The sequence below is a fragment of the Vipera ursinii genome (assembly GCF_947247035.1).
Source record: "Vipera ursinii genome assembly, chromosome: 3".
Lineage (NCBI taxonomy): Eukaryota > Metazoa > Chordata > Lepidosauria > Squamata > Viperidae > Vipera > Vipera ursinii.
In genome coordinates this window covers 82,840,963-83,127,403 of record NC_139516.1, presented here as the reverse complement: position 1 = coordinate 83,127,403, position 286,441 = coordinate 82,840,963, and the positions used below count along the sequence as shown (strand labels likewise).

At 40.4% G+C, this 286,441-nt stretch overlaps 7 protein-coding genes across 12 annotated transcripts; 2 read left to right on the top strand and 5 right to left on the bottom strand.

The window, feature by feature from the left end:
• Positions 1–229: 229 nt before the first annotated feature.
• GFI1 (growth factor independent 1 transcriptional repressor) lies at positions 230–19,105 on the top strand (the record flags this gene model as incomplete). The annotated part of the gene is made up of 6 exons (XM_083359326.1): positions 230–344; positions 812–1,003; positions 7,002–7,399; positions 8,798–8,935; positions 14,656–14,821; positions 18,927–19,105. The coding sequence occupies 6 exons, from the start codon at positions 230–232 to the stop codon at positions 19,103–19,105; spliced, it is 1,188 nt and encodes a 395-aa protein (XP_083215452.1).
• Positions 19,106–50,114: 31,009 nt separating this feature from the next.
• On the bottom strand, positions 50,115–58,876 carry LOC310638334 (uncharacterized protein). Of its 5 annotated transcripts, XR_014492089.1 has the most exons (6): positions 58,179–58,876; positions 55,999–56,133; positions 54,468–54,508; positions 53,082–53,384; positions 52,157–52,397; positions 50,115–50,593 (listed from the first exon to the last, which is right to left on the bottom strand). XR_014492089.1 is itself a non-coding variant. In XM_083359330.1 (4 exons), exons 1-4 carry the CDS (start codon positions 57,264–57,266, stop codon positions 50,493–50,495), a joined length of 414 nt encoding a protein of 137 aa, XP_083215456.1. In that variant the 5' UTR covers positions 57,267–58,097; the 3' UTR covers positions 50,115–50,492. The 5 variants fall into 5 exon arrangements, 1 of the variants encoding a protein (XP_083215456.1); XR_014492091.1 differs by lacking the exon at positions 58,179–58,876 and having other exon boundaries at positions 55,999–57,221; XR_014492090.1 differs by lacking the exons at positions 53,082–53,384; positions 58,179–58,876 and having other exon boundaries at positions 54,371–54,508; positions 55,999–57,221.
• A 20,420-nt stretch (positions 58,877–79,296) lies between these two features.
• On the bottom strand, positions 79,297–126,538 carry RPAP2 (RNA polymerase II associated protein 2). 2 transcript variants are annotated; one of them, XM_083359324.1, is made up of 13 exons: positions 126,468–126,538; positions 125,181–125,220; positions 123,618–123,732; positions 122,547–122,645; positions 120,659–120,724; positions 118,917–119,005; positions 115,961–115,996; positions 110,826–111,756; positions 110,029–110,123; positions 109,361–109,441; positions 101,468–101,536; positions 81,415–81,564; positions 79,297–79,702 (listed from the first exon to the last, which is right to left on the bottom strand). In XM_083359324.1, exons 1-12 carry the CDS (start codon positions 126,517–126,519, stop codon positions 81,426–81,428), a joined length of 1,812 nt encoding a protein of 603 aa, XP_083215450.1. In that variant the 5' UTR covers positions 126,520–126,538; the 3' UTR covers positions 79,297–79,702; positions 81,415–81,425. The 2 variants fall into 2 exon arrangements, with proteins under 2 accessions (XP_083215450.1, XP_083215451.1); XM_083359325.1 differs by lacking the exons at positions 79,297–79,702; positions 81,415–81,564 and adding an exon at positions 89,921–90,061.
• Positions 126,539–126,746: 208 nt separating this feature from the next.
• Positions 126,747–166,019, top strand: GLMN (glomulin, FKBP associated protein). The gene is given in 20 exon segments (XM_083357950.1): positions 126,747–127,004; positions 132,802–132,859; positions 133,293–133,418; positions 135,867–135,986; positions 137,319–137,427; positions 138,518–138,761; positions 140,207–140,309; positions 143,320–143,510; positions 149,254–149,307; positions 149,723–149,753; positions 150,675–150,764; positions 151,633–151,674; positions 151,765–151,838; positions 152,098–152,182; positions 155,025–155,134; positions 156,513–156,576; positions 162,893–163,016; positions 164,558–164,643; positions 164,759–164,835; positions 164,837–166,019. Coding segments are annotated over 19 exon segments (1,800 nt in total). The 5' UTR covers positions 126,747–127,004; positions 132,802–132,823; the 3' UTR covers positions 164,871–166,019.
• A 39-nt stretch (positions 166,020–166,058) lies between these two features.
• LOC310638887 (protein SPO16 homolog) lies at positions 166,059–181,311 on the bottom strand (the record flags this gene model as incomplete). Its single annotated transcript, XM_083360248.1, has 5 exons — positions 166,059–166,172; positions 169,274–169,352; positions 174,613–174,781; positions 176,826–176,919; positions 181,243–181,311. 5 exons carry the CDS (start codon positions 181,309–181,311, stop codon positions 166,059–166,061), a joined length of 525 nt encoding a protein of 174 aa, XP_083216374.1.
• Positions 181,312–186,627: 5,316 nt separating this feature from the next.
• On the bottom strand, positions 186,628–238,763 carry BTBD8 (BTB domain containing 8). Its single transcript, XM_083359308.1, is given in 19 exon segments — positions 186,628–187,590; positions 188,969–191,284; positions 192,375–192,511; positions 195,067–195,110; positions 195,112–195,158; positions 195,866–196,493; positions 197,654–197,715; positions 200,620–200,749; positions 204,756–204,893; positions 206,323–206,505; positions 209,937–210,039; positions 210,249–210,337; positions 212,647–212,743; positions 214,647–214,727; positions 218,344–218,433; positions 220,055–220,157; positions 227,288–227,574; positions 234,596–234,793; positions 238,516–238,763. Coding segments are annotated over 19 exon segments (5,349 nt in total). The 5' UTR covers positions 238,662–238,763; the 3' UTR covers positions 186,628–187,120.
• Positions 238,764–256,026: 17,263 nt separating this feature from the next.
• EPHX4 (epoxide hydrolase 4) lies at positions 256,027–281,071 on the bottom strand (the record flags this gene model as incomplete). Its single annotated transcript, XM_083357986.1, has 7 exons — positions 280,841–281,071; positions 267,160–267,245; positions 262,775–262,932; positions 260,196–260,324; positions 258,425–258,528; positions 257,134–257,282; positions 256,027–256,258 (listed from the first exon to the last, which is right to left on the bottom strand). Exons 1-7 carry the CDS (start codon positions 281,036–281,038, stop codon positions 256,027–256,029), a joined length of 1,056 nt encoding a protein of 351 aa, XP_083214112.1. The 5' UTR covers positions 281,039–281,071.
• Between the last annotated feature and the right edge of the window lie 5,370 nt (positions 281,072–286,441).

The window sequence follows — 286,441 nt, the reverse complement described above, 5'->3', positions numbered from 1 at the left end:
CGCCTTCCCCCGAGGACGGTGACCAATGGCTCCTTCCCCCTCCGCCTAGGTCCCTGGCAGCGCGGCCGGGGCGTTTGGAGAGCTTTCGCTGCCGGTGGCGCGCAGAGGTTCGAGCCGCGGCGGCCGGTCAGTCGAAGAGGTCCGAAGGCGTGAAAAGAGCAAGCCGGGGCGGGGGGGAGGGAGGAGAAAGAGAGGGGGCGACCGGCCGCAGCCCCCCCCCTCCCTCACCATGCCTCGGTCGTTCCTGGTGAAGAGCAAGAAGGCGCACAGCTACCACCAACCCCGCGGCCCCGACGGCGACTACGGCGGCAGCCTGGAGAGCGTCTTGGCTCAGATCTGCGCAGGTAAGACCCAAAGCCCTCCGGGACGCCTGCCTGGGCGGCGCAAGGCCATCGCCTCTGAGCACCTGCTCTCCCGCAGGCTGAGATCCCGGAGAAGGTCCGGGTTTGGACGGGGCGCGGCTGACGGAAGAGCTGCCAGGCTGCGCCACCCGCCCGCCCCGTCCACTCGCCGGCTGAGTCGCCCGGAACCCACAAAGCCGCCGGTCCCACCTTAATCCCTCGCGTCCTACTAACCCGGTAGTTAGTAGGATTGGCGCATCAGACTCGTGGCGTTAACAGCGATGGTGGGAACGGATTGGGACCCGGGCTGAACTGCCTCGATCCCTTGCTTTGATTCAGCCCCCACCCCCCACCAACCACCAACCACCACCCGCCCCGCACAACCCCCAAATCGGACACCAGCAGCATCCTCGGAAGAAACAACGGTGTGTTGTTGTTTTTTTCTTTCTTCTTTTCTCATTCCTGGACAGACCGCACGGTTTCGCATCTGGCTCTCCCCGAACGGGATCTCCCCCCAGGTCGCCTCTCCCCGGTTTCGCAGCTTCCCGATGGGGCGGACGGGAGCTCCGATTCGGCCCCCAGCTGCGAAAGCAGCAGCCTGTCTGACCCGGCCGCCGAGATGGAGGATTTCTGGAGGCCGCCCTCCCCCTCGGCCTCCCCAGGTAGGGATTTAAAGAGGGGACGGAAGGAAGACGGGCGATTGGAAAGAGGGCGCGTTCCGGGCGGACGAAGTAGTAGACAGTCACTTGCCAGGACCTGGGAAGATCAGGCTAATTCAGAAGAGCAGGATTGAAGCTAGCCACCATCTGGTATTCACAAAGCCACTGTTTGGAGGGCTGTTTGGAGGAAATAATAATAGATGTGCACGCAGGGTCTTTTTAAAGGGAGGAGGGAGGAGAAGGAGAGAGGGAGCGTTTCGGAGCTTATCCCGACTTGGCGCCGTCTCCTATGGCAAGGGAGAACTTGTCTCCGTCGTTCTTGAATGGGTTGGAAGTCAACGGCTCGAAGTCTTGCGGTCGCCGTTTACACCGCTTGAGTTTGATCGCTTCAGCGTCGACCCCTCTCGTCGTTTGAAATACGGAATTAATTGGGCCTCCGCGTTTGGGCCAGGACTCCCTAAAAGGTCCACTTTAAAGGGTGGTCTTCGGTTTCCTGTCGAGGAGCCAAATCGCTCTGAGTTCAGCGAGGCTTCCTGCCAGAGAAGCCTGGCTGGAGTTGTGTGTGTGTGTGTGTGTGTGTTGAACGTCAGGTGCCTGGAGTCCTCTGCTTCCTTGTGCAAGAAGCCCCCGTCCCTCTGGGACCGCGAGGAAGGGAACGAGGCTTTCCCCTTGTTGTCCCCAAACAGTTCCAAGAGCGCGGCTTTGTGCTACTCGGTCAAGTTTTGGTGTAACGTGTGAACCTTATTTATCTCCTGGAAGATAAGGATGGGGGGGGGATAGGGAGAGAAGATGAGAGGCACTTTGGGGAGAAAAAGGAGCGAAGCACCTGCCTGCAATACTGCAGGCTGACTGGGCTCACTGCCAGGAGTTCGATCCTGACCAGCTCCAGGTTGACTCAGCCCTTCCGTCCTTCCGAGGTCGGTAAAATGAGGACCCAGATTGTTGGGAGGGGGCCGCGCAATATGCTGACTCTGTAAACCGCTTGGAGAGAGCCGTAAAAACACTACGAGGCGGTACATAAATCTATTGCTATAACCCCCGGCGCCAGATTGTTGGGGGCAATTAAGCTGATTTTGTAATAATGCCGCTTAGGGGGTGTGTGAAAGCCCTAATAAGCAGGCATATACATAGAATGAAGGCTACTGCTAAGCTTGTAAGCCGCCCTGAGTCTTCGGAGAAGGGCGGGATATAAATGGAATTAAAATAAAATAAATAAATAAATTAGATCGGACCCACTCCGACTCTCCGGGTGAAATTCCTCAGCGGGTTGGGGAGAGAAGCTGAGCTCCGGAGGTGGGGGACGCGTGCGGGGGGGGGGCGGTTGGTTTTAGGCGACGGGCTGGCGTTGCCCCCAGCAGGAAAGCGCTGAGCGGCCCAACTTTCCTTTTTGGGGGAAAGTGACGGGAGCGGAGAAAGCAAAAGGCGCCCCTGATTGACAGGCGTCCTTCCTCTCTCTCCCCTCGACGGCCCAGAAGAAGCCTTGGCGGCAACCGCGGCTCCTTCTGACGACCTTCCAGAGAAGCGCTGTCTCGGGTGGTTCCTCCGGCCTTTGATGTGGCGGGACGCGGGAGGAAGCAGCGCAACTCGCCGCTTGGCGGGGCCGGTCCCTTCGCAGCCGTTTTCCCTCCGTTTTCCCTCCGCTTCTCCCCCCTCCCCTCTTTTTCTTGGTTTAACTTACAAAAGGGGAAAAAAAACACTTCCTCTTTTTCAAGAGCCGGCGGAGAAGTTTTACGGCTGGAATAAGAAAAGCGTAAAAAAGAGCTCTCCGGCAGTTAAAATGGGAAATATTTTTTATGTTTTGTTTTATTTTATTTTATTTTATTTTATTTTATTTTATTTTATTTTATTTTATTATTTTATTTTATTTTATTTTATATTTTATTTTATTTTATTTTATTTTATTATTTTATTTTATTTTATTTTATTTTATTTTATTTTATTTTATTTTATTTTATTATTTATTTTATTTTATTTTATTTTATTTTATTTTATTTTATTTTATTTTATTTTATTATTTATTTTATTTTATTTTATTATTTTATTTTATTATTTTATTTTATTTTATTTTTTATTTTATTTTATTATTTTATTTTATTTTATTTTTTATTTTATTTTATTATTTTATTTTATTTTATTTTATTTTATTTTTAAAAAAACACTCCGAAATTCTGAAAACGTCTCTAGCGTAAAACGAGAGTAAAGCCCTCTGTTAGTTTCATTAAGAGATCATTCCCATTAATAAGGAAGATGTATCGTGGCAAGAAGTGAAATCAGCCTCCTGCTTCCCCCCCCCCCCCCCCCGCCCTTCCAACTGAGATGACCAAAAATTTGACCGAGCTGGATGTTGGGTGTAAAAGTGTCAACTTTTTGGCCTCAGGCCAATAAAATGAGAAACGGAGCCGGGGCGCACATAAGGAATAACTTATTTAAAGTCGCCCCAAGGTGTAGTTTGTTTTGTGAGGCGGGTTGTCCAAGTTGTGTCACGAGTGGAGGTAAATATCATTGGGGCAGAGCAGGATGCCTGTGGAATTTTTCCTGACCAGTCTTTTTCACCCTTCGATGACATAAAAAAAATCTGTTTCATTAAAAAAACAAAGCCAAACCTGTTTAGAAAAACACCAAAGTAAGCAGCCAGTAGGAATAGCAGAAGAACATCCTGAAGGACTTGGAGAAGGCTAGTGGGAGGAGCAGGTAACAATTTGGCAAAACCAGGCCTTGAAATTTATTTATTTTTTTATGTGCCTCATGGGAATAATTTTGGGAATGAGCCCAAAATAGCCCTCCTGCTATTTTACGAGCTTGCCCACAGTTTGGGTACAAAATTTCAAAGACAGTATAAACCAGTTAGCAAAGATTCAGGTCCCCTGGGACGATTAATGACATCGCTGACAACAATTAAACTCTAAAATCCAAAGCTGAAGGTGATTTATTCAGCTTCAGATTTAGTCAGCTTTTCGTTAGGACTGCCCGTGGGTTTGATAAAATACGTTTTTATGGAAGATCTGTCAAGACAACCTCAAAGACTTTCGGGTGCGTTCAGTTAGTCGCCAGCCAACGAACTGAAATGACCAGAACAGGAACAGGATAATTTGGGAATATCTACAGAACTTATTCCTTCTTTGCCTGTAATGTGAATGAAAGCCCATCATTGGAAAGTGGCATGCATTCATAATTGTCATAAGACAATACAAATTTAAAGATAAATTACTTAAAAGGCAATTAAACTCCCTTGTCTCCCAGGCCTACAATCTAAAAAAGATTTTTTATTCCTTTGCTGAAACACAGTGTATCCTTTAATTTCTTTATAAAGTTGTTTTTATCTCCTCCCCACACTTACAAAAGTTGCTTTATTGGTACATTATGAGAGGAAATAGTCTTCAATTACATCTTCATTAGTTAACTGATACAAAAACAATAATTATTTAAAAATACAAGAGGGATGTGAATATTTGCTGTATTTCTTTTCATTTGGACTGTCTATTTCAGAGGTCCTCAACCTGGGGTGGGTGGGTGGGGGGAAGGTTAATGGCTATTCAAATAGTTATCAGGATGGATGTGAACAATCTCAAAACATATAGATCAGAAGATAAAGCTCTGGGTTCCACCAGTCCACCCATCTGCTACTTTATTTTCTGATAAAACCTCATTGTGGGAGGTACAAATTATACTTGACATTGATCCTTTGGTTTTGCATCATTTAACCAAATAAATAAAGAAAGGAAAGAAAGACAGACAGACTCGGGAGCACATAGATTTGCCCTCTCAAGTCTTGATACTTGTTTTCATTTTTTTTGTTTCATTTTAACTGAAATTTAACTGGACCTATAGTTTTTAAACAAAATTCTCAAATTTTAAAAACATATATCATGTGAAGATTTTTTTTAAAAACCCCATAACGAAGCAGTTTAATTGATTCAGTTAGTTAATAATTGCATTCAAAATGTCTAATTCAGTGTAAAGACACACCTTGTACTTTCCAGGTGGAAATACAATAATGTATGCAATATTTGTAAAGCCAACACTGCCTGATCTGAAAAAGCTAAGCAAGGCTGGACCGGATTAATATTTGAATGGGTGGTGGGTGGTGGGGGACAGGGAATTCTCAGAGAATTCTGTAGATTAAACTTATAAGTGAAAACAAAAACAGAATTAAACCCGCGCAACCTGGAAATACTGGAAAAGATAATGGCAGTTCCCCTCTGCACAGTGGTCGAGAAAATTACATGGATGTACCCATGATGTATCCAGAAATTAAGTTTGACTCAGAAATTTGAAGTGTCAGTTTAGACAAAAAAAAGGCAAGCATCTGAATTTATAAAATCAGCAGTGCTGAAGTTTCGGGTTGCAAGAGTTGGTCGTTTTCCGAGGAATCATTGTAGCAATCGGCAGTCTGACCACTAGCACGTTGGAGAGAGATAGCAGTTACTGTCTCTTTTTCTAGGTGCAGAGAAGCAAGAAAACCAAAAGAAAAAGGCATAGCCTAAAATCTTTATGGCCCAAGTCTTTTTATTTTGCTGCAGATAGATACAGTTAGTTTGTTTTTTTGTTTGTTACAAAGGCAACCTGAACTATGTGTAGTTTGAATTTGCTTCAGTAAGTTCTCACTTGGACATTTTGTATTATTCTGTTCAATATTATTAATGTTGTCCTCTGTGGAGCTCTGCTTTGGAGAGCCTAGTCCCACCTCCTCTTAAAAATTTCAAATCCCTAAAGTTTCCGATGATGCTGAAGACAACTGCCATTGGTTAAATTCTAATCCCATCCCAAATGGAAAGTGCTTTTGCTAGTATCTCTTCAACACATCATATTTATATGTCTCATGTATTTAGAAGATGGGCAAATGTATTGCTGAAAAAGGTTCATGCAGGCAATCATTTCTGCGCCAAGAAGAATGATAGAAAGAATCTCATTGGTTTTGTGCCAGGAAAAAAAAAGAGGTAGAGAATTAATTTCCCTTTAATCTCAACATTCTACAGAAAAGGCAGTACAGAGTTTGTACTTTTGAAAGCAGCCTTTTTCTGATTTAGAGCAAAATAAATATGGAAAAATATAACATTGTTGTATATAGAAACCAGACTCGGGTCATGATAAAATATTGAATTCATATGTAGAGGAGTAGTTATTATGAAGCTCATTTAAATATGTGAGGAGAGATTGTTCAGAATTGTTATTTATTGCCTACAGAAGTGTTTAATTTTTTCACTGCATGTTATTTCAGATAGAATGTTTTGTGTTTATTTGAAACCCTAGATAAATGGGAGAGTAGATGTCATGAAATTGCAACGTAACTTTGGTAAAGCAAATTTCCCTTCCCTTCCCTTCCCTTCCCTTCCCTTCCCATCCCTGCCCTTCCCTGCCCTTCCCTTCCCTTCCCTTCCCTTCCCTTCCCTTCCTTCCATTCCCATCCCTTCCCTTCCCTTCCCATCCCTTCCCTTCCCTTCCCTTCCCTTCCCTTCCCTTCCCTTCCCTTCCTTCCCTTCCCATCCCTGCCCTTCCCTTCCCTTCCCTGCCATTCCCTTCCCTGCCCTCCCTTCCCTTCCCTGCCCTTCCCTGCCCTTTCCTTCCCTGCCCTTCCCTTTCCTGCCATTCCCTTCCTTCCCTTCCCATCCCATCCCTTCCCTTCCCTGCCCTTCCCATCCCTGCCCTTCCTTCCGTTCCCTTCCCTTCCCTTCCCTGCCATTCCCTTCCTTCCCTTCCTTCCCATCCCTTCCCATCCCATCCCATCCCTTTTCTTCCCTGCCCTTCCCTTCCCTTCCCTTCCCTTCCCTTCCCTTCCCTGCCCTTCCCTGCCCTGCCCTGCCCTGCCCTGCCCTCCCCATCCCATCCCATCCCTACCTTCCCTTCCCTTCCCTTCCCTTCCCTTCCCTCCCCTCCCCTCCCTCCCCTCCCCTCCCCTGCCCTGCCCTGCCCTGCCCTCCCCATCCCTTCCCTCTCCTTCCTTGCGGCTTGGGAGTGCATGAGCTTCCTAGTAATTGTCTCTACTCCACTTGTATCTTACCAGCTTCTGAGCGGTCCATCTGTCCATCCTTGGATGAACCTTCCCACTTCTCCCTGCCCCTGAAACCCTACACATGGAGCAGCCTGGGAAATACTGAACTGAGACATTTGGTACAGAACTGCAGGCCTTGCTCAACTCTGGAACGTGGTCTCTTCTGTGAGCGGGGATCTGAGCCTGTTCTGTATGCCTCAGAGCGCAACTCAGCTCTTGGACTCTATGGTGACTTTGGCTCTCCGGGGGGACTCTTTGAGCGGCCAGCGGCAGCCCCGGGAATCTTTGTGGAGACCCCACCTGGACTGCAATCGGAGAAGAGTGCAAATAGCATCAAATTGGAATCAGAACTCCTCTGTCGCCCTCTGTTGCTCAGCAGTGGCTCCTACAAATGCGTGAAATGCAGCAAGGTAGGAATTAAATTCCATTTTGGAGGGGCCAGACCAAGGATGGGCAAACCAAAAGGCAAGGGTGGTCAAAAGAGAGGTAGATCAATGATCTGAAGAAGTGATGGGAGGTGGCGGGGTCAGGGTGTCACATGTCTTGCCCTGACCGTTTATTGATCACATGATTCAAAATGGTCTGATGCATCAGGCCAAAAATTTGTTCTTTTTTTTTTTTGGCGCAGTGATCGGTCAGCTGCCTACGAGAAATCCACAGCAGGACATGAAATCCAGGCTCATATTCTCCAATATCTATTAAACCTCCCCCCCCCAAAAAAATCTAGTATTGTGATTCTGATTGTGGGATGGTATACATAGCTATTATAAGTCATCATTAATATATTTTCCCTTATATGAATGGATTCTTCATAACTATGTTCAGTACATACTATATGTCACAAAGGGTCTAGCATCCTTTGCATAAAGCAATCCAGTTTTCAATTGAACTAATCAGTTGATTGACTTGTGTTATGGATCACAGGTGTTACACACACACACACACACACACACAGACACACATACATAGACAGACACAGACAGACACAGGCAGACAGACACATACATACATACATACATATATATATATATATATATATATATATATATATATATATATATATATATATATATATATATATACACACACACACACACAGTATATACAGTGCTTTTTTTGTTTGTAAAAGAAAAAGGTGCCGGAACTCACACATGTCATACAACCCGCCTTGCCTACCCTACAAGGTTCCATCCAAAAAAGGTGCCGGAACTCCGTTCTGAGCGTTCTATGAGAAAAAAAGCCCTGTGTGTGTGTGTGTGTGTGTGTGTATACAGAAGGGTATGGCTGACTGATGAAAACAAATAAGTTTGAAATGCATATCAGTCTCCCTTTAATTCTTTGTTAGCAATCTAAAAATTTACAAAAATATGAGCTGTCACTGTTGTGACTACTGCCTGTGGATGGCCTTCGGTTAGGCCGAAACAGGAAATAAAGATTTGTCCCAATATATATATACACCTGTGATCCATAACACAAGTCAATCTACTGATTAGTTCAATTGAAAACTGGATTGCTGTATGCATATATAAACCTGTCACCTGGATGTATAAAATAGCTTAAACTGGGAATCCTTGAATGAAACCATCCTTAGAAAACCATAGAATACAATTCCTGGGAGAACAGCATTAACCGTCAACAGCAAACCACTTCTTAAGAATCCTTTCTTTGCCCATGTTGTCCTTTGGTTATTGCTCAGTGGTGTCACCAAGGGAAATCCTTGATCAGGCAACTTCACGAGCCCAGAGTCAGAACCTGCTGTGAGCTGTGGTCCCAAACACTGATGTTTTCCTTCACTCTTTGTTTCTCAGGACTTCTCTACTCCGCATGGCCTAGAGGTACATGTTCGTCGTTCACACAGTGGCACCCGGCCCTTCGCTTGCGAAATGTGTGGAAAGACATTTGGCCACGCTGTTAGCTTGGAGCAGCATAAAGCTGTGCATTCCCAGGTGAGACCGCAGGAGGAGATGACTCTGGGGGCTGATGGAGTCTCCAGGTATCAGAGGGTATGAAGACGATCAGATGGGCATTAATTCTGAATGATTGCTCCAATTGTAGCTCATCTGGGAAAAGACCCATTAAAGCAGGGGTCTTCAAACGTCGCCCTTTTATGACTTGTGGACTTCAACTCCCAGAATTCCTCAGCCATCCTGCCTGCCTGAGGAATTCTGGGAGTTGAAGTCCACAAGTCATCAAAAGGCCAAGTTTGAAGACCCCTGCTTTAAAGAGTCAAATAAAAGATATTGCCTACATTTTAGTTCTCTAAGAGGAGGCTGCTTAGAGATGCACACTTTATGTGGCAGATTTCCACGTAACGCCTAGAAGATTTCCACGTAATGCCTAGAAGTTTGTGCAACTGTTATTTATGGCATAAGTAGTGACATCAGTCCAATGAATTGAAAGCCTTTTACTACTACCGGTATTAGTAATGGGGTGGAAACATTCTGGGATAGCTAAGTGCTTATGATGATAAGATTGATCTTCTAAAGACCTCTGAAGGGTAATCAGGTTGAAAAACAACTGCTTTCTGTGACTGAGCAATGCCTGTGGCAAAAATGTAGTAATCACTGCTTGAAAAGCCGCCTGATTTTCAGTGCCCTCCTCGTAGGGAACCCTTATGCCAAACCCTTCATTTTTTTCCCCATGCAAATATTATGACCAGAAGAGCAGAATCCTTCAGCATTTCAGCCAAGATGTATGGGAGTGTATGGACTTATCCCCACTCAGAACTGATTCATTCTTTCCAGGTGGTGTAATGACAAGAATCTGGGAAAAGCTTTAGATGCAGGCATTGTTGGGGAAAAGCAAAAGAGAGCCAATGAGGAGAAAATGGTGTGGTCGTCCCCAAGTGGTCAGAGCAATACAATTTTTTCCTCACACATGCTGGCTCCCAAAGCTCCTCTTGAGAGCCTTTCGCTCACTCAGCATTTTCCTGTCAGCCAAGTGGTTTGCAATCCATTGCACTGGTCCAGGACCATAGACTTGTTCTGTACCAGCCTACTACCGGCCCTGCAGATAAGGCAGGGACAACCCCTTTTCCAAGAAGGCAAGAGGCTGGAACTAAGCCTGCCAAATTTATGGACACAAAAGCAAATAGAGCAAAAACAAAACACGAAACAGGAGCTATTCAAACGGTTGCCTTCAGCAAACCAGCCCTCCCAAGCATTCCCCTTTTAAACAGTTCAGGGCATGGCTTCTCTCTGCCTCCTTACGAGGTGCCCCATTGCCTTCCTCTGTTTACTCCTGATTGACTGCCTCTTGCGTCGGGCGTCCTTGAACAGGGCCAGCTGTTGGTCATCTTCATCCACGCTGCCAGGCTCACACAGCTGGGTCTGCGTCGTAACCAGGTGGGAGGGGCCTGGCTGAGGGCTCTCATCAGCAAGCTCTCCAACCCCCTCTGCAACATCTCCAACACCCCCCTCCTCCTCCTCTGAATCATCCGACCCAACTGCCGAACCCACAGGCTGACCCTGAATCACAACAAGACTCTGCTCCTGAGGCCAAGGTGAAGCGGCAAGTCCCAGAAGCAAATAACTGCATAGGAAAGGTGCATGATCTCATGGCCAGCCGCAGTAGAGTTGACTAGAGCGTAGCCCAGAGCTGCTGGTGGGGAAGAGCTGTCCTGCAGTAGACTGATGGCTCCTACGTGGGAGGTTTCCTTCCATTTCCCCCCAACCTTATCCCCATTTTACTGCTTTCCAGCACTTAAGACAGGCTTCAGTCTCCATCAGCAATGGACGAGCTATGAAATGGGGGCCCTTTGTGAGAACTTGTTCTCTGCAAAAGTTAAGTGAGGTATCTTCAAGCTGGGGCAGGGAAATGGTAAGGATGAGCTGTGTATGCAGGAATACACACACTGTTGCCTTTAAAGACAAAGAGGATGTGAAAAGCTTTTAGATGGACTAATATGGTAGTTTGGGCTGTCGCATGGAGCTTGTTTGACTGCAAACAACTATCATTCACCAGACCCCGTTGAGATCTTTCTATTATATGAATACGGAGTTGTTGGAAAAACTCATTTTAGCATCAGGGTGGTGATTAAAGATAAATGATAAATTAAGCCAGATTGAAATTTGGTTGCAATTATTTCTTTCATATATTAACCACTGTTCTTTTTTGGAGGAAGCGCAAACTACAGCTTTTTTTTTTTAGGATATCTACTTCAATCATAAAGGGGAAACAACTATACTAGATGCAGGCCAGTAAGGGGAGAAGATCAAAGGAATTATAAGCTAGTCCTTGACTTATAACCACAACTGAGTCCCAAATTTCTCTGGCTAGGTCAGACATATCAATTTTGCCCCGTTTTACGACCTTTCTTGCCGCAGTTGGTTAAGTTAAGTGAATCAGTGTAGTTGTTAAGTTAGTGACATGGTTGCTAACTGAATCTGGCTTCTCCATTAACTTTGCTTGTCACAAAGTTGCAAAAGGGGATCACATGACCCCAGGACACTGCAACCGTCTTAAATAAGATCAGTTGCCAAGCATTTGAAATTTTATTATGTGACCATGGGGATGCTGCAATGGTGGTAAATGTGAAAAATGGTGGTTTTTCCAGTGTAATTTCGAACCATCACTAAATGAACTGTTATAAGTCGAGGACTACCATTTAAGCCCCGGTGCCCTCTTAAGATATCGCAGAACCTGAAACTGAAAAGTGAAGTTTTATGGCTGAATGGGAAACAAATTTCCAACTAAATTTGGGAAATGGTATTCCTTGTTTCTTCCTTGATTTTATCACTACAGTTTCCCATCCTTTCCATAAGAATCTTCTTCATAAGGGCACGTAGGAAAGTATGAAGGCAGAAAATTCGTTTTGGGGAAAACTGCATTTTTATTTAGTTTATTTAATAAGGAAAATACATTGCCATAGATGCTTTTTAACTGCATTACAAGGATGGTCAGTCAGGGCTTTTGCTCGTACAGTTTAATTCTTTATACTCTGCATTTACATTGCCTAAGCAGCATACTTAGTATAAACCTTGTGTCGTAAGGATGTTTTTTGCTTTGACACCTTGCTTTTTTCTGCATTGGGGATTCCGTTCAGATATTTGCATAAGGCCCAAGTCACATGAGGGAGACTTAAAGGTGCTTCTCATTGTCCGTGTAATCATAGACCTTCCAGTTTAATATGTCCTTGTGGTTCAGCTTCTTGAGCTTTGCTTCAAGGTGATAAACAGTTTTCCACAATCACTCCATCAATCAGAATGGAGCTGGAAGGGACCTTGGAGGTCTTCTAGTCCATCCCGCTGCTCAGGCAGGAGATCCTATACCATTTCAGATAAGTGACTGTCCTGTCTCTTCTTAAAAACCTCCAGTGATGGAGCACCCACAACGTCTGAAGGAAAGCTGTTCCACTGGTTAATTGCTCTCACTGTTAGAAAGTTTCTCTGTTGTCTTCTGTGTTGGATCTACTGTTTTCATGATACTAATTGGAAATTGAGAGTTGTAGCCCATGTGAATGGCTAGAACTTGCCTGTGATCTAGGTGATTGCTCTTGGAGAGGAAGTTCTAGATTAGACTGATTTCCATTATGAGCCAGTAGACGTAGGCCTAATTACTATTAGTGTAATTAAATCTTGCTTTCTCCATAAACATCCAGTTTAGACTTGAAGATAGGCTGTGGAAAGGATGGCTTAAAGCAACTGAGTTTTCATGTCTGCTGTTACTCATTTGCTTCAATGGGAGCTTGTTGGCCTTTTCAAATTGCAGATTTGGATAGCTTGGCTTCGATCAGGACAGTATAGTTAGGGTGTACTGTTCATTTGTGAAAGAAATCTTGCACTCCAGCCAGTGCTTTTTTTGTAAAAGAAAAAGGTGCCGGAACTCACACATGTCATACAACCCGCCTTGCCTATCCTACAAGGTTCCATCCAAAAAAGGTGCCAGAACTCCGTTCTGAGCGTTCTATGAGAAAAAAAGCCCTGACTCCAGCAAATCCTAAGATTAACATCAGATTTTGAAAAGGGATTGTACAGCATAAGTCATACTGGAAAATTATATATTTTCCTTAACACCTTTCACAAGTGTTTTATGGTATTTGTTTTAACATTTGGTTATAGCAGTATCACCTTCCTTCTTTCCTGGCTTTCCACTCAAGCTACACTTGTGGGAATTTTTCTTTGCAGCTCTTAATGCACAGAGATATTTAGTTTTTATGTCTGGGTAGCCTGTCCTGAGATTTCTTTGGGATGACGATATGATCTAGATCAGGGGTCCCCACGGCGTGCCAGCAACTGGTCCGCACAAACAAGGAAAGCCTCATTCACAGGATGCAGGCAGCACACAAAACTACACCTCCTCCGGTCCGTGGAAAAATGTCTCTCCACGGAACCGGCCCCAAAAGTTGGGGACCTCTGATCTAGATCTATGATCTATGAATTTCTAGAATTAATAGATAACAAGTGAAGCAATCATTTGGTCATTCTGTTCCACCTGGAGAATTTTACATATAAAAAGATTCTGAGCCGCAATACACCTCCATTTGTTGGGTGAGTCAGTTATCCCCACCAAAACAGCAAACCCAGCTCATTGTTCCTTTGTGCTGTTCACACTAAGACAGTTTCCTGGGGCTGTAAGTCAAACTTTCCAAATGGAAACCAAGAGGAACTAGACATCTGCATGAATGCACATTTCTTCCAAAGCAGAAGCATTTTAAGGTTTAGAAATCAGGTTTTTGCCATTTATTGGATGGAATCTTTTTCCTTTTCCCAATGCAACCACCGCTAAATTTCAGGAAGTGAGGTATGTAAACCAAAGTAGGATATATACCCCTGCACACTGTGGGGTATATATATCCATCCATCCATCCATCCATCCATCCATTTCAAAGCCGAAGAGCCAGCGCTTGTCCAAGGACGTCTTCGTGGTCATGTGGCCGGCATGACTAGACACCAAAGGCGCACGGAATGCTGTTACCTTCCCACCGTAGTGGTCCCTAGTTTTCTACTTGCATTTTTACATGCTTTCGAACTGCTAGGTTGGCAGAAGCTGGGACGAGTAACAGGCGCTCACTCTGTTACGCGGCACTAGGGATTTGACCCGCCAAACTGCCAACCTTTTGATCGACAAGCTCAGCGTCCTAACCCACTGAGCCATATATACTGTATATATGGCTAATTGATTCTTCCAGTCTATTTTAGAAGTTTGTTGCTATTCATTACTTTCTGTAGGAAGCTATCCAAGTGGGAGAGTTTCCTGAATATTCTGAAATACGCCCAGACCCAGATTGTGATCCATTAGTAGCTGGCTAGGGGAATTTTGAGAATTAAAGTCCATATACCTAAAAGTTGCCAAGTTTGAGAAACTAGCTCTGCTTACTTTATTTTTCCCAAAGCTTAATTATTTATAGATAATTTATAAATATATTTATATCTGGATGACAGTGATAGAGAGAGAGTGAGATAGAGAGAGATAAATTAATTATAATCTAGTTTAATTCTTTTTTCAAAAGTTATTCCAGATCATTAACATTTCTTAATCCCTTCTTCTGCTAAGATTCTTTGCTTTTTCAGATTGTTCTTTAAAACTATACGCTAATTTGTTTTACAAAATAGACTGTTTATCAATTTTTGTTGTGATCAATTAACGAGGATAAGACAATTCATATTTTAGCTCTGTTGCTGTGACTTGTATAGTTTGGTGAAATCTGTTTTTTTTTTTTTTGCAGGAACGTAGCTTTGACTGTAAGATCTGTGGGAAGAGCTTCAAGAGATCTTCCACTTTGTCCACCCACCTTCTAATCCATTCAGATACCCGACCTTATCCATGTCAGTACTGTGGAAAGAGGTTTCACCAGAAATCTGACATGAAAAAGCACACTTTCATCCATACAGGTGAAGTCTCCATTTTCATCCAGCTTCATAGATACATAGTGCTGGGATAAATGTATGGTCATTGATGTACCCCACTAGTTCCTTTTAGTCTTTTTTCTCTCTCTCTTCATGATCATCATCTCCTATCTATCTATCTATCTATCTATCTATCTATCTATCTATCTATCTATCTATCTATCTATCTATCATCTATATATCTCATCTCTCCCTCCATCCATTATACCAATTTTTTTTAGTAAACCATGGAGAAAATTTTAGAATCAGTATACCTGCTAGTATTAAGTCCTTTCAGAAAGATGGATAGTGTTGATTGAAACAGAAGAAATCTTATACTAGAGGGTTATAAGACTTAGGAATATATAAAATAAGTGCAATTTGTTCTTATAATTATTCAGCCAGAACAAAGCAATTTGGTGTGTGTTGTTTTTAGGCACTATGTTAATCACCATCACTTTTCCATTTTTCTTAGTGCTAGTCAAAATATGGGGGAACTTAACGAAATATAAAATGTCTGCTGATTGATCCTCTACCCTAATTTTAGGAAGTTACAGTTTTTCCGTAGCTACAAAGAAGGGCTATATTTTAAACGCAGGAGGAATGTTCCACTGCATCTCCTCTAATTAATTCACTGAAAATTAATAGACTTTCGTACACCAAAATTCTTTGCAAAAGCGTAGGCTCCATAATTAAGGAAATCATTCCTGATCAGATATAAAATTCACAAAGTGACCTTGGAGAAGTCACTGATTCAACTTTGTCTATCTAGCAAAATGTTCATGCCTCAGACCACAACCCATTGTTCTTCTGTGAAAAAAAATGAGGGATCCTCCCGTTGCTTTTAGAGGACCTAACACTGTCTGCTCTGTGATACCTCTGTCCATTATCTTAAAATAGCAGGAAATAAGGGCTACCGAGAAAGGAAAGACAGCTATCTCAGTAATGTAAAAAGAAGGTGTATTATAAACCAGGGGTGGGGAACAATGACCCTTTTATGACTCGTGGATTCAGGTCAACTGATGTTGGCTCAGGAATTCTGGGAGTTGAAGTCCACAAGTCATAAAGCAGCCATTGTTCCCCACTCCTGCTATAGACCAACACATGGACAAATATTGAAGCTATATCCATAGGAGCCCTTATTAATAAAGTTGGGGACATTTTTTTTCTTGTACCAGCATGATTTGTTTTCATGCATTTTTCAGGTATAAGAAACATTTGCATTTGTTCTTGGTACGTTGAGCTAATCCACATAAATGCATCCTCAGATTATAATTATACAACTATTATATACTACCATTTGATATTGCTTCTCATGACTCCAGTAGTCAGGAATATCATCATGTAATTCCCTAGACCAGACCATACACACATTCAGTGTTATACGTTTGACCCATCGTGCAGGCTAATCTATAATTAAATGATAAAATCAAATAAATCAAATAAATAAATAAATAAATAAATAAATAAATAAATAAGCAAGCAATCAAGCAAGCAAGCATGCAAGCAAGCAAGCAATTTCTTCCATACTGGAAAAAAAGGGGAAGCATCCTATTTCTACAAAAAGGGCATAAAATTTATTGAGGATATTGTTTTCCTGGAGTGAAAGATGTTAGTTTCAGAAAATGCTAAGAATGATGCTTTAAAAGAATTAGACAGACTTATTTTACTTAAAAAATGTTTCTTGTTATATAACCTGCTACTAGTACTACTAGTCCCTATGAAGCTTCAAGATATAGGAGAATTCCCTGCTCCAGATACCAGGCAAACCCTTGTCTGTTTCGATGGGTTCTGTTACATTGTGCTATCTGGTACTGTAGATTCAAACTTAGCCGCATTGGTAGCATCTATATGAAATGACTTTATTTTAATAATTGATTAACCCTAGATAAAAGAAGATCACATCTAAATCAATAAAAAATAAAGCAAAAAAAGTAGGCATCACAGATATAAATCTCTTAAGAGCCAATCATGAATTTTAGCAAGAGGCCGCATTTGTTTAATAACTAAAAGCTTTAAAATCCAACCATCCTGTGTTTATTGACCATAGCTTCTTTCTGTGACTGGGGCATACTTATATATCAGTGGTGTTAATCTGAAGAAAGGTCATGTTGATATGTGGCTTGTGAGGTTAATAACGCCTTGCTTGCCTCTCTAACAGTTTCTAAAGTTAGCAGCAGTAGTCAACAACCACAAAAGTAACCTCTTCTACTAAGTGAAACACAAGCAGGTTGTAACTTTCATTCTGTGTGTGTGTGTGTGTGTGTGTGTGTGTGTACGTGCACATGTGCATGTATGTAGATTTCTTGGTAAGGCTTTTCAAAAGTGGTTTGCTATTACCTTCTTCCTAAGGCTCAGAAAATATGACTGGCCCAAGGTTACTCAGCTGTGTCCAAGAAGGAACTAGAACTCATAATCTCCCAGTTTTTAGCCTGGTGCCTTAACTGCTACATCAAATTGGCCTCTCTTGTTTTTTTGTCTCATCATGTGCTCTGAAGTTATTCATTTAGTTTTTTTTCCAGTGAAATAACTTTAGAACCGTGTGTGATGATGGACAAAGAGGCATAAACTCAAAAAACATTTTCTCTTTTGATAAACCCAGAAACTAAGGCAATGAATAATGGAGACAAATGAAAAATAACATTTAAATGAACGTTTTTCACAAGAATTTTCTTTTAGCTAATTTAATCAGCACTGATAGCTGCTATAACTATCACCTGATCCTTTTTGTATTGGGGCGTTCTTGCTACGGGTCTCTGCGGATAACCTTCATGATGAAAAAATAAAATAAAATGACGCAGTTATGTCACAACACAACCTCCACATTTTTGTTCTCATGCACTGAGGTTGGAAGTTTGGAAGTCATGGGGTTTGCACTATGATGTCACAACACATATTTTACTACTTGCCCCCTCTGGCTTGTCCCTGTGGATTCCTATAAGTATAGCTAGAGTGTTAAGTGTTAAGACACTTTCAGGAAAAGATTACCCAATAGGTTGTCAGTATTATTTGAAGGCAGGTCTTAGCCACATAAGCACCTGCTGCTCCTTAAAATGGCATCCATTGTTTGTTTGTTTTAAAGTAGATTTATTAGGACTGAAATTGCATGAAATCACCAAATCATGAGATTTTTGAGGAGGCTTGCATAAGATCTCATTAAGACATACATTTTTTGAGCAGGACTGAAAGTCTTGATAAGCAAACTGTTGAGGAATTCTATTCTTCTTGTCCATGACATGTCAGCCATAATGGAAAAATCAGTGTTGGACCTATCAGATCTGGACTTCAAACACCCAGATGGTCATGAAATGGCAGCAAAAAGTTTACTCTGTATTTTTTCTCTCTTTCACTTAGTGTCCTCAATTCTGCAACTCAGACCAGAGAGTTCTAGTCAATTTAACAACTGCTGCCTACTATGCATAAAATGAACTGCTGGATTTAATTGATTCCACTAACAATATACTCCTTTCTAGAAGTATATTATCCTTCGTATTTCTAGCCAGAATATCTAGGATTGAATACCTAGTATGTAGGACTGTTGTGATTCAGGGTCAGCCTGTGGGTTCGGCAGTTGGGTCGGACGACTCAGAGGAGGAGGAGGGGGGTGTTGAAGAGCTTGCTGATGAGAGCCCTCAGCCAGGCCCCTCCCACCTGGTCACGACGGAGACCCAGCTGTGTGAGCCTGACAGCGTGGATGAAGATGACCCACAGCTGGCCCTGTTCAAGGACGCCCGACGCAGGAGGCAGTCAATCAGGAGTAAACAGAGGAAGGCAATGGGGCACCTCGGAAGGAGGCAGAGAGAAGCCACGCCCTAAACTGTATAAAAGGGGAATGCGTGGGAGGGCTGGTTTGCTGAAGGCAACCGCTTGAAAAGCTCCTGTTTCTTGGTTCGTGTTTTGTTTGTTTTTGTATCAATAAATTTGGCAGGCTTAATTCCAGCCTCTTGCCTTCTTGTAAAAGGGGTTGTCCCTGCCTTTTCTGCAGGGCCGGTAGCAGGCTGGTACAGAACAAGGACTGTAGAATATCTGCACCTCCTCTTGAATTTTCCACGTTAGTTTGATAGGGCTGCTGTATTGTCTAACCTTGTGTCCATCTTCTCATCCTTTTCAGGTGAGAAACCCCACAAGTGCCAGGTGTGTGGCAAAGCTTTCAGCCAGAGCTCAAACCTGATCACTCACAGTCGGAAACACACTGGCTTCAAGCCCTTTGGCTGTGATCTGTGCGGCAAAGGCTTTCAGAGAAAGGTGGATTTGCGAAGACACCGAGAGACACAGCATGGTCTGAAATGAGAACCTGGTGGAATCTGGAAAAACATCAAAAACACTATGTCAGCAAACTTTCCTTTTCTCCTTGTGGGCTGCCCGTGTCCTCCCCCCCCCTCGTCTGACCCTTGAGTTCACTTCCCGCCCTATTCTCACTAAACAGGAAGTTGGAGGAATTTGGTGAGAGTTTTACAGAATTTAACACAGATTCAAATAGCCTTAGAATGAACAAGCCTAAAGAGGTGGGGTGAAGCACCTTTTCAGAATCAAATCCTGGACAAATAACATACGTACAGTATCTGTTCCCCTTCCACCTTGTGGCACAAAAGGCCCTATTTAGATAAGCTACTGGCATCTGTGAACATGGTATAATCCCACAAAGGGGTATGTTTAAGCCTAAAGAGGTGGGGTGAAGCACCTTTTCAGAATCAAATCCTGGACAAATAACATACGTACAGTATCTGTTCCCCTTCCACCTTGTGGCACAAAAGGCCCTATTTAGATAAGCTACTGGCATCTGTGAACATGGTATAATCCCACAAAGGGGTATGTTTAAGGAGAGTGTGAGTTCTGTTTTGTACCATTTAAGAGTTCATGCTTCATGCTTTCATTAAATTATTATTATTTTTTTTTGCCTGGAAATTTTAAATTGACAGTGGATGGAGCAGTTGAGAACTGACGACTGCTTTGTGTCATCAGTGCTGCACATTCTATCTTTCTGTCACAACCACATAAATATTCAAATATGTGTTAAAAACAGAGAAGACCCCTATGAATTTTTTTTATAGCTCATTATTAAAGTAATACAATGAGCCTCCTGAAGTGGGTAAAGGAAGTCAAAAACGTCAGTGGGAGTCGGAGGAAAAAGTTTATATATTCTTCTAGACAGCCCACCAACCAACCACAAGCAAAGTGTTAATATCTTTGTACTGTCCGCCTCCTCAAAATTACAGTGGAAGATCCTACTACGCCACTTCTGTGGGTTGTTCCTGGCCATTTTGTGTTAGACTATTGAACACTAGTGGAGGCCTGAGGCTACGTTTCTCCCCCCCTTGAGGAAGAGAGTTTCCCCACTACTTCAGCCTCAGTTTTATGGTGTCTGCAAGGGGGAAAGTAATATTGGGTGCCTCATGAGGCACTTATGTAATTTGCGACATTTATGTGATGATGCCACGATGTCTGAGATTTACATCATGGCCTACATGTATGTGTTTACTAGAAAATGCATTTCCCCCCCACTCATACAATCACTGCTAGTGTAAAACCCTGGGACTAGGAACCAGCAGTCTTTTATTTCCTGCTGCCGTTTTGCACCTGCAAAAAGATGTCTTGAAATAACAGCCCCCCTCTCCCCCCCAGTATTCATTGCAAGTGAGTCTTCTTTCTGGTTCTTCAACGGGGTTTCCCTGAGATCAAAAGTTGAAAGACCCATGACGCTCTTTACAGGTTAGGATACTGAATAGGAAAAGAAACATGCACTCAAAGCAGACAAGATCATTTGGACCTCAGCTAGACACCAATGTTAAATAGGTACTTTACCCTATGTTGAGTTTCACAATCTTATCTTGGATCAGTTTTATTTAATGCTGTTTCCCTATGCCATGCATCGACTCTACAGTAATGACTATCAAGCTGGGAATCTGAGGGAACACGTTGTCTCAGTTGTGTGTCCTTCAAAAGTTTCAATCTACCCACTGAAGATTGAGTCATTCTATGTACACATGTCTTTGCCCATGAGAACAGTCTATGTTTTTCAGGCATTGGGAAGGACGCCATTTATGTGCAACTGCAAAGGAAGAATGAAACATGAAGCAAGCAGGGTCTTAATGCTAGATATTTTAGAGATTTGTCCTAAAAGGGAAAGGGAAAGGGGCAGAGAGGGACAGTGACAAATTTCCCTTCCTGAATGGCACTGGAACTTTGCAGTTAAATATCAGATAGGCAAGAAACATCCTCCCAGTCAGGTTTGTACAGCTATTTCATATCTGACAATTCTTAATCACAATGACGCCAAAATGACAAGACGTATCTTGTGACCTAGCATGGTGCGAGTTCGGCCTTTCTACAGTCATGCCGTGACATTGCATACAAGAAACCAGGGGAGGAATTTGTATCACAACATCACAATACACGTACACAATTCCTTATTTGCCCCCAACCTTCCTTACCCCTGAGTGGGGCAGTTTGTTTTGAAGTAGTCCTGGGTCAAAAAGGAGCTGCCTTATCTAATCTTGGCCATACCTCAATATGGGAAGGGAAGAAAGTGTGTGTGGGGGGGAAATCGTTTTACTTTATAGATAGGAATGTAAAGGTTTTTTTGTGTAGATTCTACAATGTGTCTTATGTTCATTAATTCATATTTATTCAAGTAAACTTTAAATTAATAAAGTTCTGAGGATTCTCAGGAATTGTGTTTATTTCAACAAAAAGAAGTAATCAAGAGTTCTGTATCAGTGGAACAACCTGCCTCCAGAAGTTGTGAATACTCCAACACTAGAAGTTTTAAAGAAGAGATTGGACAGCCATTTGTCTGAAATGGTATAGGGTTTCCTGCCTGAGCAGGGAGTTGGACAAGAAGACCTCCAAGGTCCCTTCCAACTTTTTTTTTATTATTATTATATAAAATTTTTATTCATAAAACATGAAACTCAGTCAACTGAACACTCAAATTGACTGGCACTAATGGTTGACACGGGTTGCTGCCAGCATCCTAGGTATCAACCAGGTATCTCCTTAAAATGTAAGATGTTCTGAGTAGCACAGTTTTTTGTAGCTTTGCTGGAGTTATTGCAGGAAGCTGCAATTTCTTGATGTATTTTGCAGTTTTTGGACATAGTTCCCAATGCCCCGATGACAATGGGTATCACTGTTACATGTTTCATCCATAATCGCGCAGTTTCGATGGCCAATTTGCGGTATTTCGTAATTTTTTCCAGTTCTTTTTCTTTGACTCTGGCATCTCCTGGTACAGCGGTATCAATCAACTGTACACTTCAGTTCTCTATGACTGCGATATCTGGCGTGTTGTGTTCCAAATGGCGATCTGTCTGTATTCGGAAGTTCCACAAGATCTTCACCCTCTCATTCTCGACAATTATTATTATTATTATTATTATTATTATTATTATTATTATTATTATTATTATAATAAATGGACTTCCAATGGAGTAACATCCATAAGAATATGGAAAGAATAGTATATTAGTCTTACTGTGTATATTTAAAATTTCTAATGTTTTTTGTAAAGCAATATAATAACTGCATATAGAATATAGTACTTTACACATAGAATCAAAGTGTGGTTTACAGTCTGCAGGTGGGGATATAAGATTCTGCACCAAATTTGGAAATACTTAATGTTTACGAGAGTCCACTACAAATATTGTAAGAAAACAAGCCTTAATTCATATTCAAGTACTTGAAATGCTCCTTGTTGTATATATTCAGGAGATTTCACACACCATCCCCCTGACTCTGCGCAGTATCTGCAATCCTATGACTGTTGGGAAGGAAAACAAACTATGGAATTCAGTAGAACATACTTTTGGGTAGGGCACTGCCCAATAAAATCTGAATATTTGAATGTTCCTGCTATATGCCATGAGCAGCATAACCTGAATCTTCCACAAAATACTGCTGCAATCTTTTTCACTAACTTAGAAGCAGCTCCTGCAATTTGGAGCTACTGTGGATTGTAAGAGTTATAGCCTGACATCTCTGATAGCCCTAAATTGGGGATGGCAACTAAACCGCCAAGGACATTTTTCCATGAGTTAGTATTTCCACATATTGGAAAAATGACCAGTTCCGTGGAGAAAGGTTTTTCTGCGGACTGGAGGGTGTGTAGTTTTGTATGCTGCCTGCATCCCACAGATGGGGCTTTGCTTGTCTGTGTGGACCGGTTGCTGGCATGCTGAAGCCTGGTACCGGTCCACGCACCGGGGGTTGGGGACCCCTGTTCTCATAGCTCCAGGCAACCATTAGAAAATAATCCATCATATTTGGAAGGAAGCACGTTAGAGAAGGCCAGCCTTCAAATTCAGCTGCCTTTTCCAAGAACCTTTATGCAAGTTAAGCTGCTAATGGATTTACCCAGAAAGGAAAATAAAGCTGCCGAATAAACTTACCACAATAAAATAAGAGGGAAAGAATGTAATAATCCAAACAGCTAAGAATCACAACAGATTATTGAATCTGTTACAGTACAACATTTGAAGACTAGAAATACCTTCCTTAATGTTATTGCTTAGTTGCATTAAAAATGCATGGTGTGTATTATGTGGCTCATTATTCATGAAGCAGGTTTCCTACCTTTTGCCTGTCAAAGTATCCGAAGGAAAGAGTAAGAGGAGATCTGGCACTTGTACACCTTTGTTTCACTTGCTGAATTTTTAATAGCACCTGCAGCAAGCCAGTTGGTGAAGCTCAGTGTCTGCAGAAGAGTGAAAGGACAAAGCTATCTAGAAAGACTAACCCTTTGTGGTTCTCATTTGAGCCTTGCCTTCATCCAGCCTGGATTAAATTACCTATCGAGTATGCCCAGCTATCATGATTCACAGCTCTGAAAAACAAGCTGAACTTGCATCTTACAATATGTGGGGGCGAGGGACCGAAATGAGGAGGGAAAAAAAAAGCAAGAAAACTCACCACAGTAAACAAAAAAAAAAGCACACTCTTCTTTGCTGATGTTATTCTTAGCAGAAAAAAAATGGCTTCATTTTAAGGTTTTACAACAGGGGTCTTCAAACCTGGCCCTTTTATGACTTGTGGACTTCAACTCCCAGAATTCCCCAGCCAGGCACAATGGCTGAGGAATTCTGGGAGTTGAAGTCCACGAGTCATAAAAGGACCAGGTTTGAAGACCTCTGTTTTACAAGGATCAAAATCTTTCCATTTTTTTCTGAGTTTCTTCCAAGTTGTGCAGGGATGATAAACATATCTCTCTCCCTACCCTGTTCTGCTCTCATATAAAGCAATCTGGTAATTTGCATTGAATTAATTGCTTTAACAAATCCAGGATCTCTGTTTCAGTGATTGCCTGCAGCAGAACATACATAGTCTGCATTTAAGAGATTAGCATTGTGCTCAACTAAGTGCCTTCCAAATATGTTGAGATCTGAAGAGGTACAATGCTTGAAGTGTTAGATGGGGGGGGACCTAATTCAATGCTGGTCTGAGCCATGGAAAGTTCCAGCCATTCTTTACTAATCTAAGATGTCTGTTGTGGAGAGCAAATTTTTACTCTATGTGTATCACATCAGAATCCAGGAAAATCTAAACAAGTAAACGTGCTGCTTTAAAACTAAGTGGCTTGTTGGATGAGCATGATAGGTGTTATCGTCCAGTTTATCTGTATGTAGGCAAAGGTAACAATAGACAAATTAGGGCAGGGGTCTTCCAACTTGGCCCTTTTATACCTTGTGGACTTCAGCTCCCAGAATTCCTCAGCCAACATGTCTGGCTGAGGAATTCTGGGAGTTGAAGTCCACAAATCATAAAAGCACCAAGTTTGAAGACCCCTGAATTAGGGTCTATAGTCACACAGTGCAGGCAGTTGCCCCGTTAAGAATGAACACTATGCCTGGCTCTGTCTCCTAACTCAAATTTGTATATAAGTTAGAAGTCATACTTATGAAGCAGGCTGCCTTTCGTAAAAAAGGCAGATGACCTTCTCTTTCCTTGAGCTGACGAATCATTGAAGTTGCATGTTTTCATGAACCACTGAAAAACATTAAAAACCTTGCCTGTACTTACATTGAAAAGTACAGCTTCAATGGTTCATAAAAACATTGCACAACTTCAGCAGTCCGATGGTTTAAGGAACAACGATGCCATCTGCCATTTTTAGGAATTGGCAGCCTGTTTGAAAGTACAGGTTGTCCTTACGTCACACATCCTTAAACCTTGGAACTGCCTATATGCTAGCTCAGATTAACTAAAGCTCATTGCTAATATCACAACACATTAGGCCGCATAGGTGACTGGCTTGTGAGTCAATGTGTTTTAACAATGAAAAGACTCTTTTGAGAGCTATTCTCTCTTCCCTCTTGTTACAGTAACTGTGGTCTTATGGCAGAGTTTGGTCTCTGCTCTGCTGTTGTTTAGAAGGCTTGTGAACCCTCAGCTACTCCCCCAGGCCTTTGGTGAGGGAGAAGATGTCCCCCCACCTTCACCGAGTGTGGAATGTTTTGATTTTTTAAATGTTTTATTGTAATATTTTTGTTTGAGTGTTCTGAGCCAGGCCACACTGCTTTTCTACTGTCATTTGCACATCTTAAATATTTTTCATCCAGTTTCTCAAAATGCACAAGTCCTTTGGTGGATGATTACTATTGTTGTTATTATTATTATTATTATTATTATTAATTGCACAGTTATCCAGATATTCTTCAGACTGGATTTGGCATATCTGTGTACCTATCGAGTCCTTACTAAGGACCTGGGATAGGCACATGTGGATGTTTGATGGTGTTACAGATAGTGACGCAAGATGAAAGCTGTTCCTAGTAAAACCACCTTTTGCAATTGACTGATGGCAGATTTGTCAGTGCCAATGGTGTTTAAGTGGTGTTCCAGTTGTTTTGGGATTGCACTCAAGGCGCCTATTACTTTTGCCACAGTCATTCTATTTCTATTTGTAAGTCTTTGTATTTTGTTATCTTCTCCAATTCTTTCTCTTCTCTTCTACTGTCTCCAGGCACTGCCACGTCCACTATCCAGACTTTTTTTCTCATTCTTATCAGCATTTTTTTTAGTCCAGGGTGTTATGTGGCAGGTGCTTGTCTGTTTAAATGGTAAAGTCCCAGAGCAATTTAACTTCTTCATTTTCTATGACTTTATTTTATGGTCCTACCAGTTCTTGCTGACAGGCAAATGATATTCCTTTCAGAACTTCCAATTCACCATTGTTGCTACTTTGTCATGCCGCTGCTTGCAGTCAGTCTGTGCAATCTTCTTGTAGTAGCTTACCAGGTGGTCCATTGTTTCTTCAGCTTCTTTGCATAGGCAGCACTTACTGTCTGTTGCTGTCTTCACAATTCTGGCTTTGTATGCATTTGTCCTTAAGGCTTGTTCTTGTGCAGCCAGAATTAGTCCCTCGGTCTCTTTCTTCAATTTTCCTGCTCTTAGCCATTGCCAGGTCTTGTTATTATTTGCTTTCCCAGCTATTTTGTAAATATACTAGCCACTTAGTGCTTTGTCTTCCCATGCCTCCATTCTGTTCTTCATTTGGTCTTTCTTGTAGGCCAGTTTAGTCTCTCCAGTAATCAGTAAGGCTTCCTGGCATACTAACTTCAGTGCATCTTCTTCATTGTCGTTCAGATATTCTTCCAAAGCCTTTTTTCTTCTTCAACCATCTGATGTACTAGCAATATTCCACACCCACCTATTTGCCTTGGTAGGTAGAGTCTGCCAATGTTGCTGCATGGATGAAGGGCATGATTCATTGTCATTATTTTTCTGGTCTTCCTATCCATTGCTTTTAGTTCTGCTTGACTCCAGTCCACTATTCCAGCTGTGTATCTAATAACTGGAATTGCCTGGGTGTTGATTGCCTTGAAGGTATTTCCTCCATTGAGTTTGAACTTTAAGATCTTCTTCACTCTCTTGATGTATTCACTTCTAATCTTTTTCTTGACTTCAGTGTGCTTGATGTTGTCAGCTCGAAGGATACCCAGGTAATTGTAGTAATCATCTTCATCCAGATCTTAATGTTATTATTGTGGGGCATCTTGATTCCTTCAGTTTTTACTATTTTTCCTTGTTTGATAGTGAGTGTGGCACATTTATCCAATCCAAACTCCATTGCAATATCTTGGCTATATATACAGACAGAGGGAGTTTTTTCAGAAACATTCAGATTGGCCATGTAAAGGAGGTGGGATAGTCTGGCAGATGTTTTTGATGTTTGATAGTCATGGTCTGTTTATTCAGTATTGTTGACAAAGGAAACAGTGCAATGACAAATAATGGCGTGATCGTGAATCTCCTTGAAATATATCTCTCATAATATTAACCTCTCCCAGTCTCCCACCATTGACCTGCAACTGTGTCTTCCATTGTGCCATCTATCTTTGCACAAACGTTCTGATATTTTTACTGACTCCTGTTATTTCTAGGCACTTGATTATCCAGTCATGTGGCAGAGAGTCGAATACCTTTTTGTAGTCAATCCATGCTTCATTCGGGTTGATCTTCCTTTTCTTGAGGTTTTCCAGATCATTTTGTCAATTAGTTGATCTTTTGTTCCTCTGCTATTGGGGAGGTTTCCTTTCTGCTCAGGTAGAAAGAGATTGTTTACAACTAGATGCTGTTGGACTGCATCAGCTACCACACCAATTAGCAATTTGAAAATTGTTGGTAAGCAGGTAATTGGCCTGTAGTTGCCTGGTGCTCCCCCTTTTGCTGGATCTTTCATTATCAGGTAGGTTTTCCCAGTTGTTAGCCACTCTTCAGTTTCACCTCCTTGTAGTATGCTGTTGAACTGCTTGACAACGAGTGGGTATAGACCAGTTAGAACTCAATTTCATTGAGGGCCACATCAGCATTGCAGTTGCCCTCAGGGAGCCGGGTGGGTATGGCCTGGGTGGGCGTGGCTAGAGTGCGTATGGCCTACTGGGTGGGCATGGCCAGCTCTACATCGTTGGCATCAAGGGTGCCTATGGGGCCCTGGGCAGGAGTGGGACAGATCTGAGGGTCTCTGGCAAAAGGAGGGTCTCTGGGCCAGGGCTAAGACAGTGGGGGCCGTTCCCTCACTGTTTCCAGGATGGCTTCGCGGGCCACATGAAACCACTTCGTGGGCCGGATCTGGCCCCCAGGCCTTGTGTTTGACATGTCTGAGTTAGATGTTTCAACCAAAAACCATGAAATTCATCTTCACCTGGTGCTGAACAATTCTTGATTTTCCTTGCTCTTTTCTCTACCATTTCTGCTGTTATTACTATTTCTTTCACTTCAACTTCTTTTTTATTCTTATCCATCTCTTTTAACCAAGCTGCGTCCTTGTTATATTTCTTTGGATTATCCCATATCTGCGCCCAGAACTACACTGTTTCTTCCTTGACAGGTGCTAACTGATTCACTGCAGTTTCTCCATTGATAGATTGGTAGAAACATTTCTGATTGCATTGAAATTGGAGGTTCTGCCTATAATTTGCAATCTGAGCTTCCAGCAATCTCAGAGGAATCCAGGATTTTGCAGAATTACAAATTTTATGGCTAAACATTGTATGAAAAAGTATTGAAAACATTAATCTCTCAACTGAATTCATGGAAAGTAGGCATAATGAGAACAAAGGAAGGGCAGTTGCTTGGAACATAATGAAAACAATTACATTACACTGTGCCACAAGAGCATGTGGAGTTTCCCAAGTAGAAATATAAAAAAGGATACTTGATGAAAAATTGAAGCAAAAGGAGTAGCAGATGAATTAAAAAAAACATATAGAAGGCAATTGCTTCAAAATGTGAAAGTGAGAAAAAGATATTGCATAATGTATTTATAGATAAAAGGTAATTGCAAAGGATATAGTGAGAGAGGGAGAACAAGAGTGGTTAAAATCAAAAGACAGAAAATATAGAATGAGATTGATGGATTTTTTAAAAATTGTTCTGGAAGTGGGGAAAGAAGGGTAAGACAGAGAGTTGCAAAAGAACCAATTACATTAAAAATAAAATAAATAAAAATACAAGTGATGAAATAATATGAGGCGAAAGTGAAGTGGGGAAGTGCTTGAAAGAATATTTTAAAGATTTATAAGGGAATATTTTGACTATGTAAATAGAGAAAAGCTAGAGCAAATAGTTGGATCTGTGCATTTTGTGAGAACATTTACTGAAGATGGGAAATGAAAGAAAAATATTTAAGATGTGCAAATATCAGTAGAAAATCACTGGGTAATATGTGGTCTGTTGTGAAGGATAAATGTTGAAAGAAGTGAAATTGGTTGTATATTTAGAATCTGCTTTCACCTATCGCACATTGGATTTATTCATGGGGTAGAGGATTAAATACAAAAGAGAGTGAATAATACGAAAGATGGATATTGAGGTGAGTGGATCCTATAGAGAGGCTAAAGGAGGATCTAATTACACAATGAATTGATGAAAGAAGAGTGAATGGATTGGAAGAAAACCCAGATCCTCAAAGACAGAGCTTTAAAGAATAAAAGGCACAGTATGAAGTACTCCAGTGGTTCCCAACGTTTTCTTCACTATGGAGCCCCTTCAAATAACTTTTGTGGCCACAGACACCCCCCCCCCAACACTTAGCATTTAAATCATAACAGTTCTCCAAGTCTTCATGGACCCAGAGACAACATTGTGCCCCTCCCTCCGAGGTCTGTGGATCACAAGTTGAGAACCACTGAAGTACTGTATGTGTGAGGTAGAAGGAAGAAAGGAAGGTTTACAAGAATGGAAATATATGAAGTGGTATGATGAAAGATGTGACTAATTTGGCTATGTTTTCTTTTTGGGTTGGGGTTGGCTTATATTTTCTATATCTTTGGCTTATTATATTTTAATTTGGGGGCACTTTATAATAATGCTTATTTAATTTTATATGTTTATTTCTATCCTACCTTTATTATTTTTATAAATAACTCAAGATGGTGAACGAGACTAATGCTGCTACTTACTGTTTTTGCCACAACAGCCTTGTGAAGTGGATTGGGCTGAGAAAGACTGAGTCAAGGTCACCCAGCTGGGTTTCATCCCTAAGGCAGGATTAGAACTCACCAGTCTCCCATTTCTGGCCTGTTGCCTTAACCACTATATCAAACTGGCTCTTACGCAAAAATGAGTGACATAATGGAACACACACACACACACACACACACACACACACACAGAGAGAGAGAGAGAGAGAGAGAGAGAGAGAGAGAGAGAGAGAGAGAGAGAGAGAGTCAGCTCACTCCACATGCACATTCAAACCGAGACATATTAATCAGTGCAAATCAATTCATTGCAGGAGAAAGCCTTTTCAATTAAGGTGGTGAGAGGTATTTTATTGCTTTTCTGCAGGTTAGTAGAAAGATGTTCAGGTTTACAGTCACCCAGCCAAATTTTGCATCTAAGGTAGGACTAGAACCTGGGACTTCTTTCTTGGACTCCAGTACCTTAACTCTTATTCCATACCACTGTGTGTATGCATGTAATTTGTAAATGTGGTAAAAAAGAGGGAATTTCTGAAATACAGGCCTAGAAAGTGATCAGGTGAACAACACTTGATTTTAATTAAGTGGAAATGAAGTCTAAAATCTACATTTTGTTGTGGAGTTTTGGAGTGTGGCCTAGCATTAAGAAGCTCAGTGTGGTCCTCTGCTCCAAATGTTTACTCCAGTTTGCTCTGCATCCTGGTGATGGTCCTGTCCCCACCCTCACCTGATCAGCTTCCCACATCCCTAGGCCACCAGTTCCTTCACAATAAAAGTAAAATAAAATTTTGATAACATGAGGTTGTAATGAGAGAAATGTCGTTAATAACGAATAAATCTCAGGGTGGAACTAGAAGTGACACCTGGAGACAGGTGCTCAGACTCCCAACCGTTATACCTGTTGGGCTGGTCCACTGACTGGAGTGAAAACTAGTAGTGAGGGGAGTGAGTTGAGTGTAGACTCCTCCCCTTTTATCAAAGACTTATTCAAACCCATTTCCCTAGCCAGGAAAAGACCAAAGAGCCTCGAGTGTCACATTTTGTTTAATGGCCTCAGGAATCTCCTCAGGCTGTTTCTCTGAATTCTTTATCCCAACTGCTCCTTAGGAAAGCGTAAAATATATACAGAGCAGATACCAGGAAGCTGCCTGTAGCTATAAACATGTCTGGCACACCTCCTGTGGGAATATTTACTGCCCTGACAAAGATTAACTCAATATAGGCCATAAAGTCTTTCAGAAAAAGTCAGAAAGAGAGGTGGTTGCTCTAGTATCCTGATTTTTAGTTTCTTCTTCCCAGTGAAAAAACAGGGGTGTTCAGCTTGGCAACTTTAAGACTTCTGGACTTCAACTCCCAGAATTCCCTAGCATGGCTGGCTTGGGAATTCTGGGAGTTGAAGTCCACAGGTATCTGCATTAAAGTAATTGGTAATTTGTGGCATTAAACTTTTTTTTCCTTTTCATATAAGAGACACCTTCTTTTACCTAGTCAGAAATGTGGAAAACCTTTCCTCGCCATTCATGACGATGGTGTCCTCCTGGACTGCCTGTGGGAATTGAGGACATTTTCTTAGAATGGTTCCCCCTTCTTCAATGGGTGGTACCCCTTGGTGACTATGAAGGAGAAGACATTGGCCTTGTAGCCAGTGACATGTGGAGTGCAGGGTTCAGTTTTCGCCCATCTACTTTTCACTGTCTACTTGGCAACTTTAAGATGTGTGGACTCCAACTTCTAGAATTTCTGCTGACTGGAGAATTCTGGGAGTTGAAGTCCACACATCTTAAAGTGGTTAAGGTTGCCAAAGTTGAAGAACACTGGAGTTATTGGGAGAAGGCATTTATTGATTCAGGTGCATTATTTTCAATACACTGATGATCCCTAATTCTATGTAATTGTCCCAGAACACACTGGCAATGTGGTTGGAGTTTTGTCCTGGTGTCTGGAATCTGTAAAGACACGGATGGGAAGAAAGAAACTGAAGTTGAGCCCAAGCAAAGCAAAATTGCTCATTCATTCATTCATTCATTCATTCATTCATTCATTCATTCATTCATTCCTTGATTTTAATCCTACCACATTCCCAATGCTCTGGTCTCCTGTTTTCCCCACCAGGACATAGCTGTGAGATGAATTGGGCTGGGATGGACGACTATAATCATGGCTTCTTCACCCCCATTTTAATTAAGCTTCTCCCAGTTCATTGTAGCTTAGCCCAATTATTTGGAGTGACCACATGACTTTGAGTAGAGGCAGTGGAGGTGGATGATGGCAAGCATAGCAATGGCAGAGAAGATGAAACGAAATGCTTTTGAAATAGAGAAACACGTGCCTTGAATGTACCGGCATCAGGGGTCAGTTTGTCAACAGTGGGAGAAACTTCGGTGTTCATCAATACTGATGTGAAATGAATCTCATCTCTCTTCTAAACTAAGTGTGTAAGATGAGGTGATTATGATGATATTAATAATGTACTTGTAATAATAATCATTTAATAAAAATGTACCTGGTGGTTCTGCTATCAGCAACCCCAAATATAAAACAGAAGAACTAATGTAAATGCTGGATTCCCATTGGGGGCTTTCCTGAAAGAATGGAGCAATTGTGACTCAAAATTTTGGGGCACATCTGGCCCATTTTTTCCAGCAAGGGACCAACACAGATTCAGAATTTACACTAATTTGCCTCTTGAACAGTGAATCCCACCCAGACAATGTGAAAGGAGAGGAAAAAAAACCCTGTGGACATGATGAATACTCTGCTCCTCCCAAAATTATGAACACTTTGCTCTTCCCAAACCTCATTTGAGATTACAGGTAGTCCTTGACTTACAACAGTTCATTTAGTGACTGTTCAAAGTTATAACTGCTTTGAAAAAAGTGACTTATCACTGTTTTTCACACTTACGACCTTTGCAGTATGCCCGCAATCATGTGATCAGAATTCAGATGCTGGTGACTTGTCCATATTTATGACCATTGCTGTGTCCTAGGATCATGCGATCACCTTTTGAGATCTTCTGACAAGCAAAGTCAATGGGGTAGGTAGATTCACTTAACAGCTGGGTTAAGATCTTATCAACTGCAGTGATTCACTTAACAATGGTGGCAAGAAAGGTCATAAAATGGGCCAAAACTCACTTAACAAATGTTTCATTTAACAACAGAAAGTCTGGGCTCAATTGTGGTCGTAAGTTGAGGACTACCTGTATAATACAATACTGAAGTATTATATCTGAGTTGCCAAACTCCCTATGTCCACTAGAGGGCAGCAGTGATTTAGAGCTCTCTACAGACCTTTGCTGCCATCCCATGGTTTGGATTTTTGCAGCTGATGTATCTTAATCTTATCTACGTTTTCTTTTGAATGTAATAAAGTCAACATTGAAAAGAGATCGGTGACTTTTCCATTAACCTACGAATAACCTGCTTCCCACATTTTTAATTCTTTTTTTTTTGGTGGCATTCTCCAGATTTCTATGAGGCTACTTGGTTCCAAATAAATGTAAATAAGATTGCAACTTGAACTAATTCTTTCCAATGAAGGATGCAAAGGAGCTTCTAGATAAGGCCTTTCCTCCTTCCTATCCTGGTGCATTTGATGTTTATCTGCTCAGTTGTGCATCTGGCACCCTGATAACTCTGCCTAAATAATGCAACCTGTCATCTGGTCTCTTGTTTACAGAGAAAAGGCCAGCAGGCTACTTGGGTCATATTGAATGGCTCTAAAGTTTGGAGGCACAGCTTTCTATTGCATGATACTTTGCAATGTACAAAACCAAAACTGGACAGCCCTACCTTTTGTTCTGCTTCTTTTTTTTTCTTTCTTTAAATAGAAGTGAGAGCGCGCTGGTTTGACACTTCTTAACCTTGCAGTGCATGTCTATACCACTTATGAGTCACTCAGTGCCCAGCTTTGACAGTCTTGTTTTTGCAGTTCCAGGAAGATATCAAGAGCTGGGTATTAGTTGGGTAGAAGGGAAGCATGACCCCCCACCCCCACCCCCTCAGTCCGTGCCCTTGTTGAACTCTCTTTTGCCTGGAAATGGAATGGGCCTGGAGGTGACTTCTCACCCTGCTTGCCTGTGGCCAAGGCTGAGCACACTGAAATGTCAAGGGGCTGAATCTCAGCAGAGCGGGCACATGTCTTTCCTTTCAGCACATAACAGAACAACAGAGTTGGAAGGGAGCTTGGAGGTCTTCTAGTCCAACCCCCTGCTCAGGCAGGAAGCCCTATACCATTTCAGATAAATGGTTATCCAATCTCTTCCAGTGTTGGAGCATTCACTACTTCTGCAGGCAAGTTGTTCCACTGATTAATTGTTCTATCCATCTGTAACCAACAGGTTATCAAAACTGGGTTTGTCCAACTAATACTGGCCAATCTTTAAATCTTTCCTGCAAATATATTCCATTAAGACCCACGCCTCATTATACAAAAGACTACAGAGTTGTATCAAACCACTTTTTCCCCTTACCAAAATAAACAATCCACCTGTTTAGTTCGAATTGACGAGGACTCAGAGTGGTTAACACTGAACGAGTTTATTGAATACACAAAGTCAACAGTCAAATGTCAAATGTTGCAACCCTTTTATAGAGAAAGCGTTTGAACTGTAACCAATACAAACAGTCTGTTTTCCCGCTCCTTGGTTGTGGCGTCCAATGATTGCACCTTATTTTCCCGCTTTAAACCTTGCAAAGCTGCACAGTGTTTGCAATATCTTTCATGGCTTATTGCTAACTATTTACATACACAACACCCCTTACCCCCCAGTTGGTGTCATTTCTTTACAAAGTCCATTAGGTATTTTGGTGGCCTATGTATTCTAGAAGGGTATCTGTTACTTTGGCTGCTAGGGACCCTTCTTCCTGGTTGACTGCTTGGCTGCTGGTTACTATGCTGGTTACTACTAGACCTGGGCTCAGGGTTACTGGCTTCAGATGTACTGCCTTGTGTATTAGGTTGTGTTTGGGATTCAGTTGTCACTGGCCTACTTCGCAGGGGTATTTCCCAATCAATTGGACTGAATTGTTGTTGATGGGCATCAGGAAATATGTCATCTCGCCCCACCACTACACCACTTTCAGGCCTAATGTTATCTGTACTGTTTGCCCTAACTGAGCTTTGGTCCCCCTCAGCTGGCACACACCCACTAGATCTTTTCCTCAGCTGGTCTATGTGTCTTTTACAGACCCTATTCCCTTCCCCCTCAATGATGTATGATAGGGGACCTAAGATTTCAGTTACCACCCCAGGAATCCATTTATCCCCTTGGGCGTAGTTCCTGGCCCAAATCAAGTCCCCCACTTCAAATGTTCTGTTAGGAATGTCTAATTCAATGTTTGGTTGGAGTCGGTCGGGGTGTAGTCTGTCCAACTTGGTCAAGATTTTTCTTCCCCACCTCATTTCAGCTGGACTTTTCCCTGTAGCCGAACAAGGGGTTGTGTGTTGAGCCAACAAGAACTCAGCTAGTCTCTGATGCCAGTCACCTCGAATGATTCTTTTAAGCGCGTCCTTCGTGGTCCTCACGTTCCTTTCAGCCAATCCGTTGGTGGAGGGGTGGAATGGTGCAGAAGTCTTATGCTTAATCGAGTTGGCCTTGAGGAAATCCTGAAATTCAATAGATGTGAATTGTGGCCCGTTATCAGACACTATTAAATCCGGCAACCCATGAGTGGCAAAGAGGCCCCTTAATGCCTGTATTGTTCTGCCTGCTGTTACTGAACTGACCGGTACTACTTCTAGCCATCTAGAGTAGCTGTCGACCACTACAAGGAACGTTAACCCCTGGAAAGGTCCAGCGAAGTCAATATGAATCCTGGACCAAGGATTCCTAGCTAGCTCCCATTTATGTGTGCGGATGTGCTGTTGTTCAGGCCTGGAATGTTGGCACAGATGGCAATTGGCAACGCATTCCTCAATGTCTTGGTCCAATCCTGGCCACCACAAGTGACTTCTAGCTAGGGCCTTCATCCTTACTATTCCAGGGTGTCCCTCATGCAATTCAAATAGAATAGCTGATTTGTGGATTCCTGGGATTACTACACGAGTTCCCCAAAGTAAGCAACCCATATGAACTGATAGTTCATCCTTCCTTCGGAAGAATGGACTGTATTTTACGTCTGGGTTGGCGTTGGGCCAACCGCTCATGACCCAGGCCATTACTCTCCTTAAGATGGGGTCCTTATTGGTTGCCTCAGCTATGTCTTTAGCAGTTAGGGGCAGATCAGGAATATCTTGTAGGGACATTACTTGTCCCACTGGGGCAGGGTCCTCCTCTGTTGTGCTAAGGGGCAATCTGCTAAGAGCGTCTGCATGACCCATGTCTTTACCTGGTCGGTATTGGAGGGAAAATGAATATGCTGAGAGGAAAATGGACCATCTCAGCATCCTGGGAGACATAATTTGGGGAGTCTGTTTATCTGTGGTAAACAGTCCCAGCAGGGGTTTGTGGTCTGTCAGTATTGTAAAGTTCCTGCCATACAGGTAGTCGTGGAACTTTTTAACTCCTGCCACTATGGCTAAAGCTTCCCGGTCAATTTGAGCATAGTTCCGCTCTGCCTTGGTTAGTGTGCGGGAGTAGTAAGCAATGGGTCTTTGCATTCCCTGGGTGTCTAAATGGCTGATTACTGCCCCAACGCCATAAGGCGAAGCATCGCACGCCAGGTAGATTGGTCTATTTTCTATAAAGTGGGTTACAGTTGAGCTACTGGAAAGGATATCTTTTAAGGTCTGGAAACTCACTTTGTGCTTGTCTTGCCAATGCCAAGGGGTCTTCTTATCTAAAAGCCTGTGCAGTGGTTCTGCAATGGCAGCCTTATGTGGCACAAAAGTGTGATAAAAATTTACCAAGCCTAGGAAGGCCTGTAGCTCAGCCTTGTTCCTTGGTTCAGGAGCCCCTTTTATTGCTTTAATTTTTTCAGGGGTAGGGTGGACTCCGCTTTTGTCAATCCTGAACCCCAAAAAATCAGTGGATTTAACCCCTATGCTACATTTTTCCTTTTTTAATTTTAATCCAGCCTTTCTAAATCTACCCAGTACCTGTTCCAGCCGCTCTACTAACATTCCTTCATCTTTTCCAGCTATTAGGACATCATCAAAGTAAGGGCATACTCCAGGTATGCCCTTTAAGGTCCTCTCCATCACTTCTTGGAAGATGCCTGGAGCAGCTGCAATCCCAAATTGCAGTCTGTGGACTCGGAACGCCCCCTTGTGGGTAACAATTGTTTGCGCCTCTGCAGCCTCTTTGGAAACAGTCAACTGTAAGTACGCATGCGCCAAGTCGAGCTTGGCGAAGATGGCGGCGTCCTGGATCGTGGCGAGGACCTGCTTCACCGTCGGGACCGGGTAAGCATGCTTTTTCATTCCAATGTTGAGGGTCGCTTTATAGTCGGCGCAGATCCTCACATCCCCATTGGGTTTGAGGGGTGTGACGATCGGCGTCTCCCATAAACCGCCCTCAACGGGTTCTAAAACTCCGAGGCCTACAAGCCGGTCGAGCTCGGCCTCGATTTTTTCTTTTAAGGCAAAAGGTACCCTCCGGGCCTTTAGCCTGATTGGATTTACTGAGGGGTCTAGGTTAAAATTAATGGGGGGCCCTTTGTACTTGCCTAGAGATCCATCGAATACGTCTGCAAATTCTTTGCAGACGGATTCGAGGGTCTTATTTCTAATCACAGAATTTATTCCCCCTATCCAAATTCCCAGGGCAGGAAACCAATTAAGCCCTATTAAGCTAGTCCTATTCCCCTCCGTAACTACCACATCTAAGACCCCCTTAAATCCCTTAAAATTAACTCTAAGGCTGGTCTTTCCCTTTACGATTATTGGACTTTTTTGGAAGTCCATTAATTGAATATTTGTTGGGCTAAGTGGAATTCTTTTTCCACTTAGTTGTTCAATTTTTTCCAGGGTTTCAGTGGAAATTATCGACACTGAAGCCCCAGAGTCGATTTCCATTCTGCAAGGAACCCCTTGCAGAAGGACTGTGATTTTTAATTTTCCGTCCGGAAAATTGTGCCCCCTTCCCTGCCTTTTCCGATTGACTCGGGCCACCTCCCCTGGGTTTGAAAATTTCGCCCGGGATCTAGGGGTCTCCTTGCCACTAGCATTGGGGGTTACCTTACCCTCTGGCCACACATCGACTTCATTCAGACGGGAGTCCCGGACGCGGTTTCTGCAGATGGCCTGGATGTGGCCGGTCTTGCCGCAAGCCCTGCACTTGGCGGTGCGGAATCGGCAGGAAGCGCGGGGATGGTTGCCGCCACAGCTGCCACATCGGTTCTGGGTGTCGTTGTCGCGCGGTCTGGTTGCGGTGTCCCGCCACGGTCATTGTGCCCCGGTCGGTGGTCTCTGCGGTGTTGCGGGTTGTTGCCGGCGGCCGGGTTCGGGCCCTTCGCTTCTAAGTTGTCTGGGTGCCATCTTCCCAAATCGCCTGGAGACTTCGGCGATCTCTTCCTCCCACTGCTGATCCACCTCCCCGCAGTCCACATAGCCCTCTTGGTTAATTTCAGGTGCTGTCGCCATGCTACTGCGGGGGGGGTCGCGATACCCGGTTGACTCATACGTTAGGAGTTCGTCGAGCACTTCCTGTAAATCGCCAGTAGGTTTGGCGATTATTCTGTTTTGTAATTGTTCATCGCGTAAGCCCAGCACAACTCTGTCCCGAATCCTAATTTCTAAATTATCGTATTTGCAACGAACTGCGGCTTCCCTAACGGCAGCGACGAATTTCTGTATGGACTCCCCCGGTCTCTGATTTCTCTTCTCGAAGATGCGCCGCCAAAAAAGTTCGGACCTTCGGGGAGTAAAGTGCACCTTTAGTTTTGCAAGGAGGTCGGCATAGGGCACGCTGGAGACTGGTTGTGGCTGGCATAGCCCGACAGCGACCCTGTAGACCGGTGTGCCGCAAATTGTCAAAAGTGCCGCCGCTTTTTTTCGGTCGTCGGTGATTCCGTTCACTAACAGGAATCCTTCGACCTGACCAATATATTCTTCCCAATCCTCGGGGAAGTTAGGGTCAAATTCCTTCAATGACCCGATTTGCGCCATTCGGAGAATTTTTTTCCTATTCTGCCGCGGCCGCTCGGTTGACTGTGACTCGCTCAGACTTTGCCGCCTTCACGACAATTCTTCTTAATCTCTGGTCTTCTGTCAATCCCACCTTCGTCGCCAGTTGTTTAGTTCGAATTGACGAGGACTCAGAGTGGTTAACACTGAACGAGTTTATTGAATACACAAAGTCAACAGTCAAATGTCAAATGTTGCAACCCTTTTATAGAGAAAGCGTTTGAACTGTAACCAATACAAACAGTCTGTTTTCCCGCTCCTTGGTTGTGGCGTCCAATGATTGCACCTTATTTTCCCGCTTTAAACCTTGCAAAGCTGCACAGTGTTTGCAATATCTTTCATGGCTTATTGCTAACTATTTACATACACAACACCACCAATCTGTTAATTACAAAAGCAAACAGTATAATTTTATCAAATTTCTTTGAAGATTTATTTCAACCTTCTGTAATTCGGCATCTTCTAGGTCAGGGGTAGGCAACCTTGACTCTTTTATGACTCATGGACTTCAACTCCCAGAATTCCTGAGCCAGCATAGCATAGCTGGCTCAGGAATTCTGGGAGTTGAAGTCTATTTATTTATTTATTTATTTTAATTCCATTTATATCCCGCCCTTCTCCGAAGACTCAGGGCGGCTTACAAGCTTAGCAGTAGCCTTCATTCTATGTATATGCCTGCTTATTAGGGCTTTCACACACACCCCAAGCGGCATTATTACAAAGTCAGCTTAATTGCCCCCAACAATCTGGGTCCTCATTTTACCTACCTCGGAAGGATGGAAGGCTGAGTCAACCTTGAGCCTGGTGGGATGCGAACCTGCACTAATTGCAGGCAGCTGGTGTTACTTAAGGAGGCATTAGCCCACTGCTCCACCAAGGCTTCAAAAAGATTTTTTTAAAAGACAAAAAAATGATAAAGGAAAAAAGTGCAAGAAAAAGCAGTCTAGTAGCCACCTTCTCTTTCATTCCCATGCTTTGGTGGGGATGTGCTTGAGTCATAAAAGAGCCAAGGTTGCCTACCCCGGTTCTCGGTATATCATTGATCACCCACAGAATTCACAATTACTTTGGAAATTTGATTTTGGAAGTCGCAGTTCAGTGTCTATGGATCACATTAGAAAATGTTAATTTTATACCTTGATGAATACAGAGGACTCTGATTTTATTTGCAGCCTATGAGCCGCATTCTTTTTCTTACTTAGATAATGACTTTTCTTCCATCTGGTTTGTTGACATGCTATTACTGATAGCACAATATGTTTCCTAAATCATTGAAAATATTCATGTTTGTGAAAGTTATGCGCAACTTGAACTAATATTTGATAGGGCATGTAAACTCCAATTCAACTATCCGTAGGCATGATCAAGATTCATTGAAACCAATTAGCCAAAATGGAAGATGGAGATGAAAGATGGAAAATGGGTGGAGAACATTAACTTTGATTGGATTAGAATTGCAATGTATAAAAAAAAACACCTAATTTAGTAGGTATGATAATTGCTACCAAGAGCTCAGATTAGTCATTAGTTGACTTGGGTTCTTTCAAGGAAGTCATATTCCAGGAACCTCAAGATGATAACACTTGACCTACATTAGTCCTTTCACTTTATATAGAAGCATGCATGATTTTTAACATACAAGATTAAGTGACTTGTGGATGATACTGAAAGTGTTGAGAAAATGATTTGTGGTGAATTAGCATCCTCAAAGAGCAAATCTGAGGAATTGGCAGCTCCACATGACAAATCGTTTAGTTGAATTGGGAGAGGAAAAGAAAGGCAACAGTCACCATGGAAAACAGGCAAAAAAGATGGACAGTGAGATATGCCTCCTGTGATCAACAGGACATTGTTCAATTCTTCTAGTTCTGTGCAAGATGGGAATTTTTGCTATCTCTCTCTGGACATTTTCTAACTTGACTGGGATTCCTAGGACCATCCTTTTTCAGGACTTGTTATCCTGAATATAAGCTGGGACAGGAGTTATCCTGAATATAAGCTGCTATTTTACATATATCAACTTTTCCTGTGCATATATTTTTGTTGCAAATGGAATAATACAGTTTTTCTGCCTATCCTTCCCCTTGCTATTTCAAATATCCATTCCACAAAATGATCCCTCAAATCTTTCTTTTTTTTTTTGAAACAGATATTCATAAGAGCCTTGGTGGAGCAGTGGGCTAATGCCTCCTTAAGTAACACCAGCTGCCTGCAATTAGTGCAGGTTCGCATCCCACCAGGCTCAAGGTTGACTCAGCCTTCCATCCTTCCGAGGTAGGTAAAATGAGGACCCAGATTGTTGGGGGCAATTAAGCTGACTTTGTAATAATGCCGCTTGGGGTGTGTGTGAAAGCCCTAATAAGCAGGCATATACATAGAATGAAGGCTACTGCTAAGCTTGTAAGCCGCCCTGAGTCTTCGGAGAAGGGCGGGATATAAATGGAATTAAAATAAAAATAAAATAAATAATGACAAAAAAAACCTGTCCCCCCAAAAAAATGTATGAACGTGCAAGGTTACCATTCACAATTGAGATATTTGCCGGTGCATTTTTGAATGCACTCAGTTGTGATATTGGACCATAGCTAGGAAAGAAATTAGTGGTGAAGAATATGTGCGCAAAACCCAATGTGCTGGCTTTAATAAAAGGGCTAAAAGGGAAGCAAACGGAAAGCCAAAACGGCCGTGTCTTTCCATCCACTCTGAAGCCCTGTGATGCAACCTAGATTGGGGAAGAAACCGTGAAGGAAATACATGTTAGAACATATCACCGTTTGACTGGAATCAAAGAAGAGGTGGCAAACGGACAACAAAGCAATCACGTTATCTTAACTGGCCACAAAATCAATCTAGAGATTGCTAAACTTCTAGGAAATGGTTTGTTAATACAGGCCCTTTCTAGAGGCACCTGACAATGAAGAAGCCAAACTGTTTTGCTACCACAAATTGGCTCACAACAGAAAGACGTTGCATAGGATGGAAAAATCACACAAGAGACTTTAAAAAAAAAATCCAACTCACCTCTTTCTCCATATTAAACAAGGAGGGAAGACTCATGGTCAAGGAAAAGGGGGAAAAATATCCACCTAATTGTGATCAAATAAAGAGAAGATCAAATGATTAAACAACATCATTAAATAACAGCCTAAACGCTGTTGTGAATATCGTCCTCAGGTTTAACAAGGCTTCCGAGGGATTCCAAAGGGCAGTGAAATTTTAAAAAATGGGGCTTAAATATGGAATATTTGTTAATAAAGTAAAGTAGAGGAGATGAGATGAGATGAGATGAGATGAGAAAGAAGAGGATGAAGGAAGAAGCAGCAGGAGGAAAATTTGCAGGAAACATACACAATAACAAACCATTCTGGGCAAAACATATGCACGCTGAGCATTGCAAATGAAAAAGAAATATCCTATTTCCCCTCTTCTCCATAATCCCTTTGCTGGATTTCTACCCCAGGAGTCTACTAGATTTGGGCTGCAGAAATATGATGATTGTTAGAGGAGGTCATGGAGTTACGGAATGCCCTATTGTTTGCTGAGTTTTAATGTCCTTCCAGATGTGCATAGCCCTATTCTGCACTGCATCGAAGCAAGGAGATCGGTTTCAGTTTTCTCTGGGGAGAGAAATAAAGAACATTCTTCGATACCTACCTTTAGATAGGTAGAGGCCAGACTCTCTGGTCTGAAATGTCAGGATGGAATTTTGTTATTATTTTATGAAAACTGTGCCAGAGGGTTTGGGAGTATTTGGGGCTGGGTGTTTCTGAAGGATATCACAGCTAGTGATCTGACCAGTGGGTGGAAGGGAAGCTGCTTCCTGCAGTCCTGAAAAGGCAACTTGTGACTGAAGCAGATCTTGCAGCCAGCCAGGGGAAATGCTGGCTTTGTGGTGATCGTATCTGATCAGAGAACTCTCACATCTCTGCTTTTATTTACCAAATAATGAACCTCTCCATACCATCCGTATGAATGCTTCATTTGGTCTAATCGTTTGAAAAATGCAAAAGAGTGACTTGGACAGAGACAATACATTATAGAACAGTGGTGGCAAACCTATGGCACACGTGCCAGAGGCGGCACTCAGAGCCCTCTCTGTGGGCACGCACGCTGCTGCCGCCAGCAACTTGTGCAGGTCCATTAGGCCACCACGGCGGCCCAAGGCAGGGCCAAGGTGCGTCGAGTGCATGAGGGGAACAGGCTCCATGCGTGGGCCAAGGGCAAGATCTGCAAGGGGGCCAAGATGACCAGCAGCGACCTGCTCTCCAACCACAAGCAAATACAGATGGGACGGAGTAGGCGTGTCCAGCTGTCTGCATCACGTGTCTCCCCCCTCCCCTACTCCACCTGCTGCTGGAGGGCTGGCCTGGTATTGGCAGCAGACTGCGGAGCCCCAGAGTGCACCAGGTGAGGGTCTGGCAGGCTGTGGCTGCTGATGGACACTGTTGGCCCCCATGTGGTCACTGGCCTCTGTGTGCAGAGGCTGATGGTGTCAGACAGCAGCTGCCCTGGCCCTGCCTCACTTTGCCTTGCCCTGCGGCAATGGCACCCCCACCCTGCCCCCTGCCTCACCCCACAGCATGAGCCTTCTACCCACCACCCCACCCACCAGAGACTCCCTGGATCTCCCCCAACCCTGCCCAGCACCCACAGGTGTCCCCCCCATGAGCAACATCGAGGTGGCCATGCCCACTGCAGTCACGCCTACCCAGTGGACCACGCCCCTTCCCCCTCCCCCCCAGGGCACCACAATGCTGATGTGGCCCTGGCACATAAGTGGGTTTTGGGTTGCAGTTTGGGCACTCAGTCTCTAAAAGGTTCGCCATCACTGTTATAGAACATACGTTTATTCTAAAGTTAGCTTTTCCAAACTTTTGGAAACTAGGTTTCCACTCTAAAAATGATGTTAACTAAATCTAACAACATAGGTAGTCCTCGACTTGCAACAGTTTGTTCAGCGACTGTTTGAAGTTACAACGGCACCAAAAAAAAGTGACTTGTGACAGTTTTTCACACTTATGACCGTTGCAGCGTCCCCACGGTCATGTGGTCAAAATTCAGACGCTTGGCAACTGACTCATATTTATGAAGGCTGCAGTGTCCCGGGGTCATGTGATGCCCTTTTGTGACTTTCTGACAAGCAAAGTCAATGGGGGAAGCCAGCTTCACTTAACAACTGTGGCATGAAAGCTGGTAAAATGGGGTAAAACTCACTTAACAACTATCTGGCTTAGCAAAAGAAATTTTGTGGTCATAAGTCAAGGATTACCTGTCTCAGCAATTGCCTTACTTAGAGCCCTATGATTGTCTGATCAGAGTCATAAGTGTAGAAAACGTGATAGTTTCCAGATGTTTGGGGGCACTCCTTTGCTATTGGTCTGTTGAGAAATGAATGCTGAGAGACCACAGATTGTAGAAACTTCTACTGTGATTGGCAGTGGATTTGCAAGCTGTCAGAGATAAGAGGTCATTCACCTCTTCTGGCTGAACCAGCAATGTTCTGCTTGCAGAGCACGTGATCATTTTCAGAACAGTAGTAAACCTGGCAATGGGATGAACCAGATTCAGTTGTTCTCCTTGCAGGTCTCATGAAACTGGATCACACATATAAGGTATTAATCTAAGACCGGCACTCTCCAAGTGAAGATCTATCTTTGACGGGGCCATTGCTGACTGACGTTTCAGGAAGAGTGCTTTTTAGTGAATATGCAGATGTTCTGTTCATCTGAAGGATGAAACCATGATTCCAAAAGCTGCCTCCATGCAGCTGGTGCCGAGATCATATCTGCATATCTGCATTCTGCATACGTTTGCAGAAAAGCTTTAAATATTGGCCAGTATTACTTGGACAAACTGAGTTTTGATAAGTTGTTGGTTACAGAGGGATCAATATGTGCTGAAAGGAAAGACAGGTGCCCTGCTCTGCCGAGATTCAGCCTGTTGCATAGTGGTTACCTGGATAAAGGCCTTCAGAAGACAGGCACATGAGTGACTCATAACAGTGTTATCGCATTCTCTGTGTGCCTAGCATGTGAATTATGCCTCTGTGCAATGGAGGTCGAGACATATAAGACATATAAGAGAGATCCGCTCACACACAAATTCCAAAATATTTATTTCCAATTTTATTCCAGTCATTTCTGACAATGTAACACTTTAGGGTGAAATCTCAGCTCTTAATTTTGACGGCAAGTGAGGAAGGGGCTTCAAAGACAGCTCCAAAGCTGCAGGGAGGACCCCTGCCCACGCGTGTCTTTCAGATTGGTATCCATGACTATAAAAGATACGGGGCTGCCAAAACAAATTGAAGATATTTTTAGCTTGGATCTCTCCTCTTGGGTTATGCTATGATTTGGTATCACTGTGCCCTAGATTGCTGCTCTCTCTTCCCTCGACTCCACTAAATTCAAATGAAAAGTTGAAAATTAATTTTAAAAACACCAATATGAGAGTGCTGAAATCATGCAAGATGTCTTGTGTGAAAAATGTCACGGACAACCATCCAAGTCGTGGTTGTCCCAAAGGTGCTTTTTCAAGAGGCAACTGGACTTCCTTTGTTTTTTCTTGAGAATGTTTTGCTTTTCATCCAAGAAGCTTAATTTACAGTCTAAATGTTGGAGATGTGGTAGTTTAGAAGCTACCTATTTTCACATGTGGTGGACTTGTAGAAATATAAAAGCTTTTTGGATCAAAATTTGGTGGAACATTCAAAAGATTTTTAAGAGAAAGATAAAGTTTTCTCCGCAATTGTTTTTATTGGGTATTGTTGTAGATTGTGATGTTAAAGAAACTAACTTGATGTTGAACATGGTAACAGCAGCACGGTTACTGGTGGGACAATATTGGAAGAAGGATAGTTTGCCCACTATAGAAGAATGGGTGTATAAAGTTTCGAATCTTGCAGAAATGTCTAAGATTTCTCCTTATTTGAAAGATCATTCACAGGAAAGATATATTTCAGTTTGGAGGAGATGGATAAATTATATTCAGAACAAATATGGGACTAAAAAGTTCCATTTAGCTTATGAGTAGATTTTAGTGGGATATTGTTATTGGTACTTTGTTTGTAGTTATGTTAAAGGGGAGTTAAAGCACATTATGAATTTGGTTAATTGTATATTATGCATAATTTTTATTTAGAATATGATTATTGTAACTATAATCCTGTATTTAGCTCTGGGAACTGTGGGGGGGGGAAGTGGGTGGGTTTGGGGTGGGAGGGATTTGGGGATATATTGTAAAATTTTGTTTTTGTAAAACTCTTTAATAAAAAGAAAAAGAAAAAAACAAAGCAAGTTTTGTGAAAAAAAATCTAAAATCTCTTGCAAGAACTTATGGAGATTACCAAAAACTTACAACATTTGGGCATGGATGGATGCTGTATTTTTTCCACGAAATCTATAATGCTGCCCAGGGATGGGTGGGAACAAAATTCTGACCCCTTATTTTATGCCAATTTTTATTAAAGAATGGGTAAAAAGGATCTGTCCTTGTTCTGCTTGGCATTATGAAGATACAATCAATTTCCTCTTTTTTTGGCTACAGCTGGCAGAGCTTCAGACAACATAATTTGGGAATCAGAGAGTTAAATTAGAATTTTGTCAAGGTATTAATGTGGTGACTTTCCACTTATACATACTATAAACACATTATACATCAGGAAAAAAATGCCATATGCTTGTAATGACCTCTTTTGAAAGACACAACTAGGAGTGACATTTGTAGATTTCTGACTGTTCATAGAATTGACTTGTTCTGCAATGCTATTATAATAGTGCCGATTTATTCTGGAAATCTTGAACCAGAGGGAATTGTTTCATTTTAGGAATTTGTGGAATTTTAATTAATTTTTAATTTTAAATGAATGTTCTAAAGCAGGGGTGTTCAGCTGTGGCTACTTTGAGACCTGTGGACTTCAGCTCCCAGAATTTCCGACTCAGCCATGCTGGCTGGGGAATTCTGGGTGTTGAAGTCCAGAAAAATTTGGGTGTTCGGGGCATGGAAGTCCACAAAAAGTTGCCAAGGTTGGATAGCCCTGATCTAAAGCAATGCTCTCTGTTTGGATTGGGTGTTTTATTGTCAAAATTAGTTCCTCATCTCATGAGTTGAACATAAGCAATAGTTAAGCAAAATAAACAAATCCACCCAGCACTCTGTTTCTCAAATCACTCTTTTAGTGAATGTTTGAGAGACGTACCACGCGACACATCTGGCGCAAGCCAAACATTTTCAGTCAGTTGGATTGACAAGTTAATATTTGCCCATGAAATTATGGAGAGGCTTTACGAAGCATTCAGACTAGGGTGAAAGAACCTCCATCAGCTGTCTGGCAGCTTTCAATCAAAGTTAGATTTGAGCCCAGGTGCCTGAACAATAAATATAATCTTGGACTTCCTGGGCAAAGTTTGGCTCCTTGAACACTTAAGGGTCACTTAAAGCTTCACTTCTCACTTTCCATGAACTTTGTCCTTCTTCCTGAACTTACTTTACCATCTGTTCCATTCAATAATCTGCTCCGCAGTAGGGACAATCTCATGCTCATTTGTTCTGAAGCTGCTGGTTTTGAGCTAGAATTGATGAATGAATGCATTGCTGGCATGGACAAAGCACCATTTATGGATATGAGCATAACGGCAAAATCTCAAATCTTCTATCTGCCATCTCTCATTTTTTATCTATCTATCTATCTATCTATCTATCTATCTATCTATCTATCTATCTATCTATCTATCTATCTATCCATCTTTATCATAATTATCTATCTCTGTCTGTCTATCTATCATCATCTATTTCTATCTACTTCATCATCATATCTATCTAACTTCATCATATCTATCCATCATCATCATATCTATCTATCTATCTATCTATCTATCTATCTATCTATCTATCTATCTATCTATCTATCTATCATCTATCTATCTATCTACCTACCTACCTACCTACCTATCTGCCATAATCTATTTATCATCTTTCTCTCTCATTTACCTATCATCTATATATTGTCTATCTAATCTATCTATCCATCCACCCTTCTGCCAAACTACTTCATGGTGCTGGATTAGCAACTATTTGCATGTTCTAGGAACTCCTCAGTATAGCCTTACTTCAGGAGATCATGCAAAGCTCCCGACTATCAGCAACTGATATACTGACTATCAGCTGCTCTTTTTGGATGATAGCTGAATCCATCTCAGCTATTAAATAAATCATATAGCCATACCAATAGAAGAGCAGACCAACAGACAAGGTTTTGGGTTACCTTAAATCTGAACCAGTTAAGATGGCTGGTTTGCTGTACAATAGAAGCCACATTTCTTTTCACCTGTGTGATTTGTTTGTTAAAAGGGGTGATGCTTCAATTGCACCATTATGCCTGCCATTCTGGCTTTTTTTACTTCCCCCCCCCCAGCTCCCATATTTCTCCAGAATTGAGTTTAGTTAAGGTCTATCATTATGGGCAAAACATTCTGCAAATCCAGTATTAATTAACGTTTATTTTATTTTAGTATTCGATCTGGACAGCCAATTGCCTGAAATGCTATAGGGTTTCCTGCCAGAGCAGGGGGTTGGACTAGATGACCTCCAAGGTCCCTTCCAACTTCTTCTTCTTCTTCTTCTTCTTCTTCTTCTTCTTCTTCTTCTTCTTCTTCTTCTTCTTCTTCTTCTTCTTCTTCTTCTTCTTCTTCTTCTTATTATTATTATTATTATTATTATTATTATTATTATTATCTCCACAAATCTTGACTGGCAAGGAAAAAGGCCTCTATTTTAGAAGCTTGTCCTTCTGGGAATTTGTTATGCCATTTCCAGGTATCTCATGCCTTCCAAGGAATGAAACTCCATAGCTTGAAAACTATCATTCACAAGGATGGGTGAATGCTATTGATATTTTTTTTCTTTCATAGGTGGTGTATTTTGTTCCAAGTCAGTAAATGTTGTAAATCAAAATTAGTAACTTTGTTGTGTAACCAGTGAGTAATCTATAACAGGTTTTTTCCGGAGCACAGACTTTCATTGAGGCTAAAATCCATCCATTTTATTAGTTTGTACATGTTGAGCGAGCTCTTTCTCTGTTAATTATAGCAGCTGCATCACAATCTTAAAGGTACCAAAATCTGAAGGAAGCCCAGCAAAAAGTTAACAATACTTTTTTTTTCGACCTTTGGGTTAATTTTTGATTCCTGGCAACTCCTAATCCCTACAGTTTGCTTGGCAAGAAAATGTTTGATCATTGCCTGCCTCCTAGGGCTAAGGGAGAATAACTGGCCCAAAGTCAGCACACTGGCATTGTGCACCTAAGGCAGGACCAGAACTCGTGGTCTCCTGATTTCTCCCCTGAGGCTTTCACCACTACACCAAATTGGCTCTCTCCAACAAGTACTTGGTATTAATTGCACAAATATAACTTCTTGCTATAGTATCTTCAATATCCCAGGAATGCTTCATGAGCTTCAGCTATTCTAACACAACATTTTTAGATTGGGTTAACCCTTTGTTCCTTGAGACTAAGGAGTGTTTGTGAACTCTCCATGCCATTAAACCTGCAGTATGTCCAATGTATTTAGCTACTATCAGCAACATCCCATATGGCCAAGAGGGAATACCAGACTGAAGAACTTGGTTTTGACCAGGACAATTTTTATGAGGTCAGCTCCAATACAAGCTCCCCTGAACAGCAGATATTTATCCCTTTAAATTTTCCTAGACTAATATTTTGTTTATTTCTATGCCTTCAAGTCAGACTTGACTTCTAATGACTAGATAAAATGCTCTTTGCAATTTCCTTGCCAATGTATCCAGAAGTGGCTTCCCATGGCCTTCTTAAGGTTCAGCGAAGGGACTGAGCCAAAGTTACCGAGTTGGCTTGCATGCCTAAGGGAGGAATCAAACTTGGGTTTACTTACTCCTAGTCCAGCACATTAACCATTAGCCATCAACCCAATGGTTAGTGTTAATCATTCCTCTCAGATCAGTTAACACTGGCACCTCAAATAAAAGTGCATTGTATACCATCTTTTTCATGCTGCAAAAACAAAGTACAGTAATATGATTTTATTGTGCTACTGATTATTTCTTTTTTTAATTTGCGTATTCCTTTGGGCAGAAATGGGATTTATAAATGTAAAACAAGCCACTTGACTCTCTTTGCACTATTGTGAAAAAGGAAAGAAGAAGCTATCCCTAGTGATCGTCCTTCCTGTGTACCTTTTTATATAGATCCTTTTCAGAATGTAAGATTGTTGAATAAGTGTTAATATAAAATATTGATGTAGATTAACGAGCAAGTGTTAATATTAAAGCAACTGGTACATATTTATTTTATTTTATTTGTTTTTTTGTTTAATATGAATTAATATTAATGTAAATTAACAAATATTAACAAAGAAATGTATGCTTAAATTAACAAATATATCCTTAGTATTAATAAATATGCATAAACAAAGAACTATTAATATGAAAGCATCTGATACACATCTGCTATCCCAAAGTGCTGGATTACAACTATCAACTCTAATCAGCACACTCAGTTATAGGGGTTCCGTCAGGTACGCGGTTGGAGAAAGCAGCTCTTTTGTAACACCAATATTTGCACACTCTTAACCTGAAAGAAAGAAAGCTGTGTTTTTCCCATTGCAAGGCAGATTGATTGCTACACTCTTTGAGTAAAAACCACTTCAACTGGTTTATCAGTAACGGACAATCTTGTCAGTCGTTTCTCCTTCCAGTTTCTGCGCCATTCTGTTGCTTTTGATTTTCTTATTTTCCTTGCAGATAAGAACGAATCCAACTGTAAAACATGACACAGAAGATCGTGGTAAAGCAAGGATTTACACTGACTTATTCGTTGGATTGTTTTGAATTTTTTTTCTCCCTGTGCTTGTAAAGGCAATGTGCCCTTACCAACTAATTTTCAGGAGAGGTATGCTGGAGAATTACAGTTTTTTTTAATGTGCTCAACCCCACAATCCAACTGTGCTTCCTTAAAACCAGCAGGAATAAAGTTGGTTAAATTCCTTGTTTTTTGATCTATTGAGATGCATTAATAGCTCCCTTGGAAGATGGTCTTTCTAATGAGATTCCAACCTTGTTTCCTTCTGTCCCTTCTTTGTAAGGGAACAGAGTTCCATGCCAGATAAAACTACATGATAAAAATAATCTAGCAAAGATTTAGTTTCTCATCAAGGTGACACTCCTTGATATATTATTTATTTATTTATTGCATTTTTTATGCTGCCCATTTCCCCTACAAGGTGACTCTTGGTGGCCTGCAATAAATATTGTTTGAAACATTTAAGTAAACATTGCTGAAGCAAGCAGTGTATTGAAAAAAATGACATACAGAAACTCATCATTTTCATAGTCAGGTAAAAATGGCAGATAGTGTATCTCTTAACTCTCCCCCCCCACACACACACACCCTCTATTCTTACAAATGCTAATTTGGTTTATTCATATGCCAGGCCCTTCAGTCACATGCACACTTACATTGAAACTTCACCCCTGAGGAAAATCATGTGGAGTATTAGTACCACTTCATAAAGCCTTACTAAGACCACACCTGGAATACTGCATCTAGTTTTGGTCACCACATTACAAAAAAAGATGTTGATATTTTAGAAAAAGTGCAAAGAAGAGCAACTAAGATGATTAAAGGGCCTGGAGACAAAAAACATATGAAGAACAGTTGCAGGATTTGGGTATGGCCAGTCTAGAGAAAAGAAGGACTAGGGGTGACATGATAGCAGTATTCCAGTATTTGAGGGGCTGACACAAAGAGGAGGGGGTCAATTTATCTTCCAAAGCACCAGAGGGCAGGACAAGAAATAATGAATGGAAACTAATCAAGGAGAGAAGCAACCTGGAATTAAGGAGAAACTTCCTAACAGTGAGCACAATTAACCAGTAGAACAGCTTGCCTTCACTAATCATGGGTGCTCCATCACTGGAGGATGGCCTTGGATGCTGATAATTTGGAAGCATAAATTTAAAAATGGGTGGGCTGCACTGAATCAATGTTATCCTTGTAGGTCCACCTGAAGCTATTATATTCTTTTTTTTAAAAAAATCATCTGATCATCTTACTCAATATGTTCTTTGTACCTGGAATATTCCATCCAGAATCTACTCGTGACATATCTAAATATAGCCAAAGTATTTATTTTATTTTTATTTTAATTCCATTTATATCCCACCCTTCTCCGAAGACTCAGGGCGGCTTACAAGCTTAGCAGTAGCCTTCATTCTATGTATATGCCTGCTTATTAGGGCTTTCACACACACCCCCCAAGCGGCATTATTACAAAGTCAGCTTAATTGCCCCCAACAATCTGGGTCCTCACTGGGTACTCACTCAAAGAAGTTGTATGGTGTCGTTCGCATCTTTTTAAATTAAAAGGGCCTTTTTTTTTGCTTTCTTCATATATGTGGTGTGTGGTATTCTTCCATGGAAAGATTCCTTGCAGTTTGATGAGCCAAGTGCCAGTTGCTGCTGTAACTCTTCCGAAATCAGAAATGTTGCACCATAGATGAATATGGCTCAATGTTTTCTTCTTGTGAGTGGAAGTTCTTAACTTCCCCTGAAATATGTGCTTCTGGAATTAAAAAAAGAGCAGATACTGCTGTGATATTCAACTAAGATGATTAAAGCAACTAAGACGATTAAAGGCCTGGAGACTAAAACATATGAAGAACAATTGCAGGACTTGGGTTTTGGCTAGTCTAGAGAAAAGAAGAACTAGGGGGTGACATGATAACAGTATTCCAGTATTTGAGGGGCTGCCACAAAGAAGAGGGCATCAAACTATTCTCCAAAGCACTGGAAAGCAAGACAAGAAACAATGGATGGAAACTAATCAAGGAGAGAAACAACCTAGAACTAAGGAGAAACTTCCTAACAGTGAACACAATTAACCAGTGGAACAGCTTTCCTTCAGAAGTTGTGGGTGCTTCATCACTGGAGGTTTTTAAGAAGAGACTGGACAGTCACCTATCTAAAATGATATAGGATCTCCTGCTTGAGCAGGGAGTTGGACTAGAAGACCTCCAAGGTCCCTTCCCACTCCATTCTGAATATTCCAGTTCCCTAGTAGCAGCATTCTTGATTGCTAATCTTTTAGAGCAGGGATTGATAACATTGTGTCTTTCAAATTTATTTATTTATTTTATTTTATTACATTTATATACCGCCCTTTCCCTGAGGACTCAGGGCGGTTTACAGGGAGTTAAAAAACCAGCAATACAAAAGTTAAAACCAATTTAAAAAAGATTAAACTAACCTGTACTCAGGTTCCTGGCTTTCATGTCCATTGATGACACTGGTTGGAGTTTCCAGGAGTTGTAATTTAATATTATGGGAAGGATACAGATTCCCCATCTCCATTTTATTTTAGGGATTCTTAGCTATTGGTGATCTTAGGGTCGCTTATTGGATTAAAGACATTATCCCAAATGAAGCTGGTAGAATTCTTGGAATAGCCAAAGGATGAACCCAGAAGCCAGGGCTGCAACACATCAGAGATTCTGAAAGCTAAGAAGACTTGACTGGGTGATTGCCAGGAAATCCAAGGGTGGAGAGAATCCTAAGAGAAAGCAACACCTTCATTTTGGCCAACAATTAGATATTGCTAAGTTTCTAGCAGTTGAGCTTAACTCAAAAGAGTCTACTTGTGGAGCAGCACTTAGCTTTTCGTATTGGTAGAAGGATCTTTTGAGGTTGGCAATGCCCTACAATCGGAGATTATGCTCATGTTCCTAGAAGCAAGCTTTAATGAAGGCACTGGATCTTGAGCTTTGTGATAGATGATGCCCACTGAGGAGCAGCTGACGTGAAGGACTACAGTGAAATAGAAGTTCCCCAGGAAGCAGGCAGCAAATTCCAGAAGGGGTGAGGCGATGAGAGACAGCAAAATCCATAAATGGATAGGTTGCAGAAGAGGAGAGTGAGGATAAGTACTCCCTAGAATCCCCCAAGGTATATCCATTAGGTATAGACAAGGGGTAGGCAACCTTGGCACAGCTGGCTCAGGAATTCTGGGAGTTGAAGTCCACGAGTCATAAAAGAGCCAAGGTTGCCTACCCGTGGTATGGACTAAAAACTGAGTGTAGCAAGGGTTTAGTCTGACAAGATTCTGGCTGAATTGTTCCATGTCACTCTTGGGCTTAGCCTGACAAAGTTACTCTTATCCTTCTGCCATTAGTTGTTCTTTTGATTTAATTTAATATTCCCCTTTGTGATTCTCCAGTAATTCCCAGTAGGTTAATCACTGGTCTTTGCTTGTTCTTTCATTTCTGTAAAAATGAAATCTTGTGCTGAGATCTATAGTAGTGTTTTTAGGCACAGCCTGGTTTCTATTTATTCCATATTCTCAATATGGCACATGTGATAAAGAGGTTTTTAATATCCACAGTAACTTTAACTTTATTATATCATAAATATCTATACCAGTCAAACCTCAGATTGTGCACTTCTAGCTCTTCTAGCTCTAAGATGTTTTTTTTTCTTTCTCAACAACCTCATTCTTTCATCCAAATGCAAAAGCAAGCTGCAAATACAAATTTGGTAAACCCAATCTTTCTCTTTCCTTTGCCTCTGGTAACACTTTGTATTTAACTTGTGATCTTTTTTTTTCTCTTGCCATACAAATTTAGATATATCTTTTTACCATTGCTTGATTGTTACATCGGTTGTCAAAGCAAGATGTGTCTGAAAAAACAAACAAACAAACAAACTCATTCTAGGCAAAAGATTCATTTTTATCACAGGAATTCTACCCAACAGTGACAATTTTAATTTTAACCCAGACTAAGCCAGCGTGTTAAAAGAAATACTTTTGATTTCGAAGAGGTATTCTGAGGACAGTCTTTGCTTAGGAATCAGCAGGTTGATTTACTAAGAATTTTTTTAAAAAAGTGAACGCTATGAAAAAATGCTGGTTCCCATGTGTTCATTTTCCTAGCCTTGGCTGCAGAAGAAGCTGGTAGGGAGGTTAAGTCTTCATTTGTTGGCCACTCCAATTTTAGACCAGAAGCTATTTTTCAGGGGTCCTCAACCTTGGTAATTTTAAGACTTGTGGACTTCAACTCCCAGAATTCTGGGAGTTGAAGTCCACAAGTCTTAAAGTTGCCAAGGTTGAGGACCCCTGTATTAGATGAACTCTGTAGCAACTGGACTGTTCCTACCTATCTCTAGTTCCTAGGTAGCAGACAAGATATTTAGCATGCAGAAGATGAGTGTGGTTCTTCCTCATAGGGCTGGGGAAAACTCTGAACCCATGGAGAATGCTGTAAGTCAAGGGCTAAGTCATAGATTGTGCTTAGCCATGATTTAGGCCTAGCATGATGTTTGAAGGGAGCTGTAGTTTGTAAGTCATGCTGTAAGACTGTTTAGTACAATTATAATTGTGTAGACATTTCTGAATGAAATGGTCCAACTCTCTAATTTCACCTGGAGCAGATTTTGGGTTTAAAGAAGATCAAGAGAGCATTTGATTTGCAAAGAGAAAATCTCATATTTATTCTCTTCTCCTGGAAAATGTCTTATCTTTATCAAAATCTGTCTTACTAGAACTAGACCTGTTGGTTTAGACAAGTGAAAGGGTGGAAATGGCTCCTCAACATGAGGATCTGTCTAGCAAGATCATAGTATTAAAAAATCATGTTTCAATAAGAGCTAGCTTCAGCATCTTTACAGATCATCTAAAAGATTCTTCCTTCTTGGGATTCTCAACTGAATTCCCAGAAGATGTGACATGTTATGCAATATGTGAAATGATGGACGGATGGTCGGACAGATTGAGGGATGGACAAATGGATGGACAGACAGACTAATGACAGACAGACAAATGGCTGGATGGGCAGACACACTGACAGATGTATGGATGGACAGATAGATGAATGGACAGAAGGACAGACAAAGGGACAGACCAACAGGCAAATGGAGAGATGGGCAAACAAATGAATGGACAGACAGACAGATGGAAGAGTGGTCAGATAGATGAATGGATGGAGAGGTAATAATAATAGTAATGGCAGCAATAAAGTAGATGTTTCCATAGTTTGCTGCAGGCCAATATAGTTCTCATAAGAAGAGCTATTTTAGTATCCCTTTCAAAGACAGTGTGCCTCACTCCCCTATATAGCATTTCACAGACCTTTAACTATGAATGACACACATAGTTCTGAGTTATATCTTACATCTAATGTCAAGTTATGTTTGATCTGGTGGTTGTTAGAAATGAGGAGACTCGTGAGTTCTAATCCTGTTTTAGCCTTGAAAGCCAGCTGAGTGATCTTGGGCTAGTCAATCTCTCTCAGCTCATGGGGTTTTTGCTGAGGGAAAAATAGGAAGAGGAAGATGCATTGGAAATGTTCATTGCCTTGAGTTATTATTTAAAAAAATAACAAAGATGACATATAAATAAATAAAATAAAAATACGGTCTGCATCCAGCTACCTACAGACAGTTTGTTTTCTGGAATAAAATTAAAGGCAGTTCACATTAACATTTCAAAGATACTAATATTTCTTCATTAGCTTCCTGAATATTATGCAAGTATCCTCTTTAACTGAAAAATATCTCATTTGTTGCCTCCTGGTGTCCTGCTTTCTCTTCTGCTCAATCAACCATGCTCAAGGATGGAAACATGCTTCCTAAGAAACCTCGGGGGATGACTCTGAATTCTGCTGGGTCTCTCAGTTCAGGGCTGAAATGGTGCCATTTGCCACATGAGGTGGAACAAACTATGTGGTCCTCTTCCCATTTCTCTTTACGCAAGCCAACTGGAGTTGTGGGAGTTGACAACTTATTGCAGTGGCAATAAACAGCATCTACCACTGAATCCAATGGCAGAAGACAAGCCACAAGATGCACACAGAGCCATTTTCCGACATGTGATGTCGACTCCATCATCTGCTTCCTGAAGCACCTGCCTCATTTTTGCTGCCACATATGAACAGCATTAGAAAATCCCCAAAGACTCTTAAAACATAAAGGGAATCCTGTTAGGTTAGACCCAAGATGTAATTTGTCCACAACTGTGTTTCTACCCTCTGGCCAGTCAGAGGCCCACAAGAAGATGACAAATAAAACATAAGGACAAAAGCCCCATTTTGCTGTTGCTACTCAGCATGTGGTATCCAGAAACAATTGGGGAATGATAGTAAGTACTGAGGAAAAATGAGTATGATTGTGAGAGAAATTAGCTTGGAACTGGGTCTCTATGTTCTGTCAGGCATGAAATGATAAAAAGATTAAAATGTGGCTTCCTTGTACAGGTAGTCCTCGACTTACAACAGTACGTTTAGTGACTCTTCAAAGTTACAACAGAACTGAAAAAAGCGACATACAGTATGACCGTTTTTCACTTTTACAACCATTGCAGCATCACTGTGGTCATATGATAAAAATTCAAATGCTTGGTAACTGACTTACATGTATGATGGTCGCAGAGTCCTGGGGTCATGTGATCACTGTTGGTGATCTTCTCTCAAGCAAAGTCAATAGGGAAGCCAGATTCACTTAACAACTGTGTTAGTAACTTAACAATTGGAGTGATTCACTTAACAATTGTGGCAAGAAAGGTCATGAAGTGGGACAAAACTCACTTAACAACTGTCTTGCTTAGTAACAGAAATTTTAGGCTCAATTGTTGTCATACATTAACTACGGTACTTGTAAAGAGCCCTGATTGGCCTGTTGTACAACCGATAGGCTCTCATATGCAATATAGTCAGCACTAGATCACCCAAACATGTCTCCCAGTTGTAACTAACTTAAAACAGTTGTGTTTACATGCATCCCTGCGCAGAAAGTTTAACTGCTACTACTGCAAATTCATTCTCACTGAATACAACATGAATGTAATTCCCTGCACCTTGATGTTCGGTATCAATCAATCAATCAATCTCATCAATCAACCATTCAATCAATCTTCTCATAACAACAATCTCATGAGGTGAATTGGGCTGAGAGAGAAAATAGCCAACAAAAAATTGTTCCACAGTGGTATTCTTCCTAGTAGAAATCCTCTATCTCCCCCTCTGCTATTTGCACACTGAACTTAATGAACACAGGTAGAAAATCAATAATAATTACTAGCACTGCTTTGAATGAAAAAGTTTGGAACCAGGTGAACATTTCAAAAACCCGTTTGTGTTTTGGATTCATCTTCTTTGCAGGAGTGAGGCTGGTTTGGGTTCTATAAAAAGCTGCGCAAATAGTCGCATTTCCTGTGGCTATGCCCCTTCTGGGGCACCTCCTTGCTTCCAATTCTGTTGCAAAAATAGTGTTGAACAGTGTAGTCCAATACTTCTTCTCTTCATCTTTGTCACATGATCATTGTGGTCACTCTTTCAATTAAAAAAACAACAAGCACCTGAAAAAAATATTCACAAATTTCGGAGGGTTTCCAGTTGAAGGTTTCCAAAGATATTCGTATATTGTCAACACAGTTTTCACTGAAGGTTCAAAATATATTTTCAAGGATGGTTGAATCATGGAGCTTTGACAGTCAGACTTCTATTGATGAGGAAGTTGCCATCTTTTTGAGAAAAAGATAAGTGCAGCAGGTTTGGGTTCTTTGACAAACATCTTTCTATTTCTCAATTCTTCTGAATCCACTTTAAAATTGATCCAGCCTGTTATAACTCTTTTCAGATTTATTCAGAATGCTATGAGCACAGGCAGGCTGATAGGTGTGTAGTTGCTACATAATTGACTGAGTTTCTGAGCAATAGTGAAGTTCTAAAAACTATTCAGCCAATCAATGCTCACCTGTTGGCCAATGACTAAAGGTCTCATCCCATCCCTCAAGTTCATGCCCAAACTGTCCTACTTTCCTCTTAACAAAAGTAAAAGAAAGCAAATTGCTCCCATTTCCCTGAACTTCTAGGCTTGCCATAGTGAAAATCTTCCATGGCACTGCCAAAACCTAATGTTGGTATGCTGGCAAATCTGCACTTGAACTTCTTTGTTCAGTTGTAACAATATCAAATGTTTTTAATATTTTTATGTTTATGATTTTAATTGTAAATCTTCCAGAATCGCTAAGCAGAATAAGAAACGTAGCATATAAACTTATAGATAGAATAGATAGAGATACATAGATACATAAAACATAGATAGATATAGATGATAGAAGATGGATAGATAGATATGGATGGATAGATATAGATAGCTATAGATAGATGATACATAGAAGATAGAAGATGATAGATAAATAGATATAGATACATAGATACAGATGACATAAGACGGATGTAGATAGATAGATAGATATAGATAGATAGATATAGATTGATAGATAGAAGATGAGATATAGATGATAGAAGATGAATAGATATATAGATAGATGATAGATATAGATGATAGATGAATAGATATATAGATAGATGATAGATAGATAGATAGATAGATAGATAGATAGATAGATAGATAGACAGACAGACATTGATGGATATAGCTATAGATAGATGATAGAAGATAGAAGATGAGATAGACATGGGAGACAGAAGATGGATAGATAGACATAGATAAAGATAGATACATAGATAGATAGATACATAGATAGATACATAGATACATATAGATGATAGAAGAAGGATAGATACAGATAGAGAGTCAGACAGACAGACAGACAGACAGACACAGAGACAGACAGACAGCTAGCTAGATAGATAGAAATGGATGGATGGATAGAGATATAGATAAATGATAGATAGATAGATAGATAGATAGATAGATAGATAGATAGATAGATAGATAGATAGATAGATAGATAGACAGACAGACAGATATAGACACCAAGGATCATGAATACCCTGAAATGAAGGCATAGACTGTCCTGTGAAGCACAAGGTGTTCTGCTGACATTTCTGAAATAACATTTGCTACTTCGAAATGTAATTTCTCTATTCAAGGAGTCATCATCTTTGGTAACAGGATCTACTGAAAGCCACAGTTTCGAATTGGAATATCATGGGATCTACAGGGGGCTCATATCACACATGTATGGGGATTGCACTTTGTCCTGGAAGATTATCCTAGGACCCCCTATCAAACAGTGTGCTCAGTTCTGCTGAGAAAAGTCTGAGTAAACAAATAAATAGTAGATTCTTAAGCTAAAGAGTTAAAGGAGCCAGAGAAAAATACCATCAGCAAATTTTTAATAAAGATGGGATTAAAAAGAAATACGGGTGTCAAACGTGTCATATAATTTTGCTTTGTTTTGATTTGAGTTTTTCGCAAAGTGAAATAGGGAGAGAAAATGCAGCCTCTCTTCTTCTCTTTCGGGAGCCGAAAGATCTGTTGAACGAAGAAGCTATTTAATTAGCATCAGATCACTGTTCCAAAAAAAAACCCAACCAACTTTATTCATGGGACACACAGTTAAAATGAAAGTTCAGCTTAGTCATTATCAATCTAAGGGACTCTAAATAAATTTAAATAAAAGTTCAGTTACTAGGTTTTCTCAAAACTCTCTGGAGATGCCAGGGCTGAACAAAAAGTGTTCCATATGTGAACTTTGTGCTCTTCTGATGAACTGCAGTGCTGACTTAGATAAAAAGATTTCTTGTCCAAAGCCCAAGCTGATCCGGATTAACTTTTGGCAAACTTTGTGCCCCTTCCTTATGCCCACCTTGCACAGCAAATACGGCCCTGTTTTCTTCTGTGCTCAGGTTTTCGTTACCATGCAACCCCCTTTTGTTTTGAGATTGTGTTTTGGTTTTTTGCTCAAGAGGGTGTATTTGTGGTTATAAAAGAGAGAGAGAGAGAGAGAACTATGCTTAGAACCTTCATTGGTGAACTGTATAAAATCAAGGTTGAAGAAACTTTTAAAAAGCAGTAAAACGGGAAATGTGGTAAATTTGATTTATTTCCACCTTCATTCTGTATATGTTGTGCTTTGCTTATTTGATGTTAAAAGGTTTGTTGAACAAAACCTCGTTTGATCATCTGAGAATCTCTAGCGTGGCATATTTGGGGCTTTCACACTTTTTTTTTGCTCTTCTGCACGAAGATTATGCCTGAACTGGAGAAGAATTTCATAGAGGTGTGGTATTATCATGGTAACTGAATGAAACAATCAGCCCAATATTAAAGAATCTACTCAGCACTCTAATGCCATAGAGAATTGATGATAGCTGATACCTCTTTTTTGAACCTTAGTATGTGATTTTCCTGGAGCAATTCCACTTTAGCAGCCACTTTCCATTCAATGCAAAATCATTTTCAGTCAACCTCACCTCACTTCCTATTTTTCCCTTTAGATTTTTAGGCCTTCTGTTTTTTTTGTCTATTTCTGCTGCTTCCTCTGTCAGGTCATATTTTCCTGCCTCAGACTCACACCTCATAATTAAGTCTTTTTTTTTTGTAGGCAGCTTCCTAGATTTCTTGTAATTTTTTTTCTAAGCTAACTCCACGTAACACTTCTCTTATGGTACTGTCTCTTCCCGATAACCTCCTCAAAACTTTCTTATAAACAAGATCATCCTTGTTAAGCGACTGCCTTCTCTAGTGGCATTTGCAGTTACGACGATGATTAAGGGGAAAATAACTTTGTGGCCAACCTTTGCAAGTTGGAGCTGAAGTAAGATTGGTAGGCACAGTTGTGGTTTCGCTTAGTGACTGAGGTGCTGATCCCAATTCTGGTTGCTAAATGAGAACTATCAGTATATTCTTGAAGAATACGATTTGCTGCAAGCTTGGCCCAGTGCTTTTCACTGCCCAAAGAGCAGGACACTTTTCACTTTTCAAGCTGATCTTGCAGTTACCTCTTATTTAACACTAGCAAAGAGATACCACATCACTGGCACATCTAGTACACAGCTCTGTCTCCCACACCTTACAACTGGTCCTTGCACAGTATCTGACAATTAAGATCCATTTTTTATTCTGCCCATTGGTAATGCTGGACCAGCTGAATAACCTACTCTGCAGTGCTGAATGCACATTGTAACTTAACTGGTGATCATATCCTGAAACTTGCCAACCAGTTTTGGACAATACAGTGTCCAACCACCAGGGATGCAAATGTTCAGTTTTATTTATAATCTGGTCCTGAAAGATTGGGAGCTATTGCTTTATTTCTAACTAGAAAGAGAAAAACACCTTAGATCTGAAAGCAGAGCTAAATACCCGTTTGGAGCCAGTGGGCTCATTTGGAAGGTCACAAAATGGTGGGTTTGTTTTGGCCCAAATGGCCTGGCCAGCCACAAAATGTCCATTTTAGCAAAGGGAAATCAGAGTAAGGTTATTTTGCCTCTTTTTTTCCAGGAATGCTTGATTTCCTCAACTTATTAGGACCGGGAGATTCATCTTTAAGTTTCTTCCTGGCTGGGAAGCTGAGTGAGTTACTTTAAACCAACCGCTATCTTTCAGTGTACCTACCTCACAGGATTGTTGTAGGGGAAAATTTCGAGAATTGCTCAAAGAAAGATAGGGTTAAATAAATAAGCAAGCTTTTTAAAACTCCCATGTCTTAAAAACACACTCGAAAAAACAAGGAGAGACTTGAAAAGTAAATAAGTATGTTCCTAGTATACAAGCATCAAGTAAGAAATGGCTTTTACCAATTCCTCAATAAATGCTTCTGTTGGGTATGTTAATATTGATTAAATAAATACAGTTTTGCTGCTCTAATTATTGCAGGTAGTCCTTTGTAGGGCTACAATTGGGATAAGCAAACTTGGTTGTTAAGCGAAGTTGTCACTATATGAATCATTGCGATTTTGCAATCTTTACATCAACTTTATTTGACTTTACAGAACTTTAAAGGTTGTAAAGGTGAGGACCGGTCGTAATGTTATTGTTTCCATCACCGGTATAACTGCACATGGTTGCTAAATAGGGCAGTTGCTAATCAAGGCGTACCCTAACTTTAACGTTTAAGGGATTGCACAGCTGCTGGCATGAATCCTGCAAACTTTGAATCGTGGCTCAGACAAGCCACTGAGGAGCCCATAAATGCTCTTTTTGTATAGGAAAGAAAAACTCTACAACAGCAGTCCCCAACGTTTGCGGCTTGGCGGTCCAGCGCAGGGTGGGGGAGAAGGGATGGGTCCGTGCGAGTGGCAGGCACGCGCACGTGCACCACTCCATTTGTGTGAGTGGCAGGTGCTAATGGAGATTCATGACCGAGCACAAGCACCCACCGCTTGCATGTCACTGCTTGCGTGTCAGCGCAAGCACCTGCCAATTATGCGAATGAGGCTACATGCGCCAGTGCAAGGGCCCACTGCTTGTGCAACTGGAACTATGTGCGCCAGCATGAGTGCCCACCGCTCGCATGAATGGAGCTATGCACTCCAGTGCAAGCACCCACTGCTCTGAGTGGAGCTACACGTGTCAGTGTGATTGCCCGCCACTCGCACAAGTGGAGCTGGGCATGCACATACCACTCGCACGGCCTGGTTCCAAACCTGGAGTAGCCTAATAGCAGACTGTAGCCCGGGGATTGGGGACCCCTGCTCTACAATACAATTCCATGTTATTTAACTTATTAAAAAAAATAAACTGCCCAATAGCTGAAGCCCTCTGAATGGCTTACAATAAAAGCTACAAATTCAATGAAAAGCATATATATATAAAAAAAGTCGAGCAAAATACAAAATGAAAGCACCCTACAAACTCAGCAGCAGAGCAGCCCTTCAAAACCGAAAACAACATTAATCAAAATGCCATTCAAAGCCAATGAAAAAAATAAATAAATTAGCAGATAAACTGACATATCCCCTCTGCCTATTCTAGATTTCTCTTCTTTTGGTTTATTTATTTATTCATCCTTTCCTTTATTTATTTATTTTTCCGTGATGATAGGCAAGGTTTATTGACCCGAAGCCTTGCTAGCAAATCCTGCTCAGTGGCAAATCTTGATTAGGAAGCTGTTATCGTCTTCTTTGCACGACGGGTGAACTCTCCACAGGCTCAGCATCTGCCTGTTATTAAAAAAAAAAAGCTTTTGATGAGTCAGAGCAAAACAGGAGCAGCCAGTTCCTTGGGCCCTGCTGATAAACGAGACCAATAAATGCTTTATCATTCTATATACTGATATAAAGACTCCTATGCCTCCTTAAGGTCAACAGATTCATTCTGGCCTAAGCTTTGATAAACTAGACCTGATTGTGTTGTGTACACAAACTTGTGTTTTAGTTCCCCCACTCTCTGACACACTGAAACACAGACCGACAGACAGACCCATACATTGAAAACTAAGGGTAGGCTCTGTGTAGATGGCCAGGAGCTATGTTCTACCTTGTTGGTGGGAAGGTGAAGGCGGCATCATATACATCAGGGGTGTCAAACTCAATTTCATTGAGAGCCGCATCAGCATTGCAGTTGCCCTCAAGGGGCCGGGTGGGTATGGCCAGGTTGGGCGTGACCTACTGGGTGGGCGTGGCCAGCTCTACATCATTCGCATCAAGGGTGCCTATGGAGGCCTGGGCAGGAGTGGGACAGATCTGAGGGTCTCTGGCAGAAGGAGGGTCTCTGGGCCAGGGCCAAGGCAGTGGGGGCCGTTCCCTCACTGTTTCCAGGATGGCTTCGCGGGCCGCATGAAACCACTTCGCGGGCCGCATCTGGCCCCCGGGCCTTGTGTTTGACATGTCTGATATACATCATATCATTTCTTGTTATTTAAGTGTGATTCATTTTCTTTTTCGACTGATTTGGGATAACACTACAGTTTGGGGCATGTCTTGACTCAAAGCCTTTGTGGTTAGAGTGGGATTTGAGACACCCCCCCCCAAAACTGTGGAATCCTTGATGGTCTCTGAGCTTAGTGGTTTTTATGCAGGCATTTCATTACCCAAACTAGGTAACGACATCGGTGCTCAGTTTATATCCCAGTGGCTTGCCCTGTCAAGCTCAGAGAGCACCAAAGACCCCTCATTTTAACCCTGAGCTACAAATATTCTCCTTTATCAGTCCCAAAAAGTGTGTTTAAAGGCCATTTGTAGTTTCCCTATCTTTGACTGTAAATGGCGGTGGAAGGGCAGGATGTAACATGTTCAAGTAGTGACAATTTTAATATGCAATATAATGTCGCAATGGCTTGATGGGAGGGTTCATTTGCAGAAGCAGATCAGATCTAAGCAAACAAACAAAAACACTAAAATCACCAGAGGGTAAAGGCAAAAATAACTGTAACTTGATGTACATATCCATATCAGGATAGTGAATTTGGAGGCAACGGTCGGAAAATGGCTGCCATTCCGAAGACAAAAGTATTGTAACTGCTGCCCACCAAACTCTCTAACCCTACAGAATATCCTCTGCCATTCCTGGTCACTTTTTCCCTCTTTGCTAGAAAGGTGCGCATGCTTCCAAACAATGCAGTGGCCCATAGCCACCCTCTGTTTGCACTGTTAAAGATGCTACCCAATCAAGTCTACAAGGGGCCCAGAGGCAGTCTTGAGGACAAAGATGATACACTTGTTTTGTTACAAGCCAGCTTCCTGTCAGTTTATTTTAACCAGCTGTGGCCCACATTCTATTCAATGGAGAGTTTCTGTTCCTTTTCATTTTAGTAAAAGGCAACACAAATCTGATAAGTGTCATTCTAGAAAGGCTTGTGAATGAATAGATGGTTGGCTTCCCTCTCCTAGAGCTGCTGGTTACATTTTGGGAAGAGCTACAAAGTGGGCTCTTCTGCCCAACACAAATGTTTTGCCACACTTCTCACAACTTTTTCCACCTTCTTTTTCCAGACTTGGTAATGTGGAGTCCTTGGTGCTGAGCTTGGTTGTTTTCTTGCTAGCGCTGGTGATGTTCTCTAGTTTGGATAAGGAAACGTCTGCAAGCAAACAACCAAACTTGAAGTCCACGAGTCATAAAAGAGCCAAGGTTGCCTACCCCTGGTCATTCATCCAGGTCATGGTTGTCCCAAAGGTGCTTTTTTCAAGAGGCAGCTGGACTTCGTTTTTCCTTGAAGACATTTTGCTTCTCATCCAAGAAGCTTCTTCAGAACTTTGAGGCAACCAAGCTCAGAGCGCAACAAGGACCCCACAGTTCAACCCTGAGCTACAAACAATATCTTCTACTGAGACTTGCTAATATTTATGTCTTCATATCCAAACACCACTCATTTCTTAGGGAGCATCATTGACTATAGATATCACCAATGCTCCTTTCTTTCAAACATGAAACGAAACTCAATTAGTGTCTTTCCTTGTCTCAGTTTAAAAAAAGAAAGGAAGAAAACTGGACATTTGCAACTCGTAGAAGTTTGTGCTCCTATAGGAGCGAAAAATTGTGCTACGGCTGAACTTCCAGAAAGCTGCTGGTTTGATTCAGCTCCCATTGTTGTGTCTTTTTCATGGCTTGCAATCCTCTAAATGATTTTATTTATGGGATTTCAAAATTTCTAAACATTATAATGATATCATCAGTAGTTGGATACAATCTGATCACATTAAAGTTGCAGTCCTATCTATTATTCCCAAGAAGTCTTCCCCCCATAGAGTTTATTCTGAGAAAACATGCTGCCTTATCAATAGAGGACAATATTTGTAGCTCAGGATTGAAATGAGGGGTTGCTTGATGTTCTCTGAGATTGGTAGAAAAGAGACAATCAACAAGCCAAAAAGGAGGGGGGGAGACCAAAACAACTCCTTAACAGTCGCTAACACCCAGATGAGCAGAGATTAACATCAAGATTAATATTAGACTACAATCAAGGAATGAACAATACTCCAATCAAGGAAGTGCCAAGCAAACTAACAGTAAACAACAACCAAATCATAAGAACATTCCCACCCATACATGTCAGAGCCAACTCCCACAATATAAAATGACAGCACACCCTATGCCAGCCTTACTAGCCATGATGATGTTGCCTAATTTGGGTAATGAAATGTCTGCAATAAAAGAACCAAGCTCAGAGAGCACCAAGCATCCCTCATGCTGTATTATAAATGCCACCTCCAGAAAGAATACTTTTTACTCTTATACATTATATTTACTTTTCTTAGTGTCAAATACCAAGGATGCTGTAGACAGTAGGCTGAAGTATGGTTTGCTATTTTGTGACTTGGTGCATTATGTGATTTCAGGCACCATGTTATAGTTAGCTTATGATTCACTATGCTGCATGATCCAAGCAGCTGGATTAACACTATAAAATATATGCGTAAGCAATTCATGGGTTAGTACTAACATAGCCATGTTGTTGTTGTTAGCTGCGAAGTCGTGTCCGACCCATCGCGACCCTATGGACAACATTCCTCCAGGCCTTCCTGTCCTCTACCATCTTCTGGAGTCCATTTAAGCTCACACCTACTGCTTCAGTGACTCCATCCAGCCACCTCATTCTCTGTCGTCCCCTTCTTCTCTTGCCCTCGATCTTCCCCAGCATTAGGCTCTTCTCCAGGGAGTCCTTCCTTCTCATTAGGTGGCCAAAGTACTTGAGTTTTAGCTTCAGGATCTGGCCTTCTAAAGAGCAGTCAGGATTGATCTCCTCTAGGACTGACCGGTTTGATCGCCTTGCAGTCCAAGGGACTCGCAGGAGTCTTCTCCAGCACCACAGTTCAAAGGCCTCAATTCTTTGGCGCTCAGCCTTTCTTATGGTCCAACTTTCACTACCATACATTGCAACTGGAAAGACCATAGCCTTGACTATACGCACTTTTGTTGACAGGGTGATGTCTCTGCTTTTTAGTGTGCTGTCTAGATTTGCCATGGCTTTCCTCCCCAGGAGCAAGCGTCTTTTAATTTCTTGGCTACAGTCCCCATCTGCAGTGATCTTGGAGCCCAGGAAAATAAAATCTGTCACTACCTCCATTTCTTCCCCATCTATTTGCCAGGAATTGAGAGGGCCAGATGCCATGATCTTGGTTTTCTTAATGTTAAGTTTCAACCCAAGTTTTGCACTCTCCTTCTTCACCTGCAACAAGAGGCTCTTTAGTTCTTCTTCACTTTCTGCCATTAGAGTGGTATCATCTGCATATCTTAGGTTATTGATATTTCTTCCGGCAATCTTAATTCCAACTTTTGATTCATCTAGCCCTGCCTTTCTCATGATGTGCTCTGCATATAAGTTAAATAGGCAGGGCGACAGTATACAGCCTTGCCGGACTCCTTTCCCAATTTTGAACCAATCAGTGGTTCCGTGTCCAGTTCTCACTGTTGCTTCTTGACCCGCATATAGGTTTCTCAAGAGACAAATAAGATGGTCTGGTACTCCCATCTCTTTAAGAACTTGCCACAGTTTGTTATGATCCACACAATCAAAGGCTTTAGCATAGTCAATGAAGCAGAAGTAGATGTTTTTCTGGAACTCCCTAGCTTTCTCCATGATCCAGCGTATGTTGGCAATTTGATCTCTAGTTCCTCTGCCTCTTCGAAATCCTGCCTGCACTTCTGGTAGTTCTCGATCCACATACTGCTGAAGTCTAGCTTGTAGGATTTTAAGCATGACTTTACTAGCATGAGAAATGAGTGCAATGGTGCGATAGTTTGAACATTCTTTGGCACTGCCTTTCTTAGGATTTGGAATGTAAACTGATCTTTTCCAATCCTGTGGCCACTGTTGAGTTTTCCAAATTTGCTGGCAAATTGAGTGTAGCACTTTTACTGCATTGTCTTTTAAGATTTTGAATAGCTCATCTGGAATACTGTCACCTCCACTAGCTTTGTTGTTGCTCAGCTTTTCTAAGGCCCACTTCACTTCACATTCTAGGATGTCTGGCTCGAGGTCAGTGACCACCTCATCGTGGTTATCAGGGACGTTAAGCTCATTCTTGTATAGTTCTTCTGTGTAATTTTGCCACCTCTTCTTAATCTCTTCTGCCTCTGTTAGGTCCCTGCCATTTTGGTCCTTTATCATGCCCATTTTTGCATTAAACGTTCCCTTCATTTCTCCAATTTTCTTGAAAAGATCTCTGGTCCTCCCTATTCTATTGTTTTCTTCTATTTCTTTGCACTGTTCATTTAAGAAGGCATTCTTATCTCTTCTAGCTATTCTCTGGAATTCTGCATTCAATTGGGTGTATCTTTCTTTTTCTCCCTTGCCTTTCGCTTCCCTCCTTTCCTCAGCTATTTGCAAAGCTTCCTCAGACAGCCATTTTGCTTTCTTGCATTTCTTTTTCTTTGGGATGGTTTTGGTTGCTACCTGTTGTACAATGTCACGAACCTCTGTCCATAGTTCTTCAGGCACTCTGTCTATCAGATCTAATTCCTTAAATCTATTTGTCACCTCTACTGTATATTCAACAGGGATATGATTTAATTCATACCTGACTGGCCTAGTGCTTTTCCCTACTTTCTTCAGTTTAAGCCTAAACTTTGCAAGGAGAAGCTCATGGTCTGAGCCACAGTCAGCTCCTGGTCTTGTTTTTACTGACTGTATAGAGCTTCTCCATCTTTGGCTGCAGAGCATATAGTCAATCCTGTTGCACCAACAAAACTCCTGTTTTGTTGGTGCAACAGGTCCCTGTCAAGTTTTAATTCCTATACTTTGTAATTTATAATAATAATTTTATTTTCCTTTATTTCATTTTTATCAATATGAGTTTTTTATTTTTATTTCTATTTTATGGGTGACTTGTCATTAGTTTTATGCTGGTCTACAATCAAATTAAATTAGTTATTTTAGAACTATTGTCTATCGTTCCCACAAAATATTTTCCATTATTTTAATTAATATATGAAAATGAAAGTTCCTAATTCACTTCTATTGTAATTCAAATAAAGTGGCGATGTAATTTTTAAAATAAATTTAGTTAGGGGACATTGACGCACACTTGCTACAAAATATAACTCTAACCTTTACAAATCAGCTTAAGACAAGACCCATTTGAAGCTGGAATTAGCCAACAAAGTATGTCTAGACAATGCAGATAAAATGGCATTGTGTAACAATTGGGTTCCCCAAAATTGGATACAAATTGCACCATATCTAGAGAAAAGGTCCGTAAATTTTCCGTGTAGGCAATATTGGCAAATGTTTGGCGGCCTTGTATAGGGATAATGTAGAAATTTTTTTCCCCGATGGTGGTAAACCATCCTTTTTAAAATCTCTTTATTACACCCATAACACCTTGGAGGGGTCAGGCTGGTGAAAATAAAACAGATGACCAAGAGAGTAAAGGAACACTCAGTTGCGTGGGAAGGAAGAAAAACGTCTGTATGTGGAGGAGAATTATAGAACAAGAAGTTGTGGTAAATAAAAAAAAAGAATTATCAACAGAAAACGTCACTGTGGATGATGTAAAGCAGACAGCTTAAATGAGAGACTCTGCTGGGAATAGGGGATGTTCAGTTGGGTGCTCCTTTCACATCCCCATTAAGTTGCCCATCGAAGTGGTTCCCATAGGAAATGATATCAAAAATTCCCACCCTGGCCATTACTGCTCCATTCAATACCTCTGATTTATGCCTTCAACGTTTTTTACATCATAGATCAAGAAACCATGGAGCTGAAAATGATTGTTTAGACTACTGATTTCAACCACCACTGCCAAACAAATTAAAATATTTTGGACTGCTTACCTCTCAGATGGACACATCCAATTAGAGGAAGCCCATAAATTCTGAGTAACGAGTTCCATTATGTTAGAAGGGTTTTTTTTTAGCATACAGGTAGTTGTCAAGTTATGAGTGAAATCGAGCCTGCCCATCATGGTCATAACTCAGTTGTAAATTGGGTAGCCCATGGGACCAATCTGATTTTGCAACCTTTTCTGCAATGGTTATTAAATGAATACTGTAGTTGTTAAGTGAACCCATGGTTTCAATGGGCTATTTCCACTGATAACCAGAAGTAAATGCTGGTTTGGGGCAAATGTGGTCCAAATGTGGTCACATGTGATTGCGGGATGCTGTAAACGACCATATATGCAGCCAGGTTGCTAATTGCCCACAGTGACAATGGGGGAGGGCAACCATCTTTGAAGCTCTGATTTATGCCATCAAATCCTTATCAGAAGTACCCTCAGGAAGGTCTGTTTTAACTTAAAACTATTGCTGAGCAGCCAATCATAAGTTGGGGACTACTTGCATTGTATAGGTGGTATCTGCTATTAGCAATCTGAATCCTTGCTTCCTGAATTCTAGAAAGAAGAGAAGTCCTGACAACTCTGCATGATATCATTTCAGGTATTTGACTATAACCCCTCTTCCCAATCTCTCCTCAAGGTTTGTAGGAATTAGTTTTGGGAATAAATCTTCTGATCATAATTACTGCTCATCCCCAAATTTATTCATTTCTCTGAACCTTTCTTAAAAATGGCCCCAGAACTGAAAATAAGACTGAAGGATGGAGTCCAATGTATATAAAATAAAGTGAAAATCTTCATCCCATAACTGGAAATTTTACCTCTCTTGCTGTGGGCTAAAACCAAACTTTTCCTTTTTTATTGACAACGCTCTGCAGATTTACATTCAGTTTACAATCCCATACAATTTCAAAATCTATGCCACAGGTTCTGGTACCATCATCTATTCTACATCTGTTCACCAAGTATAATAATTTTTGTGATTACATAAAAATTATAATCTTTGAGTTAGCTTTTCTCACCTGTTTATTTTGAACAGAACTAAAGACTTTCAGGGTTGTTTTTTTTACCATCCTAAGGTTTACAGTACATAATGTTTCACTGAAACCTTGGTTTATTTTCATGAAATATAACAAAAGAAGAGCAACTTCTTTACTAAATAATCTCTACATTTGTTTATTTTATCATCTACCCTTCTTTGTCTTTTCATCCTGACGTTACCATCCATAGCTGTGAGTAAGACTACACAATTCAGAGCTTCAAAGATGTCATTTCAATTGACATAAAATATTGAACACACACAAACGGCATGTATTAGCAAGTCTTAGGTTTCTGCACTGAGCAGATGGTATATAAGACAGGTTCAGACTGTCTATAAAATTCTTTTATTTCCCTGTTCCTTTACCACCTGACGGCTTATTCTTTTCTGACTCCACTGATTAGATCTGAGGATAGATATTGGAAATCACATGCTATATTTTTTTCTCCGCGTAATGTTTCTAATCTGGACGTCAACTAGACAGCAGTAAAAGAAAAGTCAAGTGCAAGGCTGGGGATTTTATATGAGGTATGCTAGCAAAAATTGGAATAGCAAGGTATGGTGGATTCCAAGACCACCTGGGGTTAAGACTCTTTTCCTAGTTTAAATAACCTTGCTACTGTCACTCCTTGAAGGAATCAGATTTTTAAAAAAATGCACACAGAACAATGAAATAAAATTGAAAAGGCAGTGATCAAAGAATGTCGACTGCTGGCCCCCAGGGGGAGGGCGTTCTCCGTGGGCGCGCCAGACCTGTGGAACCGCTTGCCGGTTGAGCTCCGGATGGCCCCCGACCTTCGCTCCTTCCGGCGGGATCTAAAAACTTACTTATTTGAGCAATCCGGCCTGGTTTGATGGGTTTGGGGTGGGGGTTTTTTAACATGGTTTTAATTGTTGTATATATCGGGCATAATATTTAATTGTTTTTTAACTTTTGTACTTTGTTTTTTAATATTTATTGCCCTGTACATCGCCCTGAGTCCTTTGGGAGAAGGGCGGTATAAAAATTTAATAAATAAATAAATAAATAAATAAGTAAGTGGAAACCAAGTGTTAGCAAATAATACCATGAAAGACATCAGCAGAGCCACTAAGGTAAGATTGACTATAGGCTCTATTGGAAGTCGGACAGCAGGCAAGAACTGGTGTGAGTTGGTTTTCATAGTTGCAAAAGAAGGAGGTAGACAAATCTGAGAAAATTCAAAGAGGAAGAAACACCGACATAGTCGCTGGTTTGGAGATAGGGTTAAAACAAGATGACCATTGTCATCAGACTTCTAGATGGGAGACAACTAGCAGCCAACTCATGTGAAAGAAACAAAGGGAAGGAAATGGAGGAGCAAGGATCTCTAATGAAAAGTCCATGAAAGGAGGGTGAAGAAACTACTCCGTGTAACCTCTAGAAAACTAGTGCATTTCACTCCTAGATTTTTCTCAAGATGATTTGTCACAGTAGACAGATAGAACTTCCTGTTTTTTGGGCAAGACATGACCATACGGACCATCTGTTTTCATTACGTCTAAACCACTTTTGATCTCTCTGAAATTGTTAACTTTTGCTTCCAAGGCTTGCTCATTTTTTTCAGATATTAAAAAGAGACTGATATCATTATACAGTAGGTATTAATGAGACATGAGCAGAAATTATGCTGACTGCCTGTTTGCTCCTTAGGTGACAGCACCAAAGAGTGACCAAATGAAAAGTAGCAGCTTCTGCCTGGCCTTTTTATCAATCCTGTTAATCTCCTCCAGGCTGGAGAATTTTTATTTTTATTTTTTATTACATTTATATCCCGCCCTTCTCCGAAGACTCAGGGCGGCTTACAAGCTTAGCAGTAGCCTTCATTCTATGTATATGCCTGCTTGTTAGGTCTTTCACACACACCCCAAGCGGCATTATTACAAAGTCAGCTTATTGCCCCCAACAATCTGGGTCCTCATTTTACCTACCTCGGAAGGATGGAAGGCTGAGTCAACCTTGAGCCTGGTGGGACTCGAACCTGCACTAATTGCAGGCAGCTGGTGTTACTTAAGGAGGCATTAGCCCACTGCTCCACCAAGGCAGGGGTGGAGGGGAACCAGTTTAACAGTAAGGGTTAGCAGTAAGAGTACAGACAGAATTTCGTAATAAGTCACTGCTAGAATATGGGCTCCTCAGTAGGCATCCAATTATAATCAGTAGGCCTCCAAGTGTAATCATGAGCTCTACAGCCAATATTTCCTGAAAGCCAGTTTTCCATGAGCCGTTGTCTCATGAATTCTCATCCAAGCTCAGAAGGAACAGCATAGCATAATTTTAGATGAAAATCAGCCAAAAAAGACAAGAGTTTGTGAAAGGTCGTTTAAAATGATCTCTAAGATGCAAGTAATGTGATTACCTTCTCAGAATGGATTTAAAAGTCTGAATATCAGGCATACCGATTTATTTGACATATTTAAAATATGTCTATGCCACCTTTCCCCTAAGAACCTCAGGAAGTCTTTACAAAGAAAATAAGTTTATAGAGTTTATACATTCTATTTGATTTGGCCTAGGTGTACTCAAGTTAGAGTGTATACATATGAAGTACTACTTTAGGGCTGGGCCAGATTATATTTTAAAACTTTGATTTGATTCATTCATGCTTTATACTTTTAGTAGAAATCTAAGCAGACTACCATACTTTTATTTGGGATTACACAAAGAAGTACTAAGATGTTTAATCCCCCCATGTTTTATTTACTTAAAACAGAGCTATATTTTTAAAAAGGTAACATCTATACCTGGACAGATAATTACTGAGATGACACAATTAATTCTTAATTAAGATCTTTAATTTCACCTTTTTCTAGTTCTTCCATGTCTGCTATGGAACAAATGCATGAAATATTAAACATGACTGACCAAGACTATGTATCGTTTGTAGAGATAAGGGATTTTCATATTCCAGGGGGAATATTTGTGTGTTAGAAAATTCCCTTTTCTATAAAAATTATTATAAGTATAGGAGCCCTATCTTCTTTTATATTTGAGCAGCATTCTTCAGTGGAACAGTAAATGTTTGTGTACAGTTTCTTTTGCCCATATAAGTTAAGTATTTTTATTTAACAAAATAAGCCAGCATTTATTATTGAAGTACGCATTTGCAGATCCTCATTTTAAAGTAATGGTTTAAACATACGATCATACATTTGGGGGAGTATTGGTTGCCTAAATCCAACTTCAGATAAATCCAAAGAGATCATTGCTTTATGTTACTAGTAGTCTGTAATTGTTCAGGATCCAATCTGAGTCAATCAATTGTTTACTATTCATACTCAATCCTCCCACCATGTAATTATCTGAAGGTGAGAGCAGACACATATAAGAAATTCAAGCACACAAGACCCATTCAGAATAGGCCATAGAGGCATAAGGGTGTTGTAGAAATTAGCTGCAGAAAAAACAATTTAAATGGAAAAGCATTTGAAGTTGTGAGAAGAGCACCAAGCTGGGACTGCCCAAAACTTACCAGAAGTTAGAAAAATGATGGGAATATAGACTTCAAAATCATCACATTACATGCATTCTTTGTGCGGCAAGTGTCTCATCTTAATTCTTCCACAATTTAGAAGGTGAACAATAAGTGTCGTACAACTGTAGTTTCTACACGCCTGGTGTCTCTAACTAAACAAGAGCAAGCACTGGAGGTCTATAACTCCCTGTGTAACAACTGTTTGATGGCATCCATGACTATAAATAGATGCACCAAACCTCCAAGGCAATGGTCATATAAGGGGAGACAAAGGCCAACCAGGCAACTGCACGTAGAGCATATCATCTACTTCAAGAGATTAGAACTTCCACTCATAGGGAGACTATATCACATTTTTCCAGGAGCCGTTCTCGAACTGATTTTTGAGCAAGGTACGGAAAAAAGGAACACTGCTTGCAAAAGCGGACATTGAATTGATGAATTCCTGACTTGTGGTAGATACCTTTCTTTCAAAATTACTGTCATTCAACAAGGCTTTATACAAAATGAAACAGCTCCCAACCCACATCCTATGCCTACACTCAGCCTACTTTGATGCTTAAAAAGGTACTGTGCAGAAGATGTGTGGGTTTTTAAAAAAAGCTATCACCTCTATTGGCTATTTTTGAAATGACCAGGGACTTTTACAGAACTTAGCATAGGTATACAATTTTAAAAAAATCAGATTTGCAGCAATGAAGACAACTTTTTTTAGTTTTACTTAAATTAATTTTAAGGAAAGCTTGGTTTGGTTTAGTTTTGAAATAGGTTTTTCAGTCTATGGTTCAAATAATTGTTCTCATTTCAAAACCTATGTTGAAAATACATAGGCAAGATGCATTTTCTTTATCACGATTGTCCTAAAGTTGCAAACTTGAAAGAGGGCTTTTGTTTTGTTTGTTGTGAGCTTTTCTTAGTTACAAGCAATATTAGCTTATGCATATAACAACAATTAACGTAGGATAAATCCGAAAGCAAGCACTTCATGGAACTAAACTATACAAATTTGCAAGTACATACAAAACTTGATTGATCAATTACTACAGGGGTGTCAAACTCAATTTCATTGATGGCCGCATCAGCACTGCGGTTGCCCTCAAGGGGCTGGGTGGGTGTGGCCTGGGTGGGCGTGGCCTACTGGGTGGGCGTGGCCAGAGTGTGTATGGCCTACTGGGTGGGCATGGCCAGCTCTACATCGTTCGCATCAAGGGTGCCTATGGGGGCCTGGGCAGGGGTGGGACAGATCTGAGGGTCTCTGGCAGAAGGAGGGTCTCTGGGCCAGGGCCAAGGCAGTGGGGGCTGTTCCTTCACTGTTTCCAGGATGGCTTCGCGGGCCACATGAAACCACTTTGCGGGCTGGATCCGCCCCCCCCCGGGCCTTGTGTTTGACGTGTCTGAATTACTAGAAGCAAAATGTTATAGACAGCTCCCATGGAAAAATATCCCTAGTAATTCTGTTCAATTCAATGTGATTTAATTATATAACAAAACTTTCATAAACTTGTTGAGATTTGTCAAAGTGGTAGCAGGATGCATCTAGAATAGACTGGTTACTATGAGTCACAAAGATTAATCATGATCCAGGCCTGCTAAAAACAACAGTGGAACATTTAGTTCAATCTTACTGATTATTTAGAAATTTCATTGGTTTCAACGTGCCTGTTCTCTTGTAAGCATGGAATCTTTTACCATAAACCAGCTAAACCGAGTGGTAGAGTCTTGTCATATATTAAAGAGAATTGGCTCCTAAAGATGATGATTAATGTCTATACAACACTTAATTCACAAGTGTTGATATTATCTCTTTAAAAAGGTAATAAATTGATGTAAGTAATGCAAAAGCTGACCTTAATATTTCAGCTGTGTAGCTGACCTCTAGTGGATTTTGCTTACTTTGATTGTCATGAGAGGGGAAATAAATTGGACTTAGAAATGATTATGTTAACTATATTATTTAATTTAGGAAAAATCCATACAGAAACCATGGAACACTTTCTATTTCTGCAACGAAGACAGGAGAATCTTCACGGCCATCATACATTGTGGGCATTTTTTAAAAAAAAAATATTGTCCACCTCACATATATGACTCTGGGTGGCTAACGTTAATAACCATCTCTGCCGGAATCATAAAGCAATGAGAAGTACCACACACTCAAGGCTCCAGGCTTGGGCAGAAGTTTTCAAGGCCACGTAAAAGGCCAGCAGAGTCAGGGCCAGGCTGACTTCTGAAAGGATAATGTTGCACAGAGTGGACACCAGGGCAGAAAAGCCCCCCTTTTTGGCCCACCTGCTGACAGTCTTTAGCCAATGGGACCTGGCACATACCCCTCCCATTGCGTCATGTATATAGCGACCATTCATCCCTTTATTACAAAATCTTTTATCTAGTCACCTAATCATACCATTTGGAGCCAATCAAGAGCCCTGGTGGCACAGTGGTTTAAGTGCAGTATTGCAGACAAACTCTGCCCACAGCGAGGAGTTCGATCCTGATGGGGCTCAAGGTTGACTCAGCCTCCCATCCTTCAGAGGACCCAGATAGTTGGGGGCAGTATGCAAATAATGTTTCTACCTTGTAAACTGCCCAGAGAGTGCTATAAAGCACTATAGGATAGTATATAAGCCTAAATATTGATGTAGAGCATCAGCAAAGTATAAGCCAATACATGCTATTAATTAATTAATATATGCTATTAATAGCTCTATTTATTGTGTATAGTCAAAATACCCGCCCTGCCTTTACCAAGTAAGAATAAGTGGAGTGCTGTAGAAAAAAAACACCTAACTCACACCCACACAGACACGTCTGTAGGAGCTGGAAAGGATCAAGTTAATTTTTCCCATGATAAACAAGGGGAAAGGGTGGGGATGAAAATGTGTTATTCTGTCACAGTGAAACTGGCAAATCTAGTCCTTTAAATATTGCAAACAATCTACATTTTGTAAAAGTTCAGATGTTTTGAAAGATTAAGCGAGTGTAGCCCTAAAATAAACCTGCAAAAAAAAATATCATGCTGCTAAACAGGAAACGTAACACAGTATACCTGTGAAAATCAAGAGCTTGGAGTTGACAAAACCACCTTATTTTGCACCTTAATGGATCTTAACCACTACACTCAAGCTGTCACCTTCAGTAAATTCCATCATTTTTTTAATGTGGCTTAATCTCTGAATAGGAAGATTATCCAGAATAAAAGTGCCAGATTCAGAAGTCCTGTAACGGAGATGCCCACTTTGCACCTGTAGAAAGATTCTTAGTGGCTTTGTTGTGAAACTAAGCCACCAGGCAGCTGATCTAAGGGCAAATATTCTAAATCAAGTCACGCATGGTTTCAGAAAGCAAGACAAGAATCAGTTGTAGAAAACTTGTCAAGCCTTTCAGGGCAGGCATGCTCAGGAAACAAGAGCTACATGGATTTCTGGAAAGATCTTGATTGCTACTAAAGAATGGTAACAGAATCTTGAAGACCTATCCAAATAATTCTCTAGTCTCTAATATAGTTAAGCGCCATTTCCTCCCTTAACTATTTTCAGCCTCCTCTGTGTTACTGTGATATCTTATATATTCCATAATAAAACTCCAGAGAAGTTAAGTGTTGACTAAACATTAGGAGAAAACTTTACACAAAACAAATTCTTTAAAAATTGAAATATCTTGGAAACCTGTACCTTTTTTTGCTGGAAATATTTGAGCAGAGTTTATAGATTCAATTGCACATTGTGTTACAGGTAGTCCTTGACTTGCAACCGGCTGCTTAGTGACTGTTCAAAGTTGATGATGAACTGCCCAAAAGCTACTTACAACCTGATTTTGAGATTCTGACATTGTCCCCCATCATGTGACTGACTACACTTTGGATGCTTGGCAACTGGCCCACGTTTACAACCATTTGCAGTGCCCCGTGGTCACGTGACCCCAATTTACAACAATTCTGCTAGAAACTGGAGTTTACTTCTGGTTTCTGGCAAAAACTGGCCCACAGCAAACAATAAGTGTGTTTAACAATCATTCATTTACAACCTCTGCCTTTACTTAACAACTGCCACAAAAAAGTTGTCAAATTAGGTCCAGTCATACCGTGACCTGCTTTATGACTGTCCCAATTTACGATGTAATTGCGGGGTTCAATTACAGTTGTAACTCAAGGACTACATGTATACTGGACCATACTTTTCTAGCTTTTTAGTGATTGATCCGTGAAAGATAAACTTGGAATGAATTGTGCATTGGTTCTGTGTATAGGAATCGTGAATCCTAAAACCAAGAAAGATAAATTCATGGGGTCACAAAGCAGAAATATCTGGATGCAGGCAACCTCAGAAGGCCCTTAAAGCAGGGAGGGTGTATATTCTTCAGAACTTGGAGGACCCAGTCAGTCTTTCCTGAGAACAAAGAGCTCTCCAACTTCTCAATCTGTTAGTTGAGAATAATCTAAAACTGAGACTAGTTTTATTATTTTGCAAGTGACTGCAATTATGTCTTTTTATTAAGAAAACTGAAAAGGCATTCAAATTCCAACGCATCTGGTTTTTTGAGCACTCAAATAACGAACATAAATAAAAACGTGCTTCCCATCACATGATGCAATATTTTCTTGAGAAATTAGATCCTTTGACATTCTATTGGTACAACAATAAAATAGCATAGATATTCTTCAATTTGAAAAAGAAGTTTAATTTAACGTTGTAAAATTAAATTTATAAAAATAAAACAAGCAACAATATAATAAAAGCTCTTATTGTTGTTTTTTTTAAAAAGTTGGTATTTTTAAAATACTAAACTACAAAAACATTTCTAGCGGTTTGATAAATCCAGCGGTGGAACATTAATTCAATCTCTGTTCAAGAGAGAAATGAAGGATGACCTTCTTATTCTGTAAGTAAAAAAATGCACATAAAAAGTATAAGCAGTATCACAATAAAACGTTTATTAGATGTCAAATAAGCAATTTCAAAAGCTTACCCGTGAAAACACAAAAATAACACTGATTGAAAATGTACATATAAAATAAAGAATATAAAGTCTCAGGGATTCAATTCCAGAAATCTAGTAACTTCCCCCCCAAAATCATCACTGCAAACACAAACGTGAAAGAGGTGACTAGAATTTCACAAAACAGCTTCTCTTCAATCAATCTCTCATGCTTTTTCCATCATCAGAGTTAAAATACAGAACCAAGAGTAGTTCTCTACTGTCAGCATAAGTCCATATATCAGTGGCTCTTGGCTTACGACCGGCTCTGGGATTGCCTTTGCTAAATGATGCAGTTATAAAGTGATAATGGCATATGACTGTGCCATTTAGCAACAATAATTTACAGCAGTCGCAGTTGCTGTCCTAACCCCAAGATGCATGAGTTGTTAAGCAGGAAGTGGCAGAAGTTCCAGAACAGTGGAGGGGTGCCAGGGAGGGCTGGGGGAAGGGGAGGAGGCTGGGGGAGACCATGGGACACCCGGCACAGTCTATGTCAGTGGTTCCCAACCTTTTCTATAACCCACACCCCTAGAACGTTTCTGATATATTCTCGCTCCCCTAACAAAAGTTCAAAATAACCAATTATGCATATACACTATAATTTTGAAACTTCTAAATGCAAGTTTTCGCACCCCTGGTAGGGAACCCCTGGTCTATGGGCCATAGCAGAAAGGCTGGGAGATGGAGGGTACAGCATGGCACAAGCTTCCGGAAAGCTCCGGAAGGCCGGGGAAGGGAAGGTGCGGCACAAGTACAGGAAGATTGGGAGACAGACGGTGCAACATGGCCCAGGAAGAAGACTTATCACAGTAACTGGTGACTTCCCCTGCCAGCTTCCCCATTGATTTTGCTTGTCAGAAGCCGGCAGGGATGATTGCAAATGGCGGTGAGATGCCCACGAGACGCTGCAACCATTTTAACTGCGAGCAGGTTGCCAAACCCCTGACTTATGATCATATGACTATGAGGGTTACACAGATAGCCCTCGACTTACAACAGTTCATTTAGGGACCGTTCAAAGTTATAAGGGCACTGGAAAAAGTGACTTATGACCATTTTTCAGACTTACAACCTTTGTAGCATCCCCGTGATCATGTGATGAAAATTCAGATGCTTGGCAACTGGTTCATACTTATCACCGTTGCTGTGTCCCAAAGTTATGTGATCACTTTTTGCAATCTTTTAAAAAAGCAAAATCAACAGGGAAGCCAGATTCACTTAACAACCGTGTTACTAATTTATGAACTGCAATGATTCACTTAACACCTGTGGCAAGAAAGGTTGAAAAGTGGAGCAAAACTCATTTAACCAATGTCTCACTTAACAACAGACATTTTGGGCTCAATTGTGGTCATAAATCAAGGACTACCTGTCCTATAAGTACCACTCTTCTAGTGCCATCACAACTTTCAATGATCGCCAAATGAGTGATCAGAAAGTGAGAACTACCTTTTGACTTGTTGAACGTTTGGGTGCAACCATTGATACCGTATGATAAATTAGAAACTATGGTTAGCATTAATAAGAGTCCCTATCTAGGCTGTTCGCCAGGGGAATCTTATATGATGCAAAGTAAGAAGAGAAACACAAGAGGAAAAAAATATTACTGACCAGTGAGGGAGTCAACCACTTATAAATATTTTTGTTAGACTTTCCAGATCTTCAGTTTTGATACATAATTCTTCAAGCAAGGTAGCAAGGAACTGTGTATATCCTTTATTTTGCTGAGAATGTGCAAAAGCAGGGATATTTTTTGACAAACTGAAAGGCAAAAATTGAGTGTTTTCAGAAAGATATAATCTTACTATGTCGAATAGGTTCATATAAATGTCAAATATGAATCAAGAAGTAATCACAACATCAATCTTGTTGACAATTAGTCACTTCTGGAAATATTTTCATAAAGTTTTTAAAAGTCCCTAAGGTATATATTTTGTAATAAATTAAGATAAAAAAATAAGACACTTTGAAATAGTAGCCAATTCCTACTATGTTTTCCAACAGTAATTAAACAGCCCTGCCTTAGGAACAAAGTCAGCTGGATGACCTTGGGCCAGCCATTGTCTCTCCACCCTAGGAAAGAGGCAATGGTAATCTACTTCTGAAAAACCTTGCCAAGAAAGCTGCAGGGATTCGTCAAGGCAGTCTCTGGGACATGACTGAATGGAAGAAAAAAAACCATGGACAGATTGAGTCTCCAAATTGATTCCTCCCTCCTCCCCATGGGATCTTGTGTATATACTTCACAGGATTTCCAATCTCTCTCACTCACAAAGGTATAATTACATACATACATTTTAAAGGTGCAGCATTCAATTCCTCCTACCTCTTCCAAAATGCTCACAAAGAACAAAATCATTGCTGGCAATTGCTAAAAAATTACTTCCAATCAAATTGGACTGAAACAGAAGGATCAACTATATCAGACACATCAAACTCGTGACGTCATGTGACGTATCGGAGCTTCTTCCCCATTGCTGGCAATGGGGTGGGCGCAGTTTCGGCGCGATGTGTTCGGCCCGTGGGCCGGGAGTTTGACACCCCTGAACTATATCAACAATTAACATGTTGAATTGTAACCAATTCCTTATATACAAATTCCTATTCTCACACTTAAATTACTTTTTGGACTGCAGTGTAAACCATATAAGCAACAACTTACACTGAATATCCTCAACATATAAAACACCACCACCACCACAACAGCTTCTGGGTTTTTTCCCCTCACGCAACAGAACAGGCTTTTCTGATCAATGGTGCAAGCTTTCAAGGCAAGATTAAGTGAAACTCATTTTTCTTTCAAAAATGACTATTCCATTACATTTCTTTACTCATAAATGTAATGATGCCTAATACCTGTCTGATTACTTACAATTTATACACAAGGCATTTGAGACCCATGAAAAAATGTATTTGCCGGTAAGGAAATGCACCTTGTATCTGATTCTGGGTGATTCATCCACACCCAGCTCTGAGCAGCCAGGAATCTAGCCAACACCTACAATGTGGCTCTGCAGAGAAAGATCACTACTTTTTCTCATACTGATGGCAATGAGTTTGCAGAGTGATCACCGAAAGGAAGAAGGCAGCCCCCGTGGCTGCCTCCCAACAACCCTTTCAAGAACATTGGCTGCCTGCAACAGGGAACAAGCAGCCCACGAGTCCAGTTCTGGTTGTGTAGCGAGTAATTAAAAAGGAAAAGGTTCCCCCGCACATGCGTGCTAGTCGTTTCCGACTCTAGGGGCCGGTGCTCATCTCTGTTTCAAAGCCGAAGAGCCAGCGCTTGTCCAAGGACGTCTCCGTGGTCATGTGGCCGGCATGACTAGATGCCAAAGGCGCACAGAACGCTGTTACCTTCACACGATAGTGGTCTTTATTTTTCTACTTGCATTTTTACATGCTTTTGAACTGCTAGGTTGGCAGAAGCTGGGACGAGTAACAGGCGCTCACTCTGTTACGCGGCATTCGGGATTCGACCTGCCAAACTGCCGACCTTCTGATCGACAAGCTCAGTGTCCTAACCCACTGAGCCACCGCGTCCCTAGCGAGTAATTACTGCTAGGCTTTTTTTCCCCCCACTAGGATGTTTTTTCCATGATTTTCAACAGAGTAAGCGGTATGTCTATCTATGCAAATTAAAGAGAAAGGAAGAGGTGGGCACAGATACTCCGATATGTCAGAGTCTTGTAGATTTCAGAGTCAAAACAGTTTACCTTTCCCCCAAACCGCATGAACCAAAAAAACCCCCAGACGATATAGAGCAGGCAACTTTGTTTAGGGAAAAGTACAGCATAATCTTGACGTGCAGAAATTAAAGGTCTAACCCAGAATCTATTTGACAGTGAGGAATAAAGAGTTTCACGTTCCTTTTTTATTTCTAGCCTGATAATCTTAGTTCTTAGTCTGTACCCTTTAGGTCTGTGAAGCAAAGATTTCTGACTTTTGAACCTGCCTCTCCTGTGTCATGGATTTCGACAAACGGCTTGGACTCTTCACCACAGAAGCTTTTCCAATGATTATTTAATTTAGCTTTACCCACTGCCACGGGGCACATAAAATATGAATATAACTCTCATAAGCTGCAGGTCAACGGGAGTAATCAGAGCAGTGCATTTTCTGAGCTGAGCTTCCATTACTTGAAGCAATCAAGTAAGTGAACTTAAAAAATAAATAAATAAATAAATAAATAGGCATCCCGTGAGGGCTCTGAACTTGTGGTAGCAAGACCAACACTGGCAAATAACAAGATCTGCAAATCTAGGTGCATTTGCTCAACCCATGAACTCCTTTGAGGTTCTATAAAACTAGGAATAACCATGTCTAGGTTGATTATTTTAAGGAAATAACCTTTTTCTTCAATTAACAGCATACCGCTCGGGGAAAAGCTTTTCTGAAGCTGCCTCACAGTTCATTAATAATTGTTGTGGACAATCAGCTCCTTTGCTAATAGGGCCTGTTGTTCCTGAGGAAGTACAACTCCCTGTAAGTATCCCACAGGTGTCCATACAGGTAGTCACTGACTTACAACCATTCATCTAATGACCATTTGAAGTTACAATGGCACTGGGAAAAGTAACTTATGACAGTTTCTCACACTGAAGACCACTGCAGCATCCCACTGGTCACATGATCAAAATTCAGATGCTTGGCAACTGGCCTGTATATATGAGAGTTGCAGTGTCCTTATGAAATTACTTTTGGCGACCTTCTGACAAGCAAAGAGTCAATGGGGAAGACGGATTCACTTAACAACTGTATTACTAACTTAACAACTACCGTGATTCACCTAACAACTGTGGTAGGAAAGGTCATAAAATGGGCCACAATTCACTTCACAACTGTCTTGCTTAGCAGTGGAAATTTTAGGCTCCATTGTGGCCATACATAGAGGACTGCCTGTATTAAACTTTGGAGCTACTGTATTGTATTCACTGCAGAATTCCATCATATTAGCCAATCTGGATGAGAAATAATCAACACTACTACAATAAGCAGAACTATGAAGGTCACTAACCAGTTTGGGAGGAAAATAAAACAAGCTCACATTCTGACAAGATTGGTGCAAGCTGGCAAGGAATACCTTGAAGAGTCTAAGTAATACACAGTGCCACTCATCTCATTTAGGGTCGCTCTGGCATTCAGAAGATGAATTGTTAATTTAAAACAAAGGGTCAGGGAAGATTAGGTCAGATGGATAGAAACCAGTCATATTATAAAGCTATCCCCACGGTCATGTGATCAAAAGTTGGATATTTGGCAACTGGGGTCATGTAATCACCATTTGCGACCTTTCCGGGGGGTGGGGAGAAGCAAAGTTAACGAGGAAAGCTGGATTTGCTTAATGACCAGGGCCATAAAATGAGATACAACTAATTTAATGACTGCTTCATTGAGCGACAGAAGTTGCATTCCCAATTATGTAATATGTTAAAGACTACCTTCTTCCTAGCCTTATTCCCATGCTATGGCAGGGTCCACTTACGGTAAGTCAAAGACCACCTATAAAACAATAATTAAGGTTATCCAGTTCTCATTTCCCCCTCCAGTATTCAGTCACAGAAGAATGCTGGGAATATTCTGGTACATTTTCAATTCACAGGAGGTTATATAGCAACCTAATAACTTAAAAGAGCTGAGTATGTACCTCAAAACAGTACTTTAGCTCAGACCTTTTGTAACATATAGTTCAGCTGTACCTAGTCAATCAAGAAACATTTCCTGAAGGTTGAAAATGTGTCAGCCAGCGTGGGCATGATCCTTCAATCAGTATGTTGTGACCTTTAGTATATTTACAAGCAGCAAGCTATTTTTTTTCAAATTTGTCTGAAAAAAATCTGCCTTTACCAGCAAAAGGCATTCCAAGTTTGCATTACAGACCAGTACATCAACATATATCAATATTGTTTTACTCTCTACATTTGATATAAACAATGAACGTTTCATTGATCAACCTAGTGCCTTCTGAATGCATAATCCTCCAGTTAATATAGCCTTGTCTGGGCTAACTGGGGATTCAAACATATTTGGACAGCATGAGGCTGAGGAATGTTGCTTTATATCTTTCCACCCACCACTTTCCACCAACTAGCTGGAGAATAGGCCTTCATGAATCCGAAAAGAGTTAAAAGTCTCAAAAGTTGGTCAGAATGTTATATCACAATAACACAATCAAGCTGTCTATTTTGCATATGTTATACAAGAGAAGGCTGAGTAAAAATTAATGTAAGACAACCAATAACCATGAACTAAATTCAACAAGCCATTAAGTGCCGTTTACTTTACACGAAAGATATTTAGAATGCCTCTTCCTCTCTTTTCTACCAACATGAAGAGGTGGGAAATGAAAAAGGGTTGATACATATTTTTCTTTTTAAGCAAAAGCTGATAAAAGCCATAATAATATGCAATCAAATATTCCAGTATTATTCTAGCCATTATCCACAACTGGCATCTTCATTGGACTAGATAGAACTTGAGTGACAGTAGCTATAGGAAAGAGCTTACAATCCTTAGAATGGCAAGTAAGAAAATAGGTTATATTTCCAAACGGTAGCATGCTATTGATTTTCAGAAGTTTACCTTCCCGCTTACAATGAATCATGGAAGACTCCATTAGATTTACATCACTTTGTAACCTGGCCTTTTGTTCCAGCAGTTTGTTTCCACCTTTATTATTTTCATATATAACTCAAAGCAGAGAACATATCCAAAACACCTTCCCCCTCCTATTTTCCCCACAACAACCCCGTGAGATAAATTGGGCAGATTGTGTGTAACTGGCCCAAAGTCACCCAACTAGCTTTCATGGCTAAGGTGGGACTGAACTCACCGTCTCCTGCTTTCTAGTCAGGTGCCTTAACCATTACACCAAACTGGTTCTCTGTGTTTCTGTATGATGGGGCTATGGCCTCTAAGGCATGAATTCTTCCTCTGTATTTAAAACTTAAAGTCCTGTTTGCCCACCAAGGGCAATTAATCCACAGTGGTTAATGGACTGAGACAGAAAGGTTAAAGACTTAATCTGATCTAATTAGTCTGGTGAGAATTATAACTGTACATAAAGGAAGACAAAAAAAATGTCTTTAGTCTGATAACTGGTTGGAAATATGTGACTAGCAATTCCAAGCTATTGGAAAGTGAGTCATAAGCATCTAGGGGCACTTTCTTGTTGAGTAGGATCAATACGTTCCTCAACAGTAGTATTCTGGCTTTGTGTGTCTTAAAAATAATATGTATAAAACCTCAGTTTATTTCCTGACTCAAGAAAAATATCCTAACAGTATCTTCTGTCTTCCACTGCTTAGTCTTTGGCCCATTGGTTTAATGCCAAAAACTATCACAATATAGCAATTAAACGTAAACTTGTTTAATTAGGCTGGTTGGCTGGATAAGGCTTCTCCTAGGAAGATAAATGTTACAGTAGAATTGCATCTGAAATTCTTATTTAATTAGTAAAGTAAAGGTAAAGGTTCCCCCACACATGCGTGCTAGTCGTTTCCAACTCTAGGGGCCGTTTCCAACTCTAGGGGCCGTTTCAAAGCCGAAGAGCCAGCGCTTGTCCGAGGACGTCTCCGTGGTCATGTGGCCGGCATGACTAGACGCCAAAGGCGCACGGAACGCTGTTACCTTCCCACTGTGGTGGTTCCTATTTTTCTACTTGCATTTTTACGTGCTTTCAAACTGCTAGGTTGGCAGAAGCTGGGACGGGTAACAAGCACTCACTCTGTTAATTAAATTAATTTAATTAAACATTCATAATTATCATGCCTAGCTGAAATAAAATCATAATGTTAATTTCATTACTGTTTGTGTGCTTCCTATGTAACTTTTTAAAAAATGCAGTGGCAGCAACATTAGGGAAAAGGGCCAACTTTAAATAGAAAATAATGAAATTCAAGAATTCAATGGCAGAATGTAGATCAGTATATATACTAATATTTTAGGAAAATGTGTAGTATATGTATGTAACCAATGTTTATAAATTAAATAAAGCAGCTGTCTCTCTTATTCTCTATATTAGATGGATGAAATATTTAAAACTCCAGGAATAAATTTATGATAGAAAACACCATGATTTGGTCTTTTAATAATATTAAAAGAATCCTTAATATTATTGCCAATAATCAATCATTTTAATAATTAATTAAATAAAATGTAATAAGATTCTGATTCTGAAAATTCTAAAATGGTTCATGAGGGTCTGAAATTTCTCAAGCTTAATATCTCCTAATAACAGGAATAGGAGTGAAAATGAGCTTTTGTGATATATGCAATACAAAAGTAATCCAAGATTTGCAACAGGCACAGTTCTGCTGGGAGATGAATGAAGACTGAGCATGCGATGCTTGAAAACTGTTATGACAGGGGACGTGGAAGAGAAAAATGAAAAGGAATAAAACAGAGTATCCTGCACGAGATAATTTGGCAATGCCCCATTCTCCAAGAGAACAAGCGATTTCAACCCTGCAATACTTTAGTGTATCCTACATATCATGAAATACAAAAATTAGGAGCAAAAACGTAGGAGAGATTGCCTGAACGCACCCAGATGTAGGACAGCATGTCCAGCAATTATTTATTTATTTATTTGTTTGTTTGTTTTATATACCGCCCTTCTCCCAGAGGACTCAGGGCGGTGTACAGAGCAATAAAGTAAGAATACAATAAAGCAATAAAGTGAGAAAATTTTAAAACCCAAATCCATCAGGCCAGGCCGGCTTGTTGGAATAGATAAGTTTTTAGATCACGCCGGAAGGAGCGAAGGTCGGGGGCCATCCGGATTTCAGCTGGTAAGCGGTTCCAAAGGATTGGCGCACCCACCGAGAATGCTCTCCCCCTGGGGGTCACCAGCCAACATTCTCTGACCGGTGGCACCCTGAAGAGGCCCTCTCTGTGGGAGCGCACAGGACGGAGGGATGTTGATGCTGGCAGTAGGTGCTCCCGTAGGTAATCCGGACTCATGCCATGTAGGGCTTTGTATGTCATCACTAGCACCTTGAATTTCACCCGGAAGGCAACTGGAAGCCAGTGCAGCTCACGGAGCAGAGGTGTAATATGGGAGTATCGGGAGACCCCCAAAAGCACTCGTGCAGCTGCACTCTGCACCAGCTGAAGCTTCCAAGTGGTTCTCAAGGGCAGCCCCATGTAAAGAGCGTTGCAGTAGTCAAGACGAGAGGTCACAAGTGCATGGGTGACTGTACGCAAGGCATCCAGGTCCAGATAGGGTCGCAGCTGGCGCACCAGACGAACCTGGGCGAAGGCCCCTCTAGTCACAGCTCCTATATGATCTTCTAAGGAGAGCTGTGAATCTAAGAGGACACCCAGATTGCGAGCCTTATCTACGGGGGTAATAACTCGCCCCCGATATTAAGAGATGGAATAATCTGAATATCCTGACATGCCGGTATGTACAGCCATTCAGTCTTGTCCGGGTTGAGTTGAAGCCTGTTCCTCCCCATCCATTCCCGGACCGCTTCCAGGCAACGGGACATCACGTCGAGGGCATCACTGATGTGGTTTGGGGTCGAGATGAAAAGCTGGGTGTCATCAGCATACTGATGATAACCCACTCCAAAACCACGGATGATCTCACCTAGTGGCTTCATATAGATGTTAAACAGGAGAGGTGAGAGGACCGACCCCTGAGGAACTCCATAAATGAGAGGGATACTAATTTGTGGGTGAAAGAGAGAAAACAAAACTAAGCAGAAAGAAGAATGAGGAATTTTGGAAGAGAGAAGGACTTTGTGGAACTTCTTTCAAGAGAAATATCTGCAGGATTGGAACTCTAGTCCTACACAGTGCAAGATTTATAAACAAACACCATGCCTTTAGAGAAAGCAAGTCCAAGCAGTTAATAAAATACTTATGTGGAAAATGTTTTCTTCAACTATGGCATTTTTAGGGCATATCCTAAAAATTTCTGGTCAGTTTTTCATGCACAAACAAACAAAACAATTTACACACAGCATCTTTGTTTGTTGACTAGGAGCTTTAATAAATCATTGCCGTAAAGGTAATAACTGAGCAATACAATGGGGAAGATTTTAAGGCTTGTTTATTTAAAATGCACATTTCCCTCCAAAATCAGATACTATGCATTTGTTAGAAGCATCCCAAGAGGTTGAGTGAAACATAAAACCCCAAATGAACCATCGTGCCTCAGCTTAATCACGTTAAAAGGCTGTAATGAAAAAGATCCTCTGCCTTGTTTAATGTTTCAGAGTTCTGCTTTTTCCACAACACTACTCAGCCAAACCTGAAAAGAGAGAATATCTTGGCCTTAACCAGCCTAAAAAGATTAATTTATATTTCGAACAGGTAAAGAATACAATTCTCAAAAAGTTATGTTCCACTAAAATTAGCGAGATTCACTCTGAAATAAAAAAGGATGGCAATTTGAAAAGTTCAACCGTTCAAAGTCTTCTGTTTTTGGTAAGAAGAGCTTTCTGCTTTTCATTCAGGCGAAAAAGATGACTATGGCTAAAGCTCTAAATGTGTAAACTATGTAGTATTGAGTAAAATTACACAAAATTGCATTCAGAAGGGGAAGGAAGATTTATAGCATTGTATTTTTATGTACTGACTGGATAGCTCTGCACCACCAGACTAGTATCTTATCATTTTGACTTCCTTTTATACTACTACTACTACTACTACTAATAATAATAATAATAAAAAAGTAAAGGGCTTATGAATCCTCATTAAAGCTGTTTGAGCACCATGAGAAACCTGTAGGGAAATCTGCCTGATCAATATCTCAGAGATGGTAGCTGATTTTAACATTTTACAGTAAATTTATGATGTGCTCAATGTCAGCTTCCTTTGCCTTTCTTGAAACGTTAAGCGTGGAAGCGAAAAAAGAATTCTGCCTTCATTTGTACTGGAAACAATACAAAAATAGTCACAGAAAAACACAAACACAGAGACACATTTGAGATAACATTATTTCAGGTCCCTATGAAAAACTAAATGTGGACTAGTTTATTTCTCTGAATCATTAGAGTCTGCTAAGCATACATTTTACTGAAAAAAAAATGCAAGGCATTAAAAAATATATCATTTTTTTAAAAAGGCAAACCGTTCTACTCTATAAAAACACGTTTTCTGATTAGTGACTATAATTCTGTCATTTGTACATCTTTGTTAGCTTTAAAAGTCTTCCCACTTATGACTTGTGTTCAAGTTCGAAATAAAAGCTTGACAAAACATTCTGACAAAAATCCCATTGAAAGCAAAAGAAGAGTTGCCTCTAGAGAAGATTTTCCATTAGAACACATTAATATTTGATGGCTGGTTTTGAATTGGAAGCCTCTAACTTACAACATGCTGCACATTTTAAAGACAAACTTGGGACTAGATTGTAGTGCAATTTAACCAGCCCCCGTTTTATCTGAACAAAGGTAATTTAACTTTTTGAAAAAATGTTTACCTTAAATATTTTTTGGTTGCCTAGGACCAAGAAAACAAAAGAGAAACGTGTGAGATAGTTCAGTTATGTTCCCCCCACCCACCCAAATTTAATTTTTTATCAACTAGGACTATGTGCTGCTGAATGACAAAAAGAAGGAGACCTACATTTAGAATTTCATAATACCTGATGTACTAATAGATACTGAATTTCCTTAAAAAGCCATTTCCATTTTACTAATTTTAAATTTATCTTAAAAGAAAAAAAAGGAGTGTTTTATTTAGACTTTAAATTTATCCAATCAATTAATATGATCTGCCCTGAACTGACACAGGATGTCTATTACTGGCATAAAAGCTATAACTGATATTGTTTTTGTCCAGTTAAATCACTGAAGAAGGTGAAGAGCACGAGGAAGAGCAGATTTCAGGCTAAGGGCTTAAATTCTACCACTCTGTGAATCCGCAAGAAGTGAAGTTGGTTACCTGATCTGATTGCTCCCACTGCTGGCAGTGTCACCAGATGCAGCTGAGCTCAAAGCCCATTGACTCACACAAGTGTTGCGTTGTTTTCAGAACATTCTACAAAGATTAGTCTGTAACACACACCCAGCTCACGGGCAGAAAAGAATAAAGGAATATAAGAGACCTACCTATTTGGTTTCTAAGGTCTATATCGAAGCATTCATATAATCCGAAAAGATGCAAGTATTTAAACTTCACCCTCTATATAAGGCTCTGCAATAGGCTGTTGCAAACATTAATTGCTAAGTAGGAAGGGGAAGGAAACAACTAACCTGTACCTTCTATTATATTTGAAATCTACAGACAATCTTCCACAGGCCTGCAGCATCTAATTTTTTTTTAGCCAAAAGTCACCCAAAACAAAATCCAGAAAATAGGCCTTTATGATTTTCAGTTTTAAGCAACTTGTATTAGTTTGAGTGAGGGACGCGGTGGCTCAGTGGGTTAGGACATTGAGCTTGTCGATCAGAAGGTCGGCAGTTTGGCGGGTCGAATCCCGAGTGCCGTGTAACAGAGTGAGCGCCTGTTACTCATCCCAGCTTCTGCCAACCTAGCAGTTCGAAAGCACGTAAAAATGCAAGTAGAAAAATAGGGACCAGTACGGTGGGAAGGTAACAGTGTTCCATGCGCCTTTGGTGTCTAGTCATGCCGGCCACATGACCACGGAGATGTCCTCAGACAAGGGCTGGCTCTTCGGCTTTGAAACAGAGATGAGCACCGGCCCCTAGAGTTGGAAACGACTAGCACGCATGTGCGGGGGAACCTTTACCTTTTATTAGTTTGAGGCATATTTTTTTTAAAAAAATCCTTTTTAAAATTAAAAAAAACAACCAAGGAAAATTCTGATCTGATACCGCCAATTCCTTAGGTTGTTTGTAATTCTCAGGGACTAGAATTTTTTTTTTTTTTTACAAACATGGTCCTTATTCATAGAAAACTTGCCCATCCTTGATTATGTCCCAATGCCCATATTTGAATATCTATGTCACAACTTCAAAGAAGAATGATAAAAATTAACATTTAACCGGGCATGTGATTTGGAGTGGGCTAGAGGGGACGTGGTATTTTTTTTCACGTTCAGTCACTTCCAACTGCTTATTGACTCGTTGGACAACAACTTGCCAGGGTTATCTGTTATTTTTTGACTGCTTGTAAATTCATGCTTTTGAGCAGAGGCCTGGACCAGGCAGCCTCCGAGGTCTCTTCCAACTCTGTTTTTCTGTATATCAGTGATAGCACCTTGCTATCTTGTCTTCTGCTAGTCTCTTTTTTTCTACGGCGTTCCATTTTTCCAAAACATCAGGACATTGCTCCCGCATCCTGTATCCAACTTTCATCTTCATTAGCAATGCCTTCTGTGGGCGGTTTGATTTTATTTCTGGCCCTTTCTCTTTTCTATCCATGGGACTCCTCACAATCTTCTCCAGGACTGGAGTTTATTTTTTCAGCCTTTGTGATGGTCCAGATGCCCAAATTACAACCGGGAAGACCATAACCTTGACAATACTGCATTATCGTTGTTTGGCAGTTTGCCTTTCAGTACATTATTTATTTTTATTTTATTTAGATGTCAACCATCTCACTCACAGAAGTTTGACATTTTCTTTCTCCCAAGAAATTATTTCATGATTATAGCCATCTTCCTTTTGGAGTTTTAAGCTTAGGAGGACAGAGATAATATTTCCAGCATTCATTCATTCATTTGCATTGGCTCACAATTTACATTTTCCTTAATGCTGAGCACCAAAGTAGCTTCTGCACTCATTTTTCCTCTTCAACAACTGGTTCCCTCCACTCCTCCTCATTTATAGCCACCAAAAGGGAATCACCAGCAACTTATTTCCTACTTTTGAACTAGTAACTTGCTCTCTATTCTATTCTAATTGCTGCTTCCTTATCAACATACAAAATCTTCAATATGGAGATGAGGTGGTCTGTATACCCATTTTTAAGAGGTGTCCACACCTTGTAATATTGTAAGCAGTCAAAAGCCCTTAGTATTCTCAATAGAGCAGACATGTCAAACACAAGGCCCGGGGGCCGGATCCAGCCCACGAAGTGGTTTCATGTGGCCTGCGAAGCCATCCTGGAAACAGTGAGGGAACGGCCCCCACTGCCTTGGCCCTGGCCCAGAGACCCTCCTTCTGCCAGAGACCCTCAGATCTGTCCCACTCCAGCCCAGTCCCCATAGGCACCCTTGATGCGAATGATGTAGAGCTGGCCACGCCCACCCTGTAGGCCATGCACACTCTAGCCACGCCCACCCAGTAGGCCACACCCACCCAGCCCCTTGAGGGCAACTGCAATGCTGATGCGGCCCTCAATGAAATTGAGTTTGACACCCCTGCAATAGAATAAAACAAAAATATACTTCGGGAACTCTCTTGCCTTTTCAATTATCCACTGATGTTAATATGATCCCATTTGCGTCTTCTGAAATCAGCTTATCCCTCTGATAGTTTTCATTCCATGTACTGCTAAAAGCTGGATTGTAGGGTGTTGAGCAGGTTAGGATGTAAGATCAGTATAAATCAGTCCAGCAGTTCCCTTTTTATTTTTGATACTGGAATAGATCTCAACATTCATCCTGACATTTCTGCTCTGACCCATTAAATTTGCCTTCAGTCATGATTCTGACTTTCCATTATCAAATGGTATATACGTCTTTACAACATTATTTTGCCTCTGGGTGCATCAGCAGTTCAGACTTCCTTTCTACTCTAATCCAGTCATATCATAAAAATCAGTGTTACTCATATTTGTGCTTGGCTTTTTCCCAGTAGTTCTTTAGATTCCCCCTGACCTAATGGGCTCATCTTTCAGTGCAATTTAAGACTATTGGGGTTGCAAACATCCACTTGAGTTTCTTAGCAAGTTGGGAATCCTTTATATACCTTTCATTCTATAATGTTTATGGCGTGACGTCTTTTTTCATTTGAGGATGGAGCATTACTTTCACCCTTTTGTGTAGAAGGCAGCAGAACCTATGATCATAATCTCTTATGACTGAAGTACTACAACACACTATGTTTAAAAATGTAATTCACACCTTTGAGAATATATTGTAAAGCATTTTCAAGCATGTAAAAATTGCAGGTTTCTTTCATAAAGTCATTACATATAAATTATATATATATATAAAACTAAATTCAAGGACAGCATCTTTTGATCAGAATATATATGAAACAAATTAGGAGCCTTATGTTAGTCATAACAAAAATACTCCATTATTAGAACCACTCCTCTAAATATATGTACATCTGAATCTGACCTACAATATTTTGCTTGTTTTAAATAAGTGAGTTGTATTTGGTCAAAGTATAAAGCCTTGTTCCCACTTATATTTCTTGTGATACAAGCAGGCCCCGACATTACTGATTTTCCTCTTCAGCCTGACAGTGGTTATTGATAGCCTCACAGCTGCACAGCCATTCCTACCTGGAGTACTTTATCTAACAGTTGGGTGGTGGTGATTATGGATTTACTTAAAACTGCTAGGCCTCTGTGATTTTAATCTCCCCTGAAGGAAAGGCCTCTCTGTCCGCCAACCTCACTGCAGGTCATACTTTAGGCCTGTTTTTTAATCTCAGAGGCAAGATGTGATCTGATTAGGAGAAATACATCCCTAATCTATTTGTGTGCGTGTGATGGCTGATTCCATACAATTCATTCAATTCCATACAATTCATGATTCAGTCCTTGATACTGAGTATTATCCATTCTAGGTCTGGGATCTGGGAGAAACAGGAGGGGAGAACATGGTGTCATTTCTGGCTAAGACTGACTCATTCTGTCCCACATTCTCTGATACAGATACTGTCTAAACCAGCACATTTTCCTCTGTGTATCCCAGCCCCAAAGCATTTAGCCAGCTGAGGAATCTGATCTTGATGAACTACCTAACTGGCGGTAAAGCTAGTCTACTGATTAATCACTCATTTTAAATTAGAGCTTATTCCAAGCACTTTCTGCTCTTAAAAGAGTTCAAATCTGAAATGAGAACCAATATATAAAGTCAATACATAATTTCAACTATAATATTCATCTCTGTATATACGAAAAGTTGGAAACCTAGATCAGGATCATAACAGGGAAAAATAATACAGAGTATCATGTCCCACCTTTAGGGATAGATCAAATTAATTAAGGTTGTAATCCTTTAATTGCTTACCTGAAAATAACTCAGGATGATGTTTTCAGAAAATATATACAGGTAGTCCTTGACTTACAACCATTCATTTAGTGACTGTTCAAAGTTACAACGGAAATGAAAAAAGTGACCTATGACCATTTTTCACACTTATGCCTGTTGCAACATCTCCATGGTCACATGTTAAAAATTCAAGAACTTGGCAACTTGGAAGTATTTATGATGGTTGCACCGTCCCAAGGTCATGTGATCACCATTTGTAACTTTCCCAGCTGGCTTCCAACAAGCAAAGTCAATGGGGGAAGCCAGATTCACTTAATGACTGAATGATTCACTTAATATTTGCAGTGCTTCACTTAATAAGTGTCATTAAAAAAGTTGTAAAATGCCTTATTTAGCAATGGACATTTTGGGCTCAATTGTGATGGCAAGTCGAGGTCTACCTGTACATGATTATTATATTATTAGTATTTCTCATAAAAAGACACAGCTGATCATTATAACCTATTGTCAAAAACGTCTTTTCCAAGACTTGCCAAGATCCTCAATTTGAACCTTCTTTATTATGGATAGGAAATCAGGTAATACCACTTTTGCTCCTTGCTTCCCAGTGTAAGGAGAAAATAGTGATTAAAAACTGCTGCCTCCCTTGGATGTGTGCAATGTATCTTGAAGGGGAAGACTTCGGATTGCAACATGTCAAAAGAAGCAAAATCCTCTGCATATAAATGGGGCTCTAAAGGAAATCTGGCTGCTGGTAAGTTACCTATTCACAAAGTTCTAATTTTTCAGTGTGCCTGAAAATGGCAGCCCATCTGAAATGTAAATTTTCTTGTAATCTTGATTACAGCAGGGTAAAGAAGGCCTCCTTATAAAGCTTTCAAAAGGGTTTTAAAAGGTAAAGGTAAAAGTTCCCCCGCACATGCGTGCTAGTCATGCTAGTCGTTTCCAACTCTAGGGGTCGGTGCTCATCTCCGTTTCAAAGCTGAAGAGCCAGCACTTGTCCGAGGACGTCTCTGTGGTCATGTGGCCGGCATGACTAGACGCCAAAGGCGCACGGAACACTGTTACCTTCCCACCATAGTGGTCCCTATTTTTCTACTTGTATTTTTTTTATGTGCTTTCGAAAGGGTTTACTGGAGTCTTTTTCATTCCAGGAACCAAAACTGCTCTTTATGGCTTACTATTGTCTATGAAGAGCTATGCAAATTTTCCTGTATCTATTGCTACACCTGCAAAGCAAACCTCTAGAGTCCACCTGTGTGCAAGGCATCTTCCTAAAGTGCATGTCTTACTATGGTTATTGTGCAGCGATCGTGGACATTTTGAGTTTAACTAGGAAAGCTTTACTGTACTACTCCCAGAACATTTAAGAAGTCACTAAAGCTTTTAAAGGGGAAGCGGGAGGAAACTATGCAAGTGCTTTGTTAGATGAAGCTGGACCACACTTCATTGAAACCAGCCAGATCAGATAAATAAAATGAAACAGACATTTCTGGAGCTATCTTGAAAGCTTTCCATTAGAATGTATCAGGGGTATTCACTAGCGGTAGCCAAGGGCCCAGGTTGGTGTAAGCAACCCTCTGCCAATTCTAGTATGTGTTTCCAAAGACTGTACTTTATTTGTATATATTGAGCAATGTTCATTTGGTACTGGGCAAAGGTCTTTGGGGAATAACTCACATTTGCTTCAATCATTCTGTAAATACCATGTAAACATGTTAACAGTATGACAGACCACTGGAAGAATACCCCAAAAGGAAGAAAGTGGATAATTTTCAGCAAATAAATTGTTGGGACCAGTTTAGCTGTCTTCAGGAGTCCTTTGAGCTGGGTTGTTTTCTTGCAGGCATTTCATTACCCAAACAAGGTAACATCGTCATTTACAAACAAGAAGTAAGCAACATCCCAATCAAGGAACTGCCAAACGAGCTAACAGTAAACAGCCCAACCAAAGAACCTCTAAAAGCAGTCCCAATGAAACTGACAGGGCAAGCCATGAGAATATAAATGGAGAGCAATCCTCTACTAGCACCCCTGAGCTACAAATATACTCCACTATTATTATTATTATTATTATTATTATTATTATTATTATTATTATTATTATTATTATTATTATTAATTTTATTTATATACCACCCTTTTCCCGGAGGACTCAGGGCGGTGAACAGGGCAACTATATAAAAAATACAAAAATACAAAAGTTAAAAGGAATTAAACATATGCCCAACTAAAAACAGTGAATACAAATATTAAAATAACAATAAAAAACCCCACCCATCCCCCATCAGGTCAGGCCGGCTTGTTCAAATAAGAATGTCTTTAGATCGCGACGGAAGGAGCGAAGTTCGGGCGCCATCCGGAGCTCAACCGGTAACTGATTCCATAGCTCCGGGGCGCCCACAGAGAAGGCCCTCCCCCTGGGGGCCACCAATCAACATTCTCTGTTCGGTGGCACCCTGAGGAGGCCCTCTCTGTGGGAATGCACAGGGCGGAGGGAAGTTGATGCCGGCAGCAGGTGTTCCCTAAGGTACTCCGGACCCATGCCATGTAGGGCCTTAAACACCATTACCAGTACCTTGAATCTCACCCGGAAGACAACTGGTAACCAATGCAGCTCACGGAGCAGAGGTGTAACATGGGAGTATCGGGAGACTCCCAACACAACTCTCGCGGCTGCATTCTGTACCAGTTGGAGCCTCCGAGTGGTCCTCAAGGGCAGCCCCATGTAGAGAGCATTGCAGTAGTCCAGACGAGAGGTCACGAGCGCGTGAGTGACCGTACATTAGCTGTCTTCTACTCTACTGGTGCTCTCTAGATGTGTCAGAGCTGCAACTGTCAAAATTCTTAACGAACCCAGTTGAGAAACGTGGTACAGGTGGTCCTCAACTTACAACAGTTCATTTAGTGACCATTCAAAGTTACCGCAGCACTGAAAAAAGTGACATATGACCATTTTTCACACTTATGACCATTGCAGCATCCCTGTGGTCATGGGATCAAAATTCAGACACTTGGCAACTGGCTCAAAGTCAGTGGGGCAGCCAAATTCACTTAACAGCCATGTTACTAACTTACACTCTGCAGTGTGACAAGGAAAGTTCTAAAATGGGGCAAACCTCACTTAACAAATGTCTCCCTTAGCAACATAAATCTGGGGCTCAGTTGCGGTACTAAGTTGGGGATTACCTGTAGTTGATGCCCTCTGATTGTATTGATGGCTGATTTCATTTATTTACTTCCTGAACAGACTATCAATGTTCTCTGTATCTTTTCCTGGCAAGTTGGTCATATTCAACATGCCATCTATTAAGAGCAAGTTTGGATTTTTGCTGCATACTACACATACTCTGTTCACACTAGAATTGACTTGCTAGTTTCCCTTCCTAAATTATACATTCTCTTTTATCTCTATCAGTTCTGTATTGAAAACCAGTAATAACAGCATTCCTGTTAGCTGTGAATGGCTAGCTAGTGGCTGAAGGATACTTACATTATTCTATAAGAAACACATACAATCTTGTTGAGGATTACATTGAAAGTACTTTCGAACTGACATCGGAAAAATGACGAGAAATTTTATCCAATACAATAAAAAATACCCAACACAGTATGGGCCAACTTACTCCATACCTAGTCCTCAAGTTCACTGGGTCACTATGGGCCAATAGTTTCTTATTCTATTTATTCTTTGCAAATTTTAGTTGGAGATAAAATAGGTTAATTTCCATGTCTTCCATCTTTTGACATCTTAAGAAAGACTGCAGATAAAAATATACTTGCCTAGTTGAAATTGACCATACCATAGTTTATTTAGCATTGCTGCATTTGCTACACAGAGAAAGCTGCAGCAAGACAATACTGCCATATTAATAGTTCATTAATATGGCAACAAAGGTTACTTGTCCTTAGGAAGTGTAGTCCTTTAAAGCATTTACAGTTCATCACCAAGACATACATATTTGTGAAGTAATCCAGAACCCTTTTATTAACCCAAGATGTACCTGAAAAATTCATAGGATCTGTTTCGCCCATTAGAAACTCAATCAGAAAAATGTACAGAAAGAGAGACAAAAGATTTGTTCTTACAGCTAATAAAAAATTTATATCAAAGCATTCAAGTAAAGTTATTTTCTGTGTTCTGATTTAATGAATCATTTGAGCAGTATCCAGCTAGTGTGACACTGATGTGAGGCTCACTGAAGCTTGCCCTAATGCCCACTAGTATTGCCTTTCTTGGGATAAAAAAGGCAGAAAAATGTGTCAGACTAAAGCAAGATCAAAGTAAGTGTAGTTCTAGGGGTGCTAGGAGTTTGATTGGCTACATTTCTTGATATATGAATGCCTGGCCCACTATTCTAGAGGTTTCATTGGTTCATGCAATTCCTAAAGGAGGAAAACCAATGTTACAGCAATAAGGAATTTCTAAAATATTTTTTGCTATCTTGTAATTAGAAATGACAACCAGACAATGATTACTTGAAGTTTTCTATCCTATAAAAATCTATCAGTAATTCCTATTGGGGAAAACAATGCAAAGAATTCTAAAATGGACTAATTTTACTAAGTGCTTTTTGATTCTTGGAAACCTTTGCCCCGCAATGTTTAACATTAGGGATGCAATCTGTAAAAAAAAAGAAGTGGCATGCCTTTGTTATGCTTTCTGCACTTGCATCTCTTATTTTGTAGTCCTAGACAGACACAAATACAACCGTTATTTAAATTTCTTCTAATTGTGCTATTAGAGCAGAACAGCTCTACTAGAGCACTGTGTGTGTTTGTTCAATGGGAGGGAGAGCAAGATGGTATTTATCAGTGGTGGGATTCAACCAGTTTGCACCAGTTCGGCAGAACCAGTAGCTAATGTTTTGTTGCCCAGACCCAGAATGGACTTCCGGAAGCAGCATCCACACAGAGAACCAGTTGATGACATATTTGAATCCCACCACTGTATTGTATCATGTGTAATCCAATGCCAGTGTATGATGTCAAATGTGCATAGAAAAGGATCAGGACTTAGATTGCACAGCCACAGCCACCATCTTGCCTATTTTGACTCCCCTGCAGACACTACAGCCAATCGGCTTCAATCCAATTTTGTTCTCAAATGATTAGTTCTAACTTTGCAATCATGTGTAAGCAGTAAGTTGCAAGATACTTTGACACAGATTTGAAGATGACAACACAGTACAGACATGTACAGGCTCAAGATGCCCATAGTAAGTTATTGTGCTCTTCTTCAGCTGTCAGGTTTCCTAGTAACGTTGGTATACTAGTATACTAGTATACTAGTCATCATCCTTTATTTTACTAATAAATACACACACACACACACACACACACACACACACACACACACACACACACACACACACACACACACACACATATATATATATATATATATATATATATATATATATATATATATATATATATATATATATATTTCGTCGTATTTTTTAAACTGCCATCAAAACAAATCCAACATTAGATAAGTTGAGAATATGCTAATTCATGTAAGAGGAAGAATAAGGTAGGGTCACTGTATTTCAAGGATTCCAACTGAATACTTACATAGATAACAGCACAATGGCAATTAAGGTCCACACTGGAGTTTTGTGAATTATATTTGTATTTGTCAACCTGGGGGGGAAAAAGCCAACATCAGCAATTCTTGCATTTTGGAAACTATTAGAGCAGAATGGCTCAATAGTTATAAATAGTAAAACCTGGAATGCAGCAATAAAATACACATTTCTTTTTGTCTGATATCCCGATGTACTGGGGGCTTGTATATACCAATTTTTAAGTTAGTTAAAACAAGATTATAGGCAGGATCAAACTAATTTAAGTGGATCATAAATAGATCATAAACAGAACTCTCTTTCCACTCCCCATATCAGAAAAAAGCTCAAAGGGCAGATGTGCCCTTTCTCCTTCTTTACTTTTATTTATTCATTTAGTATGCTTACTGAATACATTTGTCTTCCTTCAAATCAAAGGCAGATACTGTAACATGTTGTTTCCTTGTCCTCTCTTTCCTGATCAAAACATTCTTTATTTCAAGATCATTTAGCCTGAGATAGTGACTAAGTTCATGTCTGTTCAACCAATTATATGGGTCAATACGATTCGATTTTGTCTTTTCACATGCAAGCTCAGAAAACCGAGAAACAGTGGGTGTTGAACATCACAAATCAGGAAACCACCAGGTGTATTTTTATTTGGGATGAAAAGTTTGTAGACATCTTAATAGGCTGAATGAAGAACACTCAGTTTTCAGAGCCAAGAAGAACAAACATAGAAGCAGGGTTCTCTTTAATTGGTAGTGAGCTGTGTTAAAAGTGTCGATGCTGTTCAGGGATGATTGTTCAGGTATATCTAGAAGTCTACTGATTCCACATCCTTACACTTCCTTCAGAATTTGGGTTAAATTAAGTATGACACCGGATGGCTTTTGCCTTATTGATGCATTCAGGCCTTATGTGATTAGAAGCAAATAAGATAAGATAGTGATAAAAAAATGGTTTCAAAACACATTATGGATCAACATTGTCTTGTTAACAATACTAGTTATTTATGAAAATGAGCATGTGCTGATAATCTAGTCATTATTTTGAGTGATGTAATATTGTACGTTAAAAGATTAACTTATACTGTAGTAAAGAGCTCTTTCATTAAAAATGAAGTTCTAATAGGCTTTAAACACCAAATAATAGGCACATGTGAATAACCTGGAATACTGTATCTGTGATATATGATTTTCTAAAGATAATTATACAGCTTCGGAATTCTTCTGATTTCTTACTCAAACAAGCTTTTAGTTGAAAGGCAGATCAAGTCATGTGGCTCACAAGAAATTCAATGCCCTAAATTAACATTTTGTACCTAGCATTCATATAGCTAAAATATTAACACAGTTAATATAGTTTGTCTATACAGTTTGTATACCCAATATAGTTTATTGAGATGTGACTTAGTGCAATAGCACACCCTTTCTGTGTCTTTTATGGCATTCAGTTAAGTTGATTTTTAAAAAGCAGCGTACCAGAGTATATGAATTTGGCCCTAGCTTTTTAAGGGCTGGACCAACCGATGTTACTGACACTTATTATCTGTAACAGCAACCTCAAATGCCTGCCTACTTTTACCAGGTTGCAAACATAATAAAATTAGTAGGACTGCAATCAATGATAACCTTCTGGTAATTGATGCCATCCTGACACTACAATTGAGATTTATTTTATTTATTTATTTATTTTTTATTTTAATCCCATTTACCGTATATACTTGAGTATAAGCCGACTCGAGTATAAGCCGAGACCCCCAATTTCACCCCCAAAAACTGGGAAAAGTTGTTGACTCGAGTATAAGCCGATCCGCCGTTCTGCATGCCTCGGAGGCTGGATCCGCGCTCTGCAAGCCTCTGCCGCCAGGCAGGTCTCCGTTTTGTTCTGGGACTAGTTCCCTAGCCTTTTGGAGCTTTTGGTGTTCGCCCATCAGCTGTCTACGGGGAGGCAACAAAGCTGCCTCTCTAGGCTTTGAGAAAAGGCCCCTTGCACAAAAGGCAGCTTCAGGACGAGCTTCCAAAAACCCTTTCCTTCCTTAAAGCCCTCCCCACCTTCCCCCAGAAAGCCATATTTCTTTTTTTTATTGAAAATTTTTATTGAAGTTACAATATTATCCCCTCCCCACCCCACCCCAGAACCCCTCCCCCTCCCCCATATTTCTTCAATAACAAAAACATAAAAAGCTGGTTGGGATGTACTCGCTGATTTCCCCCCCCCCCTTTTTTTAGATGCTAAAACTAAACTCTCCCTCTGCCTTCCAACCAATATCCCTTTTTAAAATCTTACCTTGGCTCCAGATGGAAGAGTAGAGGAACTAAGCTAGTAAGGAGAGAATTTTTTTCTGCAACTTTTTACTCCTGAAGTAGTAGTAGTAGTAATAGTAGTAGTAGGAATAATAATAATAAATCCCTAAAAGTTGTGCCAGAAAATGGAGGACGCTGGGTCTTTGCAAGTTTTAGCTGTCTGTCAGACTGCCTGAAAAGGGCGGCCTTCAGGCAGCCAGGCGGACAGCTAAAGCTTGCAAAGACCCAGCGTCCTCCATTTTCTGGCATAACCTTCAGAGATTACTTTAAAAAAAAAAAAACTTCAGAGGAAAAACAGCTGCAGAAACATTTTGTCTCCTTGCTGGCTTGGTTCATCTACTCTTCAGCCAGGAGGGAGTCCAAGGCCTAGAGAAGGAGAGCTTTGCAGCATCCCTATGGACAGCTGATGGGCAGACAGCTGATTAGCGGAGAAGGCTCTGAAAGTAGCACCAAAGCCTCGGCCGCGCACAAGTCCTCGGTAAGTTTTTTTGTTGACTGGAGTATAAGCCGAAGTGGAATTTTTCAGCCCAAAAAGTGGGCTGAAAAATTCGGCTTATACTCAAGTATATACGGTATATCCCGCCCTTCTCTGAAGACTCAGGGCGGCTTACAATCTAAGCACAAATCAAATGTGCTTAGCAATAGCCTTCATTCTATGTATATGCCTGCTATTAGGGCTTTCGCCCCCCCCCAAGCGGCATTATTACAAAGTCAGCTTATTGCCGCCAACAATCTGGGTCCTCATTTAATCCCCACATTTTACATCCGGACACATTTTCCCAAATCTCCTCTGGCCAGTAGGGAATCTTTAGAATATTCTTTACCTAATCTCTACCTAAGTGATGAAATCAACTATTCTATCTGCAATTTCAGGAAGTAAATGGCCCTGGACTAAAGAGGATTTGCATAAATCTTTAAAAGAGATAAAGAGATCTACTCTGTCTGCAGCTTATATAGTTGGTACTTGCTAAATGGCTCTGTTGAGTTGGTGAGTTACAGACAAAAGCAAAGGATGAAGGTCTAGATTAAACGCTGATGACAGGAGTAAACACTTAAGACAAGATGCCTGACAGAATCATCCTGACAAGCAATTCATATGTAACTTTCCAGTTAAGCTGCCCTGATGAGATGCAATGGAAGAGACAGGCCTCAAATCACTGGGGAGAACTCTGTCAGACAGGAGAGGAAAGCAATATTTTTCAATGCCCTACAAGAGAGCCATTACTGATCATGGATCAAGAAGGAATCGTTGTTGTGTTCCAACTCCAAGAAGCAGTTGTTTGTGTCAATTAACTCTTATTAAATGTCAGTATTGATTGGCAAGGTCTCAACACTAGTTGTTGCCATCAATATGGTACTTATAGCAGAGGAAGCCTGGAGACACCCATAATATGCTCAGTGGAACTGAATACAGAAGCAGATAGTGAGCTAAGCTATCACTAGGCTGGAGAAGCAGTTAGGACTCCCCGGTCAAAAGCTTTTGACTACAATTTCTGTCCCAGATTAAGTTTGCCCAGTCATCCTACAAAAGCCCTAGTTGCCTGAAGCAAGTAATCCACCTCAGATAATCAGCAAAAGAGAGAGGGCAATCACCTTGAAAAATAAGGTGTGCTGAAGCTGAGGTTTCAGAAGAGAAAAAGAATTGGTCAAGAGTACATGCTACGCAGAACCGGTTCACGATAATACTTCCATGTCTTAGCTGCAGATAATGCTCTTTTAGAATAAGTCCACAGTACTGAAAAAGAAAAAGGGACGCGGTGGCTCAGTGGGTTAGGACGCTGAGCTTGTCGATCAGAAGGTCGGCAGTTTGGCGGGTCGAAATCCGAGTGCCGCGTAACAGAGTGAGCGCCTGTTACTCGTCCCAGCTTCTGCCAACCTAGCAGTTCGAAAGCACGTAAAAATGCAAGTAGAAAAATAGGGACCACTACGGTGGGAAGGTAACAGTGTTCCGTGCGCCTTTGGCGTCTAGTCATGCCGGCCACATGACCATGGAGACGTCCTCGGACAAGCGCTGGCTCTTCGGCTTTGAAACGGAGATGAGCACCGGCCCCTAGAGTTGGAAACGACTAGCACGCATGTGCGGGGGAACCTTTACCTTTACCTTACTGAAAAAGAAAAAAAATCCTCCAATTTTAGAAATGCGCATGTTTTTATTATGTCTGGGTTTTTTTTTCAAATGTAAAAATGAAAGATACAAAATGTGAGGGTATATGGAATGTTCTTGAAGGTTTCCAAACTATACCAAAAATGGAAAAGTACCAACAAAAACGTTTCAGGGGGTTGGAGCTCCCTTTCATTTTGTATATATTCTGATTGACTTTATCAACGTGTCATTGATTGATAAAAAAAGTTAGGTCTAATAAGAGATGAGCCATCTCAACATATTTATTTTTATAGATTTTTTTTAAAAAAAATGTGTTTCCATATAAAGTCCATGTGTAAGAGAAACAGAGCATTCCTCTTGGTACATCTTGTTCCCTTTTATTAAGTCATGTATGGTCTAAAAAGTGAACCATTCCCATAATTGTCTTTCCCGCTCCTAAATACAGGCCTGTAGAATTATATTTATGATCTATAACCAGATATCAACCAGATCTTTACTCTCAGAAAGGAAGACGGGGATCCTTCCAAAGACAAACATATCTGGGGCTACCTAGTGCTGGTTGCTAAGAAGTGCATTTTGGCTCCTCCTTCCCTGTTGTTAACATGGGAGCTTAAAGGAACAACAATTGCAACAGCCTTCTTTGCTAACAACACAGCGGCAGCAGTATTTAAAGCAGCCTGTCCATATTTGATGCCTTAAGTCTTAAGAGATGCTGGACTCCTGTCACCCAGAGGTCAAACAGTCACCAACTGTGCATACATGGAAATAATGGAAGCTGTAGGCTAAGAAAGACTACGGGCCGCTAGATTGAAGAATGTTAATCTACAATTGAAGGTGTGAACTTCAGACCTTATAAAACTACACTATCTTTCAAAGAATCTTATTATACATTTAGTTTATTTGCCAACAGTCTGTGGGCTATCATCGTGGAGAAAAGCAGAATATAAATACTTTACATGAAATGTAAGGTAAAGGTAAAGGTTCCCCCGCACATGCGTGCTAGTCGTTTCCAACTCTAGGGGCCGGTGCTCATCTCCGTTTCAAAGCCGAAGAGCCAGCGCTTGTCCGAGGACGTCTCTGTGGTCATGTGGCCGGCATGACTAGATGCCAAAGGCGCACGGAACGCTGTTACCTTCCCACCATAGTGGTCCCTATTTTTCTACTTGCATTTTTACATGCTTTCGAACTGCTAGGTTGGCAGAAGCTGGGACGAGTAACAGGCGCTCACTCTGCTATGCGGCACTCGGGATTCGACCCGCCAAACTGCCGACCTTCTGATCGACAAGCTCAGCGTCCTAACCCACTGAGCCAGCGCGTCCCTCTCACATGAAATATACTTTTGTTCAAAGTATATTCTCCCCTGAAAAGGGAGAAGACTTGGACCACTTCCCCAACAAAACTAGTTCTGTAGCTATGTTGAGTTAAAGAACTTCCCTCAGAATTCTCACTCAACATGACCCCTGGCCAATCTGTTGGGAATTCTGGGAACTTTAATCCAATACATTTAAAGGATGGCAACGAGGAAACATTGGAGAAGGGCAGGTTTGAGCACACAAACACACCCTTCCCTAAGGCAAAAGTCCTAATTCAATCAATTAGGCAGTCAACAATTGAAAGAAGAATATTAATAAAACACTTATAGGGATTAAATATTGACAGTTCTATCTCAGTGAATACATAATGTCAATCTATAATTTAGTGCAGCAAAGCAATCATATCACTTCCCAATTAAAATTTCAGACAGATTAAATCTTTACCCGGAAAAAACAAAGTTTTATTCAAAAAGGCTGTCCCTTCAATAGCAATTAGAAGCATTTAAGTAGCAACAACCAAAATCACACTTGCCAACTTCTTTATTCAGCCTGGATTTTGATGTTGTCTTTCCCCTCCTTCCACATCATTTTTCCAGCAGAACACTCAAGACAACCCTGGAGATTATTTGACATCTCGGTTTGTGTAACAAAAGCATACAGGCACTGAGGGACTTGGCTAAAGAACTATAACTATCCTAAAATGTCTCCAGAGAACTCTCTAGTGTTCTTTCCAGCAGTAGTGACTGAACAAAATGGTGCAGATCTGAAGATGAAATTTTGTGCTCCTTTAAAAACTGATGGAGCTGAAAATTGCTGCTGCTGAGTTTACCACCGTGGTGTTTTGTTTTTTTAACACTTTACATTTTAAAGCTGAAACGCCTCCCCCTGCCGCCTCCATTCTAGCTCCAGAAATGACTATGTGTTTCATGTCTTACAACTGGACTTCCCTTGAATTTCATCTGAAACGTTTTCCAGGTCTAATTCTTTTTCATTTTTGATACTTTCCTGCTTGATAAGACGGGATAGTTCATTTTTTCTCCCTCTTTCTTTAGCAAATGCTTGCTACGGTTTTGAATTTAATCACTTCATAAGAACTAACGTGCTTGTCTTTCCCAGAGGAGGTGGGAGAAAAGTACAGTAGCAGGCAAGCAGGTCACTAGTGAAAGAAGAAATGAAAACTCTGAAGAGCTAGAGGACAAAAAAACTCAGAAAGAAGAACTGTTATTGCTCCATCATTTACTTCCAAGCTAACATGACCAAACCCTTCTAGCCTTTTCTAAGAGAGGCTGTTCAAAACCTTGTCCGCACTTTCTGCAGCCCTGTTATATTCTATGGCAGACATGTCAAACACAAGGCCCGAGGGCCAGATCCGGCCCGCGAAGTGGTTTTATGTGGCCCACAAAGCCATCCTGGAAACAGTGAGGGAACGGCCCCCACTGCCTTGGCCCTGGCCCAGAGACCCTCCTTCTGCCAGAGACCCTCAGATCTGTCCCACTCCTGCCCAGGCCCCCATAGGCACCCTTGATGCAAACGATGTAGAGCTGGCCACGCCCACCCGGTAGGCCATATGCACTCTAGCCACGCCCACCCAGTAGGCCACGCCCACCCTGGCCATACCCACCCGGCCCCCTAAGGGCAACCACAATGCTGATGCGGCCCTCAATGAAATTGAGTTTGACACCCCTGTTCTATGGAGTCTAGAAATAAATTCTGTGGAGCCCAGAACTATACTGTAAGTATTTTAAAATGTAGAATGAAATGTGAGGCGATTCTCAAGATACTAAACTTTGCTTTATAAAGCCAGAATCTGCACTGCACGTCACTGCAAACACAAAATTTGAACTCTTCCACATAGTAGATAAAACGTTTAGGAATCTTTTGTTTAATTTCAAGCTATGCTGCCTTAAGAAAATTGGTCAGACAACATCTATATTTGAATTGTAGGATTCTAATTCTTTAGCCACATTCTGATAATACATCACTCTTTAGTAAGCATAAATATCTGTCATTGCTTAATAAGTTAAACCTTGAGATTGGTCAGACAACGTCTATATTTGAATTGTAGGATTCTAATTCTTCAGCCACATTCTGATAATACATCACTCTTTAGTAAGCATTAATATTTGTCATTGCTTAATAAGTTAAACCTTGATTCTTTCATATTATTTTATATTTACCTAAATGTTTTTACAAGATTTTTCAGTTCACTATAAACATCACCTAGAGGAATCTTAAGAGGGTCCAAAACAGCAGGCAAACTGAAACACAAAGGGAGAGAGAAAAAAAAGGCAGACTTAGTTAAGTATTAGAATATGCATTTCACATAAATTCCAAATGAAGAGTTTCATTGATCAGTCAATTATATTTCCTTTACGCTTTACCGGATGTCAGCTAAAGCTTAAAGTTTTGTCACTGTCAAACAATAGAGATTATTTTGCCAAACAACAAGGAACAATTCTATCTTGCACATGCTCAAAATTTCTCATTTGTTTTCTTTTGTGAGTATCCAGAAGAAATGTATGGAATATAAAACAAACAAGGAATAAATCAGGATTCTGAATTCAGATATAACAAACTGAAACAATCCAAGATTCAAATCTAATCTGCAAATGCTAGAAGATTGATTAGCAAAATATCAATGTGTTCATGGTTGCACATGGTATTAACAAAGCTTTATTAAATAACAAACCGTGGTTTCAATTTACAGTTGTTAAAAATGTTTTTAAGATGGGTCGATACATTACAATTAATGGCTCTGAAGGATATAATCTCTTCCAAATTTACTGTTTCTGTATATTCAGTTTTTATGAATGTATATGAACAACTGATGCAAAAAGATGCTTACACTTTTTGCAGCTTTTCAAGCACAATCCGTATCCGTATCTGCTGCTGAGCTTTAGAATCTACAAGTGGCAAAATGGGAACCCACTGCTCCTTGTCCTAGATAATGTAAAAATGGCACAAATATGATAGAGAATATGACACTGAAAGGTTATAATAAATAGGTTAAAATGGTATCTATTTTGGCAAAATGTACTAAGACCACCACCATTGGTAAATTATCGACCAAAGTGACTACAGTATAGAAGACACTGAATAACTGTGAGGTAACATGAACAATGAAATGAACAATTTGAACAATGGCAAACAAAAAAGCTTCTTAATGGTATCCTTCAAGAATTAAAGAACTTGCAGTTATTCTTGGAAAAATTAAAACAAAAAAACAAAAACAAAAGCCAGTTTGATCTACCAATTAAGGTATTGGTCTAGAAACCAGGCAACTGAGAGTTCTAGTTCTGCCTTAGACGTGAAAGCTGGTTGGGTGATTTTGGGCCAGTCACTCTTCTCTTAGCCCAACTCACCTCATAGGGTTGTTGTGGGGAAAATAGGAGAAGGAAAGAGTATTAGGTACTTTCTTCATTTCTTTTATAAATACCTCGAGTTATTTATAAAAATAATAAAGATGGGATAAAAAATACATATGCAATACCACCTCAAGCTCAACTTGATCATACCATTAATAAATCAACTTAAAACAACAATGGGCATATTATACTCTCCCAGGGAGGAACTCCCATCAACTTGGCCCCAACACCTGAAGGTTGAAATTATAACCACTTCCTTTATTTTCAGGATACTTACTTGAGACTTCCCATTCTGCTCTTCCCTTTCTGATTGCATTGCCAAATCCTCCTCTTCAATGACAGTGAACTTTCCTTTGTAAAATTCCCTCACCTTTAACTCCAACTGTAATCTCTCTTTTTTTAATTTTTCAAAGCTAGGTAAAGGTTTGGCAGCTGTCCTGGCATCCTGGAAAGGCAAAGACTGATCTAGACTGTTAAAAGTGTGCTTTTGGGATGCAGCCTCACTACTATTAGCACTTTCCAAATCATCTTCATCCAGCTCTTCCTTCTCAGAGTCATTTGCCTGGGTGCGCTGCAGGAGATGACTGGTGGTTCTGTAAGAGTCATGGAGAAGCTTTAGTGTCTCCTCACTTCTCCACTCAGTAAATGTCTGCCAGAGGCTCTTTAACAAGCTATCTTTGGCCGCAGTGGATTCTGCTGGACTTCTGACAGACCCTTTTGATTTAGCAAGTAACCTTTTAAAATGGTCTGACCCTTTTTGACTCACTCCCAGAAACACTACTTGGGAGCAGCTACAGTTATTTCCAAGATTTTTAGAGACCTGTACATTTTCAGGAACATTCTGGGAAAGGCAAGGTTTCCCCTCCTGAATATTATCAGGAAAAACATGCTCTTCTCGTAGAACATCTGATGTGCCTTTGTTCAGTTGGGCTGAAGTCTTATCAAGTGTATCCTCTGTGGTGAAGAGCTCAGGCTCTGCTCTCTTGGTAGGGCTTTTTTTAAGGATGCTCTTGAGGGGCTTCCCAGCCAATTTCTCTGTATTTGAAAGATTCTCTTGCAGAACAGAAGAAACAAACTCCTGCTCAGCGTCACTGTTGCTTTCACCGCCTGAGTCAGAGTTATGAAGGATTTCTGCAGGAGTAGGATTTTCAATGTCTAAGGCTTTAATTCTTTCACTGACTAATTGTATTTCCTCGCCAGAGTAGCCACTGTCAATAGAAATAAAAATGACAATAAGAAACATAGACAGCCATACGTAAAATGCATGACTGAACACAAGTAAATTGTGCGCTGGATGAAGACCTATGTTCTTCTGCCCAAAGAAGCTGGAAGTACACGTGGAAGTCAGATATGCCATCATCTGACCTGCTCTTCTTTGGGTTTCCTGTCATAATTATAACCTACAGCCCTGCGTTTAGGCTGGCTAGAGGAGAAGAAGCAGAGACTGAACAGTAGAACAATCAAAGAACAAGAAGGAAAAGAAGGAGCAAATTTGGACTTGGTGATAGACCTTCTCTTGTTAATGTAGCAGTGAGGTTATTCTTTTAAAAAATATTCTCTTTAGCCAGTTTACATACATTCATTCTCTCTCCCTCCCTCCTACTGTGATGTGAAAACAGATAGTTGGAGTTGATGTTGGCTTTTAGTAGTTTGGCTATTTTAATTTAAAATAATCGTAATACTTGGACTTTAAAGCCAAAGAGGATTTTTTATTATCTCTATTTTTTCTAACAAAATCTTTAATCTTACAAAAAAACCCTGAAAAAATACAAATACTACCGTAACTAAGATACAAATTACAAAAGGAAAAAAAAAGCATTTTCTGATTAGTGCCCCACATCCAGGTAACTGGGAACTACTTGGTAAACTGTGCCCAATTTGGTTCTGTCCCTTCATTTCAAAGTGCAATTTTCTTTTCCTTTCCATACATTCATGCTGCCTTTAGTATTTTATTTTCCTTTTGTAGTATAGCTTGTATTTTACTGTCAGTACAGTACATGGACAGTGCCTGGCAGATGCTTAAATAAATAATTTGGCCCCACACAACATTAATGAAGCTGTCATTGATGAAAACTTCAGAGATGTAAATATTTAAGTTTTATTAAATAAAATAGGCTTGTGAAGGAAGGAGTACTGCCAAATTGCTGAGGATAATAGAATCTCTGGAAATTGAATTGGGTAAGTTTAATTTTTAAACTTTGCAGACTTTTGCAGAAATTTCTTTAGTGATTTTTATGTGAAATGCTTTAGGTGGAAGGATTATTGCAAAATAAGTTTGGTTTAGGGCTTTCTTTCAACCATTCTTGAGAAAAAGGAAAAACGATTACAAAAACTTTTAAATTCAAAGTGTCTCCAGCTGAAATGCTCAGTTTTGAGTTCGGATTCCTTTTTTTTCAGACTTACTAGCAGTGTTTCAATGCTGTTCTGGCCTGGAAACCTGTTTCAAGCAGAAGCTGTCAACATAGTTAAAATGCTTCCAGTAAACTTTGGATAACCCATTTTGATGTAAAACCAGGCTGTTTTAGGTTCAAATCTATACTGAACATGAAGCATTTTGCACAGGAATACAAGGAGCTCCTTCATGATTTCATAGTTACATATTCACAACACACAAGACTCAACTAATCAATCATCCAGAACTTAGTTTTAAGCAAGAGACCATGCAAGTCTTCATTAGCGGAAGCAACATCAAAGAATAATTAACCAATTATGGTTAAAAACGCTTTGCTCTTTTTAGCGAATAATAGTAACAGCAGCAGCAGCAACGTTTTTATCTCTGGGTGACTAGAATTTTATAACTGAAAATCTCTAAAAACCTAAATAATTTATCCCTGTAGCATTGACTGTCAGTTGTCTCTAGCTAATTAGCTTCTTCTGAGAATAAATCATTTTACTTAGTGTCTGAATGAGTCAATTCATCCCCACACCAGAAATTCAATGGAACTACCCATGTTCACATTTAAAAAAGAAAACGTGTCTAAATCATTCTCCAGTCTTCTAGAAAATAAACTGGACAGAAGATTAACCACGAAATGGACTTTTTCTTTGACCTAACTAACATTTATGTATTTCTTTATACTGCATAGTGTCAGTATAAATATTAACAGAGAGGATTCTACTGGAAAAACAAATAACCTTCTCTGGGTGATTCTCACACGCGGGTTGTGAGTGCTCTTGCTCATGCTAACAAAATGATACCATCCACACATCAGGAAATATCAACAGTTTTGGAGAAAGGCCACGGTTTGGGGAAGTATAAAAACGCTGCCCATGTTATGTGAAAACCCAAGAAGGAGGAAACACCCCTCCCAATAAGGTCAAAGAATGCTCATTGTTATGACTCTATCTGTACCGGGATGCCCTGTGTACGGTCACTCATGCGCTCGTGACCTCTCGTCTGGACTACTGCAATGCTCTCTACATGGGGCTTCCCTTGAAGACCACTCGGAGGCTCCAGCTGGTACAGAATGCAGCCGCGAGAGTTGTCCTGGGAGTCTCCCGGTACTCCCATGTTACACCTTTGCTCCGCGAGCTGCATTGGTTACCAGTTGTCTTCCGGGTGAGATTCAAGGTTCTGGTAATGGTCTTTAAGGCCCTACATGGCATGGGTCCGGAGTACCTTGGGGATCACCTGCTGCCGGCGTCAAATTCCTTCCGCCCTGTGCGTTCCCACAGAGAGGGCCTCCTCAGGGTGCCTCCGGTCAGAGAATGTCGGCTGGCGGCCCCCAGGGGGAGGGCCTTCTCTGTGGGCACTCCAGCTTTATGGAATCAGTTGCCGGTCGAGCTCCGGATGGCACCTGACCTTCGCTCCTTCCGACGCGGTCTGAAGACCCATCTATTTGAACAAGCCGGCCTGGCCTGATGGGGGATGTGTTGGGGTTTTAATGGGGATTTTTATATTATTATGGATTGTTTTAGCTGGGCTACTATTTAATTCTTTTTAATTTTTGTATTCTGTATTTTTATGTATGCCCTGTTCACTGCCCTGAGTCCTTCGGGAGAAGGGCGGTATACAAATATAATATAATATAATGAAATGAAATGAAATGAAATGACTCAAGGGTCAAGAGACTAGGAATGATCTGAGAAGACCACAGCTGATGAACTCTACCTTAAGAGAAACCCTCAGCACTTCTTCTTATGCTTTTCCAAAGAATAAAGCATTTAAATAAAACCTCAGATTCAGGCTGTTCTATAGACCTGCAGTTCCAATGATGAAGGAGTCCCAGATTTCAGAGGGAAGACCAGATTCTTCAGCCATGGAGGCGAACCACAGGAATTACCTGGATCTTCATCCTTTTTAAGGCCTCCCAGTTTTTTATATCAAGTAATAAGCATATCACTGACTTGTCCAAGGTCTAGAGCAGGGGTCTTCAAACTTGGCTGCTTTAAGATTTGTTGGCTGCTGGCTGAGGAATTCTGGGAGTTGAAGTCCACAAGTCTTAAGGTGGCCAAGTTTGGAGACCCCTGGTCTAAAGAGTGCCTTGCTCTGTCCAAGCTCCAGCCAGCCTTGTCTAAATTTACCCCGTGCTGACTTTCTTGAGGGTTTCTCAGTATGGTCAAACTACTCAATGATGAAAATGCAGGGAGGGGTGAAATAGAATGGAACAGGTGGCGTGGTTTAAACTCCACTAGAAAAACATAACTTTAAAATCAGGGGGGGAAAAAGAGGAGAGCAAGAGTCTGGCAACAACCACGCTGTGTTAACTTCATTGGGAAAACAGAAAGGTTATTTACATGGCATCAAACCAATGGCAAAGTAAGTGCTGGTTACCCTTTTTTCCCCAGAAGAGAGTTTCGAATCTTGAAAACCATGATTTTAATACATTGGTTTTAATCCTACTTTACAGATTCAAGCAGCACTATTATTTCATCAAAAAGCACACCAGGATTTCCCACCTCCACATTACAATGCTAGAACAGTATGTACTGTGAATTGGCTTTGTATTTTAAATGCAGAAAAGAAAGACTTCTAGCAAACACAGCCATTCTATTAAAACACACAGATTGCAGATACAAGCAAAGCTTGCTTTTTTAAAAAAAATATACAGCACCAAATGGACCTATTTATTTAACGTATTGTCTAAAGATGTAAACAAGCTTTCAGCACATATAATTGGCCCCCGTTTCTTTTATACAAAGAAACTGCTGCAGCAGACCCAAGAGCAAACACTATACTTGTGTCATGTTTCAACAGGTTCGATTACACCACTAGGGCCAGGTGAAAATCATACAGATCAAACAGACTTTTCAGACTGGAAGAAAAATACGCAACTAATCAAGGCAAGCAGCAGGGCTTTGTGGGGACAAGAATAATGGTGGTTATTTTACAGAGAAGCAGAGAGTAGGAAATCAGAGACGTCATTCAACTGTATTGCAGCTCTGAAAATGGAATTGTGATTTTTACCCTACCTTGACTCTTTCTTTAGCAGCTCAATCGTTGGTGGCCTTGAAAGAGAGAAATCAAGATATATTCTGCAACAATTCTGATTGTGATCATTAACGGACTCATTTAAATTTTGCATGAGTCTGGTTCTGCAACAAGCTAATAAACAATATTAATCAACTGTATATTTAATTTATGGATCAGTTATTCAGAGATTATTCATTTGGTTTTGCAATCATTTTTAAGGCTGTTAATGAACCTAAAAATGTGGGGAACTGATAATTAAAATCAACACGTACATATAATGTTCAGATTAATAAAATGACACAAATGGTAGGTGCAACCTAATGCATATTTATACAGACATAAAGATGTATAATAATCAAAAGCTTTATTTCCTGCTTAGGATTGCAGCCTGAATTTTAGGCTTAGAGACAGCTGGAAACTACGAATGCTTCTAATGTTCCAAAATTATTTCTACCTTCTCACATATCTCAGGTCTGTTGTCTGTCCTGGTTATTTGTTCACTAAAGCTGCTTCTCTGAACCCCAGAAAATCATGGACTTGGAAGGAGCTGCCCTTTTGCCCAAGACAAGGATCCCATTAAGCGGTCTCCAACAGATTGCTATCTAGGCTTCCCATGATGAGAATCAATTAAAAGTACGCCCTTCATCATCCCTTTGGATTACTTTCATTTATTTCATCAAATTTAAAAAGCTGTCCCAGCCAATCGACTTTGGATACTTACAATAAAATTAACAAACAAAATGGCACGAACCAAGAAAGCTATAAAAGCTAAAAACAAGTTAAAGCCAGACAAGAAAACCGCCGGTGAAACTGGGGAAATGAACAGGATGAAGGACAATATGAACCTCCAAGCAGATGTCATTCCAGAAGGCAGGCACCATGACAGAGAAGGTATGCCACCTGAGATCCCATTAGATGACACTACGGGTAGTCCTCTCTTTACAACTGCTCTGTAGAACAGTCATTAAAAAGAACAATGGACCTGAAAACGCAAGCTCATGACCAATCCTCACACTGCAACTCGGCGGTTGCAGTGTTTTTGCTCTCAGGTGATTGAAATGTGGGCATTTTGCAAGCATTTATGACGGTCACAGCATCCTACAGTTACATGACCACCATTTGCAAGCTGGCTTTCCAGATGCAGACTCAATGGAAAATCTGGCAATGAAATTGCAACTTGTGGTCATATAGTCTCACTTAACAACAGCATTGCTTTAGCGGTGGAGTTGCTGGTCCCAACTGGGATCGTATTTTAAAGTTGGGATCTCTGCACCATGCCTACTTTGCCTAACCTTACACAGTAGGCAGAAATAACTGGGGAAAGATGAACCATCAGGTAACCAGACACTATCCTGATTTACAGGTCACAACCAGCATTCTGAATTGCACCCACAAGCTCACTGGTAACCAGTGCAACCTGTGCAGTACAGGAATCACATAGGCTTAACCAAGGCTTGGCCATAAAGGCCTGCCATAGCTAGGTGCAGTTTCCAAGTGATTTGCAAGAGAAGCCCCATGCAGAGTGCTTTGCAAGAGTGCAAATGTGAGATGATTAAGACACCTCACATTTAAGTGATTGACTTTAAAAAGGGAATTCTGACAAGCAAGGATGAAATTAGCATATCGTGTTAACCTAGGCGAAGGCCCTTCTGGCTTAGACCTATGTGTGAAGGAGGGAAGTGAACTTTTTAAGAAATAAAATAGCTTCTGAATATCATGATTATCTTGAGATATTTCTGGACCAATCTAACTGAAATAGATTTTTCTCTAACTTGAAATTTCAAATTAAAAATGATTGTTGCAATTGCGTAGGCATCTAGTAGAAAAATAGTTATTTTTTAATTTTCTAACATTTATTTTTGCTGTTTTTGCTATGGGATAGATTTCGAGTTCTACTCATTAAATCTGTATGGCTTTATTTCTTGGTAACAGATATGCCTTATGATACATTGACACCCAGTGGATACTGGGTTAGTTGCAAGTCATAATATTTTAGCTTAGTCATAACGCCATTCTTACATTATTGGACAGTTTCCTTTGATATCTTTTTGATATAAACTGCTACAGGCAAAGGACACTGTTCAGCTATTTTGTTTTTTCTATCATTATATGAAAGGGGGGAAAAAGAGGGATAGGAAATACAGGAAGATAATTCCTAATGGAACAAGTATCTAGATCACTACAACCCTTTTAATTTTTTATGAATTATTATATACAATAAATGCTGCATGTGGAAGCATTTTAAAGATGAGAGTCCTTGTTTGGTATCATCATCACTAAAATTAGAACAAGTACTCCAATATGATTAGGGAAAATAATCCTGCTTTCTAGGTGAAAAGGTCTTATCTAGACTTTAGATAAGGCATGGTTTCCAAATCAAGCAGGACAGTACTGACTACCATTTCCCTGATCGCTGCTGATAACAAATAGTAAAACAATACTTGACCCCAATTCTTGGCATCCTTGAAGAACGTTTCTCCCTTGCCTTTTTAATTATTAGATCGATCACCAATACTTAAAAGGGGTCCTTCCCATCTGTACCTAACCACAGCACGAACATGCCCTGACAATATCATTTTTCTGCCATGTCTTCATAACATTGCCGTCATTTTGCCTTCAGTCCATGAATAAGAAATGCTTAAATCACCTTTAGATGTACCAATTGTAAAGCAGTAGTAATAGAAATATTTTCCCCTTTCCAGGGCAAGCTGAAGATGTGATATAATCTGTTACACTACTATACCTTGGATAGAAGTCAAATAATGATCTAAAACAAAAACAATCAGTATAGGATATGGATTGACAAACCATTAAATAGCAGTCCGTTTAGTCATAGTTAAGTGATGTCTTTACTCAGTCTACTAGAGATAAAAAAAATAATCTAAAATACACATTGGTTAGACAGGACAATCTTTAAAATCAGTGCAGAGGAAGAAATATTAGTTATCTAAGTACCTTTCTTCTTCTCGAAGCCATACTGGAGTTTTGGATATTTGGCCCTCGAAGTATTTTGATGCTTTGTAACAAAAATTGCTGCAAAAACGCTGCTCCCGACAGAAAGAAGAACAAGAACTATTATTTCCTTAATATAACAAAATTGAGATGAAGTGCAAAGTTCAATGGAAAGGTGGGTACGAAGACGCAATGCACACATTTTTGGAGAAAGGGCTATTCTCCCAGCTGCGGTTTAAACTAAGACAGCCAATTCCCAATAAAGGTAGAGAAAATAATTTTCCTGAAACCTCTAAGAGTTATAGCCTACCTACAGGTATATTACGTTCTCAGACATGTTAATTTAGTACCTCTTGAGTCTTTTTCTCATTTTTTTCCAGTCACTTCTACAATAGCAAGAAGACAGAGATCAACGTATTACAGTATTATCAATTTTTTGTCTTCATTTAGTTTCTCCCCTTAGTTCCTGGTAAGTTTTTCTAGCAACAGCTGACGTTACCAAGCATTCCACATACCAAAGTACCAGCTATATTTTATTCAGTGTGCATGTCAATTACCCGAAGGCAAATTGTGAATAATATGGAGTGCTTTAACTAAAGTCTGGAACTATAGTTTGTTCTTGGCCAATACGCTGCAGCAATGACTTGCTGTTCAAACCAGTGGACAGTTTATTCTCTGTTCCTGGACAGAGGATAGCCAGCAGTTGCTACAAAATGAAGTTTTTGCAGCAGCGTCTCTTTTGTACCAAATCTGATTTTACACACTATACAAGAGGTGAACTGGGGAGACAAGTGATTAATATTCTCCTACCACGAACATAGTGAAGCCAACCCCAATCAGATTATTGTGCTCTTCTTGGTGTTCAAAAACAGAATTTCTTGGCCAAGAAAAAGGCGAACAATGGCAATTGCCACTTGTCATGTTATTTGGGAAACAGTCAGTAGTTAAGTGTTATGTATCTATGGTAAACCATGTTATAGGAGGTATCAGCCTTGGTGAAATGTACATCTAGGTTTCAAATGTCAGGACCGAGTTTCAGCTTACATGGAAGTGTTAATGCCTGCAGTCCCCTGATGCTGACAACTAACTTATACTAATGGTTAACTATTTAATGACATTACAGTTTAAGTTAAGAAACAAAAGAGGCTGCTTGCCACTCCTCACTTGAAATTTACCAGCCTATATAGGGCTACTCTTAAGAGAGAAAGCATGCAATCCACTCTTCCATTTCTCCAATAGCAACTGATATTAGAAGAGCAGCAAAGCAACATAATGAAATTATTTTCTGATCTGGGTTCATGTCAAGTCACATTTATTTGTTGTAGCCCTGAATACAGTACAGATTTACCCATAGACATTATAGTTTGTGGCTTAGTTTTTGAATGTGATAAACTATCACTGAGCAAACTATGATCTGGTGCAATACACAAATTCAGCCAATATTTATTTGCTCAAGTTAAACAGTCTGACAGTATCAACTTAAGTTGGCTTATTTTAAAAGATATGTAGGTGACACAGCTTTGAATAACCTGGGAATGCAAAGAAAATCCAACCACATTGGTAGACAAATGTAGAAAAGAAAATCAAACTACAATGGCAGACAAATTGACTGGAAACACAGTAAGTGAAAATCGGGAGAGAAAAAAAGCTGTGTGGAGCTCTTGGACATAGCCAAGGTTTCTTTGCAAGCTCCTTCTTGTGGAACAATACATGAAACACAGTAACTTTAGGAATGGTAAACTTACCTTTCTTTCAGTAATATCATATACTTTGTTTGTTTTTGTGGAAATTTTATACTTTTGTTTTGGCACCTTAAAAGTAAGAAATGCAAAGAAGTTAACTTGATTAACTTAGTTCAGCATTCTTCTCCTTCAAGTAACATATTTATCAGAGTTTAAAAACCACCATGCTCTTTAATCTCATTCAGTTACTTGTATTAACTTTAGGCAATCTCTCCTTCTCATCTTTTTTTCTCTATGGTACTGTAATTTTCTGCTGCCTGTATCAGACTCACTGTACTGTTTCTTGTACCTGATTCTTTACTATGCCTGTGAAGCATATTATGAGTTATTAAATCAATGCCAAGCATCTCAAAATGAATCAGTAGGCCACACGGAATCAGTATCCTTCAGGAATAATATTACTAGGTATGTTGCATAGAACATTTTCCTCTGTCCAAGAGATTTTTTTCCCCATTTAATTAAGCAGGAGTAAGATTTTCTAAAGTGCACCTTGTAAAGGGATTGACTCAAAATAGGTTAGAGGGGATAAGGGAAACCTCTGAAGCTGCTGCTGCTCTTTTAGTCCTTTCTTGATATGGATTTAATGAGAGGAACAGAAAAGTTTGCTTTCTTTTCAATGAATAATGATCTACAGGATTGTAGTATACAATCCTGGGGCATTCTGTTGTTGCTGTAATAAAGCACCATAATAACCGTAGCTGCTGAGAGTTGTACTTCATTAGATTCCCATCTCTAAACTGCAGTTGCTCTTAACTCTGAGTCTGTAAAATAAGCTAGCTTTATAAATGATTAAACTCTGTTTACTGTACTAATCAAAAAGCAAAAACAGGAGTGACAAGTAGATGTTATTTACCACTTACCAAATTGAAAACTTTAAAAATGCCAAGAATATGTCTCTTGTTGAATTTAAATTATACACAATATGGAGCTGTAATTCAATGGTAGGACTCCCCCCCCCAAAAAAAAATCCAATCCCAGGTTTATCTACTTAGGACTGGAAAAGTTTCTTCCTGAAATCCTGGAAATGTGCTGCTAAAACAACGTAGACACTGTTGGCTTAGATCAGAGGCCCCAACCTTTTGAGCACCAGGGACAGGTTCTGTGGATACGGGGTTTTTTTTGCGAACTGGAGGAAGCGTGGTTTCATGTACTGCCTGCATCCCACAGATGAGGCTTTGCTTGTTTGCGCTGGACCAGTTTCTGGCATGCCGCGGCCCAGTGCCAGTCCATTGACCAGAGGTTGGGGACCCCTGGCTTGGATGGCGCAATGATCTAACTTCATCACTGGATACATACAACCTAATAAACTGTAATATGGTTTTGCTGTTTAAGCATGACATGTAAATCCAGCCAAGCAGTTAACAATCCCAATTAAAATCATAACACAATGGCTGAACCCTTGTAGATTCTACAAAACTATTGTTATGCGTTATATGAGGACCCAGATTGTTGGGGGCAATAAGCTTTGTAATAATGCCGCTTGGGGGGGGGCGAAAGCCATAATAAGCAGGCATATACATAGAATGAAGGCTATTGCTAAGCACATTTCATTTGTGCTTAGATTGTAAGCCGCCCTGAGTCTTTGGAGAAGGGCGGGATATAAATGGGATTAAAATAAAAATAAATATGCGTTTGAACAACATTAAACCCTTTGGAGCCAAAGCTTCTGAGCCCCTCTTTCTTCCAGTCACGCTAAACATCAATTTAACTTAATTTAATCTGGGGGCAATCCTAATCTCTACATAGGGAAAAGAGTGAGAGAGTGAATTTCAATTGAATTCATTCAACCAAGGGCAAAATAAGCAAAAATCTAGTCTGAAACAATTCCCTAGAAACAATACATTTTGAATGAAAAATGGCAAGAGCATGCACCCCAGGCATAAACGCTTACATTCTGCAGCTTATTTTGACAGAGTGGGTAGCCACATAACTTGATGATAAATCTTTCTTCCACCACATCTTGGTAGTGAGAAGGTGTTATAAGCCTCCCCTGAAATGATAAAACCAAGAGGATCCTGTTAAAACTACTTTCACGTGGTAATAAATGCAACGTTTTAGAATTTAGGAGACTCTAAAAACTAAGAGGATATTTAACAGAGCACAATGTTTCTTATCTGTTCAACAGTCAAAAATTCAATTGGCAAATCCCCAAAATTTCAGTCCTACTCTTTTTTTAAAACAAATACAAATTTAAGTTAAAGCATTATGTCTCCCGCAGAGAAAAGACCCTGCCCAAACGTCCCAAAGGGGCTTTTTTTCACGAGGCAACTAGACTTCCTTGTTTTTCTTTGAAGACATTTCGCTTCTCATCCAAGAAGTTTCTTCAACTCTGACTGCATGGTGGGGAATGGCAGGATTGTAGTGCAAATGGGGATGGAGCCTTCTTGGAACTGTTGAAAAGACTGTGTTGTAGACTGGAGATAGATGATGTTGTAGGATCTAGGGCAGGGGTAGGCAACCTCGGCTCTTTTATGACTCATGGACTTCAACTCCCAGAATTCCTGAGTCAGCATAGCTGACCCAGGAATTCTGGGAGTTGAAGTCCATGAGTCATAAAAGAGCCGAGGTTGCCTACCCCTGGTCTAGGGGGACTCTGTTGAGAGAGGGCTGTTCAATTTTGACATAGATGACTTCTTTGACCCCTCTTTCAAAATCTGGACAGAGAGGACCGCATTACTCAGATGACCCAGATGACCCAGATAAGCTTCCAGAGGCTTCAATAACTGGCTAAAAGAATGCAAATAACCAGCTGTCTGCAAGGAGTATAAATCCTGCCATTCCCCACCATCCAATCAGAGCTGAAGAAGCTTCTTGGCTGAGAAGCGAAGCGTCTTCAAAGAAAAACAACATAATCCCATTCAAGTGTTTAATATTTAAATCAGCCTTTTCCCGATTTGGAATTTCCAGGTGTATTGGGAGCCCCAGGAAATGTAAAGAAAAGTATGTTTAGGAAAGAACATACACAATCCACAAAGAATTCTTTGGTAATGTCCTCTTCCAACAGGTGTTCAACAACTTGCAGTGCTTTCCGCTCATACTCAATTTTTTTCCTAATGGCAGCTTCAAGTGCTGCTTTCCTAGAAATGAATAAGGATTTAACAATGTACATAATAGTTTGAAAACTCACATCAATTTGCTTAAAAGCTTTTATTTAGACATTGTATTTTATTGGAATGTTATATTCATTACATAAAACTATCCTTCTGTTAGGTTTATTTTGAAACTTGGTTTGAATTTTCTGTTGTGCTTTAGAAAAACGTCTAGCAGCAAAACACAAAGGGGCCTGCCAGTTAGAATACATTTAATCTCTCCAAAATGCATTCACAAAGATTATAGCAGGATCCAACAATCTTCTAGAAACAAGGCTGGTAATAAGCAAACTGGTTAAATAAATTTAAAGTGTAATCCTATAATCACAAACTTTAGTGCAAGTCTCCCACAGAATTTACAAGGAGCTGTCTTTGAATAAAAAAGTCCCCAAAGACCCACAAATGTATTTGTGTCTTCTGGTGATAAACCATTTTCTATAAAGTCTTTATCTAATGTACAGATAAACTTCAAGTTACAATTGTAATGGAACCTGTCCCATTACTGTTGTACAACAATTTGGTCACGTGACTGACTCACTTTTACCTTTTCTGCAGTGGTTGGTAAGCAAATGCAGCAGTCGTAGGTTCAAATGCTGCCATCATTAAGCAAATGACATGGTCATTAAGTGAAGCTATTGTTCTCAATGGAGCCATTTTGCTGAAAACCAGTTTTCAGCAAAACCATTCTAAATAACAGTCATATGACCCTAAGGCACAGCAAACGGCTGTGTTGCTAAGCACCTGAAGTGTCGTTATGTGACTGTGAGGGGGTGACCCTCTGAATTTCATATCCAGGTCGCAAGTCCCCTTTTTCAGGTAGGTTGTAACTTTGAGCGGTCTCTTAAGTGACCGGTTGTAAGCTGAAGCCTACTATAAGCCTCATCAGCAACGGGGACAGTTAAGACAAGTAAAACTTGTTATCATGCTTGGAGTTTTGATACTTCATATACTATCTCTACAATATTATAATGTAGCAGTCAAAATGATAAGAGGAGGCAGTCTACACTCCCAAAACTCTAACTGCAGAAAATTGAATTTTCTTACACTTCAAGATTGGAAACAACCCAAAAAAAGAAGTGTTAAACCTTTGTTGTAGAACAGAACCTATTCAAAACTCCAATCAAAAATCTGCTTTGTTCACAAGTGCATATGGCCCTCAGATATAAAAGGTTATTCACTACAATATTCAAGGTGAAGGTATCCAGGTTCAATTTCTCAACCAACTAGGGGAGTCTGAACCACAGAATCACAGCTCTTTGAATCCCAAGCATCTTCTCTGCTCCAGCTCCAAATATCTGCACATAACAACTTTAGGACCCATAAATATCTTTAGGCTCTTTTATATGACTGTTGGGAGGATAACATGAAAAGAGATCCCTGGAACTCTTTTAGAAGTTCGGACATATGTATAAACAAATAATATTTAGAAACATTACCTTTCAGCAGCATCTTCATTTTTTAAAGATGGTTTGTTTCCTAATATAAAGAACAAGACATTAAGAACAAATCACCGAAACCAGGAGATGGTGAGTTCTAGTCCCACTTTTGGTATAAAAAACAGCTGGGTAACTTGGAGCCAGACATTCTCTTTCAGACCAATCCACCTCACAGGGTTGTTGTTCTCGGGCAGAGGTCCCCAACTTTTTGGGCACCAGAGAGGGTTTTCCACGGACCGGAGAGGGCGTGGTTTTGTAGGCTGCCTGCATCTTGCAGTTGGGGCTTTGCTTCTTTGTGCAGACCGGTTGCTGGCACGCCGAGACTTGGTACCTGTCCACAGACCGGGGGTTGGGGATCCCTGACCTAGGGCATGGTGGGGAACTATGGCCCTTATATGACTTGTGGACTTCAACTCCCAGAATTCCTGAGGCAGCCAAAATTATGGGAGTTGAAGTTCACAAATCATAAAAGGACCATAGGTCCGCACCTCTGTTCTGGGGCAGGGGTAGGCAACCTTGGCTCTTTTATGCCTGGCGGAGTCATAGCTGGCTCAGGAATTCTGGGAGTTGAAGTCCACGAGTCATAAAAGAGCCAAGGTAGCCTAAAACCTGTTCTAGGGGAAATAAGGAGGCAGGAGTATTAGGTATGTTTGCTGCCTCCGACTCTCTCTCTCTAAATGAGATTTTACATAATGTTGCTATTAAAAGTATAAGTATAATGTATAGCAAAGTATAAAATAATAAGTGTAAGTATAATAACAAAGAAGTACATTTGGGAAGCGCTAGGACTAGGTCAGGGGTAGGCAACCTCGGCTCTTTTATGACTCATGGACTTCAACTCCCAGAATTCCTGAGTCAGCTATGCTGACTCAGGAATTCTGGGAGTTGAAGTCCATGAGTCATAAAAGAGCCGAGGTTGCCTACCCCTGGACTAGGTTATTATTATTAAAACCAGTCGATCAACTAAAGATATTTCTTTCCGGCTTCTATACTGGGAGTACGATAGGCATTATCTGGCTGCCGTGACGTTAAGATTTCCTGGTGGTTTATTCCCCATTCTATAATGAATGCTACATCGCAAACCGCCTCCTCCTCCTCTCTTCTTCCCTCTCCTTTGCCATCCCAATCCCTTGCGCGCCCCTCCAGAACTGCGGAATGGTAGCGGCCGTCCCGCGATTCATTCATGCGAAGGAAGCAGAAAGGAATGGCCCACGTAATGGGGAAGGGGGGGAGAAAAAAAAAAGAGTTGTAGGGCGGTGTTTGGTTTTTTTCCTAACGAAAACAAACCTAAGCATCTGGGTCCGTTCGAGGCACTTCGCCGCGCTTCTTCCGCCATCATCCGGGGCCTTTTCGGCGTTGACCTCTCACCCCCCGGTGGGCGTAGCTTGGGGGGGGAGGCGGAACTTGAAAGGAGGCGGGGCGGTGGGCAATGCTGGTCGGGGATTCAGCGGCGGCTCAGATTGAGCGTGCGGCAGGCGGCTGCGGAGGCAGGCAGGCGGTAGCGGCGCAAGGCGTTCCCTCTTTGCTCGCACTCCAAACGGTAAGGGAGGAAGGAGGAGGAGGAGGAGGAGGAGGAGGAGGCTATGGGTCTGGAAGGGGAGGAGGGGTGTCAGCTAAATTCCTCTCGGGTTGGCGAAGCAGGAATGGAGGAGGTGGGGGGGGGGGCAGAAAACAGCTGCACGGTCCTTTCGCCCGTCGACTTCCACCGAGCTTATTATGCCAGCGGTTTTCTCCCCCCCCCCCCACCCGCCTAAATAAACTTGCATGGTGGATTTGCGGTGTTGTTTATGACAGGTCCTGGGGTGGTCAATCTGGCTGCCGTCAGTAAGTACTGCACTGCACCGAGTCTTTTTTTTATTATTATTAAAGAGTTTTACAAAAACAAAATTTTACAATATATCCCCAAATCCCCCCCCACCCCAAACCCCCCCCACTTCCCAGAGCTAAATACAGGATTATAGTTATAATAATCGTATTCTAAATAAAAATTATGCACAATATACAATTAACCAAATTCATAATGTGCTTTAACTCCCCTTTAACATAACTACAAACAAAGTACCAATAACAATATCCCACTAAAATCTACTCATAAGCTAAATGGAACTTTTTAGTCCCATATTTGTTCTGAATCTATCCATCTCCTCCAAACTGAAATATATCTTTCCTGTGAATGATCATTCAGGTGAGCAGAAATCTTAGACATTTCTGCAAGATTCGAAACTTTAAGCACCCATTCTTCTATAGTAGGCAAACTATCCTTCTTCCAATATTGTCCCACCAGTAACCGCGATGCTGTTATCATATTCAACATCAAATTAGTTTCTTTAACATCACAATCTACAACAATACCCAATAAAAACAATTGCGGAGAAAACTTTATCTTTCTCTTAAAAATCTTTTGAATGTTCCACTGAGTCTTGATAAGAAATTAAAAGGAAAGCCGAAATTAAAAGGGAAGCATTTACTTTCCCACCCATTACCTGAAAAAGGGGGGCAACTTATCACATTGGTGGAAATGCAAGTTTTCGAAAGTTGGGGGGGAGCTGCCTTTCTTAACTCGGTTTATTAACGGCTTCCTTTCCTTCCTTCCCTAAACATTTCTGGCTATCGCCAATTTCGTTGCCAATTTCGTTCTTCGTAGTGTTGCTTTAAAAAAAAAAACTGCTGAGAAGTCCTTTTGCAGGCAGGGCAATTTTCATCAAGGTGTGTGTGTGTGTGTGTGTGTGTGCCTCTGTGCAGTTGCAGTGCTATCTGTAAGACCTTGAGCGAGTAAAGTAAAGCGAGTAAAGTGGTTTTGTCCTGATTTGTCTTTGTGTGCATTGATTATATGCGAACTAATTGGTTTTCTCCTGTAGTTTTGCTTCCCAGAGTCTCCTGGAGTTGGAGAGCCAATAAAATTAAATAATTATAATAGCTCCTTTCAGTGTTTCACCAACCAGCAGAAAAAACTTCCCCCAGTCATAGACTTGCAGCAAGGTTTGGCTCTGTCCAGTCTTCTCTAAGCTTGTTAGTCTGCTCCCACTTACAGTATATCCCATGCAGGCATTTTCCGTGTTAAAAACACTGTGAAATAAGGATATGCATAGAAAGATGCTAAGGTCAGAATTGCCCCAATGAGGAGGGAATGGGGTTCTGCCGGGCTAATTAGGTCTTGTGGAAAAGGAGAAGTAAAACTGATTAACTTCTGGGCAGCCTTATTGTTATTCCAAACTGGGGGGGTAAGAGATTAAAATTAACAGATAAGTGTAGTTTAACTTCCTTATTTTCCAAACCCTGTACTAAGGAGTATTTGGGTTGCTGCATTTTATGTTAGATAAATTTGAAAATATTTTAATGTGGAAGGATTTTAGATAAATCCTTTTCTCTAAATGAAATTAAACAAATTTATATGGCTGTGACTTCTGTGTAAAGGTTTGGTCTGTCTCAGTGCTGTTTGAAGTTTGGAGAAAAATTGATGCCAAAAGTAGTGCATATTCACACATGTGTGGTACAGTAATATAAGTCAATGAGTAGGCACCAACTACTTATTGAATGTTGTAAAGACTGGGAAAATATGGTTTTGATAAAGACTGGTTGGAGACCAGCGTGGAAGAATTATGTCTGCCAACACTGCCAAACCGTCCCTTTGGTCATGTTTAAAATGGGCCAGGTGATTTTACACACCTTGATATTGTTAGATGATGCTGGACTAAAAAGTAGCATGCTAATTTTGTATTAGTATTGCAACTAAAAATCTGTGGCCATGTTATTCATGGACTAGGGATGAAACAAGGACAGTGTCGTGGAACCAAAATGGGAAAATTAGTACTATCAAGGTAAGATTGTGTTGTCTTAATGGCAGATAGAAACAGGCCCAAACAGTAGATTTCTTCACAGTGTAGCTGATATTCCCTTAATTAGCTTTCTTTGCCTCAGTAAGCTTCCACATCTTTAATTTTCCTATTGATGAGTTGAAAGCAAGTCTTTGTGGGTTTTTTTTAAAAAAAGTTGAAACACTGTAAATTTCTTTGGTAAAGGCATTGTGACTGTAATTGACTTAGTAGGCTTATTATATAAGGCTATTAGCCACTGCTTGCTTGGAAACATCCTGTTTAATTCAAAGATTAAGGCTGGCTTACATTATTTTGTAAGTGAAAGAGGTTTCAGATTTCTAAATGCTTTATCAGGTGCTGAATCTTGGTTTCTGAAATGAGATAAGATTTCTTTTGTTATCCTTTCCTGGTATTCAGGGTATGCAATCTTTTGAGTTGGGAAATTTAGAAACTTGAGAACCTAGGGCAGGGGTTTGAAACTGCTGGCCCGCGGGCCAAATGCATCATGCCGAAACTGCACCCACCCCATGAGTTTGGGAGTTTGACACCCCCTCCCCTAGTGTGAGCACACTCACATTTCCCTCAGTGAAGCTTTGCTTATCCACAAATGCCTCAGGGTGGAAGTGGGGGGGGGAGGATGGCATGGTCAACCATGGAACAAGTTTTGATTGGAAGGCAAATTAGCTCCTTTGGATGCTTTATAACATTCCAGTACTTATGCAAATAAATTTGAGACCTTGGATACAAGATGGGTGGCAATTTTTCTAAATAAATAAATAAAATAAAATAAATTTTATAAATGAATAGATTGTGCTAGATTATTTTGGTTTGCAGCATGAACACAATAGTTTCCCCAAGCACCATGTTACTACAGTTCTATAATCCTTAACAATTAAAAGTATTAATTTTTATTATTTATTTATGTGAAATATCATTATCAATATCAGCATGCATGATATTAAAGTAGAAGACAGCTTTTACATCAAACTCTGAAACTCAACACAGTGGAAATATTAAGCTCAGGCAAATAGATGCAGAAAAGAGTAAAAGGAATATATGATCCTTTGTTCTGCACATGTTTAGATTATTACAGAATGGCATGTGTGGCTTTACAAAAAATGAAAGTTTGATGATAGTTTGTTCTGAGAAGCATTAACACTTTTAACTGGATGACTGGATATTTACTTTTTAAAATGTTTTCATATTTGAAAAGTCACTTGTACTTCTGAAGATTAGGATCAAGAAACAACTAATATCAGTATATAATTATTTCTTCTATTCAATTGTGTCCAATTCTTGGAGGCTGTCTGGACATGTCCCTGCAGTTTTCTTGGTAAGGTTTTTCAGGAATGGTTTCCCATTGCCTGCTTCTTAGGGCTGAGATAAGAGTGATTGGCTCAAGGTCATATAGTTGGCTTTGTGCCAAAGGCAGGACTAGAACTCAAATCTCCCAGTTTCTACTCTGCTTTAACCACTGTGCTGTAGTGTAGCATATCCCTAACCTGGCTTGTTGCTCTGAAGTGTCCCATTTGTAATATTGGAATAAGATCTAGCTGGGAAACCAGTCAGTTTTAGTAGATGCAGTGGGGAACAGGATTGTTTCATGCCAGGCTTCACACCAAGAAATCTGCAGATGCTTAAATCTTATTTAGTAATTTGGCTCAACTCTCTCCAAAATAACACAATTATTAGAATCTTTAATGAAAACAAAATGATCTGCCCTCAGCAATGCAATGAAGTCAAAGCCATTGTGTTATCTATGATTTAGAATTTAAACTTGAGCGTTTTCCTCCCACCTGAATTAATAGATATTGGCTCATTCTGTGAATAGCCTTGAGACATAGGTGAGCTATAGAGAGAAATTCTTGGAACTGTTAATTGCTGCCTTGACAGACTATAAGCATTTAGATTTTTGTTTCTCACCTAAATATATTGGGTTAGCTGTAACTGGGATGGCCCCTGCCTGTATCAAAACCAAGCTCACATCATGGCTGGCTGGATGAACATGCCATCCTCAGGCACTATTCCAAGATAAATGACAACTAGCCTTCTAATACACAACCTTATTCTCTCACACTTATGAGTATGCTCATTGACTCTGGTTCTTGCCTGCACTGCCATTGACAAGGTCCAAGGGAAAATGGCTGGACCATCTCTCATCTTTCACTTATAAGTACTTCCTCATAATTCTGGAATGGACTGGGGAAAAAACTACTTAATTTGATTTAATTTTATGCACCTTTATAAATAATCTAGAGAACATACCTAATACTCCTTCTTCCTCCCATTTTGCCCAGAACAACAGTCCTGTGAGATGGATTGGTCTGAGAATGACTAACCCAAAATCACCCAGCTGGCCTTCATAGGTAAGGCAAGACTAGATCTCACAGTCTCCTGGTTTCTAGTCTGGTGCCTTAACCACTAAACCAAACCCGCTTTTATTTGACTCTTAGTCTGTTCTACATTTGATAGCAGTATATCTTTAAGCTTGCGAACAAGAGATTGAGCGGTTTGCAATCATGGCAAATAATCTGTAGCTTGGGTGTAGGGTGAGGATGAAGGTTCATTCTCCGAGCTTGTGGGTTGGTTTCTGAACGTTTTGTTATAGCAGGCTAGGTAACATCTTCAGCGGAGTTTAGGGAATGTCAGTTTCAGTGTTCTGTTTATAAGGGCTTCAGGTGCGGGTGTGTCAAATGAGGGTCTGTGGTGGGTCTTGTGATGGGCCAGGTGCGAGTCATCAGTGAGTCTTGTGATGGGGAGGTTACTTCAGGTCAGGGTCATTGGGAGGTGAACTGCTGGTGGGGCTTGCGTGGGCTGGTTGCGGGTCAATGCTGTCTCTGGCTGTCAGTTGACTTGGATCTTGAGGGGGGTCGTAGGCTGGTTGTAGATCAGTGTGTCTGTTGACGGATTTACTTGTGGAGTGCCAGGCTTCGATGAACTCACGAGCGCAGCGGGTGGTAGCGTGGCAGATTATTTAGTTGCTCCAATCGAAGTGGTATTGTTTGTTGTCAGTGTGGGTAGAGAGTAAGGATTTGGGATCATGGTGTTTGACTGCCAGCCAGTATTTGTGGATCCTGGTTGTTAATTGATGTGATGTTTGTCCCACATAGAATTGATTGCAATGGTTGCAACACCTGAAGCCCTTATAAACAAAACACTGACACTCCTTAAACTCTGCTGAAGATGTTCCCTGGCCTAGTAAAGGGAATGTTCAGAAACCAGCCTACAAGCTTGGAGAATGAACCTTCACCCTCAGATTGAGAGGTGCAGCATGCAAAGCTGATAAGGTAGTCCTTGATTTATGACCACCATTGAGCCCAAAGTTTCTGTTGCTAAGCAAGACAGTTTCTAAGTTAGTTGTGCCCCATTTTACAACCCTTACTTGCCACAGTTGTTAAGTGAATCGCTGCAGTTGTTAACTGAGAAGCATAGACATTCAGTGAATCTGGCTTCCCCGTTGATTTTGCTTGTCAGAAGTTTGCAAAAGATGATTACATGATCCCAGGACACTACAGCTGTCATAAATACATGTCAGTTGCCAAGCATCCTAATGTTGGTCACGTGACTGTGGGGATGCTGCAATGGTCATAAATGTAAAAAATGGTCATAAGTTACTGAATATTATTAAACAGAGGCAGAATTAAGTGGACCAGTATGCCAACTCTGCATAAAGCTATATCCTTTCTCATCTCTTTCTTTCTCCTTGTTAGCTTTTTCAAAATTTCCCTGAAGAACATTCTCAGCAACGGGGGAAAAAAGAAACCTGTACTGTACAGTTGTTCACATCTATTTTTATTTCATGATAGGGTTCTTGAGAAGCAAGAAAAAATGGCAAAAGAACTTCGAGAAGTAATACGAAGATGTGTAAGTACTTTATTGCTTGCTAAGTTATAAAGTTTTAAAATATTGTTTTCATCTTGGAAAATAATTAAATCTCATCTTTATTTTTTTTTAATCGTCTAATTTGGGGTTGTAAATATTGTCATTAAACTCGTAGGAGGATGGAGATTCTGTATCTAAATTATTTTGGATTAGACCCTGAGAGTTATTCGTGCTGATAGGAGTTAACAATCTTTGGGAGCAACTCCTTATATAGTCTGTACTGAAAGAGAGTGTTAATTTTGTATTAATATTAGTTTGAATACATTACTCTGTGTAATTGAAATATTAAGAGGCTTACATGTTCTTATGCTGCAGCCTTCTTCAGAAATGTTTGCACTACTACAATATCAGTATTGTATTATGTTTTTGTATTCCTTTATATTGTTAAGTATAATTAAAATATTTATTTGTTCAGCAAATTCTTGATGAAGAGAATTTTAAAGGGGAAGACTATAATCTTTTTCAAATTGCTGGACAGAAGTGTTTGGAGGAAGGGAATATAGCTGCAGTATTGGAAATTGTACAAAATAAAAAAAATATGGTGAGTGAAAAATACATATTTTTGTTTTATGTCTGATTACAAACACGAAAGAAATAGGAATCATTTATGCATTTTCTTGCTGTAAAGCAGAGGCTAAACATCCTAGTATGTTATTTTAATTTGTTTATTCAGTTTGGATGCTGCTCAACTCCAGCCAAATCTGGTGACTCACAGCAATAAATAACAAAAACAGTGGGATGCCAAAAATTGGCTGAAGCAAGTACAAATGTAGCTAGAAAATAATCACAGTATGGTAATCCAGCAACAAACATACAGGTAGTCCTCAACTTATAACTGCAATTGAGCCTGCAAGTTTGATTATACCCATGAAGGTCATAAAGTGGGTTGCCATGTGATTGCACCCAATTTTACAACCTTTTTTTGTGGTGATTGTTAAATGAACGGGGTGGTTTTAAACTGAACACTGTCGTCATATTAAATAAACCTATTGTTTCCTCTGGAGTGTTATTTTGCCAGAAATCTGATGTAAACACTGGCCAAGTCTTAAATCATGGTCACGTGATTTGAGACATTGTGAGCAGCTGTAAATGTAGGCCAGATGCTGAGCGCCCAAAATGCAGTCACGTGGCCACAGGGAGGGATGTTGGAACTTTGATTATGAGTTGTAAGAGCCTTTTTCGGCATCCTTGGTAACTTCATATCAGTTATAAGTCAAGGACTACCTGTAAACATTATAAACAGGGAAACCACTCTTCTCCAAGACCTGGGCAAATAGCCAGTTCTTTGGAACTTTCTGGAATATCATCAGGCAATTGATTCCCATTCAGAAGGACCAATGGGAAAGGTTGATGCATGAGTTTGATGAATTTAAGCCAAGGTATATTATCTATAGGGATGCGGTGGCTCAGTGGGTTAGGACGCTGAGCTTGTCGATCAGAAGGTCGACAGTTTGGCGGGTTGAATCCCAAGTGCTGCGTAGCAGAGTGAGCGCCTGTTACTCGTCCCAGCTTCTGCCAACCTAGCAGTTCGAAAGCACGTAAAAATGCAAGTAAAAAAATAGGGACCACTACGGTGGGAAGGTAACAGCGTTCCGTGAGCCTTTGGCGTCTAGTCATGCCGGCCACATGACCACGGAGACGTCCTCGGACAAGCGCTGGCTCCTCGGCTTTGAAACGGAGATGAGCACTGGCCCCTAGAGTCGGAAATGACTAGCACGCATGTGCAGGGGAACCTTTACCTTTTTATATTATCTATGAGGGATCCTGGGTGCTCTCTGTGCTTAGTTCTTTTCTTGCAGACATTTCTTTTCCCAACTAGGTACCATCATCAGATACTGATGATGTTACATAGTTTGGGTAATGAAACCTCTGCAGGAAAGCAACCAAGCTCAGAGAGCACCAAGGACCCCTCATTTCAACCCTGAGGTACAAATATTCTACAATAGTCTTGTTCCATATGTTTGATAGTAATATATGTCCAGTGGCATGTGGCATTGCTAACTAAATATCCATAAAATGTTTCTTAATTTTGTTAGGAAAAATATTTCATGTGAAAAGGGATAAATTCAAAATGAAGATTTGAGTTTGCATATTGTAGTAAATATTGAATAAATTTTAATTGGCTGGGTTTGTACAACGTGCAAAGCAATAAACCCTTTTTTAATGCACGTCACTAGTCAAATTGACACAACAGACTGCCATAAAACAGTTTGCACATTTTAATGCACTAAATAAATTAAGCTTATGTTTGAATTTATCACAGTACTATTGGGATCCATGCATTTGAACTATTCAGGAATATTCTCTGCTAATAAGTTTTTCTATTATAAACAGCCTTCTGTAACTGAGTCCTGTTTGCACCTGGTGCTAAAATATTAGCTTAGTATCTATCATATGAGCAAACCTGGATGTGTGAAATTCTGCTGCTGCCCAACTATATGTTTATTTGGGAAAGTGCTCTTTAACTGGATTAATATGAGCAGAATGGCATGCAAAAATATATTTGTTGTCATGAATTGGAATTTGAGACCTTTGAGAAGTAGAAGAAGACACATCTCCGTAACGGGTATTTCTTGAAATTCTTCTAAAATACTGTATGTTTCTTGTTTTAGACTGTTAGATGCCAGAACGACTGTGATTTTTTTTTTTAAAAGTGCATATTTGCGTGTGGGATGTAGAACTTTTAATCTTAGCATATTCTGGCTGATTTACTACATGCCTTGAGAACTTGGTGCTTATCACCAGATATTCTGAACTACCACTTCCAAAAAGTTGTTTTCTCAACCTGAGTAATGAGCTTTGCAACATCTGGAGGGCATTAGATCATCTGTACTTGAAATGGATTTTGAGAAGCTTCCTGATTAATGATATATGAGGACCTAGAACAGTTTTAATGCAGACCACTGTATTTGCCTTTGATGTCTATTTTAATTTTAATTTTTTTTGTCTTCTTTTTCTAAATCTGCAGCTGAATTTTTTCCCTCTACAGGTTATTATAAAAAATATGGGCTGGAATCTTATAGGACCTATACTCAAATGTATGCTGAAACAAGGGCAAGATTATACTGAGAGAGAATATTGTATGAAAATGCTAGACAAGTTAGTAGAAGTAAGTTGCAACATTTGTGCTGTGAACTATTTTGTAGTAGTATTTTTAAAGATTGTCCTTTGATTGTGTTCTTCCATGAAGATATAGACCAGTGATGGCGAACCTTTTAGAGACCAAGTGCCCAAACTGCGACCCAAAACCCACTTATGTATCTATCGTCAGGTGCCGGGTGGGTATGGCCCATTGGGTGGGCGTGGCTGCAGTGGTAATGGCAGACTGGGTGGGACTAAAAAGTCCAATCAATCAATTCCAACTTTGTGAGGTCTTTTTCCTGCGAGAAGTTGAAATTGATTGATTGAACCTTTTTTTTTTTGCACACGGCGGTGGAGGCCTAAAGCGAAAAGTTTTATAAAACCCAGTTGAAGGCCTAGGACTGTGGCGACGGTGCGCGTGCCCACAGAAGCACGCGTACCATAGGTTCGCCACCACGGATATAGACAATAGACATTCTCAGATTTGTAGGCAATTTATCAAGAAATGGGTATCAAACTGAAGAAACTGGAACATTTAATTTCTCCATTTCCATAAATATACTGAAAGTTTTTTTTTGAGAATGTGAATGAATGAAGTGATACTCAATAAGAGCATTGTTTAGAAGACTATCAACCACTTATTTTTCACAATCAGGATTTCTAAGAGAACGTAATGTAAATTGGCCAGTCCAAATCTTTCATTTGAATTGCTATTGATTCTATTTAAATAGCTAAATTGAATCAATTCTGTTTTCATAGAAGAAAACTAGAACTGTTTCTGTTTCAGAAATCCTATACAGAGCTAGTTTGGTATAGTGGTTAAGGTGCTGGTCTGTAAACCAGGAGACTGTGAATTCTAGTCCACCCGTAGGCATGAAAAACTGGTGACTTTGGACAAATCACACACACACACACACACACACTCCAACTTACCTCATAGGGTTGTTGTGGGGAAAATAGGAGAATGTTCATCATTAGGAGTTACTTAAAAAGTAATTAAGGTAGGATAGAAATCTAGTAAAATATAAAAGTTAACTTCATTTGGGTTTTAATATTTATTTGCTTAGGTCAATAAATATCTTGATTAAATATTAACATTTATTTTACCAATTAGTGCATAAAAAATAACTTGATGTGTAACTGTTTTAAATATGCATAATATACCCATGTGAAATATTCTTAACATGGTAATGATGACCATATAAGATAAAGATGAAAAGTGAAGTTTCCTTCAAATCTGATCAGTTCCTAGTGGCATCACGTCCATGTAATTTTCTTGGTAGCAAAAAAAAGTGGCTTCCCGTTGCTTTCCTGCAATCTTAGAAGCTTTGTTCTAGTTTTTCCCCCCCCTTTCTTGCAGTTGTGCAGTGCAAAGGAGCTTATATTGGGCTTCCTGGAACAGATTGAACAAGCTTCTATGGAACAGACATCCTCAGTTATTTTACTTCTCCTTAAGCCTTTGCAAGAAGGTAACAAGCATCTTACTTTTCAAACTTTGAAATGTTAGCAAATGGACTGCCAATTTATTTGCAGCAGATATACTTGGGAACACTTCACCTGATAGCTTATCTAGTTGCGGTTAACTGGTATCACACAATGTTCTCAAAAGTCTTCCAAGGCTGTAACTGTTGGACAATATTTAGACCAGGGGTGTCAAACTGGCGGCCCATGGGCCGGATGCATCATAGCGAAAATGCGCCCACCCCATTGTCGGCAATGGCCAAAAGGTCGCAATACGTCATGACACATCACATGATGTTGAGCATCCTTTATTAGTAACAGGTGTTAGATTTTAGTTTTCTTTAAATTTGTTCAAGTAGACTTGAACAAATTTAAAGAAAACTAAAATCTAATACCTGTTAAAGTAATGAGAGGCAATTGAATCCACTGAGTCAATTAATCTTTTGGGAGGGGTGGAAGGAGAGACTCCCAGGATGCTGAAAATCAGCCCTTATACAAACATAAGTTAAAATCCTGAAGTGTTTTTTTTTAAAAAACAACCTAAGATCGCTTCTAACTCTCTCCTGACATCCAGGAAGTGATGAATTATGAGGATAAGGTGATATATTTCATGGCACTAGGTTAATACTTGCTAAATCATAATCTGGTTAATATGAAGCCATGAATGGCAGTTCCTAAAAACATTGCTAAATATTGGCTGGTTTTACACCTATTTCATGACTTGCTTTAATTATAGTTTGCTGAACAAGACAAACATGATTCACATAAACTGAAACAGAAGGCGGTGTTCGAACACAGTGTTCAGATGTCACGACAAAGTAAACGAAGCAAATCACTTAACATCTCTGAAGTTAGCTAATGGTTCTTTTCTTAGATTTGTATGCCAGAAGTGTTTTGGTCTATATACTCATATAATCAGTGCTTTTTTTGTAAAAGAAAAAGGTGCCGGAACTCAGACATGTCACACAACCCGACTTGCCTACCCTACAAGGTTCCATCCAAAAAAGGTGCCGGAACTCAGTTCTGAGCGTTATATAATAATAAACATGAATATTCTCTAACAAGTATTTTGCTTTTTGCTTTTTCTTTCTTTTTTAGCACTTCTTAAACTTGATACTAAGAAAGCATATTCAGTGGGGTTGTCACTGTCTACCATTTTGAACCAACTCTCCTGTCTGCCCATTCCATACACAAAGCAGCAACTGAAAGAAGACCAGCATGGGCTTTGCCGGTGCCTCAATGCTCTAACGCAGTTTGTCAGACCATTTGTCTTTGAAATTGATCAACACATGGAGATCATGGGTGGCGATTTCAGTGATCTAAAGGAAGAACTACTAGGATTGTAAGTAAGCCACTTTCTTTTGCAGGGGCGATGTAAAGAACCCAGCACCATAGGTTGATTAGCATATGCCAGTCTAGGATGTAAAGTTGCAAGTAGCAATTTCAGAGACTGATCTGTAGCAGAAAGTGCAGGGTAAAAAGAAGCTTGGCTCCTCTTCCACCTTTTTTTTCTACAATAAATGCTATTTTATTGTAAAAGTGCTCAGTCATCTCAATGACGGGCAAGAAACAATTCTAGAGGACAGGGCTATAATGACCATAGAGTGTGGACATTAAAAAAACAGTCCATGGTTCAATCGTACCATCATGGCCACCGTCTTAACTTTTTCTATCATACTGTGTAGAAATGTCAGAAGAGGATAAAATACTGCTGCCTCTCATCCACCATTTTTTTGACTGGGAATGAAATCAGTGTAAAATCTAATGATTGAGTTCGTACTTTTCCCCTAATTTGTTGCATTGAAATTGTTTTGTAAATCATGATTCATAGCTTAGCACAAGAAAACCAAGGCAGTAGGACATATTTATTTGAACAAGCCGGCCTGGTCTGATGGGTTTGGGGTCTGGGGTTTTAACATGGATTTTAACTAATGTATTACATCGGGCATAATTATTTAATGTTTTTTTAACTTTTGTATTTCGTATTTTGATATTTATTCCCCTGTACACCGCCCTGAGTCCTTCGGGAGAAGGGCGGTATAAAAATCTAATAAATATAAATATAATATAATATATATTAAGGAAAACATGAATTCTTGTCTATTTGTGAATTTGATTCTTGTTACATTTTCTGTTGAGTTGCTTTTGCTCTGTTATTTTAATTCTATTGTGTGAAATTAGTAGCTTCATTTTTATTATAGCTAAAATATAGCAACTATCTCTGAGCTCGTATTTTGGGAGGAGAGAGGGATTGAGATACTGGTCCACAGTGTTTCACTAGTTTCACGTTGATTCTGGATATTATTAGTGGATTCTGTAAAGGAAAGTTTGAGATTCTTTAACGCTTTCATTTATGGCCATTCTTTTTTATTTTTATTTTTTTTATTTTAATTCCATTTATATCCCGCCCTTCTCCGAAGACTCAGGGCGGCTTACAAGCTTAGCAGTAGCCTTCATTCTATGTATATGCCTGCTTGTTAGGGCTTTCACACACACCCCAAGCGGCATTATTACAAAGTCAGCTTAATTGCGCCCAACAATCTGGGTCCTCCTTTTACCTACCTCGGAAGGATGGAAGGCTGAGTCAACCTTGAGCCTGGTGGGATGCGAACCTGCACTAATTGCAGGCAGCTGGTGTTACTTAAGGAGGCATTAGCCCACTGCTCCACCAAGGCTCTTCTGTTGGTTCTTAGTTCTAAAATACCTCAAATAATAAAAGTCTGTGCTGGCGCTCTAATTATTTAGTGTCTTGACCGATTCTCTGATGTGCTCTACTTTTGTTTTCAGTTGCCTGAAAAGTTTAAAGTATCCATTGCTAATGGCAGAGCTTGATCCATTGGCTGAAGAGATAGCTGAGAATCCCCTCAGGCGGTTTGCAGCTGAGATAATTGTAAGTCCACCTTGGGGGGGGTGTCTTTTTTGTCCTGCCTCAGTTGTAAATGGAGTTTAACAGTTATTTGCAAAATGATTTGCAAACTTTGGCTTCTTATCTGCATTTATCAAGATTCACGAATAGCATTCAGATAAGGGAACTACAAACAGTCTCTCCCCCCCCCCTCCCCCCCAGGTGAAGAAATGTAAAGATGGTACAGATGAATTTCACTTACCATGCAGAAAGGAGAGGTTGTTCTCTGCAACTTCATTAGTAGTGTCCCCTGGAGGGGAGCTACAAAAGGATAGGGAATCACAAGCACATGATTTTGTCATCTCAAAGATGTGAGATCTTGTGTGGTATATCAATGGCATTATTGCATAAGCATGCCATTTGTGCAGTGCCATCAGGACTTGTTATTTTTTGCATCATTGCTTGCTTATATATGCTGCTTATTTACTACAGTATAAACTTGCCTATCTGCTTTTTATATGAACATGAGCTTACATGTACAATTGACTTGCCGGTACTGCAGCTTACCTGAATCTATCTGTGTACATATGTGTGTGTGTGTATGCCGACACGGCCCCTATTATAACAAGTAACTTCTGTTAGTTGCCCCCACTCCTGCGTAGCTAGCATTTGAAAGCCTGCAAATGCGAGTTGATTAATAGGTGGGAAGGGATCCTTTGGTATATATAATGGCCACATGACCACAGAAATTGTCTTCAGACAACAAGCTCCCTCAGCCAAGAAACGGAAATAAGCACCGTGCCCGAGAGTCAAACACAACCTTTACCTTTAAAACAAACCATTTATACTTAGTATGTTGCATGACCAGTCAAACTATTATGACACAATGTGTTGTTGGGTTTTGGTTATGAACCAAACCATTGTGATTTGTTAATAATAATTAATCTGTATTTTTTTAGATAGATAATGTCATAGCCTAGGCAGATTTCTCACTATAAAATCATCATCATCATCAACGTGGCGATGATGATGATGATGAAATAAGTAGAACTATGGAGCACTACTTCTCAGTCCTAATAGCTCTGAGGCATGTAACGGAACAACAGTGCTTTCTCCTTTTCAAGGGCTGGTATAGAAGTCGTATGATTTAAATATTAAGCTATTAAAATTAGAGAAGTGAAAAATTAAAGTTCATTTTGTCTTTTTGTAATCAAATGCCCTAAATAAACTTTGTATAGGTAGAATAAGACATTTTGCATTGATCCAGTCACAAAGAGCTTCTCGAACATCAGTCTTTTGTAGAACAGTATAAAGAGAAAAAGCAGAGATCCACATTGAAGGCTTAAATATCTTTAAATGAGACAAAATGTATATAAATGGAATGTGTATAAAGGCAAAAACCTTCTCTTTCCAAAATCAGAGACAGTTTTTGAAAACTGGTAGACTAATAACACCAGAAAACAAAATGCTATAAACACAAATCCAGGCCTAAAATGTTTGTTAGAGTATTTCCTTAGTTTGCTTTTCTTGGCTAATTTTATTTATTAAATTTGCTTGCCACCCATCTCTCTGAAAGGTGACTCCATAGATTGCATCCTTGCAATTTCTGTCTCCATCTCTTCAACTGAATTTTTAGAAACAATTTACTTCAGGTTTTGTTGATTCCTGAGAGACGTTAACAGCATAATTCAGTGCTTCCCTTGCCTCCTGCCTCCAGGGAAATTTAATTTTAATAGAAGTGAAAAGTAGGTCAGGGATAGACTGTGGATTTCTTGGTGCTCTCTGAGCTTGGTGGTTTTCTTGCAGACATTTCATTACCCAACTAGGTAACATCAGTGTGAGTGAGTGTGGAATTTGCTGCCTTTGCTTAGTTTTGCTCTTGCCGCAGTTCCAGTTACAGGCATCCTGTTTGCCTAAGAGCCATCCCCTTGGGCAGGGGTGTCAAACTCAATTTCATTAAGGGCCGCATCAGCATTGCGGTTGCCCTAAAGGGGCAGGGTGGGTATGGCCAGGGTGGGCGTGGCCTACTGGGTGGGCGTGGCTAGAGTGCATATGGCCTACTGGGTGGGCGTGGCCAGCTCTACGTCGTTCGCATCAAGGGTGCCTATGGGGGCCTGGGCAGGAGTGGGACAGATCTGAGGGTCTCTGGCAGAAGGAGGGTCTCTGGGCCAGGGCCAAGGCAGTGGGGGCCGTTCCCTCACTGTTTCCAGGATGGCTTCACAGGCCACATGAAACCACTTCGCGGGCCGGATCTGGCCCCCGGGCCTTGTGTTTGACATGTCTGCCATTGAGCATTGCTTTTCTCTGCTTCTCAGTTTAGCAAAACCAGCTCATCTTTTTCCAGTCTGCATTTTGCATTCAACGTTTCCTCCCCTTTTTTTCTCTCTGGCATTCTTAAGTATTCTCTCTCCACTCTCTTTCAACCCAAAGATTTTATCCAGCAAGGCAGGATAAAGGGTAGTATACTGGGCATGCTCCAGGCTACCTATTTTGGTGTTTTTTTAAAGATTGAGAATCTCTTTTACTTCTTTCTCTTTCCTTGCCCCTCTGCAGGTATGTATGGTATGACTTATCACCATAAAAGGGGGGTGAATGTTCCTTGACCTGTCCCACTCAGTGAGGCTAGATTCCAAATGAGTGGATTTTGGATCTCTGTAGCCCAAAAAAAGGAAGCCTACGGATCTCTTCCCTATGTGTCTGTGCTTGTATTTGAAGTCATTGTGAACTTCTTGCTCCGGCATCTGAGTTATGGTGTTTGAAGCCAGAGGCTTTTTATTTTCATGCAGCACAAGCTTCTGTGTATGGGAGCTTGCATATTACTACAGTATTATATACAATAAAAACTATGAACATTCTTGAAAGGTTATATAAAGAGATGAGATATTAAACTAAGGAAGGCACATATATTCTTCTTCTTTAGATATTTTTAGGGGGAGTGAAATTCATGCTTAGACATTATATTTGGGTGCATTTCGATATGTTTCAGTATTAAAATGCCTAGTCGTGAAAAGTAGTGCTCTATTTGCAGCAGGAGATATTCTGTTTCTTTTAACAGAGAATTTTAGCGGATATTAGAGAATTATTTCCACAAGTGCATTTTCAGCCAAAATGCAAAAGTGAAAACTGGGATGATGAAGACTTAACGAAAATGGACAAGGAACAATCTACAGATGCTTTAGCGTGTCTTTCTTATATAGTATTTGTTCAGGACTGCTTTGGTATCGACTGCCTCCCAGTAGTTTTCAAGTAAGTACAACATTGTTCTTATTTTTGTAGGCTTGGAAATTACTATTTGGCTAAATGACTGAGGCTTAGAAGACTCTGTATTTCAGACCAACTCAATAGGAATGCTTGGCAAAAGATCATTCTCATTTGGGGGCATGAGATTATTTAAGGGAATAACATTTACACTAGGCCCCATAGGCAATTTAGTGTATAAATTATTTTAAATGTTCAGATTGGTTGCCATATTCTTTTAGATAGTTCCTTACTTGTTTGACACATGAGCTTTGAACGTTCCTAAGTACAGCTATATTTTCTCTGAAAAACATTAATAAAATATAGGGATTGGCATACAGTACCTAACTTTGGTATATCCTGCATTTAGTTTTGGAAAGATATTAATTTCAGTGGATTTTTAAACCATCCCTACCTTCCATAAGAGCATAAAGACCTGGTTGTGTCAGTTGGCTTGGGGCTCCAACGGAGGGGTATCACATGGAGGTGGTTGATAGTTTAACAATGGATCCCACCTCTGATAGTTAAACAATGGATCTTGCCCCGTCCTTCTCATCATACTCACTGCCTCTCCATCTTTTTAGCTAGGTTGATTTTTTTTAATAGTATTGCATTCATACATACATATACACACACAATATAAATATATTGTATTTATATTACTAGCTAGAAATTTATATAGTTTTATCTTTTTATATTGTAAACTGCTCAGAGTTACTGTGCGGTAAGATGGTGGCTAATAAACTATAAATAAATCAATAACTGATCATACTAGTATAAAATGGTATATTTAGTAATAGTTGAGAATAAAAGGTCATACCTTAAATTTTATTAAAGGTACCGTTAAATAAATCAAATGCCTAAAAAGTAGAAGAAACATCCAGTCTGAAATATTCAATTCTACTGAACAAGATATTTCCCTAATAAATTGCCAGATGTTAAAATAGACTCAAATAAAGTACAAACCCTAAATTTTTGCCTACTTCTATAGGAAGTTGTTACCAATTGGCATGATATTAAACTTAATGTAAAAGTATTGTAAATATTTTCCATACAGCAGTTATATAGTTTCCACAATTTTAAATAAAAATAATTGATAACTGCTGGAAATAGAATCAGCATATAGCACTGACTTAACATTCAAAATCTGGTCTGCACAGTCCTTGAATGTGGCAAGTTTGTTTTATTAAGAGTCTGAAAGATTACTATATTGAAATTAGCAAAAGGTGGGGACATTGTTGCCATGTGTCCTGTCTCATTTTTATTATCCCATTAGGACTATCTCCTCCCTAATAAAAATGGGACAAAATTACTTGTTTCTATCCAGAAATAAATTCTAAAGAAAATCCAATTTTTTTATCACTTGTACCAGAAACTTGAATTACATATTTTCAAAACCTTTTTCTGCATCTAATGATGCCAAAACTACTGCTTCATCTTCTTTCATTGTGGAATTATACGGTAATAAATCTACTAGCAGTCTAATATGCCCCTTCATAAAGCCAGATTGTGCAGGATGAATTAATGAAAGTAATGCTTTCATTAAGTTTGCCAAAGTAGCTGTTTCTGAAAGATTAGTTCTATTTAAAAAGGCTTCCCTCTGGGACTTATAATATTTCCAGAATATACATTCTTATAAAATTCCAAAAATTGACAATTAGTTTCTGCTTGATCACTATGAATTATCCCCTATGTATCTCTTATTGTTCTAGTTGTTTTAAATGAGAGGTTTATAGAGTAGTACTGGTAGATTTCACCCTTCACAGTAAAGCTGGTTAATATGCTCTAATAACTATTCAAGTATATACCGTAATTGATGTTTCTCATAAAGGACAGCGTGAGTTTCTTCCAATAAAACCAAAGCAACTTAAAACTACATCATTTTCAATTTATAAAAATCTTCTCCAGACTTAGTTATGCCTCTGATTTACCCAAAGAAAAATCAACACTGAAAATATTTATTGTGAGGAATGATGATTAAACTAAATCCTAACTTTTGGTTAAAATACAAATATTCTAGCAATTGAGACTTCTTCATCAGTGTCAGCAAATATAATACAAACTCCAATTAGCATTTCTATTTAGCAGCATGTTTATGAATAGTTATGTATTATGGTAGGAACTATGGTCATAACTAAAGAACAGCCTGCCTGTTCTTGCATTAATAAACAAAAGGAAGAAGAAAGGGATTTTCCCCCCAGTTTCTAAGCAAAAACATTCTAAGATTGTAGCCACCTGTCTCACCCTCTCAAGGTATGAATGTTAAAAAAAATGGGAGGGGGGGACTAACTTCCTCCCCAGCATGAAAACTATGTGCATAAATTATACCACCTCCTTCACATTTATTATTTCTCTATGTTGTTAGCTGCGAAGTCGTGTCCGACCCATCGCGACCCCATGGACAATGCCATACATTACAACTGGGAAGACCATAGCCTTGACTATACGCACTTTTGTTGGCAGGGCGATGTCTCTGCTTTTTAGTGTGCTGTCTAGATTTACCATAGCTTTCCTCCCCAGGAGCAAGCATCTTTTAATTTCTTGGCTACAGTCCCCATCTGCAGTGATCTTGGCGCCCAGGAAAATAAAATCTGTCACTACCTCCATTTCTTCCCCATCTATTTGCCAGGAATTGAGAGGGTCGGATGCCATGATCTTGGTTTTCTTAATGTTTAGTTTCAACCCAAGTTTTGCACTCTCCTTCTTCACCCGCAACAAGAGGCTCTTTAGTTCTTCTTCACTTTCTGCCATTAGAATGGTATCATCTGCATATCTTAGGTTGTTAATATTTCTCCCGGCAATCTTAATTCCAACTTTTGATTCATCTAGCCCTGCCTTTCTCATGATGTGCTCTGCATATAAGTTAAATAGGCAGGGCTACAGTATATAGCCTTGCCGGACTCCTTTCCCAATTTTGAACCAATCAGCGGTTCCGTTTCTAGTTCTCACTGTTGCTTCTTGACCTGCGTATAGGTTTCTCAAGAGACAAATAAGATGGTCTGGTACTCCCATCTCTTTAAGAACTTGCCACAGTTTGTTGTGATCCACACAATCAAAGGCTTTAGCATAGTCAATGAAGCAGAAGTAGATGTTTTTCTGGAACTCCCTAGCTTTCTCCATGATCCAGCGTATGTTGGCAATTTGATCTCTAGTTCCTCTGCCTCTTCGAAATCCTGCCTGTACTTCTGGTAGTTCTCGATCCACATACTGCTGGAGTCTAGCTTGTAGGATTTTAAGCATAACTTTACTAGTGTGAGAAATGAGTGCAATGGTGCGATAGTTTGAACATTCTTTGGCATTGGCTTTCTTTGGAATTGGAATGTAAACTGATCTTTTCCAATCCTGTGGCCACTTGAGTTTTCCAAATTTGCTGGCAAATTGAGTGTAGCACTTTTATTGCATCGTCTTTTAAGATTTTGAATAGCTCAGCTGGAATACTGTCACCTCCACTAGCTTTGTTGTTGCTCAGTTTTTCTAAGGCCCACTTCACTTCACATTCTAGGATGTCTGGCTCGAGGTCAGTGACCACCTCATCGTGGTTATCAGGGACGTTAAGCTCATTCTTGTATAGTTCTTCTGTGTAATTTTGCTACCTCTTCTTAATCTCTTCTGCCTCTGTTAGGTCCCTGCCATTTTGGTCCTTTATCATGCCCATTTTTTCATTAAACGTTCCCTTCATCTCTCCAATTTTCTTGAAAAGATCTCTGGTCCTCCCTATTCTATTGTTTTCTTCTATTTCTTTGCACTGTACATTTAAGAAGGCATTCTTATCTCTTCTAGCTATTCTCTGGAATTCTGCATTCAATTGGGCATATCTTTCTTTTTCTCCCTTGCCTTTCGCTTCCCTCCTTTCCTCAGCTATTTGCAAAGCTTCCTCAGACAGCCATTTTGCTTTCTTGCATTTCTTTTTCTTATTGGGATGGTTTTAGTTGCTACCTGTTGTACAATGTTGCGAACCTCTGTCCATAGTTCTTCAGGCACTCTGTCTATCAGATCTAATTCCTTAAATCTATTTGTCACCTCTACTGTATATTCAACAGAGATATCATTTAATTCATACCTGAGCGGCCTAGTGCTTTTCCCTGCTTTCTTCTGTTTAAGCCTAAACCTTGCAACGAGAAGCTCATGGTCTGAGCCACAGTCAGCTCTTTGTCTTGTTTTTACTGACTGTATAGAGCTTCTCCATCCTTGGCTGCAGAGCACATAGTCAATCTGATTTCTGTGTTGACCGTCTGGTGATGTCCATGTGTAGACCCGTCTCTTGGGTTGTTGGAAAAGAGTGTTTGCTATGACCATCGTATTCTCTTGACAAAATTCTATCAGCCTGTGCCCTGCTTCATTTTGTATTCCTAGGCCAAACTTGCCTGTTATTCCGGTTATCTTTTGGCTTCCTACTTTAGCATTCCAATCCCCCATGATGATAAGGACATCATCTTTGGTGTTAGTTCTATAAGGTGCTGTAGGGCTTCATAGAACCGGTCAATTTCATCCTCTTCAGCACCAGTGGTTGGGGCATAGACTTGGACTATTGTGATATTTAATAGTTTGCCTTGGATTCGAACTGAGATCATTCTGTCATTTTGTGGATTGTATCCCAGTATTGCTTTTCCTACTCTTTTATTGACTATGAAGGCTACTCTATTTCTTTTGAGGGATTCTTGCCCGCAGTAGTATACCTGAATGGGTGAATTAAATTCACCCATTCCTGTCCATTTTAGTTCGCTGATTCCTAAGATGTCGATGTTCAGTTTTGTCATCTCTTGTTTGACCATGTCCAGCTTGCCTTGATTCAGGGATCTTACATTCCAGGTTCCTATGGAGAATAAATCTTTACAGCATCGGACTTTCCTTTCACCACCAGATACATCCACAGCTGAACGTCCTTTTGGCTTTGGCCCAGTCGCTTCATTCTTTCTGGCACTACTAGTACTAGCCTTCTGCTCTTCCCCAGTAGCATATTGGACGCCTTCCGACCTGAGGGGTTCATCTTCCAGCGTCATATCGTTTTGTCTTTTGGTACTGTCCATAGGGTTTTCATGGCAAAGATACTGGAGTGGGTTGCCATTTCCTTCTCCAGTGGATCAGGTTTTGTCAGAACTCTCTGCTATGACCTGTCCATCTTGGGAGGCCCTGCACGGCATAGCTCATAGCTTCATTGAATTACGCAAGCCCCTTCGCCACACCAAGGCAGTAATCCACGAAGGGTATTTCTGTATAGATTCTACTATTTTAGTATATTGAAATGGACTCTTCTGAATAGCCATCTTTGTTTATTATCGACAAGGGTCATATTAGGATTACAGATTATGTTTTACTCCAGTGTCTGGTATAGTTAATATTTTTTGCTTACTCTAAATCTTTGCTAACAATACACAAAGTTTCCTTAAAAGCAAAGGAGAGAGAAATAGAGTAAAAGAGAGGAAGGCAGGAGGGATGGAGGGAGAGGAGAACTGTTCAGCAGGTCACCATCTTACCGGGAACACACCTACCATTTTTTATTGAGTCTGGTTTGCCGAATCTTCTAGCTCAGACATGTCAAACTCGCGACGTCATGTGACATCACGGAACGTATCGGAGATTTTTTTTCCATTGCCGGCAATGGGGTGGGTGCGGTTTCCTACTGATGCATCTGGCCCACAGGCCAGCAGTTTGACACCCCTGTTCTAGCTTATTATGTTCATTGTTTATATATTGAAAGTGACTGCTTTTATCTGATAAATTATTCTTACATGTATACATCATTCTCTTGTAGCCCATCATATATTTTGCAGTGCAATATGGTACATATTAGAGCTCTGTTGAAAAGGTAAGTGTGGACTGTTTCTTTTTTTATTCACACATTTCCAAAGATTCCAAGTACAGGGTTAGGGGAAAAAGATAGAGCAATTAATAGTAATTTATTTGGAAACAAGGAGGGTGTATACCTCAGTCTTACTCGACTACATTGTGTTTTAGTTCATATATTTAAGGAACTTGGTATGAAGGCTTGATTTTACAGAGTTGGGATTGGTTTTAATATTTAAATAATCCTGTCCTTACCTCTGTAATATATTCTCAGAATAGGTTTAGTTTGAAGGTCTTTGCTGGGTCTTGGTATAGAACAGACCATGTATCTTGAAAATATTACATTGGGGACAAGAATCTGAAATTGTTTCCCAAAAAAAGACAACAAAACAAAAACTTTAAAGATGGTGTTAACAAACTAGTTGTTTATTTTGCAGGACAGAAGAATCTGTTTTATCAAAAGGACTTGTAAGTATGATAAGCATAAATTATTTTTCCTTATGTTCTCAGAAAATAAAGTTCATTCCAACTTTCTTTAAAATTGAACATGCTTTATAAGCAACTTTGAATTCCATGTCCGCTTGCTTGAAAATGTATCAGATTGAATTCTTAGGTTCAGTTATTTTGAATTACTTTAATCTGACATCTAATTTTCATGGGTTATAAATAAAGGCTCCTCAACCTAAGTTTGGCTTCTCGTACCTGCGTAGTTTTTGTAGCAAGAGCATGAAAGTGATTTGCCACTGCCACTGCTTTCATCTAGTATGCATTTTCAATTTCCTAGTTTAACCTGGGATTTTTTTTAAAGGTTTCTAGTGCAAACATTCATTACATTCAAACCCACTTGACCTTTTAAAAAGATAGCCCAAGTTAAACTAGGTGCTTAAATATATACTAAATGGATTTTCTTTATTGTTATAATATAACCTGAAATACATTCCTGGAAATATAATTTATTGTTAATGGACGTAGTTGTGTAAGGTGTCATATGCCATCTCTAACAAAGAAATTGCCGTAGACAAAGAGGCTCTTTAGCTGGGTTTGCACACAGCATGAAGTTATTGTGTAGTTTGAACTTAAGATTTTGAGTTATTGTGACTTATGAAACAGATCAAGATTAGAACAATCTATTACCTGATACAAAACTAAGCTATAAAGCATGGTTTACTGATGGTTGGATTTACACTATGAACTAAATACTTATAAATTGCTGAAGTTGCTTGATTGCAGCAGTTTAAAAATTGGATAATGTAAACAAAGGAGAAGAATTGGTTATTCCCCACAAGGAATAAAAAATATACTTTCAGTGTTCTGTTTTATACCAGGGGACTGATATACTGAGAGCAGTGCCCATAGTTTTTAAACTTAATATATCAATTTAACTTGTAGGCTCTTTTGGAGAACTGTCTCCTGAGATTGGAAAATAATAGCCTTTTTCTTCAGTATTTGGAGTTCGAAGGCTTTATTACAACACCTCAGGTAATGTGGGAAAACCATAAACTTTTAATTACATGAATGCATTATGTTGATATTTCTCAAGTGCTTTAGGAAGATCGTCAATAGTATTTATTTAGTGCTGTATTGGGACTAATTAAACAGATTGATACAAAGAAGGTCAAAATGCCCATTTTGTTAAAGAATCTACTAAATTTTTAATCTTGTATTGTTTCTGTCATTTTAATGGAAAATCATCTTTACATACCAAAATTTATATAGAGCAAAAATAAAGCTCTGTTTCCAGATACTAATACTGTAGTGCAGTACATGCTTTCTAGTTAGATACAATTAACTAACTTTTGCTTCTCCTAAAGGAGAAGTGAAAGTAGTCAAATATTGTAAGGCACCATTTTTTATTTCAATATCACACAGAGAACACGATGAATTGAATCAAATATTTTGCATCCACTTTTGGGACATCCGGCCACATTTTTAAATGCCAATGCCAGCTGGCATCTGTATTGGGTGTTAATAAATGGAAGCGGGGTGAAAGGTCAAATTGATAATGTTGTGATATCAGAATCAAGAGTTTTTGTAAACACTGCATTACTGGATTTTGCTTTCTTCTAAAATTATCTGCTATAATTTTTTAACTGACTAAGATATTCCGTATAGGGCTTGACATTTCTAGAACTTATTTCATAATCCACTTCTTTATGCCTTTGTTGTAGATAATTTTCTGTCTTTCCTTCTCCAATATATTTATGCAGTAGTGTCGCTTAAGGAAGGAGTCTTTTGTTTTTGTGAATTAAAGATGGTTCCCATTGTACATAACAATTAATTGCCCAACTTGTCTAACATATACTATATTGCTGGAATAATATTTATTTTGTATTGCTTTTAATGGCAGGATTTGGTCAAGATTATGACCCAATGCCCTTTTGAATCTCTGGTATGTAATAAAGTTTTCTATGACTTTTAAAATTGTTGGGTTTAAAATGAACATAAATCTCACATGTTCCATATTTGTGTTTCTATGTAGAGAAAGAAGAGCTTGATGATTTTCCAGCTGTATTTAGATAAGTTTGATGAAGAAGGAAAATACATATTATTTAGGTATGGCTCATATTACAAATTATTAAGTATTTTAACAGAAAATTTAGTTAATGTGATTGTAGTACTGGTCTTTTATACTTTCAAAGTATGATATTTAAGAGCAATTATACCCGATTTAGATTTTCCACAAATTTTAGTCTGCAACTTCCATCAATCTCAGTTGGCATGCCAGTTGTCAGAAATAAAGAGACCATAAGGATAAAGAGAAATGAGTTCCAGCATAATTTTTCTTTTTCTTTTTTTGATCTTCTGGTTTCAGAGGTTTATTGAAGACGAGCAACCATTCTGGCGTGGAAGGACACATTATTCAGAATATTAAAAATCAAATTGATTTGTCCTTAAAGGTGAGAAAAACTAATGAAGGCAACATAAGTGAAGGAGGTACCCCTGTAGATTTAAATCAGGTTTGGAATAATATTGTAGATGCAGACTGAGGGAGTACAAATCAGTTTTCATTGGAAGCACAAATGACCAGGGTCAAATTACCACACTTTATGATACATTGTATCATAATTGGATTGATTTGTTCTATGATCCATTTGTTTTCTTCTTATTTAACATTTAACATTTTCAGTACACTTGTGATGAAATGCAATAGGCTGGATTCCCAGGAGGGAGGAATATTCTAGAGGAATAAGAGGCAGCTCAATCCATATATTTTGTGTGAGAAGAAAGAGAGTGAAGACAGCTCCTTCCTAATAGTTCTCAGAGTATTTGGTAGATGCAGACAGTAGGGAGCTTAGTCTGGCAAGATTCTATATGTGGGTGTAGAAAAACAAAAAAGAAATGAGCTTGAAAGAATCATCACGTCATTCTTGGGGCTTGGGCTCAACTAATTATTACTGATAATGAGTAATGCTACAAGTAAACATTTGTAAAAGGGACTACAGTTTATTATCCTTCTGGTTAATTTTAACAACACAGAACAAATTAATGTTTAATTAAAAGCTGATGATAAACAGCCTGACAAACCCACATTGATGCTAGGTACTATGATGATGATGATGATGATGATGATGATGATGATGATGATGATGATAATAATAATAATAATAATAATAATAATAATAATAAGAAGAAGAAGAAGAAGAAGAAGAAGAAGAAGAAGAAGAAATACTCAATTCTCAAACTGAGATTTCAGCAGGGACTTCAGGTGGTAAAGAGAATTTTCAGCTTTTGCAGGATTGTGAAAAGATCTTTGGTCTTCATTCAAAGATTTGAGAACAAAAATAGCTGGCTACCTAATATTTAAAAATTTCTCTGAAAAAGTACCCTTATAACAAATGTGTTTCTGTGTTAGTGAATTGCCATAACATAATCTGGGCAGAGCATAATACCGGATTTATTCTGTCCTCATTCAAATAAATGGTTGAGGCTTATCAACCAAACAAAAAAGGAAAAGCTGGAATGCAATGGGTTCTCTAGCAGATAACATTCTGGCAGAGTTAATACTTCCATGTATTAGTGCTTCTATAAAAAGAACAGGCTGATTTTTTTCTCCTTTTGCTCAAAAATTCCTACCGTGCTTAAATTAAACTGAAAAGATTGATATTCTAACATTACATTAGTTGTAGAATTAGCCCTCCAGTCAACATAACCCTGTTGGGTTGTTTAATTTTGTAGTTACAGAATGAACATTACTTCTGATATCTTATATCTCCCCCCTCCAGCCCCCATTTTATATAAGGACAGTCATCATGTCTTAATCTCTGCAACCTTCATTAGTTTTATTAGCAGTAGTAATAGTACCATTGAAGCTATGAACATATGTGAAAGCAGAATAAAAATTACTTATTTCTGGTTTAGTGATTATCTGGATGTTAAGATTGCATGGCACGTCAGAATATGCCAGTGCCCCTCTGACTATCATACTGTCTTGGCTGACACTCAGTTCTCTTTTCCATACTTTTTATGAATAAATTGTTTTTACTAATCTTGAAAATTGTGGATTGATCCATGTAGATTAAAACACATTTAGGAGATTTTATGAATTCCAAATGTGACTTTGGGGTTTTATTGTTGTGAACTTAAGTGAGGATAAGGCCTGTTCAATTATATCTACCTATATACTACTAAAACTGTCTGTCTGTCTGTAACCTTCAGTTACCTGAAATGGTGCATCATAGGGCAACAGTTTTTGAATCATAGTGTCTCAAACTTAAAACTGAGTGGTGGTGGAGTGGTTAGAATTCAGTATTGCAGGCTAATTCTGCTGGCTGCCAGCAGTTTGGCAGTTCGATTCTCACCGGGTCAAGGTTGACTCAGCCTTCCATCCTTAAGAGGTTGGTAAAATGACCCCGATTGCTGGGGGGTGGGGCAATATACTGACTCTGTAAATCACTTAGAAAAGCCTGTAAAGCACGATGAAGCGATGTGTAAGTCTAAGTGCTGTTGCTACTGCTAAAAAAATGCATACAGAATCTAGGACCCATTATTTCCGTGGAATTGAAATTTCAAAGATCTTCAGTCCAGTTGCATTTGCAAACCTGTGACAACTGCAGTACTGCCATAGTCAGCTAACCAACCAGGATCACATGCTTGTGATTTCTGACATTTCCTGCCAGCTTCTCACGACAATGCTTTAAAAATGCTTTTTTTTTGGGGGGGGGGGCTGTTCCTGGTCCAATGGGTCATCTAGTTTAGACTATGGACAGTGCTTTCAGAATTCAGTTTAAATTAAGAGAAACAAGCAGGAGAAAGAAGGAGATTAAACAGCCTTACAGGTAGTTGGAATAACAATTCAGTAAATTTGTTTTTGAATGCTTTTAGCGGTGGCTCAGTAGGTTAGGCCGCTGAGCTTGTCGATCAGAAGGTCGGCAGTTTGGCGGGTTGAATCCCGAGTGCCGCGTAACAGAGTGAGCGCCTGTTACTCGTCCCAGCTTCTGCCAACCTAGCAGTTCGAAAGCACGTAACAATGCAAGTAGAAAAATAGGGACCACTACGGTGGGAAGGTAACAGCGTTCCGTGCGCCTTTGGCATCTAGTCATGCCGGCCACATGACCACGGAGACATCCTCGGACAAGCGCTGGCTCTTCGGCTTTGAAACGGAGATGAGCACGGGCCCCTAGAGTTGGAAACGACTAGCACGCATGTGCGGGGGAACCTTTACCTTAGCTATAATAGTAATGCAGACAATATATGAAGCACTTACTACTCTTTCTTGTGTTATGTTTTTTTATTTCCCAGAGGGCAGAAGGCAGCAGGTTTTTTATTGGACTCCAGCTGGTCTCTCTGTTGGACATGGTGCTCTCACTACCTGAAGGTGCTGAAACTGATCTCCTCCAGCACTCAGACAGGTGAGATGTGATAAGTCACATAAAAGTATCTCTTTGTAGAGGTAGTCCTCGATTTACAGTATAATCAAGCTTGGCATTACAGTTCTAAGTAAGTGTGATCGTCAACTGGATCACCATGCTACCACACCCATTTTTTTTCCCGGTGGTGATTGTTAAGTGAATACCAATTCATTTTATCCAATGGGCATTTTTTTTTTTGCTGGAAACCAGAAATAAAGGCCAGAAATTGACAAAAATTTAGGAAATCATGATCACATGATCCTGGGATGCTGTAAATGACTAGAAAGGTGAGTGGTTCCCAAATGCCCAAAATGCGATCATGTGACTTGCAGTGGAATGTGCGGCCATCGGAACTTGGAAATTGGGCTGTAAGTACCTTTTGGGGGTAACTTTGAACAGTTGCCAAGCAGTCGGTCATTAAAAAAGGGCTGCTTGTAATGGGCTATGAAAATAACTGAGGAACAGAACTAAGAACCGCAGCAAAAGTGACTGTCAGATTAAAAAAAAAGTGAATGCCAAGCAAGAGTGGAATCTGAAAAAGTGTCTCCGACTTGGTTCTCCATAGTTGTCTTTAGGATACATAGGCATTGGAAGGCACATTCAGGGTTGCAAAGTTTGATTAATCCAACCCTACAATGAAAAACTAGTGTTAGTATTCATAACTTTGGTGTTTTAAGTCTGTTGTATCTTGAAGGGCTGGCATTCTCTTGAGGTATTTCATTAAAGTTCTTATAATTTGTTAACAAAATTAACTTTCTAAGAGTTATTTTGCTCATTTGAGGTTTCCATTGGAATTTATAAACAACTTATGAGTTCCTGATAACAAACGGCACTATTAAATCAAAAAGATAATCTGTTAAAAATCTTTTTTGTGGAATAATTGATTCACTAATCCAAATATGTCATTTTGCTTTTGCCAGTCACTTAATCTGAACGTTTATTAAGATGCTAACTATGAAGTTGTTCAAATGTGTTGCAGATGCAATACTGTACATTATTGATATAAGTTTGACAACAAGCATGAAACATATGTTATTTGTTGGAACTCAAAATATGCTCAACATTTGCCAGTACTTTTATTAATGGTAAAAAAATAGAGGCAGGGCACAAGGCTACTAGGTAAACTGAATTTTTTTCCCAGTAGAGTAGTAAAGATCAAAATGTTTTTACTGATATTGGTCAGTAGTAATAAATACAACATCTGGAGGAATATACATTGCCATTTATGCAATGGAAATACTAAGGATCCTTTGTAATCCTGTAATTTTTCTGTGTCTGATGAAAAAAATATGGAATTGGAAATAGTTGTCATAAATGAATATATCAGTGCTTGAGGAATGTTTTATGAAGATGATTATTTAACATTTCTGATTTTCAGGATAATGGCCTCATTGAATTTGCTGAGATATTTACTTATTAAGGATAACGAAGATGACAATAAGGTATTTTTTTTAAGAAAAATTTTCTTCTGTAACGATTGTATGGGAAAAATTACATGAGAGAGAACGATAGAGTGCTTTATTGTAGACCTTTAAAAATGGTACAACTGAAATACATTGAAATATTTGATTATACTTGACTTTATTAAATCAACTTTAAAAACTGCTTCTCTCCTTCACAGAGAGAGTCTCTTAAGTGGTGTACAAGTAAAATATAAAAACATGAAAACTGTATATAAAATTATATTAAAAGGCAAAAATACTTAATACTCAGAATTAAAAAAAACAGGGAGAGGGTCTTCAGGATGCTTACCAGCTCCACTGCTCTGTGGCCCTATGGGAGCCCCAAGCAAGGGGGCAGAGATTCTTCCTTTGATTTGCATGTTTTAGAAATTCAAATTAGAATATGGATTTGTATTTTTTGAATAGCAACAAATATAACAATAGCTTTGAGTAATCCAATTAGTAGCTACTTAAATAATAACAACAACTTTATTGATTAGCCCTTGGGCCATATCAAAGTGCAAAGTTCCAGCAACAAACCGTCACCAAAACTTGATAAAAGCAATCCAAAATGGAATTTGATAAAATACAATTTAAAATGGAATTAAAATAAAATACAATTTAAGATGAATTGCAAAAGTAACATCTTAAAATCTTTCTGCAATTTGAATCTTGTGTAACCATGTATGTTTCTGCTTTTTTTTTACATATATAAAAGATATTTCTTTATACATCTAGAAGGGAATGTTATATATTTTTCTCCTGTCTGTGTATGGCGAAAAACAGCAGTGGGAACAGTTTATTCATGCAAACTTTGTTTTGAATCCATAATTTTTAGTCCCGTGGAAAATGATGAAGAACTTTGACTTTCTAAATCCTCTTGCAACTTCGTTCTCTAAAGAAGATCAGCTTGAACTGAATTCTCGTTTATTAGTATAATTTGCTAAAGAGACTATCTGGTGCAGTGATTTAAGACACTAGGCTAAAATCTGGGAGATTGTGAGTTCTAGTCCCTCCTTAGGCACAAAGCCAGCTGCGTAACCTTGGACCAGTCACTCATTCTCAGTCCTAGGAATCTTAGCTTCCAAAATCTTGCCAAGAAAACAGCAGGGACTTATTCAAGCGTTTGCCAAGAGTCAGCTATGAGCCTTTTTGAGAATCTGCCCTGCTTTCTTCTGAGAATCTTTATAGCATATCCTTTCTTAGGTAAGATGTAGAATTGAGGATGCCCCAAGACAATAGGAAGGGTAAATTCAGCTTTTCAAGCAAATTTTAAAGTCACTCAAGGGAAAGAAGAAAGAGGAGAGCAAAGGAGCCAGGTCACAGCAATATAATTGCTGCTGGTAAATTATGCTTTACCAAACAGTCCTCCAGAGCTAAATCTGTTCTGCTGGAGGGTTGATAGCTGTCAGGAGCCATTTTCAGAGTTCAAGTCTGCCCCAGCACATATTTTATGCCTCTCAAGCACCAAGCAGGATATTGCCTCCATTTCTGGATTATTTGTTGCTCTTTTGTACATTCATCTCCTTTTTTTTCAAGCTTTGCTCTCTGACCTGATTTTCAAATGTGCTTCTTTCTGTAACTACTCAGTCAACACAAGCCAATCGTGCAAGCTATCTGACATCCCTAGTCTATTAAAAACAAATTACTGTAATTGCCCTGAAGTAATGTTGATTACTGAAGTGTAGAACCTTACATTCTGGTTCTAGCTGTATATACTAAGAAATAAAAGCTGCCTTTTAATTGGATGCTTCCAAGTTTAGTTCATCGGTTAGGCATGGTTCAGTTTCACTTGAAAACTCTGGGATTCTAATGCAAGATTATTTGCTTAATGTTTCATTTCAGTAGCACATGCTGGACAGCATGTGTCTACTAGAAAATTAATCTCATTTTTATTTGGAAAACTGGAAAAAAATGGATGCCAAACTTCATCTCCATCCCAATGGGACTGGGTCTGAGCAGGTTTGCTGGCTCCAGCTGCCATAATTTCGATTCAAGGGCTTACATGTTGCGCTCATAAGAAGCCTCCATTGCTCTTCTGTGCTGTCCTCAGATAGAATATATTGAAGTCATGGAGCTTCTCTACCTATAGCCAAAGATAAATATAAGGCCTCTATGGGAGCCATTCTGGCCCCATAAGCAGGGGGAACAGTCACCACCCACCAAACTGCCAGTGGGTGAAGGTTTTGTTCCCATCTGATATACATCCCCTAAACAGATGTAAGTCTTTATCACTGATGCTCTATTTTATTCTAGGAATAAAGGGAATTTTCTATAGTAAGAGTTTCTGGAGATTCCTAAATCCTCAGAGCAGAATGATCCAGAAGGAAAGGGGTGACAGAGACATCTTTTAAAAAAAATTAATTAATTAATTAATTCAATTAACATGTTTTTTCTTAGTCTCAGAAGTCAAGAAAAATAATTTGATATGATTTCTCTTCTGATTAGTTTTCACATATTTACAAATAAAGCATAGTAGGCAAATGGTTTTTTTTATTTTGTATTTCTATGTACACTGGGGGAGGGGGGAATTATTTGATCCCCTGCTGATTTTGTATGTTTGCCCACTGACAAAGAAATTATCTATCTATAATTTTAATGGTAGGTTTGTTTTAACAGTGAGAGACAGAATAACAACAAAAGATTCCAGAAAAACGCATTTCAAAAAAGTTATAAATTGATTTGCATTTTAATGAGTGAAATACGTATTTGATCCCTTCGCAAAACATATGACATTACTTGGTGGCAAAACCCTTATTGGCAATCACAGAGGTCAGACAACTGTTGATGCGATTATTCGCAAATGGAAGAAACACAAAATAACTGTCAGTCTACCTCATTCTGGGGCTCCATGCAAGAGATCACCTCGTGGAGTTGCAATGATCATGAAAATGGTGAGGAATCAGCTGAGAACTACACGGGAGGATCTTGTCAATGATTTCAAGGCAGCTGGGACCATAGTCACCAAGAAAACAATTGGTAACACTACGCCGTGAAGGACTGAAATCCTGCAGTGCCCGCAAGGTCCCCCTGCTCAAGAAAGCACATGTACAGGCCCATCTGAAGTTTGCCAATAAACATCTGAATGATTCAGAGAACTGGCTGAAAATGTTATGGTCAGATGAGACCAAAATCGAGCTCAACACGCTGTGTTTGGAGGAGGAGGAATGCTGCCTATGACTCCAAGAAGACCATCCCCACCGTCAGCCATGAAGGTGGAAATATTATGTTTTGGGGATGTTTTTCTGCTAAGGGGACAGGAGAACTTCACCGCATCAAAGGGATGATGGACGGGGCCATATACCGTCAAATCTTGGGTGAGAACCTCCTTCCCTCATCCAGGACATTGAAAATGGGTCATGGATGGGTATTCCAGTATAGCAATGACCTAAAACACACTGCCAAGGCAACAGAGGAGTGGCTCTAGAAGAAGTACATTAAGGTCCTAGAGTGGCCTAGCCAGTCTCCAGACCTTAATCCCATAGAAAATCTGTGGAGGGAGCTGAAGGTTTTGAGCTATCAAATGTAAGCCTTGAAACCTTAATGACTTGAAGAGGATCTGCAAAGAGGAGTGGGACAAAATCCCTCCTGAGATGTGTGCAAACCTGGTTGCCAACTACAGGAAACAACTGACCTCTGTGATTGCCAACAAGGGTTTTGTCATCAAGTACTAAATCATGTTTTGCGAAGCGATCAAATACTTATTTCACTCATTAAAATGCAAATCAATTTATAACTTTTTGAAATGCGTTTTTATAGGGGGGTTTTGTTGTTATTCTATCTCTTACTGTTAAAATAAACCTGCCATTAAAATTATAGATTGATCATTTCTTTGTCAGCGGGCAAACATACAAAATTAGCAGGGGATCAAATAATTTTCCCCCCCACTGTAAGTTACTTTCAGTATTTTTATATGACATCTTTCTGTGGTTTGACACAACTGCATTAGCAAGTTCATTTTGCATCAGTTTTTTTTTAATAATGATGCTTATCCAGCTTAATATTCAGTGATTGTCGCAGCTTTTCATGATTGATATAATTTTTTTTGCAAGCTTCTGTCCTTATGCAGCTGATATGATGGGCAAATGGTTTGTGGTAAAGGGAACAATTTATATTAAAATTTTGAAACCAACTTTGATCAGATTTTTTCCCCTAATGTACTCTAGGTTCATGCTGTTTAGCTATTATTCATTAATCATGGGGAAACAATTGTAAATTTAGTTCTTTGCCAAGTTCAATCTGAGGAAAGGGGTACTTATTCCAAAACCACCAACTTGAAGCTGAGCATCTAATTAACTAGGAAATGGCAGGTTAATACTGCACAGACACAAAAAAGGGAAACTTGTCACTAAAGTAGTATGCATTCTGTTGCACTGTGCATTTTTCCTCCTAATGCTGCAAATAGAACATGTATAATAAAACATGCTTGGAGTTTGTTTTGAAATACAACATTTATAAAGTTTCTTCCTTAAGCTTGACTTGATTTCAAGAATGGAAAATCACAATTGATGTGATTTTAGGGAGCAGCTGTAGTTTATTTATGCCATAAAACTTCCTGTGTTACAAGATTTTATGGACAATTTTATGCACTAAAACATGGTTTAATGACATTCAGACCATTTTCTAAATTGGGTATCAATCATTTAAAGCCCTAAAGCAGTATGTTCTGTTGACTTATTTGTCACTAAGGCATCAATAAAATAATAATGCAATACAGTAAATTACATGTAACTTTTGTTTCTTCTACTCCCCCCCCAATAAAAAAGCTGGTCCAAATGCTTGGGGAAATTGCCATTACAGGCTGCGCATTTCTGTTCTATTAATCATCCAGGTCAATGATCTGACAAGAGCTCAACATGTCTCTTTTTCTATACGGTTTATCAGAAATAACAAAATAAGTATTACAAACTTTATCTATTACACCCAACTAGAATCCTTCCTTCTATATTTATATCTCCATTTCTATGTAAACAGATTCCCCCCATTTCCTATCTTTAGATTATCAAAGTCCAGTGCCAATCAGAAAAACCATTAAACGTAATTAGAAATAACTCATTATTTTAACCTTGATTGATTAGATTAGTTTTGCAATCTTTCTTCTTTCTCTCAACAGTTTCTACATTCCTCGTAGAAAGTTCTAACATATGTTTTCTCCTGCTCTCTTTGTCTCTTCTCATCTTTGTCAGGTCCCTATTATAATGCCAGTGTGGCAACTGCAAGTAAATCTCTATTGTAAATGAAATAAAACAAAATTATCCCATTGCTGTCTTAATTTATTATTTGTATAACTTTTAACTGTTTAAATCTTTATCCAGTTTAATTTGTAAATCCATTATTTCCTTCTCTTTCTTGTAGGCTACAATTTTTAAGCCCATCTTTAAAACAATTTCAGTTTTGTTCAGTGGAGTTTGTTCCTCTTCAAGAACATCTTCTGATTGCATTATAGAGTTAAATAACTCAAGTAGCTACTGTACCCATTCAGTAAACATTTCTTTTAAGGTAGCCATTTGTTGCCCTTTAATATCCAAGCTTCAAGGCATCATATCAGATTCCCAATAAAAACAAGGGAATTCCCCCAGGAGAAAGGATCCTTTATATTAACTTCAAAGTCTTAAGTTCATTTGAGCCCTTAATCTGTTTACAACTTTCTAAGGCCAATAATAATCTTTGGTAATCTCCCTTTTGCTATACATTCAGAATAGTCTTTGCTGATTAATATGAAAAAAATGAGCTTTTAAAGATGAGCTTATAGAGAATGGAATGAGGTATGTAATAAAGAGGCATTTGGTTATATTTTAAGAGATAGTGATAAGTTGTTAATGTTGATTGTACTCTGGGAATTAAGGAGGAGGCTTTATCTTTTCTCCTTTTTGCTCTTTTTTCTGAACTTTTAAATTTTTATTTAATGTTTCTCTATTATGTTCTTGAATTAGTTTTATCTGTAGTTAATATATAATAAAATTTCTTTCTACCTGACATGGAATATGTTTTATTACATTAATCTAGCAATGAATGTAGCACATTCTGTGATTAGGGGAGTTACACTCAGCTTAATAAGGCACAATTCTCCAGGTCTGATGTGGAGGACATGTCAAAAGCTCTTGAGAAGATAATCTGAAGTTTAGTTATGAGTAAAAAATGTTACATTATGACACCGGATTAACTGATTAAAATGCAGCTTAGCAGTGCAGGTTATGTCTTAAATTATTTTCTTTTTAAAACCAGCAAACCATGTCATTGAAGGAAAGGTTTATTAAGACTTTACTGTAAGTTATAGTGCCACTAATCGTATTTAATATTTTCTTTTTTTCCTCAGACTTGTGTATGGACAGAACTTTACAAGATAGAGAGAAATTTCTTGAAGCCTTTGCACACTGGACTTAACATGTCAAGAGCACACTATGAAGCAGAAATAAAAAGGAAGAAAGAAAATAAAAGAGGTTAGTTAATGTCATTATTTTATGCATGTCAGTTTTCATAGGCACAAAGAAAGGCTGCAGTTTAGACTAAGGTATTTGGACTGTGAAATTTAAGTAACAAATGGAGCAATACATCTATTTAAGGAGAATATATGAAACCTCTCCTCACCATATTCCATATGTAAATAGAGATGGCCAAAATCTCAAAGGGATCTTGACCTAAGAATGGAATTTAGGTTTGAACCAGAGACCTTTGGACTTTAAGCAAAGGTATGGATACGTTATTAAATGTGACCTTTCACTATAAGACAGAACTATTTTTTTCCATTACAAAGAGCAGGAATCTGTGACTTTTAAAAAATTTAGTTCAGAATAATTTTGTATACTTTTGTGAGTTGGCTCTTTTAGCTAATAATACAGGATTTGCATTCTGATTTTTATTAGATATATAAATTGGAAGTCTAGTGTTAAATTGTATTAATGGTCCATCATGCAATATAAAGAGTAAAATATATTTTCTCGATGGGAAAGAGACATTTTGTGTCTTGCATAATTATAGGTTGACTTCAGCATGACAAAATTGCTAATCCCTAGTAACCCTGTAGAACAGAAAGAATTTATAATTTTGGTTATCATCTCAATACCTTTAACCAGTTCACTGTGTGGAGGTTCACTTGGATACCAGTTTTTGTTTTGTTGTGGGGATATATATTCCAAATTTGAATTTAAAGTACTGTATTAAAGTATCCAATATAATGTTGGGTGGTGCCTTTGAGTCAGTGTTGATTCTGCAAGTCACTGAAGTTTTCTTTGCAAGGATAACTGTTAATATTTTAGATAGCAAAAACAATTAATTCAATGTCAGATGTAGTAAAAACACCCACTGCTCACTGGAAACAACAATAATGCAATTAAAATATCTGGAGCATATAATGCTAAGATAACAGCCATCAGTGAAGACTCTGATGCTTGGAAAGTACTAAAAAGAGTCTATAGAGTCGGCAGCTAATGAAAAACAAATTTACTAAATTAAGTTAAATAGAGGCTGACAGAAAACAAGGAGGAGGGTTTAGTTACTCTCATTGAAGACACAAGTGTAAATTTACAAGGGCTCAAAGAAACTTTTACACATACTCCCAGGAAAGAGAGTTGCAAAGAGTTATAGATAAATGATCAACTGAACAAAAATTTAAAAAATAGCACGCCCATACAATCATTGGTTTACACTTGCCTTTATTTTGTACAATTCAAGATGATGTACGTAATAAATGTCCCAAAGTTACCTGATCAACTTCCATTGCAAAAGGAGCACTTACAATCTCTCATCATCACACCAAACAACTTGCCATCCAGATTCAATTGAGATGGGTGGCTATAGAAGATGAATGAATGAATGAATGAATGAATGAATGAATGAATGAAAACTAGCTCTTATGTTAAGAGTTGTCCTCTAAGAAATACCAGGTAAAATTGACTGCAGGGGATACTTAAATATAGTGAGTTTCAAGCCAAAGTGAAGGTATAGGGACTTATATATTAATAACCTTCATTCTTTTCCATAGCAGAGCCTCGCAGTTCTAAAAAGACTTGTGCTCAACTGATAGCTGAAGCAAAGATGTCAGGAATTACAAAGGACATGGAGCTTCAAGTGAGTAATTTGGTTTTAGGGAAACTATTAAAATGTGTGCGAACTTTTACTTAAGGATTTGATACATCAGTATTCCCAAGATACTTCTAAATTTGTAATGTCAAATCTGTTTCAGGCTCTTCACTCTGCACTTTTCACATTTGATTTAATGGAAAGTGTTCTGGCAAGGGTAGAAGAACTCATTGAAAACAAAGGCTGCAACTGAAGAAACCACTGGAGTCAAATAAACAACTTTATTTCAGTATTCCACTTGTTAAGTCGGACTGCCCAAAATATAACATGCCAATTTTTTTTAAAAAAATACAAAATAATAATAATTATTACAGATTTCTAGAGAGGTTTTAGAATATATCTTTCCTCCTAAACCTTCAGACGTTAGTCCCAGGATTATAATGTGCCATTGCTATATTTTGAATGTCAGAACCGTAGGTATCTATCACCATGCAGTTTCACACTAACGTTTTGTGTAACGCTACCTATTTATAAAAGGCATACTATGAAAAAAAATGCCAATATAAAAGTAAGCAAGAACTACAAACGGTATTACTTGGTACAATCAATTTTATCCACAAGATTTATGATTAGACGGATTACTAAAATTTGAGGAAAACTATTGTTCTGCTAGAATCCCATGAAAATCAGATGCAGAGAATTGGTGAGATCCTCCAGGGCAGTTTGAGAAACGCAATGGAAGGGGTGGAAGATAATTGGCAAAAGTTGTTTACTTTCTCTTTGATCCTTCCCCTTCTAGCCACAAGTCTCAGTTAGATTGTAATTTGTTCTATGAATAGTAGGACTTTTCTGTTAACAGAATCCAGCTGGTTCTGGATTTAATCCCATAGAATTAAGTCTCATACTAGTGAATCGATTGACAAAAGCTGCTTATAATTTAATTCCCACCTTTGTCACAGGCTTATTATATACAGATGTGTTGGAAAGATTATTCTTATTACATAAATTTCAGTCTGTATGATACAAATCCCCATTGTGTAGTAATACAAAGAGAAGAAAAATAACATTACTAAAATACAGAATAAGAATTATCAAAAAGCAAAAATAGACGTGAGTAAACTATTGTAAAACTGTAAAGTTAGAATCATGTCTGTTAATTGCTCTTCTGTACTTTTGAATAATGACCATTTCCCCTCAAAATTAATTAGAAGGTATTGGTATTCTTATTTACAAGCTGTGGTTTATATCTGTCCTTCTTTTGCATATTGAAAGGAAAGTATATAAAGATAATATTCCTTTCTTTATACCGGAGATTAAACATCTAATTACAGAAAAATTTTTATTCTCAATATATCTATTAAAGTGTATTTTCAGACAGGTGTTCTGAATTTTTGTGTGTGGATATGTTTTTTAAAGCAGAAAATAAAGGCCGAATTTTTTAACACTTTGGATGGTGTTTAACTTCAGTGCAGTTGACAGTGATGAAGCATTTTCCAAACAGGGCTTTGTTCTATAATCTGTGTCTTTGCCATTAGCATTCTATAGTGAACATTGTCCAGATAGGGTTTTGAAGAAGTCTTCCAATAAGAGAGAAATACAATAGGTTATAGTAATCATTTATGTAATAATAATAATAATAATAATAATAATAATAATAATAATAATAATAATAATAATAATAATAATAATAATAATAATTTTATTTATTTACCGCCCTTCTCCCGAAGGACTCAGGGCGGTGAACAGGGCAAATGTATAAAAATACAAAAGTTAAAAGGAATTAAACATAATGCCCAAGGTAAAAACAGTAAATACAAATATTAAGAACAATAAAAACCCAACCCATCCCCCATCAGGCCAAGCCGGCTTGTTCAAATAAATGCGTTTTCAGATCGCGTCGGAAGGAGCGAAGGTCGGGCGCCATCCGGAGCTCGACCGGCAACCGATTCCATAGCTCCGGGGCGCCCACAGAAAAGGACCTCCCCCTGGGGGCCACCAACCGACATTCTCTGATCGGTGGCACCCTGAGGAGGCCCTCTGTGGGAACGCACAGGGCGGAGGGAAGTTGATGCCGGCAGCAGGTGCTCCCTAAGGTACTCCGGACCCATGCCATGTAGGGCCTTGAACACCATTACCAGTACCTTGAATCTCACCCGGAAGACAACTGGGAGCCAATGCAGCTCACGGAGCAGAGGTGTAACATGGGAGTATCGGGAGACTCCCAACATGACTCTCGTGGCTGCATTCTGTACCAGTTGGAGCCTCTGGGTGGTTCTCAAGGGCAGCCCCATGTAGAGAGCGGTGCAGTAGTCCAAACGAGAGGTCACGAGCGCATGAGTGACCGTACACAGGGCATCCCGGTCGACATAGGGCCGCAACTGGCGCACCAGGCGAACCTGGGCGAAGGCCCCCCTAGTCATGGCTACTACATGATCTTCTAAGGTAAGCCATGAATCTAGGAGGACTCCCAAGTTGCGAGCCCTATCTACGGGGGGGGGGTTAATAGCTCACCCCCCATAGAAAGAGATGGAATATTCTGAATATCCCGGTATGCCGGTATGCACAGCCACTCAGTCTTGTCGGGGTTGAGTTGAAGTCTGTTCCTCCCCATCCAGACCCGAACCGCTTCCAGGCAACGGGACATCACGTCGAGGGCATCACTGGGGTGGTTTGGGGTCGAAATAAAAAGCTGGGTATCATCAGCATACTGATGATACCCAACTCCAAAACCACGAATGATCTCACCCAGCGGTTTCATATAGATGTTGAACAGGAGAGGCGAGAGGACCGACCCCTGAGGAACTCCACAAACGAGAGGCCTCGAGGTCGACCTCTGCCCCCCTGCCAACACCGACTGCGAACGTCCCAGGAGATAGGAGGAGAACCACTGGAAAACTGTGCCTCCCACTCCCAGTCCCCTGAGACGCCGCAGCAGGATACCATGGTCGATGGTATCGAACGCCACTGAGAGGTCTAATAGGACTAGGACAGAGGAATGTCCCCTGTCCCGGGCCCTCCAGAGATAATTCACTAGAGCGACCAATGCCGTCTCCGTGCTGTACCCGGGCCTGAAACCCGATTGGTATGGGTCTAGATAATCCGCTTCATCCAGGACCAGGTGGAGCTAATGCTCCACTACACTCTCAACAACCTTCGCAAGAAAGCGAAGGTTGGAGACCGGACGAAGGTTAACACAGCTGGGTCCAAGGCAGGCTTCTTCTCACCACCGCCTCCTTCAAGACGGCGGGGAAACTACCCTCACTCAAAGAGGCAGATATAACCACCTGGAACCAGCCTCGTGTCCCCTCCCGAGCCGCATAAACCAGCCAGGAGGGGCACGGGTCCAATAAACATGTGGTGGAGCTCAGCCTCCCCATAATCCTGTCCACTTCCTCTGGAGTCACAGAATCAAACTCCTCCCAGGTAATATCGACAAGACCGTCTGCGTCCTGATCGTCAAACTCTGCCCAGTCAGAGTCCATACCGGTCCGAATCCGAGCGATTTTGTCCGACAGATGTTGACTAAACTCCTTGGCACGACCCTGCAAAGGTTCCTCCCTCACCTCCTGGTTAAGGAGGGAGTGGGTCACCCTAAACAGGGCGGCCGGGCGGTTATCTGCGGATGCGATAAGGGTAGTGAAGAGATTAGACCTCGCCGCCCTTATCGCTGCGAGATAAGACCTAATATAGGTTCTTAGTCGCAATCGGTCGGATTCGGATCGGCTGGATCTCCAACAGCTCTCTAGGCCCCGTCTCCGACGCTTCATCTCCCGAAGCTCCGCGAAAAACCATGGAGCTCGCTGGGATCTGCACCGGGTCAGGGGCCGCAAGGGTACAACTCGGTCAAGAGCCTCCGTGGCTGCCCTTTCCCAGGCTTCCACTAAGGCATCCGCCGAGTTGTGAGCAACGGAGGCAGGTGGGGACCCCAGCACTGCCTGGAACCTATCAGGGTCCATTAAGCGCCTGGGGCGGTACTATCTAATAGGCTCCACACACCCACGGCGGGGAGTGGCAAAACGGAAGACCAGCCGCAGGAGATGATGATCGGTCCATGACAGGGGCATAACAATTGGGGAGCCCCCACCAAGATCATCTAACCACCGTCCAGATAAAAAAACCAAGTCAAGGGTGTGGCCTCCCACATGAGTCGGTCCATAAATTACTTGCGTCAGGTCCATGGCCGTCATGGAAGCCATGAACTCCCGAGCCAACTCAGATAATCCTCCCAGGGATGGCAGATTGAAGTCGCCCAAAACTATAAGTTTGGGGAACTCAATCACCAACCCCGAGAGGATGTCGAGAAGCTCGGGCAGGGCTGCTGCTGCGTGACTAGGCAAAAGGTACATCAAAGGTATGTCATAACAGTTGAGAAGGATTGGAGGATTTTACCATCCAATAACCAATCAGGTGGTTGAACTTTCAGGCTTAATTCTGATTTTATATTGATGTGATCTGAACAAAAATAATTCAATACTATGCTCTTAAAAGCATATATTAAAATATCCTTGTAACAAAAAGCAATTTTGAAACTGGAAATCTACTGTGGCAGCATTGTGCAGTTGCTTTCAAGGTACTGCACAACAAATGAATCTATTTGAGTGCAAATATTTATCTTATTTGAGTGCAAATATTTATTAATGTAAAAACAAAATTCTTAAAATACAAATTCTGCACTTACCTTTGCTATGGTCAACATTAATTGAACACCTTCAGCAGTATTATGGATTGGAACTATTCGTAAATTACTGCCTAAAAACCTTAAGCAGAAAATTTTTATAAATATCCATTTGTACTTTAAAGTTTTTAGTGCAGATAAAAATAATATACAATTGCATAAATGTATATGATAGCAACATTTAGCTACTCATTCATATTTCTTGGCTAAGACAGTGGGAGATAGATATATTAATGTTTAAGATGGGAAGTAGGCTATTTTAGTGTTAATAAATGGAACACTACTCCACATATCTCCATTTTAGAATAAAAAATACCACCATGTTGGAAAGCTGAAAGGTATACTTGCACTTTAACCCATGACTATTCTACAACGAAAAAAAAATGTGCCCATCGTCTCCTAGATCTTTGATACGAGATCCTTTTGAGTTGTGATGTCAAAAATTAAACATACTTAATTCATGCCAAAAAATGTATATTGTTGGATTGTATGCCTATGGCAATGTTGAAGGTTAGCTTATGCTCTAGCCCCATTGGTGTCAGATGATGAGTTACAACTCATAGCTTCTTGGACTAGTGCACCTCAGAAGACATAGCCTTGTATTTTTTCAGGATAAATATCTGAACATTATTATTTTCCCTGAATATGTACCACTCCTTTTGCTATTATTGGCCTTGTACTTGGTGTTAGTAGCAAATATGGACACCAATCTTTCACAATTATTTATGAGTTATGCTGTAAAGCAAAGATCTCCAATCTTGGCAACTTGTGGGCTTCAACTCCCAGAAATCTAGGGGTTGTAGTCCACAAATCTTAAAAGTTGTCAAGGTTATTGACCCATGCTGTATAACATAGTCACATAGTATAACATAGTCAACATCTGTCGGATAAAATCGCTCGGATTCGGACCGGTTTGGACTCCAGCTGGGCAGAGTCTGGCGATCAGGACACGGGCGGTCTTGTCAATGTTATCTGGGAAGAGTTTGATTCTGTGACCCCTGATGAAGTGGACAGGATTATGGGGAGGCTGAGCTCCACCACATGTTTATTGCACCCGTGCCCTTCCTGGCTGGTTTATGCAGCTAGGGAGAGGACACGAGGCTGGCTCCAGGCGGTTATATCTGCTTCTTTGAGTGAGGGTTATTTCCCCACCGTCTTGAAGGAGGCGGTGGTGAAACCTCTCCTCAAGAAGCCTGCCTTGGACCCAGCTGTATTGAACAACTTTCGTCCAGTCTCCAACCTTCGCTTTCTTGCGAAGGTTGTTGAGAGTGTGGTGGCGCATCAGCTCCCTCTGGTCCTGGATGAAGCAGATTATTTGGACCCCTACCAATCGGGTTTCAGGCCCGGGTACAGCACGGAGACGGCATTGGTCGCTCTGGTGAATGATCTCTGGAGGGCTCGGGATAGGGGATATTCCTCTGTCCTAGTCCTATTAGACCTCTCGGCGGCTTTCGATACCATCGACCATGGTATCTTGCTGCGGCGTCTCAGGGGATTGGGAGTGGGAGGCACAGTTCTTCAGTGGTTCTCCTCCTATCTCCTGGGACGCTCGCAGTCGGTGTTGGCAGGGGGGCAGAGATCGGCCCCTAGGTCTCTCGTTTGTGGAGTTCCTCAGGGGTCGGTTCTCTCGCCTCTCCTGTTCAACATCTACATGAAACCGCTGGGTGAGATCATTCGTGGTTTTGGAGTTGGGTATCATCAATATGCTGATGATACCCAACTTTTCTTTTCGACCCCAAACCACCCCAGTGATGCCCTCGCTGTGATGTCCCGTTGCCTGGAGGCGGTTCGGGTCTGGATGGGGAGGAACAGACTTCAACTCAACCCTGACAAGACTGAGTGGCTGTACATTCCGGCATCCCGGGACATTCAAAATGTTCCATCTCTTTCTATGGGGGATGAGCTTTTACCCCCCGTGGATAGGGCTCGCAACTTGGGAGTCCTCCTAGATTCACGGCTTACTTTGGAAGATCATATAGTGGCCGTGACTAGGGGGGCTTTCGCCCAGGTTCGCCTGGTGCGCCAGTTGCGGCCCTATCTGGACCGGGATGCTCTGTGTACGGTCACTCATGCGCTCGTGACCTCTCGCCTTGACTACTGTAATGCTCTCTACATGGGGCTTCCCTTGAAGACCACTCGGAGGCTCCAACTGGTACAGAATGCGGCCGCGAGAGTTGTCTTGGGAGTTTCCCGGTACTCCCATGTTACACCTTTGCTCCGCGAGCTGCATTGGCTACCAGTTGTCTTTCGTGTGAGGTTCAAGGTCCTGGTTATGATCTTTAAGTCCTTACATGGCATGGGTCCGGGTTACCTCGGGGACCACCTGCTGCCGGCGTCAACTTCCCTCCGCCCTGTGCGTGCCCACAGAGAGGGCCTCCTCAGGGTGCCTCCGGTCAGGGAATGTCGACTGGTGGCCCCCAGGGGGAGGGCCTTCTCTGTGGGCGCTCCGGCATTATGGAACCAACTGCCGGTTGAGCTCCGGACGGCATCAGACCTCCGATCCTTCCGCTGCGGGCTGAAGACCCACTTATTTGAATTAGCTGGTCTGGCCTGATGGGGGAATATGGGTTTTTAAATTGATTTTTAGCACTTTATTATTGTTGTTTTTTAACTGGGCACTGGTTTAATTTCCTTTTAACTTTTGTATCGTTATTTATATTTGCCCTGTGAACCGCCCTGAGTCCCTAGGGAGAAGGGCGGTATAGAAATCAAATAAAACTAAAACTAAAACTAAACCCACTCTCTTTCTTCCCTCCTAAAGCAAATACAGGATAAGCATAACTAGCTGCATGTTCACCTATTAGTTGTAGTCTCCTTTGCTACTTCTCATCTTCCCTCTACTGAAACAATGTTAAATCTAGCAAACTGTGTTGTTTTCGTTATATTATTCTGTAACAAGCCATGTATTTTGATGACCCTATAGAATTACATTTTGTTTCTTGAGATCACAGTGCATTCTATAAGAGGAACCATAATTAAGAACCAAATGCAAGGATGTCATGGTTTACAATAGTTGAAGCTTCAACATTTCTAAATAAAGGGATCAGGGACTGAAAATAAAATGGAATTTTAAGTAGACTGTCCCTTAACATCTGCCAATCACAATAAGTGAGATAATAAAATGAAGGTTACACCTAATATAAAAATGCCAAGTTGACAAATATACAAAAATAAATTCCTTATACATATTTGTATTATCTCTTCTAGGGCCAGTCTTCTATGCACTAGTATTTACTCAAGAATATACATTCTACTTTTCATCCACTATAATATCAGGCTAGTTAGTTTGATCTGATTTGATCTCATGTAGATCAATTTAAATATTTCTGTGTTGCTTTTCAGCTGTGAAACTCGCAGCTGTTTTATAACAGTAGATTAAGCCCTGGAAAACCTTGAGTGTATTTGAACTGTTTTATGAACTACATTTGCATGTCTAATTGCTTCCGTTCCAACAAAAATACAGAAATGCCAGCTGCTGCAGTGAAAATGGTAATTGGTGATTGTAATCTTGCTAGCATAGAACCATGACTGGAGGCTGAAATTAGGGGAAGATTGGTCTGGTTCTGCTGGCTATGTACATACAAAATTTTTCTCATCCTTTCCTCTGCTTTATTCCTTATCCTAAAGTAGAGCTAAACAACCAATAAATTATCTTTGCTCCCTTCTGGAAGGAATTGCATTCCTTATTTTCACAAATGATGTCTATACTTATTAGTATTTTTGAATTCCCTAAGAAATATAGCCATTGCTGTAATATAATTTGCTAGCTGCTAACTTAATTTTAAAAAACCTCTAATAAAAGAATAATCTTGAATTTCTCAGTGCTCTTCAACCCATAAATTTAAATCCAAATTTGCAACATCATCAGGATATGTTCAGCTCCTGTAATATTCATAGCATGCTCCTCTTCTCATCTAGGATTTTATACTATGCATTTTGATTGCTTCTTAATTGGAATCAAAACCTTCCATTGTCAAACAGGTATATTGGAAGGTTTGTAAATATTTACTTGATAGCATATCTCACTGAAACAAGACTCCTGTTTACATGAATATCTATTTTGGAACTGTTAATTTGTATATTTTTTGTGCAGGTCTTCACAATTTCCAGAAAGCTCAAGAGGGACAAAAAATGATAGCAGGTCTTACTGATTTATCTACTTTATTACCCCTACTTAACTATGTCAAAATAATGATACCCCAAATATATATAAAAAGATCAAGAAAGATAAAAAACAGAAAATATAAGTGCTCTATCCCCACCTTTAATTATAACACACACACACACATTGCAAGATGGAATGGATATTTACAGTCTTCACAGCTTTCTTAAAACGTAAAAGATACAAAAGATAACTAAATCTGGGAGCAAGTTCCAAAGAAGCAGAGCAGCTACTGAGACACTGTCAAGTACTGGACCTGGAGGGAGTTAAGGCAGATCTTCAGACAAGAAGCAAATGGGGCTTTAAAAGTGCAAGTGGCACCTCCAATCACATCTAGAAGCCAACTGGAAACAAATGTAGCTCTCAAGGCAGGGAGGAATAACCTACGCATACATATATATGTACACATTAGATTCTAAATAATCTTCAAGGGCAGGTCCACGCAGAGTGTGTTACAATAGTCTAGGAAGCTTTAGGGCATGAGTGATTGTGAACAGAGCTTTCTGATCCATAAATGGTCACAATTTAGATAGAACTCTGCAAAAGCTTCTATGCCACAGCTGCCACTTGTTCTTCAAATAGGAATTGTGAGCCTTTAGGAATGTGATTATGGGCCATCCTTGAGCAACCTGCTCAGAGATGGAATTTCCCTGACATCATTAGGTCACCAATCCAAATCTACCTTGCAGGCTTTTAACAGCCTCCAGGCGCTAGGCCAGCCCTTTCATAGCATTGCTTTGGCCTGGAGTTAGACTGATCCGTTCCATCATCACCAACTGGCAACACAACTTTAGAAAGGAGGGAAATTGCTGCAGAACAGTGCCATCCTGCCCCAATGAGAGAGCAGAAGGATACAATGGTCAATGGTATCAAAAAATTGCTGGGAGACCAAAACTTGCATTCCCCCAATCAAAGGATATCCAAAAGCACAAAAATGCATTTTCTGTGTGGTAACTGAATTTCAGCCATGACTGTAAAAGGTCCAAATGATTGAGAATCTATATATTATGAGCTGCAACATAACAATGTAAAGTGCTTTTATTATTTGGCTTGCTTTCACTGAATGAACAAAAATAAATTATCTTAAATAGTATGAGTCAGCAAATGCTACAAATATATCCATTTTCCATTAGTGGTAGTAATAAAGCAAATTTCAAATTATGATTTAATTATTTTATACCTTTGCTGAATTCTGAATATCATTTCCCATTCTTTTGGTCCGTGAAGGGCAGCTGATAAAAGTAAAAATCCATTTCTATGAATGGTCATGAACTTCTTTATTCTTTCAAAAATGTCTTTGCTATTTATCAATAGCAAATCTTGAGTATCAGCAAGCAAAAATGCAACACCTGAGAGAGAAGAACTTTTTATTAAGCTATACATAATTGTTGATTTAAAAGAGTACAAATACGGTATGATTTATATATGGTGGGGTATATACAGCTGTTCAAACTGAAAAATCTATATAAAGCTGCATCCTAAATCCACAATACTGAAAATTAATGGAAAATCCAAGAAAATAGATCTAGAAGAAAGATGAAAAAATAGGCATTTTGGATATTTGTTACAATGGTATAATGATCTTGCAAGTTTTGTGCAGCAGTCCTAATACTATTGTAACATAAGGGAATTGGCAAGGCCCAAAGACCCAGAAGAACTGCTTTTCTAATTGAGAACCCCTCATCATCCTTGTATTATTCACTAATTATTTCATTATATTTTTTCACCATAATCAAATCATTTCTACTTTTCAAAGCATTCTCTTTTTCTAGTGTATGCATAAATGTATTTATATGTACACCATGTATTCAAAGTCAAGTCTTTTTAAGTAGAAATTCTTACTCACTCCTGAGTTTCTAAATGTCCATATCACTTTTTCTGTGAACTGAACTCATTCCCACTATTCTTTTCATGTCACCTAACAGAGCAGTTTTGTCCCACTGGATCACATTCACTCGGAGCTTCATAATCTTTCTTAAAATTCATTTTTAATCTATTTTCATCATTCCCTGAAGCATAGCATGTTGGTCCATGAATCTATGAATCGATACTTTCATATGCTTCCACAATAATCTGTATGACAACAACTACTTTCTAACATATACCTTCACTCATGCATAGTTCTCATTTAACAATGGCAATTGGGACTGGAATTTCTACTGCTAAGCAATATGATCATAAAGAGGTCAAGTGACTGACTCGCTTAGCAGTGCAATCCCTGTTGTTGTCATCAAGTGAAGATCTCATGTTGTTAAGTGAGGAACCACTTTGAACTTCCTGCCCACTTCCAGTAAGCATAGTAAATGGGGTTTGTGCTTAAATTGTAAGCTGCCCTGAGTCTTCGGAGAAGGGCGGGATATAAATGGGATTAAAATAAATAAATAAATTCCTGGGCAGCTTGCAAGCAGGCTGGCGGGTGGCTAAGTAGCTGCTCTGGCATAGTGTGACCCTGGCCAGGGATGGTGGCGCTTATGGTGGTGGTGCCAGGTAGGAGGGTCTGCAGGTGGCTTCCAGGGTGCTGCATCAGCATGGCTAGGTGGGCGAGTGTTAATGGAGTGTGGGTGGGTGGGCTGCAAGTGGATGCATGCTATGGAGTATGACATCATTGGATCTTGTACTCCACAGCTAGGCTCCTCAGGAGTGGCTGAAAAGGGAGAGACGTAAAGGAGTGACTTGCAATCTTCCCTGCCAGCTTCCCCACTGATTTTGCTTGTGAATAGCTAGCAGGAAAGGTTGCAAATGACAGTTACATGACTGGAAAGTTGCAGGCATTGTAAGTGCAAGTTTCTTTCCAAGCACTCAAACTGCAATCACATGATCACGGGTGTGCTGCAACAGATGGAACGTTGAGGTTGGATTATAAGTATCACTTGTTCAGCACCAAAGTATCTTTGAATAGTTACTGAATGGTCATTAACCGAAGTACCTGTAATTACAGCTACACTTTCACTTAATGCATGTATTAATCACGCATTCACTTTCGTGAGATCAGTCTGCTTTCATTTTGATCTACCGTATTTATCGGCGTATAACACGCACTTTTTCTTCCTGAAAATAGGGGGCAAATGATGTGTGCGTGTTATACGCCGGTGCGTGTTATACGCCGATAAATACGGTATATCCTTTCCATTTCATGGACACTAGTTTCAAAACGCATAAAGTACCTATTTTTCTTTCTGTTTTTTTCATTAGGTTTATGCTTGTCAGCCATTTATCCATTTAAAGTAAGCCATTTTGGTGTAAGTGGGTAAGATGTTGGCTTAGGATCATGAGTTCTAGGTCTCCCTTAGGCATGAAAACTAGCTGCTGACTTTGGGCCAGTTACTCTGTCTGAACCCAACCCACCTCATAGCATTGCTGTTGTGGGAAAAATGAAAAACTATAATAATATACCAGAAAGTGAGAAAATAATAGATCCATTTTCCACTGAATCTGAATAACGAACCCGGTGTTGCTGGTTTTGTAAGGTTGTTGAAATTTCATGATCCTAAATAACAAAATGTCATATTAAAATATATTCTGTCCCTTAAGTAGAAGGATCATTAAAACATTCAAAATAGTTTAATATACATGAATACTAATTTTAAAAACCCTGCAATCCAAGAGCCAATTTAGCCAAGCCCTCTCTTTACAAAAGTTGAAAACAAATGCTTATGGATGTTCCAGTGATAGAATAAAACTAATTATATTGTCTTTTCTTTTTCCTCCAATCTTGTAGGGAGAAATGCTCCCCTTGCATATTAAAATATAATTTTGATTTGTTAGCTGACTACTGTTATCAGATCTATCTGGTATTTCTTTCTAACTTTAAAAAGTAAACAAAATTACTGTCTAAACTGGAAGCAAAGTGTACAATTGAATAATATGCCTCATACAGTGCTTCAATTACTTGGTTTATGAGAAAATAATTTTTCCGTTCTTTTTAGTTTAAAAATTTAAAATCTTTTCACCTTCAGCCAATTAAAACAAAATGCTGTGAGGTTGCAGTTTTTTATTTAAAAAGTTGGGCCATCAAAGTTTTTCAACAATACAATTTCATTGTGAGCTGTTCTGAGCTTTCTAAAGAATCCAACATCTATAAAAACATGCAAGCAAACATAGTTAGCTATATAATTATTCTCAGTTACAAAAACATTATCATCCTGAGATAGGCTAATTAAATTTTCCCATTTTTTTTCTTCTCATCTAGTCAGAAATGCTTTTAAAAAAAAGATTTGACAGTAGAGTGCCTTTAAAGAACCAATCCTGCCAACAAAAAAGAAAAAAGGGAAAAAAAGGAAAAAGCATTTCTTAATAAAATCCTTTAATAGTATTTAGAAACAAAGGGTAGCCAGTTTGGTCTACTGCAGGGGTAGGCAACCTTGGCTCTTTTATGACTCGTGGACTTCAACTCCCAGAATTCCTGGCTCAGGAATTCTGGGAGTTGAAGTCCACAAGTCATAAAAGAACCAAGGTTGCCTACCCCTGGTCTAGTGGTTATGGCACTAGAGTAGAAGCCAGGAGAGTATAAGTTCTAGTTCTGCCTTACGCATGAAATTTGAATGGATGACTTTGGGCCAGTTACTCTCCCTCTGCCCAACTTGTAGGGTTGTTGTGGGGAAGATAGGAGAAGGAAAGATTATTAGGTATGTTTGCCACCCTGAGTAATTTATAAAAATAACAAATATGGGATGCAAAGTAAATAAATGGTATAATAATAAACTTTATAGATGTATCAATCTCCTTGAAAGCAAATATAAAATTTTCTATGCAATTTTCTCCATTGCATCTTTCTCATTGGACTATTCAATGTGCAGTCTGATTGCTATTAGCTAACTAAAGGAAGAGTCTACAAGAGAAGAGAGAGGCAATCCATAGGTGAGCATCATCTCTACTCACAAGTAATAAAAACAAATTATAAACTTTGTCAGGTAGCAAGAATAGCCTAGTGTGCCAGGCAAACATATCCCACTATTTTAAAAGAATAAATAGAGTAGCTGTGGCTGCTTTCCTTCTCTCCAAATAGAAGTTGTGATTCATCTATAATTATAGGTTCATTCCAGTAACAGAATTGCATCTAACATTGGGATAGGCAATCTGAGAACACTTGGGTTGGAGATTCCATATAGGCTTAGAAGCATTCCAGAAGAAACAAGGATCGGTGGCTGTAGCCTATGGCTTAGCTTAGACCACGGGTCGGCAACCCGCGGCTCTGGAGCCGCATGCGGCTCTTTGAGCCGCCTCATGCGGCTCCCAGTCGCCTGGTGCGCGCGCAGCTCTCCAAACCATCAAGGCGGCGCTCTGCCCAGAGAAGCGGGAACTGCCCAGAGAAGCCACGATTTCCCCTCCAGAGGAAGAAGGCGCCAGATGCGGTTGGCCCTGCGGGGAAGGGGGAGCGGCGGCGGGGGCGACGGAAAAGCCGCAGAAATGGCAGGAGAGATGCTGACTGGCGGCGGCCTTGGAGGGGGGGAGGGAGGGAAGGGTGATCGGGGGAGGGGGGGTCAGCCAGAAGGAAAAGGGAAACTCATCCCGCAGAGCGGTTGCGAAAAGAGGGAGGAGATAAGCCAGCCCGGTACCTGGATCCGATTCCTGTGTCTCCTCCGCTCTGCTATGATGTCCCTGTTTGGTCTCCTGGTGACGTGGGGCTAAGCCGGAAAAGGGGGACGGGGAGACCGAGGGAGGGACGGAGGGAGGAAGGAAGAGAGAGAGAGAGACGGAGCCAGCACCAGCCAGCCAGCGGGCTCGCGAGGGGCGGCAAACGCGTGGGGCGGTAACGCGTGCAAGCCCTTGGGGAGGCAGGGCGGGAGCGCGGTCCGGCCGCCGGGCTTCCTTTCCCACTTGTCCGCATCGCTCCAAGGAACTGCATTGTTTGGGGATGGCGACGCTGGTCGTTTGCTGCGGGGAAGGGAAGGGAAGATTTGTGAGGGGAAGATGTTGATGACAAGCTTACATTTCCTTTAAAATGCTGTTTCCCGAGGCGCTCGGCTAAGGAGGAACTTTTTTTGTGAGTGTGGCTGGGACGGAGGACTTGTCCTGCGCGTCCACAGGCAACGAGGGCAAAACCCCTTGCGACCTGGTTGTGAAAAATGGGGAAAATGAACACACACACACTCGGCCTCCCCGTCGCCTGGATTCTCACTTCCCCTTCAGGCGTGCTCTGAGACTCAGGCACGCGGCGCTTTTCGTTTGCGGAGCCGGGGGAAAAAAGTTGCCTTTCCCCAAAGTGCCGTGACTCCCTTGAAGCGACTCGTAGCGGGCCCCATTTCCCCCCCCTCCGTGCAACTTCTGGCTATCCCCCATTTGCCAGGTCTGCAACTAGAGGCGAGTGCCTCGCCTTCAGCCGAAGGGCAAAAGCCCGATCTCGTCCCGCTCCCCTGTTCCCTCAGAGCGCTGCTTGATGGGCTCTCTGCGTGGGTTGAATGGTCATCTCTGTCCGTTCCCACCCCCCGCCCAACCCCGCCATCGATTCTGTAAGTACCGCACACGACACACACACCCCGGGGCAATTGAAGAAAATAGGATGATGAAGGACTGCAAACTAACACGTTACACGTCTCCATCGATTAACCATTATTTCCCTGAATGACAAGCAAGCCGGTGGTCAAGTAAGTGAGGGTGACGATTTATTTACACGTGAGACAGGGAGAGACGATTTCTTTATTCCGCCGGTGAGCTCAGCGCCCGGCAAGCTTTGGCGAGTCAAGAGCGCAGCTCTGGGAAGCGCGCCGGCCTTTTCTGCCTGGGTTTTATGAGGGACGAAGTGAGTTGGGCTGGAAAGCTGCGAAACGACCACGCTTCTCCGTTCTGCCTGGCCCTGGGAGGATAAGGACGAATTAGCAGCAGTGCTCGTTAGCAGCAGCGCCAGGAGCGTCCGCCGGGGCAAACAAGGGGAAGGGCGGCTCCCCCAGCCTCGCAGATCCTCGGGAGCGGCAAGGATCGGGTTTCTGCTCGGAGGGAGGGGGGAGCGCAGCTCGCACGGTCCGGCTTCGTCCTCTGACCTGGCCCAAACGCCGCCTCTCTCGCCCCCTGCGCCGGGACCAGGCTGGGCACGCAAGGCGTTCCCCTCCCGCAGGGCAGCCGCGGAGCAGACAAAGAAGGGAGGGACGTGCTCCCTCCTTCTGCCCCCCTCCGGAAAAGCGGGCGGGGGGTGGGCTTCCTGGCTGGGCTTCCTTGGGATGCTGGTGCCTGAACAAAGGGCGGGAGCCGCCCAAGGTGGGCTGCAGCAACTCGCTTCTCTGCCCCCCCTCCAGGCAAGCGGGGCTTCATCCCCCGCCTCTCCGGACCTGCCCGCAGCGCTCCGACCCTCCCACTTTTAAAAGCCGCTGTTCTTAGGAGAAAAGCCCCCGTCGCCCCCTCCCCCTGCGCGCGCCGGCCTGGCCCCGTTTGACGAACGCGGCAGGTCTCCGGACGGGACGGCGCGCACCTCTACAAAGGGGAGACCCGTCGCCGCGCAGGTGCCTCCCATTTTGCGCATGCGCAAAATGTTTTTTGCGCATGCGCGTGAGTGGACGCACGCGCGTGCACTTTTTGCGGCTCCCACTTTTTTGTTTGTGCGACGGAACCGGTTCTGAGTGGCTCCTTTCCTTTTTTCGGTTGCCGACCCCTGGCTTAGACATAAGCCACCTCCCTAGAAATAAACAAATCAAAATAAATTATATAAATGAGAATATGTGAGGACTAGAGGAGAATAAGGAGAAGTAACATCACCAACATGCCTTCTTATAAATTAGTGTTAGGTGCCTGGCCATGCTGTTTCTGTGTAACAAGCTTATGAATAGACAACCCTTCCAATTGACAGCCTTTTGGTGGGAACTTTCATGACATACATTACCTGGAGAGATGAACTCAGAATTATTGTAGTAATCCATCGTTTTTTTTCTTGACCACAACTTCCAGACATTTTGGCAATCACTTATACTCCTGGAATGTAATTCCACTTAAAGTTACCGTACCTACTGTTGGACAAAATAGTAAAAATAATATTTATATGTTGTAAGGAGCATTTACATATGTTGTTATCCTCATTTTTCGTTGCCAAAATATAGAAACTGAGCAACACAAACAAGAAAATCCTCACTGCCTTTGGCTACAATTTTAAATGTGTTTATCTAGGAGCAAGTTCCTCTGGATTTTGACAAGCATGGTATTATTTAAAAAGAGAAATGCAATGCTTCTTGGTTAAGTGAGGAACATCTGCATATACAGAATTAAAGTAATTTCTTTAATGGATTAACTATTAATATATCATGACTATGTTGCTCTTCAATTAGGACGTTAAGGGGCACAATAAAATGAATCAAAGACTGGGATTATACTATAGTATAATTTAGTCCCTAAAGCTCACTGGATGATGTGGGAATAATCACTACTTCTGAGCCTGGTTAACAGATTCATACATAGAAGCTTATTGAGGGGAAAAAACACCTCTTACTATCAGCAGCAGTAATGACAGGCAGGTTCATTCTGTCTGGCATGCAGCAAAGAAAGTGCCACTGAGTGGAGAAATAAAAATCATGCACCATCAATTCCCATTCTCAGTTCGATTTACTTACAAAAACAAGACTGTTAGGCAGCATTAGTTAACATGAATAAAAAGTGAGGTAGGCTTTACAATCAAAATGGATGAAAACAGAATCCAAGGACAATGCAGTGTAAGGTCGGTTTTGTCTTTGACACAGGCAGTGGTTTAAATCTTTCTAATTCATTAATCCCTATTTATGCTTGAGGCAATTTTTCAAAATGGAGGTCAGATCATGACTGGAATCCCTCCCATTCGGCTAAGAAGGGGGTGGAGATTGGATTGTTTTGGGGCCTCTATTTATATATATTCTGCCTTTATTATGTTTAAAAATCATGCAAGGCAGCAAACGTATCTAACACACCTTCTTCCTCCTATTTTCCTCACAACATCCACTCTCTGAGGTGCATTGGGCTGGGAGAGTAAAATTGGCCCAAGGTCACGCAGCTGGATTTTATGATGAAGAAACCCAGCATGGCTGCCTATGCCTTGGGCTGAGTTTTTCACACTGCTGGTTCTTAACTCAATTAACAAGACTTCCTGATGGATTTTGTCTAATAAGATATGCCAGTGAAATGAGAGAAATAACTTGCCATATAGAAGACTATTTCAACGGGATTTGCAACCTGCTGACTAAGCCTGGAGGTTTTGGGGTTTTTTTATGGTTTGCTAGCAGAAGAAAATTTGAGTGGATCACTGAAGATACTAAGTTAGGGTTTTTCACAGTGTGATCTGCATGAGATTTTGATAGGGTTTTATTGCAAACTAAGTCTCCCCCCCTTTATAATAGCAATTATGATCTAAACAAACAAACTGAATTTAAGCAAACAATGCCTTTGTTAATTGTATGACTCAGGCTAGTCAGCAATTCTATCTACAGCTCACACAGAGGTACAGTGAAAAGGTGCAAAACTCTCATTTTTATACACAACAAAAGAGGGAGTTTATTAATAATGGTTGGAAAATAGTTGTATTAGTGATGGTTAATTATGACTAAATATAATTAAGTAAAATAAAATTTGTCCTAGGCTAAACCATTGTTTTGGGAATGCGGCTCCCAGCATGCATCTCAGTGACTAACCTTAGTTTGGAAATAGTTTTACTAACAGAAAGCACTTCCATTTGTGCAAAATTGGGCACAAGTGATGGCACCACAGTAAAGAGATACTGTTGGTAATTTCTAGGAAGAAGAAAAGTATTAAAGGTCTAATACAGGTTAGCATAAGTCACTGGGTGCCCCCATGAGGAAGTTTGGAAATCTGCCCAGAGACAGAGAAGAGTTTGCCTGAAGTTGAGGTAAGTGTATTCAACCAATCAGAACTGATGGTGTAATCTGATGAGATCTAAACCTACTGTGAGGATATGTAGGACACGCTTGCTTTAATCCCAAATATTAGTTCTTGACTTCTGTACAGATAAAAAAGTTCTTCATATCTTCCCACCCACCTCTGTATGATTATTGGCTAACTAACTCACACCAAGAGAAATGAACCACCCAGTTTTGGGCTGGGCCAACACAAGGACAATAATAATGATCCCTCAGTACTTCAGAAAAAAAAATGAAGGATTGGAGATGTTTGCAATATTTAATGAAGACTGCTGAATGTGAACCTGTATAATGGGAGCAATGGCCTTGGGTGCAAAGAAATACTTTCTGATAGTATTAAAACACTATTGCAGGGGTATGAAAATTTAGCTACAAACCTCAATAGGCAAGAGTAAAGAGATACAGAAAACTGTCTTTTTTTAAGACATGATTTTGGAAACTGGACAAAAGCTATATTTTCACCTACAAATATTGCGTCTCTACTATATGAAGTACCGGTAAATTTGGTAAAAGTTTCCCATATAAGAAGTGATTGAGTAGTCACATTTGTATTATCTTAGTGTACCTTTCTTCATTTGTGAGTTTATAGATATATTTTAGAAATATTTTTAGAAAAAGTAAAATTTCCATATTGTTTAAAAGAGAAACCTACCCAATTTTGTCATTAGGTGATCCATATTTCATAGATCTGTATAAAGCTTTGTTCTTCTGCTTTTTATTTCAAAAATGAAAGAGTTGCTTAAATGCTTTCCATTTTGTGTTATCTCTAGATCTGTACCAAATATGTAGAAACTAATAATTTTTTAGGGCTCAGGCTTAGGAGTATTATTTTCTTCTCTACTCTCAAAGATTTAGCTTGGGTCCTCCATTTCTTTTCTAATTTTGTTTTTTTTTGTAATCAGTAAAAGGTTTTTTTAAAAAAACAACAACACCTTAGAACCAATTGTAATACAAATGTTATGTATTGCTACTTTCTACAATGTTTAACTATTATACAACTACTATTTATATTACAGTATAGAATATGAATGATCTTCATTCAAAACAGAAAAGCAAGCTCTGTAATGAGCAAACTGAACTCCTTCTGGAAATAAAAATCAACTCTTCCATGGCATAGAAATTATAATGTTTTATTGATTGCAAATTAATCCTGAAATTTTAAACAATAGTTATTCATCTGGCATGTTTGACACATTTAAGTTTCTAAATCTTTTTCCCTTTGTGTTGATATCTGCATTAATAAACAATTATTACTGCTTGCTTATTAATATTGACTAGTATATTTTACATCTTCTGCAATAATTTCAGGGTAGACTTTTCAAATAACAATACTCAATGTTTAAAAAGTACTGTGTATTCAAAATGTTTCTCACATTTTATCTCATCATCAATATAAGATTATCAGTATGCTGTAGTAGTTTATCTTTAATTAGTTTCCACTACATACAAGAAGAATAAGATTTTTTGGATTTAGTGAAACCATATCAGTTGTGCAAAAGTGTTGAGTTGTCCAGGAACACCTAAATCAGATTTCTCTGACATGAAATTTTTGGAAATCTAATCCAAATTAATTAGCACCAGATTGGGGAAAGCAAAACTGAAGAGTTTAGAAAAATAATCTTGTTTTAGTGCTCAAAGCATTTATCCCTGTGCTACAATTATTTGTACTGGATGAAAATGTGGTAAAAGACATATTCAGTTGTCTCAGCCTCCATCTATTATTTGAAGTGGGAATAGTGAAGATTTAGATTTGGGAATTCAGTAAGTTAGATGAGGCTATATGAGTTTCTAGCCAGCTTTATAGCTGAGTGGTAGTTTAATTCTCCTATCTAGGTGGTATTCTCTAAGTGAGAATGAGTGGAGTATTGATTTACAGAATTTAATTATGTATCTTGTGGAGATGAAGTGGGGATCAATGGGATATTTATGGGTTGCATGTGTGTCACAAATATAGTCCTCTAGTTAAAAGTATTATCATCTGAGCTCACTTCAAAAACTTGCTTCAATATAATTGAGCAAGCAGCAGATAAACATTGCTTTGTTCCCTTCAGTATAAATCTATGAGCCATCCTCTAAGAATAGCAGTATGAATGTGGCATGGTATCATCATACCAATTTGTGAACAATGCAACTTACACCTACACAATTCCACTTTTGATCACAGAAGGCAATGATCATAGAATTTTCATCGCTAAAGGCTAAAGATATTTGTTGGCATTGATGAAAAAGGAGAACCTACCAATTTTAAACTGTGCTAATCTGTAGAATGAAGGAATAACACAATGCCTCTAAAGAACCTGACAATTAGGGGCAAGGGTTCTAATGCCTTATATGGTTCTGTGGGAACAAGTTAAGAATATTTCAAGAGAATGGAGTACATAAAACCTGTAAGATTATTTCATTATCTGCCTAGTTCATATTTCCTCCTATAATAACATTCAATTAGTCTGTAGTGTTCCAAATTTAGCTCTGTGTTTTTTGAAGTTCAGTTGAACTTAAAAATTTATGCATTCAAGATATGAAAAGGAAGGATGATTTATAAATATCATTTTAGGTATTAATATTCACTTGTGATACAACTACTATATCAAGTACCACAATGAAGATCACCTGCAATTCTTTCTACAATTTCCTTCAAAAATATGAAGTTGGGATATTGTAGTTTACAATTCCTTCATTATAGCAATACAAGGAAGGCTAGCAGTTCTATAGGAATGGAAGAAACCAGTGGACCCATGGAGCATTCAACATATTGTAAAAGAAATAAACAGTTTTCCATACCAAGACTAGGATGCATCTAATCCCAAGCTATGCAGCACCAAGTACATCTCAGTGATATTCCAACAGAAGTCCCTACAAAGTTTCCCCCCCTGCTTTTTCTTGCAATAATAAATTGGATTCAATTCTTGGACTCAAATTATTTTAGTTTAAGTAAAATGTTTCCCTCACTCAAGAATTAACATACATGCTGAAGGCAAAGTAACATTAAATCATCTTACAAATTAACTGCAAAATAATTTTATTTTCAAATAAAAAAATTTCATCACAGAGGTTTAATGAAAAAAAAACTTTCTAAAAATCTGGTAGACATGTTGCTTTGTTCCTGCACTTGCTTGGATTAATTTCCTTGTAGCAGAGTTATCAAGAGTGACATACATACATCCTATTTGAAAATTGCTAGTCACCTTCATTTTCTCCAAAAAGAGGAATTGTTAATTACTGTATGCTTTTTTTACCAACACCACATTTTTCTTCTCTAAAAATAAGAATTATCATTCATTCCAATAATAGTTACGTGTAGCCTAATTTTTAAGCAATTTAAAAATTTATTGAAAGTTTTCAGAACAAAAAAGATACAAAAACAAGTCAGGGAAAACAAACCTACATGCTATTTATAAAGAAATTCAGAAACAGTTGCATCAAAAGTTTCCTGCAAATTCAAACATAAATACATATCTAGTATTTAAAATACTGTTGGCACACATCTTGACATAATCACTATGGATCTCTTATTTGAAGCTACTAAATGCAGAATGATACAAGAAAAAATTGGTAGCACGACTCTTTTTGCATTCCTATTTTAATTCATTGAACATCTAGGAAGGTATGACTTAGTGGTAAGTAAGGTTACACTAAGCCAAGATTTTTTTCCATACAGAATTCTTCCTAAGAAGTCAAGAAAAACAAACCAAAAATGGCTGCAAATGAAATATCCACTTAAATGATTTTACCTGCAAATAATGTTTTAATTAGAATTGGATCATTCATGCTTGACCGATATAATAGTTATAGGAAATATTGCAAAATATTTACTTGCAGAGGGAGGGAAAGAAAAAGAGAGGAGTCCTGTATCAAACAGATACCTTAGTGATGGGTTTCCAGTTCAAGAATTGTCCACTCCCCATGTGGGGAAGAACAGTCTTCTGAAGAAAAACTTGCCACTGTGATACTTGCTGAAGAATCATCCAGTGGAGATATTAGTTCAGTCCACTTACTGAAAGTGTCAAACTGTGCTTTACCCTGAGGTTGTGAAGTGTCTCGCGCCAGAAATAGTGTTTGGTTGATGAGATACTGTGCTAAGTTAAGGTCTTCGGGAACAGAAGTTTTGATGTCCAAGTTTGATTCCTGGTCAGATAACAATTGCCTGAGAAGAGTCCAGTCCTGTTCGGCAAACTGTTGATCTTCAAAATCCATATCTAGAAAATTCACTTCAGACTCCATGCTCTGCTCAAAAGCTTCTCCAACATCCATCTCATATATTGGAGATAGGGTTTTTGGAGGCCGATGCTCATACATGCAGGTTTGTGTCAATCTGTCACAATCATCTATGTCTCCTGAAATAATTCATAATACTACACATTGTAAAAATTGTACAAGTTTTGACTTTCTTTGTAGCGTGTGTGTACAGGTTACTTAATTCAGTGCAGTAGGACAATTACAACCAAATAAAGAAGTAAGAAGAAAATGTAACTGCATACAAAAGTTCACAAAAATTGTAGCTTTTAAGTTGTGTGTTTAAAAAATAAATGAAACAAAATATGGCTTATACATAAAGTTACCACTGGCAATTAACAATATACTGTACCTTCAGAATTAGAAAAAATTCTAATACAGAAAGAGGTAAGTTGTGTAAACCAACATTTAATGCACATGGATTTCTAAACCACTAAAGCTGCAACTTAAAATAGGAAGAAACAGAGTATAAAGAGGAAAGGGGAGGAACAAAATAAAAGAGGAAAGGAAAGAGAAGGGAGATATATTCACTGAGAACAATGACTTCAGCCAAGTCATCTTCAAAGGTGACAAAAAAAAAATCTTTCCCCTGCTCCCATAAGCTTATACTTAAAGTAGTATACTGTACATGCAAAGAGGACAGCTGCAAGCAAGAACAAGCAAGCAAACAAAAATAAGAGTTACAACTTGATCAATTATATCATTCAGAACACAAATTGTTTTAAATGTTTTGATACACAGAAATTAAAAAAACATTCAGGTGCACTGTGTGTATTGGGATATCGAGCTGAATTACTGTTTTAAGAAACATAAAACTAGACAAGAAGTTACCTAACTATATGAAGCAAGCATACATTTAGATATATTTGTTGGTTTCTAAAGCATAATCTTTCTCTTTTTTTAAAAAAAATGATCCCCTAGCTAGCATAATTTAAGAATATCCTGAAAGTATTTCAGGGTGCAGACTAGCTTCCTCTGAAGTCAATGTTAAAGCCCCACTGATTACAACAGTACAAGACTAATCCCCAACTTTGTGCAAAACAGAAACTGTAGTAATCAATATATCTATTCAGCTTAACAATGCAGAACACTTTAAATTAACAAATTTATTGCACATCCCACTTTAATAGATTATATATATATATATGTATGTATGTATGTATGTATATTTATGAATCATATAGTTTTTCAAACAAATGGATATATGAGCTGCTAATGTCCTTCTGGAAAAAAAAATAGGCTCAAGAATAGAACCGCAGCCTGCTCTTTATTTTATCCAAGATAACATTACCAACTACCCACAGGAACTGCAAGTTAACAACATATTCTTGACTATTCAGAATATGAACTTCATAGGAGTCTGCATAAAATTCCTAAGGGATTTACTAGAATTTAAACTCAGTCCCAGCTATAACTCTAATATTCCATTAATACTTAATATTTCAAGGAATTTAATTTTTTTTTATTTCTGTACATTACCTGCAAGTAAAGCAGTGTCAATGTATTCAGGGGATGCTGACTCTTTCATGTTACCTTCCTGAGCCAGGAAGTGACTCTTATAAGGATCTACAGGTTTTGCAGAGCTGTTCTTCTGTAAGTCAGCATTATCAAGTTGATGAAGATCCAAGTGGCAAGGTCTTCCTTGAGTTTTTGTGTCGTTATCTAAAAATTTATTGCACTGAAAGCCATTATTTCCTTCACCCTTAACTTCGGTGGAAGGTTGGCTTTGCCCTATTTTCTCAGCTTTCTCCATGCATGTTTGCTCTGTAACTGAAGTAACTAGAGTATCTTTTATGGTATGATCACTGTCCTGAGGATCTATAGAGGGCTTTTCATTTTTGTGCAACTTTTCTTTGTCATCTCCCTTACAATCCAGGAACCCATCCTCAATCTCCAATGAATATCTTGAATAAAATGTTTTGCTCTGGTGCTCATGGGAAACCCTATCAAAGACCTCAGAAGGTGTTGCAGCATCCAGAGTGCATTGCAGAGGAGTATGAATCTCTGCACCATCATCGGATCCCAGCTCTTCACATTCGTCCACTGACAGTAATAGGGAGCGCTTAAAATTTTTAGTGGCAGAGAATTCTCGACTTTCAATATCGTTTTCTGTTGCATCATCGAATGCTAGATTCACTATCCCGTGGAACTGCTGAACAGGAACTTCTGATGGAGGCATTTTGTCTGCAGCATTTTCATTTTCAGACTTTTCCTCTTCTGTCTCGTCCGCTGAAGAAGAGATCTGATCGGCTTCTTGAGGAAATTGTATGGTGGCAAAATTAGTGCTACCACCAGCGGATCCACTTTGTCTTTCTCCACTCTGACGCAACCATGCGGTTTCAGGCTTTTTTCTAGGGATTTCCTCATCGCTCGTGGATATTACCCGGAAGATTTCAGAGCTTTCTTTTTTCATTTTAACTTCTATTCTTAGACTTGTGTCATACATTTTTAGTTCTTCAGGTGTACTTGTGTCACTACTGCTTCTGCCAAGGAAATCATGGCATAACATGGTACTGCATTTTGAAATTCCCCTTTCATTTGATCCCTCATCATCCTGAGAACCGCCTGCGTCGTAATCTTCTGATCTTGGCTTGATATCATCTGATGACGTGGTTGCACTACCAGTATCTGATTCAGGACTTTCTTTCGGATCAAGCGCGCTGGAACTTATATTCCATTGATCGGCAAATGGAGCCTCTGAATTGTCATGGCTTTCTGGAGTTTCTGTAGCGTCAGTATCTTTAGACGAGCATTTTTCTGCAACTTGCTCTACGTAAGATTTTGACGCAGGCTCTGATTCCACCGTAGCCAACTGTGAGTCAGTCAAGGCAGACTTATCAGAAAGCTCATCAGCACTTTCAGAATCTATCACAAAGGTTTGGGAAGTAGAGGATTTTTTCTCTTCATGTTCACAGTTGGAACCATCAGTGACAATTTTTGATAGCCTGTGCGATGGGCCATTCACCTGGCTAATATCCTTTTCAGGTTCCGAGTTATCAAAGTAGGCAAGTGGTGTTCCTTGTACTAAACGGTTCCCATTTTTTGTTAAAGTTTCTAAGAAACTCTGGCAAGCAACAGACTCTGGAAGTGTTTGGCATTTTCCCATTTCATTTAAAGTCCAATGGGTGGCATTTTGGTTAATGTTCCCATGTGCAAAACCCTCATGACATTTAGTAGGATGCAATTCAAGGGTACATTGCTCCATCTTTTCATTTACGGGAGATTTATCATCCTCATTTTCACGAATTTGTTTGGCTGCCTCATCGTGCTTCATTGACATGCTCAGCTCTGAAACCAAAGAAGCTTCCAATTCTCCCTTGCAACCTACTTCTTCAAGGGGAATATTTTCTCCCAAAATAGATATATCCTGCCTTTGTGATTCAGGTAAAGATGCCCCGCTATCATTTTTGTCCTCTGGATTGAATTGGTGATTGCCACACGGTTGATCTTCCAAAGTAGGATTTTCAAGTTTAAGATCGGAATTCTTTTGCTCTACCCCATGTATGATTTTTGGAAGTGATGATTCGGCTCTGGGAGACTTCTGGCCTGATGGAGGTTTTAGAACGCTAGCTGTTTTCTGTTTTTGTTCCTTACTGTTTGTCATTTCAGTCTTCTTTGAATGAGTTTGGGTTTTGGTTGTTACTATTTTTACAGTAGCTTTAACTGAGGTTGCTTGTGAAGATTTAGCTTTTTTCTTCAGTGAAGTTAGTGTCATATCTTGTGTCACACCATTCTCTTCAATCTGTTTTGGAGAAAGAGCAGCCTTAAGTGGATTTGACAAATCTCCTTGTAGACCTAAAAAGGCAACATATTAGACTTATGTTACATTCCATTTACTAAGGTTTATTGTTAAGAAAACTCATATATATATATAAAACCCCAAAAATTATCAGTGGGGGAAAAACAGTAATATTTTATATTCTCCCTCCAAAAAGGGGGAAATGGAACAAAGACCAGGAAAAAAGGATGTTCAAACAGACAAAGCAAATCAGTATTTCATGTTCAAAAGAATTAGCAGGTACTAGGCCAAAATATAGGCATGATTAATAATTATCTTTTTTGAGCAATATACACTATGCTTTATGAATCCTGATATAAAGATTGCAGTTGGAAAGTCACATTATATCAATGTGTTTGTAAGAATAAAAAACAGACAGAGGGATATCAGAAGGTAAAATATGCCAGATGATGTCTGTAGCAATGGGAGCACCAGGGCTAAATCATCTTGCACCGCAAGATGACAGGCAATGGCATTTCAGGGACGAAGGGAGGATAGAATGCATTTAAGTTAGCAGGATATTGGGAGCAGGTTCCTTGGGAATCCAGGAGAGAGGAAAAAAATGGAATTTGCTTTGGCCCAGCATTCTTGATTTGATTCTCAAATAATCTTTCAAGAAACCAAACCACTGAACAGACGTTTGATATTAAATTACTAATTCAAATAGTACAGCTGTCACATTAAAATACATTTTTAAAAAATATGTAAAAATACATAATAGGTTTTATATTAAAATTTGCTGTTATTTATTGGTTGTGCACTTAACCTCCTTTGTGGTGAAATGTACATTGTTACAGACCTGAGAAAATACTTCTATGACTCTATCCATAATTACTATGCTTTGATGGATAGAATGCAGTTGTCACAGGAACTGCATTGTTAATTTTTAAAGAATATCCAATCCACCACATAGCCACAATCTCCCCAATTTTTTTAACAGGTTCCAATACAATGGCTGCTACTTTGGAATGAATCCCTTTAGTCCTCAATGAGGTTTACGCACACAAACTATACATAACATTGTCCATTCAGTTGTTAAGACTCTTGTGTACAAAAATTCCCAAACAGAAAACTTAGTCAAATGATAGTTACTCAACTTAAGTTTACCTTGATTTTTTGTAGCATTAGCTATATTTTTTGTCTTCTGCTGAGACACAGAACTGCCAGCTTCATTTCCCCTTTTCTTCACAACTGCTTGTGGTATGTGTTCATTGTTGCCTTTCCCAGTACATTTCTTTGTAACACTGAAATTAACAGACACTTTGTTTTATTTGCAAGTTTAAAGATTTTGAATAAAGCTGGGAAATTGTGGCCCACCAATTATTGCCAAACTATAGTCCATAACATTCCTCATCAGTAGCTGGGCTACGCAGAACTGGAGTTCAGCAATATCTGGAGGACCACAGAGACTCTATCCACAGCTACAGTAGGATGCATAAACACATGAAATGGCTTACATGCTGTTTAAAAAAGTAGCTAACGTCTTTACAAACAAAATCAGAATCCCCAAACCCCCAACACAAAGTTTGTAGACATTCCAAACTGTCAATGACTAGACTGCTTGGTTTTCCATATCTGAATATTATTAAAGCTCCAAAGATCTGTTTTATCATTATACAAGAAAGTCTACTCTAATTAGGGTAAGCATTTTGTCCAAAAGCCCCAGTAATGTGACTTCTGGAGGAGAAAATTGTGGACATAAGATGGCTCTGCATAAAGCAGAATTGACATCTACAGTGAAAACTGAAGTGATGGTGAGTAGACTGACTTTTCAAACCTCTCTGGATAAAAATGGGCATGGATCACTCCCAAGTACTTGAAACAGTTACTCCTTGCAAGAAGACTGCAGGACACAGGTCTCTGACAAATTTTAAGCACCGGGAGAGGATGGAATAGTCATATTGCTCAAATCTTGTTTGGCTCCTTTAAAAGGGCACTAGGTTCACATCCTTTTCTAATCATATTTGGAAATTGTTTATTAACTACTTTTCAGCTATTAAGAAACCTTTGGAAAGTCTTAAAACACCGGCTGAGTATGCCTTCAAACCTTAATGAAAAGAATTTTTAACTATGAGGTTATTTTTAAAAAAATAAACAGCAGAAAGTTTATTAAGACTTGGATCTTAAAAAGTTATAAAAAGAATCCAAATACATTTGAAATAAGATTTTTGATTTAATTATAAAGATAACTTGGTTTGAATTTTTTTTCTAGGACATAAAACAAATGAACAATTTTAAAAGTTGGACAGTAAAGGAAACTAAATATTTCATTAAAGAATATCTAAACCTGATAAATATCAACAAAATGAAATAAAATATTATAACACAGGAAATACTGAAGGAACATTTTGAAAAATGGAATCAGGCATTAATATCAATAATGTCTACAATGATGTTTGCTTCTGTGAATAGACTGTGTCCAAAAGACTCTGCGGAAGAAATTGCAGAAGATAAACACATTTTATCTGAAAAAACAGAGATGAAATTGACAACTTTTAGAGACAATTACAGACTATAGGAATTACATGGAAAAATATTTTCATTGGACGGTAGACAAATTGGTTGATGCTTTAAAAATCAAAAGGAAATTATAAATAATAAACCAAACATCCTCTGGATAACTCTTTTATACTGGATTTACAAAAGAGCTTATTAAATGGATGAATCTTGTGAGAAGGGATAAAAATGAAAATAAAAAAATCAAGTTCTATCACATTCCTTGAATGGATTAAAAATTAAGATTTTTAGAAGTAAAAGAAAGACATACATTGTTGGTTTATTTGATCAAGGTTAAAATAGGTAAGCTGTTATTTCGGGTAAGCCTTAATGGACTTTTGTTGACTGAACCGAAATGATGATGCTTTATGGATTTGTTTATAAATAAGATATGGGATATAGAATGAAGAGGTCATTGGTTATAAATTAAGAGGAGCTGAAAAGTTACTAAAATGAAGGTTGAAATCACTTCATTATATATTTCTTTTCTTTACTATATTCACTCTTTTTTATTTTTATTGTCTGCATTTTTTCTTTTCCTTTCCCCTTTTTTACTCTTTCTGCTTTTTTTTAGTTTCTATTAGTTTGATTATTGTAATTATAATCTTAAAACATGGACTGGGATAAGATCCTATCTCTTCCCCCTGTGCATCTTGCTCCCTTCCTCCCCCATCTTTGCCATGTTTAAACCAAATTTAATGTTACTATTTATTATTGCAATGTTCTGTATTGGTGTTATATTGATTTTAAGCTGCCTAGAGTCATGTATAGGTGAGATAGGCAGCATATGTTTAATAAATAATAAGTAATTTAGAAAATTAAAGAAAAAGCCCTAGTAATGTAAGTTTCCAGACACTGAAGAAGCATTTACTTTTATTCAAGCTAAAGTAAATGATACCCACCCACCTGAAATTATCCCAAGGCAATATGATAAAGTCAAGGACACAACAATGAAGTTGGGTTGTTAATGATATGTGGAATGAAATGTCCAAGAATGATAGCTGGGAACATTTTTTAAGATCAAATGGCTGACTAAATTTTGAGAGAGCTCAGCAACCTTTAGTTTTTTTTAAAATAATAAATAAGAAAGCAGTGCATAAATCTGCATTTAAGGATATAGCCATTGATTTTGTGTTTTGGCTATATGTAAACAGAGTTACCATTTTTTTAGTTACAACATGACTGAAACACAAAGTTTGGAATCAAATGCATGTTTCTACTAAGCAAACTTGATGGATTTATTTTCAGTAGAGATTTAAAATCCTAGCACATGAAAAATCTAATAATGTCCTTGTTAACGCACCTGTTTGTTGGACTATTAGCCTCAAGGTCATTAACATGTTTTTTTGGAAAGGGCTCCATTAGTCATCTTCGTACCAGATTTTGTTTTCAAAGCTATACAATAAAATAATAAAAAAACAGAATACAAAAAGCAATGAGCATTTGCTAAAAGTATATGTATGTGTATGTGTGCAAGAGAGTTTGTGTGTGTACAGTCTTATTTATTTAATAAAAATATGGGCATCCACAACAAAATATGGGACTCTAGACCATATAAATCTTGTATAAATATGTGTATAAACAAGCTTTAACCTTTTTCCTGTTCGTATTACAAACACTGATTATCCGAAAATCCTTCAAGCATTGAAATTGTTCCTATTCAATCATCTCTAATACTCACATTGTTCATCTGACTGACATACAAAGAAAAAAGGGAAAAATATTCTAACTCCAGGGCTTTTTTTCCTCATAGAACGCTCAGAACGGAGTTCCGGCACCTTTTTTGGATGGAACCTTGTAGGTTAGGCAAGGCAGGTTGTATGACATGTGTGAGTTCCGGCACCTTTTTCTTTTACAAAAAAAGCACTGTCTAACTCTAATCAAAAGTATATTCATGCAGCTTCCAATATGTTTGAGAGATTTCCCTAAGAGCCCATCTATATTTGCTATTGCCATTTTATTTTAAAATTGCGAATTAAACATATAAAAAAGAATGGGCATAATTAATACCTCTTTGTACTGTAATAAAAAAAGAAAACATTTTAAGATCATTTCAGTGTGGGAACTCTGCAGCAAATCAAAAGGGACTTTCTGATTATTACCTGGCTGTTTTTTGCTCTCATCTGTTTTTTCCTCTTTGGGGTCATCTTTTTCCATGGACATCCGCAGATCTGGACTTGAATTGGTTGATTTGCTTAGAGTATCTGTGCTCATGAGAGAAGGAGATTCCTTTCCAACCGCCTTTTTCACAGGTTTTGCTTTAATTTGTACATTTGAGATTCCTGGGAATACTTTGGGCCGGGCCCCTGTTGTTTTACCTTCTTGGTTTTTTGACATTTTGCTACTTCCTGCATTTCTGTGCCCGCTAGAGGGTAATGGCCGGTCAGACTCTTGTTTGACCAACAATGTTTCATTCTTAGCATTTCCATTATTTTCAGCTTTGGGCTTTATAACAGCTCTAGCCTTTGGTGAAGGCATTTTCTCTCCTATTTTGGATTCCTTCATTAGCTTACAAACTGCTTTTTTACTGTCTTTCCCCTTTAAATCATCATGCTTCAAAGCTTTATTATTGCTATTTCGATTGGTAGCTGAGGTGTGTCCAGATGCTCCTAATGCATCAGATTTCATTTTATCCTGATTAGCAGAGGAATCACTGCAAGAGATTTCCTTTTTACTTGCTTCCAAAGGAGTCTGTTTTAGACCACAAGTACCACCAAAGCATCGGTTTAACTGAAGGAGAATGGAGGAGATAAATATAATAAATGATCAAAAGTGTGGGAGGAACACTGTTACTCACAGTAAAAAATTCATTTATACATTTCAGCATGAATGTTAATCACAGTATATTCTTAATTTTTGAAAAATTGTTTTGCTTTAATATGCAATGTATTTTTTGCAAGAATTTACAATATATAATACAATATACTATAATTTATATTAAAATTCATTCAGCCCAATGTTAAAATAAACTTTGACTACAAAAATACAACTAGTCACTCTTTCTATTAGAGTTCTCAATAGAGAACTGGTTCATAAACAAAAAGTAAATCCAGATCAAGAATTCTGTATTTAAATCTGGAGTCTGTCTCCTATGTTCAAAAGGAAGAACATGGGGTCCTCTGAATGCTGTTGAATTATAGATTCCAGCAGTTCCAGTTAGCCTGTCTAATGATTAAAGATTATGAGAGACGCTGTTCAACCATATCTGGAAGATACAAATTCTCCGTCCCTGCTAGAAGAAACTATAAAATAATTCCATGTCTAAAATGCAAAAGACCACTGAAGGGATTACTACTGCACTATCAAGATGAATGTTTTTGAAAGGAACAGATGGAATCCCCCCCACACACACCTCAAAATAAAGCACCAGCATCAGATCACCCTAATTTCCCAAATATTAGCTGTTCTAAGTTAAATGATTATCAAATGCAACCAAATACATAGCTGGGTATATTTCTCTCCTCAAGGACATATTGAGCTAGATTCTCTTTCAAGAATATCTCTCAAATGATGGATGACATCACAGGTAAGTAATGACATGAATGAAGGGGATAAGCTCCATATGCTAGCTAGCATAGCATTTGCTCTGCAACTGAGAAAGTAGGTTTTTACACAGCAGTAGCCTGGAGATGCAGGAAAAGAGATCCAACAAATTACTGCTGTCTGATATATTATGAGGTTGAATCTCAATGTGTTGTGAAGAAACCTTACTCTCCGCAAGGAAGTCAATAGATGGTTATTTGCTTGTTAAAGTTACTCAATAATTATATGAGTCTCAAAGCCATGCTCAACTCCCCAAATAAAGCACATATTGTATTTGAAAAACATATACAAATGCTTATATACAGAAATATGAATATCTTGTGAAATATGAGTGTTGTTTTTTTTACCTGAGAACTACTGAATATGGGCTTTTTGGTAGGTCTTCTGTCATCTCCTTTGTCAACAGCAGCTGTATAAGAAAAGAACACCTTTTTTAAAGATATATTTAGAGAAACGTAATGGAGAAAAACACAGCTTTAAGAATATTATTCTTCAGCAGAACCATTAGGATTAGGCAGCCCCTGAAGAGCATATACACTTTTTAAAGTGCAAATTAATACGAAACAAGTCATACCAAACCTGAAGAACACAACAATAAGAGTAACGAACATCATCAAATGATAACATCTGCCTATCCAGGTTCTTGGAAAGGACTTAAGAGGTGGATAAAAATGCCAAATCCAGTGCAACAAATAATGGATATTTATATTATTTTATAATTATTTTGAAATAATTTATAAGAAAGCAAAAAATCCTAGTTAGTAGACATTGCAGTATCTGGGGACAACAGAATAGAAGAGAAAGAACTGGAGAACATCACAACATAGAAAAATAATCATAAAATAGAATAGAAAAAAAAAACAAGGATAGTATTAATAGTACTATTGGGTGTAATTCCAAAACACCTGGAATACCACTTGAACAGTGTCTTTGTTTGACATTGACAAAATCACCATCAGTCAATTGCAAAAGGCAGCTTTACTTGGAACAACTTATATCCTGTGACAATACCTCTAACACTTTCAAATAAATTCTGCCTATCCCAAATCCTTGTGAAGGATTGAACAGGTGGATAAAAATGCCAGTCTAAACGTCTGGATTATTGTCCAACCAACCATAATAATAAATAATTGTTTTATTTTTACATCTTTAAATAATGTATTTCCCTACTCTTTCCACATACAAACCTTATTGCATGTTACCAACTTACCTCATGTTATTAAAACAGAATTCTTTCCTCTCATATTGATATGGAAATATGTAATAAAATTATGTTTTTAAGCATAACTGAAAATGAAATACTTCTGGTAAGCAAGATCAGTCTTCAGTCAGTTAGTAATAATCTATGAAATTTTCAAATGGAAATGGATTGAAAACTCTCTGAGAAGTCACCCAAAATCAGAAGTGATCAGAACTGGTGAAGCTTCTTGGATGAGAAGCAAAATGTTTTCTTCTTCCTCATCAAAGGAAAAATAGTCCAGTTGCCTTTTGAAAAAAAAAAGCGCCTTTAAAACAACTATTACCTGGATGACTGAGACTCTCCATAGACATTCACCCAAATTATATTCCTGCAATGCTACATTTTATGTAACCCATACTAGAAAAATGCAGACTGAGGAATACACTTTACATGTAACATCCTTTGCGAAAATCCAATCTTTATCTATCCCGAAGAATTCTACAAAGCATGCAGTTCTACCAATCTATCTAACATTGCCTGCAGCTATTATTTATATATTTTATGAATACTGTACAAAACCTGTAAGAGTCAGTTGAATTCTCACCCTGCAGTGAACCTCTGATTTCGTAAGGGAAGGCATGAGGCTGAAAATGGCACCTGGGTGGCTTTTTCATTTTCTTAAGGGAATAAGAGAGTACGTTGCATATGCTGCATAAAATATAAATTAAAAAAACATGTTCCAGTGGGAATCAATATCATGCAGCAAGTAGTGTTGGAGGCAGCATTTAAGCTTCCCAGTCTAATCTTTTTTTTTTTTTGTAATATATTGGCACTGAAAAGGAATGAAGTAATCCTTAAATGGTATATTTTAAAATTGCACGCTTCTTTAAAAGTTTATGTAGCCATTTGAATAGCTCACATAGATAAATAGCTGCTGCTCTGATCGTACAAGACAGGCATGCAATTACAGAAAACGGAATATTTTTTATTTCTCTGGATACTGTAATCAACATGCAGTAATTAATGTTATAGACTCTTTAAAGCAACAAATCAACTGGATAGCTATCACAGCTGCAGTTTGGGTTTCCCAAATTTATCACAGTACACTCTGATTATTCGTATCAGGGGAAAATAGGAATTGTAGTCTAAATTTAGGCATGGGTTTATATTTTTACATTAGAAAGCATTATTTAGAATGACATCATCTAACAACCCAATAAAATTTCATTTTTGGACATGACTGATCTGACTTTGATTTCCAGAAATAAAAAGCTTAATACACAAAGCTCATAAATAACACTTTACAATACAGGATTATTGCGATACAAAAACCACAAAAAATGCTTCATTTATATTATACTGGCATTTATGTTTTGCTACTGAAATAGGCTATAATTCTGAGCATGTATCTAGCTTCACCATGCTAAAGAAATTACATGACAACAGCAAAAATATTCGGGAATGCCCTGAAGCCTTTTTCAGTTATTTCATCTGCAAGATTTTATTCTATACATTTGAAAACAAAGGACGGGAATAGGGAGGGTGGGGTGGGGGGGGTTAGGAGAGAGAAAGGGGGAGGAGGGCAGATCAAGACTTCTTTTGTTTAGCTTCAAATTGTGCTGCTTAAATGTCTAAAGGCCACTCTGCAGCCTCTTTGATGAATCTTCTGCAGCAGACACACAGAATCATAGCTTCATATCAATCATGAATTCAATGGACCCTTCATTTTCGACACAAATGAGATCGGCTGCTAAGTCAAGCACACAGCACACACTAAACCCCTCCCCGACTACTACAATCATGAAATGAATGTATAAAATTCTACGGTGCCTATGTGCTTGACAATCCTAATGAATTACTTTTAATCATTCTAAACCCAAAGAAAAAGACAGCTTACCTATTCACAAGGCTTCCGTACAGCTACATAATAGCGTTCACAATAGGGAGGTGCAATCAACTTGGCTTCCATACTTGAAGCGATCTGTTTGTCACAATCCTTACATAATACTCGGGAAGCAGAAGGCTCATCAACATGTCCTTCCAGCTAACATTAATTACCAGCTCCCATGACTTCTCTATAATAAAGGCACAGCTGTCATGCAAAGCGCTCAGCTCCAGCAATAGTTTGCCTACCTGCTTGTATTCGCTCCTGATCAGCTGCCTTCAGCAGTTTCCAGCCCTCTGTATGTCGAACGGCAAAAAATGACTGGAGCAGAAAGATCCACAGTTTATCACGCAGAGCCTGGATCCTGCACAGAAACCCCTATGCTCAAGTAAGAAGGAGGGGGGGGGGGAAATCAGCAGCTGGAAAAAACCTTATTGTCATAGCAACCAGTCATTACTCCCTATAGAAGGTACTTGGTCATTCAACTGGCTTAGATATTAATCGCTTAGCAATCGCTTAGATATTATGATTGCTGAACAGATGTCGAACTTTGCTGAGGCCAATTGTCCTGCATCATAATTTTGCTCTGCCTGAAGCCAAGCCACTCCCACGGATGCTGAAGCTCAAAAAAATATCAAACCTACCTACTTTTCTCTCCCTACTCTTCCAATTTTACACACAAATCTCTTTATAGCTTTGTACTCTTGGCTTTGTCACTACAAGGTCAAATCCTCAAGGGCTCAATAAAGCATCAGGTTAAATTTTCACTCCTGCTGAATAGGTCAACAGCAGAAGAGGTCTGCAATAGTATGGAGCAATAATTAATGTATATTTCTGTCTCTCTCTCTCTGTATGTATGTATGTATGTATGTATGTATATATGTATGTATATATATATATATATATATATATATATATATATATATATATATATATATATATATATATGTATATGTATATATATAGAGAGAGAGGGGGGGGAGGGAGGGAGAAATTAATTTATGAAATTACCATATTTTTGCAGTTTGAGTCTTTTTCAGTTAATAGAGACCTACTGGATAGGTGGCATGTTTTAAAATTATATATATATTATTAATATAATATAATAATATAATATAATATAATATAATATAATATAATAATATAATATAATATAATATAATATAATATAATATAATATAATATAATATAATATAATATAATAATATAATACAATGCAATACAATTGTGTGTGTGTGTGTGTGTGTATACATATAATTTTAAAACATGCCACCTATCTAGTGGGTCCCTATTAATTGAAAAAGACTCAAACTGCAAAAATATGGTAAAGGCAAAGTTTCATAAAGGCAAAGTTTTGTAAAATATGTATTTTTCAGTAGAAAGCCCCTAAGAATATAGAATATAATTTAATAAAAAGAAAGGCTCCACTGGTCTGATCAATGTCCTATCTGCTCTGCTACTATCTGGACTGTGATTCTCAACTCTAGTTTTATAGCATATCCATTGAGTTAATGATGTCTCAAATCTTGTGCCTTCCACATTTTGAAGCTGCATTTCTATAGCACAGAGCCTTTTGTACACATACATTTAAAGAGATTACAGCAAAAGGGGGAGGCAGGATGAAAACATCAATTCCTCTGCTTTAGAGCGAATTAATACCATTTTATTTTTTTTAAAAAAAGCACATGAAGACATTTATAGGCAAGCCTGCTTAAATCCGAATGCAAGCACTAATGATTTCAGTTATCGTCAGAAATATATTTAGGATCATGAGTTTAAGTAGTAAAAGAAGCTCTCCTATCCTACAAATTCCAATTGTTATGGACAGCCATAACACCCATATGTACTTTGGTTAATTAAAATTGGGCTCGGAACCACATAAGTATTAGTTTTAACTTTTAATGCTTCTAAGACTTTTGAGCTCATCCAATTCCTTTTAAGGATTCCACCCTTACTCTTTTCAATGTGATAGCTCTTCCAAAAGGGTCAAGCTAGACAGAAATAATAGTAGTGTTGTAAGGACAAAGCATGGAGGAACAAAGAATGAAGAAGGAGAATTAAGGAAGAGCAACGAAGGAGGAGAGCTGAAGGACTACAAGAGCCTTGGTGGAGCAGTGGGCTAATGCCTCCTTAAGTAACACCAGCTGCCTGCAATTAGTGCAGGTTCACACCCCACCAGGCTCAAGGTTGACTCAGCCTTCCATCCTTCCAAGGTAGGTAAAATGAGGACCCAGATTGTTGGGGGCAATAAGCTGACTTTGTAATAATGTCGCTTCGGGGGGGGGGTGAAAGCCCTAATAAGCAGGCATATACATAGAATGAAGGCTATTGCTAAGCACATTGATTTGTGCTTTAGATTGTAAGCCACCCTGAGTCTTCGGAGAAGGGCAGGATATAAATGGGATTAAAAAAAAAAAGAATGGCTGGACAGCACAATCTGGAATGTAAACCTCCTAGCTCCTTAATAGACCAAGCTGCAGCTCAGACTCTAGCAAAACTGAAGGAGCACAAACACTGGCCCCTTACTGAATTCTTCACAGTGGCAAATACTGAACATATCTACTGTTGGTAACTGGATACTATGTGAGGCCTAGGTGCAGGCACTTGAGCCCACCAGCCCTGATAAGCACTCAAGTATTAGTATTAGCACTCAAGTATTATAAAACCCTAATAACAGCACACCTGGAATACTGTAGCCAATTTTGGTCACCGTATCACAAAAAAGATGTTCAGAGTTTGGAAAAAATTCAGAGAAGAGCAACTAAGCTGATCAAAGGCCTGGAGACTAAAACATATGAAGAATGGCTGCGGGACTTGGGTTTGGCTAGTCTAAAGAAAAGAAGAAACAGGGGTGACACGATAGCAGTATTCCAGTATCTGAGGGGCTGCCACAAGGAAGAGGGGGTCACTTTGTTCACCAGAGCACCAGAGGGAAGGACGAGAAACAATGGTTGGAAACTGATCAAAGAGAGAAGCAACCTAGTATTAAGGAGAAACTTCCTGATAGTGAAGACAATCAACCAGTGGAACAGCTTGCCTCCAGAAATCGTGGGTGCTCCATCACTTGAGATTTTTAAGAAGAGACTAGACAATCACCTGTCTGAGATGGTATAGATTCTATTCTATTCTATTCTATTCTATTCTATTCTATTCTATTCTATTCATCATACAAGTGTTTTTCCCTCAGGCACAAGAGTGAAGCAAAGAGTGAAGCAAAGCTCTGATAATGGACCATCATCCACTATCACTAAAAAATGTAGCAACAAGTTTGTGGCAATGACGCCAACTCCCATCACCCAGCAACATACCGAATTTTAATCCAATAGAAGAGTAGTGAACTAACTCTCTGTGTCAGACCAGAAGACCAGTTAGAGAAAGCAGCTGGAAAAAGATGATTACATGGGAACTGTGAACAAGAAATTGCCTCTATCTCGCTAGAGGCTTTGGTGAGGACCATCTAACATTTCATACAAGGGCATGCAAATATGAAATAATAAGAAAAACAAATCCCAAGTAAAGAGTGTAGGATTAAAACATTAAAAGAGTCATATATAAAATATAAGTAAGTTAAGTCATATAGGATTGGTTATAAGATGATACAAGAAGGCAGATATCTTAGGAAAAGTTATGATATTATTAGGAAAAACATAAGGCAAATACGTATAATATTTTGAGGGAGACAGGTGGTTTAGAAACGTGAAAGATAAAACCAAACAAATAGGCTTATTATTATACAACTTCAATTTTGGATTCAAATCTTTAATTTGTAAAGTTTTCTAATAAAGCCTTTCAACTTAAAGAATTATTTTGCCTCCTGACTGGTTCTGTCATCATCTCCCAAAATGGAGGCATAATAGACCATCTCCATTTCCACTTTAAGATCTATGCTGACCTTCTGAAATGCCTCACTTTAAAGGCAGCTATTGTGACTAGGCTAAGAGAGAGAGAGAGATGGACGTCTCTACCATGACTCCATGACTCTGGTACGCATGTTTATCTGCCAGGTCTTTCATTGCAAACCTTTCAGTATAACTTTTATCCTTAACGTTTTATAGCAGGGGTCTTCAAACTTGGCTCTTTTATGACTTGTGGACTTCAACTCCCAGAATTCCTCAGCCAGACATGCTGGCTGAGGAATTCTGGGAATTGAAGTCCACAAGTCATAAAAGGGCCAAGTTTGAAGAACCCTGTTTTACAGAGTTGCAATGGTATTTGAATTTGATACTCTTTAATTAGTTGTTTTAACTGCTAGCCTTTCAGAATTGTATCATGATTATTTTATATCACCTATATTCATGCTTTAGAACTGCCTTTTAAAGTTTGGCTTGAAAGGTGCTAATAAAAAGAAACTGAAATCATGCTTCTGTTAATTTTTAAAACTTACCATCTCATTCACATTTGAAGAACTTAGCAAAGCGTCCACTGCTATAAGAAGGCAACAGCTATTTTCAGTAGTAACCTCTTTTTTGACTGCTTCCAGCACTTGATCAAGAAGATCAGGTTTGCTGCTCATGGCCTGAGCCTGGAAGATAGGATCAGAAAACAAGATCAGCTGAAAACAAAATCGAACAATGCGTTTTGGTGGGAGAATGTAAAAAGAGGACATGTGTGGGACATGTCTGTATCTTTATGTTCGTGGATCCTTTGTATACTACAGTAGTTCTTCACACAAACACTGATATGCTAGAATACATGGGCCAAGCTTAGTCTACATACTTTGGCAAACTGTCCTTGATTCTTTTCATTTTCTTCTAATTTATTAAGTTGGCTTGCCGCCCATCTCGCCCTAAGACATCTCTGGGAGGCTTACGACATTAAAATGAAACCATAAATATATGAATAAATATATATTAAGGAGCCTTGGTGGAGCAGTGGGCTAATGCCTCCTTAAGTAACACCAGCTGCCTGCAATTAGTGCAGGTTCGAGTCCCACCAGGGTCAAGGTTGACTCAGCCTTCCATCCTTCCGAGGTAGGTAAAATGAGGACCCAGATTGTTGGGGGCAATTAAGCTGACTTTGTAATAATGCCGCTTGGGGGGAGGGGCTGAAAGCCCTAATAAAGCAGGCATATACATAGAATGAAGGCTATTGCTAAGCACATTGATTTGTGCTTAGATTGTAAGCCGCCCTGAGTCTTCGGAGAAGGGCGGGATATAAATGGGATTAAAATAAAATACAATAAAATCACATTAACATTACAATAAGATGCAAGTCCTTATTCCATTGTTGTGTTAGTCCGATGACAGATGACTAATAAAACACTCTTAGGAACACGTATTCAGAATTAATTACATCGAACTGAAAAGGACTTATTCTCAGCAAAGTGAATATAGAATTGTAGCCTAAATATCATATCCTTTGGTTAGTCAGGCAGACTTAATAAGAGACTTTTTGCTTTCTTCCTATCTATTGTCACATAAAAAAAATAAGTAGAATCTCATACTGAAAAATCAGACAACTGTTCTACTTAACACGATATTGGTTACTGCAACTGCTAATACTGTAACTCTTGAAGGATCCTTCCCCAGTGATGCCCTTATGGCCATTATGAGAATTACTGTTCAACAGTTCTGGAAGGCATCGGATTAAGGAAGATTTCTCTGGAGAGTAATTGCTACGCTTTAAGCTACAGGCTTCCTGGGGCAACTTGTTGGCAATAAACAATGTGCTGTAAAAAATGGGAAAGTGGGACTGTCTTTCCATGTACAAAAACATGGAAAAGCACGATTTTCACCAACATACCTATAGCAGCAGAATGTGTGAACGTAGAATATTTGCCCTAATTGGGAAAGCGCACCTATCAATCATGTAGAAGATAAAACCCATCATGTGGTCTATGGCAATGTTTTTCAACCTTGTGCTACTTTAAGATATGTGGACTTCAACTCCCAGAATTCCCCAGCCAGCCCACTAGTCTGTGGTAATGCTACTATAATTTAGGTATATTTTACCTGTAAGAGAGCTAAAAAACTTTCACTCTGTATTATTTCTGGAAAATTTGTCACCATAAATGTCATACACTCTTCCTGCAATCTAAATGCCAACATTCGAGCTGTTTCAGTCCATTTCACTTGGGGAAGACTATTAAGTAGCTTGTTGGTTTCCATCAAGAGACGGGCTGCATTCTGTGGGCTCTTAAAAGAAAAACAACAACATATTCTGAGCAAAAATTTGACACAATTCTTGTATGTACACATTACACCATAGCATTAGCAAATCAATTCTTCTTACTTTAATTATAGGTAAATGTAATTCACACATGCCAATAGGAAGGAAAGCATTTGTGAGAATACATGGAAAGTGATTTGACAATCAGGGACATGCAACAAACATTACACTGTATAGTATAATGAGGTTTATGGATCTGAAAATTCATATATCAAATCCAGGATAACTCTGTTTGACAGGGAAAACAGACTGAACAATTGAAAAAAATTAAGACAAGACAGTGGACACTGTGTGGCTTTTTCTAAGGGATGTTTATCCAAAGAACCGAAAGAGGCAGTCTGCAAGAATGTATTTCTGCCCACTTTTGTTTTACAGAAGTACAAAATATCTGTATGAATGAGACTGAAGAAGGATGCATACTAAAACAAGGAAGGAAGGAAAAAGAGAGAGAATGATAGAAAGTGTAAAAACGAGTGAATGTTGAATGGATGTAGACTGAATGGAATAGCGAGCGACCAGTGCAAAAAAGTGGGTTTAGACAAAATGAATGAGGATACATTTGAAACAAATGCAGGAAAGAAGAGTGGGCAAGTTGAATGGAAAGAGAAGACTAAAAAAATTCAAAAATACATGGAATGGTTGAGGGAAAAGTGGGAAATTTAAAGAACAAAAGAAAATATAAATTGGGGTACAGACTTTTGGGAACAAGGATGGCCTGGAAGACAGAAAGGAAGGAAGAAGTATAGTGGATGGTGTCAGTGTAAGCCAGATTTTTAATTATATATTTTATTTATAGGTAAAGGTAAAGGTTCCCCCGCACATGCATGCTAGTCGTTTCCGACTCTAGGGGCCGGTGCTCATCTCCGTTTCAAAGCCGAAGAGCCAGCGCTTGTCCGAGGACGTCTCCGTGGTCATGTGGCCGGCATGACTAGACGCCAAAGGCGCACGGAACGCTGTTACCTTCCCACCGTAGTGGTCCCTATTTTTCTACTTGCATTTTTACGTGCTTTCGAACTGCTAGGTTGGCAGAAGCTGGGACGAGTAACAGGCGCTCACTCTGCTACACGGCACTCGGGATTCGACCCGCCAAACTGCCGACCTTCTGATCGACAAGCTCAGCATCCTAACCCACTGAGCCACCGCGTCCCTTATTTATATCCCACCTTTATTGTTTTTACAAGTAACTCCAGGTGGAGAACATATCCAACACCTTCCTCTCCTATTTTAGCATAGCAATAGCACTTAGGCTTATATACCGCTTCACAGTGCTTTACAGCCCTCTCTAGGTTACAGAGTCAGCATATTGCCCTTCCAACAATTTGGGTCCTGTCATTTTACCGACTTTGGAACGATGGAAGGCTGAGTCAACCTTGAGCCGATGAGACTTGAAATGATGAACGGCAGTCAGCCGGCAGTCAGCCGAATTAGCCTGCAGTACTGCATCCTACAACAACTAACCTGTGAAGTGAATTGGGCTTAAAAAGAGGGACTGGCCCAAGGCCATCCAGTTGGCTTTCATGGCTAAGGCAGGACTAGAACTCACAGTTCTAGTATGCTGAAAATCCACGCAAATTCTACATTTCACAAGCAACCACCTCACTGCACACAAGAGGAGCTTCATCTAGACCCTTTTCTAAAGAGCCAAAGCACACTGCAGCACCAAATTATTAACAAAAGCGATGTTTCGATGTTTCCCTCCGCAATGGCTATCTCCAAAATTTTGTAATACGATGCTTATCATCCAAACTCGACAAAATACACAGCCAACCACAACACAAAAACAAGTCCTGCCGTACATCAAAGGAACATTCGAAATACCTGCCGGAATACTGCAACACCTGTTTACACTCAGAAAACAGCTATCTAAATAAAGCCAAAGACAAAATACAGAAGGAAGACCACAGCAACATAGAGTACAAAATCAATGGCAACAATTGTAACCAATTCTATGTGGGACAAACAGGAAGGCAATTGAAAACAAGGGTTCACGAACATCGACTAGCAATTAAACGGCACCACCAAAAATCCATGATCTCAAACCACATTGATGATAAACAACATCAGTTCGATTGGGAAAGAAAAAAAATCACTGAGCACGCCAACAATCGCCACACACGTGAATTTATTGAAGACTGGAATTCTACCAAAGGAACAATTAACAAGCATATTGATCTAGATCCAGCAGATGAATATGTAAGAAACCAGCCCATATGAACGACCAATCAACAAGAGAACCAATCAGCTGCTCAGAATTTAAATACAGCTCCAAACGAACAACCAATCACACGCATAAGACATTTATGAGCTAAGGAGAACAGGACAAGAAAATCCTGCTGATGATGTTACCTTGTTTGGTAATGAAACAATTCAGGAACTAAATTGAAACAAGCTTGGAGACCAAATCACTGCCAAAATCTAAAATCCGAGGTATAAGTATTTATTATTTCATAGAACTCACAGCCTCCAGATTTCTAGCCTGGCGCCTTAACCACTAGACCAAGCTGACTCTAATTAGATTTTCTTTCCTTTTCTAGAATCAATTATATTATTTCTTCATTCCTTGGCAGCCTCTTTGACATGTTGCATCCCAGTACATTAGGGTGTAGAAATAACCAAAATGTTTTAAGCCGTTACAGGTACTGTAATCCTCAACTTCCATCCGTTTGTTTAGTGTTTGTTCAAAATCACAACGGCATTAGAAAAAGTGACTTTCAGACGTACGACTGTTGCAGCATCCCCATGGTCCCATGATCAAAATTTAGATGCTCGTCTACTAGCCTTTATTTATGATGGTTGCAGTGTCCCGGAGTCATGTGATAACTTTTTGCAACCCTCTGACGACCAATATCAATGGGGAAGCTAGATTTTTCTTAACAACCATGTTACTAACTTAACACCTGCAGTGATTCACTTAACAACTGTGGTAAGAAAGGTTGTAAAATGAGGCAAAACTCATATAACAACTGTCTTGCTTAGCAACATAAATTTTGGGCTCAGCTGTGATTGTACGCTGAGCAACACCTGGACAAAAAGCAAGGGATGGTCAGGGATTAGGATAAATTTCATTTACAGATATGGACCACTCTACATTTAATTGGAGTTTATTGTGAAACTTGGAAGCTTCAAGAAGCAAGTGTGTCCATGAGGGGGGAAAAAACACTTGTTTCTCCAATATTTTTCAGCAGATGCAACAGAACTGTAAAATTTGAAATAGTGAATGATACTGATTTATTCACTAAATTTCAGCTTTGAGATAACAGCCTATTTCGCTTTGAAGGAGAAAGCAAATGTATGTAATCAAAATAAATTAAATCACTCCATAAATTCAGTTCAGTTTTCCAAGAAACAAAATAATACTGTCAATTAATAAGAATAACTCAAAACTGCACAAACTTACCAAAGAATCAATCAGTGAGGTAAGGCAATTATTTTGAAGCTCAGAAGATAAATTAGCAAAGTTCTTTTCTGACCAACATCTTGCAAAATTTTGTATCAGCCACCTGTTAAAGGAAATGTCTTATTTAAAGAAATCCATCAAATGGATTTAATAAAAAATGCATCTCTGCTGGCATAAACAACCAATAGCAAGTCGTGTTTGCAAATTGCATCAAAAATATAGCTTTCAAAAGATTATAACCCTATCCTGTTAAGATGAGTTTAAGATTAAGCTATGAAAATGGAAATCAGTCAAATATATTATCTCACTTACTTCATGCATGAATCGTAAAGGTGCTGTGCTCTTGTTGAATGGGCTATAGCCAGACACTCTAAAACAGGTTGATGCTTCCCAGGCACAGGCTACAATTGTTAGAATATAAGAGAAATTATTATTTTTTTATTTTTTTATTTTAATTCCATTTATATCCCACCCTTCTCCGAAGACTCAGGGCGGCTTACAAGCTTAGCAGTAGCCTTCATTCTATGTATATGCCTGCTTATTAGGGTTTTCACACACACCCCAAGCGGCATTATTACAAAGTCAGCTTAATTGCCCCCAACAATCTGGGTCCTCATTTTACCTACCTCGGAAGGATGGAAGGCTGAGTCAACCTTGAGCCTGGTGGGATGCGAACCTGCACTAATTGCAGGCAGCTGGTGTTACTTAAGGAGGCATTAGCCCACTGTTCCACCAAGGCTCTTATTATCATTATCATTTAAAAATTTGCAATAATTCACATAACTAAAATTTCCAACAGAAAACTCATTGTTGCTGAAAGTATTTATTAGTTAAATCTTTATCCCATCTGTATTACTTTAAAGGTAACTCAAGGCCAGGGGTAGGCAACCTTGGCTCTTTCATGACTCGTGGACTTCAACTCCCAGAATTCCTGAGCCAGCATGGCTCAGCATGGAAACCTTTCCATTTATCCTCAGCATGACTGGCTCAGGAATTCTGGGAGTTGAAGTCCACGAGTCATAAAAGAGCCAAGGTTGTCTACCCCTGCTCAAGGCAGTGAACATGCCTAATACCCCCGCCTCTTGTTTTCCCCGTAACAACAACTCTGTTAGGTGGGCTGGGCTGAGAGAGAGAGTGACTGGCCCCAAAGTCACCCACATGACATTCATGACTAAGGCGGGACTAGAACCCACAAACCTCTGGTTTCTAGGCCATCACCTTGACCTCTGCATCAAACTGGCTCTTGTATATCATTCACGTCTAGTTCCAATGGAGCCAACATTATGCAATTCTTTCTGCCACCTGATCTGCAGCTTCATCTAAAGCAATTATTATCAAACTTTCCATTTCCAGGGAATCCTTTCCACATAAATTTATTTAACTATACACTGCAAGTTATCTGTCACAAAACCTCTGTGTACTGTAAGAGGATTGTAATGCAGTACAGTTTCACAACCACTAGTTTGAAGTTGGACAAATGACACTTACAACTGTTCTTTAAAGTCCTAGCTGTCCTAGCTCAGGGGTCCCCAACCCCGATCCGTGGACCGGCACCGGGCCACACCACGCCAGCAACCGGTCCGCGCAAACAAGCAAAGCCCCATCTGCAGGATGCAGACACTACATGAAACCACGCCCCCTCCAGTCCACAGAAAAAACCTCTCTCCATGGAACCGGTCCCTGGTGCCCAAAAGGTTGGGGACCTCTGTCTTAGCTGACTTGTGACTGTATAATTGCAATCTGAGTCCTTAGCACTCAGCTGGTACTTATGATGACTGTAGCATCCTAAACCCATTTGCGACTTTCCCTGCTGTTTTCCCACAAGGAAAGGCAAAGGGGAAGCCAGTTGGAAGGATTGCAAGTTGCTCCAGTAAGTTGCTTGCACACAGCAGCAGCCACACCCTAGCTGCCACCCTTCTCGTGCTGCACCAACCACCCATGCACCATCCCACTTGGCAGCAGCCACCCGTAAGCCTTCTTCACGCCACATTCTCAAACTGTTACACACAGTAATGTAATTTAACATTTGGATGAAACACTCCTTGCAATGACCATTTATTTAAAACAGTTCATTTCCTTTTTCAATATTGCTTAAGGCAATTCAATCAATCAGAAGAGAGCTGGAAGGGACCTTGGAGGTCTTCTAGTCCAGCCCCCTGGTCAGGCAGGAGTCCCTATATATCATTTCAGACAAGTGGTTGTCCAGTCTCTTCTTAAAAACCTCAAGTCATGAAGCACCTACAATGTCTAAAGGGAAGCTGTTCCACTGGTTAATTGTCCTCACTGTTAGGAAGTTTCTCCTTAATTCCAGGTTGCTTCTCTCTTTGATTAGTTTCCATCCACTGTTACTTCTTCTGCCCTCTGGTGCTTTGGAAAATAAATTGACCCTCTCCTCTGAAATACTGGAATACTCCTCTGAAATACTGGAATACTGCTATCATGTCCCCCCTAGTCCTTCTTTTCTCTAGACTGGCCATTCCCAAATCCTGCAACCGTTCTTCCTATGTTTTAGTCTCCAGGCCTTTTAATCGTCTTAGTTGCTCTTCTTTGCAAAGTCATCAACATCTTTTTTGTAATATGGTGACCAAAATTGGATGCAGTATTCTAGGTGTGGTCTTACTAAGGCTTTATAAAGTAAAAATTGTAATATTTGATTTACCTCTTATCAATGCAGTATCAAGATAAACAGATAAACAGGTAAATTAAATACCTTTTGAAAAAAGTTGCAGTAGTCTCTTTTCAGAATGTATACAGCTATTTCTCTTAAACCTTCTAATCCATACATGTCTGCAATGCTTAGTATACATCTAAAGCAAAAGCAATAATGAAAATTAACAATAAAAGCATTCTAACATAGTTACTGGAAGCCCATAATGGATTTGTTCCATAAATCCATAATAGTTTACATCTAGGCCAGGATAATATGGTAAGAATAATTATTCTAGGCAAGAATAATTCATTCCAATTTTTGAAAGGTCAGTAAAGTAATATTTTTAAGGAAAGTTCTATAACAACTTATAACTATAATAATAATGTTTGCAATTAATAATTCAAATTAATAATTAATGTTGCAAACATGAGGTGACAAATCTTGATACCTTACATGCAAAAGCAACAGTGTCGGGGTATGCATGGAAACGTAACTAAAAATTCAAACCATATTTATTCATCTATAGTTATGTATTTTAAAAAGTAATACATTTTAAAAAGCTAATCCCTAGTGCTTCTTTTTTATTTCACACGGGTTGCCATTCTGTATAAGCCAGTTTTGAATTACTTAAACAATGTTGCTAATATATCTTGCTTTCGGAAATAAAATTAAAACAGTTAAAAATCCTTGCGCTATTGGTAAAGGTTATAACTATTATAAACTCTTAAATTATAGTTTGTCTTTAATAAACCATACCAAAAAAAGAAAGTCAGAATTCAGAAGAAAGTTATTGATTCACAGGCAGATGAAAACAATTTAGTTCAGCATCTTAGTTCCCACAATCACATAGCATTTGGCTAAGGAATGTCTACAAGCAGATCATGATGGGAATAACTGCATCCCCCAAAGCAACCAGTATTTAAAAATGCAGTAAAATTAGACAGATTTTACTGTTTTCAAATTGAACCTTATTTTTCATATTTATTAAAGTATTATGTCCTAGCTTGCTAAAGACTGGGACAAGGCTTCACTAGTTTATCCCTAACATATTTAGAATTTATCTTCTCATAGGTCTAGTTAAAATCCTCTCTGGCCTGGTATAGTTGTCATCTTTCTTTTATTTAATCTGTTGGGTTGTAATGGGTCTTCAAACCTGGCCCTGCCTGGCTGAGGAATTCTGGGAGTTGAAGTCCACAAGTCATAAAAGGGCCAAGTTTGAAGACCCCTGGGTTGGAATAACACAAAATAATCACCTTCTCTTTTATTGAAACAAACACCTTATCCCAGAGTAGAAAACTTAATGCTTTCCAAATGATCAGAGTATATTTCCTGCAATTGTTTGCCACTAACCAAACAGGCTGGTGCTGATAGGATCTGAAATGTAAACTCTTTGAAGAATACCAGGTTGCTTAACATAGTTAGTCCTATTACCAAAGACTTCAATATCTCAAAGTAAGGTTAAGCACTGGGATTTATTAGATATAATTCCTTAATTAGATTGAAGAAGGTTACAGTAAAGTCTGGTTAAGAGAGATAAGAGTAAGCTTAATTATTTAATTGTAATTTATCATTGACATTAGATTTCACAAATACTGGAATTAGGGAAAATTCACCTTTGAGATGAGATATTAGAGAGTTTAGGAAGGAATCATACAATCATATATTCTGCTTAAAGTCCCTTAACTACCAGTAGTAGCTAGGACTTGGAAGGATGTTTGCATGCCTGCTTATTAAACCATAAACCAAACAAACCACAATATAACTTATTGCACCATGTGAATCCATTCAGCAAATTGCTGCAATAAATTGAAGCATTCCAGCAAGCATTTTCTATCTGTGTCATAACTACTTAGCATACGAAGAGTCAGAATAATGATCTCAAAAACATGAATACTATTATTTTTGTGCTAAAATACAGATTACATTGCAAGGATAATTATTTCTGGCACTACTATAACTTTATTTCTGGTTCTTAAGATGCAATTTCTATTTAAACAGAGTGATAAGAGTTAAGAAATAGGCAAGGAATGTTATTAAAAACAACATGACTTGACACATACCCAGCATTTACATTTTTAGGGAACTCCAGAACTGCTCCATAGATAAAGTGCAGAATGACAGTCATTTCTGCATGACTTATGCTACAAAACCAGAAGAAAAATCAGTTACACGAATGAGAATCTGAAGACTGCAATACGAGTTTTCACCTTTATTACATCCCATTTAACTCATTAAAAACTAGCAAATTAATCATATTATGAAAGAACCAGTATGACAATTAAAGATTAGAGGTGTAGGGGAGATCAGGTTTTGACTAACCTTAGCCACGGGGTGATTTTGAGCCCTTCTCCTCAGCCCTGTTCGCTGGGTTATTGTTGGTTAAGGAATGACAAGCAGAAACAACTATACTAAAATAATTGCAAATCTACTTCAAGGTAAAACCCCATCACTAACATTTTACATCAGCTTGTCTCCCAAACTGCCAAAAGATCTCTGTTTTGAAAAAAAACCCCTAACAATCTATCCCTCTACTAAAATCCATGACACCTTCTGAATGAGGTAGGTGGCCTTCAAAAGAAGTGCTACCAGAATTTTATGCTCCTGAGGTTCAGCTCTTCATCTCTTGAACATAAGAGATTTGCACTCCTTCTGAAGTATTTGCAGCAAAATCTTCCACAAGGTTTTCTGTTTCCTACATGTGTAAAATGTATTGTGAGGATTTCTCCAGGAGCTCACGGGCAGAGAGAAACACAATCAGCAGATACAAGTAAATAACAGCATATCATGTTTTGGTCTATGAAAAACCTTCAAGGAGTTTCAGGGCTGTGCACGGCCCTTTCCCCTTGCATGTAATGATTGTGTGATTTGATTGACACATTTGTATTTCACCACTGTCTTCACAGTGAAAGACAGGTGGGTACATAAATCACACTAATTTGAATTGATTCTGATTTAAGGTATGGTATAGCTCCCCCTACTGTAGTGTGTAAATTGTTTGTGTAGCGTAAAACCAGTTGGTTACGTCTCATTCAGCAAAGCTGATCATATTACAGCATATATAGCATGAGCTCTGAACCAGATATTAATTCATGGCTCTTGGGTCCTTGTCTAAGTTATTGCAAAGTTACTCCATTTTGATCTTCCCTCCTTCCATCTCTTTATGATGCCTTTCGGGAAAGCTTTGAACGCAGCATACTTCTGCCATGGCTATTCACAAACCGTCCTGCATCCTTTTAGTAGAACCGCTTCTAGATTCCCCTAGTTCAGACATGTCAAACACAAGGCCCGGGGGCCAGATCCGGCCCGCAAAGTGGTTTCATGTGGCCCGCGAAGCCATCCTGGAAACAGTGAGGGAACGGCCCCTACTGCCTTGGCCCTGGCCCAGAGACCCTCCTTCTGCCAGAGACCCTCAGATCTGTCCCACTCCTGCCCAGGCCGTCATAGGCACCCTTGATGCCAATGATGTAGAGCTGGCCATGCCCACCCAGTAGGCCATACGCGCTCTAGCCACGCCCACCCAGTAGGCCATGCCCACCCTGGCCATATCCACCCGGCCCCCTGAGGGCAACCGCAATGCTGATGCGGCCCTCAATGAAATTGAGTTTGACACCCCTGCCCTAGTTCCTTCTGTTCAAGATTCAGTTGTGATTCTGCAAATTACTCCTGCTTTTCAAAGGTACAGCTTCCATAGTAATAACAACTATGATACCTGTAACACTTGGCCATTTCAAACATTAAATCTGAGTTTCCAGAAAAAGGGGGGGGATTTTATTTTTACTTAAATAGCAAAATCAACACAGTTGCCTCACTGTATATGGAAACAGAAGATAGCAATAAAAACAGCCAAAAGAAGCAGCACGGCTGCTTTGACAGCTGGTCTCTTAAATATCATTTTCATTATTCTGGGATAAGCCATATGTACTCTGCTCTCAAGTGTTTATCAAAACTGTACAAAAATTTGCACTGAGCAGGATGACATGAAACCAGCCATTTTTACTGTAGCAGCAGCGCAGGCAAATTTTTGATATCCTCACAGTTACATCCAATAAAATCCCACACACCAGGGGACAATCTTTTTGACACCAGGGACGCATTTCGGGGAAGACAATTTTTCCACAGACGGGTGGTGGTGGCGGGGAGTAGCATGCAACCTAGATTCCTTAAATGTGCAGTTTAGACAAGGATTAGTTCTCCTATGAGAATCTAGAGGTAGAGCTGAGGGGGTGATTCTAGTGCTGGGGAGTGGCTGCAAATACAGATGAAGCTTTGCTTGCTCACCCGCTTGTCACCTCCAATTGTGTGGCCTGGCTCCTAAAAGGCCACAGATCAGTACCGGTCCGTGGCCTGGGGGGGACTAGGGAACCCTGGCACGTTGTTGTTGTTGTTAGTTGCGAAGTCATGTCCAACCCATCGCGACCCTATGGACAAAGTTCCTCCAGGCCTTCCTGTCCTCTACCATCTTCTGGAGTCCATCTAAGCTCACGCCTACTGCTTCAATGACTCCATCCAGCCACCTCATTCTCTGTCGTCCCCTTCTTCTCTTGCCCTCAATCTTTCCCAGCATTAGGCTCTTCTCCAGTGAGTCCTTCCTTCTCATTAGGTGGCCAAAGTATTTGAGTTTTAGCTTCAGGATCTGGCCTTCTAAAGAGCAGTCAGGGTTGATCTCTAGGACTGACCGGTTTGATCGCCTTGCAGTCCAAGGAACTCGCAGGAGTCTTCTCCAGCACCATAGTTCAAAGGCTTCAATTCTTTGGCGCTCAGCCTTTCTTATGGTCCAGCTTTCACTGCCATACATTGCAACTGGGAAAACCATAGCCTTGACTATACGCACTTTTGTTGACAGGGTGATGTCTCTGCTTTTTAGTGTGCTGTCTAGATTTGCCATGGCTTTCCTTCCAAGGAGCAAGCGTCTTTTAATTTCTTGGCTACAGTCCCCATCTGCAGTGATCTTGGAGCCCAGGAAAATAAAATCTGTCACTACCTCCATTTCTTCCCCATCTATTTGCCAGGAATTGAGAGGGGCGGATGCCATGATCTTGGTTTTCTTAATCAACAACCTAAGATATGCAGATGATACCACTCTAATGGCAGAAAGTGAAGAAGAACTAAAGAGCCTCTTGTTGCGGGTGAAGAAGGAGAGTGCAAAACTTGGGTTGAAACTAAACCCTGGCACACACAGTTTAAATTCCACTTACTCAAATGGAGTTTCTTCGACTAAAAACATACATAGGGTGGCAAATTTACATAGGCATAACATTCTAAAAGCAACTCTGATATCCCATTCCTAATCCATCACCTAGCCTTACTTCACACGACCCCATGCGGTTCTGAAAAACTTGCTATGCTCACTGCTCTAAGTCATCACACAGTACGCTTCAGTGTGTGAATTCAGTCAGCTGTGGTTTATTCAATAATGATGGTTATTGAATAAACCAAAATTGAAACCAAGAAGTCCTTGCACTCATTAATAGACAAATATTGCTGCATCTGTCACTGGAAAAGACAACAATGAAAAATGCCAACCAGAATGCATTCTAGCACAGAATGCTATTTTTATTTTTTTAGACACCAGTTTTGCAAAACAATTGATTGAACTCAGTGATAATTCTTATTTGGAACTCGTGCTCAAACGTATTCATCAAATATCATATCAAGCAGACTCAATATGAATTCTTTTACAGGTAGCTTGACTTCTTAAAATCTGCAGTGGTTTTAAATTGCCTTTTTTCCACATGATTTGTGAACAAGTCAGCTTACCCTTGAAGAGTGATGTGCTCTTGAGAGCTTTCTGCCCAGCTCCCATTCAGCATAGTAGAAAAATAACTAGATCTGGCACAAAGAATAGCCCTGCGAGAGAGAAAGAAGTACAAACTATGTTACTCAATAGAAATATTTATTCTAGAAGAATTACCTACACACTACTGAAATCCAATGTTCCTGACATGCTAATGTATATTTGTTCACTCTCTACAATTTTTTCTAATATCTTTGGCATTTAATCCAATTTGGTAAGGAAAAATTAGGAAAACTCCCTTCTTGAAATACCTCCAGCTAAAACATTTTATTACAATACACACATACACACCCACATACCTGGCGAGGGCAATCTCAAGTTGCTTTGAATACGTGTTACTAGTGCTTTCATGTATTTGTCCAGAGAAGATAAATTCTTTGGACAGTAGGTTTACAATTTAATATTAAGTCAAATATGATTATGCTGTAATTCTATTCTATTCTATTCTATTCTATTCTATTCTATTCTATTCTATTCTATTCTATTCTATTCTATTCTATTCTATTATTATTTATTTTATTTTTTATTTTTATCACATTTATATACCGCCCTTTCCTGAAGGACTCTAGGCGGTTTACAGGGTGATTAAAAAACAGAGATACAAAAGTTAAAAACAGATTAAAAAAAATTATATTCGTCCCTGCATAAGTAAAACACCAGTTAAAATTAAGATTAAAGCTAAAATTAGAATTCTCAGCCTGGGCCAGAGAGCTCGAAGAGCCAGGTCTTCATGTCCCGTCGGAATTATTATTAGAATAATTATTCTATTCTATTCTATTCTATTCTATTCTATTCTATTCTATTCTATTCTTCTATTCTTCTATTCTATTCTATTGTGAATTTACTGACAGGTTTGTATTCGCTTAATCCCTCCTCCTTTTCTTCCTGTCACTAAGATTTGATAAAGTTTCCCGGTTTTATTCTTAGCAAGTAAAAAGAAAAAAGGTAGTATTCAGTTTTAGCTTAGCAATAGGATGCTACCGAGTGAACAACATGTTGGCTTATAAACAGGGAGCCAAAGTTCTCAAAAAAATTCTAGGTTAATGGAATGGACAAAAAAGGTTAATATTTCTCAGAAGTTTTAAACACGCAATGTTTAGCACACAACAATTTTATATGTTGTCTCTTTTAAACAGCTATGGCTTTCTTTCCTGTCTCTCACTTATGCCATGGGCTTCAATAGTTCTTTGATATATATGAACAACAAAAATAAATAAATAAAGAAGTAGGTATTGGAGGTATCTGTGTAGTTTCTTATTTTTCTCATGCATTGGCGGTGATATGTTATACATTTTGTCTCTTGAAAGCTCTCTAAAGAGTTCACGGCTCAAGCTGCCATGTTCCCCTTTAAGCAAGACATTTTAAATTGTTGATGGATCAATGAATAACTGATTTTACTTTTGCAATCTTTATAAAGGCTATACAAGCATACATTATCAAAATACGTAAAAGAAACAGTGTCTGATAGAGGCAGAAAGCACAACACGTACCTGTGCACAAAATCCTCATCAATAAATATCAGAACTAGAAGACATAACAATGTTTTCCAGCTTTACACAGATGCAGTAAGTTTTTAGTACACAGCACATAGGCGTATAAAATGTCTCCCTGTCTAGTCCCTCCTTCTTCCTCCTGTACACATAAAAGTCACCACAAAATCTTTAAGGACAGTACCTGTGCACTTCAAATGGTTTTCCATCAATCCAAATATTAATATCTGAAAACCAGGAATTCTGGTAGAGCATCAACAAGTCTTTTCCTAAGCCAGATGCAATTTCTGTTTTGGAATCAAGTAGACAACAAGGGGAAAAAAAGTCTTCCTAATCTATTTTTACATGTATTGAAATTCAAACATTAATAGGTGAAAACATTTTAAAAATGTTCTACTGACAAAATATATATTATAAATGCTTAATTTTTGTATATGAGGGAGCCATAACTTAGCAGCGCTCATGTTATACATAAAATACTATGAAATTCAAAATGGCCAAGAGAAATGATAAGATTCTGAGTCATGCAGTTTTGTAGCTTATAACCAATATAAATAAATGCTTCATGTTTTAGTTACTGTGGCAGTCTTTTTAAACTTGGCACCTTTAAAATAGGTTAAACTAAAGTTCTCATTATTACAAGAAACTACAGAAAAATATTTGTTTTGTACTGGGATTGACAGTACAAAACAATTGAGAGCAATTCTGGATTAGCAACATAAAGTTTCATTATTTTTTCATTAAATAAATGGTCAAGAAGCGTGAGGATCATTTGAGAGTCATTTAAAGTTTTTATATAGGTTATGACCATACTGTATACAGTATCCTGAAGATGAAACTTAAAGGTCTGAATAAGGAATCATATTTTAGAGTTGTATAATGCTTTTCAATCTGCTAACCTGTTGGCTTCTTGACTGACAAGAATATGATATGATCGCATTCAAATGTAACTGACTCTCCAATGTCCATACTTGTCATTATAGTATTTTTAATTACGGTAAGATATGTACATTTTGACGTATCACGGTATTGCCCACTTAATAACACTATAGTATTGTGTAACATAATTTTTATAGGCACTGCAAACCAAAAAATGCACATGATTTGCTTCATTATGCTGTTCGCTTTATTACGGTAGACTGAAAAGGTTCTGTAATATTTCTGGAATATACCTGTAAGTGAGGAGATACCATTCAAGAAGCTATTACCGTATATACTTGAGTATAAGCCGACTCGAGTATAAGCCGAGACCCCCAATTTCACCCCCAAAAACTGGAAAAAGTTATTGACTCGAGTATAAGCCGATCCGCCGTTCTGCAAGCCTCTGCCGCCAGCAGAGGCTCGATCCGCCATTTTGCAAGCCTGAATACACAGGAATACCCTGTGTGGCCGCGGCTCTCGGGGAAGCCCTGGCTGTCCGCTTCCTCGCTCCACGCTGCCATTCGGGGCCCGCGCGTTCCCTGGGCAAATCGCGGCGCCCAGCAGGCGAGGAAACACGCCCGCTCCAGTCACCCCCCCTTCCCTCAGGAGACGCGAAGCAAGTGACTGCCCGGAGCTTACCGAGGACTTGCGCGCGGCCGAGGCTTCGGTGCTTCCAGGATCGCGCGCACCTCTCCCAAGCCGCCGCCGTCCGGAGACCTGCCGAAGTTTGGGGAAGTTTGGGGAGGTGCGCGCGCACCTCCCCAAACCTCCCCAAACGTCGGCAGGTCTCCGTTCCTCCTGCCGACGTTTGGGGAGGTTTGGGCGCCTCCCCAAACGTCGGCAGGTCTCTGTTCCTCCGCGCAGACCTGCCGACGTTTGGGGAGGTTTGGGCGCCTCCCCAAACTTCCCCAAACGTCAGCAGGTCTCCGTTCCTCCTGCCGACGTTTGGGGAGGTTTGGGCGCCTCCCCAAACGTCGGCAGGTCTCCGTTCCTCCGCGCAGACCTGCCGACGTTTGGGGAGGTTTGGGCGCCTCCCCAAACCTCCCCAAACGTCGGCAGGTCTCCGTTCCTCCTGCCGACGTTTGGGGAGGTTTGGGCGCCTCCCCAAACGTCGGCAGGTCTCCGTTCCTCCGCGCAGACCTGCCGACGTTTGGGGAGGTTTGGGCGCCTCCCCAAACCTCCCCAAACGTCGGCAGGTCTCTGTTCCTCCGCGCAGACCTGCCGACGTTTGGGGAGGTTTGGGCGCCTCCCCAAACCTCCCCAAACGTCGGCAGGTCTGCGCGGAACGGAGACCTGCCGACGTTTGGGGAGGCGCCCAAACCTCCCCAAACGTCGGCAGGAGGAACGGAGACCTGCCGACGTTTGGGGAGGTTTGGGGAGGCGCCCAAACCTCCCCAAACGTCGGCAGGTCTGCGCGGAGGAACGGAGACCTGCCGAGGTTTCGGGAGGCGCCCAAACCTCCCCAAACGTCGGCAGGAGGAACGGAGACCTGCTGACGTTTGGGGAAGTTTGGGGAGGCGCCCAAACCTCCCCAAACGTCGGCAGGTCTGCGCGGAGGAACGGAGACCTGCCGACGTTTGGGGAGGCGCCCAAACCTCCCCAAACGTCGGCAGGAGGAACGGAGACCTGCCGACGTTTGGGGAGGTTTGGGGAGGCGCCCAAACCTCCCCAAACGTCGGCAGGTCTGCGCGGAGGAACGGAGACCTGCCGACGTTTGGGGAGGTTTGGGGAGGCGCCCAAACCTCCCCAAACGTCGGCAGGAGGAACGGAGACCTGCCGATGTTTGGGGAGGTTTGGGGAGGCGCCCAAACCTCCCCAAACGTCGGCAGGTCTGCGCGGAGGAACAGAGACCTGCCGACGTTTGGGGAGGCGCCCAAACCTCCCCAAACGTCGGCAGGAGGAACGGAGACCTGCCGACGTTTGAGGAGGTTTGGGGAGGCGCACAAACCTCCCCAAACGTCGGCAGGTCTGCGCGGAGGAACGGAGACCTGCCGACGTTTGGGGAGGTTTCGGGAGGCGCCCAAACCTCCCCAAACGTCGGCAGGAGGAACGGAGACCTGCCGACGTTTGGGGAAGTTTGGGGAGGCGCCCAAACCTCCCCAAACGTCGGCAGGTCTGCGCGGAGGAACGGAGACCTGCCGACGTTTGGGGAGGCGCCCAAACCTCCCCAAACGTCGGCAGGAGGAACGGAGACCTGCTGACGTTTGGGGAGGTTTGGGGAGGCGCCCAAACCTCCCCAAACGTCGGCAGGTCTGCGCGGAGGAACGGAGACCTGCCGACGTTTGGGGAGGTTTGGGGAGGCGCCCAAACCTCCCCAAACGTCGGCAGGAGGAACGGAGACCTGCCGACGTTTGGGGAGGTTTGGGGAGGCGCCCAAACCTCCCCAAACGTCGGCAGGTCTGCGCGGAGGAACGGAGACCTGCTGACGTTTGGGGAGGTTTGGGGAGGCGCCCAAACCTCCCCAAACGTCGGCAGGAGGAACGGAGACCTGCCGACGTTTGGGGAGGTTTGGGGAGGCGCCCAAACCTCCCCAAACGTCGGCAGGTCTGCGCGGAGGAACGGAGACCTGCCGACGTTTGGGGAGGTTTGGGGAGGCGCCCAAACCTCCCCAAACGTCGGCAGGAGGAACGGAGACCTGCCGACGTTTGGGGAGGTTTGGGGAGGCGCCCAAACCTCCCCAAACGTCGGCAGGTCTCCGTTCCTCCGCGCCCTGCCTGCCTGCTTCTTTCCGCTGCGGAAAGAAGCAGGCAGGCAAGGTGCAGAGGTCCGGAGACCTGCCGACGTTTGGGGAGGTTTGGGGAGGTGCGCGCGCACCTCCCCAAACCTCCCCAAACTTTGGCAGGTCTCCGGATGGCGGTGGCTTGGGAGAGGTGCGCGCGATCCCGGAAGCACCAAAGCCTCGGCCGCGCACAAGTCCTCGGTAAGTTTTTTTGTTGACTGGAGTATAAGCCGAAGTGGAATTTTTCAGCCCAAAAAGTGGGCTGAAAAATTCGGCTTATACTCAAGTATATACGGTATTTATTTCGTGAACAAAATAGATCTTTGTGAGATTTTCTTTTTCATTCAAAGTTTAGTCATCGTTTCAAACATTGCAAAAGACATTTTATGAAACTTGCCTCCAGAAGTTGTGAATGCTCCAACTCTGTAAGTTTTTAAGAAGAGATTGAACAACCATTTGTCTGAAATAGTATAGTTTCCTGCCTCAGCAGGGGCTTGAACTAGAAGACCTCCAAGGTCCCTTCCAACTCTGTTATTCTATTCTATTCTATTGTAAATTTGGAAAGACCACTAGGGTAATTGGTTTTTTACAGAACGGTATAAAAGGGACACGGTGGCTCAGTGGGTTAGGACGCTGAGCTTGTCAATCAGAAGGTCGGCAGTTTGGTGGGTCGAATCCCGAGTGCCGCGTAACAGAGTGAGCGCCTGTTACTCGTCACAGCTTCTGCCAACCTAGCAGTTCGAAAGCACATAAAAATGCAAGTAGATAAATAGGGACCACTCCGGTGGGAAGGTAACAGCGTTCCGTGCGCCTTTGGCGTCTAGTCATGCCGGCCACATGACCACGGAGACGTCCTCGGACAAGCGCTGGCTCTTCGGCTTTGAAACGGAGATGAGCACCGCCCCCTAGAGTCGGAAACGACTAGCACGCATGTGCGGGGGAACCTTTACCTTTACCTATAAAAGTTTTAGAGATCTTGGTTCCCATAAAATTATTTTGAAAAGACCCTGTGTATCATTTTATCAGGCTTATATAACTGAATTTTAAAAGGAACTCTTCAGGGCATGAATATTGCAGAAGGTATGAATATCAATAATTAATCCTGCATAATTCATCTTTATGAAAGAATGCCAAGCTTCTGGTAATGTTAGAATACTGGTAGATTCTTTAACAGTATATTCTGAGAGACCTAAAACAGCCATAGTGGCTTCCTTAGACACAGAAAAAGCTTTTGATATAGTAGAAAATAAATTTTAGAGACAAATTATGGGGGAAAAAAAGATTTCCACAAAATGTTATTTCTTCGGATCCAATCGTTCTGCAAGAATGCATTACTAATGAAGATAATTACTCCTCCCATTTGTTGACTTTTATATTGTACTAGAATGAAAATTATATCGATAATGTGCTATTATGGACTCCATTAGAAAAGTTATTATTTGGCATCTTCGAAATCTTGGCATGACCTTGGTTCTAAATACTAGGCACTCAGTTGCATTACCCGAATTGAAGGCAATTGTGTAGCTGGCTTTTGGCAATTAAATTACAATTTGATTCTTGCGGTCATGAAAAATTGACCTTTCAGACAAATCCTTATTTTAACATTTAAAATCCTCCCACAGTCCCACTGAACTCACGTCATTCCAGACTCTCATATACCATGAGAGTCTGCATATACCAGTCTGCATCCTTCCCTTACCTGTGCAGTCCCTCTCACACATTGCCACACCCTCTCCTTGACCCATGCCTCATGCATCTCCTTGCATCCTTCCTCATTCATGCGGTGTTTCTTGCACACCACCGCCCACCCTCATGCATTCTCCCTGACCTGTACCTCTTGTGCATCCTCACATACTCTTCCCTGTAAAATAAACACTTGGTTTTGAAATGGATGAAAAATGCTAAACAATGTTCCTCCAGCAAGGCGAATGGAATTAAAAAGTGATGAAATGGTTTGAGATCCAACTGAAGTGCAGAAACACTGGAAGGAGTATTTCGGAGATTAGTAGGTCAAAGAATATTTGGGGTGATGTTGGAATTGTGCTGGTTGAGGAGATGAATATCGGGATGCCCTCAACTATGGGGACAGTGGCATATTGTTGGCTGAGAACCCAAATAATTTCCAATGTTAGATCTCTGCAGGAGCCTGGATCTGAAAATTACTGTACTCCTATTGTGCTTAATAGGGAATATGCAGTTAATTATTGTAAATTAGTAAACTAAATGGCAAAAAACCCCTAGAGCAAATAGATGGATTTCTGTTCTTCGGAAGAACATTTTCTAAAGAATGGAAGACAGATGAAAAAATTGTAAGACTTACAATTCCTTGTAGAAAGGAACTCTGTGCAGATAGTCCTTGGCTTACAACCATTTCTTTAGTAACTCTTTGAAGTTATAAAGGCACTGAAAAAGTGACTTATGACCATTTGTCACACTTATGACCACTGCAACATCCCCATGGCCATGTGATCAAAATCTGAACACCTGGCAACTGGTTCATGTTTATAGCAGTTGCAGTGTCCTGGGTTCACATGATCATCTTTTGTGATCTTCTGACAAGCACAGTCAATGGGTAAGCCAGATTCACTTTACAACGGTGTTACCGACTTAACAACCGCACTGGTTCACTTAACAACTGTGGCAAGAAAGATCATCATCTTTTGTGATCTTCTGACAAGCAAAGTCAGTGGGTAAGCCAGATTCACTTTACAACGGTGTTACCGACTTAACAACCGCACTGGTTCACTTAACAACTGTGGCAAGAAAGATCATATGGGGCAATACTCACTTAACCAACAGAAATTTTAGGCTCAACTGTGGTTGCAAATTGAGGACTACCTGTAGCATACGGTTTTAGTAAGGAATGTTTGTTGAAAGAAGTGAAAATAGCTGTACATTAGAGCAGGGGTCCCCTATTGGCCACCAGGCAGCGTGAGTGGCTGGCCGTGAAGGCATCTGCCTGTGGGAGGACAGCCCCACTTGTGTGTCATTATGAGCATCGTGGGCGTTTGTGGCCCCACTAGTGCAAACATCACTGCAAGTGTAGCGGGCATTTGTGCGCCCCCATTGCACGAGCATTGCCCCGAGCGTCACGGGCATTCACAGCCCGACTTGCATGAGCATTGCCACAAGCATCACTGGTGTTTGCAGCCCCACTCACATGTTAACCCCCTCACAAAACCTTTCCTTCTTTCCCCCCTTCCCCTGCTCCAGGCTGCTAATCCTGAAAGGTTGGGGAAGTCTGCATTACACAGTACTTTTTCCAACTTTGTTATTAGGAGGATTCTTGCACTGGGGGGGAGGTTGGACGGGAAGATCTCCTAAGTCCTTTCCAAACCTATGATTTTGGGCTTCGGAATACATATTGGAAATCTTCTTTTACTTAATAGGCTAGAGCAGGGGTCCCCAACCTCCAATCCGTGGACCAGTAGTAGGCCGCGGCATGCCGGAAACCAGGCCGCGCAAACAAGCAAAGCCCCATTCGCAGGAGGCAGGCAGTACATGAAACTACGCCCCCTCCAGTCCACAGAAAAACCTCTCTCCACGGAACCAGTCCCTGGTGCTCAAAAGGTTGGGGACCTCTGGGCTAGAGTAAGGACTGTTGAAGTCCCCAAAGTCTAGTCTAACGCAAGCCTCATTTACTCAGGAGTCAAGTTACAGTCATGAATTATTCATCTCCTTATTGCGTGTGGAATAGCTGTAAATTTTGTTTGAGGCAGTGAACAAACCAAAACTGATGTCTTAGATAACAATTCACACATTATATTTTAATCTCACCTGACATAGTTACCTCACCCTCAGCATCAACCGCTTCTGTCGGCATGTCACTAGCAGAGAAAGAAGGCGCAGCGCATTCTGTTTCTACAGCTGTCTTGCAGAATATCCAGTGATGGTCAGATGTCCTTTCTTGGTTTCCCAGCCTCTGCCCTGTACATATTTGATCACTGCATGGACCGCCAACTTTTAGCTTTTCATTTTTTTCCGCCAACTCAGGAGTTGAAACTTTTTTCTTTAGAATCTCTTGTTCTTCCTCTGTAATGCTTCTGTCAGATGAATATGCAGCCCTAGGAACAGAATGTGTCAGACTCCAATCCATTTGACAGCGTTTTGGAAATAGCCTCCATTAATCTTAAGAGGGATTTTGCTTCCTTTCCAAGTACAACTACATAACATGACCTCACTGTGCAATACAATATTGAACATTGCATAATGAATTTTAAGATGCTTGCTTTTTTATGAGGTAGAATGACCAAGATTAAAAAAAAATCAGTTGGGAGTAATTCAGAACAGAGTAGATGTTTGAAATTATTTTCTGTAGTAAGCTATAAGAAAAAAAGAAATAGTATATAAATTCCAACAGTAATATAGTCACAAAGAAAAAAATATATAGTATATTTAAAACCTATCGCCTATCAATCTAGTCTTCTAACAATAACAAAAACTATGTTGCCTGTTTTTCATTTCTTTATTGTTTACTTCTTGTTGCTGTTAGCAAACACAGGAATTAGTGGGGGTTTTTAATGTATTTAGGCCCCTTAAGTTACTTTTTTCCAAATCTGTTCTGAAATTACCTCCAGAAATTCCAAACAGTACACAACACTCAAATGAATTTGTCTGTGTTCCCTAGTCAATTCAACAATATTCCAGAAAAAAATTAAGGAAGTGATTGCCTGGAAATTACAGTGCTCTGTAATCATCTACTGCATTACAGATTCTTTTGTAAACATTCAAATCTGTTGTAAATGGACATTTTATGATGATGCCTAACCACTATTTTGTGAGAAAGCTGTATGTTCTGAACCTAAAAAAGTTAAAGTGTTTACTGAATTATGTCCCGGTTTGACTAACCATGGCTAATTCAGTAAACCAAAATAGCTTGGCTTCGTATAATATAATGTATCAAGCTTCCCCATGTTTTGGCTTAGCACAATACACAAATCCAGTCACAAACACTTACCAGCCTAGCACAGGTCAAATGACACAAAGGTCTAAATTCTGCTGGTCTTGTGGTTAGGGAAATTTGTCAACAAGGATGGCTGGTGGAGGTGATAAGAGTAGATTCCCTAGCCCAGTGCTCAGTGAAGTGCAGCCCTTATACTATATTTCCTTTTAGGAAACACAGTGCGACAGTGGGTGAGGCAGGGGAGGGCCAGAGACAAAACTTTGAATAATCGAAGTCATTTCTTTAAATGACTGCTAAAGAGAGTAAAACAATTTCTAACAATCTAAGTTTACGTAAATGCAAATATCGTTTTGGAAAGCATGGTATTGCTTTCCAAACAAAATATTGACTATTTTCTTAAATGTATTACATGAGCTGTTATCTTCATTCCAAATTGTTCAGCAGCTCTGGAGGACTGCTGCACAATTGCCAACAGCTGTTTTAAAATGCTGAGGTAGGTATTATATTTATGCTTTCAAACCCAAAGCACTGTACTCCACAGCTCTATTATATCTGTGATTAACATTTACACATATATATGTATGTATGTTTGTGTGTATGGTATGTATGTTTGTGCGTGTGTATGAAAGTATACAGTACATACACACATACTTTTGACAGCGGGCATCAGAATTTCATTTTTAATGTGTGCCAGTGTTTACAGAAAAAAGTGACAATAAAGGTTATCCTATCCTATCCTATCCCTATCCTATCATATCATAAGACGCCCTACCCTACCCTATCTTACCTTACTTTATATTCTATTCATACAAGTGTTTGGAAATACAGGTAGTCCTGGGGCTACAACCATCCATTGAACTGTGACTGTTCATATTTACAACGGTCCTGAATCAGGGAGACTTAAATGGATCCTTGAGGTTCTAGCTGTTGCTTGGAACCTGGCTTGCTATTATGACATTGCAACAAGTCACGATCACATGATTGTGATTTCCGATGTTCCCTACCGGCTTAACACAAGCAAAGTCAAAGGGGAAGCCAACAGGAAGTTGGAAGTCATGATCATGGGTTAATGGCCTCAGTTAATGAGCTGTGTGGTCCTCATTTGATGACAACTGGGACTGCCTGAATAGCCACTGCTAAGTGATGCAGTCAGGTGACATCATACTTTTTTTAAAAAAAATCCCATTTATATCCCGCCCTTCTCCAAAGACTCAGGGCGGCTTACAATTTAAAGCACAAATCAATGTGCTTAGCAATAGCCTTCATTCTATGTATATGCCTGCTTATTAGGGCTTTCGCACCCCCCCCAAGCGGCATTATTGCAAAGTCAGCTTATTGCCCCCAACAATCTGGGTCCTCATTTTACCTACCTCGGAAGGATGGAAGGCTGAGTCAACCTTGAGCCTGGTGGGATGCGAACTGCATCATTTAGAGGCAGAGTTCCCAGACCCAATTACCACTCTGAGGATTACTTCTAATGCGGTGAACAAAACTTGCTATGTTCCATCTGGATTGTGGCTTCCTATCCCATATATAAGTTTAACATGAGGACAATAAGATATTCTAGCATTTTCATTTTCCTAAGGACATTCCAGTTTGACATAGCCAACACAATCAAGGTCTTTCTATAATCAATTAATTACACATTAACTTCTTTTTAGTATTCTTTAGCTTTCTTAAGTCATCCGGTTGTCATCTCTTATTCCTTTGCTTTTTCTCAAACCAGCATCATCATCCAACATCTCCTTTTCCATGTAGGGTCTAATCTGTGATGGACGATCCTAAAGGTTATTTTCGTAGCATGTACCAAAGTAACAATATGGTGCAATAGTTTGCATACTCTGTTAAGTCTCCATTCTTTGGTAAATTTTCCACATTATTATTATTATTATTATTTTGTTTTATATTTCAATGTTATAGAGTGATTGCCTTTTGGATGGGGTACAAGGTCAACCCAGACAAAATAAAAATGATACATAAAATTAAATATCACTTTGATTTCCCAAGAGTATTCTCCCAAGAAACTTGAATTAGTGCTATAATATTCTCCACCATGCTTTAATGAGTAAATTCTTCCCTTATGTCATCTGATAGTTCCACTCTGAACTGGTCAATTTTTCAGCCTATGTCCCAAGTTAAAAGCTGAAACTCAGCAGCATACTATTTACTCAGCCAGAAGTGATGAATATCATGGTTGACAGTTACTTGTTCAGCTGAATCTCTGAATTAACTCTCCAGCCTGCTACAAAATTAACATCATTGTCCAAATGCAGGCTGTTCCGAATCAGAAGGCAGAAGTTGCCCATTTTGCAGCTCTCTCGGCCATTGGTGACATTTTAGGAAGAGAACCATGACAAAGTATGGCTATTAAAATTCAGAGCACTTTCTGAGCAAAAAAGGTAACACCTTTTGAGGTTAATAATTTTATTTGATGCTTAAGGACTTGAGGATGCATTTGATGAAGTTAGCTTCACCCATGAATTTTAAATAAAAATGTTAGTCTCAAAAACTGCTGCCAAACTCTTTTTGAATCTTAGCCATTGGACTAATTTAAAATTCTATGCTAGTTCTGTCCATGGGGATGCCATCCAATTTTAAGGCTATCTAGTTCCATTAAGCAAGGTTGCCTGATTTCTTATCATATATGCTAGGCAAGATTGCTAGTGTTCCCTGAAGGACGGGAGCTACTCCAACCAGTACAGGACGTTGAAATTAGTCCACAGAACACCAGTGGTGGTAGATTTTGTCCCGTCTGTAGATTTTGTCCCATTTGTCCCTAATCCAGGGGTCGGCAACCTCGGCTCTTTTACGACTCGTGGACTTCAACTCCCAGAATTCCTGAGCCAGCTCTGCTGGCTCAGGAATTCTGGGAGTTGAAGTCCACGAGTCATAAAAGAGCCGAGGTTGCCAACCCCTGCCCTAATACATCAGTTACCGGTAGTTTCTCATCTGAACTAATTGGTCCATCTGGTCACCACTTGGCTATAAATCAAAAGCAAGACATTAGCAAACTTTATCAACAGCTAGTGCAGAGGTCCCCAACCTTTTGGGCACCAGGGACCGGTTACGTGGACAGAGGTTTTTCTATTGACCAGAGGGGGCGTGGTTTTGTGTGCTGCCTGCATCCTGTGTATGGGGCTTTCCTTGTTTGTGCGGACCAGTTGCTGGCATGCTGCGGCCTGGTTCTGGTCCACGGACTGGGGGTTGGGGACCCCTGAGTTAGTGGGCTCCTTGAAGATGAGTCACAGCTCTCGAGATGAAGAAGACTCACTTCCGGTATTGATAGGAGTAATTATGGTCAATCAAGCTGTCCAGATTCACATCTGTGCTCAGTATTAAATTATGGCTCTCTAAATCTCACACGCAAGATTGATTAGTCTGGGCAAAAAATTCTCAGACATGACTTGTCCAGCTTATAAAATTTATTGCTGACAAGATTAAAGCTTCTAGCCCAATTGATTGTTCGAACGGTGCTATGAAGTCAGAGCCTATATATCTATAAAACTCTGCTTCACAATTTAAACTCCAGGCTTTTTCCTCCAAATTCCCAAGTCAATACATACCTGGCCAGTCTCCTGCTAGGCTTTGGGGATGACTGAGAAAGGTGCATAATAGTTCTATTTGGCTTTGCTTTATGTCTTACCAGTCTCTGCCTGTAGTTGTATGTGGGAAAGACCTTGGAAGACAGACTTGCAAGATTCTTTTACAAAAAAGCAGAATTAGTTCATCTGGGTGTGCTTCCTGTCTGGACTACCTCTCAAGGTTGACATCAATCTTGCAATTCTGAATGTACGTTTCTGGACCATTGCCTTTATACCCAAGGAACCATGAGGATCACTTCTGAGGTAATTGCCATGCCCACATTCCTTCTGAGGGCTAAGCTGCCTTTTATCCGATCAGTATCTTGGCGGTAGCTCATTCCAAGGTCATTCCCAAATACCATTACACTGCCCTTCTATATAAGAACTTATTTGGATTTATATTTGCTGGATCCACTCAACAGATTTTGGTGACAGCTGAGAATCTAAGTATGACAAGTTTAAGTAAAGGTTAACCTTACAAATTTGCAGAAAGAGTAACTAGTTGTGGCCATCATTTCTATCCTGAGAAAAAGGCATTTATTTTCAAAAGTTGCAATATGATGATTTTTGTGAAGCATGGGAATGCTTCAACAATCGTAAGTGAAAAATGGTCACATGTCACTATTTTTCCTCTTTGTTTTCTAAACCTTCACTTTATCATGCAAATACCCTTAATACACTGCTAAGGAGGTTTCTAAGTCAGGAGACTCTACTCATAGCCATTCATGACTTGGTCATGACGGCAATATCTGTCATATTACATACAATATGACAATGTCATATTTGTAAATGTCTAATGGATGAATATTATTTCATACAGGGCCTGCACCTTTTCTGCTTTCCCTCTCATAGCTTTCCCTCTTTTTCTGATATCCGTTATTTCACATGATCCATTCTGAGGGACACTATCCAAAAATGATCTTTACCACATTTGGAACTCTCCTCATTCTTGACTCCTTCACTGATGATCTCAATCTTTTATATTTTTTATTTATTTATATTATATTCATATTTCTTAACCTCCCCTCTCCTTTGCACAATAAAATCATCCAGGATTTTAGGATCGAGATGGTGTAATACATGGTGTAACAAGATGGAGGGTTTGTTGTCACAGTGAGTTGGGGGTGGGGGCACGAAGGGAGGCTCAGCCAATCTCAGTGTATACATGGTTGTACTTTGACAATAAAGGTTCATTCATCGAGATCAGCTAGACATAATCCTTAAGAAACAAATTTAAGTTTAAACTTCATTTTCAAAACAGGCATATTCTCGTGCAGATAATTATCCAAAGACAACATTCTCACTGATTCTATGTCTCCAAGTATGTCAATCTCTTTGCTTTTCATATTATTAACTAACATATTGATTATGTAAACATAGAAACTAATTATTACTGATTGTTTTTTAAACACATGAATCCAGACAACATGCTGTTTGCTAAATACTAAAGAAAAAATTATCTCTTTGCTTTTCCATTTCTACTCATCCATTTATGTCGTTAAGAAGTGTATCCTTGTCCTCCCCAGATTTTATTCATTCAAAATGTTATACTCATCCCTGGTTCTTTCATTCTCGCCCTTCACTGGAATGTAACGTGTGCACTTACCAGCAATATATGAATTCCTACTTTTATACTACTTGACCAAACTAGGTAAAATAATTCACACCTTCTGACCTACATTTCAGCCCAATTCACTCACAATTTAATCCTCACTTATATATTCAAGCACTGAACTCCACTCACAAGAGCAGATCATTTCCATTTAAATCTTTTACATTATTTCCCCTACCTTTTAAATATTAAACATAAATATGTGACTTTTACTTCATTTCTCTGTTGATGCTCTTTGCCCTTTATTCTTCCTACATTTTAAATTATAATTTTTCCTGTGCCATGTTGATAAATAGATGCAGAATTCTCTGCTAACGGTAAGAGTAGTGTTAATCAGTACTGGCACATTAGGGCTAGTACAGCACAGGACATTAGAACAGGGGTCTGCAACCTTGACAACTTTAAGACTTGTGGATTTAGCATAGCTGGCTAAGGAATTCTGGGAGCTAAAGTCCACAAGTCTTAAAGTTGTCAAGGTTGCAGACCCCTGCATTAGAAGACCTATTCAGCTATGCTGTGATCAACAATCTAGACGCCACTCTGTAAGACAATTTATTTTTATCCAAATTTTACCAATTATAAGATGCACCGGAATATAGGTAACAGGATATATTTTCACATTTAAATGTTAATTTTTGGAAAAAAGAACTCCAGGAAACCTCAAGAGAGGGAAAAACAAACAAAAACATGTGTCTTAATACACAAATGAAGAGTTAGATCAGGGGTCTTCAAACTTGGCCCTTTTATGACTTGTGGACTTCGACTCCCAGAATTTCTCACCCAGCGTACCTGGATGATGAATTCTGGGAGTTGAAGTCCACAAGTCATAAAAGGGCCAAGTTTGAAGACCCCTGGGTTAGATCTATCTTTGTGGTAGAAAAAGAATTTTGAACAGTATGACTGAATTGATTTTTTAACTTTCCATACAAAATCGTAACTTCGTTTTTGAAATGCAATTTAAAATGCAAAAATAACGAGAAGTCACTTACTGCAGGAAAGTTTTAAATTCAGAAGGTTCCAAATATTCCAGATTTAAAGCTTCACAGTTGCTACAAGTATTTAAATGTCTTCCAACAACATGCAGAAAGAAATTTGGAACTCTTGCTAAAAGTACCGCCTTGTGAGCTTTGAAGAGCATATTGCTAACACAGAAAGTGATGTCGGTTTGGCATTCTTCTTCAAGCAGTCTGCAATAAAATAAAAACAACTTCACAAATAAGACAAAGGGGGTGGTGGGGGTGGTGCTTGTGGATTGCAACACATCGCTACATCTATCTTGCTGTGATTTACAGGGGCTTACAAATGATACAAAGGGAAAATAGAAAGAATTTAAAAAACACAAAACCTCAGGCCCAATAACAGCAAATTTCATAGCCATAGACACATTGTGGAAAACAGTCCTAGCACCAACAATATAGCTGCAATCTACTCAGGGAAGGATCCTGCCCGACCATTAATCCTCAATGGCTTTTTGGAACATCTGGTCCTTGATGGCTTTCCTGAATACCAACAGGATTTGATGCGAACCTGACTTCTCGTGGAGCACTTTTAGGAGAAAGGATGGCAAAGTCTGGGGGCAGAGTGAAAAGGGGGCTCAGCCTAGAATCCCTACAAGGCCACAAGCAAATTAAGTCCAACCCTCCTTGAGTGCTGTTCACCCTTATCTAACTCTAACCAGATGCTATTAGTTGAGGGGATTCCTGTGCATAGGCTTTTAGCAATAAATCAACTGAACTGAACTCTCATGTACAGACCTGGTCTTTCGCCCTTGATAGCACTATTCTCAAGGGGGACAGCTAACAGAAAAAAGCACACCCTCATGGATCCTAAGGACAGCAAGGATGGAATTCAAATGGTTCATTCTCAAGTAGATCTTATTAGTCAAGGGAAAACTCTGAGAGATGGTCCCACAGATATCCAGGTCCTGAGCTATATAGGGTTTTAAATGTGACAACTGGCACCTTGAATTGCATCCAGAAGCCACTGGTAACCAGAGCAGTTCTTATGATGGTGGCATTAGCCAGACAAAAGAGAAAGCACTGTTAACTACTCAACATGGTCTTCTAGGGCAGCCCTGATAGAATGAGTTAACATCAACTGATGGAAGAGGTGACCAAGGGATGACTGAATAGGGTCTTCTGATTTAGGAATGGTCATGGCTTTGAGAAACCTCCATAACAAGAAAAAAAAAATCTAGAGGATTTAGTGGAATGTACTTGAATGGTCAAGTGAAGGTCTAGAAAATAATAATTTGGAGTGGGTTTCATGTCTCTAGTACATGGCGACCCGGAGGGGGAGAAGAGTGGAAAGAGGGGATGGTTTTGTGGGAGGGGCAGATGCGTGAGTGGGGTGGAGAGCACCCATGACACTCGTGCGAGTAAGGCCATGAGCGCCCGCAATGCTCGTGCAAATGGGGCCACAAGTGCCTGTGATGCTTGTGCGAATGGGGCTGCGAGTGCCCATGACTCTTGTCTGAGTGACGCCCTGAGCGCTTGCAAACTCCTGCAACCCTTGTGCGAGTAGGGCCGTGAGTGCCTGCGATGCTCGCACGAGTGGGGCTCTGCGCACACACGCGGACCAACCAGCCACTCACGCAGCCCGGTTGCAAATAGGCCATGGGCCGGAATTCGGCCGTGGCCCACAGGTTGGGGACCCCTGCTCTAGTAAAATAAGAAACAAATGATTTGGGTCACGAATTCTAATGTATATTTTCATATATTTTCTCTTTTCTAGTTCTATCACAAAATGGATGTGAACATAGCTTCACCTTTATGCTGGACAAAATTTGCTCAAGCAATGAAATAATTAACATTAGTAGCAACTTTATCTTGATTCTTATTGGGGTAGCAAAGAGCCTCAGATCAATCACATCTTCCTTTTCCTGAGCAAAATACCTCCATTCTGTTTACCGCTGCATCTCCTATGGCAGAGGACCCCAACTTTTGGGCACCGGAGACCGGTTAAGTGGAGAGAGGTTTTTCCGTGGATCGGAGAGTGCATGGTTTTGTGTGCTGCCTGTAGATGGGGCTTTCCTTGTTTGTGTGGACCAGTTGCTGGCATGCTGTGGCCCGGTACTGGTCCACGGACCGGTTGGGGACCCCTGCCCTATGGATATCCTCTTTTATATTTTCTGTCCTTTGGGGGGGAATTTCTTTACTTGGTAAGGAAAGATGATATTGGGGCAGCCTTTCTTATCATAATGTATGCATCTGCATTTTTAAAGTAAATTAGTATGTGCATTTGCCTTTTAAAAAGTAATGGAAAAAGTGTAAGAGAGACAAAAATAATTTTCCAATTTCTTAATTATTACATAGGCCTTTATACATGTCCCAAAACATGGCCAACTCAAGCTAGTTTCAGAGTATGATATTTTCTACACTGAGACTATCTTCAAGCTTTCAGGAGGTGCTCAGTTCAGCCTAAGCCACTCTCATGTTCTTCATGCCTTTCAAGTGAGTTATTTTAGATTCTTTATTTTAGATTCTTAAAAGAAACGAAAAGGGAAGCGAACAGGCTCCAAAGTCAAGCCCTAATGCATAATCTTTATTTCCAGATATGTTTCTGCCTTTGCCTAGAAGCATTTTGAAAAAGTGAAAATGATGGAAAAAAAATGCCAGAGTTAGGGTGAAGTGATAAAAAGGCTGGTGAAGAGGTAATGCACCAGTCTGCTTGTTGGGAAAGCAATATGTTATGACTGGTCAGGCTCCTCCTGGTTATTATCCCCAAATTCCAAACGTGTCATAAGTACTAAAAAACCACCACCCCTCTTTGGATTTTTGCCCTCAATGTTCAGGAACTGTTAAGAGAATAATAGCTTTTATGTGAACCAAGCTGTGTGTTCTGATGACAAACCAAATGACTTTTTAGATTGATGAACCAACTGTTCTTCTATACTGGTGCCTATCATATGCCAAATTTCATATAGAAAATCTGCTAGTTTTTTTTGCTCATCAGGCTTTTAACATGGCCAACATTCATCAAATCCTATTGACAACTATGAAGCTTCACTGATGAGTTATTTTACTTCTATTGCTGCAGGCTTCACTTCGTAAGGCTGTAAGATGGAAGTGTACCGTTCAGTGTATTTCCGAAGGCCAGTTGCTGGGAAACACACAAAGGAAGGTACTATTATCTTCTGGTTTGGGGGTTCCCCTGGGTGTCTTGTCTTTAGAGAGACTACTGAGGAATTATCTCCCTTATGACTAATGTGGCTCCTGATGCTTTAGCAACAGTTGGTTGCCAAGCAGAGGTAACCTTTGCTTTTCTGTTTGGTGGCAGCAGATCCACCTTATCTGAACAAATACCGTTTCAACTACCTAGCATTCTTTTCCTCAGCCTTCCATCCTTCCGAGGTAGGTAAAATGAGGACCCAGATTGTTGGGGGCAATTAAGCTGACTTTGTAATAATGCCGCTTGGGGGGGGGGGCGAAAGCCCTAATAAGCAGGCATATACATAGAATGAAGGCTATTGCTAAGCACATTGATTTGTGCTTCTTAGATTGTAAGCTGCCCTGAGTCTTCGGAGAAGGGCGGGATATAAATGGGATTAAAATAAATAAATAAATAAAATAAACATATCACATTTTCTTCTCCAAATTAGGGCAAGAGAAGAGAAAGTGAGTTGCTTCGACCAACCCTCCTGTGCCTATAAAAAAAACACAAAGAAAATCCCCCGGGGTAGATGTCGTGTTTACTGACTGCACGTGGGAATGCATTTGACTCGGGGAGGGGGGGACGCGTTCAACTCTGCGACTCCAAGCAACTCCAGGTTTTCACTTCGACTCTGCTGCGGTGACAGGCCCGCGGGGGTTTCCGCAGACTTCCTTTTGCGAAAGGATCATGTGCAAAACAGCTGGCTCCCCAGGGACAGCCCGGCTTTTTTTTTATTATTTCTATTATTTTTTTTTACCTTTCCATATCGCGTCTCAGTTGCTCCGCCACCAACTCCTTCAGCCTCCGCCTCTCCGCGGAACCCCTCTCGCCGCCTTTTCTTCCCGATTCTTCCCGGGGACCTCCAGAGCCCTTGGGGACCGAGTCCCCCCCACAACGCGCCATGGCGGGGCGGCATAGGCTCTTTTGGCCCGGAGATCGGATGAGTCACACCCGTGGCGGGCTCGACTCCCTACGCAGGCGGCTCCAACGCCGCCCTTTGGAAGATGTCGGAACCCCGTTTTGCGCTAACGCTTCCCTTTGTTTCCCTCTCCTAACAACCGCACCGTGCCCGTGTTCCCGGCGACCCGCGCTTCGCCCGAGCGGGGAATGGCTCGGAACGAGCAGCGGTTTCATTAACGCCGGAAACCTGTTCGATCCCGAGTCCTGCCGAAGAGCCGTCCCGGCTCTTCATTCTCATTGGGCAAAGCGGAGAGCCGTAGGCCAATCGCGGCGTGCCGTCCTCCGAAGGAATGGCTAAATCCCCGCCTCCCGGTTGTTTATCATCCTTTGAAACACATGGCGGAGGCTGGTTCGGCGTAGATTGCAGGAGCAACTTGGGTAGTTAAAGAGCTGAAATTCAGATTTGGACGGTGGAGCAGAATGGGTCTGCATAAAAGGAGCTGGACGGGGAAAGAAAATCAGGACGTAAAAGCAGTCTTTTTATCTCCCCCCCCTTTATTATTGTAAATCGCTTAGACTAGCCCAGGGGTAGGCAACCTCGGCTCTTTTATGACTCATGGACTTCAACTCCCAGAATTCCTGAGTCAGCTATGCTATGCTGACTCAGGAATTCTGGGAATTGAAGTCCATGAGTCATAAAAGAGCCGGGGTTGCCTACCCGTGGACTAGCCCCATGGCCAGATAGGCGACAAATAAATTTAACAAAATAAATTATGTCTGCAGCTTTATGAAGGGGGTGGAGGGGGTGGTGGAGAGAGAGATGATAAACGAGGAGTCCTCAGTGATCTCTGAGCTTGGTTGTTTTCTTACAGACATTTTATTACCCAAACTAGGTTAACATCATCAATGCTGATAATGTAATAATCTATTGGTAAGAGATAATAATGGATGAACCTGGCTATGGGATAAAAATTTTAAGAATCTGTCACTACATTATGATAAGGTTACATAATGCAGTATTCCCATAATCTAGTTCCAAGGGATTTTTGTCCATTGTCTAGCTCAGATGTTGCCTGGTGTGCCGTGGGAAAAATTGAAAAATTTGAAAGATTTTTTAAAAAAATGTCAAATTTTCGCCCACTAGGCGGGCGCCGGCCTGGTTAGCTCAAGGCAATATAGCGAAAGCTATATTTCATTTGGATTTACTTTCACCGGAGATGCAAACAAACCAACTCCACTGTGCGTGGTGTGTGGTGAAAAGCTAGCTAACAGTGCTATAGTCCCAAGCAAACTTAAACGCCATCTCCAAACGAAACACCCTTCGCTTCAAAACAAGAATGCAGACTATTTTGTTCGCCTGCGTGAAAACACGGAGAAACAGGCAACTTTCATGAGAAAAACCACAAAGGTAAATGAAAGAGCTCTTAAAGCTAGCTATCAAGTTGCTGAACTTATAGCCAAGTCAAAAAAGTCGCACACTGTGGCAGAGACATTAATACTTCCCGCCTGCAAAGCTATTGTAGAGGAGATGCTCGGACCTGAAGCAGCTAAGGAAATAGCCAAAGTCCCTCTCTCAGACAACACAATTTCCAGACGTATTAATGACATGTCTGCAGACATCGAAAGTGTGGTTTTTGATGGTGCAGGAGCAGGAGGAACTAACTGAACTGAGACAAAATTGTGGTTTCAAGCTAAGATTTGCTGATCTACCTTTGGACAGTTTTTGGTTGTATACTGCCAAGGAGTTCCCCCTTCTGGCAAACAAAGCTATTTTGACATTGCTCCCATTTTCCACTATATATCTGTGTGAGATGAGCTTTTCAAGCATGATTGCTATAAAAACTAAATACAGAGAGAGTCTGAGAGCTGTTGACGAAGAGCTACGTGTGTGTCTTTCTTCGATTCCAGCCAGAATATCAGCTTTGTGTTCAGCCAAACAGGCCCAGGTTGCGCACTGAATAAAGTATTTTATAATTTTTCATATTTCTGTTTACTTACTATTTCATAATAAAGTAATTATAAAATACTTTCTTTGTGTTTATTTGATTCCTATTCAAGAGAATTACTTTATATATAGTCAATATAGGCACAGAGTTAAATTTTTTAACATTTTTTAATGGTAGAATGCCTCGTGATTTTTTTCATGAAACAAGGGTGCCTTTGCCCAAAAAAGGTTGAAAAACACTGGTCTATCAGACTTTGATGAGGAGATTGAGGCTGATGAATGACAGGAAAGACAACTCTTAAGAGACTTTTTCAGTTCCCTTCTAGGAACTGAAGGTTTCAGAGGAGGAGTCAGCCCTTCTCTCTTTGGCTGTCCTCTGAAAACCAACTTTGTTTTGCCGGGCAACCATCTTTGCCTTAAAGCCTGGAAGAGGCATCTTGTTCTTCACCCTTGGTGTGGTCCTTCCACTTCCAAACTTCACTTTTCGGAAGCTGGCTATATTTTCAACACTGGGCATGTAATTCCTGGTGGTGTATGCAGAAGGAGAGGAAGGTGGCAGGATTTGAGGTTCTTCTGTCCCCTTAGAAATCCTTGAAGGCTGCACAGAGGTGGCTATGGGTAGATATGGCAAGAGAGGCTGGGATCCAGTCATCTCAAAGCAAGAAGGAGATCTGGGTGGCAAGAACAACCTCAGAGATTGCCGAACCCTTTCTGGAAGTCCCCATCGGTTCTCTAATGTAAGATGTCTCAGATGGGCCTCCAAGAGTTCTTTTTCCTCAACGCTGAGAAAATCGAGGTCTTGACTGAGGATTTGCACTTCTCTATCCCATGGGGGAATCTTGGTCACAGTGTCTGTGGTGATCTTCTCTGCTTTAAAGAGATGTGGGGCAAAAGTTTGCAACGATTTTAGCACTGTTGATGGCAAGCCCCATGCATGCTGGATTCTCTTCCACTGGATGTGGAATTCCAGAAGGTTCCGGCTGCTCTCTGGGAGGAAAGAGAACCCTGTCTTGGTACCGAAGCAAATCTGGACTTTAGTTTGCCTAGACTTGCATGTTGCTCTCTGTCTCTTATTGCCAACTTTGCTGTTGGGCTTTTCTAAAGTCTTCTGCTCTGGCTTAAACAATACCAGTTCATAGATGTCTGTGGTTTGCAAATCAGGTCCACTTTTCTGTAAGGATTTGGGTGGTAAAGGCAAGAGAGGCTGGAATCCAGTCATCCCAGGATGAGAAGGAGATCTGGGTGGTAGGAAGGCCCTCAGAGATTGCCTAACTCTTTCTGGAAGACCCCATCTGTGCTCTGATGTACGATGTCTCAGATGGGCCTCCAAGCATTCTTTCATCTCAATGCAGAGGAAAACAAGGTCTTGACTAAGGATCTGCACATCTATTTTTTCCCTTCTTGGTTTCCTAGATGTGATTTTCCCAGTAGTCCTCTCTGATTGAAGAAGATATGGGGCAAAGACATGGAGAGATCTAACCACCATCGATGGTAAGCCCCATGCATGCTGGATTTTCTTTCGTTGGATATGGAATTCCAGGAGGTCCCTCTCCTCAATGGGGAGGAAAGAGAGCACTATTTTGGGACATAAGAATCTTGTTGCTTCAGTAGTCCCCCCTGTCTTAACCTGTAATGCTTTGGGAGTTATCTTCATCACCCCCAAATGGTGCTTTGCCTTTTGCAATGGCACTGAAATTCGGGGAGCAGATGATGTGTCTTGAAATGGTCTATACCTGCAAGGACAGTGAGGCTGTGCTGGAACCTGGGAAGAGGGGAGAGAAGGCAGGAATGGATGAAATGAATGTTGAATCCGTTTTGGAATCTCCCACTTATGCTTTATGACCATGGTCCTCACACTGGTCTCCAGATGTTCCTGTGTATTTGTGTTGAGGAACCAAAGCTGCTGGGCCTTCGTTTCCAAATCTGCCTTGTCTCTTGGACTCCTCTGAGTTCTCTTTCTGGTGTGCTTCTGTAGGCCAAGTGCAAAAGGAGCAAAGATGCGCAGAGATTTCAAGATAGCAGATGGCAGTCCCCAAGTGTGCTGGATCTTCTTGTGGGTGACATGAAACTCCAAAAGATCCCAGGACGTATGGATGTAGAAAAGCAGCCTCACCTCCGGGGATCTGATGGCAGCCACTGGAAAGCTGGAACTAGTTCTTGCATCTGGTTTCCTCTGGTGGATGTTCTTCATAGGCTTCATGGTGGCTTCTTTCCAGGATAAAGTCCACCATGGTGATCCTTTTCTTCTGGAATGGGAAGCATGAGCTCCCTCTTGTAGTGGGAATCTCAAATGACGTTCACAGTGGGGGTTTTCATCAGTGACCTGTGGAGGAGGAACCATTGCTCTCAACGAATCTTGGATCAGTTGAGGAAGGCCCCATTTATGTTCCCTGATCCAACTCCTCACATGGGACTCCAGGTGATCTTTTGCATCTTGACTAAAAAAATGCAAACAATGGGGAGGGACCAGTACTTTACTCAGAGACAATGGCACTTGTACCCCCCTGTGTGTTTTTCTTCCATCTCCCAATCTCTGTAGACCTGGACCTCTGAAGGACCTCTTCTGAGGCTCAGGTGGGACTGGTGCAAAAGCCTGTAGAGATTTGTGTACAAGAGCAGGTAATCCCCACTCGTGCTGGATCCTCATGTATTGTACATGTAATCCCATAAATTCCAGGTCTTCCTGTTTAAGGGACATTGGGGTGGTTTCTTCATCAAGTGCCATCTTTTCTCTCCCAGACCTTGAGACTTTTCCTGGGGATCTTTCTCCTAGAAGATCACCTTTGGGGAGAGCCCTCTTGACTGTGGTTACATGATGTATGTCTTCTGCTTTGTGCCATGGCTTTGAGGCAGTCTGAAAGAGTCGGTTGTAGGCATGCCGTGGGGTTTCGGCTTGACCCTGGTCGCCCTCAACCTGGGAGCGAGAAGCAGGGGGCAGAAACATTTTCAGTGACTCCTGGACACGCTTGGGAAGACCCCATTGATGGACTGCAGTTCGGTTCTTCATGTGAGCCTCCAGTAGTTTCTGCGTCACAAGACCCAAGAAGAACAAGCTGTTGGTTATTTTAATTGTCACTTTTAATACACTCCACGAAGCGGTGATGGCAATGCCAAGTCCCTCCAGGAGCCGTTCTGGTTCTAAAGGGAGTGCAGCAAAGGCCTGAAGAGATTTTTGAACCATGGATGGTAATCCCCATTCATGCTGTAACTTCTTGCGCCGAATGTGCATCTCCAGAAGGTCCAAAATCTCTGTTTGGACAAAACATGGACCTGTCCTTGAGAATCTCAGTTCTTTTGTTCTGGAATCCATTACATTGGCTGTTTGACTCTCCTGGCCAACATTCTTCTCCAGAATCCACCTCCTGAGCTTGGACATCTCTAGTGGTGGGCTTCCTACAATAACATTGCCAAACATCTTGTTTAAGGATTTAGTGTAGATACTGGGAAGACCCCAAAGATGCATTAATTGTTTGCATTTAATGTCCAAGTTCATCTTTTCCACAATGTCCTGTTCCAGAAAATACAAGCAAGATGGCCTGGGTTTGATTTCTGAGGACACAAGGGAACATTTAGGAAGAAAAGCATGTTCGATGGGGCCATAAAACCTCTTATATCTTATTAACTGGAACTTAATCTCCAGAGATTTTTTCTTGAGGTGAGTCTCCAGAGTATATCTAAGCAGATCTTCTAGACATCCCGTGTTATTTGGGAGGAGAATGTTGGTTTCTTCCCACCTTCCACTCTCCACCTGAGTTTCTCCAAATGTGGCTTGAGGTTTCTCCTCTGGAAGTAGTGAGTGAAAAAACTTTACAAACTGATGGACTTTCTGAGGGATGCCCAACTTTTGCTGTAACTTTAGCCGTTGAATGTGGAACTCCAGGTTTTGTTTTACTTTCTCAGAAAGGAAATGCAACTCTAGATGAAGCAAGGAAATCTGAGTCACCGCCTTTGGAAGATCGCGATGCCACTTGGGTGGTTCTCCAATTAAGCTTCTAAGGGATCTCTGGACCAGGGTAGAATATCCCCACTCATGTTGTAGTCTCTTCTTCTTAACATGCATTTCTAAGTTTTCTCTGACCGCATTTTTGAAAAACAGAGACTTTACTTCTGAAAACTCAACGGGAATCTCTTTGAACCTGACTGAAGACAAAGGTCCTCCAGGACACATAGCTGCCAATGTCTCCACGTACTTTAGCCCCAGGCCCCAGAGGGACACCAAGCGACCCCGTTGCAAAGTTACTTCGATCTGACCCATGGCTGACAAGTCAAAGGAGAGGCAGGGGCTACGAGTCTGGGGGGTCCTGAGACCAGGAAGGATAAGCTTGGGAAGAGGTTGCTGGTAGGATGTCAGACGGACACTGTCTTCTGTGGTCCCTGCAGAGAAGAATTGTCCCAACATTGGACCTCTTTGGGGAACATCTTTGCCTGTCCCATCTAAAGGTAAAACGGCTAAGGGGCCCAGGTGGTGCTACATGACACAACCTAGGTCAGGGGTAGGCAACCTCGGCTCTTTTATGACTCATGGACTTCAACTTCAACTATGCTGACTCAGGAATTCTGGGAGTTGAAGTCCATGAGTCATAAAAGAGTCGAGGTTGCCTACCCCTGACCTAGAACTAAGGAGGGATTTCCTGACAGTTAGAACAATTAATCAGTGGAACAGCTGGCCTTCACAAGTTGTGGATGCTCCATCACTGGAGGCTTTTAAGGACACAGCCAATTGTTCAGAATGGGATATGGTCTCCTGCGTGAGCAGGAGGTTGGACTAGAAGACCTCCAAGTTTCCTTCCAGCTCTATTAATTAATCAGTAGAATGGCTTGCCTCCTGAACCTGTGGGTACTCCATTACTGGAAGTTTTTAAGAAGAGATTGGACAACTATTTGTCCAGGATGAAGTAGGGTCTACTACTTGAGCAGGAGGTTGGACTAGAAGACCTCCAGGATGTCTTCCAACTCTGTTATTCTGTTCCATGCTCGGTTGAAGAGGGCGGCTTGCAAGCTATTTCTCTAAGAGGACACGGGGTGAATGTTTCAGCTGAATCAAGGAATCTTAGGACTCGGAGGGACCTTTGAGGTCATCTAGTCCAACCCCCTTCTCAAGGCAGGAGACCTTATACCATCCTGAACAAATGGTTGTCCCATCTTTTCTCGAAAACCTCCGGCATCCATGACTCTGGGAGCCAAACTCTTACGCTGATTACAGGTAGTCCTCAAGTTACGACTATGGTTGTGTCCAAAATTTCTGTTGCTAAGAAAGACATTGGTTGGGTGATTTTTGCCCCATTTTGAGAAGCTTTCTTGCTACAGTTGTTAAATGAAGCACTGCAATTGTAAAGTTGGTCACACGGTTGTCAAGTGAATCTGACTTCCACATTGAGGAAAACTAATTCACTTAAAATTGTGGACTCTGCTTAACAAACACAGCAGTCACTTAACAACCGCCGCATAAAATGTTAAAAAAGCGTATCCAGTCTTGTGATGCCTTGACTTACAAGCACAATGACTTACGGCCATAATCGCAGTTTTGATTATGGTTATAACTTGAGGAGTCGTTGTATGCCCAGTTCTACTGCCTTTGTTTTAAGTTAAATAGTGCCTTTCATTCATTTTAAATGGTTAGTCCTGGAGTAAGGTGCTGTTGATTACTTTTGATGGATATGCCTTGATTAATACAAGGTAAGCTGTCCTGGGTAGCATTTTTAGAGAAAAGCAAAATTGGAATGAAACAGAGAGGATCGCCCTTGGCAAGGATGACAAGCTCATTGGTGAAGTGATCCATATTTTTGGGAGACAGTTAGGTGTCATGATGATAGCATCAGGCTAGAATCCAGAATCTGGAATCCTGAGTTCTAATGCTGCCTGGGGCACAAAGCCAGATGAGTGGCCTTGGGCTAGCCACTTCCTCTCAGCCCTTGGAAGCAGGGAATAGCAAACCACTTATGAAAAACCTTGGCAAGAAAACTACAGGGCCTTGCCCAGAAGCGGACTCAAGGGAACAGAAGAAAGAGACAGAGAGAGGGAGAAGATGATAGCTAGCTAGGGAGATAGAGAGATAAAGAAATAGAGAGATGATAAAGATAGATAGATAGATAGATAGATGATAGATAGATAGATAGATAGATAGATAGATAGATAGATAGATAGAGATAGATAGATGATAGATAGATAGATAGATAGATAGATAGATAGATAGATAGATAGATGATAGATAGATATACATACATACATACATAGATAGATAGACAGACAGACAGACAGACAGACAGAGATGGAGAGATAGATAGACAGACAGACAGAGATGGAGAGATAGAGGGATGGAGAGAAAGATGATGAATAGATAGACAGACAGACAGAAAAAGTACTGCAACAAACTGGTGGGTTAAATGCTTGGAAAAACTTAAAACCTTTTCCGATGGTTTTAGTTTCCTGCAGGCTGGCCTCACTTTTCTGCTGAACCTGCAAAGAGACAGAAAAAAGAAAAAAGAAAATCTTTTCTCCAAGTGATGACCAGGACTTAGGGGACAGTGAATGTGTCCAGATGCCCACTCTCTCTCTGGTCACTTGCAGGCCTCTGAATGCTGGGTCATGAAAGGACAGCAAAGGAAACACCCAATGTTCTAACTCAGGGCTTTTCGACCTTTTCACCCATTGTACCACTTTTAGGATATGGCAACATCCGAGTACCACCAATCGCCTAGCAAGGTGTCAAAAACTTGATGACAAAAAAAGGAAAAAAGTGATGAAGTACAGGTAGGCCTTGACTTACAACAGTGACTGTTTGAAGTTACAATGGCACTGAAAAAGTGCCCCCCAAGCCACAACCAAGCAAGACACCTGCCTGCCCACCTGGTGGCGCTCTTCCTCCTGTCCGAGGTTTCCATTGTTGTGAGCATTTCTGTTGAGGATTGGCAGTGGGGGTGGGGGGCTGTTTGGTTTTTATTTCTCCCCCTCTGCTGGGTGGTTGCAGCAGGTTTTGGTCACTTCACATGACCCCGGGATACTGTGACCGTCATAAATATGAATCAGTTGCCAAGCCTCTGAATGTAAATCACAAGACCCTGGAGATGCTGCAACATTCCAGCTGATCGGCGTTTCTTCTGGGCTCAGAAGCACCGGGATCAGCGCCGAGCTCCAGCTGGAGCCTGGTGCTGATCCTGGTGCTTCCGCTGAGCCCTGACAGCCCTGCAGCTCCAGCCATGTTTCGCTCAGGCTTGTGCGGTGCTGCCACCGGTTCAGCTCATTCCCCTCCCCCACTACTTTTCTAGGATGGTCGCGTACCACCTGCCAGGTGCCAGTGTACCACAGGTGGTACCCGAACCACTGGTTGAAAAGCCCTGTTCCAATATTTGAGGGGCTGCCACAAAGAATAGGGGTGTGTGTCAACCTCTTCTCCAAAGTACCCAGAGGCAGAAGAAGAGGCAACGGATGGGAAACTCATCAAGGAGAGAAGCAACCTGGAACTAAGAAGAAATTTCCTGACTGTTAGAACAATTAACCAGTGGAACAGCTTGCCTCCAGAAGTTGTGAATGCTCTCCAACACTGGACGTTTTTAAGAAGAGACTGGACAGCCACTTGTCTGAAATTTATAGGGTCTCCTGCCTGAGCAGGGGGTTGGACTAGATGACCTCCAAGGTCCCTTAGTCTGTTAGTCTGTTATACACCAGGTTTCTTCAGCATATTCAACTACAGACGTAAGACTCAGGCCTTGAATTCATCTTATTAAGAACAGTCACATTTTTCTCCCTATGACTTCTTCCCTATGGCACAGATGTCTCAAAAACTTACAGATTCTGCCTTGGGAAACCATTTACGAGGGTCCAAGAGGAATTTCAAGCTGCTTTGGATCAGCTCAAAAGCCACACGCCACACTGTGAAAGTTTTCAAGATTTTCCAGATAATAAAGAAAACTAAGATCAAAGGGGCATTTTTGCCGAGAAGTATGATCAATTTCTGAAGAGCTAAAATGCCAAAACATGGAGCTGCCAGCTCCATACTGGAAAAAAATATATCCAGATAGCTAAAGTCCTGGGCTGGGTTTAAATATAAACAGGGTCTTTGTATGATGTGTTCTGAGCGCATCATAAAGGTCACCACACAGCACTATGCCAGCCCCATCTCAAAAGTCCCTCATCATCCTCTTCCTGGAAATTGTCACATAGAAAAGCCCTCACCTACTTGCTAGAATTCATGATGCTCCACCCTCATGTCTATACATTTATCATCCTGAGTTTATCATCTTAGAAAATCAGAATAGAGTTGGAAGGGACCTTGGAGGTCATCTAGTCCAACCCCCTGCTCAGGCAGGAAACCTTATACCATTTCAGGCAAATGGCTGTCCAGTGTCTTCTTAAAAACCTCCAGTGTTGGAGCATTCACCGCCTCTGGAGGCAGGTTGTTCCACTGGTTAGTTGTTCTAACTGTCAGGAAGTTTCTCCTTAGTTCCAGGTTGCTTCTCTCCTTGACTAGTTTCCATCCGTTGCTTCTTGTCCTGCTTTCAGGTGCTTTGGAGAACAGCTTGACTCCCTCTTCTTTGTGGCAGCCCCTGAGATATTGGAACACTGCTATCATGTCACCCCTCACCCTTCTCTTCATTAAACTACACATACCCAATTCCAGCAACCGTTCCCTATTTTTGTCAGTGTTGTTGGGAATAGGAAAGACAAATTAGGTAGGATGTGCATTTTTTATCTCCCAAACAGTAATTCTCCTGGCAGCTCTATAATCCATTTTGTTAGATCTTTCTTATCCTCAAGGTGCTTTGGAGAATAGCTTGACTGCCTCTTCTTTGTGGCAACCCCTGAGATATTGGAACACTAGTTATCATGTTACACACACACAGTCCTTTTCATTAAACTTTGTTGTTGTTAGTTGCGAAGTCGTGTCCGACCCATCGCGACCCTATGGACAACGTTCCTCCAGGCTTTCCTGTCCTCTACCATCTTCTGGAGTCCATTTAAGCTCACGCCTACTGCTTCAGTAACTCCATCCAGCCACCTCATTCTCTGTCGTCCCCTTCTTCTATTGCCCTCAATCTTTCCCAGCATTAGGCTCTTCTCCAGTGAATCCTTCCTTCTCATTAGGTGGCCAAAGTATTTGAGTTTTAGCTTCAGGATCTGGCCTTCTAAAGAGCAGTCAGGGTTGATCTCCTCTAGGACTGACCGGTTTGATCGCCTTGCAGTCCAAGGGACTCGCAGGAGTCTTCTCCAGCACCATAGTTCAAAGGCTTCAATTCTTTGGCGCTCAGCCTTTCTTATGGTCCAGCTTTCACTGCCATACATTGCAACTGGGAAGACCATAGCCTTGACTATACGCACTTTTGTGGACAGGGTGATATCTCTGCTTTTTAGTGTGCTGTCTAGATTTGCCATGGCTTTCTTCCCAAGGAGCAAGCGTCTTTTAATTTCTTGGCTACAGTCCCCATCTGCAGTGATCTTGGAGCCCAGGAAAATAAAATCTGTCACTACCTCCATTTCTTCCCCATCTATTTGCCAGGAGTTGAGAGGGCCAGATGCCATGATCTTGGTTTTCTTAATGTTTAGTTTCAACCCAAGTTTTGCACTCTCCTTCTTCACTCGCAACAAGAGGCTCTTTAGTTCCTCTTCACTTTCTGCCATTAGATTCATTAAACTACACATACCCAATTCCAGCAACCGTTCTTTGTATGTTTTAGTCTCCAGTCCCCTAATCATCTTTGTTGCTCTTCTCTCTTTCTAAAGTCTCGACATCTTTTTTACATCGTGGTGACCAAAACTAGATGCAGTATTCCAAGTGTGGCCTTACCAAGGCATTGTAAAGTGGTATTAACACTTCACACGATCTTGATTCTATCCCTCTGTTAATGCAGCCTAGCATTGTGTTGGCTTTTTGGCAGCTGCAGCACACTGCTGGCTCATATTGAAGTGATTGTCCACTAGGACTCCAAGATCTCTCTCACAGTTACTACTATCGAGCAAGGTACCACCTATACTATACCTGTGCATTTGGTTTTTCTTGCCTAAATGTAGAAGCTTACTTTTTTCCATCATTGAATTTCATTTTGTTAGATAGCACCCAATGTTCAAGTCTGTTAAGATCCTGCTGTATCTTAAGCCTATCTTCTGGAGTGTTGGCTGTTCCTGCCAGCTTCGTGTCGCCTGCAAATTTGATGAGTTCCCCATCTATCCCCTCGTCCAGATCACTGATGAAGATGTTGAAGAGCACTGGGCCCAGAACAGAGCCCTGGGGCACCGCACTACACACTTCCCTCCATGTAGATGCGGTTCTATTGAGGACCACACACGGACTTTGCCTGCCGGTCAGCCAGCTACAAATCCATCTGGTGTGGCTAGCCCACATTTTCCTATCTTATCAAGTGGTAGGTTGTGGTCTACTTTATCAAATGTCTTACTAAAGTCCAAGTTGCACCCTTTTATGTTTACAGAAAATAGAATAAGAACTTTATTGTACTATAAATAAATCGGCATACATTAAAATGAGATTTTCGTTGCATATAGCTCTCAATATACACAAATAACAATTGCAAGAGCCTTGACTGCAAAAGAAAACTAAAAATATTGATGAAAGCGATCACTGCACCATAAGCAATCCCCAAGCAGATTTATACAAAAGCTGAACGATGGGAAAAACCTGAGTGATGATAAACCACGTTTCTTGGTCAAGGAAGAACCAAACCTCGCATAGTTTTTACAACCTTCTAAAGCCACCTGACGGGGGCGTTGCAGAAGAGAGAGTTCCGCCCACAGCAGCTCTGGCCAATAGGAAGAAAAGGGCGGCCCTCCCTCTTTGTGCAGGCGCGAGTCTTTCCCCGTGCTCTGCGTTGTAGCGCATGCGTGGTCCATCATTCGCGCTGAGGAAGCCGGGTGGGAGCCATTTCGGTTGCGGCCCGGTGGCGCCGGTGGCGGCGGCAATTGGTGATCGGAGGAAGGTGTGGGCTGGGGATGATGGGAGTGAGTGCCCGAAGCCTAGGGAGACCAGTGGTGAGGCGAAAAAAGTCCGGGGCCGCGCTCACATGTTTCTGGGTCAGCCCGGGTTGGTCCCTCAGCAGTTCTGAGGGGAATCCACGGCTCGGCGCTTTGCCGTGAGGTGCGTTTTTATTTAATTTATTAATTTTTATTTTGCCTTGATGGAATTTTTATCCTGCTTTTTATGTATTTGGGATAACTCAAGGTAGCAAATTTGCCTGATCCTATTTTCCCCACAACAACCCTGCGAGGTGGGCCTGCCTGGCCTGAGAGAAAAACTGAGCCAGCATTCCTCCCACCCCCGTAAAGACCATTTATACAGTACACTGCAAAAGAAGGGGATCCAGTTCAAACAAACCAAAATATCTGCAATATTATTTCATTATCAGCAATTGATTAATATTGGTGAGTTACTTCACCACAATAATTCGCTAATATATTCAGGAATATTACTGAATGGTCTCTGTAATCCAGATAATAAGGACAGAGTGATAGTCTTAAATAATATTACTTCGCTACAGTAATTCAGGAATATTAGTGAATTGTTTCGCTGCAGCCCAAATAATATACGTAAAAGGTAGCCATCTAATTAATATTTCACAAGCATAATTTACTAATATAACCCTCGACTTACGAACACAATTGAGCCCAAAATTTACGTTGCTAAGCAAGACAGCTGTTGTGAGCTTTCCCCCATTTTACAACCTACCTTGCCACCGTTGCTAAGCAAATCAAACGGGTTGTTAAATTAGTTGCCCGGTCGTTAAGTGAATCTGGCTTCCCCGTTGACTTTGCTTGTCAAAAGGTTACAAAAGGACCCTGCAACTGTCATAAATGTGAGACAGTTGCCAAGCATCTGGATTTTGGGGAGGCTGCAGTGTGAAAAATGATCTTGTCATTTTTTCCCCCACTGCCCTTGTAACTTCAAATGATCACTGAATAAATGGTTATAAGTCAAAGATTACCTGTGGTACAAGGCTTTCTCTAATATTCCATTTAAAAGTACATCAGCAACTCGTCCTCTCTTTCAAAGGAAATGAGAGGATGGAGTTGTGTGATTAATTGAATACTGATTGCATCAACTGATTAAAATTGATGGCTTAAATGACAGAACATTTTCTTCTAGATTTGCATAGCACTGATTGTTGAACATGAGATATTAATGAAGAACGCTTAAAGGTAAACCAGCACACATTTGTTTGCCTGCTCTGCTTAATAAAACATTTATTTTTTATGACATTTATATTCGGCCCAGCTCAATCTGCAAAGTGTCTTTGGGTGGCTTAAAATTCACTTGCTGCACATAAGCAACATTACATAGAATAACAGAGTTGGAAGGGATTTTGCAGGTCTTGTAGTCCAAACTCCTGCTCAAGCACTTATACCAGAGGTCCCCACCTTTTGAGCACCAGGGACCGGTTCCGTGGAGAGAGGTTTTTCCACGGACCGGAAGGTGCATGGTTTTGTGTGCTGCCTGCATCCCACAGATGGGGCTTTGCTTGTTTGTGCGGACCGGTTGCTGGAATGCCACAGCCTGGTACTGGTCCACGGACTGGGGTCTGGGGACCCCTGACATACCATTTCAGACAAGTGACTGTCCAATCTCTTCTTAAAAGTCTCCAGTGTTGGAACACCCACAACTTCTGGAGGCAAGTTGTTCCACTGATTAACTGTTCTCATTGTTAGGAAGTTTCTCCTTAATTCCAGGTTGCTTTGCTCCTTGAATAGTTTCCATCCATTGTTTCTTGTCTTGCCTTCAGGTCCTTTGGAGAATAGGTTGACCCCCTCTTTTTTGTGGCAGCCCCTCAAATCCTGGAATACTGCTCTCATGTCACCACTGGTCCTTCTTTTCTCTAAATTGGCCATACCCAATTCCTGCAACCATTCTTCATATGTTTTTGTCTCCAGGCCCTTAATCATCTAGTTGCTCTTCTTTGTACTTTTTCCAAAGTCACAACATCTTTTTTGTAAAGTGGTGACCAAAACTGGATACTGTGTGGCCTTACTAAGACTTTATAAAGCAGTACTAATATTTCGTATGATTTTGATTCTATACCTCTTCTGCCGATGAGCAGAAGAGCGCCAATGGATCTGGATTTGGAGGAAACATGAGCAGAAGAGCAGAAGAGCGCTGACTGATGGATCTGGATGGAGACATGTGCAGAAGAGTGCTGAGTGTGACGGACAGCGGCTATCTGGAGGAGACAAGCACAGTAAGTACTGAGTGACAGTGAGATACTGCAGTGATGGACAAGTTTTTGAAAAGGAAAGAACTGGACTCTGAACAAAATTTGGAGCCAGATGAGAGCCCAAGTATGAGTGGGGATCAAAAGAAAGCAAAGATGGTTAGCTCAAGGCAATATAGCGAAAGCTATATTTCATTTGGATTTACTTTCACCGGAGATGCAAACAAACCAACTCCACTGTGCGTGGTGTGTGGTGAAAAGCTAGCTAACAGTGCTATAGTCCCAAGCAAACTTAAACGCCATCTCCAAACGAAACACCCTTCGCTTCAAAACAAGAATGCAGACTATTTTGTTCGCCTGCGTGAAAACACGGAGAAACAGGCAACTTTCATGAGAAAAACCACAAAGGTAAATGAAAGAGCTCTTAAAGCTAGCTATCAAGTTGCTGAACTTATAGCCAAGTCAAAAAAGTCGCACACTGTGGCAGAGACATTAATACTTCCCGCCTGCAAAGCTATTGTAGAGGAGATGCTCGGACCTGAAGCAGCTAAGGAAATAGCCAAAGTCCCTCTCTCAGACAACACAATTTCCAGACGTATTAATGACATGTCTGCAGACATCGAAAGTGTGGTTTTTGATGGTGCAGGAGCAGGAGGAACTAACTGAACTGAGACAAAATTGTGGTTTCAAGCTAAGATTTGCTGATCTACCTTTGGACAGTTTTTGGTTGTATACTGCCAAGGAGTTCCCCCTTCTGGCAAACAAAGCTATTTTGACATTGCTCCCATTTTCCACTACATATCTGTGTGAGATGAGCTTTTCAAGCATGATTGCTATAAAAACTAAATACAGAGAGAGACTGAGAGGTGTTGACGAAGAGCTACGTGTGTGTCTTTCTTCGATTCCAGCCAGAATATCAGCTTTGTGTTCAGCCAAACAGGCCCAGGTTGCGCACTGAATAAAGTACTTTATAATTTTTCATATTTCTGTTTACTTACTATTTCATAATAAAGTAATTATAAAATACTTTCTTTGTGTTTATTTGATTCCTATTCAAGAGAATTACTTTATATATAGTCAATATAGGCACAGAGTTAAATTTTTTAACATTTTCTAATGGTGGAGTGCCTCGTGATTTTTTTCATGAAACAAGTGTGCCTTTGCCCAAAAAAGGTTGAAAAACACTGGTCTAGCTTGGTAGGCATTAACTGTATGATTGCCTGGCTACTCTCCATTAGGTTCCAAATAAGCTTTTAATATTTTGAGAAAACAACACTGAAAAATTTGTTCTAGATATATACTACTAGAATTTAAATGTCTCTGTCTCTTTCATTATGTACTACGTTTGCAGATTGGTCGCACCAATGTGTAGATACAAGTAAAAGTCATCATACCACATCCCAGAAAATAACACGACTTTTTAGTATTAATTGGTTACCTCAGAAAATCTTTATATTTATTTTTAAAAATAAAAGACAAAAATGGTAGCAATAAATTAGATAAGCTAGTTATCATGGTAGTGACCATTCTGATAAACCTAGTAATTGTTAATGGATTGGTAATGTCCACCTCTTCTGTCATATATACAGAAATCTCAAAATTAAAGACACAGGACACAATGCCAGTTGCGGTTTATTAGAACGAGAGTAGAATATACAAGTCATGATTATGATTCTTCATATTTTAGTTTTTAAAATACTGTGTGCACACATCTTAATTTTTTAAAATTTATACCACTGCACAAGAAGCAATCCTTTTTTTTATGGTTATATCTGATTGATTTCCGGTGTGCCCAAACATTTTTTGACTTCTAAAATTATATATACTGTAGATCAAAAGATCTATTAACATTTTTAATGATAAAAATATAGTTAAAAAAATTCCAACCAGTAGAATGAAAATTGATCATTTTACCAATAATTGTTTCTTTTACAACTCGTACCCCTGCACTGAGATAATTATAAATTCATAAAAGGCACCACACATCTTAAAGCAAGTTAAGTAACCAAAACTAAGCAACTTTCTATGAGTTCCTTACTGTACAAGCACAAACATTTTAAGGCAAGTGTTCCATGTGCAAAATACACAATACAGGTAAAACCAACATTAATGTTACATAGTCTTACAACACCCTGGTAAGAATATTGGCATCAATATATACAGTACATTGAAAATATCTTCTCTAGCATGGTTCAGTCTAACATTTTGCTGTTAACGTGACCTTGCTTACATTGAACTTTGATCTTTTAGCATTTGAGTTGTCCTGTCAAAAGAGTCACTCTCTTTTTCTTGACTCTTCTTTTAGAAAAGTCCATATCAACTTGTTCACAATGTCAGGCTGATCTTCTTGGAGCCAATGGCTGGCTTCAGACAGAACAGTAAGTCGAAAGTGTTTTTTTACATAAATCCTTGTGATTTCCGCCATCTCGACCTCCATGAAAGGATCTTTTTCTCCCCATACCAATAGAGTAGGCATGGTGATTTCATGATGCTGCAGTGGCAGACAACTTTAAAAAGAATTTTTTTTAAAAAAAAAAAGGAAAAAAGTTCGGTTTAGTTATAAATCACAAGTTTACATTTGTAGCTAAAATGGATGCAGACGTGCACTTGCATTCTCATTGTACTATAAATCAAACAAGTCCCTCTCCAGGGACACCAAATAATGCACATGATAGATTTGGTTCAGACCTTTGCATTTTAGAGTTAGTGACTGATCTGAAAATTTTATTTTTATTTTTAGCATTAAGTATTTTGACCCTTAGCGGTATATGAAATCAGTAACATTAAGAACATTCCATTAAGCTGTATGGAATTTATATATCAGAACACATGCACAACTAATGTTTAATGCCTTATTGCAAAAATGCAGCAGCTTTTAATATACAGGTAGTCTTCATTTAGGGCCTGCCTTGTACATTGACTATCTGCAGTGTCTTCAGTGGTGAGGAAGCAATTTTATGATCAATCCTCACATTTATGTTCTTTGCGGATACATAAAGGAAAGGAAAAATGAAGTAAGATCATAAGCACAATCACAATTTCATTTAGCAACTGCTTTGCGTACTGAGTTGCCAGTCCCAGTTGTGGTCACTAAACAAGGATTAATGCACGACGTTAATATTATGATATATAAGTATATAAATAACTAATTGCTCAGAACTGACAACGGAAGGGACTATCATACTTGTTCAGAATTGTGAACCCTCATGCATTGACCTGGCTGCTGTAAAACAGCATGTTGCATTTGAGGCCCATAGCACATGATTATGGGTCTTAGTTACGTTATTCTGTGTCATCAAATTCCAATAAGTCTTGAAGGTAACAGTGTATTTATGAAAAATAAAGATGGATTTATTAGCTTGATGCAGTAAGAGGAACTGACCTGAAAAGATTTCGATAGTGATTAATGGGACCAGTTAGTGCTCCTGGTTGGGAAAATACATAAAGATAAGCTTCAATGTCTTCTGCTGTTAACCCACAGCTTTTCTTTCCAATTCTACTGGAATGGCTGGTAAAGATGTTTTTCAACACCTGTATCAATATATAAGCAAATAAATAAAAGATTTTAAAAGCTGCCCCAAATTATTAAGGGTTGAGTGTCATGCAATCCAAGTGTAACCCCACAAGGGAAAGACATTGGCAGGTTCAACAGACTTTCAAAATTTGCAGAAATATATTGATATTTAAAAAAAGACATAGCAGCAGATTTCAACCCAAACCCTTAAAACAACACTTGTGCTGTCCACAAAAATCTTCTGCATTGATTGCTGTGGAACCTATGGTAGTTCAGGAGCACTCTCTCCAACTAGCCAAAGAGCAGATGTCAATATGGTTTGCCCTCTTAATCCTAATCTCATTGCCATTTGTTTCATTGTGAAGAAAAAAACATTGTTTGGAGAAAGGGCAAAATAATCTCTCAGATCCACCAGGGAGGATGGATGAGAAGGAACCAGGACAAAGCAAGTATTCCTGCCAGCAGGAAGCCACCTGAGGAAATTGTCAGGATTTTCTCAATCAGTAGTAGAATTAGAAGCTTCATTGATAGTTATTAATGTTTCACATTAAAGCTATTGTAAAGTCAGATAGTTTTCGGGTTATGACCACTCGTTCGGAGACTGAAGAAAGTTACGATGGCACCGAACAAGGGGGAATTTAAGAATAGTTTTTGAAGTTCTGGCTGTCACAGCATTCCACTGTCATGTGTTCATGAACTGGATCCTCAGTGCCTGGCTTACAATTACTATGTCACAGTGGGCTGCAGTCACGTAATCATGATTTCCAATGATCCCAGCTGGCTTCCCACAACAAAGTCAATGAGGAAGCAGGCAAGAAGTCAGAAACTGTTGATTATTTGCCTGTCTACGTGCCGGCACACCTGCCTATAGCGCCTCTCTGCCCCTTCAAGTGAAGTCTCACGTAGAACAGGCTGTTGTAATCCAGAGGACAGAATATGGGCTTCTGAGTTACTTACTTAGTCAGACTTACTCTCAGATAAAAGAACAGCAAACTTGGCTTTGTGCATATGAAGTATACATATATCCACATGGCACAAAAAGAATATTTCATGTATGTATTTTAACTGCAAAATTTTAATGAGTGTTCAAAGCATACCTTTCATATCTGCATATTTTTCCTTCAATAGTGCATGGAACCCATTCTTTAAACATACCCACCTTAAAATCATTTATTGAAAATATAAGTTCCGGAAACCATGGCATTTGGAAGAAATAGTAGTTGGCAGATTTAATCATCTGTGATGGACACCGCATAATGTATTCTTAAAAAGAAAACCATGAGTTAAAATGAGAAACGATGGTCTTTGTATTACTAATCTTTTGAAACAAGGAATTCTTAATGTGACTAGCTCAATTCTGTACAAATTTACCAAGATACAAATCCAATTATATTCAGTGCATCTTATTATTACTATAATCAAGATTGGATCCCCAATTCATACGTCAAATACCTTTCTTCCTAGAGAAGCAAAAACAGCTGAAATATAATTTCGCACATTGAGACCCTGTTTAGGCTTTTTTAAAGGAATTGATAACAAAGGTAAAGGTGATGAGGAAATAGGAAGAATCCAAAAAAAGGGTTGCAACAGAAATATAAATTCTTAATCTAGATTATGTCCTGTGTAATTATTCTCAACTGCTGCCCAAATACCTCTCCTCTAGGGAAGCACTGGGATCATTTCCCCCTACATCCCCAAGTAGTATATGGACCATTTTTGCATTCAATATTTCTTTTGCTGACTTTGTGCTTTATACCAAACTTGGCCCTGTTCTATTTAGTTTTCACAGTTATCCTGCTGATGGATAGATGGACAGAGTTCCAAGTGCACTTCCATAATTTGTTTTCAACATTATTCCAAGTTGGAAGAAATAATAAAGAGATTGAAATTAAATCTGGAAAAAAATTGCTACTCGAGAGATAGGGAGATGTGTTACATGCCACATCCCTCCAGAACTCACTTCCATAGTGGTGTTCTATATTCCTAAGAATTGAAAAAAAAACAGCTCATAGGTCAAACAATTTAAACCAGATTTCTCCGGGAGACCCTTTGAGATACATGAGCTTCAATACAAGAATTTTCCAGTCAGTGTCACCATTACTAAGAATTCTGGAGCTGAAGACACTTGAAAGGCATCAAGGTTAGGAAACAGATTATAACATCAAACTGAAAGCAGCAGCATTTCATCTGTTTATCTACCTATGAATATTTTTATATTATACATACTTCCACATTTATTTACTTTCAATATTACTGCTTCCTTTTCTCCCCTAGAACAACAACTATGAGATCTGGGAGAACCCAAAGTTGGTGATAGGATTCACAGGTCTTAAAACAATTTTCCCTGATCTGGTGCCTCCCAGATGTGTTTGGATGATAGTTCCCCGAATTCCCCATCAGTATTCTGGTAACTACAGCCTTGACATATCTGGAGGGAAGGACATCTTTCAGTACATTTATACTCACACATTCCCCCCTGACATACAGTCAAATATTTATACATACATACAAATACAGAATGCACAGCTATTAATCAGGACAAGCATAAACCTGGAGAAACTAAAGTACTCTACATTTCTGTATTTTTTTCCAGGCAAACAGGATTTTTGTCAGTTTTTCAGCACATTCAAGAAATTATGGGATAAAGCAATGTATGTAAGTCCTGTATATTTCATTCCTGTTTATTTTGCTTCAGTTGCTGAACTAAACAATTTCCTATTTATGACTCTTGTAACCAGGCAGATGCAACTTCAAATTACCATATAACTTTGCCCTAGTGACTTTGGCCTAATAATTCTTTCACCTCTCCAATTGAAGTAAATGTAGGACATATATAAATGATAACGATGGCCAAATGCAAGCTGCTATTTTTTAGAAATATTTGCACTGCATGTCTTAATGATGCAGTTTTTTTTTTTAAAAAAACTCACCTGTGAAAACTGAGGGATGCGGAAAATTCACAACAATAAGCTTTGTCACCATTTCTGGATAACAAATAGCAACTAGCCAAGCAATCATTCCACCCCAGTCGTGACCAATCAGCACACACTTGCTGTATCCTGTTGTTTAAAAATAGATTTTTGACAGATGTTTATCAACAGTTACACCCAAATAAATTAACACATCAAAGGAAATGACAGTGGATTTTGCAGTATACTTGCGAACAATATCTCACATTTTCCCCATTGGCAAATGATTTACACCACCAGACGTAGGTGATCTATTAATAAACTTTTCAAGAATCATAGCTAACAACCTAGCAAGAACAAGGTGGGAAATTTCAGTATGTTTTCTAATGTGCCTGAAATTTCTACTTTCATCCTTTGTAACTAGAGAATATTTATAATTCTATTTACCAGCTGGTTTTAAAAATGGTTTGCAAAAAATTAAGTAGAAAAGAATGAATTAATATTAATTAGCTACAAAACTTTACTCATATAATATCAGGTTTAACACACTGACTTATGATGATCTAATTCAATCGTGATCATAATTAAATGATTCAGTCAGAAAAAGTTTGAGATGATCCTTTGAATATTGCTTAAACAATACAAATCCAATGTCATTTTGGAGCATGGTATATTGTTTGGACAATTATATTTTGTCTAAATATATAGGACCATGAATGATATTAATTCAAGAAATAGTAATTCAAGCTGTAGTAGCAGTACATTAAGAACATATATGCCACCATTCCTTTCTAGTCTGCCTCTAACTTGTTTTATATTGTTTCAGTCTTCCATGTGAGTTAAAAAAAAGAAAAAAATGCCCTTATTTGATTAAATCTAAGTTTTCCATTTATTTTATGGAACTGTAGGTATAGATGTGGTATGTTTGTGGTGAGATTTAACTGTATCTTTTAAAAACCAATATATTTTAGTAGTTTGTTAATACCTTTTATTTAAAAAAATCTTCAAAATTATTATCTCCCAAGATTTCAGAACTGCTGACTTAAGTTAAAGATATCAGGAATTATTTAGGCATGAAATATTCTATGTGCCTCAAACTATACTTATCTCAATAAAATGTTATGTGTATATCAGAACATTTTATGTGCTTTTTGCTGGTAGGCTGTGGATGTTGGCTTCATAGATAGTCTTTAAATTAAGATTACTTACTTGAATAAAATAACATGAACATACAGTACTTGGTAAAAATGGAGTTTGGTTGGATCTGGCCAAAATGTGTCAAAACTAACTACTACATATCTTAAAATTAAGAGGAAATGTTAAATGTACATAGGTACAGTTAAGCTAATCTATACCTAACCTATCTTATTAAAATATATTATGTGGAAATTTCAATTGACTAAAGTAGATGATGGGCAGCAGCGATCCCTAAGCTTCAGATAATCAATAGAGCCTGGGCAAATCCCATCAGCAACATTATCAATGAAGCATTGTAGAACATGTATATGGCAAGATATATAGCAGAAGAAGAATTAAAAACACTACTTTTAAATCAGGATGGCTATATGTCAATTTAAGTTGGTAGGCAAGGAATAAATCAAAGGTGACCATGCACATCTGACTTTTTTTAAAAAAAAAGAGCGGGCCATCTTCTTGCTATGATTAATAGTACATGAGGATAAACCTTTAGTTTTGTCCTTTGTTGGTTTCCTTATATTTTCTTTTATCTCCTGCCCTCATAACATCAACTTCTCACTCTTTTTCTGTATTTTTTTCTAATATGGCTTATCCTCAAACAAAATAACATAGTGGATATGCATTTGTGCACCGACTGAACATTTAGTTTAATTATGGAGATTGGAGAAATGTTCTAGTTTACACTGTTTCTGGGTGAGAGGAACTGTTGTGGGTGGTTTGATAGTATATAAAAACAATTATATCACACACTAAATTTATTAAGTCTGAAAGTGCTCAATGAGAATGTTATCCTAAAGTATGAGGTTGCATTAAATGAGATTCTGACCATAAACAAACATAATTACTGTGTTACAGGTATTTTCCCTAATCTGCATTCCAATTAGCAAAAACATTCAAAACCTTTTTCTTTTGTTTTTAGCTAACAAGAGATTAATTGGCATCAACTCTAACATTTTGTGGGAGAAAACCAGAATCCAGCAGAACTTCCCTATGATGGGAAGAGGTAGTGAGGTGATATTTGGCTTTTCCCCTCAGTCCAAAATGCTAGAGCTCATTTTCAAGAAGAGAGCAAATTGCAAGAAAAATAAAATTGTCTATCCCTTCAGTCTACATCACGACTATCCAATTCACAGCATGACTGGTTTAAGCTCTGGAGCTTCACTGTCTGGAAAGACCATTCCACACCTATTTAAGCATTGGCATGTGAGCTGTAGATATACAAAATTAATTAAATAACTAAAAATCCCCAAGATTTTTTAAAAAGAAACAACGAATTGTAGGAACTAAATTTATAGCAAGAGAAGAATATACGATGGACTTTGTTAAAGGAAATATATTATTATCTAGCTACTCCCTTTTCCAGGATTATAATAAATTGGGCAGCACGGCTGCAATTCACACACCAAGAGACTCCAAGATATCCTTTATATCTGTAATCAGACAATCTAGCTTGTAATTCTCTCGGTGGGAGGGAGCATCTGTTTCTCCATAACCTCTCAAATCCAAGGCCACAACTCGATATTCACTCTTAAATTCGCGCATTTGATGTCGCCAAGAGTACCTAGCAAAGAAGAAGAAGAAAGTTTTGCTTCATACTATTTAATGTTTTTAAGCCATTCTCACCTTCTTTGCAAAAGGTGTTCATGTAGGAAGGACAAAATGGAATCATAAAACTGAAGACAGTAAGAATACTTGTGCTAGTTAATAAAATTTTAAAAATATAAAACTCCTGTGAAATCAGAACAGAATCAAACTGTAAAGACCTGCATTACAGGTAGTCCTCGACTTACAACCACAAGAGTTTCTGTTGCTAGGTGAGAACTTTGCCCCATTTTGTGACCTTTCCTGCCATACTTGTTAAGTGAATCGCTGCAGTTGTTAAGCTAGTAACACAGTTGTTAAGTGAATCTGGCTTCCCCATTGACTTTGCTTGTCAGAAGGTCACAAAAGGGGGATCACATGATCCTGGGACCCTTCAACTGTCATAAATATGAGTCAGTTGTCAAGCATCTACATGTAAATCCTGTGACCATGGAGGATGCTGCAACGGACATAAGTGTGAAAAATGGTCATAAGTCTCTTTTTTCAGTGCTGTTGAAACTTTGAATGGTCACTAAGGAATACCTGTACTTGATGCTTTCTTGTAATGATTGTCACTATCAATGTTTAGCTGAATGTGATGGAATCATAGTTCATTTCATACATAAACCAAATCAGTGTTTTAAAACTATTGTCTTGTTGAATAAATCACAACCTGATTATACACAACATGAATCTATTAAAATAATATCTACACACCTCTCTCTAGCTTGAAATGCATACATATTTTTAATTGGAACACCGGAGAGATGCAACCTGAAACCAATTTGACAACATAAAAAGAGTAGGTTTAAGTTGATCAAAGGAGCTTTGGATATTTTAGCAGGATTGGTTGATTTAGCATTAGCTGCAGATGTGTTTCTAATATATTCCCTGGATACAAAATAAATTTTGCAATGATACAGTATTTTATCATCCAACGAACATTATTTTATTCCTTGCAATACTGCCATTGAAGACTCAGGCACAGGAGTTCCATTTCCAATCACTTTCATTGAATCTTATACAGTCAGGTATAATTAAGGGAGATCTATACAGCTTGGATTGTAATTCCTTTTGAGGGAGATTCTTTCTGGACTAATAGTTCCCTTTCCCCAAAGTACTCTCATGATCTCTCTGAAAATAAATATAGCCAAAAAGATGGTAAGTGCTGAGATATTAATGGCTTTCAGTAGCCCTGGGGATCTTGAAAAAGTGACAGCAATAAGATGCAAAGATAGCTGTTTTCTTTATCTTTCTTCCTTTCAAAAACCAACAACAATGCACACAAAGGAAATATCTGGGCCAGAAATATTAGGTCTTAAGAGCATTTTGTTGGGAAAAGAATTATTTTTCAGAGGGAAAACAAAAGTAACATGTTCACATACCGTAATCAATGGAACATATCAAATGTGAAACAAATTAACTTCAGCACAAACTTTCCAAGATTTTATTAATGCTTGCTTAACATTATTCAGTTGATTTCAGCTATCCCTTTCCAATGAAAGAAATTTTTCATTGAATGTTATGGAAAAATGTCCCAGCGGTCAAAGTGAAATCAATCACCCAGAAAAGGATTTTTTACTGTGTGGGTTCAGATGAAGACTAGTTTGATTGTTGGACTGTGTACTGTGTAGTGTGTACTGTGCCCTTCTTATTCTATGAAGATCAAAACTGTTAGAGCATTTTTACCACTTGTACAGTATACTTGGGAAAAACTATCACAAAATGATACAGGGAAATGAATTACATAAACAAAGGGATGATGCGTTGTTATCTATTAATGAATATTAATGAATAGTGCTATTGTGTAATTATTTATTTGCAATATTTGTTAACTATTAATGAATAGTGCTATTCAAGTTTCGCAGGACAATCAAAATTGAATGGGCTATAGGAATAGCACAAATAAAAAAGGTTGGGCTTTATATATCAAGGATATAAGAAATACAGAAATCATTTTCTTGGGTATCTCTCAAAACCTGCTAACTTTTCTGTATATAATAGAGATATAGTACTAAGTAGCATGTGTTTCTCTGTAGATTATACACACACACACACACACACATATATATATGTATGTATGTATGTATGTATATATATATATATATATATATATATATATATATATATATATATATATATATATGTATATGTATATATATGTATGTATATATGTATATATATAGTATTTTGTGCAAATCTCTTTGTAACAGGATAAATATTCTTATCTCTCCCATTGATAAATTCAGAATCTCCTATCCCAATCTCTTAACTGGGCAGGATGTAAGGTGTGAGGCCATCAAACATGTTTTATACTCCATCATGCAATGGCTAAAGAAATCCCAAGCCTACAAGTGGAAAATGTGACTACATTGCTGAATTTGGAGATTTCTAGAATGTTCCCCAAAACAGTAGATCCATTCTGAAGATGTGACTGGAATCTGATACTGTTCTTTGTGTGGCGATAGGCTCATATTCTAGCAAATCTTGAGGGAACACAGACAATATACAGTATGTGTCCAAAGTGTTGTTTTCTTGGTTACCATGGTGAATAGAGCAATATTCTAGAAATATCTTTTAGAAATGCCTTTGCTTTCTCAAGGAGAAATTGTTTCATGAATACCCAAGGGTACTATTTCTGGAAATCAACTCATCCCCAATATTGGCATCTTGAGCATCAGCGTATCATCATCATCAATATAGTTTTAGTGCAGAATCCTGATATACAGAATACACATTTATACTGAAGTCATGTTTTTCCCAGTGACACGACCACTGCTGGGAATACAAATACCATAAAGTAAAGCTACTTAAATCTCAGCCTGGATGAAAATGTGAACAGCACTAGAAAATGATGTTTTCCCCTATAGGCACAGAAAGGTCTGAGCAACAGTCTTTGTAGCAACTGAGAAGAAACTGAGCCAAGAGCTTTCTCTCAGCCTGCCTTTATTCTTTGATTTGTTTATGTATCTAAAATAGTCCCATGCTGGCTTTTGTCTCATCAAAAATTCATATACTAATGCAAATATAAGTATAAAGCAGTAGAGCAATATTTAAATATAGGTGCCAAGAGAATTTCTTCAGGAAGAACATTCCATAATGAAGGTACCCTAGTGGATCACACACACACCATCACCACCACTTTTCTTGGGACTGAGTAACACACTTCTAACTCAGGGCCCTGCTAGATGATCCTAATGCAAGAACTCCATTAGTAATGCTCCAATAAGACTTTTCCAGGAGAACTGTACATATTCTTCAAAAGGGGTATCAGAACACACAGGAAGAACTTTTTCCAGTTTTGTGTAGCTACCTTGGAAATTGCATTCGATTGTTCTTGTGGTAGCAACAGGTTTTTTCCCCACAATGAAGTGAAGTGGTTGAGTATACACGCATGTCTAGACACAGTGAGAAGCACCATTCAAAGGAACATGAGAGCTTGGAAAAAAGACACTATGGCTTTAAAGATTCAGAATTAGTTGTTTCATACAGGCTCCCACATATTCTGAAGCACCCATTTTTGAAGGATTTGCACAACCCTACAACTCCTATGCATTATGTATGAACTCAGTACAGGATTAAAAGTATTGCTCTCATTGCATGTGCATTATAGATACATAAGCAACAGTAAGCAGGCAATTTTTATCTTCACATCTTCTGCACATTTACTGATTATTAAACTTGCTCTAAATTTTGCCTTGGGACATTAGCTTTTAAATCAGTTACACACACAGGTTGCTGTTGCAAAACTAATTTAATTTTAGCTTACTTCATCTAAAAATGAAGAATTTCTTCCAGGGTTATACTCCTATTAAGAGGTAATTATTTCATCTTGTAATTTCAGTAATGGAATCTTCTAAACAAAATATAATAACTGCACAAATACTATGTTTTTAGCAGGAGCATTTTATGCTGTGATTTCCCTATAATTACTGTATGTCCTCTTAACTTTCTAAATTATTTTAATATTGTCACTACGGTGTGCTGAAGCAACATAATAGTACTATTTATATTAACGGTGTGACTAAAAGCATTCCATGCCATTAAATTGGTTAGATAAACAGCAGTGAGGTGGGTGGGTGTTGTTTTCCAGTCACTCAATGGAGCAGGATCCTCAGTTGAAAACAGGATTATTGATCCAGTACATAAAAGTAGAAATGCAGGTCATATCAATTAGAGTAAGAAAGCAAGCAAGCAGGGAATTTACCAGAACTCTGGAAAGCCATGAAGAAGCAGCATAAGAGGTTTACCCCTTTCTCCGGCAGCTACATAGTGGAATCTCAGCCCAGAATCCTGAAAAGGGAAGGGAAGACAGATTGCGTTTTTATATTTATGTATATACTTAGGAGGGGTGAAGCCTCAGCGGTTAAAAGATGATGAGCTGGTCAGCTGGAAAGCTGACAGTCCAGGTTCGAGACATAGGTGCCACATGACAGGGTGAGCTCCCATTCCTGTCTCAGCTCTTGCCCATCTAGCAGTTCAAAAGCATACAAATACGAGTACATTAATAAATATCCCTTCAGTGGGAAGGTAAAAAGCGTTCCATGCACTTAGCAGGGGTCTTCAAACTTGGCCCTTTTATGACTTGTGGACTTCAATTCCCAGAATTCCTCAGCCAGGCACACTGGCTGAGGAATTCTGGGAGTTGAAGTCCACAAGTCATAAAAGGGTGAAGTTTGAAGACCCCTGGCGTATAGCCATGCTGGCCACATGATCATGGAAAACAGTCTTCAGACAATGCTGGCTCCCTTGGTCAAGAAAAGGAGATGAGCACCATACCCTAGAGTCGGACACAACTGGACAGGGAAACCTTTATCTTTACCTTTTATATAATATTTATATGTTTATAGAGAAAAACAACAATAACAAACTAGATTGGCAACATTCGTAGTCAAGTAGCATGCAAATGGATCAAGATTTTCCTGTATTATTTAGATTTTAAATGTAGTTTGTTCTCTTGGTTCTTAGTCTGCATCTGCCATTTGTCTGTGCACGTGTGTAATCTGAGCTGCAGTATCTGGTACTGGTTTATTGTTACTCTAAGCAGGTACCTTCTTAAATGGTGTACGTAGTCTCCCTTTTCATTTAAATTTTAGTTCATACAGATGTAAATACATATCAAAGTGACACAACAGATTTACTATATTTGTGAGAATATTTCTCCCTACTGCATCTAAGGTAGATGCTCCACAATTACTAATTTAATTAGTGCTGCTCCCACAAATAAGCTCTTGTAGAAATTTATCAAAGTACCTCCAGGAAGTAAACGAGCAGAGGATCAGAAGCACATTTCAGGGTTGACGGCTTTATTGTGACTTTGCACCAATGAAATAACCAGATTAGAGGGGAATTGGTTTAAAGAAAAATGGCAGATTGCAAAAGCACTGTGTGAAAAAGAGAGCTAATGGGTACCAGTGACAATATTTTGCAAACACTGCCCTCTAGCATTCTGTAACGTGGACTCTGCAAAATTAAACGCATCTGTGATTAAGTATTCAGTAGGAGGCTGCAACAGCAACAGTATTATACTGGCTTCCCACAAAGGCACCAAAAAGATCTGTGGCATGAAAAAGACTGATGCATTTTCTATAGAATCAGCTTTTAAAACTGTTACTTATGTCACCCAAAATGTAGTTATTCTGATTTGTATACCCTATCCTCACATCTACACATCCTGAAAACTGGACCCTTATTTACTTTACAACATTTACCAGCTGCCTCAATCTGAGTAACTCCCAGCAGCACACAAGAGCAAACCAACACTCAGAAGACCCAAAAATTTAACTAATACTATAGTGAATGCCGACACACAATTGTACAGGGGGAGATGAAATAGAAATATAGGGGAAGAAAACAACATTCCATCACTAACACTCAGCAGTAAAATGGCCACATTTCAGCGGCACTATATTGGGCTGATTTGAGGGTTTGCAGGATTTTAAGGATAGAAATAGTGGCATTTTGTCTCATACAGTAAGAGTCTCCTGCTCCTCTTTGGACCCTTACTTTAGAGGAGGGGTTAACCTGCAAAAAATCAGCCATTTTGTGGTCAAATATAACTTTAGGGTGCCAGGAGACTGCAAACGAGGTCCTTAGTGTGTTTTGTAAACTACTGTGGGCTTAGATTGGGGAAATCCTAGTTTAAGTTTCTGTTCAGCCATAGTGGGTTTACTGTGGGCCAGCTACTTTTCTAAATCCATCCATCTCACAGGGTTGTCGATGGGAAAACAACTGGGGACTGACTTCCATGGAAAAGACAGGATCCATATGTTATGCATGCATAACATAGCCTTAGTGGAGCAGTGGGCTAATGCCTCCTTAAGTAACACCAGCTGCCTGCAATTAGTGCAGGTTCGCATCCCACCAGGCTCAAGGTTGACTCAGCCTTCCATCCTTCCGAGGTAGGTAAAATGAGGACCCAGATTGTTGGGGGCAATTAAGCTGACTTTGTAATAATGCCGCTTGGGGGGTGTATGAAAGCCCTAATAAGCAGGCATATACATAGAATGAAGGCTACTGCTAAGCTTGTAAGCTGCCCTGAGTCTTCAGAGAAGGGCGGGATATACCGTAAATGGAATTAATAAAAATAAAAATAAATAAAATAAAAATAAAACCTTAATAACATAAACCACGGCTTAACATGAGACCAGAATCCATTCAACACGTTTTTATTACCTCATAAACACAAGGTTTCTTCCTTCCATCAGGTACCCAGAACCAATAGCTGAGGAGGACCAAAAAAGTGGAGACAATGCTGCTCCCCAAATCCAATTGATTGACACCTCTCGGGAAACCTCTGAACACCAATCTATTTTCCTTCAAATACTGTCAGCAAACTCCCCTTCTGAATTATTGCACAGTGAAAGCATTGCAAAAATCTGAGGTGAAATATCTGCAAAAATTTGTTACTGTGGTGGCTGCCTAAAGAATCTGTCAAGAAGGTAAATATAGTGAGCCTGGATTATCTCTATTCCAGGAAATCCGTAAAGTTGTTGGAAATATTATTACCCCAAATTTGTTTTGTGAATAGCTACAGTTCATAAGAGACACAATTGCCTCTATTTTCTGAAGATAATTTATCCCAATGTCACTGTAACATTCCAGGTGCTGGATAAAGTTAGCTGTAGGCCATGCACAGTTATGCCATAATAAACATGTGGTGAAACCTGGGTGGAAAACATCACTTGACAGGAGAGGAGATGTCCATTTCTTCAGCAAGAACATTATATCACAAATTACACAATTTGCAGCAATGTATGTCCTTTGCGTAATGACATCATAATGGGAGTTACCTAATTACACTATATTGACCCGAAGGAGATAATTCGCATCATTTGTGCAATGGTGCCATTATGCAAGGTATAATAATAGCTATGAATGATGAGACCTTAATGTAAAATTAATGTAAATTGAACTACCTCATCTGGACTTCTTCAAATGCATCTGTCCATTATTTGGGGGGATGGCTGGACAGACACCTGGCCCATTTCATCAAAAATCCCTTGAAATCAAAGTGGTACTGTATTAGTATTTAAAGTGCCACAATCTGCTGCTGTGGATAAACATAGTTCCTTCTCTGGATGCTTTTTATGGACCATAGCGATGCTCAAAAAGCTGCTGTCTCACTCAGCTTACATGGTTGTTTTTCATACTCTTTTCAGTTCAAACAAACACGTTCTCTGCTGAGGCTGCTAATAAGGACACCAACTGGGCACTGTGAATTCTTGTCTGTTAACAATTATCTTAAGAGCTTCTATTCACTGCATGCTGACATCAGACAGCTGTGAGAGACTACCACCCAGATGCAATGTAAAAATGTATCCTAGGTTTTTGCACTGGATAATTGCAAGATATCTAGGCAGCTGACTTCTGCTTCCTTCATATGGCAAACTGAAGTTGGGGGTACAATTACAGTACAGAACTGTAATTACCACATCGGATCATTAGAAAGCTAAGACTAAGACATCTCTTCAACAGATTTTAAACAAGATATCCTTGTCTTGGCTGTTCCCCATTGTGGTTCTTCACAAAACTATTTCCTGTAAGTCTTTTTACTACAAATATTTACATGTATAGTGTAGTATTTACATATTCAAGTGCCTACAATAGCCCTGCTTTGCTCAGTGTATTAACATACAGTGCTGGTTTACTGCATTGTACGAACTCAGCAAAATATGGTCTATAAAACAAACACAGGTCAGTGTGTACTCAAACTCAGACATGACATAAAATATAGTGTATTGTGGCAAAATGTGTGAATTCAGCTGTAGTTTATTACATAAGCTATAATTAAAGAAATCACAGCGTTGCAAGTTATTAGAACAAAACCCCATACCCACTTCTGGACGCACATATTTAGGAAGGGTATTTACAAATAGGAATGTGTACAACCAAGAACAACAACTAATAATACATTGACTAGCACTGGTGATGTTACCTAGTTTGGGTATGAAATCTCTGCAAGAAATAAAAAAGCTCAGAGAGCACAAAGGACCTTTTAAGACAATAAGGCCCGGAAGGAAAATGCTACAAGGAGCATTTGAAAGCATAGGATAAGTTTAGTCTGGAAAAGGGGAAAAAAAACTGCAAGTTTTGGTAACTTTTTTCAAATATTTGAAGGTCACATAGAACATAGAATTTTTTTTAAATAACTGGATGAAAATTTAAATGACTGGGTATCAGAAAATATTCCTACCGGTCATGGTAAGAGCAATCAGCAATGGAACTAATTGCCTTGAAAGTGATAAACATTCCTATGCTTACAGTCATTTAAAGAGAGGCTGGAAAGTAGTCTGTCAGGGATACTACAGTAACAGATTCCTGCATTGGCCAAGCAACGGACTAGATAATTTACATCATCCCTTATCTTCTATGACTGTAATAGTATATGATAAAGACCTTGAAAGATGGGTGAAGAAATGCTGCCTAGGGGGCAGCCAAATAACAGAAGGGATAGCCCACAGCTGCATAATGGGTGGAGAAAGAGGCTCAGAATGGATCCTTTCTCAGGTTGTAAATGACTTTCAGACTTGGAAGATTCTGTTAATGTAGCCTTACAATAAAGTTGAATTAGCTCACCTGATCATGTTTCTTGTCTGGATTACCTGGGAACACTCAAGAGTGGTTCTATGAAATTCATCTCAACAGTTAAGCCCACTAACCATACCATGTGGTGATAGAGGTAGTTAAGTGGTTAGCTTCTATGGGTTCACATCTATTTTCTGTCATGTCCACATATGGTTTTGCATATTTTTGAAAAGAATTTACCTTGAATTAAAAAAAATTAAGTAGAGATAAACATTCAAAAATGTATTGAACAACCCTATTTTGGTTAATCTGGAGTCTTTTGAACGGCAAGGGCCTACACTAAAAAAAACCACAGATCATCATACCACTTGTTTTGTGTAAGATTCTGGATTGGGATAACTGCTATTGCGTTTAGAATAAATGATAGAGCCACTTATTGTAAAACTACCATTGCAATAAAACATTTTTCAGTTGTTTAAAAAAAGAGAGATGTTAAATGAAAATAGGTTTTTGTTCAGAACTTCTGACCAGCCTTCTGTGGTTTTGCAAGCCTTGTATAAATCTGAACTATTTATCCTTTCCATTATAGAATTTTTTTCCTTAATGACTGATACTATTTATGACTTTACGCATGCCCAAGATGGCGGACGTGCTCGGCTGAGCTCCGCGAGCTCCAGCTGATAGGCGTCCCTTGGGAGCCCCTCACAAGCCCCGTGGCTTGCTGAGATGGGGATTGGGGTTTGTGGTGAGTGGCAGAGAGGCAACGTGGAGGCTGACGAAGCCGGCAGTGATCTATTTGGACTTTTGTTTTCGAGCTACCGGCTGCTGGCTACCGGCTGCTGGCCCTGCTGCCCTCCGGCTGCTTCTTCTCGCCGTTTTACCTCTTCCGGATCGTCCGGGGCTGCTCGTATGGCGTGGCGTTCCCTGCTGTTTTCGGGCTGTCCGGGCCGCTTTGGCGTTCTCGGGCTGGCTCGGGTTGACGAGGAGGACGCCTGTCGGCGAGGAGTACGCCCGTGAGGCTGTCCGGGTGGCGGTGACGATGGCGGCGACGGCGTGGGCGTCGGCCTCGGTCGCAGCCCGCGCGATGGTCTTTTGGACCGCGCTTGGTGGTGGTGGCGGCGGTGGCGGCGGCCCGAGTCTGGCGGCGACGGTGACGGCGGCATGCTCTGGACGCTTCGGGAATTTACCAGCTTGCTTTTGGGCCGCTTCTATCTGCACCGGCGTTTCTGGGACTGTTGCCCCGTCTGCGGGGGCCGGCTGCTGGCTTTGGTGCCTTTTTTGGGCTTTTGACCCCTTTCGCCGGCGGCGGGACTCCCATGTTGCCCCAGGCCGCCTTGGCCCGCTTCGGTGGTGGTGTCGCCCTCGGGCCGTTTTGGCGGCGGAGAGGGCTACTATTATTCATCTTGGCGGAGATGGTTGGTCTCTATCCTTGCTTCGGGCCGCCTTCTACCGCGACGGCGTCTTCGGACCGCTTTGGTGGCGAAGAAGACGACCGGGGGTCATCTTACTGGAGCAAGGACGACATGGGGCTCCTGCATCGCCTTTGGACTGCTTCTGCAGCGACGTCGGCGACTTAGACTATCCCTTCTATTCTGGCCTGCCTACCCTTTTTGCCTTGGACATATTTTCTTATCATCTGCCTGCCTACCCCCCCCCTCTCCCCTTGGATTTTCGACATACCTGGGTATCGGCCACTGTGGGAGAGTGGCTGGACTTCTCCATTTGCAGCCTCATAGAGGTGGGAGCTCTATGGGGTTTGCCTACCCAGAGGATACCTGGTCCACCCCCAGGAACGGAGTCTCAACCCGTCGTGAGAGGGCGGGGAGCGGCCTGTCTCTGGGGGCACCCAACTGAGTGGCAGTGAAGTTGGGTGGGGACCCAGACATCTGTCTTCATGTTCGATCCTCCCATGGACAATTAATGGGATGCCTATCCTGGACTTCTTAGACTCATGTGGCAATACACTAGCACGGACTTGTACGCCCTCAGGGGTGCCCTCCTCTCCTGGGTGCGACCCGCCTCCTTAAACATTTTTAACCTCGATGACGGGCCCGAGTTTTGGGTCCCTGAGAGATGGCTGGGCAGGGGCAGGGGCCGTCAATGCAAATTTAATAGAAGGCCTCTGATTACTTTTTTATCAAAATTTTTATAGGGTTAGGGAGAGGGGTGGGAGATAGGGGTTGTCTGGCTATGGGGGGTGGCCAATCAACCATGGCTCAGGCCAGACTTGGGTCTGACCGCACGGGGGGAGAACGGGGTGTCATTGTCTCCGGGGCTCATGAGCGGGTCGTGGGATTATCAATTCCCACGACGGGGAATGGCAGCAGGCGGATAGACAGGGGGCCGTATCGCTACCGGGAGGGCCGTCTCCGCTATTTGCAAGCGGTGAGGCGCTCCGACCCTCTGCTTCTTCTCCGAGGTCCCGGGAGCGAGGATGTGCAGCCTCCTGAGCTCCGGCTGGTGTACCTGAATGCCAGGTCCGTGGTTAACAAAGCTCCCCTCGTCAGGGATTTAGTTGAGGGTGAGCATGCGGACCTGGCTTGCATCACGGAGACTTGGTTGGGCCCAGAGGGTGGGGTCCCTTTGGTTGACCTCTGCCCACCAGGCTTCCGGGTGCTACACCGGCCACGAGCTCATGGTAGGGGTGGGGGAGTGGCGGTCACTATTAGGGAGACCTTATGTCTGCGGGAGACCACCGTTTCTCAGATAGTCGGGTGTGAGTCTCTCTTTGTGAGATTTGGTTCTGGGGCGCAGTTGGGCTTGCTGCTGGTGTACATTTCGCCTAGTCGCACAGCGGCAGCCCTGCCCGAGCTGCTCGATATCCTCTCGGGGTTGGTGGTTGAGTTTCCCAAACTTATAGTTTTGGGAGACTTCAATCTACCATCCCTGGGAGGTTCATCTGAGCTAGCTCGGGAGTTCATGGCTTCCATGACGGCCATGGACCTGACGCAAGTAATTTCTGAACCAACTCATGAGGGAGGCCACACCCTTGACCTGATTTTTTTATCTAGACGGTGGTTGGATGATCTTGGTGGGGGCTTTCCATTTATTATGCCCCTGTCATGGACCGATCATCACCTCCTGCGGCTGGTCTTCCGTTTTGCCACCCCCCGCCGTGGGGGTACGGAGCCAATTAGATGGTACCGCCCCAGACGCTTAATGGATCCTGATAGATTCCAAGCGGCGCTGGGGTCCCCACCTGCCTCCATTGCTCACAACTCGGCGGATGCCTTAGTGGAAGCCTGGGAAAGGGCAGCCACTGAGGCACTTGACCGGGTTGTACCCTTGCGGCCCCTGACCCGGTGCAGATCCCAGCGAGCTCCATGGTTCTCCGTGGAGCTCCGGGAGATGAAGCGTCGGAAACGGGGCCTAGAGAGCTGTTGGAGGTCTAGCCGATCCGAACCCGACCGGTTGCGGTTAAGAACCTATATTAGGTCTTATCTCGCAGCGATGAGGGTGGCGAGGTGTAATTACTTCTCCACCCTCATCGCGTCCGCAGATAATCGCCCGGCCGCCCTGTTTAGGGTGACTCGCTCACTTCTTAATCAGGAGGTGAGAGAGGATCCCTTGCAGGGTCGTGCCGAGGAATTTAGTCAACATCTGTCGGATAAAATCGCTCAGATTCGGACCGGTTTGGACTCCAGCTGGGCAGAGTCTGGCGATCAGGACACGGGCGGTCTTGTCAATGTTACCTGGGAAGAGTTTGATTCTGTGACCCCTGATGAAGTGGACAGGATTATGGGGAGGCTGAGCTCCACCACATGTTTGTTGGACCTGTGCCCTTCCTGGCTGGTTTATGCAGCTAGGGAGAGGACACGAGGCTGGCTCCAGGCGGTTATATCTGCTTCTTTGAGTGAGGGTTATTTCCCCACTGTCTTGAAGGAGGCGGTGGTGAGACCTCTCCTCAAGAAGCCTGCCTTGTACCCAGCTGTATTGAACAACTTTCGTCCAGTCTCCAACCTTCGCTTTCTTGCGAAGGTTGTTGAGAGTGTGGTGGCGCATCAGCTCCCTCTGGTCCTGGATGAAGCGGATTATCTGGACCCTTACCAATCGGGCTTCAGGCCCGGGCACAGCACGGAGACGGCATTGGTCGCACTGGTGAATGATCTCTGGAGGGCTCGGGATAGGGGATATTCCTCTGTCCTAGTCCTATTAGACCTCTCGGCGGCTTTCGATACCATCGACCATGGTATCCTGCTGCAGCGTCTCAGGGGATTGGGAGTGGGAGGCACGGTTTTTCAGTGGTTCTCCTCCTATCTCCTGGGACGCTCGCAGTCGGTGTTGGCAGGGGGGCAGAGATCGGCCCCTAGGTCTCTCGTTTGTGGAGTTCCTCAGGGGTCGGTTCTCTCGCCTCTCCTGTTCAACATCTACATGAAACCGCTGGGTGAGATCATTCGTGGTTTTGGAGTTGGGTATCATCAATATGCCGATGATACCCAACTTTTCTTTTCGACCCCAAACCACCCCAGTGATGCCCTCGCTGTGATGTCCCGTTGCCTGGAGGCGGTTCGGGTCTGGATGGGGAGGAACAGACTTCAACTCAACCCTGACAAGACTGAGTGGCTGTACATTCCGGCATCCCGGGACATTCAAAATGTTCCATCTCTTTCTATGGGGGGTGAGCTCTTACCCCCCATGGATAGGGCTCGCAACTTGGGAGTCCTCCTAGATTCACGGCTTACTCTGGAAGATCATATAGTGGCCGTGACTAGGGGGGCTTTCGCCCAGGTTCGCCTGGTGCGCCAGTTGCGGCCCTATCTGGACCGGGATGCCCTGTGTACGGTCACTCATGCGCTCGTGACCTCTTGCCTTGACTACTGTAATGCTCTCTACATGGGGCTCCCCTTGAAGACCACTCGGAGGCTCCAACTGGTACAGAATGCGGCCGCGAGAGTTGTTTTGGGAGTTTCCCGGTACTCCCATGTTACACCTTTGCTCCGCGAGCTGCATTGGCTACCAGTTGTCTTCCGGGTGAGGTTCAAGGTCTTGGTCATGATCTTTAAGTCCTTACATGGCATGGGTCCGGGTTACCTCAGGGACCACCTGCTGCCGGCGTCAACTTCCCTCCGCCCAGTATGTGCCCACAGAGAGGGCCTCCTCAGGGTGCCTCTGGTCAGGGAATGCCGACTGGTGGCCCCCAGGGGGAGGGCCTTCTCTGTGCGCGCTCCGGCATTATGGAACCAACTGCCGGTGGAGCTCCGGATGGCATCAGACCTCCGAACCTTCCGTTGCGGCCTGAAGACCCACTTATTTGAATTAGCTGGTCTGGCCTGATGGGGGATTATGGGTTTTTAAATTGATGTTTTTAGTAATGTATTATTGTTTTTTAACTGGGCACTGGTTTAATTTCTTTTTAACTTTTGCATCGTTATTTATATATGCCCTGTGAACCGCCCTGAGTCCCTAGGGAGAAGGGCGGTATAGAAATCAAATAAAACTAAACTAAACTTTATATCCATTTTTATTAAGGGCTGTTACACTGAATTCACTAGGAGGTTGAATATCTGATGCAATTAGATATATTTGCAATGTCTTATTTTTTGAATCACATCATACTGTTTTATTATATATTGATGTTATTTGTTTAGAAGAAATATTTAACACTAGAGAAGTAGTTAAGCACATTGATACAGTGCTCACTTTTGGTGCATTGCCATAGTTTGAATAATTAGTGTGCAAGGTAAGTAATAATTAGTGTGTCATTGCTGCTGCAATTAAGCTTACTGAAAAAGATACACACATAGCTATCCATGCAACATTTACCAGACACATGTGATGGGAAACAATTCAGATCTGCTTGCAGACTTTTCCTTGACATCTATTGATCACTGCAGGGTATCCTAATCCAATAAAAGTTCTTAAAATGGCCTATTGTTTCAGTAACTTCTTTAGTTCTAAGATGCCAAGGAAATTGTCACAAAAGATAGCGTGAGATAAACTTTTCTAGAAGTGGTAGAAAAAGCAAGGGATGTGAGAAATAACAAATAGTCCTCAAATAAAGCCAAATGTGGCCAACTGTCATCAAGGTTATTTATTTTGATTCACTCTGAATTTGGAGATGCTTTATTGAAAGCAGATTATACTTTTTAATATAGAAAGAAACCCTGATTGCCCCATTTCCGAAGACTGTAACTCTGATCTGTTTCTTGCTTGAGGAAGTCAATATGTAATTTTTTAAAAAAAAATGATTGAAAGGAAACTTAAGAAACACTCAGCCTTAAAAAGCCACACTTTATGTACCTCAATCCATTTGAAAGCTGCAATCACACAATATATATATATATATATATATATATATATATATATATATATATATATATATGAAAGGGACGCGGTGGCTCAGTGGGTTAGGACGCTGAGCTTGTCGATCAGATGGTCGGCAGTTTGGCAGGTCGAATCCCGAGTGCCGCGTAACAGAGTGAGCGCCTGTTACTTGTCCCAGCTTCTGCCAACCTAGCAGTTCGAAAGCACGTAAAAAATGCAAGTAGAAAAATAGGGACCACTACGGTGGGAAGGTAACAGCGTTCCGTGCGCCTCTGGCGTCTAGTCATGCCGGCCACATGACCACGGAGACGTCCTCGGACAAGCGCTGGCTCTTCGGCTTTGAAACGGAGATGAGCACCGGCCCCTAGAGTCGGAAACGACTAGCACGCATGTGCGGGGGAACCTTTACCTTTACCTTTATATATATATATATATATATATATATATATATATATATATATATATATATATATATATATATCTCACTGATTAAAACTCAATTTGCTGGGTTTATGTGTGACACCCGGAAATATCAACTAAGTATACAACTGGCATTGCGTAACACACCAAACCAAGATGTGGTTGGTCAGTTTGTGTTTTGCTGACTCAGCCATATAAGTTCTGTAGCATGGAAGGCAGAATCCTATTTCTGGAACCAAACTCTCTTTGTCGGCTAACTGCTATTGTTAATCTCTTACAATTTATGACCATATAAGAGTAATAGAGCCAGTTGGTAAAGGCTTCTGGTTAGAAAGTAGGAGAACGCAAAGCCAGCTGACTGACCTGGAAAAGAGGCAATAGCAAACCACTTCCAAAACACTTTGCCAAGAAAACCGCAGGGCATTTTCCAGGCAGTCTCCAAGAATCGGATGCAATTGACCCTATCATTTCTATTTTCTTCTGCAGCTCCTAGTAAAAAACTATTGTAACTAGACTTTTTTAAAACATGAAATGATGACGTTAAATCTTTTAGGATAACAGCAGTGGTTAAGGATTAACGACAGAGTGAATGGAGATGGGAAGTAATCATCATCTAAGTCCACCAATACCTAAGCTGATGATGGGTACGGTAGTTTTAATGTGTTTAGAAAATATGTTGCTACTGAAGTTGTGGGGGACCACAAAACAAGACAAGCTAAAGGTGACCTTGGAACCAAGCCTTGCAAGGGGCTTCCTCAAATTTAGTAAGAGATTACATGACATTTCCTCCTTGTCTACTGTGCTGGAAAAATGGCATCAATGGCAAGGCAGAAGAGTTACCTACACTAGTTGAGTGTTTGGTCTAGTGGTTAAGGCAACAGGCGTAGAAAGCAGGAGACTATGAGTTCAAGTCCCACCTTAGCTACTAGAGTTGGCTGGGTGACCTTGGCACAGTCACTCCAGCCCAACTTACCTCACAACGTGGTTGTAGAGAAAATAGGAGGAAAGTATGATGGGCATGTTCGCTGTCTTGAGTTAGTTGTAAAAATAATAAAAATGGGATATAAATGAATGAATATTTTAAAAACCATCTTTCTTGCATATTATAATTGGAATCAATATTGTACTATAACTCGGTTCATTTAGCAAGAGGCAGAGTCTACATTAATTCTTCATTAAAGACCTAAGACTAGTTACAAAGCCCCTCTGGAAAAGCTGCATATACATATATATATTTATATATATAAATATATAAAACCTCTATGAAGTCATCCAGGTCAAGACTGTCTCAAAGGTGTTTTTTCAAAAGGCAACTAGACTTTGAAAAACAAAGTCCTGTTACCTTTTGAGACATTGAAAAACACTATCCCAGCCAGATTAATTTCCCTACAAATGCTGAGGGGGTTATTCTGGAGAGATGCGGCCTCTTGTTTCAGCACATAAAACCAAGCACAGACAGTAGTCAGTTCGCAAGCCTAGATAACCCAACACACCATTGCCTTCTCTCCCCTGAATTCATTCCTGCAGCCTCATGGTCCAACCTTCCCACTCGCCTATGCAGTGGGAGAGATTCTTAGCACACCTCCGTCCATGACAAAGCGGACTGGGTTCTCCTCCATTCAGTATGCAGCCTACCTTACACGTTTTTGTTTTTGTTTTAGTGGCAGCAAAAGAGGTACCGGTAGAAGCGAAGGAACTAAAGAAGGCAAGAAAGCAGCGCCTGGTAACCCACCACCTAACTAAGCTGCGATGGAGCCTAACTGCCCATTTGCCTTGAGAAGCAAAAGTCGGGTACCCTCCAGAAAGCCAGTTATCTTTTTGTTATTGTTGTTGTTGCTCCGATTGGAGCAGTGGAGCAGTGGGCTGATGCCTCCTTAAGTAACACCAGCTGCCTGCAATTAGTGCAGGTTGGCATCCCACCAGGCTCAAGGTTGACTCAGCCTTCCATCCTTCCGAGGTAGGTAAAATGTGGACCCAGATTGTTGGGGGCAATTAAGCTGACTTTGTAATAATGCCGCTTGGGGTGTGTGTGTGTGTGTGTGTGTGAAAGCCCTAACAAGCAGGCATATACATAGAATGAAGGCTACTGCTAAGCTTGTAAGCCGCCCTGAGTCTTCGGAGAAGGGCGGGATATAAATGGAATAAAAATAAAAAAATAAAAATAAAAATAAGATTACCTTGATCCGGACATAGCAGTGAGTGCCCAAGGAAGGGTCACTGAGACATGCCGGCGGGTTCTCTCGGATCAGCCACTGGAAAGTCTTGCCTGGCCTGGTGCCCAGGCTCCACAAAAGTTTCAGCAGCTCGATGCAGGCGCAGAGACCACAGTAACTGTGCACCAGAGCCCAGAAGAGCACCGCCTTGATCCTCACCATCAGCCTGGCGGAGATGCACCAGCCAGGGGGAGAAGAAGCCGGGGAGCCGGGTCGTTCGCTCTCGTCCTCTTCCAGCAGCGGCGGCGGCGGCGGCGGCTTCGGCGATGGGGTCGACGAGCCTTCACTCCCCCCTCTACCCGTGAACTCAAGATGGGCTCTGCCAGCCAGAGGGCAGCGCGGAGGAAGCAGAAATCAACAGCAGCCGCATCGCGGCGGCGAAGGAACGGGAGAGGCGCGCAGACCAGGCGAACGGGAAGAAGGGAAGAGGGGGCCCGGAGAAAAGACGCCTTGCCGCACTTCACGAGCCCGCTGCTCCGTGCTCTAAGCTCGGCAAGCCTTCCGAGGAAAGGCTCGGGTCGCGCCGCCGTGGTCACCTTGCTCGTTCGGGCGCGAGCTGCTGCTGGCTTACTGACGCCGAGCGAGCTGGAAACGCAAAAAAAAAAAAAAACAACAACCACAAAACCCCAAAACAACAACAAAAAACCACCCTCTCGGACGTGCCGGTCGCCTCTCGCTCTCAGGCTACGGCACAACACCAGAAAAAGCGCCCATCTGCGTTCTTACGAGACAGTGCAGTTCGGGAATGCCATCAAGGATAGACAAGAGCCTGCTCCGGAGGGCAATAAAAAATTTAAAAAACAACAACACAAGAGTTAGCGTGAAGACACCCCCTCCCTCCCTGTTCCCTCCCCTCCCCTCAGACGAGGCGTACCGCAGTAATCCTTAGGACAGGGGTCTCCGAACTTGGCGGCTTTAAGACTTGTGGACTTCAATTCCCAGAATTCCTCAGCCAGCCATGCTGGCTGAGGAATTCTGGGAATTGAAGTCCACAAGTCTTAAAGCGGCCCAGTTTGAAGACCTCTGCCTTAGGGGGTGGCGGTGAAAAGTCAGTAAGTTTTGGCGTCGAGTGCCGCGACCATGCCTGCCAAGGAAGCGCGCAATTCGTCGCTTGGGCCCGGGCAACGCGTGGATTCTGGGCCGGCCCTCCGCGCGCCTGCGTCACTGGAGAAGATTCGGGTCTGGGGAAAAGGCCGGTTTGCATATATTTTTATTTTTATTTTTATTCCATTTATATCCCGCCCTTCTCCGAAGACTCAGGGTGGCTTACAAGCTTAGCAGTAGCCTTCATTCTATGTATATGCCTGCTTGTTAGGGCTTTCGCCCCCTCCCCCCAAGCGGCATTATTACAAAGTCAGCTTAATTGCCCCCAACAATCTGGGTCCTCATTTTACCTACCTCGGAAGGATGGAAGGCTGAGTCAACCTTGAGCCTGGTGGGACTTGAACCTGCACTGATTGCAGGCAGCTGATTGCAGGCAGTGACAAGCGACCTGCACCTTCCCGACTAAAACCAGCGCCGTTATAATGAGAAAGCGGTGAATAAAACTATTCATTGGGGGAAGTGGAAGTGTACGATAGACTGGACCTGGAAGAACTGTTATTTAAAGTTGTTTCGAAGCCGTGTCGTATTACACAACACCTTTTGGGAACTGGGCGGTTAAGACATTTGGCTAGAAACCCGGAGCGAGTGAAGTTCTAGGCCCGCTTTGGGCTCATAAACGAGCTGACTGACTGGGCCGGTCACTGTCTCTCAACCCTAGGAAGCAGACAATGGCAAGCCACTTCTCTTAACTCCTTGCCAAGAAAATGGTCAGGGCTAGCCCAGACAGTCTCTGAGAATCAAACGGGATTGAACAGAAAAGTCTGCAGAACATAGCTCTTCGTTTGTACATATATATGTACGTATGATACGTACATATACATGCAACATTTAGTGGATGCCATTCTTGCCACATGGTAACTGTAGGTAGCTTACAATCATAAAAGATAAATGTATGTATACTAAAAACATAAGTTAACGCAAGCCAAACATTGACTGAACCAACTCTCTGTGTTCAAACAGTAGCATCCAAATCAGAGTCTGGCGAGTCTTGAATGATCGGGTTGGACTAGAAGACCTCGAAGGTCCCTTCAAATTCTGTTATTCTGTTTTGTTCTGTTAAAGTCTGAAGACCAAGGGGAATAAAGTGGAGCAAAGCTGCAGGAAAATTTTAAAATCTGTAGCTTGGAAGGAAGTATAGATGAGTCAGATGGTTTTTTAAAAAGTCACTTTAGTAGCGTTGGAAAGCAGGACAGGGACCCTGTGACCACTTGATATTGGAGTTTGATTAAAAAATTAAGAAATTGAAAGAGTTCAATTAAAAGAGAAGTCTTCTAACCTCTAGGTGTGTCAGGAAACACTGCAGCCATAATTATTATACTTCCGTTTTAATTTAGGGGGACCAGGTTGAAAATACTGGCTTAGGTAGTTAGTTCCTGATACCAGAGGTGAAACGCAGTGGCAGGACGATTCGTTTGTCTGCCTGCCTGGTTCTCCAGTATGCTGGATATATTCATCAACTACAGGCAGAAATCAAAGCCTCAATGAGAAATACAGGTAATTCTCACTTACCAAACATAATTGGGACTGGGAACTCCGTCGCTAAGTGAGGTCGTGGTAAGACTTAATATTATGTGACTGTTCTGGCAGTTCTGGCCGTCCATGTTGCCACCATTCAGCAGATCCTGTGCAGTCCCAGTGTCCCCTAGTCCAGGGGTCTTCAAACTCGGCCCTTTTATGACTTGTGTACTTCAACTTCCAGAATTCCTCAGCCAGGCATGCTGGCTGAGGAATTCTGGGAGTTGAAGTCCACAAGTCATAAAAGGGCCACATTTGAAGACCCCTGCCCTAGTCACATGATTACTCTTTGCAACCTATTCACTGCTGGTCAGAAGCCAGCAGGGAAGATTGCAAATGGTGATCATGTGAGAATGATGCAACATCATAATTATGAGCCAATTGCCAGGTGGCCAAATTGCAATTACATGACTGTGAGGATGCTATGATGGCCACAACTACAAGGATCTCTGATCTTTGTTCAGTGCCATTGTAACTGAGCGGTCGCTGAATGAACATTAAACAAGGGCTACTTATAACATATTTCCTCAAACTCTGATATATTCAAGCAATATTTTTATATATTACAAGATTGATTGGCAATATACTTAGCTACAAGGGAAACAACTAGCACGCATGTGCGGGGGAACCTTTACCTTTACTTTATACTTAGCCAAAATGTAAGTGGCTTCTATAAGATCAGCTAGTTACTTTGATTTCCATAAGCATCAAGAAACAATATTGCAATCTTCTTCCTTACTTCCTTTTTTACTGCTTTGAGTGTCATGGCAATATCATGTCTTAGGGACAAGTTGGGATTAAAGCATGTTTTCCACCCAATATTAACTTTGCATCCTTTTTTTTTAAAGCCATATGAGTTGAACTAGCTGAATTTTATCTGCAGAATTTTAGCAGGATATATTTCTTTCCTGGAAAGTAGGAGAGATGCTAAGTAAGTAAGTAAACAAGCAAATAAATAAATAAATAAATAAGCAACAGTTTATGGGATGGGGAGATAGGAGCAGGGCTACCAGATCTGGGCTGCAAAAATCCAGACCACCGCTAGATGGGAGCAAATTCCTCTATGGGTGTTTGAATTGTGCAATCTGATTCTGATAGCTGTAGACACAAGTGCCATTTAATCATTGCTGGCATTCCCTGCCTCCAGCTTTGGTGATAGTAGAGGAACGGCAATTGTTGCCTAGCAACCACTATACTTATTCCTTCCTCCAGACAGGACAACTATTAAAAAGGAAGAGAGCGATGATGTTCCTGCATGAAACCATGTCATTTTCTTCACCTCTAGATTGCAAGATTCAGCTGAAATAAACTATTGAAGAATAACAATTTTGTTTTTAAGTGGGAGTGATCTTGCAGGAGACAGCATGCTTTCCGCTTCAGATACCAAAAATGAGTCAGGCTGGGAGAAAAACAGCTTGGAGTAGCAGAGCACAGTGAAATAATGGTGAGTGCTGTTTCATCACTCTCCTTAGTGATGTATTTATAGTCCAGGGCTGAAGGACTGTTGCTACTCCTAGCAGTTCCAGCCAGCATAGCTCAAAATGAAAGATCCTGGACATTGTTATTCAGTAATATATGGAAAGCCGTGATTCTCCACCCCGATTAATCATAATTGTCTGCCCATTCACCCCCATTGCATGGTTCCTTAACTTGACCACCACATGCACACATGTGGTTGACTCTAAGCTACAGAAGCTTCCTAGTTTTTAAAGTTACCGTAAACATGAACAAGCTCGTTCACCAATAGTCTTCCCCATCTCTATTGCTGATCACCCATTCTCAGCTACATTCCAGGGCTGAGTGTGTTGCAGGCTTCCCAAATCTCTTATTTCCTCATCAATCTCTGGCTTCAGAGATGAATAAAACTTGCTTCCCACGTAACCAGTATTTCAGAGAATTTGTTTTCTTATGGTATAATTTTTTTATGTTTTTAATTTATGTAAAACATTTATGCAGCCAACCAACTTTGGGTGGCTCCCGGTCCAAAATTAAAAGACATGTAAAATCATTTTAAAACTATGAAACTCAACCAATTAAATTTTTTTTAAAAAAAATCTGGGACCAATCAGTTCTACTCTGCAATCATCTAATCTTGCAATCTTTGATTATAAAAGCCAGGTCTTCAGAGCCTTAGAGAAGAAGGGTGGAAGCCTGCTGAACATCAAGTGGCAGTGTGTTTCATAGGGGACTGGCTGCCTTGGAAAAGGACATTTCTTAATTTCCATCAGATGGCAATATTTAGGGGAAGATACTAGAACAGGGGTGTCAAACTGCCAGCCCGTGGGACGGATGTGTCATGCTGAAACCGCACCCAACCCATTGCCAGCAATGGAAAAAAAAAGTCGGAATACGTTGTAATGTATCACGTGATGTTGCAAGCTTGACACCCCTGTACTAGAAGAATGCCCATCCTATCTAACCTGTAGGATGGCTAGATGTTCTTAGGGAAAGGTGGTCCTGCAGATAGCCTGGCCATGTGCCATGTAGGGCTTTAAAGGTGATAACCAGCATCTTGAATTGCACCCGGAAAGAAACTAGAAGGCAGTACAGCTTACACAACAGAGGTGTTTTACAGGCAAATTACCCCCCCCCCCCCACCGCATTACTGTGCATGTTGCTATATTCTGGATCAGTTGAAGATCTATCAGCTTTAAAATTGTGTGCCTCTCTAGGTGCTTTGCATCAGTCCCAGCTAGGGAAAAAAAAAAGCAATCAAATGCAATTTTTCTTGGCATGCTAATTTATAGCCATGCAACAACTCTCTCGTTTTTTTGCTGGGTGAAGGACACAGGTAAAATTTGTTTCTCACGGCAAAAGGAGGGAGTTCTTGCATGACTATAAACTGTAAAGGTAAAGCAGGTTGATCTGATATCATGGTGACCAGAAGACTTTGCAGATTATTAGTGTTTTTGTTAATACTTTCAAAAATCAATCTTTCCTTGCAGT

What these genes read in the sequence shown, in the direction of transcription:
- LOC310638334 (XM_083359330.1), bottom strand. Translation starts at nt 57,266, where the DNA reads ATGACCCCAGGACTCTGCGACCATCATACAT. An exon ending in ACTCTGCGACCATCATACAT is followed by an intron (nt 54,509 to 57,235) that starts GTAAGTCAGTTA and finishes TTGTTTTTTCAG; the next exon opens with ACACATCTTGCTTTGACAAC. An exon ending in ACACCATACAACTTCTTTGA is followed by an intron (nt 50,594 to 52,156) that starts GTGAGTACCCAG and finishes CATGTTTTACAG; the next exon opens with TTGGATTCGTTCTTATCTGC.
- RPAP2 (XM_083359324.1), bottom strand. Translation starts at nt 126,519, where the DNA reads ATGATGGCGGAAGAAGCGCGGCGAAGTGCCTCGAACGGACCCAGATGC. An exon ending in TGGCTTCGAGAAGAAGAAAG is followed by an intron (nt 115,997 to 118,916) that starts GTACTTAGATAA and finishes CTCTCTTTCAAG; the next exon opens with GCCACCAACGATTGAGCTGC. An exon ending in AATCTTGTAAAAACATTTAG is followed by an intron (nt 101,537 to 109,360) that starts GTAAATATAAAA and finishes TTTCCCCCCCAG; the next exon opens with GTTGACAAATACAAATATAA.